Source organism: Synchiropus splendidus, chromosome 1 (assembly GCF_027744825.2).
Source record: "Synchiropus splendidus isolate RoL2022-P1 chromosome 1, RoL_Sspl_1.0, whole genome shotgun sequence".
Taxonomy (NCBI): domain Eukaryota; kingdom Metazoa; phylum Chordata; class Actinopteri; order Syngnathiformes; family Callionymidae; genus Synchiropus; species Synchiropus splendidus.
The window spans coordinates 68,165,856-68,443,389 of record NC_071334.1 but is presented as its reverse complement, the minus strand read 5'-3'; the positions used below and the strand labels follow the sequence as shown (position 1 = coordinate 68,443,389).

Here is a 277,534-nt window from a genome sequence, read left to right as displayed (position 1 = left end):
AACATCAGCTCAGGAGTTGGTTGCCGCGACCAGCTCCATGTAGCGTTTGAAAACACTACATGATACGTTGTTGTCACAGCTGTAACCACAGGAGAAGATGGCTGGAGCCGTTGCTCCAAGAAGAATATACCGAAAAGAATTTTCTTCAACGGCATATTAGGGCCATGGGGATAAAAAGAAAAAAATATGGGATTGTTTTGTTCTGTAAAGGTGTATTTTGTTTTGTGATTGTGTTTTTATTTTGAATTTTTTTTTTTTGACTGTGTTTTTTTGTGAGCTTTCTTTTGGCGATTGTGTGTTTAGTGATTGTGTGTCTTGTTTTGTAAACGTGAGTTTTGTTCTGTGATTGTGTTTTTATTTTTATTTTTTTACTGTGTTTTTTGTGAGCTTTCTTTTGGCGATTGTGTGTTTAGTGATTGTGTGTCTTGTTTTGTAAATGTGAGTTTTGTTCTGTGATTGTGTATTCTGTGTTTCGTTTCGCTCCTCTCAGCCACCATACCTAGATGAGTGCCTACATGCTGTCATCACCATGGTTTGTCTCGTCGCTGTTGTCACGATTCTTTTGCGTGGCAGAAACATGTTAGTATCCGAGATAGCCGCTCCAGGACTTGAATATACTCCTATTATTTCTGTGAATTCAGTATCTTTGCCTGGTTTCCATTTGAACTTAGTGCCTTGATGACGTCATAGCGGAAATATGGCCTTCAAGCTAGCTACCTAAGTGTTGCCAGGGAGACCGATTTTGGTTTTCCTTGAGGGTGGTAGCTGTACTCCTTCATTCCAAGTTCACATACTTTCAAATCACTTACTTCACTATTTCCTGTTGCAAAAACCTGTTAGCGTCCTAGCTGAGTAAGATTTTAGTAGCAAAGGCTAGCTGCATTTAAACCCACTCTTCAGGGGGGTTTAACACTCGAGTCCAAACTTTGACTGATACACAAAATGATACACAAATGTCGCCCAGATTGAAGTTACAGGTATCCACCACCAGCTGGTGTAAAGTAGTAGCCACATCAGGCTACATTTTTGCAGCTCGGCTTGTTTAAATGCTGCAAAGCTGCCGTCGCAATTGGGTGACTTTGGCGCCTAAAATGTAGAGGATGTGTTTCAGATCATGCACATGTAGTAAACCCGCATTAGTGTTTGAGCTACCTTTGACAAGCATTTCAGCAGAGAGCCAACCCGAGCTCTCGTCAGAGGAAAGTTATGATTCAGAGTTGGATGCAGCGTCTTTCCGTCCTCTAAAGTTGGAGCGCGTCCTACTTCAGGAGAAATCTGAGGTCAGCAGAGGAAATATTTCACGCCACACCTGACGGTGAGTAATGCTCGCCGTGACACCGCAGTGCTTGTTCAGGTGAAAAACGGTTCCCAGCGCAACTTTCTGGGGCAGCGGTAATAATATTCCGCGGCTGCGTGTGAAATATGGCGCTACTTCTCATTCATGAATTCATCCCGGGGAGATAAATGAGACGCTGGATGTTTCAATCTGACGTCCTAAATAGAGCACTTTGTCATCTCCTGCCAGGAGAATCCCTCAGCGTGCTGATGACGAAGGCGGCGACAGGTGATGCTCACAATTAGCAGCGAGACGTGAGTGATCACCTGACAGCGGCGGTGAAAAGCTTTCATTCGGGTTGTTCTACCCGCCGACGCTCTGCGTCACCAGAGAAGACGGTCACAATAAACGAGCCGCAGACGTGTCAAGATCATTTCTTTCCAGGCGAAGTGGAAGACTGGCATCAAATGAATCACGTGCTAACGACATTTTAACCATTTGGGCCTTTGAATCCTTTGTCTCATCAAGACCTGACAAGCTGTTGTGCCACTCCTCTCCTCCCCTCCACGCCTGGTTTTCCTCCACTGACCAATCCCAGGTCAGATCGTGGGGGCAGCTGCTAGTAAAGTGGCCTAGCCTTCCCTCTGTCTCGAAGCCTCTTCACCGAGGGCTTTGACTGACAGAAGTCATCTTCTGGGGCCACGCCAACTGTTGGAGGTTCTCCGACAAGTCTCTCCTGGATGACAGAGCAGCCAGAGAAGCTCTTGCTGCTGGCTCAGATCGAACCAACTTCCTCTCCCTCATGAACAAGACTCAAAGATACAGGAAGTTCACCACCACGTCTCCAACATGGACAGGACATGCTTGAGTAGCACATGACTCGTTGGTTGGTCCTGGTCTCAGGAGGCTTCAGTCAAGGAGCTCTGCCAGTCACTTCGGGCCATTTAGATTATATTTTAATTTTAGATTTCATGGGAAACAGAGGAGTTCAAGGTGGAGGTGGGACTGCGCCAAGGCTCAGCTCTGATCCCCTTCCTGTTTGCCATAGTGATGGACAGGTTGACAGGTGAGGTTAGATAAGAAACCCCTTGGTCGATGATGTTTGCAGATGACATTGTGATCTGTGGTGAGAGCAGGGAGCAAGTGGAAGATCAGCTAGAGAGGTGGAGGTTTGCCTTAGAAAGGAGAGGAATGAAGGTTAGCCGCAGTAAGAGGGAATCTATCTGTGTGAACGAGAGGGAGCCAAGTGGACAGGTGGAGTTACAGGATCCAGAGATAAAGAAGGTGGTGGATTTTAAGCCAACTGTAATGGGGTGATGGAGAGAGTGAGAAAGAGGTGAAGAAGCGGGTGCAGGCAGGATGGAATAATGGGAGAAAAGTGTCAGGTGTGACAAAAGGGTGTCGGCAAGGATGAAAGGGAAAGTGTCCAAAAGGGTGGTGAGGCCAGCAATGTTGTATGGTTTGGAAACAGTGGCACTGAGGAGAAGACAGGAAGCAGAGCTGGAGGTAGCAGAGATGAAGATGCTGAGCTTCTCTCTGGGAGTGAGCAGGATGATGATAGGATCAGAGGGAGAGCACATGTGCTCAGGTGTTTAGGAGACCAAGTCAGAGAGGCTCGATGGAGATGGTTTGGACATGTACAGAGGAGAGAGAGAGAGCCAGTACATTGGTAGATGAAGATGTTGAGGTTGGAACTGCCAGGCAGAAGGTGGAGAGGAAGGCCACAGAGGAGATTGATGGAGGTGGTGAAGGAGGACATGAGGTTTGTAGGTTTGACAGAAGAGGAAGCAGAGGACAGGGGGAGATGGAGGGAGATGATCCACTGTGGCCACCTCAGAGGGGAGAAGCCCAAAGGAAAAGAAGAAGGAGGGAGAAGAATTCATGGGAAACCAAACTTGGTTTACTACTGCTTTTAACCAGTCCTGAGGGAACCTAACAGTGGCTGAGCTGGGCCTCTTTGAGGTCCCCCGCCAAAGATGTTTAGGGGCTCAAACTGACCACTGACTTCCCATTTTCTCTGCAGACGGACAAATGCAGCCATCAAAGACCCAAGCAGCTCCCCCCCACCGCTGACTCCCATTGGAACAAGCGACAGGATTTTCCATCAAAGTAACTTATCGAGTCGCGGGAGTCGAAGCGAGACATTGATCCTGGTGTGTGTAACAGCAAACTGCTCTTGCTTTGATTTTATAGACAGGCGAGGATAAATGGCGACCCAGTATGAAGGCGATCGACTCTGTGGCCTCCTCCTCTCTCGTTACTCATATGCTGATCCGCGCTACGCAGGAATGGATCGGTGAGCTTAAACACACTCTGACTGCACCGTCTTCCTGAGACGGACGACAAATCTATCGGCTTTAAATGACCTGCAGGTGAAAGCAAGTTTTTTCTCAAGTTATTTGTCGTAGAATTCAAGTCACTATCACTCCAGCGGTGTGGATCTCCTCTGCCGGGACAGTCGTAAGGGTGCAGGCTGAAGGACGCCAGAGGTGGAAGACCCCAGAACCAGAACACACCCCAGAACCAGAACAGCTGTCCATTAGTCCTGCTAAACCGTTGCTGGAGTTCAGAGGTGCATTGAGGACATGCAGCTCTGGAGAACACCTCACACACTGACGGTGAACACGCGGGACAGCAGCTCCGGTCCGTCTCTCAACATCGCCTTCATTGTTTTGCCATGTGTCCCGCTCTGATTGTGTTATTTGGATTCACAGCACCGGAGGAAATCCGTCTCACACAAGTCCATAGCAGGAAACTGGAATCACTCACTCAGAGCGGGGACTTCAGGACGGGTCATGTGACCCCACGCTTGCTAGGTTTCACTCTAGCGTGTCGTTTGAAGTGCAGATCTGCGCTGGACGAGTGAGAGTCTGAACTTCCCCTCGGAGAGTAGGTGACTGCTAGAGCTTATGGTGACCTTGATCGCTGAGCTGATGGCTCCTCTGAACCCAGAAAAGGAGTCATCCAGGTCTTTTGGTGCTCTTATAGACCTCCAAAGATAAAGTGCTACAGCTCTGACTCTCTGTTCTACTAACTTTAGCCCCGCCCCCAGCGGAATCATCTGCTTTTGTAACGTGACTTGTGAGGCAGGTCCTCACTGCGCTGATGACAGAAAGTCCTTTTGGTGGCTGGAAACCAACAACTTGGATTAAAGCAGTGTGACAAGTGTCACCGAGTCATGTCTGGTGGGGACTTAGCTTGAGAAGACAACGCTGCTGCCTCTGGAAGGTATCTTCTCCCTTCCATCTCAATTACACAAGTTTGTGTTCACAGAAATCCATGTTCTGCCCTGGAAGACCAACTCGACACATTCTCTTCAGGGTGGTCCCCACCTTCATCCCCAGATGCTCATGACTCCATCCTGCCCACTTCCTGCTGCCTGTAGGAGGAGCAGGCTGCTGGCATGTTGTCGCCTCTGTGTCCTCTGCGTTGATGTATGAGAAGAACCCAATGCGGCCCTCAAAGAACGACGTTACCATCTTAAGAATTGTGGCCTTCAGACGGACAGGAACACCCTCCAAGCTCTACGTTCTTCATGCTGAGCTCACGATTTCACGCTTCCATCCAGCATCAGATGTGTCCTCCTCGTCTCACTGCTGACCAGCAACATGAATCATGTTTTCTGCGAGTCTCATTAAGGTCCATTTTCATTAGCAGTGCGCGAGACAGAAGTGGCATGATGAAGACGGATCGCCGGCACATTAGCGCTTCTATAAATGTGGGCTGTTAATAACTGGATTGCCGTCCGCTGACTGACTCTGCAATGAGCTAATTCGGCTAACCTCATTATACAATGAATTGGTTAAAGCGCTTAAAAATGATGGCTGACAGGAAGCAGCCCGGAATAGTCTGAAGGGCCTTTATTCACAGAGTCCTCTGCGGCTGGTCGGCGTGGTCCGTCTGACCTGCGGGACAGACAACTCCACACGCCCTCCAGCCAGTTCTTAAACTCTGGTTTGGTTAGTTCAACACGCCGTCAACAGTGTGATGACTGAGGCCTTGACCTCCGCACTGAGCCGCCCGCCAGCGACCGGCAGCCATCCATCACTGTCTGCTCCTGATAAGACGCAGGAGTGTGATACGTCCAGAACAAGGTCACTTTGTGTATCGCTGTCCGGCTGACAGAAACAGAAGACAGAGGCGGACAGTGATGGAGCACTGCACTTTGGAGTCACATGACCGCTCTGGAGCATAAATATATCTTCAGAGTGCCTCTGCTGTTTTTCTAGTTCGCAGACCAAAGCTGGTTTGAAAATAAAAGCAGTAGCATCCCTGAGCCAGTTGTTGCCTGTACTCCAGATGTGTGCTCCTGAAAATGGTCTCTGTGAACCTCCTGTAGAGCTCAGGGTGGTGGTGGTGGTGGGGGGAGGGGGGAGGAGGCTAGTCTTCCCCAACACATCTGCTCTGACTCACACCTCCTCCAGACGTCTCCGCTGCTCACCAGTCATGTGACTGACATCACAAGCCTGCCAGTAAACACAGCCTGAGCCAGCAGCACGGAACTTTGATGTCCAGAGATCGAACCATCACAACAGTGAAAACATTGGAAATAACAGAAAATTATTTCAACTGAAATGATGTCAACGATCAGCATGTTAGCAAGGTCGGGAAAACAAGACGGCGTCATCGACAGAAAATATTCCTGTGACAGTCTTATCTGAAAAAAAAAATCGATGTCTGGAAAAATAGATAAAGATCCTACAAAACTTCTACTTCCTGTTTACACTCATGGAAGCCATCTTGACTTGTCTACTTGAAAATCTGACCTCGAAATGTCCAGTTTGTGACACGGAAATTTGAGCACTTGTGGAACAGGTGAATGAACAAGTCTGTCATCACGTGCACCTCGGGCCAAGTGGGGAAGTGACGGGGCCAGATTTGGCCCCTGAGCCATGCTTTTCACAGTCACAGAAAATATATTTTGGATGGTGTTTTGTTTGGCAATATACTCACTGAAGGATTTGAATAGTTTAGATCTGATTATAGATTTAAAATATCTTTATTTGCAGTGAAAGTTTAACGACTTTTGTTGCTACTTTCTGATTTAAATGATGCTAAGATTCGTCAGTGCCAGCTAAATTTGATAAGCTCTTTTGTTTGTCTCGCTGTCGTAACTGTGTTGTGACGCCTCTTTCGACAAGCAAAGACTTGGTTGGTGTTCGAATCATGATTCAAGTCAATAACAAGGCAGCGTCACTGTCGCTCAGCGGCTCGTGACTCCGCCCCCTCATTGCATATGCAGGTGGCTGGGTGCTGGGTCAGTGTTCAGCTCGGGTTCGGAGAGGAGAGTCGCGTCCGGAGGAGCTCCGACTCTCGGATTACAACACAGCGGACCGGGACTCCTGGCTGGACTTGGACCTGCTCCTGGATCATTCTGGATGAACTAAGAACCGCGGAGCGGACCGACCCAGGACGGTCTTCCTTCACCTCCGTTTCCGGTCCGTATGGATTACAAACACGTCTTGTCTTGAGGAGGAACGACGCGGAAGGTTTGGTTCTGCTGGCTCGTCGATGAAATATCTTCCCCCGGATTCGGACCGAGTGAGAGTCAGAGCCAGACGCGCCGCCGCGGTGCCTTTGTTGGACCCGGTTCGACAGGCGAAGCGGCTTCCGATCCGGGTGGTGAAGATGTTGACGACTCACACGGGACACTTGCTGCACCCCGAGTACCTCCAGCCGCTGACCCCGGCCCCGGTCAGCATCGAGGTGTGTCGTCAACTCTCCTCATAACTACATCCAAAAATCCACTTCAGTCGGGAAGTTGAACCGACTTCAACGACGTTTAATACACAAATAAAACGTATGGAAATTAAAGTCCGATGTATTCATTGGATCTTAATTTATGACGTCATCGATTATAGGTCGGCAGTGTTTTGGTTTTTAAAAGTATGCTGGATTATTGAAAAATATTTCATACTTCCTCAAGTGTCTGGATAATAGCTGTTTGATATTTTGACCATGTTGCACCAAAAGAGGCTCAAGCGGATCAGAACTGTCTCTTTCTAGTTGTTCAGTAACAATAAAGACACTTTTAGTGACACAATAACGAACATGTCAGCGTCCGTTTTGTCTCGTGTGTTTGACTTTAGTCTGGATCTCTTCCGGTCACAAGCCTCTCAGAACGTCTGTTCTTCTGTTTCCTTCGGTTCTGTTGATTCTGAAGAGTTTTATTTTCCCTCCAGCTGGACGCCAAGAAGAGCCCGCTGGCCCTGCTGGCTCAGACCTGCTCTCAGATCGGGAAACCGGACCCGCCGTCCTCTTCTAAGATGAACTCTCACAGTGAGAAAGAGCCCGCTGGGCGCTCGTCCGCCGCAAAGTCTGTGGAGCCGCGGCCCAGCTCGGAGGACAAGTCCGGCTTCAAGCCGTACAGCAAGAGCGCCGGGGACTGTCGCCGGGACGGAGTCAGCAGCAGCTCCGCTGGCACTGACAAGGTCGGGTTCAGGTTGGCCAGCAACAACGGCGTCTCGAATGGGAGTACCAGCGACGCACAGCCGTCCTATCCCCAAGCCGTGTCCCCCGTCTCTCCGGGACATCCGCCTCCCAAACATTCCCCTGGTGGTCGGTCTTCAACTCAGACCCCCAACAGAGATCCGTCTCCGGAGCAGCGCAGTCCCTCCGGCAGCAGCGGGAACAAGAAGGACTCTGAGAAGAGTGGGTCGGACAGTCCGCACCAGGCCAACTCCAGCCAGGTCAGAGCCAGCACGAACTGCAGCACCAGCAGCGCTGACTCCCACCCCGAGGGGGGTAAGGTGGACTCCTCCCAGTCTGGCCTGGGACCCGGACACGTGACTCCCATCTCTCCCTACAAGTGCAGCCAAACGCTGTTTCCTCTGGCGTCCTCCACCCTGGGCTACCACGGGTCCGTGGTGGGCTCTTACGCAGGATACCCGTCGCAGTTTGTCCCCGGCTTGGACCACGGCAAGTCCAGCCTGGGTGGAATGGGAGTTCCTGGAAAGCACTCGAGCTCCAGCCCCCTGGCAGGCGCCTCCCCTCCGTCCTTCATGCAGAGCCTGTGCAGGGACCCCTACTGCCTCACCTACCCGGGCATGTCCCCCCTCGGCGGGGGCAACTGCAACTCCTGCGTCCACGACCCGTCCTCCAGCCTCAAGTCCAGCTTCCCGCTGGTCTACCCATCCCACCCGCTACACTCCCTCCCCTCCAGCGTGCCCTCATCCCTTTCTCACCCCCTCTACTCGTACGGCTTCATGCTCCCCAACGACCCCCTTCCTCACGCCTGCAACTGGGTTTCTGCCAGCGGCCCGTGCGAGAAGCGCTTCGGCACTTCGGACGAGCTCCTGGCTCACCTCCGCACGCACACCGGCCTGCCAGTCGGGATAGACAGTAAGCTACTCTCCGTTTCCACCTCCGGACCTTCCTGTCACCTCCACCTCCCCCTCCCCCTCCAGAGCAGCGCCGCCTCCATGCCCACCTCCCTCTCACTCAGGGCCCCCCCCAGCCTGAGTCTGGCCCGCTATCACCCCTACAGTAAAGTGCACCTGCCCCCTGGACCCTCGTCCCTCTCACTACACTCGCTGCCGGCCGCGGGCCCGTACTACCCCCACTACGCCCTCTACAGTCAGAGACTGGGATCTGCCTCAGCGCTGGGCTTCCAGTGAGACTTCAGCTGTGTCTAAAGGAATAGTTTGACCCTTGCTTTCAACATGACTGGAGGTTTGTCGACAATAAAGACATGAGAACAACTTCCTGTTTACTATAAATGTCAGGTTTGTTTTTTGTCGGACGAAACTCTCTTCCATTGCTACATTTTCCTGTCATGGTTGCGATCTTAACAATCAGCTGTTAGCTTTGACCTGTATCAACTGAACTGTTGTTGCTGAAGCATGGAGTGAAGGGAGGAAACGGGAGCAAAATGGAATCGTGTTTGTGTTGGGAGAAGTGAGTCATTGGTTGCTAAACGTAACAAAGAGATTCTCAGTTGACTGGAGAAAGGAAAAGTAAAGGATTCTAAAAACAAATCCACATCGTAGGAATGAACAGGTGAAAGTTGACTTGAAGAACCGGAGATTTGGAGAGAAAACCCCAAAAGTATTTGCGTCTCGCTCGTGATTCTGGGTTTGAAACACATGTTAGTAATTGTTTTGGGGAGTTTCTTTACTAGTGCTAGCTTAAAGACACACTGACTAGCCTTTTGCTCTGCTACGAAACAACGAAAGCAGTTTCTGTCCTCCGTGCTCCACGTCACTCGCAGTCGACCTACTATGAACATCTTTTTTTGCTGTCAACAAATGAACTATCAAATGTTTTTTTTTGCATTTCAGCCTCATAGTTTTGGTCATTTGTTGCATTACATTTTGAGAATCCTGCCACTGTTGAGTGTAAACTTTCCACTGGAAATTTAAAGATACGAGATTCTAATTTGGTTTGTTGTTTAGCTTAGCTGACAACTCAACGTGTCACCAAGGGGCAAAGTTGATCCTGGGGAGACCTTGCTGTCGTAGCTCCGTAGCTTGACCCTGCTTCACCGTCATGTCAAACTGTTCCTGTAAACACACCTCTGATGTTGGGTTGATAGCTTTAACAAACCTCCCCAGTTCTGCATGCTTTCCTTTGAATAGAGTTTGTATTTATTTCGACCGATCCTACGAGAATGAATGTTCCAACTCATGCCCGCCACCAAAATGCCATCTTTTGTAACACCTGTGGTGGCGCCGCGAGGCCTTATTTTCTTAAATAAACACGAGAAGGTTTGAAGCTGGTGCTCGTCTGTCAGTCTGAGGCCTGGGTTCTCCACTCCTCACGCCCTGATCGCTATCTGAAGCAAGGCACTCGTCCTCCTGGAGGCACAGGCTTTTGGCTAATATGGCGCTGAAGTCAAGATGTGTTGACCTGGTGCTGGTGTCGTGACGATTCTCCTCAGAGAAGCTCCGCATCTGGATCAGGTTTTTGGACGATCATCTGTGCAGGAAGTCGTTTTTCACATCTTCGTGTCGACAGGCGGACAAGAGGGGAGGAGGAAGCGGCAGGTTCCTCAATGCTGGTCTGCAAGTCGTGAGAGAAGTCGACATGGAGCAGATGTCTTTTTTTGCTTCCAAGCTAACGTGGCTGTGGTGTCTCACACTTCTGCAGCAGGTTCCTACCAGAACCCTCCCCTCTCTTTTATGTCACCAAAAAATGGAGCTGCTTGTGGTCCAGGAGGGGGGTTGGGCCGAGCCTCTGGGCGACCGCTTGACAGGTCCAGTGATGGATGATGATGACGATCTGTGCCTTCATCACCCGACGTTCATGAAGATGCCAGAAGAAGGAGGAAACAGGAGACACCAGAACGTTAAAACACATTTCTGTTTTGAAGCGGCAGATTTGATTTGTGCGTCGGTCCAAATGACAAACATCTGGGCGGTTCTGGATCATCTATGAATCACAGGACAGCTTCCCAGAACCGGACTCCTTCGCTTTCACTCTGTCTCCCCTCCAACTTTATCACTCCATCCATCATCCGGCTCTTCAAGGGCTCCAAAAATAAAGAGGACCCAGATGTGGGCCGCCATCTTCTCTCAAACCGCGGCGAACCCCTCACTTAGGCCCGACCGCAGTTCTGATGAGTCCGCTCGCGCATCAACAGGTATTTCTGTTTCTTCTGCTATTTCTGGGGAGTTTAGCGGCGCGCGGCTGGGCTAAGGTAATTATGGCCTGGCTGCTAGCGTCGGAGGCCGCAGCTGGTTCTGATCCCAGTCCGCTCCGGGGGCTCGCTTGTCAGCTCTCATGCATCACGGGCCGCTGCTTGATGGAAAAACGTGCTTTGGCAGCGATCGGTCGAAGGTCTGGAGGCCGGCAGGCGCAGGCGGGTTAGCCACATGCGGAGGTGGGCGGTGGGGTAGTGGCACCCCACCTTCCCCATCTGGATCCTGACGGCAATGTTTCTTGCGGCTCAGCGAGTCGGAGCTGCCGCCGCCGCCGGGCAGAGAGAGGCGTGCCGCCGCAGACCGGAGAGAGTCCAAAACACACAGATCTGAGGAGACGATGACTCAAGCGAGTCATTAAGGAGGAAATGTTGTTTTTCACTCTGTCAGGATGATTAATGAGCTAGCGCTGCTGCTGCTGCGGCTAACGAGCAGAAGCTCCCGCCCCGAACACAGACCAGACCTGTCGAGCGCCACACTCAGCTGGGGCCAGATCCCCCTCTGTACATGCTCCAACCAAGCAACGGAGCCTTTGCAACCAAGAGCCCAAACAGTGGGCGCAACAGTCTCAGGGATCAGATGCATCACAAGCTGTCACAGAGTTGTCCTACATTTTACACAACAATTACGCATCACTTTTCATTATTTTTTACCTCATTGTGTTCATGTTTTTGATCATCAATTTCCAAGGAGAGCCGCAGAATATTAATAATTTAAATGAATGCATTTATTTTAGATTTATTTAGTTCATGTTTTTAATTCCACTGTCACTTATTTTGTTTCCTTTTTTATGATCAACACTCTTATTGCTTGTTCTTATTGTTAGTAATAATCGTCATCTTTAAAAAAAAAAAGTTATTTTTTTCAGACTCAAGTTTTAATGATAAACTAATTTTGTTTTTCAAATGTTGTGGTTAATTTTCATCTATAAATAAATTAAATTTTATTATTTTCATTTCTATTTAACTAGGAACTATTGTCTACATGCTGTATTTTCATTTCTATTTTTTGCCTAAATAGAATTTGTGTTAAACAAGTTTGGTTTTTGCTTTTCATTCTTAAAGGCTGTTAAATTAAGTACATTTAATGACATAAATTTTATCAACAGTAATTGGATTTGTCATAAAGTAATGCTGTGTTTTATTTCCGTTGCGTCCATCCATTTTAACCAGCTTATTCCACTTCAAAGCTTGTCAGAGTAACGACAGATGAAAAAACAAAAACTGGGTGAGAGTGGATTCAGTCACGTCACCGAGCGCCAGACTGACCGATGACTGACACGGATGACAGTCTATACAGCTACTGGGAGCGAGGGCGGATCCGTGGGGGAGTCAACACATGAGTGTGGCCCTGCAGCTGTATCCAGAGGAACCTCTGCCTGCTGCTCTGCATGTCAGCGACGTGATTAATGACCTGCTCAACACGCTACTGACACACACACGTGTTTGTGTTGCCACCCTTCATTGCCATCACCCTTTCCCCAGCCTCTCCTCCTAAACCTACCACCCATAACACATGGCGACTCTGAACTTAGACCCGATGACAATGACCCAGTCAATTTGTTAAAGTCTTCATCCTCAAACTGAGGCTTAACCTTGTGAGGTCACAAAGTCACACGGTCCTCAGGAGAATAGTGTTATGTCTAGAATTGGTCCACACAAAGTATGATAAACAACCACACACACATGCGAGATAAAGGGCAGGACACTTCGGCAGCTCACAATAAAAAGCTTCTTCCACCTCAGAGTGATCTCACTCCGAGCAGAAGTGGGTCGACCCGACGGTTCCCAGGTTGTCAGGGACAGCGTGGGCGTGATTTATGAGCAGCGGCCTCCAAACGGACCACATGACCCTTCCATCATTGTTGTCTCTGACGGCTAATGAGGCTGGACACACACACTTTCGTTTTGAAACACATCACTGCTTATTCATTTTTGACGTTTTATTTCCTCTTTAGTTCGTTTTATTCAGGATTTTTCTTTTTTTTATTGACCCTAATCTTTGTCATGAATCTGAATCCATTTGGCCAGAAACACATGCCAATTTCCAACTCCTGTTTCATTCTAGTGTCACCTGAAATGATACAAAAATGTCTTCGGGTTTTAATCATGTCTTGGATTATATCTGGTTTATTTTGCACCACTGGTTTTCCAATGAAAAGATCGTTTGCTGTTTTTATTTATTGGTATGATTTGTGGAGAGGAGAGCCGGACCGGGGATGATGGAGAGGACAACCAATAATGAATGATGAGCAGAGAAGACATGAAGTCAGATCGAAACTTCAAAAGAAACTGTAATTTCGCTTTTAAATTATTACTACATATAATTCCAAATGTACCACAGTTTAGGGCGCCATTTTATTTATCTGCTTTTCTTCCTCATAGCCAGTAATGGTTTACCCGAAATGACAACGGTAAAGTGGAAAAATACCTTTATAAAAAAAATTATAAACTTTTTAATGACGCTGCAGTCATGAAACTGATGTTAAATATATGAACTTTTCTTCCGTCCCATCGAGCTCAGAAGATGAGCAGGAGTTTGTCGCTCTCTGCTGGGTGAATGTTGCAACTACATCGCGCCGCTCCTCCCGGCTGCCCCGCCTCCCTCTCGCGGCTCTTCCCGCCTCTGCTCCCCGTCCTCCCACCTCGACTCCTCCTCTCTCCCGGGTGCCTTTCCCAATGTTCCGCTGCAGGGCTTCCTGAACTGGCTCCGAGTCTCCCGGGACGGACTTTCCAGAGCCTTCCAGGCGCTGAGAATGTGAGGCGGCGCAGATGGCTCTGGTCAGTGAGCAGGTGGAGCGACCTTCGACCCCGCTGCCTCCCGCCGAACACGTCTGCCAGGAGGCTCGCGGCTCCCGGTGAGTCCCGGGGGAGATGGAGCCTCTGACTCGCCAGCTCTGACTCTCGAGTGTCTCTACTAGCTCCACTGGTGAAGGCTTTCTGGGGTCATGACGTGGCAGCCATGACGTCAAACCTCAAGTTTTACTCGCGATAAACCTCTTTATCGCCGATGATGGTTAGAAATGTTCATATCCAATTGCAACCGTTTCATCTTCTGACAACAAAAGGCGGTTCAATGAAAGTCAATATTTGACACGTTGAACATTCAAACTTCAGTAACTAATATTAATATACTAATATTTGCAGTCAGACAAGATCAAAGACGGGAATCTTCCCGCCAACCTCCAAATATTGACTAGATAAAGGTCGAACATGAACTCGGTTTTTCTCCAGTTAGTTTCATTTCAGCTGAGGTATCTTCTTCTCTGAAGGGCACTTCCATGTCAAAGTGCAGTTCTCCTTCTTTGTTTTTGCTCGACATGAATAGACAAATGTTTGTGTAGCAGCAGTTGCTCATCCTGCTAGTGCTACACTTGAGCTAAGCTATAACTCACATTGTTTTAGACTCCAAATACTGTACTGCATTCTGCTGCAGCCAATTTATAATCTTACTAGCATTATTTATGTTTGAGGCTTTAGCATAGCTAGCACCTAAACTACACGTGTGGTCACGCTGTGTCATGTGCTTGAAAAAAGGGCACTTTTTCTTTACTTTTAGCCTCTTTAGCACATCTGCTATAGGAACGCTGTGAATGCTGTACGGTTTAGCACCATGTACTCATTAGCACTTGAGCTAAATTTGCTCTTGAGCTACATTCTGTACTTACAGCGGCATTAGCACTTAAGCTACATTAAGTTACATTAGCACTTCAATTACATTGGTATTACAGTTACATTAGCACCTCTGCTACACTGACACTTCAGCTCATCAGTACTTAGCAATTCACCTATTTAAGCATTAAGCGAGAGCAACTCTGCTAATATTAACAACATTTAGCATTTTCAGCTACATTAGCACTTTAGCCCCATTATCATTTCTGCCACACAAGCTCATCAGCTACAATGGCACATTTAGCTTTGTTAACACTTGAGCTAAAGTAGCATTTCAGCTATGTAAGCACCCCAGCTACATAAGCACCCAAGCTAAGTTAGCTCCTCAGCTAAATTGGCACCCCAGCTACATAAGCACCCGAGCTTAGTTAGCTCCTGAGCTAAATTGGCAGCCCAGCTACATTAGCACCCCAGCTACATTAGCACCTAAGCAACAATAGCATCCCGGCTACGTTCGCACCTTAGCTACAGTAAGGCCAAGTGTCTTAAGAAGTCGTGTTGATCTCGGCCAGTGATGCTAGTGTCTGTGTAGTGTTGACCTGTGACCTCTGTGCCAGCAGCACGGCAGAGAGTGAAGGTCGGAGGAGACCGAGGAGGCGAGAGACGTTGCTCACTGACCCCCGAGTAGATACGGAGGAGTCACAGCACAGGAGACTGACGGGAGTCCAGTGAGTCTTTCCTTTGTCCCTTTTTCTATCTTCTTCTTCCCTCTCTCTGTCTTTTCTCTTTTTGTTTCCCCTTTTCTGTCTTTTATTCTTTCCCTATAGAGACTTAGTGGAGTGAGCCTGCAGGGATGAGGCTCAGCACCTTCAAATCCCTCAGCTGATGATTGACTGTCGTCCCCCTGCAGGCTGAAGCCGGTGGAGCATCTCTCGACCCCGCTGACCCCCAGCGACTGCGAGGTCAAGTTTGAAGTGAAGCGGTCCCAGTCCAGCCAGGTATGATTCCAGACCTGACCTCTGTGACCTGAGAGCTGCCCTCACGCTCACTCTGTTGTCCTCAGCTGTCCAAAGCCAACGCTCACTTCCACAAGCTCTTCAAGGAGGTCTGCAGAGATGAGCCACTCAGACAGAGTGAGTTCTTCTCCACGTTTCTATTGGTCAGGTGCTGGTCCAAATGTGTTAAATGAACTTGGTTTGCTGTCTATTTTCCGTCTCACCTAAGACCCAAGACCCTAAGACTCAAGAAGACTCTTCGAGAGGTTGAGACATTCAGTGGTCACAACCTCTTGAAGAGTCTTCTTGAGTGGAGTTAGATCTTCTTTCTAAAGGTCTTGATCTGGACCCCTTTTTGACCCTTAGCTGAGCTTGGCACCACCTCAAAAGATTTAGAGAGGCCAAGTGTGGACCTCTTTACCTCAGCTGCGGAGGAAGTAGATGGACAGATGACTTAATCTTCAGTCCGTCTGAGGTGACATGTCTCGGCTGATTTGTGGTGTCCAGGCTACACCTGTGCGCTGCAGAAGGACATGCTGTACCAGGGGAAGATGTTTGTCTCCGACAGCTGGATCTGTTTCCACTCCAAAGTCTTTGGCCGAGACACCAAGGTGAGAGTGTCCTCGATCACCCCTGGCCTGTCAGTAAGAACCCTCCTCTGGTCCAGATCTCCATCCCGGTCACTGCGGTCACCTTCATCAAGAAGACTAAGACGGCACTGCTGGTGCCCAATGCTCTGGTGGTGGAGACCAGCAGCGAGCAGGTAGGATCGCGTGACCATTCTGGAGACCCACGTCATGTGATATGGTCTACTACTCCTGCAGCACGTCTTTGTTTCCTTCCTGTCCCGGAACGCCACGTTCAAGCTCCTCAAGTCCGTCTGTGCTCATCTGGAGGTCAGTCACGCACACCTCAGTCATTTTACTCGTAAAAGCAGCATTATAATATGTACAAGTACTACAAATGCTGTGTTTACTGGTACTAATACCAAGTTAACTGCAGATGATGTACAGTTTAGTAGTATTTGGGGTTAGTGGCGGTATTCAGAATCAGAATCTGAGTCAGCTTTATTGCCAGTGGGGATCCCACCAACTAGGAAAGTGCTTTGGAAAACGTGCACTCAAAAACACAATAATAGTAATAATCATAATAATAATTATAAATAAAATAAAATATCCCACAAACAACAAGGGCTGTTCACGAATTCAACAGTCTGACGGCCGAGGGGAAGAAGCTGTTCCTGTGACGGGGGGTTCTGGTCTGGATGGACCGTAGCCTCCTGCCAGAGGGAGGAGGAACAAACAGTCCATGACCAGGGTGAGAAGGGTCGAAGGCTCTGATCCCACCTGCACGTCTCTGGGTCCTGGAGACATACAGGTCCTGAAGAGGTGGCAGGCTGCAACCATCACCTTCTCAGCAGAACGTACGATGCGCTGCAGTCTGCTCTTGTCCCTGGAGGTGGCGCTTCTGTACCAGACAGTGATAGAGGAGGTGAGGATGGACTGGATGATGGCTGTGTAGAACTCCACCAGCAACTTCGTTGGCAGTCGTAGTTTTCGTAGCTGCCTCAAGAAGAACATGCAGGACCTGAACCGCGAGCACACGCTGTGCCTCATAAACGTCCGTACTGGGCGGGACATATTCGACAGCCAGAATGATTGAAGCGAACTCACACAGGGAGCAAAATGGCTTACAGTTCACTATAAGACATTCCCGAGAGGGAGAGCAGTGCTGAAAAATCACAGCCACATCCGTACACCAGCGATCGTTGATGTAGAAACACACTCCTCCACCTTTGGTTTAGCCGGTGAGCTCCGGAACCCGGTGAAGCTGGAATCCCTCCAGACCAGATGAAGCGCAGTGTCCAGGGTGAGATTGCTCAACTACGTCTCCGTGAAAAACAAAACACAAGAGGAGGAAAAGTCCATGTTCCTTCTCAACATCAGCGCCAGTTCATCCATCTTATTGCTGTGCGAGCGGACGTTAGAGAGGATTATCCCAAGAAGCGGAGTGTGCGATCCTCTTCAGCGAAGGCGAACAAGCGCACCGGCACGTTTCCCTCTCCTCCTCAGTTTCTTCTGCCCAGCCAAAAGGTGGACTAACTCTGAAATTGACACAATACTGGTAGTAAGTCAGACGGAGTCATAGCCCTGATATTCATCAACTGATCTTGTGTGTAAGAACACGCAGATGCTCCTTCAAAACATAAAAATATGCAAAATAACCAGGCCAGCCTTCGTCGGCGCCATCTTGAATCATGATATTAGTATTGGTGATATTAGTGGCGATACTAAGAAAAACAACGTAACAACACTTGTAAACATAACAACAAACAAACAAAAAAGTGTTTATGTGGCAGTAATTGTGCTGCGCGTAGTGCATTAGTTCCTCTTGCCTAAGTACTAGTAATTGTAGTTTTCAGGTTAATAATATTATAAATTACAGTACTTCTGTAGCAGTGCCACAGAATTAAACACAAGTAGTAGTAGCAGTAATCGTAGGCGACTGCAATCATTGTATTTATAGATGAGAAGTCGAAGTAAAATTGCTAGTGGAGTAGAAAGTCTCACAGCAGAAGCTGTAATTGAAGACAGAAGTAATATAATTTGTAGATCAGTAGTGCTCCTACCTTGATAATGAGCGTATTACTGGTGAGTGAGAGACACACGGCATTAATGCGTTCATACCTGGAGGACGGTTGCGTCACGCTGACACGTGGAGGTCTCTGCAGGTGGAGAAGAGCAGCAGTCCTCTGGTGTCCTCGTGTGAGCACAGCTTCAGGGTTGGCTGCTCCTCCTCGCTTCCTCTGGTCAGTCCCACGCTGAGACCAAAGTCAGACGGAACAATGGCGCCTCTGTGTTTTCACCCTCTCTGCTCCGCAGTTCCCCGCCGACTTCTCCCACCTGGACGGAGTCGTGCAGCGACGGCGGCAGGACATGATGGAGAGCAGCAGCTCCGGGTCCCGGACGCCGGACTACGACAAAGTGAGCGGTGAGTTGCCCCCCAGCTGTGGCGAAGAACCCCTGCCTCGGCGTCGTGTGCTTGCTCTCCTCGAGAGTCTCGTTGTCACCTTCCGTCACTTGGACTTGTTGGTCTCGACCGGGGACTTGCTCATCCTGTCTGTGTACTTGCCTTTACTGACGTAATGTTATTGAGTGGGGACTTTTTTGTCGGAACTAGGACAGGTCTAAGTTACTCATCTCGACTGAACTTGATGGTCTTGACTATTTGCTCTGGTCCTTTCACCGTGGTTCAAGTCTTGATGGCTGTGACCTGGGGCCTACCTCGTCTACAGAGTTGTTTTTATTGACTAAGTATTGTTTGACTTGCTTTTTTTCAACTGTCTTCACTGAACCTGTGTGTTTGACCTGGGACTTGGTTTACCAGACTCTAGTTTTGTTTGTCTTCACTTGTTAGTCAGGTTGTATTTGTTCAGGATTTGTTCCTTTATGACTATCGAGTTGCCGTCCTGACTTGTCTGGACTCTGCACTAAATGGTGTTGAGCCTGAATGTGTTTATAAACTCTGGGTTTGCTTATTGTTACTTGAAGTTGTTACTTGTCTTGACTCTGGACTTTACATGGTACTTGTTTGGCTTGATTCTTCAGTTCCTCCTCTTAAATATGGATTCACTCGTCTTGACTCAATGGCTGTAACTCGGGTCCTGGTGACTGTGTCTCAGAAGGGTCTGGTGACTGTGACTCAGTACTTGATGACTTTGACTCAGGTCCTTATGACTGTTACTCAGGTCACAGTGGGGTCACAGTTGTTTGTTTTCACATCAGGACTTGAGAGACTTTCACCCTTTTGTCACAAACACCTCAGCTCCACCTGAAGTGCTGTTGAGCCAGAGTGTGGAGGTTGTTCTGTCCTCACCTCCACACCAGAGCTCTGAGTCCAAGTCATTCAGACAGATCCCCATGGAGAAGTTTCCTCCTATCATTGTGTCCTGGAAACAACAACGATGACACACGAGACAAGCCGCTCACCGTTACCCGACTGAACCAGTTTGCTGCAGGCTGTTTTGGCGTCCTCGGTGTCGAGTGTCGGACTGTTTAGTGTGCAAACATCTGCAGGGAGCTGACACTCCATCTGTTTTGACTGACACCAGCAGATGGAAACTTCGCTGCCGAGACTTCTGTTTCAGCCTCACAAGCCGTCGACGGCCGAGCGCTTGTCCTCTGACCTCTGACTTTACCGCCGGGTTTTTGGCGTGAGAATATTGACTTTTTAAAAAGTTCTTTTTCACTCCTGTCTAATTGTATTTCACCAATGTCTTGTTCTGTTGGATCTTTAATGACACCTAGATGAGTTGTTTATCAAGTTACTGGTGTTGTTTCTTTGTTATTTGTTTTGTTTTTTGCCAGAGGGAAGGACACGCTAATGTGAGATTTGCTAGCTTAAAGAGTGAGTCAGCAAAACTGAGAGCTAGCACGCAACTGTTAGCAGAGCAGTGCTGCCGGTCTTGAGTGGTTGTGGTTCTGGCACTAGTGATGAGCAGCGAGCGTGAGACTCCTTAATGACGTCTCGATGACTTGACTCTCGCTGCATGTGTCGCCCACTCTGACAGATGTTTGTGCCACAGACTTCAGCGCGCTGCCCGACTCCTTCCTTAATGTGGTGAAGAGTGCAGAGGTTTCGGTCCACGCAGACGTTCACCTGCAGAACTCGGGACAGAACCACGGTACAATGACCTCTCCGTCTGCCTCACTGACACTGTCTGTCTGAGTCTGAGTGTTTTCCGTGTCCCTCCTGCAGGGCCGTCCAAACCTTCCAGAACTCACCGGGAGAAATCCTCTCAGTCCAGTTCTCTGCACCTGCTGCTGCTGATCTACCTGTTTCTGTGAGTGACCTCGCCTCCTAGCTGAGGAGTCTGTTAGCTGGCGTATGGATCGGTCACTGTGACCTTCACTGGTCTGACCCGGACTCTGTTAAAGATCCACCTGCTGGTTCAGATTCAAAACAAAGTTTGACCCAAATCGGAGTGTTTAGACTGGCCAACACTAACATGGTAACGTCCTTGATGTCATGGTCGGTCTCAGGCCAGGCTTTCAAATCAGAGTCAGTAATGAGTCTCTCCACGGCTCAGACTCCGGTGAAGGACTCGGACACTTGTGAGTGACATAGACATGACAGTGGACGACTCAGACTGAAGAAGTAATCCCCTCCTTCGGAGACTGGTATAGCAGCGATGTCCTCTCTGTTGTTGTCAGGGTGAGCCTCCTGGTGGTGTCCACCTGCTACATGGCTCTGAAGATCGTGGCTCTGGAGCACCGCCTGGACTCCTTGCTGTCCCTGGGCCAGAACCTTCAGAACCGGCAGTGAGAGCCAGAGTCGGAATCGAGTCCTCCGCCCCGAGTCATGCTGACTGCCTCACCTGTTCATCATTCCAGGAGCTCCGGCGGTCAGACGCAGGACGAGCTGAACGCAGAGATCTATGGAGAGCTGTCCACCAACCTGTTCAAGCTGGAGAAGGTCCGTCTGCTTGATTAGCTACTTCCATGTGCAGCGCCCCCTGCTGTCCACCCGCCTGCCGCAGCCACATGGACCCTGTACTATACATCTGTGTCGGATCACTGTTTGGCAGCTGCTGTTGAAAGGAATACTTGGCTCTTGAAAATGCTGACTTGTCTCTCCTCAGATTCAGAGAAACCTCAGGAAACTTCTGCAGACGTGAAGAAGAGCCACAGGACAACAGCACCTTGTAGCCAACAAGTAGCAAGAGGATGGTGCAGGGGTGCCAGTGTTTCTTCTTCTCCTCCTTCTTCTTTCTTGACTGCACGTCACCTTCATCCTCCTCCTCTGCCTCCTCCTTCTGCTTCTCCATCTCCTGATGGAGCATCACTTTGCTACCTGACCTCTCAGGAGGCTGTGAACTGAACCAGATCCTTGGATTCTTCTTCTGCTGTCTGATCCTTGTCCTCTGCCCCAGAGCCCTCCACTGGTGTCATGGGTGCCTCTGGCTCGCCCAGTTCCCTCTTTACATTGCTGTCTGGATGTGGATGAAGAGAGTTTTTGCGCCCCCTAGTGTTGGGAAAACATTTGCCACTCAGCCATGTTGCCTAAAAGTGAGCCCTTCACACACGTCGGCTCACTATTTGTCAAGCACTTGTTACGTCACTCTCTATTTTTAAATTGAGTATTGTATTTGTTTGTTTGTAGAACAGCCAGGCACATTTTGGGCAAATATGAAATGTTTCTGTGCATAAGAAATGTTTCAAATTCCAGCTGGAATAAGTGACATGACAGAGTGAGGTGATCATGTGATGTTGGTGGAGTGTGGAGGGTGTTCAGGGGGTCCACAAGAAGGACGACACACACACTCAGATCAGTCTTATTCTTAAGGATTCTCCAGACTGTTCAGACACTGACCTGACCTCCACACATAGGTCCTCGGCTTCTCCTTCACTCACTCTCTGGATCCTCAGTGAGTGACCTACTGCAGCCCCACATTGTTACAGGTGTTGTCTCCACCATTAAACTGGGTGCACTGTCTGTCTTTTGGGGGTTTAGAACAGGTCAGATCTGGTCACATCATTTCCCGTGGTCCAAATTGATAGTAACATTTTAGTCTGTTCAGAACCATTGATCCCTGTGACCCCAGTTACCACTGCATCGACCCACCTGGCTGGTGAGACCAATACCAGCTAAAGAGTTTTAGAATCAGATTTCTTCAGTCCATATGAGCCACAGATGTCCATGATTGATCTGCCTTAACATAGCAGCGTGTGTTTTTAAGACGAAAAATAAAAACATGTCTTTCTGCCTCTAGATTCTATATATAATTGTTTTTTTTTACTTTTATATTTGTTTGCAAATATGTTTTCGACTAGTTGAATACAAACGACAAAAAATAATGCAATTGAAGTGTCAAAAATTGGTGGCTGAAATAAATATATGGAACAAACTTATTTTAAATATTTGTGAGCAATTGTTATCAATACATTCATATGTAATCAGAATGAGAACATTCCCATTAAAACCGAAAAAATGAAATACATGATTGTCATGACATGCATTTATTATTGTGCCATTTTTTAAAATACAATGCGATATTGAATAGAATCAAACTTGTTTGATGATGAGCTGCATTATGTTATATTATGTAATTGAAATCAATCAAATATATTTATTTTATTTTTAGTTAATTGAATTTGCGTTGAATTGAAGTAAAGAAATTATTTAAAATATTTTTTTGGGATCAAACCATCACCGTATTTATATTCATTTTTAACTTGTATTTCCAACTACAAGATGACGTAAGATATTCAAATGTGTTTATTCCGGTCCTTGACAGGATGTTTACAGCGGTGGCCCCGCCCCCCTCGGCGCGCGCGTCCAACCCCAGCCGCCCGCGCGCTCCCCCCGCCCTCGTGTGACGTCATCTACTCTGAAAGTGCAATGGCGATGTCGGACACAAACATCCTCCTCTCCGGGACTCCGCGTCCGCTGGCTCCCTCCGAACCGCGCTCCCTCCGCCAGCCGCACTCGCGCATGTAACCGTCACCCGGAGCCGGACACGGCGCGCCATGACGGCATAGACAGGTGAGAGACGGCGCGTCTGCGGGAACATATCATCCAGAGAGGGCGAGAGGAGGAGAGGGGCGTGGCCGCCGAGACTTCTGACTCTGGGATGCTGATAGCTTAGCAACAGCGAGCAGGAAGGAGGAGGCGGGAGACAATGGCGGGTTACTGGGCAGGATGCTGCAGCTTTGTCTGAGGAGGAGCTGCTCTGTCTCTGAGGCACCACTGGCCATTCAGAGGATGTATGTCCCCAAATCTTTACGGCTGCTTCCACAGACAGTGATCGACAAACTTCCTTACGTTTACGTGAGGGGGGCCAAATCCGGCCCCTGGAGTCCCTTCATGTGGGGAGGGAAACCTGAAGGTTGATGTAGAGCGCTGTGTTTATCCACCTCCACTTTCATGTTTCCTATTCGTGTTTAGTGTTTGTTTACTCTCCTATCAGCCACTCCAGTTCCCTTGGCAGTTGCCTCTTCTTCCTCGCTGTTCACTACTCACGACAGTGAGGTACTGACGGAGCTCTTATGTCTGCGACGCCCTCTGGTGTCCCAGCGGTTTCCCAGGTGCAACGCGTGATTCCCAGCATGGCGGCCCAGGAGCCGTCCCCCCCGTCGTCCATGGAGAGCAACAAGCCCGGATACAACAAGAAGATTCTGGGCAACAAGCTGGAGGACAAACATCTGTGCAACTGCTGCCACAACATCCTCAGGCGACCCGTCCAGGCCCAGTGTGGACACCGGTTCTGCTCCTACTGCTTCAACCGCACCGTCAGGTCGGGAACGTGAGCCGTCGCGCCTCCTGTGCTACTGTTTACGTCACAACATGGGAGTACTTCACTCATTCGCACAGCAGGCACTTCAGTAAGATAAGCTAGCAATGCAGATATGCTAGCACTGAAGCTACATTAGCACTGGAGATGAGTAAGCTCAAAAGGTATGTTAGCGCTGAAGCTTTGTTATGACTGAAGATATGCTAGCCATGAAGATAAGTTATCACTGGAGCTACTTTAGCACTGGGGATGTGTTAGCATTGAAGCTACATTAGCCCCTAAGATAAGTTAGCACTACTCTAATGTTAGCACCGGAGATGCACTAGCACGGAAGGTAGGACTGATGTTAGCACAAAAGATACATGAGCTCAGATGATAAGTTAGCATCAAAGACATGTTAGTGCTGAAGATACATGGGCACTGTCGACGTATTAGGACCGAAGCTATGTTAGCACTGAAGATGTCTTATTGCAGAAGATATGTTAGGCATGAAGATACATTGGCACTGAAGCTACGTCAGACCCAGTCAGCAAGACTTGTTAGCCACAAAGATGCACTAGCACTGACGATTAGCATTTCAGCTACATTAGCACTAAAGCTCTCAAGAGATCAAGCTCTTGATACACTGGCTCTTTAGAGTCACTTAGTTCAGTTTGCAATTCAAATCCATTTAGATACAATACCATTTTCTGTTGTTAGCATTTCAGCAATTTAAAAGTCTTCAGATACATTCAAGATACGCTCGCTCTTCATGCGCTAGCTCATCAGATATTTTCAGATAATTGTAACTTCAGAGCCACTAACACTGAAGCTACATTAGCAGATTTGCATGCCGGCGCTATCAGCCTGTCAGCTGCATTAGTAATTTAGCTACACAAACCTGTGTTAGCATGGCAGCCACACTATCCACAGGTGTGTTGGTTGTAATTGTGTCTCCTGTTTGGACAGTAACGGACCTCAGAAATGCGGCGCCTGCATCAAGGAGGACATTTTTGAAGAGCCCACGTCCATCCTGAAGCAAGGCTGTGTGAGTCACCCGCGCTAGCATGCTGGTCCACAGACGCAGCAGCGCTCTTTTCTCCTGACATAAATATTCCATGATGGCGACTAACCCTCCATCTGTGGCCGGCGCAGGCCTTCCCCGACAACGCCGTGAGGAGAGAAGTGGAGAGTCTCTCGGCCGCCTGCGTCAACGAGAGCTGCTCGTGGACGGGAAGCATCAAGGAGTTCGAGGTCAGTCTTGTCGACAGGGTCTTCCACCCAGGCTTTTAGCTAGAGGGGCGTCCCATGGAAAATTGGACGCCCATTTCTTCTTGAGACGGACGCCCTACATTTTTACTCAGTGCCTGCGTAATGCCCCAGTCATAGCCTCATCATATTTCAGTGAAAAGGAAGTTTCCGTGCAGTATTTTCACTGAATGTGATAAATTCGCCGCGTCTCAACCCTTTACCGGCACCGGAACTTTGGCCACCACGGACGCCATATTTGTTTACGGGCCAAATCTTGCGGTTATTCACATCTCGCTATTTGCGAAAACTTGCATTTTCATTGGTCGACGTGGCATGGAAGAGCGACGCTGTCAGTTGGCTGTTTGACGCAGATTACAAGAGGAAAAGCCAGGTAAGTTCAAAACTCTAAACAATTGTTTACAAAACAAACTGAAAGTCTTTCAATCGGACGAGCCACATGGCGACAGCACCGCATGAACTCCCGCGAGAACTGCATGGAGCGTTTGCCGAACTTCGCATGAACAGCTTGTACATATTTTATATAGAAATATACAGTTGTTGCAGTCCCTTTTTCATGTAAAGGCTATGAAACATTTTCCAAACCAAATCTTTGTGCGAAAAATGAGTTTCCTCCTGAAGGAAAAACAGGTCAGAATTGTTGTCTTGTTTGAATGTTTAACTGTGTGAAAGTTCAGAAAACCATCTCAGATTCACAGCTGATACAACTCTGTGCTTGTCTTGCATCACTATATGAAGGAAGATGAACAAAACTGTTGTCGTGATAGCGTGTAGTAATAGTAATAATTATTTTAATTCATCAGGGTCAGTTATCTGAAGGAGAGAATCCCATCAGATCAGGAGAGCGAGGAAGAGGCTCCATCACCACCAAAGAAGAAGAAGTGGATTTGCTGATTTTGACTTTGCAGCTGCTCGAGAAATATAACTCCAGACCCAGGCGTTTCTGCATTATGTATTTGTTATTGTGACGTTTATGATATTTGATGCAATATGTTTGGTTTTATAAAATAAGTGACTTTTGTACAAATGTATGTGTGCAGTGTTTTTTTTTTTTACACAGCAAGTTATGTTCGTCCTGGTGGGGAATGATCTGGGGGTGGAGTTATGGGTTGGGGGCGGGGCATGTGGGCGTGGCTTTGGACGCCCTGTTTCAAAATCCTAGCTAAAAGCTTCCGCCTGCCCCCTGGTGGCCGCTCATGTCAGTGTCTGCTCCCTCGCCAGCAAACCCACGAAGGCAAGTGCGAGTTCTTGATCATCCCGTGCCCGTCCTGCAAGGAGCGGATCCGCTTCAGCGAGCAGGAGCGCCACAATGAGCGCGAGTGCCCGGAGAGGACGCTGAACTGCAAGTACTGCAAGGAGCCGTTCCACTTCAAGAACATCAAGGTCAGCCATCATTTATTCACCACGCCCAGCGCCCGCCGAGAGCAACGCCGCCCTCTTCTGTGTTTGGCAGGCGCATGACGAGATCTGCCCCAAGTACCCCATGATCTGTGAGGGCTGCGCCAAGAAGAAGATCCCAAGAGAGAAGGTGAGGATTGTCACGTTGGAAGCTCGGCTCCTTGTTGTGTTGGTGTCTATGGCTCAGGTTGTGGTTCCTCCTCTAGTACGTGGACCACATCAAATTCTGCAGCAAGTTCAGGACGCCGTGTCGCTTCCACGTGGTCGGCTGTGACATGTCTGTGAGTGCTGATTCTCCTGGAGGATCTTCTCAGGTCCAGACCTCTGACACGAGGTGTTTTGTGGCGTTCAGGTGGAGAAGGAGAAGATCCACGACCACGAGCGCGCCTTCGCCTACGAGCACCTGAACCTCCTGCTGCACTACATTATGGGCATGAAGGTGAGCATGGAGGGTCTGCAGCCGCAGGGTCTGGAGGTCGCTGGGCACAAGCTGGTGGAGCTGCAGCAGTCGCTCCGGGAGCTGGAGGCCCGAGTGTCCCAGCTCAGCTCCTCCTCCTCCTCCTGCGGGCCTCCCGTGCAGGGAGCCTCCACCTCCTCCTCCTCTTCGTCAAATCCAGGAGCTCCAGGGCCTCCCGCCTCGGCCCCTCTCCCGCCGCCGCCCGCTCTGGCGCCGACGCTCTCCGTGTCCACCTCCTTCACCCCTCTGCCCAGCTCTGTGGGGGCAGCGCTGGAGCTGCAGCTCCACAGCGAAAAGACCAAGGTGGCGGAGCTGGGCCGCAGGTGCACCGAGCTGGAGGTGAAGTCAGGGACCTTCGAGAACGTGGTGTGCGTGCTGAACAGAGAGGTGGAGCGCTTTGCCACCACCATGGAGGCCAGCAACCGCCAGCACAAGCTGGACCAGGACAAGATCGAGGCACTGAGCAACAAGGTGAGGGGCCCCGAACGGCTGCCAGCGCCTGCAGAAGTCAAAGATGGACTCACCTGTCCTGACCACCCCCCAGGTGCGGCAGCTGGAGAGGACGGTGGGGCTGAAGGACCTGACGGTGGCCGAGATGGAGGGTCGACTCCGAGAGATGTCGGCCACCACGTTCGACGGCGTCTTTGTCTGGAGGATTTCTGACTTTGCCAAAAAGAGGCAGGACGCCATCGCGGGGCGAGCTCCAGCCATGTTCTCCCCAGGTAACGTCTGTCTGTCAGGAGTCAGGAGCCGCTGGCTTGTCCTGACCACGTCTCTCCTGGCTCGCAGCCTTCTACACCAGTAAATACGGCTACAAGATGTGTCTGCGAATCTACCTGAACGGCGATGGCACGGGGCGCGGCAGCCACCTGTCGCTGTTCTTCGTTGTGATGAGAGGACTCAGCGATGCCTTGCTCAAGTGGCCCTTCAACCAAAAGGTGATGCCGCTCGTGGCCCTTCTTATCAAGCCTTGTTTTAGCTGATGTGCCGCCTCAGGAATCACCTTGTCCAATGAGTCAGTCTGTAAGAACGATTCTGTGACTCGTGGGGGACTCAGTTGAAATGTCACTCTCCACGGAAAATAACTCACCCACGTCAGAGGTGACACTTTCTCAAGTCTCTGAGTTAATCCAGAGATCACATGGTAAACAAATTGCGCAGCTAAAACATTACGACCACATCCTAGCTTCTGTAGCTACATCTGAACTGTACTTCGCCTCGTGATTTCCCGTCTCTCTCTTCTCTGTTCGGAGCGAAGCTCACATTGGAGCGCGGTTGCCCGCCATGACGGTCTTTTGTTTGTGCACTCAGGTGACACTGATGCTGCTGGACCAGAGCAACCGGGAGCACATCATTGACGCCTTCCGCCCCGACGTCACCTCCTCGTCCTTCCAGAGGCCGGTCAGCGAGATGAACATTGCCAGCGGCTGCCCTCTCTTCTGCCCGCTCTCCAAACTCGATGCCAAAAACTCGTACATACGAGACGACACCATCTTCATCAAGGCCATCGTGGATCTCACAGGCCTCTAGAGAAGTGAAGTGGTCTTCCTCCAGTGATGGGAGAATGTCGGTCTCTTTAAGAGTGTCGCGGGGGAGTGCTGCCGATGTGGTACTGGCGGTCTGCTGGTGGCGGTCATCGCCATTCGGTGCTAAATGATTGTAGGCAAATGACTCGCACCACGGTTCCCAAACACACATCCGTCTCTGAGGTGCGGCCTCCAGCGGAGGCGTGCGTCGACAGTCCGAGCTGAGTTTCGGAGGACCGTACTGGAGTGTAGATAGCTAGCAAGAGTCTTGACACGTACGAAGGAAGCCGGCAGTAGACTTATGGTAAACGGCGACTCGAGACTTTCCCGCTTTGTTTCCTGCAGATTGTGGATATTGTGAGCTTCTCGATTCCAGTGGAGTGAATTTTGCATAGACAAACGTGGAGTTCTGTTCCGAATAAGATTATAGGCGTTTCATTTGCGCATGCTGCTAGTCTGTTCTGGCCGAGCTTCACGAAGGGTCTGTTGTTAGTCGTAGTGAGTTAGCCATCCGTGATGGTGGACATTGCCTGCATGTGTATTTTGGAACCAGGCTATTATTCTACGTGTCAAGTGCCGTGTGTTCGTTCCCATTTGGGTCGGTGGTTCTGATCGGTGGTTTGGTACATCTGTGGAAGATAACAGTGGAGTTACCGGGCAGCCTGCCAGTCAAGCCTGAGGGCCAAGCCTCCACATGTGGTCTCTGACCAGCGCATGCGGAGCGTCCGTCAGCGTTTGCTCTCCAGCTCACATCTCAACACATAGTACCGTGCCCACCGCAGGTTCACCGCCGCAGTAGACTGAATGTTCTCGTGTTGTGATTCTGCTGCTCCGCCCCGAGTCCCCGCCCCCTGTGTCCGTGTCGCAGAGGAGGTAGACGTGCGACGAGGAGAGATTAGTCCTCGACCTTTTCGGAAAGTGGACGGTGATATTCTGAAGAGTCATTGTTTACATTGTTGACATATCGCTACATTTACGTGGACAGCAGGTTTCCAATGAGAGTTATGGAAGAGTGACGAAACATTTAATGGCGCGGTTGTTTTTTTTGTTTAGCTAGCTATGCTATCCCCCTCTCGTTGGAAAAACCTCGATTACTGAAGAAAAAAAATGTTGGTCATTGGGAACAAAAAGCAAAATAGGCTCTTCAAACTTGATCGACCCTTCTGTCAGACAGATGAACATTCGCCATTCGTCTCTTGGCTGTTAACAATCAGTAAAGATAACCAGACAAACTGCGATAGTGGACCTTCAGGTTCCAATGACTACGAGAGGGGGAAAGCAACAATTGTCGAAAACACCAAAGTGAAAGAAAAAAATGACTTACGTGAAGACAAACTCCATTCCTCGTCACCATTCTGAAGAGATCTGAACATTTTCTGTAACGTGGTCCGACGAGCGTTGTGACTGGTTCTCTGCTGTCCACGCAACTCTTCCCTCTGTTTTTTAGCGCTCGCCAATTTTTACCACAATCCTCCACTAGCGATCGCTACACACTTAGCATCTTAGCATGCATGCTGAGGTGTCGGCGGTTCCCACTGGCCCGTTGGCGAAACGGTCCGGACCTGTATTGGACCCTCTCTGTGCATGGGAGGCTTCAATCCAAACCCTGGAGAGCGACGGCGTCTGGTTCCCTCTGGGCCGCCTCCGGCGCTTTATTAGTTTGGGTGTAACTCGCTAGAATATTATTATTATTATTATTATATATCTGGCACTAGCTCTGCTTGCTGCCTAGTTTCATAACAACTTATTCATATGACTCTTTGATATGATAATGAAGTATTCTATATAATGCGCTAGTAGAGCTATATAATAAGCGATAGTATTTCACGATACCTAAATACTTTGATACCCTAATTCCGGATTTCCGTTAGTCCGAAGGTTTGGGCCGGCCAGAGGAAGCTGACCGCCATCATTCGTGCAATATCAGATTCTTTTCACAGTCTTAAACAGACCGGACTCCTCCGGCCCGAAGCTACTTCAGAGTTTTTATCGAAAAATAAAAGAACCCGAAAAATGAAGCATGAGTTTTCGTAGAAACGCACGAAAGTCTTTGTGCCAAACGTTACCTCCGTATTTTGTTGTGCAAGAAAAAAGTTGCCAAATATGTTTGATGTCCTGCTGCTGTTTGTAAATGTGGAGTTAAGTGAGAGGCTGCAGTCGATCGGAGCACTCTGTCCGGTCTGGTCCTGGCTCACTCAGGAGCTCTGCCGTCCGTAGGAGGCTCGGAGAAGAGCACGTCATTCCTGGAGCTTCAGGTGAAACCGACACAAGACCTGGGAATGTTCCCTTTGTGATTTCTCTAGAGTTTCAGAACATTCTGTTGCAAATCTAAAATGCTAGGTTCTGGAGCGCTAGCTCGTCGCTATAAAGTCGCTGGTGTCATTCGCAGCTAATTCCAGTCACAGGTTTTGTGTTTTAAAAAAGTGAATCGCGACAAAAGCTTTGCTCTTCAGTTCTTCTTCAGCACTGCTCTTCTAAAAAAACGCAAGTCCCATGACTCCTTTTCATGAAAAGTTTTCCTAATCGGTTCACCATGCGATACTCCCGCTGCCTGACTCGCGAAGCTAATGCCGTTTATCGTAGACAGTAGACCTTTTTTCTGACACTTGCAACAACCAAAATCTGCCACGATCTGATGTGTGTGACAGTTTGACGGTGGGATATCGACGCAGCTGAGTGACGTGGTTCAGTAGCCGACAGTGACTCACGTTTTTTTAAACATCCTAGCTATGTTAGCTTGTGGAACTATTGCGAGAGTTGTCCATCCGTTCCATGTTTCACAAGATTCTTTTTCTTCATTCATTTACACATGGGAATAATGTCGAGTTATTTTTGTACTAAAGTGTGAGGAGGTGTTTCCGATCAACCGCGAACAGTTACGATGCTCTGGAGAAAACTCGGATTGGTAGCGCTTCTGTGGAGAATATGGCACTGCTGCTCCGATAAACTGTTGATGTGAAGGCACCTTTTTGAGTCTGAACTGCACAGTTTTAGTGAATGTAACGAAGCTGAGTTGTCCTGTGACGTGACGTACTGATGCTTTTGTATCTTTATTGATGACTTTACTGGTGGACCAGGGTCGTGGTGAGAGCCATAAATACTCACATGTTGGTGGTCGATGTTTTACGTTGAAACAAGCTGCAGTGATAAACTGCTTTCAACTCCTGGCTCGTGTCTTGTGTTTTGTCTGGCCACCTGGGGGCGCACTCCGCCCGTTTGTGAACACGCCGCGCTTCATGTGGCTTTTCTACAGCCGCTGCTGACGTCATTGAAACCTCAAGTTAAGTCTTTTCTCCTTTAAAGTCTTAAACTGCTGATTAATATGATCAGTTCTGACTAGAACTTCAAAATGGGAAGAAGACACGGGAGGAGACATGGAAGGACGCGTCCTTTCCCAGTGAGGTCCAGGAACAGTGACAGAGCCGTCCCACATCCAGCAGAACCAGGTCAGACCCTGTGGTCTGGTCGATACCTTATTAACCGCCAGGAAGCTTTGGGCGGGGCCTCGCGGCACAACGGAGAGGCGTCTGTTTCCTCTCTTTTCCTGTGTCAAACCTGAGGCCCAGGGGCCAAATTCGGCCTACTGAGTCAATGCATGCGGCCTGCAAGAGATCTAAATGAACAATTGAGTCATTAAAACAATAATCATATGGGGAGGAAAAAACAAGAGATAAAGTTACTTTATTTAAATTTCAATTTACCTAATTGTTTTTAAATTACAAAAAACTGGAAAGCATTCATTTTCCATAAAAAGGGACCAGCTCTGAGTGCAGAAAAAGGCTTTGAAATATGGAAAATATTGGGTTGCAAAAAGATGAAACTGAAAAACAAAAATGAAATAAAATTGAATTTAAAATGTATTTCTCAGAAAATGGCATTTTAAAAAATGTTTCTTAGAAATTTGAGAAAAATCAAAGTATGAAACAGAAGAACAGAGGGGACATAATCCGAAGTAAAAAGCAAAACAGAAGGACAAATAAGCAGAAATTAAAAGCACATTAGTGAAGAGTAAGCTGCTTGGTTACCATGACAACGCCTGCAAAACTGCACATCCAGCGCTGCGGACTTCAGATCACATTTGAATCCCCTCAAACTGGAGGGAGGATTCTGCTGACTCATCAGTGATTTGGTCAAAGTGTTTTCTTCCTGTGGCTCAGCTCTGCTGGAGGAACGGTCCTCGTCAAAAACGACCCGAACAAAGCGACTCGTTCATCTGCCCTGGTCGCTCTGACCTGGTTAGCGGCCCATGGATTATTTGCATTGATTTTTTGGGGGGGATTCTTCATTTCCTGCAGGGAAGCCGCCAACTCACCGCCATATCAGATGCATCCAGTCCATTTTTTTATCTGGATTACGCACGTTTGCTAATAATCTGGATGATATCTGATGCCGGGGACTGATCTCCAGATTTGTTCTGTGTGGTTCTGAGGGGGACCAGCGCCTCCTCTTGGATCCAGGACCAGCTCTGGAAGTAAGAAAGCCGAGCGTCACGTGTTTACATGAAAGTTACGTTCGCGATTTCAGAGCGCAGACGCTGCTCTCCTGTCGTTCAGGTTCATTGTTTTGTGCCAAGATGTGTTTGATTTTAATCAGATAATCCAGGCCAGAATTTGGTTCCAACAGATCGGAGGATTGACTCGCTCTGCCATCCTGGCTTCGTGGGAATGAAAATGAGATGTTGGGTCAGTTTGCTGTGACGTTTTGGATTTGTGCCTTCTGTTGGAGCTGAACTGAACTTGAAGTGGTGAAAACTGCTCCAGTTTTTCAGAAGCCATTATCTGTCAGCACAGGACGACAAATCTGTCTTGTTTTCACTTTGAGATTCTGAATATCTTAAAGTTTTCAGACAATCTCTTTACTTTAGAGTTCAGAACTGTCACATTGACTCCAGTGCATTTTATATATATATATATATATATATATATATATATATATATATATGTATATATAAATTTAATGCATATATATATATATATATATATATATATATATATATATATATATATATATATATATATATATATATATATATATATATATATCTCCAGACGACACAAAACCTTTGTCAGTGCAGGAGTTCCTGCTCCACTGATCCCACTGATGCACAAGACATGTGGCAGCTAGGATGAGAACAACAACAACAAACATGGAGGAATCCTCCCTGAACCAAAGCAAACAAAAGCAGCTGTTTGCTTTGGTTCAGGGAGGTTTCCACCACTCTGAATGGACTTGAAATTCTTATGAAATTGAAATTCTTATACAAATATTTTCAAGAGATGAAAAGAGCTTTAGTTTAAATCAGGTGATATAAAAACTTGAATATCGCCACCATCGTGATTTATTGTGCTATTGTCAAACTGATGCAAAAATGTTTTTGCTCACAAAGAATGAAGCAAAAAACAGAAGTGGAAGAGTCTATGTGCATCTAACTATATCTATGTCCAGTTGCAAATCTTCAATTTCAGATAAATATACTTAATTAATGGTAGTAGAATGTTTTAAAAAGAAATATAAACATGACCGATATCATAAAGCGCATTTTTGAAAAACACCATTTTGTAAACAATGTCGAAATAAAGAACTCAGCAAACTGACAATGAAAGACATCCATTTCAAAACAAAGAATGTCATGAAAAAATAAACACTGTAACTATATTGACTGAAAAACGTGACCTTGCATAAAATGGTTAAGAAAAAAGTAAAATAAAAAAGAAAGATGAAGGTCAGTGATAGAAGTGACAGTGCTTTCTATTAATATTTTAAAAAATAGATCTGTGTAGTTTGTAAAAAAGTATATATCTATTTCCTTCATGTAAATATAGCTACGTTATGGAAGCTAGTGAAAAAAGGATGGACGTCCGTGATGGAAAAGGTTGACCTCCCACCTCGTTCGTCATCTCTTTTTTCTGCATCCTGAGAGAGAGACAAGTGAGTTCTGAGACAACGTCACTGATGCGTCACAGGCGGAGAGTGCGTGGGACTTGAGGGACGTCGGTGAAGCCAAACCACGCCAGATGGGTTCTTGGCATGAGAGCGTCACACTGTAAGAACGTCTGTGTTTCCATCATTTCTGGGTTTGTTTCCAAGGCTCGTGCGCTAATGTCGTAGTTGTTTGGACGTCACCTGCTTTGACGACAGTTGTGTAGAACAGTGTTTTTCTATTGCTTGGTCAAAGACCGTCAAGAGCGCCGTGGGAAGTTGCCTCATTTCACCAAATATTTTTAAACAAATGAATTGTCCTGCCGGTGCTATCTGCAAACAGCATAGCAACTTAGCCGCGTGACACTGGCTACTATTTTTCGAAATGTGGATTTTCTCTAGATTTTGGCTGGGCCCAGCTGGGTTGCAGGCTCTGGTTTATCCTAGTAAAGAGCCTTGTTACCAGTAAAGATGAAACATGGTGACGTCCTCATACTACCGGAATACTGATGCAGCGTTCCTGTTATCTGGGAGGTTGGAACTCCGCGCTGGGAAAGACGGCACCTCTGAGTTCGGTGCACTCCAGCTATCGAGGTCAGACGAGAAGATAGCAACAAAAGCTGTTATCAGGCTTGAGTCCGAAGATAAGTAACTTCGTGATGAATATGTGATCCATTCGCAAATCCCACAGGATGAAGAGGAAATACATCTTTGCGGAATGTGTTTGTTTCTGTCACTTCTTCTTCTTTCTCTTCGGGCTTCTCCCTTCTGAGGTGGCCACAGCGGATCATCCTCCTCCATCTCCCCCTGTCCTCTGCTTCCTCTTCTCTCAAACCTACAAACCTCATGTCCTCCTTCACCACCTCCATCAATCTCCTCTGTGGCCTTCCTCTCCACCTTCTGCCTGGCAGTTCCAACCTCAACATCTTCATCTACCAATGTACTGGCTCTCTCTCTCCTCTGTACATGTCCAAACCATCTCCATCCAGCCTCTCTGACTTGGTCTCCTAAACACCTGAGCACATGTGCTGTCCCTCTGATCCTATCCTATCCTAAGGCAAACCTCCAGCTGTCTAGCTGATCTTCCACTTGCTCCCTGCTCTCATCACAGATCACAATGTCATCTGCAAACATCATTGTCCAAGGGGCTTCTTATCTAACCTCATCTGTCAACCTGTCCATCACCATCGCAAAGAGGAAGGGGCTCAGAGCTGAGCCTTGGTGCAGTCCCACCTCCACCTTGAGCTCCTGTGTTCCACCTGCAGCACACCTCACCACTGTCTCACACCTGGCGCACATGTCCTGCACCAGTCCAACATACTTCTCTGCCACTCCAGACTTCCTCATACAACACCACAACTCTTCTCTTGGCACTCTGTGTGTTTGTTTCTGTCTCTGTATTTTATTTATTCTAAACATCTACGTCAGAGACGCCATCTTGAATTGTGAACTCGGGATTGTAAGAAATCTCCCACTGTCCATCTGGAAAATCCAATGTTAGTCTGTGGGGGCGGAGCTTGGAATTTCCCACTTCTGAGGGCAGCCACACACTGCGCCAAACCCTGCCACACTTCACCTGTCCACGTCTGAGCGGTAAAGTGTGGGGAACGTCTGTGTGTGTGAGAGCGGCTCATTGATACAGCCAGTTAAAACAGCAGCTGCTGGTATGTTCCACAGGGTCGAGATGCTTGCCATCACAACATCGCCATCTCCTGGACCGACTGAATGTCCATCCAAAATGTGGTGCAGTTTAGCAGCTGAAATCAGTCGACAGTGCCTTTGAGGCGTGGAATCGAACAAAGCGCTGTGGAGAGAGTTTCCTTTGAAGGCCAGTGGGTTTAGACGTCCGTGACTTAGCAGGCTCTGCTGTTGGTGGCAAATGGAACTTTTGAGTTTGAGGAGAAGTCTGCTGAAAACTCAGTGAACTCTGGATTAGTTCCGTAATCCCCTCCTGGGCGTCGCTGACATTCATGCCAGTTATAATCCAGCCAAGTTCCACTGCAGTCACATCCGGACCAGTCCCAGCAGGGCGGTGCCTTTCAGAGAGAGAGTGGCGCTGAGACTCACTGATGTTACCCTGAATATCGCCCTCATGGTGGCTGGAAACTGCTCTGACTCATTAGTGCCCCCGCCTGGAGCTGACCAGTCGGGGTGATAGCTGAAACCAGGCTGTGGCCCCGCCACGCGCGACCCGCGCCGTGTCCTCCGCCCGTCTTTGTCAGAACTCATCACAGAAGTCCGGCGAGCCGCCTGATCTCTCGCCTGCTTCATATTCCTCCGACACATCCTCTTTGTGACTGTTGCTGGAGTTAATAGGTCCGGCGCTTCTCTAACCCCGGGTCAGCGAGGCGTTCAGTGTCCTCACAGAGCCTCGCCGCTTCCTCTTTGTCTGCTTTAATTGCCTCAGATAGTTTGTGTTCCGCTCCAGCAGCGTCATCAGCTGCGGGAATGAAGAGAAAAGGAAGATTCCGACTGTGGGATTATCTCTCATGCTGAGGAGAGGCAGCCGTCGACACGCGTGTGATGTTCGCTTGATACGATTCAGCGAGCAAAAAACAGCTGTCAACTTTGTTCAGAAGTTGATTCTTTCATTTCAACTCAATCATTCTTGTATCAGTCATGTGCAGTGGCAGCAGCTCCTGACTTCTGAACGCTCCAAGTCTCTCACAGATGACTGAGCTCCTCACATGTCTCCCCCGAGTGAATCCACTTATTGACTTTAAAGTTTGGATTTAGATGTGTTGGACTCATGGCCGTGAACATGTTTGACTCACAGCCATGAACATGTTTGACTCACAATGGTGAACATGTTTGACTCACGGCCGTGAACATGTTTGACTCACAGTGGTGAACATATTGGACTCACAGTGGTGAACATGTTTGACTCACAGTGGTGAAATGTTTGACTCACAGTGGTGAACATGTTGGACTCACAGTGGTGAACATGTTTGACTCACAGTGGTGAACATGTTGGACTCACAGTGGTGAACATATTGGACTCACAGTGGTGAACATATTGGACTCACAGTGGTGAACATGTTGGACTCACAGTGGTGAACATGTTTGACTCACAGTGGTGAACATGTTTGACTCACAGTGGTGAACATGTTGGACTCACAGTGGTGAACATATTGGACTCACAGTGGTGAACATATTGGACTCACAGTGGTGAACATGTTGGACTCACAGTGGTGAACATGTTGGACTCACAGTGGTGAACATGTTTGACTCACAATGGTGAACATGTTTGACTCACGGCCGTGAACATGTTTGACTCACAGTGGTGAACATGTTGGACTCACAGTGGTGAACATGTTTGACTCACAGTGGTGAAATGTTTGACTCACAGTGGCGAACATCTTGGACTCACAGTGGTGAACATATTGGACTCACAGTGGTGAACATGTTGGACTCACAGTGGTGAACATGTTGGACTCACAGTGGTGAACATGTTTGACTCACAGTGGTGAAATGTTTGACTCACAGTGGCGAACATCTTGGACTCACAGTGGTGAACATATTGGACTCACAGTGGTGAACATGTTGGACTCACAGTGGTGAACATGTTGGACTCACAGTGGTGAACATGTTTGACTCACAGTGGTGAACATGTTCGACTCACAGTGGTGAACATGCTGGACTCACGGCCGTGAACGTGAATGTTGGACTCAACCTTTCTTGGATTAAAGAAACCTACCTGCTAAAACAACACAGACCAACTGAGATTTCTGGAGTAAATCTTGAATTTGCACTGAGGGCAGCTCTGTGAATGGGCATCGAGGAACCCTGTTAATCTCAGTCTCACCTCACAGACAAATGTGGTGTCACAGGAGTTAATTGACTGACAGATGCCAACAACTTTTCAAATGCTGCTCAGGGCTGCTGAGACTGACTTGCATGGTGATGTTTAGAAATGGTTCTTTGTGCTTGAGAGGTTCCTCAAACACACCATGAGCTATGTTCTTCCAGTCCTGGCTGAGTGAGAAAACAAGCGGGGTGGATCCCGTCTGTGACCCTTCAGGGGCTCATCCCGACCAGACGTCCGTGCCCCACTCAGTCCGGACTTTAAATTAATCCTCTTAATCTGAAGATTATTGGGGAACAGGAGCATGCGGCGATTGGTAGCGTCTCTTCAGTCGGAGAGTTCTGATCCAGAGCCTCTGCTGTGTTCAGTGCAGCCGGACTGGAGCTGTCTCCTTCTGACTCTGGAAGACGGAGGCAGGTGTGAAGGCGGTTGTATGTTTGTGCTGTAACATTATGACCGGTGGCGATTCTGCCTCGGCTCATCTTGGTACTGGAGGAAGCAGGAAGACCAGCGGGCCTCTCAGAGTTGGCGTGAGGAAGTCCAGCGTCAGTGCAGTGCTCCACAGTGTAGTTAAACCCATCGGCAATGCAAGCGACTCACATCTGGCTCATACCTTGCTGCCCTCTCCTGTGGCCCTCAGACTCCACTAGGGACCACGTCCAGCATCAGAGCCCTCTAGTGGACGCGGGTGTTACAACGCGTGGTCATCTACATCAAACTGCTTCTTCTTACGTAAAAGTAGTTTTATTCACCTCATCATTCTTTCTAACTCTGAGTAGAGTTACTATTTTCGTTAATACTTCTGATGCATTTAATTTATTGATCAATTTAAAATCTTTTTTTTTTATACACTTTTGAGTTTATCTACGACTCATCTTGTTCATGTGACGTGTTTCATGAACCTCTGGATGAAAACAGAAGCGGCTGTGGGCCACAGATCAGCGCTGAATGTGTTAGAGCCAATATTGCATCTCAGCCTGTTGCTGCAGAAGAATCTGCCGCCGGCAGTCGTCCAACACTCTGGACGTCTGGAGGGACTTGTGATCTGAATGATGTCACTGAGGAATAGTGATCTCTGCTTGTTAACTTTTATGAACAAGCAGTTTAATCCTCATTTGTGAGTTGGACTCTGCAGTAGTCGGAGAAATGAGCGTGTCAGCGGGGTGTCTGTTCCTCTAACTCCGAATGAGACCTGAGCTGGGTGAAACCATAAAACTCACAACAATTTATACCTCAGGAAGTAATGGGAACAGGCTTGATCCATTCCAGATCCAGGGCTCCACAGACCACCCCTTAACTGGGATTACATGGCTCATCAGCAGAACACAGTCCAGGCGCACATACTGTGGCTCCTCTGGAGGGTGCATGTCCCACACCTGTCAACTTACACCTTTTCCCCAGATTCTATACACTGGTCATATGTTATATGACCAGTGTCATTATCGAAGGTTCCCTGGATTAAAATTCAGTTTCAAACTGCGATGGTGAACCAAAGTCCACCACACTCTGCACAGCTGCGGAGCTGGAGAGGGCGGCACCGCCACGGTCCCGTCGCGTTCACGTGTGCAGGTCCAATGCAGCGAGTGTGTCACGTATTTATCGAATTTATCGTGAGATGCAGAATTGTCATCGTGGAGACTGTGTTTGGCGGTACATCATGTACGATAAGTTATCGCCCACCCCTAGACCCTAGACGGGAGGCTTTGCCCTGACCCCAGCCAGTGCAGTCAACCGTAATGTATCAGCGTAAGACACAAGGAGGTGACCTCGGTGTCACCCTGGCACAGTGTCAGGCAGGAGCATGCATTGTGTATGTGAACCATTGTGAGATGGACCCAGGAATTGATGTTGGTGAAGCTGGTGTTGCAAAATAATGAACTCCCCACCCAGGCATGGCGTATAAGGGACACCACTTGCCGAGCCAGCCTTGCGATTGTGTGTACTACTATGTACTACTGTGTGTCTGCACTTGACCGACCCACTTCATGGGACTCAGAAGGCGCCTGTGGCACCATGGTGTGTTTCAGGACAACTCTAAATACGGAGCAAAGGGCATATTTCCATTTCCAATTCCAGGGAATTTTGGAATTTGGAAACTTTTCCTGCATTTTGTGTGGAACTTTTTCTTTCTATTACTCCCTTATTTCAGGGTCAAATGCTCATTTTGTTACGTTCATTTTTTCAATGCCACGTCCACCAATCAAAGTTCAGATTTTGCTCGACAAAAAAAACAAAACAAAGCATGACAATCTGCTACTTTTTGATCAATTTCAGCAAAACCAAAGGGGAGCAACACCCGTCTCATGGACACCAGGATGATGGCACTACAAGTAGGACACTGTACAAGAACTGATGTACAGAAATGTCGGATGTCCTGCTGAAAAAATGGGGCGTCCAGTTCAGGGCTTCCCTTGGATGGAGGCTGACATCGTCTGATTACACACAGGGCTGACAGAATCGACTCATGCACGCATGCTGGGATCATGTGCTCAGGCTAAAGTGTGTTTGGGCCACATCCCATTCCTCGTGTACAGATGTGAGCTTGTGGTGGCACAGCACTGTGAGGTGACATGGTCACATGATCCGCTCCACCATGGTTGGCCAGCATGAGCCGACAGTTGTTCTCTGTGCCAAACAACAGGCCGAGGCTGAAATGACCAAACTCTCCTCACAAGCGTCGCCCAGCAGCAGCTCACTTCTGGCCAGCAGATGCTACTGAGAGCCTTGAATGTCGACCGCAGTGGACAGAACCAGCAGCACTCCTCCTCCACATGAAAGACATTTCAGAGTCATGAGTAATAATGCAACATCTGAGTTCAGTCAGAGCTTCATTTTATTAGCTGCCATACAGAGAAGGACCACAATAACAAGAGCTTCCAGCTGACTTCTGATCACAGCCTTGGATTGATCACAGATGTGATTGGAAAGGTCACAAAATCAACTCTGCCTGAAGGTCTCGCCAACTGTAAACCTGACACGTCAACAGGTGGCTGCTATTTTAGGAGTCTGAAGTGGAGAAGAAGACCCATGCATTTTCTTCCACTCTTCTGCAGACCAGTCCCAGGTTGCAGCAGTGGCAGTAAAGAAGCCCAGACTTTCCTGTCCCTAGAAACCTCCTGCAGTTGAACATGGGGGGGAGGGGGAACTAGGGAGTCCCGGGTGGAGACGAGGTCCGCCACAGCTTTAGGAGTCTCAGAGTCTTGTTCAGGCTTGAGGAACAGTGCAGTTGGATTGGCATCTTCAGTCATGAGGAATGGAAGCAGAAAGTGCTGAGCCAGAAGACAAAGCTCTCCACTGACAGGTGGACTCCTCTCACCTGTGGTCGCCAGCTCTGCAATGAAGAACCAGAGTTCCTCTGTCTCAGAGAAAGAGACTCATCCTGGAGAAGGTGAGGAGTTCACCTGGGTCCAACAGTGGTGTCAGCCATTTCCACGTGTGAACTGGTTTCTTCTTGGACATTGGACACAGTAGAGTGTAAGAGCAAACAGCACCAAGGTCACGTGTCCAAACGTTCTCCACTGTTATGAAGCACATTGTGACGTTACAAAGGTGAAGGTGCAGTGATCGTAGTCATTATGATTTTACTGTATTTCCTGACATGATACAGCAACATGAACTGCCAGGTCGTGTAATTTTACTGCATGTTTTTCTGAAATGTTAGTGTCCTCACCAACAATCACGTCGACTCAAAAATGGCCGATGTTCTCATGTCGGTCATTGACCTGACAGGACTTGAGTGAGAGAGCGAGTTGCCCAAATCTGCAGACAGAAAGTCGATACGGACCCGATGCAGTGGAGACGCTGTGACCCACTTCTCTGGTTCCTCACACTCCTCTCTCTGGGTCAGTGGAGCAGTTCCCCAGACTCATGATGATGATGATGATGATGGTGGTGGACACGGGGTCTGGGTTCAGTCTGGGTCGCTGAGGAGACGTCCTTCTTCTGCTGATCGTCCGCTGCTGTTTTGTTTTTCAACACATTCACAGCGTGATGTTTTTCATCGACAAATTTGTTCTGAAACAATCATCACGCTGCAGGACTCCCAGGAGCTTCACAAGTGGTTTTCTCCCCCTAGAGTCCCAGTTCAGTTCATCCAGCTGGGACTGGGAGCATCAGGCATCAGGGGCTGGGAGTGTCCCAGCTTGGTCCCAAGGAGTGGCAGGACTTGCAGGACCCACCTGGCGTTTCAGACTGCAAACATCCAGGAAGTTGGCTGCAGGAGAGCAAAGGCACCCAAGACTCCTGCACTCCCTCTGCCAGAGTGTGAGGGTTATGAATGTTCAGGCCTGGTTTGGGTCTGAACAGCGCATCCTTCTTCCCGAGGCGTGATATATTGACAGTGTGAAAGTGGACTTTTGCGTCCTATGCTGACGCCAAAGGCATGTTGAGACAATCGATTTTCAACTGAAGCAAATGTCCCACCTTCTGCAGCACATCCTGACGAAAGACGGAGGCTGGGGTTAGGTGAAGCATGTCGTGCCTTCTGTTCTGCATGTAGCTACCTGTCAATTGCTATTTATTGAGTTTCAGTCCCTGTGACTTGCGCCGTCACTCAGGAGGAGAGTCATGTTAGGGCTTATAAATTGCAACTGACATCCAGGGCCAGTCAGCAAATAGAGCGTCCGAATGTCTCAGTAACGTGCAGTGTGGTCGGCTGCCTCGCGCATCCGTTTAGGGCCCAAAAGCCCATCTTCCCAAGGTCAGTGTATCACACCATGGTGGTCATCCAGAAGAACAGACCTGTGGGAAACTGGAAGTGGTCATTGTTTATGTTTGCTGCTCAACAAACAATATGTTTATTTTCAAGTTTAGCTGGACAAACCCGACCTGCACGGACGAGTCACTGACCATGAATGGTTTGTTTGCAAACAGTCTTTCCCTCTTTGATTGACCCACTCACTCTCGTGTTATTCACAAGGATTCGTGCGTCAAGTGCTGTCGGACTGACGGATCAGTGTTTGCAATGTTTCCATGGAAATAAGGACAGATGCTGTGTGCATATTGGCAATGTGTTTGTGTGCGACTGTGACTCTTGCTTGAGTCTTGGCTTGCGACGTGTGTCCATGTTTGTGTGTAGATGTTTGTGTCTGTCTGTGTGTTCTTGCTCACATGCTTGTGCTTCAGTGCAGATCCCTTGCGTTGTGTGGGTGTGTGTTGGCACTTGTGGAAGTGTGTTGCAACTGAGTTTGTGAGTCTCACATCATTTTCTCACCACTAACTATCGCAGCGCTCGTGCTGCTGGACTGAGCAGCAGCGGCTGTTTGACCTGAGCATTAGACGCTCGCTCACACACACTCACACTCCCTCTCTCTCTCTTTCTCTCCCTCTCTCCCTCTCTCTCTGTGTCTCAGTGAGCCGGCGTGAGCGGTGAGTCAGGACCAGCAGCTGCCGCCGTCGCTGTGACTGAGTGAGACCTGGAGGAGACTCGTGTCGTCAGGAGCGATCCAGCCGGTGAGACTCTGCTTCTGTCTTCTGCATGAGCGTCTCGGGCTGCGGCCGTGCCGCCACGTTCCTCTCAGCTGTTGGGAGTCTTTGAGGGGGACTCACACGTGGACGCGTGAATGAGCTTGTGGTCCGCGGATATAACTCGCTAGAGGGCGCTGGAGCTGCCAGTAACTTTGATCTCTTAGCTTTTAAACCTGTGAACTGGTGAGCTGCAAATGAATGGATGAATGCTGAGTTACCACGCGACAGTCGTTCATATCTTTATCCCAGCGAGTGAGCATAGAATCTCAACACATTCCTCAGCCAGGGTGAGGACGAGCTAACTTATCCTGTGCTGCAGGATTGTGACTGGGATTCCAAATTTCCGGAGACACTGTGGGGCAAGCCTACATGGCAGCGTTCATGTGCTATGACTGTCGAAACAAAAATAATGCGAGACCTCTAAACACTTGGTTAAACTCGGTTAAGTGGAAGTGTCCTTGGAGGCTCACATGCTTCAACAACCTCTCATGTATTTGTAGTGTCTTGCTAGAAAGCAGCACGTCGAAGTGGCTGTTCTTTCATTTAAATTATTATATTTAAAACTCAAAAATCTTTCGGTCCACATCAAGTGCTACAGTGGGCCAGCTTTGGCCCCTGGTCCTTAGGTTTGATATTAACCACGAGACCCCGTTGCTGTTCAGAGTGTAGAGAGACAAAGGTGAAGAGTTGTCTGTTGGCTCCACTCTTTGGTCAGAGGAAGGCTTCACCCCTGTCTCACTGAGAGTCTGGGAGTCGAAGAACACATCCATCTCCACCAGCCTCCAGTCTCTGATCACGCTTGTCGAACGTCTCCACAGAGAGTGTGCACCTCTGGATGTAGCAGAGTAAATCCTTCTTCACGTCTGATGTGATGCACAGACTGAACAAGTCTGTACTTAATAATTCATGCAGAAAGCCTTCTGTCAAAGCTGAGTCCAGCTCCACGACTGAAGGTTCTATGGAGACCCGTGCTGCTCCACCAGAAGCTCCGAGTTTGTCTCCAGTGACTCGCCATTTTCGGGACAAACGTTTGAAGATGAACGAGTCAATAAAAGTGTCCACCGGGGAATCTGTTCAGGACTTTTCCCCTCGTCTGCCTCAGCCTCCATGGCTTTTCCACCATGAAGATTAAAGCCGACTTGTGGGCAGAGAGCTCGGTGCATTTAGCGCCATTAGTTCCACGTAATTGAAAAGTGGGTCCTGCAGCGGTCTCAGTTCTGGTTTGTGACTCACGGCCCACAGAAGTGGAGTCGCAGGAAAACTGTGCTCGCTGATCTTTTGGGTTGTTATCGGCAATTCAGCTTCAAAACGTTCCATCAGCAGCGGCCGGAGACTTTTGCTGCTCCAGGGCGGCTGGATGAGTCTGGGTGAGGGTGGAGGGGTGGGGGCGGGGGGCGCTGGTGCTGGATACGGATCCCCTCCAGGGTTCGACCTCAGCCTGAACCCATGAGACGAGCTTCGCCGGGAGTCAAGTATGGGCCGATGGTCGGGCTGCAGGTCTGATTCTTATCTCTGGGTGTCGATGTTCCGGTGCAAATATACGACGTGGAGCTGGATCCTGGGAGACAGACGTCATATATCAATCAGGCCGTAACTTTATGACCGGCCACCAGATCTCACTGTGAGGTCACTGGTGCTTACGTCCTGGGGTTGGATGGCATTGAGGTGACGTGTATTACATCTGAATAGACCTGAGTGTCAGTGTTCAGGATCGATATGTAGTGGTTTAGACCCCGAAATGTGTCTTGCCCAGAGGTAGAAACCAGGTGGAGGGTTTGAGGAAGCTGAAACCACCTTTGCTGGAGCAGGAGGATGGACACGGTTGCAGGCCACCAGTTCTGTGGTCACTGTCTCTCGGCTAGACTAGAATCAGACTAGAGAGAGCAGAATCAGAAACAGTCCTCACCTCCCTGCCAAGAGTGTGACGCTGTAATGAAGGCGGATTTTTGTGATCTGACCTGATGAGGAACACTTTTGCTAGATGTGCTGGAAGCCTGTCAGAGGTTGGGTCCCATCAGGGAGACAAAAATGGCGTCCACAACTCCAGATGTGTTCTGGTGGAACAGTGGCATCGCGGGGACAACCTGCCAGCCAGGTAAGTCCTGGGACCAGGCTCAGCTGAGCATCACCCGAAGGCCACCACTGCTGCACCTCTGATGTCAGAGCACGATTCTCAGAGGAGGCTCCGTGAGGCCTGAAGCCCTCCTGCTGGCTGGAGGTGGCCTGGACCAGCTGCACAGCAAAGAACCTGGGCAGGCGAGTGGACCTTCAGAAGCCATGACTTGAATTATAGCTACAATCATTGACTGAAATCTCAACATTCTGACGGTATCAGAGACAATCTTTGGAGTTTTACAGGCTGTGTGGAAGTATCTGATTCACACTCATCACTGTGTGGACACGACTCATTAACTGGCTCGGCTGATGAGCTGCTGGATTGAGTGAATGTTCTCTCAGTTACTGTGACTCCTGTAATTAACGCAGGGCTCAGTTCCCCAGCTGCTCCAGATGTGCAGCACATCAGCGTGGAAGCATCTCAGAGGACAAAAGATTCGGAACCGTAGATTCATGAGCACCAGAGCAAATGCTTTCCTGCGCTCGTACGTCCTGACACGCAAGGTCAGAATGGAGAAGTCTGCAGGGGACCAAAGTTCATCAGGCTCTCCACTGAGCGCTGGGTTGCTCCTCTCACCTGTGGTCTCCAGCTCTGGAGTGACTCAAAGATCTAGAGGTTCTCTGTCTGGACTGTGAGAAGCTCAGGCATCCATGAGGGGCTCAGAAGAGCACCTCTGCTTCTCGAAGTGGTCAGAGGTGTTCACCTAGAAGGAGGCCCCGGGGCAGACCCTGGAACAACTCGGTGGAGAACTGCAGAGAGGGAAGTCTCTTGGGCCTCTTTCCCTCAGCCGCTGCCCCTGTGACCAGACCATTGAGATGTGAAAGGAACAAGACATAAGAACTTTACCATTCCTTCTTGATGGTCAGTATCTGCTGTCCATTGATCAAATCCGTCTCCTTGAATTGTTCGCTCACGCCCCACACTCTCACTCCAGTCTGTCTCCGCTCCTCTGAGAAATCCTCAGGTCCCAGTATCAAGTCACAAACGTTCCTCCACGGTCACTTGGCACCTCAGCTCAGCCCAGCACCATCTGCAGCTGGTGTCAGTTCTACTGTAATTCTGATTCTAAAGAAGTCAGTCAGTGAATCCAGATGCATGAAAGAGAAAGATCCCGTCAGAGAGGCAATGCGTGTCGTAACTATCCTGTTCCAGCTGCAAATGATCAGGTATATTTTGTAGAGGGACCTGAGCCAGAACCTTCGCTGTGACGGATACCCACGGTTTCCATGACAAAGCAGATGTTTGGAGAAGCAAGCCAAGATTTCCAGACAGGGAAGTCTTCAGCGAGAAGAACCGGAGTGATCGGATTCTGGAGAACAGTTTAGCCTCAATGTCGTATTAATAACTCCCGACCCTCGCTGCGGTGTCCTCAGGCGACCCAAGTCTCTGGTTTCTTTCAGTTTGGCATCCGATCTTTTATGCTGGAGTGGACTTCAGCAGAGATTTGCTAAGGATCACTGGACCTTTGTTCGCTTAGCACCCGGCGTTCTGTTCGACCTTCAACCAGTGATTCAAGGGTCCAGGTGCAGATGTCCTGGTGTTTGTTTTGACTTCTGGTGAAGCTCAAGGTGGAGTCCAAACTTATATTTTTTGTAATTTTTCTCCAGAGATCTGAAAACAGAACTATAAAATTGGCACCTCAGAGCGATCCCAAAACAAGTCTTAACATAGACATAGACCTTTGTACGTGGTCACATCGGAATCCTTATATGGTGAACGACTGAAGTTCTCTCGACCTTCTGATGTTCTCTGAAGTCTGTGGCTCATGTTTGTTTCTGCATGTTTCTGTAGCCTCTTGGCTTGACAGATTGACAGAAAGAGAGGAACGTGAATCAATCTCCCTTCAGGAGGTGGCAGCTGGGGGGGGCCTGGTTTGACTTTCCTCCATGACCCAGATGGAAACATAATCCACCCATCTGGTCCCAGGTGCCACGGAACCAAAGGTCCGCCACAAATCATTTTTACAGTCCTCACCTGAAGGGCTGTGGTGCCGCAGGTGAACGGAGCAGTTTGCTTCACTGTCTTCCATCCAGAAGAAGGGACGGCATTACATAAGTGCTCTTCACATAACGCCGTCTTCGCTTGCGAGGCGGCAGTTAGACTGCCAACCTCGAATTATCCACCTCTGCGGCTTGTAAAGACTCAGAGAAACTCTCGGCCTGACCTAGTTTGCAGATTTACGTCAGCTTCAACCCACATTCAGTCCAGCGCCGAGCAGATGTGCCAGGCCTCGTGAAACCAGAGCTCACTTTCACATCCTGCCTGTGATCAACCGTCCAGTGGAGGAACCAGAGGTCACAGGTCGGAGGGGAAGTTGGGGGAAATCAAGGAGGATTGATGAGCCGAGCTGCGGGTTCCGACTGTGAACGCAACAGAAGCATGATGTTCTCATAATATCTGCCACTTCTCTGGGGTTGCTGGAGCCCATCCCAGCCACGCTCCTTTACGTCATTTGGACAGAGAAGTTGTTCAGATGTTTACATCCGTCATGGTCTCCAACATTTCCGGACCATGAGGGAGCAGGAAGCCACCAACTTCCTGTTCCCATTACCCTAGGAATCCAGAAGCCTATATCTGTAATAAGCACAACTGATTTGGGACTGGAGTTCCACGCTCTGTCTGCCCAACATCTCCAGTCATCAGGGTAACTTCTGCCAGAAGCTTCATACTGAAGGCTTCAGCAGAGCTTCCATCTCTTCTTACTGTAATGTGTGTTTTGGCTGTCTGCGCTGACGTCTTCGTGGTGGAGCAGGAGTCCTGTCACTTCTTGTTTGGTCCCATCAGCGCCCACGTTATTGAGGTTAAATTCAGGTCAGAAGAATCCTGGTGTGCTTGGCGCGTCACTGGAAGCCTATCTAAACTTGAAATGATCTGAAAATAGCGATGGTCCACCTCAAAAGTGACTTGGAGAAGCTTCCAGACAGTTTGGATGTGCTGATCTCTGCGGAGCTCTGACTTCTGAATGAAGCAGTTTCACAAATACCGTAAATCTGATCTGGACCAGCGTTGAATGAGGTTCTGGAGAAAGGTGTCAAATGTGTCTTCTGCTGTCCATAGTTTCTCATGTGGTTCTAGATATCAGAGTGCAAAGGTTTCAAGTGGCAGTTGTGACACTCAGCAGCGTTGTGACAGCCCCTGAAGGACCACAGCTCTAACTGACTCCTGTGTTTTCCAGGTCTATCCTTGCTAACCTGACCTGGTCCAGAGGACGGCCCATCGGACCCCTGAGCATCATGGGTCCCAGGTGTCTTCTGAGCTGCTGCTTCCTCCTGACGGCTCTTCTCTGCTCATCGAACGCTGGCGTCATGAAACAGCTCCTTCGGCACAGACGACCGACTCTGCCGCCTCTCAAAGAGCAGAACATCACCCTTCCAGGTGCAGAGCGCCCGCTGGTCTTCAACCACGTCTACAACATCAATGTGCCCGCCAGTTCTCTGTGCTCCGTGGACCTGGACGCCCCGGGAAGCTCAGAGCTCCCATCCAAAGACTCGCCCTTGTCCTCCGGCTATCAGAGCGCTGAACACACGATCAACGGGGAGAACCAGATTGTCTTCACTCATCGCATTAATGTTCCTCGGAAGGCGTGCGGATGTGCGGAAGACCTGCCGGGCCTGAAGGACCTCCTGAGGCGCCTGCAGGTGTTGGAAGGTGAAGTTTCAGCGCTGAAGCGTCGGTGTAGCGGCGCGGGGTGCTGCAGCCAGACAGTGTCAGGTGGGTGGAGATGCTGAAGCCTGAAGGTAACATGGTAACTTTCACTATTCCACCATTGATTTACGATAAATGGACAGGCCGCTTGGGTGCACCACCCCTGAAGCCTTTGTCTTATGGTGCTGGCTCAAACGTCTGCAGTCTGGTGTGACTTGGTCAAGAAGATGGGTGGCAAGTTACCTCAGAAACCTTCTCAGAGGCCTGATATGCACACACCATCAGTGGAGCCGCTAGAGGGGTCTCACAGCAGCTCACTTCACTGAGCTTCACCTCAGGACCGTGAGGGTGTGACACGAATGCTTGTGAACCTACAACATCTGTCTGCTCTGTAGGGCTAAGGTCAGTCCCTCCAGGAGATGCTGATGTTGCAATCGCAACTATTAATATTAAATCTCAACCAATCCCTGCAAGTTCCGCGAGGCGCTGCAATTTTGTCCAACCACCGAGACTTTCCAGCCATTTCCACCTATCACTTTAGGCTCCCTTTGCCCGCCCCTCTAGCGGCATGTGCAGCATCATGTTCCCTCCCTCCTTGTTGAGATGAAGTCATGCAACGCCAACGCTCACATTAGCCACAAATATTGCTGTCAAGGGCCGTGATTCGGATGTGAACGATTGTGAATCCTTTCATGTCCAAATTCCCATGATTGAAATGTCGAAAAGACGGAACTAAAAAGTGGAACTCACTGGTGCAGCGCGCCGTCACCTGAACACTATATGGGGCGGACGTAAACAAACATGGCTGACCACCAGATCCATATCTCTCCAGGCTTCTGACACTCTACATCTCGACCCTATGGAGCATATCAGCAGTTACTGTTTTAACTGACTGTATTAATGAGCCGCTGAACAACTCACACACACAAACACACACTAACAGTCCCCACCTTTACCTCTCAGACTCCCTCGTGAGGAGCTCCGTAACAAAACACTAGCGCTCACTACACGCGGTCAGTGTGTCAAACCACTCACAGAACAGCATCAGAAAAAAAGATGCATGTAGTTAATCATTTATTTATGTATTTGCAACTTTCAGCAGTCACCAACAGAAAGTGAGCATGATGGTACGTGGTGTGAATCAACTTTAGGTTGATGTCTTAAAGGCGGCCCTGGCCGAGGCGGCAGCGCTCGTGGGCCTGTCACTACTTTAGGTTCAGCATGCTGTCTGGGTCACAGAGCTAGCAAACTAGGTAGCAATGTTCCTGAGACTTCAAAACCTTGTAAAAACCTTGATGAAAGACGGGTTTGGACTTCTGCTCCTTTGTTTAAAAGTGATGCCCTCTGAAGTGTAAATATTTGAACCGGAAGTGCTGCTGAAGTAAATACAGAAGCTTCTCATTACAACCGTCCAAAACCAAGGTTCCAGAGCAGAGTAGACTCATCGAAGGTTTTCATTATAATGAAGAACACCCATTCACAACCTTCTAAAGTCTTCATCATCTTCCCTCTGGGAAAGTTCGACTGGATTCCCCTAAAATTCTGGTGATGGAAAAGTGGCTTGAGAGCCGAGGCCTTTGTGGGAGTGAGAAAAGACGGTTTGATCGTTGCTCCGTCAGACCCCAGAAACATAAAACCTCAGATAACAATGTGAGCAGAAGGTGGATGATCACTTTTCCCTCTGTTCAGGTGACGTGGGAACCAAGCCGTTCTGCAACGGTCACGGAAACTTCAGCGCTGAAACGTGCGACTGCGTCTGTGATCCAGGCTGGACCGGGTCCAACTGCACCGAGCCGCTGTGTCCCAACAACTGCCAGGGCCGTGGTCGCTGCCTGGGTGGAAAATGTGAGTGCCACGAGGGTTTCTCTGGAGAGGACTGCAGCCAGGATGGGTGCGCGGCAGACTGCCGGCCGAGCGGCCGGTGCGTGGGAGGCGTCTGCGTCTGCTCCGATGGTTTCTTTGGAGACGACTGTTCTCAGACCAAATGCCTCAACAACTGCCAAGGTCGCGGGCGCTGCAGTGCAGGCAGCTGTGTGTGCGCCGAACCCTGGAGTGGAGTGGACTGTTCGGACCTGGCCTGTCTGAAAGACTGCCATGCTCGCGGGCGCTGCGTTAACGGGACCTGCCACTGTGAGGCTGGATTCACGGGCGAGGACTGTGGCGAGAGGACTTGTCCCAATAACTGCCAGGGGAACGGCTTCTGCATCGAGGGCCGGTGCGCGTGCATCGCGGGGTTCGGTGGAGAGGACTGCTCCAGACTCACCTGCCTCAGAGACTGTAACGGCCGCGGCGCGTGTTTCAACGGGATGTGCATCTGTGACCACGGTTACCAGGGCGAAGACTGCAGCCAACTGGCCTGTCTCAACAACTGCAACAGCAGGGGGCAGTGCATTAACGGACAGTGCTCTTGCGATGTGGGTTTCCATGGCAGCGATTGCTCGGAGCTGTCGTGTCCCCACGACTGTCGTCTCAGGGGTCAGTGTGTGAACGGACAGTGCGTGTGCGAGGAGGGCTTCGCCGGCGAGGATTGCAGCATCCGGACGTGCCCGTCCAGCTGCCATGGCCGAGGGGACTGTGTGGAGGGCCGCTGCCAGTGCCATGCTGGATTTTCGGGCCAGGACTGCAGTCAGCTGAGCTGCCCGAACAGCTGCCTGAGCCACGGGCGCTGCATGGACGGCCAGTGCGTCTGCGACGAGGGCTTCGCCGGCGAGGACTGCGGCCAGAAGGCTTGTCTCAACGACTGCTTGGCTCGAGGGCACTGCGTGGAGGGGACATGTGTCTGCCAGGAAGGCTTCACGGGTGACGACTGCTCCGTCCTTGCCTGTCCCGATAGCTGCAACAACAGGGGGCGCTGCATCAAGGGGCGCTGCACCTGTCAGCCTGGATATCAAGGTGAAAGCTGTGCAGAGTTGAGCTGTCTGAACGACTGCCAGGGCCGAGGCCAGTGTGTGAACGGTGGCTGTCTCTGCGACGAAGGCTACATCGGCGGGGACTGTTCAGAAGGTAACTCTGTCGCGCACACACATACCAGTGACGGTCTGTGAACTCCTGCTGCTGTGTTCAGTTTCTCCCCCGACGGATCTGCTGGTCGACCAGGTCACGGCAGTCTCTGCAGATCTTCGCTGGAAGAACCAGATGCTGGTCTCTGAGTACCTGGTGACGTTCGTGCCTACAAGCAACGACAGTCTCCTGAAGAAGTTTACCGTCCGTGGAGACCAAACCTCCACCACCGTGAAGGCTCTCGAACCAGGGGTGGAGTATCAGGTCAATGTCTACGCCGTCCTGAACAAGGCGGAGAGCGCCCCCATCAGCGCCCGCTTCACTACAGGTAGGACTGAAGCGCCCCCTTGTGAACCATCCTGAGAATCATTTGACATTCGAGTTCCTCCACTGCCTTTATTCTGAAGCAATAGTGATGCTAGCATGAGGGCGCTGTAATTGTTAGCGAGTTAGCTATTGTCTGCGTCACTGAAAACAAACTTGCTAGTGTTGTTAACTCGCTGACTTCAGCACTTCACAAGTTAAATCTGTACCTGTACCTGTCAGCGCTCCCACAGCCAGGAGGATTGAGGTTCAAATCCATCAGCGACACATCAGTGGAGGTTCTGTGGGATCCGCTGGACTTTCCCTTCGACAGCTGGGAGATCATTTTCCGCAACACGGTGAGTTGTTGTTCCTGCTGTTTCCTGCTCTCGTTGGCTGGATGTTTTTGGGATCTGGAATGAATCAGTATGTCCCCGTGTACTACTCGTGTTTACTCAGGTTTCCACCTCCCTGTTTGGGGCTTTTCACACTGCGGGTTCTGTCTCGGGTGGCCTGAGTTCGACGCGCATCTCTGCGCCTCACACGATGTCCTTTTTTTTTTCTTCTCGGCTGGTGGCGCTCTGTGCAAAATAGCTGGTTTGTGACGCACGACACAGGACGACGTCCAACGGAAGTCGTCATAAGCCGCGCGACAACCTATTTACCACCATCGGCTTGACCTCCTTGTTTCTCTGTCAGTTCTTAACATTATGAGTCGTTGTCTTAACATTATGAGTCGTTGCCTTGTCGCTTCAAATTGATGACATTGCAGGCGTTTTATTTACCTTAAAGCGCTGAAATCTCCTGGAGGAAGCAGCAGCTGAGACCAGCTGTGGCGTTGGAACTTCGGACCTACGGGCGAAAACAGCACATGATGAGAGCTCTATTGTCAATATGTGAAGTGCTCATGATTCAAGTTCAGATCATTGCCCAGTTGGCTTCATGAGTCAGTCTCCATGATGGAGCCCATTTTCAAAACCAGTTTAGAGGTGACCCTCGTGCATTTTCAAGCCAGGTGCACCACTGTTCTTTCTATGGCGCAGATAACACCACTGCACCCGCGGCTTATGCATGAACAACATCTATTTTCCATCTTAAATTTAGTGGGTGGGGCTCATATTCTGGCGCACTCTATAGTCTGGAATTTATGGTCAGTTGTTCAAGAACCTCCATGGTTAGTTTTGACTGAACTTTGATTTTATGTTTTTGATTTCCCTCAAGAAAGAGGAAAACGGCGCCGTGCTCCACAGACTTCCGTCCCCTCAGGACCAGTTCGTCCAGTCCGGTCTCGGACCGGGGCAGGAGTACGAGGTCTCCATCAACATGGTGAAGAACCAAACCAGAGGACCTCTGACGTCCCACCGAGTCACCACCAGTGAGTGTCAGTACAGTGTCTGCCAAACCCTTCACCTGAAGAACTGCTTCGGCTGGTGAAGCCTTGCACCCATGTGATGTATGTGCAGAAGTCAGCTGGAAAACCACTGGGTTTTCTACTTTCAATCACGCGGGAAACTCACCTGTTTCAGTGTACAAGTCTCTGAACCAGTGCAGTCATTTCACTGAGTTTGGATTAGTATTTTATTTATTCATTTATTTTACAATAATACAATAATTTCACTGTTTTGTCTTCTGAATGACTGAGTTTGCCTTTTGTTGAGGTTTTAAATTGTAGTTTCATTTTGCTCTTTATTTTTAGCATGTTCAATCATTTTTTCTCACTTTTTTTAAATTAATGTATTTATTTTTGCCGTGTGGTTTTCCTCTTTTATTATCTTAAAATAATTCGTAAAATAATTCCAGTCTGATTTTAATCACCCTCTTATTTTTCCGGCACTATTTTTCTTCTCACTTCTTTCTAAAAATAGTTTGGTGGCCCTCAATCGCTTTGACAGGACGACCAATCCACAAATGTTTCGGCATTTTCAAGCTAAAACCAGCCTCATGGTTTTTTTTTTCATTTTCCACTTTTAATTCTTAAACTGCAGAATGGTCTTTTGATGAAGTGCGGACGAGTGGAGGGGAATTTGGGAGGCTACGCACTCGTAAATATCCCTGAGAGGAAATTCCACAACCTCTCCCGCTGACAGAGCTCAGCTCCAAAATGAGTCAGAGACTTTTGGGGAACTTCTGCAGCTGTCAAACTCCGGTCTGGAAAAGTCGTTGCGTCTCGGTGGAAGTCTCTGATGTCATGTATTGACTCAGCTCCTTAGACGCAGGACCTGCAGTGGGGGTCGGACCGCCGAGGTGCAGACCTGGCACTTGGAGGCCTTGACCCGCGCCACTTTAGTCAGGGCGGGAAGTTCTGGTTCTGACCTGCAGACCTTCTCAGTCTTGTGGACTTGTTGGATTCATGAGCTGGAAAATGCAATGGTGGACACTTTAACAGTCCAGCAGAGGTGAAGTTTATGCAGGCAGAGGGTGAAAGCGAGCGGCAGAGTGGTGTCTGTCAGAGAAGCCAGCCACGCCACTCTTATTCTCTCCTCAGGGATCGACGCTCCTCGCCAGGTGGAGGTGAAACACGTCACAGACTCGTCGGCTCTGGTCAGCTGGTCTCAGTCACTGGCTCCTCTGGACAAGGTCTCCGTGGCGTATTCGCCTGGCTCTGACCCGGCGGCCGAAGTCCGCGTTGACGTTTTCCCTCCAGACAAGCAACTAAACATCGCAGGCCTGAAGCCGGACACACAATACAACGTGACGCTGACGGCAGAGAGAGGGAACATCAACAGCCGCAGCGTCCACACCTCCTTCGCCACAGGTCTAGTCTGCACACTCACAAACTCTCACAGTTCCATCAACTCAAACTTCCTGCTGTGCCCCCCTCAGACCTGGACGCCCCCCAACACCTGCAGACCCCGGCTCAGAGCGACACCAGCATCACTCTGGTGTGGACCAACAGTCGCGCTGACGTCAGCGGCTACCGTGTGAAGTACAGTCCCATCTCCGGCGCCGCACACGGCGAGGAGGTTTTCCCTCAAGGACCTGGAGACGTGACCGAGGCCGCCATCACGGGTGAGAGTCCATCTCAAACTGGACCATGTTCTCTTCCCTGACTCCTGCTTCTGTGTCAGGATTGAGACCCGGCACAGAGTACGGGATCGGAGTCACTGCCGTGAAGGACGAGCGGGAAAGTCTCCCAGCGACAACCAATGCTGCCACAGGTCAGTCAGGTTCCACTCCTCTGTTCATGACACCTTCTAATGGACACATTTGTGTTCCCTCACTAGTCAGCAAAGTGTTCTTCTGAGTCTTTCTTGACGTGGTCCTTTTCTTTTAATCGCCGCTACATCTCCTGGTTCTCCTCTCAGAACTGGACCCTCCCAGAGATTTCCAAAAAGAGGAGTCTTCTGAGACGACACTGACTCTCTCCTGGAAGAGACCAGAAGCCAAAGTCACCGGTTACCGGCTGGTTTACGTCTCCAGCGACGGCCAGGTGGACGAGGTGGTGATTCCGGCTGCGGAGACGTCCCACATGCTGTCTGACCTGGCGCCCGGGACTGGCTACACCCTCAGCCTGACGGCAGAACGGGCTCACAAGAGGAGCCGCACCGTCACCCTGCAGGCCTTCACCAGTGAGTGGGTTTCATGAGTTGCCGTGTTCGCTTGAGTGAAAAGTTGCTCGTAGGTTCATGATAAGCCTGAGGAGGCGAGGAGTGTTGAAAGGCAGGAGGCATGTACCTGTGTGATGGTGGTTCTGATCTGGTCCTTTGTGGATACAGGATACAGGTGCATGAGTGGGGCCCTCAGGTGTAAAAGCAGCGCTCGCTTCCATCACTGCTTTCTGGTTTTTACATGACCCAAATTACCCGGCCTGCCTGCCTTCAAGAGAGGCCGCCCGTGATGTAGGCCGGCATCTGTCTGTGGATTCACAGATGCTGCATCCTCTCGAAACAATCTTCCAAAAACTGTTGGAACATCCTCAAGACAAACTTAGAAAACACGCCACAATGTGGAGAGAGATGTGCTTTGAGATGCATCATCAGTCGGTGGCTGTGGTCATCGGGCATCTGAGGTGACCCCCTCATTTGGACTGCCTCACCCGACTGGTGTGACCTCTCCAGTGGTTTCTACCAAGCAGCTGCACCAAGGAAATGTCACCATGATCATAGATCCTTCTTCTAAGCCCTAGCAGCAGTTGGTGCCTGTTGGTCTCCCTCCTTCCTGCTCTGGGACCTTTCAGCTCCATGGCTGGTTGAGGTCCTCTCTGGACCAGAAGGAAAGCAGACGCTCGAGCCTGGTGCCCACCAGTACCAAATCATTTGCACTGTTACTGAGCGGGTGGTCGTTTTAGGACATAAAAGGGTTTCATCTTTTTCTCAACTCTTGACTGGAACTTCTCTTTCTGTCTCGTAGCTTCGTTCACTTTATATGTATCAGGCTCGGAACAGCCCGAGCTCACAACTCCTCCGGAGCCGGGGGACAATGTCATTAGCTTCATGAATTTCGACGAGTCCGAGCTCTCAGAGTCACAGCCAGAGGCCAAGCTCAGGGAGCTCACAGTCTCCGGCGTCTCATCCGACGGCTTCCACCTCTCGTGGACACTGAAGCCCGCGGACGTCTTCGACAGTTTGGCCATTGAATACCGAGTTTCACAGCAATTATGGGATGCCGGAGAAATCCGGCTTCCCGGGAACGCCACTGGGTCCAGAGTCCAGGGCCTCGAGGCGTCAACGGAATACGAGCTGAAACTAGTGGGAGTGACTGGTAGCCAGAGGACGGCGCTAATGGAGGGAGTCGCGGTCACAGGTAGACCAGCAGGCGTTTCTATCATCCGAAGACTAGCATGGCTTGCTGCTGGCGGGAGAGGAAAGCTGCACTGCAGGCATCAGAATGTGCTTGTGCATGAAGCAGCAGCATGGAGAGAAGACCTGACCCTCTCTGGCCTACGCTGGCACGCTGACGCTACCTTCTCAGAAGGTTCTGCTGTGCAACTCTGACTCAGTGAGCTAGGATATCGATAGTCTTTGGCAACATGTACCACCAGCTGACGCTGCTGCGACTTGTCTGGAGTTTTCACGGCCGTTTTCCCCTTCAGAGCAAGCATTGGTTAAACACCTCTTCTGTTCCCCGCAGCAGCCCGGGCACCGCCGCAGGTCACCAACGCTCCAGCGACGTCGCTTCCTCCAAACACAGACCCAGAGGAGAGCTGGAGTTCAGGGTTTGAGCCCGAGAGCTCTGAGTTTAGCCCTCTGTCAGACCTCCAGGTCACTGATGTCACCGCCACCGGTGCCACTCTGCATTGGTCAGCAGCGGACGACATGTTCCACCACTTCCTGGTTGAGGTCACGCCTCCTCTCGGGGGGTTGGACGCTGCTGTGACCACGGTACCAGGAAGTGTGCGGCAAACCCAACTTCACGGTTTGACGCCCTCTACAAAGTTTAAGGTGGTGGTCCGTGGACTGGAGGAGGCGGGCCGGAGGTCTTTACCCCTCAGAGGTTTCTTTACAACAGGTACTGTCACTGCGCTAACACTTAGGATCTTCACTGCTGTGCCTTGGTGTGTAGAGACACTTTGGATCACCTCAGTTTGACTGAAAGTCCCAGTATAAGTCATCATTGGAGACTAGCCTCCTAAGATGACTATGGAAACGCAGCGTTGACAGAACTCTGTTTGTCCAGCGCCGGACAGAAACCGGGCGGTGGCGAACCTGACGCTCTCTGACATCAGCTGGGACGGCTTCACCGCCTCCTGGACCCCGGTGGGCGGGGAATTGGACAGTTTCGTTCTGGAGGTCACAAACCTGGACGACTACAGAGAGAGCCAGAACCTGACGCTGTCCAGCGGTGCGTCCAGTCTGGAGATCTCGGGACTCAACCCCAACACCACCTACCTGGTGGGGCTGTACGGCATGCTCGACGGCTCCTTCCTGGAGCCGCAGTACAGCGAAGCCACCACAGGTACCCGCCGGCCGAAACCTCCGCTCCTGACTCGCTGCCTTTCTTCTGAGTCGCTCTGTCAACAGCTGCTGCATGAACGTACAACCAGGCACGTCTGAATAATGGCTTTAATGACAGACTCCGAAAGTTCCTTTCCTTTCCTCTAAAACACTGCTGAAGAAGAAGAAAGTCTCTTTTACTTTTCTCAGCCTGGAACTTCCTCAAGTTAGTTTTCTGTTTCTGAGGGAACTTTTGACTGTGTTTTGGACAGAAGTGACAGTCCTGTTGACCTTTGACCTCCAGATGCGGTCGCATCACTGACTCCAACTAACTGCCTGCCCAGTGTTCAGTGTCTCCTCCAGTCGCATGAACCACCGCCCGCCCCCCCATCAGGCTTGACGCTGATGTGCTGCAACGATTGCAAAAGCAAAGGGAGCGACGGCATCCAAGCGTGAAACTGATTGACCTTGAAGGGTCGTTTGCCTTCAGTCTTCCCGGCGTCTCATTTCTCAAGGCGACTAACAAGTCTGACTGAGCTCTGCTGCTTGCTCTGCTCACCTCTGCTGATGGACCTGAGAAAGATCCTCACATTTTACAGATTTCAATTTGCCTTTTTCATCCCCTTCTTTCCTCTGGCTGTATGTTTGCGGCCCAGTTATGAGCCCTCAGTCTCCTCCGCAGCTTTACAGTGAAGGCTCTGGAATGATTTCCTGCGATGGACAGGAATGAAGGCAATATTTTGGAACGGATCGGACCAGTTCACTTTCTTATGGTTCAGTGGTAAAGAGCCCACGGTCCGTTCAGTCGCGCTTTTGAGTCCAGGAACCACTGAGCTTTTCTCTTTTCTAAGGACAACATATTTTATTTTTTACTTCTGACATTACAGTGGTACCTCGGTTCTCGACCACAATCCATTCCAGACGGCCGTGCGAGAAGCGTTTTGTTGTGCGATCTGAATGGATTTTTCCCATTACAATGAACGGGGAAAAGAACTAATGCGTTCCAAGCCTTAAAATAGTCTTTTGTAGGAGTGAATGTAGAGTGTCTGCTGCAGGTGGCTGTTCCTCTATGTGTGTGGCCGCTGCATGTGGGAGGGGTTGCCGAGTGAGTGACGTCTCTCCAGAAGGGAAGAGGTGCCCGGTGCGTGTCCAGCTCTGAATGTGCGCTTCTGTGCAGTTTGGCTGTGACAAAGTCATAAACCAAGTCACGCTCTGTCCCAGACTGGCCTCATCCCTGTCCCAGCTCCAGCCCACAACAGGACATCAAACCCTGGAGTGAGCGCTCCAGCACCTCCCCTGTGACACTCGACCACGGTCCAGTGTGGAGACAGGAAAGGTTTTACACCTCAGTATGAAGAAAAAACAGTCAGTAAATGGAGCTAACGGGACACGTCTGCATACAGAGGCTGCGTTGTGGGTCAGCTGATCGGTCCGCGCACATTATGTTTTCCCGGCTTTTTTCGGGGTCCTTTGAGTTCTGGATTTTCGTTCCAAATCCAAAGCAAAAAAATCTCGAAAATTTTGTTTGAACTGAACCGAGGTACCACTGTATTTCAAAATGCATATTTTAGCTTTTGTTAATGTAATTTTTTTTCTTTCTTTCCTCCATCTTTTTTTCTGAAAACTTAGTGATCAGGATTTTTTGCATCCAATTCAGTAATATTTCTATACTAACAAACGCACTCGATAATGACAATTCCGTGCGATAAGTCTAACGAGAATCTTTCCTCCTAGTGAATCAGCCAATGATCGGAAATTTCGATGTCTCAAACGTGACGTTGGAAAGCTTCTCCATCAGCTGGAGCGTGACAGAGGGAGAACTTGATGCTTTTGTTCTGGAGGTCATCGACTCTGATTGGCTGATGGAGCCCAAAGAGTTCCACTTACCGCGCAATGTGAGGTCACATGAGGTCACAGGGCTTCGTCCTGGCACTGACTACATAGCCTACCTTTATGGAACGTTCATGGGATCCCGAACCAGCCCCCTCAGCGTCGTGGCCTCCACAGGTACCTCAGTGTTGACTCCATTGGCTTGTCTTCGTGGCCTCGTGCACAAATAGGAGTCTGGTGTGAGTGAGTTCCAGAAGCAGTGACAGTCGCAGATGCCCTTCAGGTCCCACCAAACTGGTGCAGAAGCAGCCTCATCAGCAACCTCTCGCTGTCCAAGGCTCTGCCTCAGAGAAGCCTCCCACCTTCCTCAGATAGATTAACCCTCATAAGACTCCCAGTCAACCCGGGTTTCTATTTAGCCATAAACTGTTCAGTGCTGACTAAGCGCCTCCAAACACCTTTACCCTTGGAGTGCGTCAATGGTCCCCGTAAATAGCCTTCAGTGCACCAAGCATCATGCGGTGCTACAGCACCTTCTGGACTCTTTCTTTAGGCTGATACCCATCACGTCTTTAAACGTCTCGGACACGTCTGGATGTGATTCCTTGCCCCAGGAACGAGTTTCAACAGACTCCAGATGCGTCCTAATGTCCCTGAAGAAACAACCTTCCAACAGCTTCCAGCAACGATCCCCCAGCAAATGCTGGACAAAGAATAACCACAGGACAGTTCCCCCTCCACGCAAACACACCGCCTTCTCCAAACTGTAACACTCATTCAGGACTTAGCAGTTTCATTCTGTCCATGAAATCAGCTCCTTCTCTTGCCGACAGCAGGTTCAGAGACAGGTCTGTAGCTAAGAAATGGAACCGGGGGTAGAAGTAGTTCTCTCTCAGTAACCTCGCGACGCAAGCAAGCTGTGGCCCACGAGTCAAAGTTATGAAGTGACGTATCTCATGTCAGCTGATGTGCTAGTCAGTCAGGATACGACTGCGTTACCACAGCTAAGGAACTCTCTATTAACCACCCAGTGCCCCGGCTAGCTTGTTGCCCTTTTTTGCTTTTGTGCACGCTGCCTCTGAGACAAGTCTGTTAGAGAAACTGCATTCTGTTTCCACCCACCGACCTGTGCCTCTCTCCCCTCTGTAGCCGAGGAGCCGGCCTTGTCCAGACTAGTTGTTCATAACGTGACGTCTGACAGGTTTTCTCTGTCGTGGCGGGCGGCAGAGGAGACCTTCGATAACTTCCTAGTAGAAGTCAGGGAATCTGCTCGACCCTCACAGGCGATGGGGCGCGCCTTGCCCGGAGACGCGCGCTCCACTGTGATGGCAGGCCTCAGAGCCAGTACTAGCTATGACATTAAGCTTTACGCCAGTGCGGGCGGCCGGAACTCTCCACCTCTGTACGCAGTGGCAACCACAGGTACTGAAGCCGACGCTGCCGCACTCATCTTTCGCCGCAGGCCCACTGACTGAGCAGCTCTCTTCTTTGATTCATGCAGAGCAGGTCCCGCAGTTGGGACCGCTAGCTGCCGCGTCTGCGAGCCCACATAACCTCAGCCTGTCTTGGAGCACTTTGTCGGGCCACTTTGACGGTTTCGTCGTCCGGGTCAGCGACTCTGAGCAGCAGTCTGATCCGCTGGAGTTCAGGCTGCCAGGAGGAGTCTGTAACATTACGATCGCTAACTTGATGGATGCCACTGGCTACGACGTCGAGCTCTACGGGATCTCTCATGGGCGCCAAACGCCTTCAGTGCTAACTCATGCTGTTACAGGTATTTACAGACATTCTTGACCCCAGGGGTTTGTCATAATCTCATCAGTTCTGACATCATTGGGGTCACCAGGAGCAGAACGGTTCGGGAACGTTTGCTGTCTACAGTGAGTCAAATGAGTCATTGATAAAGCCCTCGGCTTTGGTCTTGTTTGGGGCCCAAGCAGATCCATCTCCTGTAAGCCCAACAACTTGGATGCTCACGTGGGTCCTTGAATTGTAGACGTTTCAATTACACCTTGTTTATGTATTATTAGCCATCCATGTCAGAACTGATGAAATTTGATGTTCAGCAATGTTCAATAGCAGGACACACATTTGACGTACAAGACGTATTAAAATAAAATCAGGTGAATTCCACACCAGCCGAGCAGAGACATGTTTGCGCGGTGTCTCGTCGTGCTAACACTTTGCTAAGACTATCCACAAGCAGATCCAGAATAGCATGTTCTTTGCTTGCTGAGCTAATTGGCTTTCTCAAGAACACAGTGCCACGTAGAGGTCAGCAGAAGACAACTTCCAGATGGGTCTGAAGGGTCTTAGCTAGAACCCAGCTAACCAGTTAGCTACAGCCTATTTGTGTTTGCTTCTGCATCCTGACGTTCTACTCCTGAAAACCAACTCCCAGCGCCGCTTCCCAAAGTGGAGAACTTGACCATCTCCAACGTCACGCCCTACGGCTTCCGCGTTTCCTGGGCGGTCAGGCAGCCGGAGGATTCGGTCACACCTAGCGGCGGCTTCAGCCACTTCCACATAGTGGTGACCGACTCGGGCTGGTTGCTGCAACCTCAGGAGTTCACTGTGCCGGGGAACCAGACTCACCTCAACATGTGGGGCCTCATCACTGGCATTGGCTACGAGGTCCGGCTGACCGGCGTCACTGACTCAGGGCTTCTCTCTCGACCTTTGACCACAGTGGCCGTGACAGGTACTGAGGTGTACCACCACTGACCCGGCTCCACCGAAGCCCCGCCCACGCCTGCATTCACTTCTCTTCTTTCTAGTAGCTGCTTGGACAGGAGACTCACCAACACAACACAGGTCTCCGGGTCTTTCAAGTTAGAGTGTAGCTGGAGACGTGATGTTTCCTTGCAGAAACAGGTCCATGAACAATCTGCTGCTGAGCCTTATAACAACCCTACTTTACTGGACTTAAACTCAACCTCGTGGTTGCCTGTTTTGTTGGTGTGTCTCCGGGCTTTGTTCCAAAACCGCTGGCTTCGTTTCCAGGCGTTTCCTCTCTATCTGCTGGAAGACTTTGTCATGTCCATGTTTCGCCTTCTTTCCCACTGTCGTCACCCACGCTAGCAAACTGCCTTAGCTCACGCCTGGCGCTGCTCTAGTCTGCCTGATCAAGTCACTGACCAAAACAGCCAGGCACCAGGACTGGACTGTCTGCTCTCACTGTGGCGACCTGGCTCACAAGGCCGTCAGCTATCAGCCACCACCTTTATCAGACTGTCCTTTGGGTGCTTTGTTTTGCAAAAGGTCCCACGGTTCTTCTGCATGAACTCTTTCAGGATGCCACAGCACCTACTCTTCTTCTTATTCTTCTTGTCTTAAACAGCCTTCAGGAGATCGCTGCTGACTTTTGAAGGTTCTGTTGTCACCTCAGTGCAACTCAGACTTCGACCCCCACAGAACCAGACGTTTATCGCTGAGAGAAAAACCTTCTCCTTTCTGTCTGCAGAAGCTGAGCCTGAGGTGGAGCAGCTGTTCGTGTCGGATATTTCCTCCGACGGGTTCCGAGTGTCGTGGGCGGCCGAGGAGGACATCTTCGACAGGTTTGTCATCAAAATAAGGGACAGCAAACGACTGCGGCATCCTCAGGAGTTCAACGTCCGCGGAGACGAGCGCACCAAGGTCTTGACGGGGCTGATGGGTGGGACCGAGTACGAGATCGAGCTGTATGGTGTCACACTGGACCAGCGCTCGCAACCCGTTACGGGTGTGGCTCAGACTGGTACGGACACAAGAACCTCACTACCATGATTTCTATGTCCACTCTGTAACCCCATTTTCCTCCCACTAGCACTGACAACTCCAAAGGGTCTCCATTTCTCCGATGTGACGGACTCGTCTGCGGTGGTCCACTGGTCCGTGCCCCGCTCGCCTGTGGACAGTTATCGCATCACCTACCTGCCGTTCGAGGGCGGTAAGAGTCGCGCCATGAACTACAGATTCTGTCGCGAGAGTGGGCAAAATAAATACATTATTACCAAATCGACAGAAATATACAAAGTGCCATTAAAGGAAACACTATAAACTCTGACGTTCTCATAACTGAGAACTTGTTGAATTCTCCGCCTCACTGAGGTGGTGCAAACTACTCATGCACCAGGTCACATTGTCTCCTGTTCATTACGGGAAACCTTTTATTGCTATGTGGTAGGTGCAGTAGTGGGGACCGTAACCGGCTCCAGAGCGAGGCATAACGCCGGTCCGTTTCAACCCAGGCAGTTCCATTCCAGTGCACCTCCCCGGTTCCAAATTCGGTTGAAACAGACTGGTGTTTCGCCTGGCTCTGAAGCCGGTTCTGGCTCGGTCTGTTGCTCTGATCCAAATCTATTGCAGAGGACACACAGTGTCCAGTCATCCACCACCCAGACTGTCTCACAGTTGTGGAGGGTGTAGTATGAAGAAATGACGTGGTAGATCACGATTTGCCTTCTGATCTTCTGTTGCCATGGCAACGACGAGGGGAGTTCAGAAGCTGAGCTTGGATGAGAGGATCAGGGGTCATGACACGTGGACAGCAGGGTTTCTACTGAATTGACATGCACAAACCCATCGGAACCGGCGCCAGTTCCCTCTTCAGGCTCCAACCTGCCACCTCAGTCGGCTCCGATGCCGGCAGTGGGTATCTGTGCACTGTGTCCAGAACGGAAAAATGTGGGATTCAGTTGGCGTCTGCGCTGTTGTGCATTTTTAACTCGATATCATGACCAGCAGACCGCGACATGGACGAACACTGAGGCTTTCTGTAGCCCCAAACTCTCACGTTCCTTCAGGGTTCGTAAGTCCTGGGCATGCTTCCAGACCCTTGACTTTTATCTTGGAGAGACCATCTAGACCACAGAGGCCCCTCAGTGAGAGCACGCAGCCGTCCTGAGTTACACTGCTGGAAGTGGCACTCGCAGTATCGCTGCTAGAGGTTGACCTGGAAGTCTCAATGCTGAGTGCCACACAGACTTGCAAAGGGCGACCACATTTGTAAGTTGTCTGCCATGGTTCCCTAGGTCCCGGGAACCTTGCACCTGGTAGTCCTAATAAGATGTGATCACCCAACCTGATCTTTTCCTATGTGCCAACAGGAAGTCCGATGACCGTGACGGTGGACGGCGACGTCCTGGAAGCTCTGCTGCCCAACATGATGCCGGGAAAAATGTACCAGGTGACGGTTAGCGCTCTGAAGGGTCTGGAGGAGAGTGAGCCAAGCAGTGACACCGTCACCACAGGTAGAGTCTCACTGCGCCTGGCTCTGTTCCATCTGGACTCAGATTAACCGTGTTTTCGCATCAGCCCTGGATCGACCGCAGGCTGTTGCTGTGACCAACGTGACTGACTTCTCCGCGCTGTTGACATGGCAACCATCTGTGGCGGCCGTGGATGGATACGTCATCAGCTACAGCGCCAGCTCAGGTAGCGCTTCCATTACCGGTACCAGTCTCCACTTACATTAGCTGGCTAGTGCTTCAGCCACGATGGCCTTCATGTTTGCTTGTGTTGGGCAGTGTCTCCAGTGGTGGAACACGTATCTGGGAACACAGGGCAGTTCCTGATGTCCACCCTTGTTCCCGGTACTCGCTACACCGTTGAAGTTTACGCCGTAAAAGAAGCTCAGAAGAGCGACTCGGCTGCGGCGGAGTTCACCACAGGTACGTCTGCTCATGGACTTGCAGAAGGATTTGCTGTCTTCATACTTGTGTTTGCACAGATGTGGATCCTCCTCGTGACCTGATGGCCGTCAATATCCAGGCGGACGCCGCCACACTGACTTGGAAACCTCCGCAAGCCGCCGTCACCGGATACACGCTGTCATTCTCGGCCAAGGGCGAGTCCGTCAGGGTGAGTCCAGGGAGGGGAACGTGGCTGTAGTTCACTAACTCAACCCTCCTTCTTGATGCTCATGCAGGAGGTGGTGCTGAGCCCCACTGCCTCCTCGTACAACATGGCCCAGCTCAGCGGGGGGACGCAGTACAGCGTCAGACTTCAGACGATCGTCGGAGCCGAGAGGAGCCGTCACGTGACGGCCGTCTTTACCACCGGTGAGAAAGCAAGGTCTCCATGGAGGGGACGTATCTCCATGCTCTTTCTCAGCACACTGTCCTTATGTAAGAGTTCCTCCTCAGTAGCACCATCATGCTCTGTGCCCTGTTAACACACAGCGGTCTGCTGCTGGTCCTTCTTCACTTCTGGAAGGTGGGCTCTGAACCCACCTGGTGCCACCTTCCTCATGAAGCTGCTGCTGGTGTGAGAGCTAGTTCAGTTCGTCAAACCACTCAAAGGAAGAAGAAGGTCCTCAGCGAGCCGTTCTGGACAAGAATATGGAGCTTATCTTCACTTGGGTCCTTCAGTTGTGGGTCGCTCAGATGAAGTCATATTTGAGAGGAGAAGGAACCAACAAGCAGGTCTCATCACGTAGCAGTGGCAGCTGTTGTCGCTGTCACCCTGACTGACGAACACAATGTTTACAGCGGTGCCTCACATGTGTCGAACTGCTTCCTTTGTTTGACACAGCGTAACTCAGGGCCTGATGTGGACAGCTACTGTCTACTAAAGTAACACTGGCAATGGTCAGAAGCTCACGTCCATCAGAGCTGACCCGATTCAGGACCTGTTTGAGCCTCTGGCAGGTCCATTTGTCCCGCGCCATATCAGATGTCTTCCTGGAAGTCTGTCTTTGGCCGGTGATGTTTCACAGATGTCGACACTAATGTTCTTTCAACATGTCTAGTTGGACAGATGCACCAGTTCCCCAAAGACTGCGCTCAGGTTCTGGTCAATGGCGAGACAGCCTCCGGTGTCTACACCATCTACGTGGCAGGGGAGGAGAGCCAACCGCTCCAGGTGTACTGCGACATGAGCACGGACGGCGGAGGATGGCTGGTGAGCAGACCTTCACACGTCAGAAGTCAGGTCGCAGAGTATCGGTCCTGTTTGTGTGTTCAGTGGAGGCGCTCAGGCGAGACCTCTAAAGAGTTCTGGCTCTGCCGCAGCTCAACGCCCACAGACTGTGGTACTCGCGGTGACTCATCCAGCACAGTCCAATACATTGGCCTTGCAATACTGCGAGGCACGGTACGGTGATACGCTCTGCTAGCCATGCTATCTGGCAAGCTTCCTCACAAGAGCCTGTCTCAGCCACCTGGGGCGAAGGGCAGGAACAGCACACCGATACAGTTGCTCCTGTTGCCGATTCGGTCTTCATTTGGGCAACAGTGGGAAGAATCCGGAGGGATCAGGGGAAGAGTCCTTTCAGAGCTGGACTCAAACCTTCTTGCTTCGAGGCTGCAGCACTGACAACTGCACCTGATGCCGCTGAAGGCCGGTGAAAATCTGTGGCAGACTCAGATGTTTCTGAAGGAACTGTGAGCAGAAGCTACTCACAAGTGCTCGAGCTGAGACCCTGCTGGGGCTCAGTGCTGCTCTGACTCCGGTGTCCTCCTCAGGTGTTCCTCAGACGGCAGAACGGAAAGCTGGAATTCTTCAGGAACTGGAAGAACTACACTGCGGGCTTTGGCAACATGAATGATGAGTTCTGGCTCGGTGAGTTCCGAGACGTCTGTTCCGTCGCTCAAACCCGACCCACTCTCACACACACACGCCTCCGTCTCAGGCCTCTCCAACCTGCACAAGATCACAGCCTCGGACCACTACGAGCTTCGGGTGGACCTGCGGGACCACGGCGACGCGGCCTATGCCCAGTACGACAAGTTCACCATCGCTGAGCCCAGAACCCGGTACAAGCTGAGCATTGGCAGCTATAGTGGAACGGCCGGTAATACTTCCTCCTGGACTTCACCTGTGAACTGGACAGTACTACTGAAATCAGTACTACATCTGAAACATTTTCCTCTACCGCCACATTTACCACTACTACAGCAACCGACTAGAACTGATAGAAGTGCAAATACTGCAGAAACTACTTCTGTTTTGCCTGGAGGTAGTAAACATAGTTCTACGATTGTCTCTCCTACAACAGACACTTCTACTGCTTCTACTTCTACTACTTCACGTCAACAGTGACTGTAGTTCTTCTGATACTGCAAACACCATCATTGATACTGCAAACCACAAATAGTCCAACATCTTTCACTACTTCCATTCAGAGACTCACCTGTTGGTTGTGCTTCTACAAGTACTTTTACAGCATCCACAACTGCTACTACTGCAACTGCACTTTCAGCTGCTATCCGTACAGCTACTGCAACCTTCCTTTGTGACTAATATTATTACAAGGTAACTATTATTTGGGCTACTCAACATCAGTGCACAGTCTTGCACTCCTCGTGCCGACAAAAGTACTGTTTCTACGATGGTCACTACTAACTCTGTCGACCATAATGTTTGTTATTACTACCCATCGCTGCCGCTCGTGACAAGTTGTGTTACTAGCAGCTGACGCCAAAGAAGTGCAAACAGTATTTCAGCAGATGATGCCACTACTATACTAATCTCACGACCACTTCAATTAGCAGTACTGCTGCTGGTGTTACAGCTACATCAACCTCCATGAACTAAAAACAGTCCTCCTCCTCAGGTGACTCCATGTCCTACCACCAGGGGCGCCCTTTCTCCACCTACGACAATGACAACGACATTGCGGTCACCAACTGCGCTCTGTCCTACAAAGGAGCGTTCTGGTACAAGAACTGTCACCGCGTCAACCTGATGGGCAAATACGGCGACACCAACCACAGTAAGGTGAGTCAGCACGGCGAGCTTGAACCCTCCCGCTCGGCCTCGCTGTGTCTTGACCCCGTCCTCCTTCCTCAGGGCATCAACTGGTTCCACTGGAAGGGCCACGAGACGTCCATCCAGTTCGCTGAGATGAAGCTACGCCCAGCCGACTTCAAGAACTTGGAGATCCGGAAGAAAAGATCGTAGACTTTTCCTAGGTTTGTCCGAAAACCCGTCGACCGAATCCCCCGATTTCAGTAGTAATTATGACCCTGACCCAATTTGCGCGGCTCTTCCCGTCGTAACTGTTGCCGTGTGTACGTAGCCCGGTGTCTGTCCGTGATGTGTTCGGGCGCCATCATGTAAATATCAGACTGCAGTCGTTAGCAGGACTAACTTGTAGCTACTGAAGCTAACAACCGTCAGGACTCCGAGAACGACCCGGCTGGTCGCCCTGTGTTGGTGCCGCACGAGGCTCCAGACCCGGCTCCACTGGAGTCACGTGGCTGTGTGTGACTCGCTTGACTCGCACATGAAAGACAGTCTCTCCAGGTTGAAAACACTGCGGAGGCCACGAGTGAGAGTTTTGTTAGTTTCACGTCAGGCGTCATCCTTGTGAGGCGCAGACTCGGACGGTTCTCCACTGCAGCCCCATCTGTGCTGTGGGTGTCGCTCACGTGCTGCCACAGCGCCACCCGCTGGCCTGGAGCTGGAGCTCAGGAGGACGACTTGGGACTTCACCAAGTCGTGTGAACGAGCCCCTCGTGACCTGCTGCTGCGAGTCGCGTGCACTCCATCCTGACTCGGGTGCGACCCGTCTGCCACGACCTGTGAGCGCACAACAAACCCCTCACTTCCATTTCCTGAACCTCACTAGCGGGACCAAAGCGGAGCAAACGTCGGCGGCACATACTCCACTCTCATCACTTGAAACCGTCGGTGTGTGTGTTTGTGACTGTAGTGTAGTTGTGTGCGTTCTTTGTTGATTAAACTGTTGACTAAACCCATTGGCTCGTCGTGTGTGTGACGTCACCACCGGGGGTGACTGACCGGACGCGCTACCGAGTGCTGCCACACGGTGTCAGTGTTTGACTGGTTCTGATAAACTGCTGCGGTGCTCTGTCTGACCTGCAGGTGGCGGCCTCCACTCTAACTCTCCACTTCTGTTCATCTCGATTACATTATTATTGTGTCCATTCTGCGCTTCAATGCCGAGTGAACACGTCATTTAGATCTTAAGTGCGATTTTTACACTAATCACGTGACCACAGGAGGGTTTTAAAGCACTTCCTTTGAGTATTGCTGATGTTTCTGCGTCACAGTGACTGGAATGTTCATCAACTATTTTGACTTTTTTGACATTTTTCCACTTCTCAATCAAGCTGCTACAAAAACTGAGGCTCATTCCTGAGATCCTGCGCTTCATGACTCCGACCTCTGACCTCTTAATATCCTGATGGGTGCAGGTACCAAATGTGTCCCACCTGCCGCGGAGTGATGACGTCACATCCGGCACATACCACCTCTTTTTCTTTTATGTTTTAATGAGCCAGAGGAAATTGAACTAAAGGATTTCAAGGCGATTTCATGTGTAGACCTGATGCCTCTTGAATGTCACTGAAAAAAGCAATCGCCCTCACTCGCAGACGAGGTGGAAGACATTCAGGTGCTCCTGACCTTTCGCTAAAAGGTGAGATCATTTCATGACAGGGCACCACAGACGTGGCGTTCACAGCAAGGTACAGAGAAGGTTCTGGAGTTACGGCGCTCCTCGTAGTTCAAGAGGAAGTTCCTAGTTCCAGAGGAAGTTCCTAGAGAGGAAGTGTGGTAGATAGAAGGAGCATGTGAGGGCCTCTGTGAGGAGAAGCTGCCACTGTTGTGGCAGTGACAGGAACTGATGTGGCAGCGGAAGTGGCCTGGCCCTCAGTGATGCTGGTGTCCAGATCAGCTGACGGAGCACACACACTCATGCGGACGGCTGCGGTGTGATGGACGGCTGGAGGCCGTGGACGTAATGTCGGCTCGTTGAGGACACGTACGTGAGGACCCCGAAACAGGATTCAGTCTTGAAACAGTGGCGTGATGCAGCTTGGTGATAAACGCTTGAGGAAACTGACCAATGTTTTGACACTCAGCTTGAAGTGCTTTATTCAGAGTGAAACCACAACACAGGAGCTCACTACTGATGATTGCTACTCATGATGTTCATCTCACTCTCCTCTAACACGTTGTAAATGCCGTAAATGACAAAATGTAAGGCGAATTAGTTTCATTTATTTCCATGAAACCAATAAAAACCATGTACATGTTATGCGCTCATTTCGCTCTGTGAAGTTGTCAGGAAGCATCTGTTTCCAGGCTGTGTTGTCGCTGATCCTTTGGAGATGGTTCGGAACGGGAGTCAGTGAATGGAGAACAAAAATCTTAAAACTTAGCGACTCATGTGGCTGTAATGTTGCAACAGGGGTCAGAGAAGCACAAAGAAATTGCAGCAGTACAATGTAATAGCAGGTGAATGCACCGCAATTGCAGAGCCATTCATTTTTTTCCGTTCCCCTCGGAACAAAAGACACCGTGTATTCCGTTTTTGCTAATGTAGCAGCAGCGTTAATGGGAGCCGCGTCCCGCTGGCCCCTTCCTGCTGCTGAATCATGACTGGTGATTGAAGAGATTTGGGGGCAGCGGCGGCCGCTGGCTTCTAATCCGCTTCCTGGAATTAAAAATCTGATCCTTCCGAGTTTTAGGAGGATTGTGCGACATGAATGACGCCCGGGGTCACAAAACTTCCTGTGAACCACTTAATCTCGGGGGAGGCCCCGGGGCCGCACCAGAGGTGACGTCTCTCAGACGGACTTTTGGAGATGGTTTGTGGAGAGGACGACGGCGCTGCTGCCCCTGCGACCTCACCGGTGTCTCCGTTGACGTAGGGGTCAAAGGTCACGCCGGCCCCTCCAGGACTGAGAAGACGTTTCACACTGAATCTGCTCGGAGGACCTGGTTATAAAACTGGAACCAGAAGAACCCAGCCTGATGATCCGCACTCCTCTTCAACAGAAGGGCCCAGTCAGACCAGCTGGCTCCGGCGCCGGGGGACCCGGTCCATTAATCACCGCCACCAATGACATCTGGACCGGACGTGAAAGTCCTCATCAGATCTACATGGATCTGGATTAATGAGCATGTTAAGTTCATCGCTGGGTTGAGCGATGGAATCAGATCGCTGGGTCGGACCTGATGGTGGCGCTGAGCTGGGTGACACCCACCCCCTTCTCCCCACCTCAGCACATGTAACACGGACCTGGACTGGGGCCTAAGAGGATTGGAGCCGCTGGCATGTTGCAGCGCACGTATGATGGCCGTGTGTCCGCTCTTCATGTTGCCATCTGGGTCGCCGCAGCGTTTTGGCTCCAAAGCTTCTTACGTGGACCTCCAGAGCCAGTTCACGGTGCCACGTACAGATCAGGTCATGTGTGTTTGTGAGAACTCACTAATCCAGATTATAATCTGCGCTGTGAAATGACCGACACACATGTTCTCCCTGGCCAGTTCTGGACCCGGTGGTCACCTGGAGTCCCGGGAATCCACTGAAACACACCCTGAGCGTTGCTTCTGACTCAGCTCTTTTGTCATTACCACGAGTCTAATCTGGACTACAGACGACCACAACATCCAGCGACTTGCTGATTCATGTCGTCGACTGCGTTTCCGATGTAACACACAACTCTTTTGATCGGACGAGTCTCACTCAGACCAGGTGGACTTCAGCAGGTACTGTGGCTGCTCCAGAGCGTCGAGTCATCTGGACGTTGAGGAGAGGCGACTCGACTGACGCTGTGTCCTCACTATGGTGACGATTGAAGAGCTGAGCTAGAAGGCAGAAGTCAGGAGCTGTAAGAGGAGCGCCAGCGTCCACGAGAGACTTGGGGTAGAGGAGCCGCGCTGAGGTCCCTTTGTTCTGACTCATACGAGACAGATGTTCAGGGACCCCAGGAGAGGTCCAAATCCACTGGTCCAGAACCAGCCCAGGAAGACGTTGGTCATTCAGCAGATGACATTACAATCTTTCTGAGCGTTTCGAAGTCTAGACGTAATGTCCTGCGTAAGAAAAGCAGTTGCAGAAGCATTGATCCACTCGGAGTCTGACTGATGACATCATCAATGAGGTTAACCGTGCAGTCAATCCTGACGTCTGCACTGGGGCGGGATTACGCAGCAGAGCAGTGACTTTGAGTGGCCGCGTCGTGACCTTGACTCGCAGGGAGGAATAGCCGGGATTCTTCTCAGAACCGTCCATCCTAGTATTGCGGTTGGTCAGGTTCAACAGTAACATTTTTCAAACCTCGAGTGTGTTCGGTGACACATCAGCGCCTCCAGCTGTCAGCCCGCGGAACCGGTTCCACTTGAGCAGCATGTTTGGAATTCTGTCGACATAATCCAGAAACTGACAGAGAAGACGGTCAGAACAGTTTGAATATATATATATATATATATATATATATATATATATATATATATATATATATATATATATAATGTCTTGAAATTATTTGTATAAGAATTTCAATTTTTATAAGAATGTCAAGTCCATTCAGAGTAGTGGAAACCCTGGACATTGTGTAGTGAAAAACCTCCCTGTACAAAAGAAAACAGATGCTTTTGTTTGCTATTGTTCAGGGATTCCTCCATGCTGCGACGTGTCTTGTGCATATACTGTATATATATATATATATATATATATACATACACAAGGGATTGTGGAGCCATGAAAATGGGATTATCTCTACACATCAGATTGGGTTGATAAGGTCACAGGACATTTTGTCTCCTTTGTGAAGTCCATCACAAACATTTGGGGAAAACAGAACACTGAGATGATGTGGGATTAACAATGTGAGTGTGACGAACAGATGGATTACAAAGGAAAAGAAAATTTAGTGAGGCCGACTGAAAGGTATCTCAAGAGGGAGGGACACTGAGGTGAGATGAAAAGAAAATCACAAAGGGTGAGATTAAAACAGATCAGGAAAGACACAATCATGAGAGGGTGTGAAGCAAACACTGGACAAATGGAAAAACAGTTTTGGTGGAATTCCCGGATGAGAACTGTCATGTGTCTATGAGAAGAGATTAGGAGATTAACCAGTGAAAAATGACCTTAAAGCCAAAGGAACTCTGAGAACCTGACGAAAGAGTAGGAACGTGGCAAGATGCCGGACAGAGATGTTTGGTTCATCCACAAGACTCGGGAGAAAGTTCTTAAAAACAAGTCTTTATTGGAGCTCAGGTACAGATCTGAAGCCAAACTGCGGAACGTCACTCAGACTCCCGACGTCGGAACAGATGCGTGGAGCTTTCGGGGGAAACGAACGATTAAAGAGACAAGTAAAAAAAAAAAAAAAAAACACATTTCGGACAAAGTAACGACAGGTTTGTGCAGCAGCTGGTGGGAGGTCAAAGTTCCTTGTGTCGACGTCGGATGGAGAACCTGTGACGTCTGCGAACAGGAGCCCAACAATAGCAACGATGCTCATCGTTCAAATGACGACAAGTCACTGTTGAATATTTGACGACTCGGCAGAAGCGCTCGTGAGCACTAACAATTCATCGGGCTTATTGGTTTACATTCCAATCAAATGGTACACAAGATTAAAAACATTTCTACGAATCCGATTAAAGTCCGTACCGTTTATTCACTCATGGTCTGTGTCCTGACAGACTTTATTATTCTGGCCACGTTTCCGTGGACGACCGTTCTACGATGAGCTTCGAGGTAGCTACTCCTTGTTGTTGATACAGGTGGCGTGACGAGCTGAGCTCAACGCTTCGTACCTCAGAGATCGCAACCATCGCGTGCTAGCCTTGGAGCTAAAACACCATCTCCATTAGCAGACATCGCAGCTTAGGTGTTTACATCGGATTTGCAGAAACCTCCTCTTCGCCACGGCGTTCACATGAGATTATGAAGACAAACGTACCAATACCATCAATGACTTTTGTGCTACGCCGTTGTGCGTATCGTATCATGTTTTCAATGACATCTTTTTCAATCCACGAGTCAAGTTTGAGAGCTGAACGTTGAAGATGTTTGAGGTGTGGTTAGCACAACAGTCGAGTTATGGCTGTTCATGAGTTAGCGGTGTCCGTGTGCATGCACGCTAAACACAGTTGAGGATGGCGCAGCATGGCATGTAATATGAGCGAAACACAACTCAGCCGTGACTCGTGAAGTTGAGCTCCTCTGTCAAGCACGTATATTTTTATATATTTATCTCTTTCTCTTTCTCTCTACTATATATATAGATATATATATATATATATATATATATCTGTAGGAAATTACATCTGAGATGAGCCAATCCACCTGCGTAACGTTTCTGATACAGAAAAATACCGCAGCGCGTCGGCCGTCCGCTCTTTGACCCCGAGATTTCGCTTTTGAATGGGAACATATATGTTTTTATAACAAAATAAATCTATCCAGTTGCGGCTGACCGCCAACACGAGTGAAGCAGCTCAGAGTGGAGGCCTGAGAGGAAGTTCGCAGCAGAGACAAGAGCCGTGGGCCGTTTTCTGCCCCGAATCTCGACTTACACAGGAAATAAAAACAAGCTTATACTGTGCAGGTGTGGAGGAGGGTTGTTGCATAGCAGGTCAGAGGGGAGAACAAAAACCCGGAGCGGATCCTTTTTGGTTTGACTGGTATGTACACAGTCCCAGCCACGACAGGCCGCAGGTCGGCTCCGACCTGAAGACGACTCGTCAAGTCCACAGACGAAGAAAAAAAAAAAAGTGCCATTATGCTACATGGGTCGGCTGATCTGCTGCCTGCTATTCGCCGTCGCGTCCTGATTCTATGGGTTTTGGTCACATGGACAGTCACTCGCACAAGATGGCGGACGGGGTCCGTTCGTACGCAAAAACACTCCGGCTGGTAAAGCTCTGAAGGTAACGAAGCACCGTGTTGGGAGAAGGCCTCTGGCCTCAGGGAGACTCTGGCAGGTCGGCGCTCCCACAATAAAGCAAAGGTACATTCAGACGGGCCGCTGCCCCCCGCTGCTCAGGGAAAGTCACTGAAAGGTCCCAGGCTTTTCACCGCCGCTGCTGCTGCGCGTACACCGGGTACGCTAGCGTCACATTCAGAGAGTCGTTGTGCTGGACCAGGGACGTGTGCTGGTAGTGCAGGACCAGTTCCTTCAGCGAGCCGTACAGATTGTAGGGTTCCGCGAAGCCGTAGCCCGTCGGCGTCTTGTTGATGACGCAGTGTTTCACCTCGCCGTCCACGCTGCAAAGACAGAAGCACTTCAGACGGACAGGTCCGGCAGGCGCCGAGCTGATGAACAGATGTGTACGTACACGACGCTGCAGGCGTAGCAGCCCATCATGCTGCTGTCTCGGATCAGGAATGTACCATCTCTCTTGCCCTTGAGCAAGGCCTCTCCCTTCAGGCGGTTGATGTTGCCCACCTTCCAGGACCGCTCGTCATGATGAGGGAGGTCTTCGTCGTCCTCCACCATCGAGTACTGACTGAGAGGACAACGGGACGGCGGTTAGACAAACACAAAAAAGGCAAGTGCCGCGGCAGCCCTGGGGCCACACTCACTCTTCTGCGTTGTCGTTCTTGATGCCGAGCCACTCGTTCAGCTTCTTCTGCCGGACGCCCTTCTGCGTCAGCCACCTGTGAGGACGAGCCAGAAGAGAGTGAGAGGCGAGCACCTGGAGGCCGCTCCCATGCCTCGGGCGCTACCTACATCAGATACTGGTCTCGGGTCTTGCGCAGCTGAATGAGATCAGGTTTGATGCTGTTCATCTTCTTGTCGATCTCACGGTAGTCGGCCGCCTGCTTCTTCAGGTCCTCCTCCAGCCGACTCTTGCTGTCCACGATCTCGCTGATGCGCGACTTGAGCTTCTCGTAGTTGCCCATGATCCTGGAGAGGACAGCAGGTAAGCGGAAGCGGACACATCGCTGACATCCACAACGGTTTGGCAACTCACCTCTGGATCTCCTTGTCGTTTCCTTCCCGCCGGAACTTCTCGATGTATTCCTTGCTGTAGCGCTCCTGCGTCTGACACTGCTCCTCGAAGATCTTGATGGTCTCGTTGAAGGCCTCGATGGCCGTCCTCTTCATTTGGATTTCCTGAGCAGACGGGGTTCTCGTCAGCTGCTGCCGAGGCGGAGCGCCGCTCATCCGTGGAGGCTCACCTGGGACGTGCGGGTGTACTCCTCGTACAGGCGGTCATACTCCTTGTTCTTCTCCTGGTACTGCTGATGGTACTCGCACAGCTTCCGGCCCACAGCCTCGATGTTGTCCTCCTTCACCACCTGGTCCTGCAGAAGCACAAGAAGTTGAGCATGTGTTTGCAAAGACTGTTCCAAGTCGTGTTCACGCGCTCACCTGCTGGTGTTTGGAGACAGGGTACAGCAGCTTGACGTCCAGCTTCGGGTTGTACTGGGCCAGTGACTCATTGCGATAGTGGTTGATGAGCTCCACGACGGAGCTGAAGGTCAGCGGGTCGGAGAAGCCGTACATCCCGTCGCGGTGGAAAATCTTGATGAGCTTGTTGTTGCCCCCTTTCCTGTGAGACGAAGAGGTTCAGTGACCACAGTACTTTGGATAGTAACAAATAAAACCTGGTTGTTGCTTGGAGCCAAATCTCTGACTCACCGGAGGGTCAGCGTGTAGTCTCCGTGCATCTTGGTGGAGGCGTCCCTCACAAGAAAGGTGCCGTCAGCCGTGTCCCTCAGCTTCTCGTTCACCTCCTCCCTGGAGATGTCGCCCCAGTACCACTCGGCGTCCTGCAGCGTCATGCTGCTGCCCAGGCCATTGCTGCTGCTGCTGCTGCTGCTCGTTGTGGCGGGTTTGGGCGGCTTCGGGGGGAGAGCTGGGGGGAGAGAGGCGGGTTACACCACTGTCCCCCCATTCAGGTTGGAAACCCAGAACAAACTACACAAGTCTGGCGACGACATTGACAGGAGTGAGTGGGTTCTCTATTTGGTGAGCTTTCCTGTCCACCCCGTAACAAAGACAAAACAGAACCTTAATAAAAAACCTTATGAGCTAACAGTTAGCATCGGCACACGGACAAAAGTGACACGAGTCGACTTTTGATACTTGAAGTAGAAGCTTCTTGATGATGTCATCAGTGACACTACTGATGTGACTGTGAATGCCGACTCTTCCCAACATCCTGTCCACCCTTGGTGACCCAAGGACTCGTCCACGTACCCGGCTTCAGTTGGGGAACTCGGTGACACAGTTTAGACGTGTTGAAAAAGCACCGAGTTTGATAACTGAACCAGGGATTCGAGTCTTGCAATACTCGAGTCCAGTCATTCTAGCATCAAGTCGACACCCGGCATCAATACTGTCACGATTGTTTTAATATAAAGAGTTGGTGCTCTTCGCACGTCGCGCCGGTGCAGTGAGAGGAAATCTGAGTCATTCAGGAAAGAAGCTGCTCAGAGGAGAACAAGAATAAACCCTCAGTTCTGCTTGTGGCTGGGATGAAAGTCAGAGAGGCCGCGTCACCCTGCAGCCGTCGGTCGTGCTCACTAACACGCTGCATCACTCACCGCAGCCGACGGCGCATGCAGGGCCGTCGGCAGCCTTCATGTCTGGTGAGCTGGTGCCGGGAGCTGGAGCTGCGGCGGCTGAAGAGTCCGAGGCTTCATCAGGCAGCCGACATCAGTGGAGAGCAGAGTCCTCTCCTGCAGCTCTCAGCTCCTCCCCCGCCTCGGCCCTCCCTCTCTATCTGGCACTCTGACAAAGCCGGCTCTGCTGCAGCGGCATGTACCAGCACGACTTATAAACCGGTCAGCAGCACCGCCGCTCCAAATACGCCGCTAATCTGCCAGCGTGCCACCGCAGAGATCACCGCCTCGGGTTCCTGCGCACCACCACAATAGATTGAACGGTTCGGGGCGCCTGTCCTGGCCTCCCTGACAATGGCAGCCAAATTATGTCACAAGAGGTGGAGGCTAAAATTAGAGCAGTCCGGTGTCTCAGTGGAAAATCTCATCAAATCTGGAGCGGAGCAGGAGAGAAGCGACAGCACGAGTCGCCTCACACGATCACTCTCTTGACTCCTTCAAGAAACTCTTCAGTCCGAGCGTCCTCTGTGGTCCCCACCCCACCCGCAGTGCATCCACATGTCTCGGGTCCGAGTGCAGGGAACAAGCCACACTTACGTTGCAGGCTGTGCATAATTCTTTTACTCCAGAGTCCAGCAAAGTTGCTCTCGAGTCCTCCGGTTAAACTCCATTTCATAGTGTGTCTGAGTCCTACAGGTCCAGAAGAGCGGGTGCCGAGTGGAAGGCTGGGGGAGCCGCTCCGCGCGAGGTCGGACTCGTGTGAAGTCAGACTGTTAATGATTAGCTGCAGCCTGCTGCTGCTGCTGCTGCTGCTGCTGGTGTGTGTGTGTGTGTGTGTGAGAGAGAGAGAGAGAGAGTGAGAGGTCACTCCCTCGTTTGCCTGGTTCTGTTTGTACGAGGGGGGCGCGGAGAGTGGGGGGGGGCGTTTCAGTCTTATGATTAACTTGCAAAAGTTTCAAATATTTGCTGAGCTCGGCTTTTGGAGGCAGCGAGGACATGTGTGGAGGGGGAGGTGGAGGCAGCTCTGTTAACAAGAAGAGCTCTGTAGAGCAGCCAACCAAATCTAAGTGGACCTTTTGACGCTTTCCTAAAATAGACTCTCAGTAACTAGGAGGAGGTGTACACACACATGCAGGCACACATGTGTCAGTGTGTTACACACTTGCTGCACAACTTCAACAGACTTGCACAGTTGTGTCAGTCAGCTCACGGATGGGCATAATGTTTAGATCCAGAGACCTGGAGAGGAGCTTATCTCCACACACTTGGTTTTCCTCGGCTGCCTTGGGTCATGACTCGGCCATCCCTCGCTAACCCTGTGGTGCAGCCATTATCTAAAGCAGGCCCATTTTCACTTTCCCCAGCAGCTTCCCTGCACACTTCATCACATTGCCGGAGACTGGACGCTTAGAAAAAAGTTAGTCGAGATCGCAACCAGTCATGCAGTGCCTGAACTCTACTCCAGACGTGTCACTGGGCTCTCAGATCACCAGAGAGAGTAGAGAAGCAGCTAAACTGACCTGGTGCTGTCTGACTGCCGGTCCACTCGCTGGTCACCATCAGCTCCAGGATCCTGACGTGAGAGTCCAGACTGGGCTCACAGCTGGAGCAGAGAGAGACAGTTGGTGAGGTTCTGCGGAGCAGGCGGTCGCGCATCCGTGTCTCACCTGCTGCTCTGCTGTCTGAAGAAGACGGGGCTGAAGATCTCTCCCACGGTTCTGGGCGTCAGCAGGTTCTTGGATCCGCTCTGGCAGACTCGGGCCAGGTGTCGCAGCAGACACTGCAGGGTGAGCCAGTACTGGGACGGCAGCGACGGGCTGCTGACGATCCGACGCAGCAGCTGGGAACACTCCTCTGAGCCGGACACCTCTGCAGGAAGACGACTCGGTCAGACCCAGAACCGTGACAGGTGCAAAGACGCAGCAGACGTGACCACCAACTTCCTGTTTAGGGTCACGTGACCGCCCCACAACACTGCGCAAGCAGAGCTCGCGGTGAGAGCAGAAGCGAGCGCGTCACATGACCAAGCGTCTCCGGGGGTGTTTGCAGAACAACGTGTTCTTCTGGCGCCGCGCGTGTGTGTAGAGTCAATACTCACCTTTGGCGGTGTGCTGCAGCTGGGCGTGCACCGCGGGTGGCACCACGGGCAGAGGCAGGTCCTGCAGGTAGCGCCGCAGACCGTCACACAGACTCGGGAGGTCGAACTGGTCCAGGTCCGCTGAGGCCGGGTCTGAAGAACCGGAAGTATCAAGAGAGTGAGGAGTGAGAACCTTGATAGTCAACCTGTCAATATTGACTGTTGACACTTCGGCTCTGACTCGTCATGGGACTCAGTCAAAATCAAACCTGCTACTTCCTGTCATCCGCAGGAAAGAGACAAATGTTCTCTACAACATTCCACTTGTCTTTTTTTTCTCTGTAGGTCTCCTTTGGATTTCATTTTTATCCTTGTTTTCTTCTTCTACCCCTTAATTTCCTTCATTCTCATCTCATTCAAAGTATCATTAGCTTTTCTCTTTATTTCACTCAGCCCTTCATTTCCCTCCTTTCTTTCTCCATCCCTCCATTTTCCTCATCACACTCACCACATTCGTAGTACTGTCGGACCTCGAGTCCTCCCCCGGCGGTGAAGGTCCGGTACAGCGTTGGGTTCTCCAAACCTGAGGAGGAGTGACAGGGTTAAACCCACCAAACGCTTACGTAAAGACCACAGAGGGTCAAGGTCCAGCAGCTTATCGGAACTCACCTTTCCTCTCGATGGCCTCCAGCAGTTTGGCCAACATGGGCGGCGCCGTATCCGGGAGGCAGAACTGTTCTGTTAGGTCCGGAAGACCGAGGCCTGTGGCAGAGAACAGGGTGAGTCTCGGCCAACTACAGAGTTTGGAGAAACCGGGTACTGGACTGGACTCAGCACCAGCAGGTCCAGAGGTGCCCAGATCAAACAGCTATATCCTCAAGTAACAAGACATTCACTGACCACCTTCCATCCGAGTTAAGGTGCTGGACAACCCAAAATCTCAGGTGTCTTCTGAGCCGACAACTAGGTGTTCATCGATTTGACCTACTAGGGCTGCAACCACAAGATGGAGGTTCAGACTTCCCTCTCCCCAGGAGCATCATCCAGCTCTTGTTAAACCTATAACATCAAGTCTTGGGTTTGCCCCGGGGCCTCCTCCCAGGTGAACGTTTCCTTACTCCAAGAGACCACCTGACCACTCCACTCTTGAAGGATCGGAGGTAGTGCTCCAAGTCTTTCCTGGATGACCAAAGTTCTTCCTCAAAGAGAGTCCGGACATTGAAAGTTCCTGTTCTTGGGGTCACTACAAAGTCATTCCGGAGTTCTGGTTGTGTGTTGACAATAAAATTCCTTGACAAAGGTCAAAGGATTGAAACCAATTGAAACCATGGAGCACCTTTGTCCCAAAAAAGAATGCGTGTTTTGAATAGCTTGCACTGTTTTTGAATTAAACATGGAGCCATCAAAGAGCTGAAGAACTCTTCATGGTCTTCCATGTGGATTCAAACTGCAGATGTGGATATAAATGTGGGCAGCTCAGGTTTCTTTGAGACTGCTGTCCTGAGTTAGCGTCCTTAAGTTTAAGAAAGTCCTCGTGGCCACGCAGCAGTTAAATGTGGAATAACAAGGCGCGAGCGGCGCTGGAGAAGGTTTCCATTCATCAGCACTCACGAGCGGCCGGACACCAAAGCGCCGCCGTCCAGAGACTGTTTACAGGAGCGGGATTCAAGAACGGGGTTTGGCGTGGCGGGGAACTGAACAAACAGGCTGTGATATGAGGTAAGCCGAGGCTGAGGCGGCTCCCCTCAGAAGCGTGTGGCCAGGTGTGGACATGAAAGCCGGCAGGTCCTGGCAGGGAACTTGTTTGGAACATGGTCAAAGAGCCGACTGTGTTCGCCGAAGACAGGAAGTATGAAAGACGTCTTTCTGAAAACCATATTTCACTTTTTTTTTATTGCAGCCGAGCCGTTCCGTTACCCTGCAGTCCTGGTCATGAGGAGCTGGGTTCCGACCTGGGCTGCCGTGAGTCGCTCCAGAGACCACTGATATGACGGCCATCTTGTTTTATTGTCCTTCCTTTTCTGAGTTCATTGTGTTAGGGTACTGGGGAGGGTGTCTGTCATACCACTTTTTTCCAATTTCATAGTTCATTACGGTCGGACACAGAAGATTTACAGCCTCCAACTGGTTCTGAGGCTTGTGACCGGGGCACCTGGAACAACTTTGATTCTCCTCAGGCAGCACTCTGTCATCTGTGTGTCATGGATGTCAGGTTAAAATGTGTTGTTTATTAAAGCCTTTCCAACGATGCTGTGTCGCACAAGAGTGCTGGCCACAAACACAACACTCATGGGGAGGACATTGGAGCCACTGCGCTGTGGTGGTGGGGGCGCGAGGGTAGTGAGTTCTCAGAAGTAGCAGACATAAAATGGCCATAAATAGCACGGAGCAGCGTGGCGTGTTCGAGTGTCACCTTTTTCTCAGACAAGACACCCAACACGTCTGTGGCTCTTTGGTTTTCTCTGAATCTTAATTCACAGGCGAAGGCTAAATATAACCTCCCTCCTTCATGAGACCCCCCCCCCCCCCAGACACCTCCGTGTCCACACGCAGCAATAACTCAGAGTGGCCTACTTCTACTGCAGATAACCTTTGTGACGACGCGCAGATTAGAACTTTCTGTTAATCATCCACCTCTGCCGGGGCCTTGCGTGCACGACGGCAGCGCATGGCCGCGGCACATCCGTTGCCAGGCCACAGAAGACGAGGAGATCAAACAACATTCTTCCAGGAACAAACACGACACTCGCAGTCTGGAGTGACACGCGAGTGGTCGCAGTTGCTTCTTGGTATTGTAACAGCAGTGGAACCGTATCTGGTGGTGGAGGAACGATGGCCGAACGTCAGATGCCATCCGGATTCGTTCTGGCCAACGATCAATGACTGCCGCCAGACCTGCAAAAACCTTCGCCCAGAGCAGATTACATTTGGAGGGAGGCCATCAAAGATCCTTGGGTTGATGGCGCCACTCTGCAGAGTTCAGGCACCTGGCTGAGACCCTGGGAGACGCCCCTCACAGCATCAACATGCAACATTCACGACGGCAGTTCTGCAAAACGCGGCTCTAATTTCAGTAGTTAACAGACATTTGCTTTGAATTCCAATTTAAGTCGCCCCCCTTGTTTTACCAGTCCATCAGATCCGTTACCAAGCCAGCGCCACACTCTCTTAGCCAACATTCAGCATCATAATAAACCTTTCTTTTTTTGATGGCAATGCGTGTTTTGCTCTAAACTCACAACGTACTGCACAAACTACTGCTTCGTACCACGAACCAAGTCTAGTGACCCCTGATGCCAGCTCACCCAGGAACGCCCTTATTTGGGCCTGAACCCGCTCACCCTTACTCAACCACACGCGGCGCCAGATGCCCTCTCAACCTGAACAGCAGAAGCTGCCCTCTGCTTCGACGCCATCGATATGCTCGGAAAAATCCAACGGTCAGAGCGAATCAATCCGATTCCCTGTATGTGCAAACACAGCCAGGATGGAGCCAGAGAACAAAAGTCACAGGTTCAACTCCAGTCAAACTTGCTGACCCGACAGTTGAGCAACTTGGTGGGTTGACTCAAGTCTGCACAAGCGCTGGTTCGATTTTTTCAAGTGGGGAAAAGTCCTGACGAGCCCGGCACCTGGTGCAGTTCGCCAGCGCCTTACAGAACCTGCCAGCTCCTGGAGCCCCAACACGACCCATCCCGACCCGCTGTGTTCTGGAGCAGCCTCAGGGATGGACAAGCAAGTTTAGTAAAGGACCACATTATGTAGCGCGACTGGCCACCAAGCCGAAAGACAGAAGGGGTAAATAAAGACTTGGGTTGTAATTGGAAGACTGTAAAAAAAATATTTATATACTCAAGAGGTCGGTAACAACACATGCCAACGGTACATCAGCAGTGGCTTCTTGCACTGATGCAGAGCCAGTGTCTCCTCTGAACATCACTAGGTATGACGTCAACAGCAGCAGAGCCAAGGTCCAAGCACAGGAACCACCGCGAGAAACCGATCGCTGGACAGCAAAAATCCCACCATGAAGAGAAACACCTGAATGAAGGCTTATTTTTCTGGAGCTGACAAACTATTTTTTTTCCAGATTTTGGATTTATATGTAAAACAAAGCCGTTTTATTCATCAGACAGATGTGTAATGCTCTATGTCATGTTGATTCAGTAAGCAGCAGGGAAAGTTCAAGACTGAATAAAATACTGATTTGTTTTTTTATCATGATTCATATCGACTGAAAATCCAAGTTGAAAACGAGGACTATAGGACTCAACCGGTCTATAAATAAATGTCCGTTATTTTGTATATTACTTGCTGATACATATATTTAACTAAAACACCATTCATAAAGGACAAAACATAAAGGCTCTCCAGATCAAAATATTGAATATTTGCAAGAAACAGAAAAGAAAGTGCCAGAACAAAGACCATAAATAAGTTCTGTTTAAAGTTGAATGACTGAAGAACAGTGGACACAGGCGTTAGACCACATACGGGCCATACTTGGCCATTCAGCTGTGGCCCACTGAGCCCTGACCTGTTCAGTGCCTCGCCACTCACTGAGCCCCTCAGACGACCCAGCATGCACCAGGCCATCTATCTCTCGATAGACCCTGCAGCCGACCACTGGCACTGGAATCCTCCTCAGGAAGAAGGTCTCCTGAAGCATCTGCTGTGTGGGTGACCCAGCAGCTGTCACAGAGAGGGCCTCTGAACCAGTCTCTACAAGTCCTGCCGTCCTCATGCACCACAGGTTAAGGGAACAGCAGCTGCTGCTGCTGCTGCAGTGGTGTGGGTGGAGGGGACGGGGTGGATGAACCCCACAGCACGAACTGCTGTCTGCAGGCGGGACAGGACCCAGGCGGCTTGGCCACTAAAAATAGATCACACTGGGGGTAAATTTAGAGAGGCCTGCTCAAGTAACCAACATTTTCCGCCACCGGCATGTCTCGTCGTCTGGGGAGAAAAGGTCTCAGAGAGGAGCTGTGAGGGTCGAACCTGAGAACCTCGGCCAGGGTCGCACACGTGATGCCGCACAGAGGGCTCAGGTTCATGAACAACACCTCGGTCAGAGGCAGAAGAGCCACCCCTGCGCTCCATCACCTTCACCCCTGCAGCAGCAGACATTGGCGCCCCCTGCTGGAGGGACCCAGTGCCGCAGCAGACAAGGAAGAGCCAATCACGAGGCTGTTGCTACAGGCCGAAGATTAACCCTCCAGAGGCAAGAACGCTCTTGACAGTGAGGAGTTACCTGCAGCAGCATGCTGAACACACACATCAGCATCTAATCATGAGGAGTGAGAGGTGCGTGTGTGTGTGTGTGTGTGTTCTCTCGGCAGCAAACTGAGGACATGTTGACAGTGAGCTCAAAGGTTTAGAGCAATGTAAACTGCCTGCATGACTTGAGAGCAACTGAAGACCAAAGTGAAGCAGAAGTCAACTACATTACTGAGCAGGAAAGGTTTTCATTATGGCACAAGGAGTCAGCTGTGTGAGTGGGGACAGGTAGGGGGCGCTACAGACACTTGCACAGGTGACACTTTAACACCCATGGGGAAGGTGGAAACACAATCGACAAGGGAAGTTACATAAGGCGACACAAGAATCTGTCCTTCACTTCATACATCACATTTTTCAGATGACTCCTCTTGTTCTTCGACGACACTTTAGTGTTGAAACACACTCTCTTCCCACGAGTGTCTCAGCATTGAGTTACACGCCTTTCACCAGCCGCTAAAGCTTGTCTGGAATGAACCGGCATTAAAACGATCTGGCTCCGTCACTGATAACGCACTGCCACCGTGATATTGATCGTGAGAACTGCCAGGTGTGCGGCTGATCCCTGGGTAACTGGGACACCTGTCTAACATATACAGGACTGAAATCTGCAGCTCTCTCCGACAGTCGTACGGGCCCTCTGGAATCACAACCAGAACTCTTCAACATGTCCTCTGTGGCAGTCAGACAACGCAACGGCATGTGTGCAAAAATGCCCCCAAAATACTGAAAGTTACTGAGACTCTGAGTCCATCATTTAGGATCCTAGCAAGACTAGCTATCACGAGAAGCAGAGAGCATCGTACAAGAGTGAGGTTTCTCATCTCAGACGGCACAAACCTGCCCAGATCAGAGCTGCTCCTTTAAGAAACTGAATTTTACTGTTGAGCGAAGGGGTTTGGAGTGAGCCACCGCCTGGTAGCACTTAAATTCTGGAGTTTCTATTTCCAGTGTAGCTGCTGCGTGAGAGTCGAGCAGATGTCTGAGGAGGAGGAGGAGGAGAAGGAGGCGGCCCAGAGAAGGAGCTACATTATCTCAATCTGCAGCTATGCAAACTGCTCGGCCCGAAACCATCTCCTCTCTGTCGCGTCTCTGTTTCCTGCAGCCCTTTTCTAAACCCCTGAGCGGAGTGTTTGTTTGCACAGCTCAGAAAGCTTGAAATCATTTTGGAATGCAGCATGAAACCTGCTGATGAGCATCGAATATGTCCCGGGCAAGACGCGACACGTCGGCTCGAAGTGTGTCGGATGCAACCAGTGCTCCTTAGCCTGGACACGGTTCATCCAGAACCAGGACCGCCACCACTTCAGGATTAAGTGGATAATCCAGCAGCTTCACATTGACAGAAATAATGGTGCTCATAAAGAGCTTTGCTACAAATTTATCGCACAGGTTGGTGATGAGCCGCGAGGAGTGTCCAACATCAATATTGACGGTCCAGTTCCTCATTTCAGTTGTCGTTCATGAACGTCTGGAGAGAAAGCAGAGCAGTGGGCGGAACCTATTAACTGCTCATCGGCCCCCACGAGGCCAACTTTGAAGACCCACCAGCAGAAGACTTGTGACAGGAAGTGGACTGTGGTTGTGTCACTTTATGAAGATGCAGATTTTACAGTGGTTTCCACCTTAATCTGCGACAGCTGCACTTTTCTCGGCACCAAGACCAGTCGAGAAACATGGACTCACTAGATTGAAAAGTAGGATCCAAGAAGTTTAAGATGCTAAAGCCTCACTCTTCAGGGCCATCAATGAGATCTATGTTTGGACTGTGAGAGGAAATCACCACACAAACTAGGGACTTCAATCATTGGTAACTTCACACCGGTCCAGAACCAGCTGACAAGGGAGCAGAAGGCAAGACAACACAATCGCATCAATTCAGGCCCACTTACTGTGAGTCCCCCAGGCGAGGCTAAAGAGAGCAAGGAGTGTCACGGCTCAACAGTAGCGGGAAACACAATGAACAATTATTGCAGCTGGAATCACAGGAATGGGTTGCAAATTTGCTGAAAAATTGGGTCACACAAGTGTCCAGCACAGACGGCCAGCTCCCACTCCTTTGGGGAACATCGCGTGACAAGCAACAAAACAGTCACCGGTTGAAAACCAGTCACAGCGAGGAGGAACTCAAGAACCACAGCTGAGGTTTCGAGAGATTGCAGAGACTTCCTCATGAATGCTGTTTGAAATTTTGTCGCAGCTCACTGAGATTCTGAAGCGGTACTGAAGTCAGAGTGGCTACGCTAGCTGTTATCACATCAGTCAATGTCAGAAACCACGGCACAAACAGATAAAACACGGCGGTATGAAAGAGGCCCTAATAAGAATGGATGGGCTGCTGCTTCTGAGGTCGACAAACTTTAGCTCGACAGGCCCCAACACATGCGCTTTCCCCTCCGCTGTGGGGCCCAGAAAAGGAGCAGCACTTTAATGTTTGAAAAAAGCTGGAATAGTTTCCCAGCCCGGCCTCTTCTCTTTCTCTCGCCACATCTGCTGCTCTCATGTAAACCCCTGTGGCTTAGAGAGGAGAGGCCCCTTCCCAAGACCCATTCTCCACCCCGCTCCCCCAGCCAGAGCCCACGCTAGGGAACTATCAAAACATCCAAAAAGAGAGGAGGAGATGTGTGGAGGAAGGGGGCGACGTCCCTCGGCGGTGGGCGATAAATCACCAACACTGTGGGAGCAGAGGGCCCCAGGCGACGCCTTGTTCCAAGCCCCTGGGGCACCAGCGCCTCTGCCAGGCTCAGAAGTCTGCCCCGATCCCTTCACCAACCAGCACCGCCTCAGCCACCAGCACGCCCCCCCTCGCTTTCCCCCTCAGCCTGACACACAGAGACTTCTCTTCTCAGGGAGCGACTGCACAGCTCAACGCTCCACCGCGACCACACCACAGTCCAGAGCTGAGGAAGCAGCTGCTCGGTAGGTGAGCTCCAGGGCCATCAAAGTGTCTCCGAACAACACTACACTTCAGGGAATTCCGAAAGAGAAACCATTAACGCCATGTGATGCTGACTTCCATCAATATCAGCTTCAGATCAGTCAAACGTAAGAGACCTCGAGGGTGGAGCCTCACAGTTGGTGGGCACCATGTCATGTAGGCGGAGGATTCAAGTCCATGTGTTCTGACCGACCTGAAACACAGAGACTCCAGTGGTCTGTGTGGACCAGAACCAACAAATCCAGAAGCTTTTTTTACCTCTCAGACAAAAGGAGGGTTTGAAGATATGGTAGTAAAGGGCTGGTCTGAAAAGTGTGTATAGGTAGAGCTGACCTGTGAACCTTGGTCTTCAGGATCAGTCTGACTTTTTGTGTGCTTTGTGTGACACGATCTAGGACGAATGGAGACCAGAGAAGCGTTGCCTCAAGATCCAGCTCCCGTCAAAATCCAGAGAGCCACTGTGTCGGCAACATTCAGACGGCCTCCGTTTCAAAAGTGTTTTCCAACAGAGCAGAACTGTGACATCAAACTAATTCCTCTCCCAGCTTCTAAAACAGATGGATGTCCAGGGTTAAACCGAGCTTTGAATAAACCTGCTCTCCTACAGTAGCGGCAAAAGCCGTCCAAAGACATGAAACCTATTTTATTTAAACTCTTTATCTGGTGCTGTGGTTTAACTCCAGGTCAGGGGGATTAGCGGGACGGGCCACTGCAGTATTTGGATTCGCCAAATGTTACACAAGGGACAGGAAGAGTCCGATGTAATCCGCAGAACACGCGGAAAGAAGACTTTGGGTGTCACGACAAGAATCATCGACTTGACAGAGACTCATACAATGACTCAAACACTTTCCCTTAGTAGTTGGATCCAGCCTCAGTTCAGACCCCCACAGGGTCGTCTCCCTGGACAGGCAGAGGGGGAATCACCCGCCGGCCTAGAATCCAACGGACCAACTGAACACAAGTGAGCCTCTCTACATTGATGCATCCGCACTGCTGAGGTTAGTTAGTATTGGTGTTTAGTGAGTTACTTCTGGGGGCAGGTCAAGAACACCCGATTGAATCAGCACACGGGGCCTGAAAACACGCCGTGGGGACAGAGAGCTGCCAACTTATGGCCAGTACCGAGTTTTGTGTTGTACCATGGTTGGACTCCTGCCAAGGCCATTGTCCCATGGAACCACCTGTCTGGACCTGATCCATGAAAGCAGCACAAGATCTCAACAGTTGAGACACTGACGCACAAGCGTTCAGGATTGACCAAGGTCGTGGTTCAGACAGTGTCCAGGGGACTTCCAGGGTCACTGCTGGACAGACTGGACCGCTCGTGAAGACACGAAGCAGGTCATCGATGAATCATAAATTCATCAAAAAGAAATTGCAGAAAAGCCGCGGCTGATGTTTTCAGATGAGGCCCAAAATGTCAAAAGCGTTGCTCGACAAAGCTGCTTCAGGCTCTTCCCTGTCATCAGCTCCACGACTGAAGTTGTCATCTGTGCGTTCCACACACACCATTGGCTCGGGTTCCCTGGAAAGCCGGGTTGACCGCTCCCCTCCAGGCTACAGAGGAGCGATAGCTGCCTGTCATGTGCTGTCAGAGTCTGGCATATTAGCATAATAAACTCTTCCAGGAAGAACCAGAACACTCGCTTCACAGAAGCACTTCTGCAATCATGACTGTTGGCACAGAGCAAACAGGAGCGCGACGGTGACTCACCTTGCTCGGGGTCTGAGTCCGACTCTGTCCTGTAGGCTCCGGGGGCCACAGGCAGGGGCCTGAGGGGTCTGGGTTTGGGCGTGGGCGGCGAGATCCACTTCTTCCCGATGTACTCCACATAGGTGCCGGGAAAGTCTCCCTTTTCCTGCGTGATTTCATTCAAGCCGGACAGCCAGCCGATCTCGTCCGGCCGCTGCTCCAGTCCCTCGGTGTAGCCCAGCGCCGCCAGAGCACCCTTGCTGACCAGCAGCGTGTCGCCCACGTGCAGGTCGATGTCCTCCTCGCGCTCCTTCTTGTACTCATAGAGCGCCCGGTACTGGTATCCCTCCGCACTCATAATGCCAGGACGTGGCTCGAGAACACTCTTGAAACAAAGGCTTTGTGTGTCACACTGGTTTACGTTCCCGGAATTCTTGACTAACTTTTCTTCATTCTTTTACAGATCTTGTCTCTTCTGAACGACGTGCGCTTCTCTGTGAATGTCGATGGACAGCATGCACCCATCAGAGAGAGCGGGTCGTGAACCGGAGCCTTCTGCTGATCCTGCCAGGAGAAAGGAAGCAGAGTTATGTTTAGGTTCAGATCGACCAGTCAGCTGTTTGATGTGCCTCTCAGAGCAAAACTTCTACTGTCGCAGTAGTTTGCATATGAACCTGGATCAGGGTAGCACAGCAGAAATTACATCTTTTCAAGCCCCTTTCTTTCACATTTTACTTTTATTCCACAGCATCCTCATGTAACTCTGGACATCGATGGGACTGTCCGGACTCAGAAAAAAACATAACTAAAGAACTAAATGAAATTATTTTTTAGTTATTTACTTTTTTTCTGATCGTTTTAAACTGCGCCATCGCCCTCTACTCGGAACCCAGGGACTGAATCATCAGTTTGTGTCCCTCAAAAATCCAACAAACCTCAAAAGTACAGGAGGAGGAGTTTGGCGGACTCGACGTTTTGATGCTGTGCCCAAGGAAGATCAGCACCATCAGTGACATAAGCAGTTCCTGGAGTTGAGTCGAGGTATCTGCAGTGTGCATGCAGGTTTTCAGCTGCACCAAGTGAGCTTTTCGGGAGAATGACTTCCTTCTTCGGGGCTCAAAAGCAGCAGCGTAATTGTGTCAAAAAATACTGACCAACGGGGGCGTGTGCAGATGACAAATGTGTTTCATATCCAGCCAACTTCTGGTGCTCTTATTTCTTTGTCAGTGCGTGTCAGGCACCGCTCAAAAGTCAATAATAAAAGCAGCACAGCAAACTTCATTTATACAGCACCTTTCAGAATGCCAACATAGCATCGAGGCATTTTGTTTGTTATTGGCAGGTGCTAGACTTTCGGACTTTCTTTCACACCTTAACTCAACTTAAACTTAAGGTGTATGATGCTGCAACAGTTTCTGAAGGTGGAAATCACTTTTCCTTTTTAATCATTCTTGACTTTTACACCAGGGGCTCGAGACCAAGTCCACGATGGGAAGACAAACAACCCGGGTTTTGGTCACCGCCTTGATCCCGCTTGGAGAGCTGGGGTCGGGCTCAGCGGCGGCTGGGATTCTTGCCTCAGGCAACTCAGCGCTCGATGGCGGAAACGATTTCACTCAAACATGACAACTGTGGAGAAGTTAGAGTTTCTGATCGCTGTGTGGGAGGACATCGTTGTTCAAAAGCAACTTTCCACAACTCCAACAACACTGATGAGGTCCCTCACAGCAGCGGGAGTTTGATGACGGAAGAGGAGTCGTTGAACAGCACAGCAGCCTGGGACTGGCACTGTTCGAGCGCTTGATAATTCATTGACAGACTGATCAACTCATAACTCATTGACATGCTCTCTTGGTTGAGCAGCTCTCATGAGGGAAACGAATGAAGACTACCAGACTTTTCAAAGTCTGTTTCTGTAATCTGTGCCACTTCTATCGCCATTTTGTGAGAGCAGCGAGAGTAAATGAAGACCGTCCATAGTTCATGGTGTGTTTCCACCGTGTTGAAAACACTCACACCACTAGCTTGTGGCAGAGGTCCGCCATCGTGTCGCCCGACTGGCGGATAGATCTTCGAGACGCGCTTCTTCGTGGGTCACAAACCAGCTGTTTCGCAGAAGAAAAAAAAGCGAATACACTGGGGTGCAGAGGTGCTGAAGAGGGGACGAATCACACTTTTGTGTGTTGCACATTTGACCTTTTAAAGGCCATAAGGCCTTTCTACCTCGTAACAATCGTGATGTGATACAGCAACTCACATTTTTTGTGTTGTGGCTTTTCTTTTTCAATGTCTTTCTGTCTTCAAGTCCATCATCTCAACTATAATTCTAAGCCAAAAAACCCTGCACGGGTGCTGGCAGAGTTACTCATCACGTGACTGCTACACACACAATTGTCTCCCATTAGCAGTGACTCGTTAAGCGTTAAGATAACGGCTGATGACACTGTCAACACGTTCAGACTGGCTGAGACATAAACGTCCGTCATGGGAGAGAATCAGCGGTGGAACCACACGCGTCGACGAGGATGTGACTCGGGGCGACGTGAATAAACAGTGAGCGCATGATTGGGTTTGTTCTGCGTTTTCAGCGTGTTTGACGAGCGAATGACAAACACGGCGCGCTGGCCGTGTTCGCGGCGTTCGGGGAACTACTTCCCAGAGCGACGCGGGGACGTCAGTTGGCGCAGACTTGGACGCAGCTTTAGCAGGCTGCTGAGCTCCTGCGGCTAACGGTAGCATCGGAGTGATCACAAACCGACTCGCCACTGCGCTCGGACCCGTGAGAGGCGGCTCGCGTCAGAAAGCGTGCCACCATCGCAACCGTGTTCTGCAGTTTTTTTTTAAGTTTTGCGGAGACGTTTGGGCTCGTCGAAGCTGCACAGTGGGAGCTCGAGCCCGGCAGCACAACTCGGAGCCACACGTTCAGTCACCCGGAAGTTTGGTTGTTTCTAATCCAGTGTTCCATATCAGCTTCCGTGCAAGGCGACGGGAGACCACAGAGGTGAGACACAGTCACTGGCTTGCACGCAACCATGGCGGACTGTAGAGCGCAGCTGTGTTCGCAGCAGAGGTGAAACACGACTTTGAAAGTTTGGTGAAGTTGGTGTTGGCCAGGTGAGCGAGCTACATACCCAGACTTGCACGCACGCTCCCTTCCGCGCGAGCCCTGCAACACTCCTCAAGACGACTCCCGCGCCCGACCGGGAGATATAGGTCCTCTTTAGGGGGTTAAGATCCAGTTAAACGACACGGTCCCGCCGCTCACTCCGTCGACATAACGGCACTTCTCCTCTGCTCTGGCACGAGCGTCGCCTCCACTGGCAGCGAGGGGCGAGTCGCAGCCGCGCCGCTCAGTGGCTGGCAGGCGTGTCACTCGCAAACATGAGATGCGAGAGCCAATCAGCCGCGCGCCAGCACGGACACGCCCCTGAAGAAGGGCCCCGCACGCAACCGGACACCGAGGTGGGTTACATAACTGCTGCGCGCGCTGGTGGCGTCTCCGCTCCAGAATCAGAATCAAATTTATTGCCATGGTCAATGGGGAGCCCACCAACTAGGAAAGTGCTTTGGAATAAAGTGCTGACAGAAAAGAAATAAAATAAAATAAAACAACGGCTGTTCACGAATTCAACAGTCTGAGGGCCGAGGGGAGGAAGCTGTATCTATCGTTGTATGTGATCAGCCTCAGTGTCCCGGGACCGAGCACTGCACGCCCACTTCACGATACACTGCGGAGCCCACGGACAAATGGAACCATAAAAGAAGGCAATGATTGATTTGTGTCCGAGCAGACAGTGTGACGAACTTGGAACTTTGTGTTTTGTTTGTTTATTATTGTCGATTGGTGTGTTTTGTTTCTCTCGTTTTCATACATGTCAACTTATACGTTTTCCCATATATTATACGTTTTTTTTTACAATTTCAAATCATGTACACCGTATGACGACTTTTATAAGTATGGAAGAATCCGATCCTTCCACGCTTATTTCTATTTTTTTTTGACTGAAAGACACAATGGAAGAATCTTTTATTTCAAAACATGCTGCACATGGTAAATGTAATGCAAGAGCTTTTATATATGTTATCTTTGTTATCATTTTCAAGTACATTGTCTGTCTTGCTGTGATGTAAATAGTAATAATAAAGTATTGAAATGCGCAGCGGTTGCGTTTGTAAGGTTTCTTTTCGATGTATAAGGGGAATTGCAGCGCTTTATAAGAGGAGTTATTGGCAGCGGTTGACAGGTCTGTGTTTTGTCCGGCCTTTGTTTGTCATTTTCGACGATAGTGTTTTGTTTCACTTGTTTAGTCCAGCCTTTCTTAGTTGCTTGTTTTCTAAGGCAGTGCTTTGTTTCACTGGATTTGAACTTGGTGCGACCCTTTCCTTTCAGGTCGCAGAAGTGTTTTTGATTCCAGCCGTCCTCCTCCTCCTCTTCAGCTCGGAGCTGGAAGGCATTCTGAGCTGCACATGACTGAGAATGTGGGTGGCCTAATTATGAAGAGGGAACAGAAATCCCCTATCAAGCATAAACCCACTGTCCCGGCTGAGCTGAGCGAGGCCGTAAGCAGCTTTGGCTAGCAGCTAGCCACACAGTGGCAGGAGGAAGGTGAGCAGCCAGGACTTCAGTTGCTGCCTGATGCTCCACCCAGCAGACCCTGTAAACACCTCGACCCCTGGCAGATCCCGGGACTCAGGTGACATCCGGTTTTCCCCTGGGACAGTCGGTGTTTGCTCAAACATGCCGAGTCGACAGTTTGGTGCTGGTAAATCTTTGAGTGTTTCCATGCCACAATAGCTGAGCCGGGTTTATGTTTAACCTCCTGTGAAAAGACCTCAGGTGTTTGAATAAGGTTTGATCGCTACAAACAAGGGTCCAGCAGGGATCATGAATTGGACACTGCCAGAGTGCCGAGTGACAAGACCAGCCCGAAACCAGAAACCGCATGTGAAGACTGAGTCGACCAGAGTGAGATGAATGGTTCAGTGTACTTGAGTCACCTGGAAAGCCAGTTAATGATTGAGTTCAAGTTGGACTTCTTCAACAAAGAATATAGTTCAGTGGATTCACCAGTTCCTCAGTCCACCTCGGACCTGGTCCACAGGTCCACAGGTCTCGTTCACTTGCTACCCGGCAACCGACCTCCACTGCCTCTCCACCGCCACCGTGATAAACAAGATAAACTGAGTGGTTTAATGAGGTCCATCTGAGCCTCCAAGAGTCTCTGTGGGGGATCATTCACCTTGTGTTCCGAGAGTCTCATCTGAACACTGTGTTCACAATGTGTACGTGAAGGAGAAAAACTTTTAGTCACAGAAACATTTTTAAATGTAAAAATAAAACCTAAGACAAACGATTTCCAGGAAAAACTCAACTCCAGAAGCAAAATCTTAAGAGCGTCATATACTAAAGTTGGCAATAAAACCTGGAGGCAGAAGAAAAAAAGGAGCCGATAAAAAAATAAAAAGGCGAAGAGAAAGAGAGACAACCAATAGAATAGTGGCATGAGAGTCAAAGATGAGAGGGAAATTATAGCTATGAAAAAAAGGTGTGTCGTCGCCCAAGTCTGTTTGGCATTGGTTTTTCTGTGGCCCACGCTGGGGACCTGCCTGGGATCCGGGAGGCCCCCAAGATCTCCTGAAGGCAGCTGCGTCGTACACGACAACTGGATGTGAGCAGAGATCCATTTGCAACCAGTGAGCCGAAAACACTCAGCCTTTTCCAGGCCGGTGGACAGTAAGGCTGCATGTGTCCGGGGCTTTGTGAAGAGGGCACAAATGAATGTAGGGGGCAGCATTTCAAAATGTGGTCACCAGAAGGAGAACGAGTGAAAAGACTTCAGTTAAAAAAAATAAGGCAAAACAAAAGAAAAAGTTTTAGTTCAGGACAAAACGAACCAAAAAACATGCATCTCAAAGGATGCGCCCAAGTGCCAGAGGTCGTGTTGCTCCGGGTGGTGACTCGACTTCATGAACGGCACATGCATGTTGCTGAATTATTCATCAGCCACGAGTCGTTGATGTAACAGTTCTGGGGGTCGGACCGCCTCGGCTTTTGCGATGCTAATTTCCTCAAGTGCTCCCAGACCACCTACGGTGCCACAGCATTCCGGATCACTGGGATGTAGGTCACCGCCTTTAAATGCGGCCGCGGTGGTGCTGGAGAGAAATGTGGAGCAAAGTTTAATCTTTTATGTGGTGTTGAGAGGAACGCTGCCTGGACTCAGGGACACCAGGACACTGCCTGTCAGTCATTTTCAGTGGGACGCTGGGCTCTCACTCTGGCCCCCTGTTCATCATGACCCCGGGGGGAGAGAATCCTGATGGAGAAAACTGTCCGCTGACTCCAAAGGTGGAGAGCTTTGACTCCTGGCTCAGGAGACAAAGTAATCAGAGAAGCTCCAGGAGTCACGCTGCTCTTGAGGTGAACCTCATCTGTTAGAAGCTTCAAACGCTGCCAGCATGTAAAAGAGGGAACGTTCTGTCCAGGCTGGAGATGAGGGCCTTCAGGAGGAGGTTTGAGAGAGTGAGGTGGGCAGGTCTGAGTTTGAGTTTCAGTAAGGCGTGTCAGAAAGAGAGGTCAGCCAAGGCAGCTCTCCAGATGGCCGTGTTCAAACCAGAAAGCATCCATCTTGCTTCAGTGGACGAGGAACGTTCCTCATTCACCATCACCTTGTTGAAACTACAACTAAGGAGTTGAGCTCTTCTGACGGGTCGGTGTTAGAGTGTGACCTGCTCCTGCAACTCAACAAAAATGGAGGTCTCCCTCTGAGTTTTTGTTTTCGGCGCCCGCAGGAGTTTCTCCTAAATGAAGGCAGTCGCTCTGTTCTGGATCAAACTCTGGGGCTGCAGTTTTCTTTCATGTTCCCACACCGGGCCCCCCATGAAAAACCCCTCCTCCCCCACCACTCCCACAGACCAGGGATGTGGATATTGAACGTGTCTCTCAGAGCAGCTGCAGTCAGCAGAAAGTTCTCTGGAGATGGTGATCACTATGAAGCCACTACAGCTGAGCTCCTCCGTCCCTTACTAGGACCATGTTCCGCGACCCCTCTCCTCCATCGACTCCAGTTGGGCCAGTGACTGAAGTAGTGCACTTGAAACTGAGATTAGAGAAACAACATGATCAATAAAATCTGACCTGTTTACGGTGGTTAACTCCTGAGCAACCATTCTCTGTCATGTGACTTGGCTCGCCTGTTGGCCCGACTTGGCCTGAGACCGGACTCGACCGCAGAAGAATGAAGCGTGGCAGACGAGCTGGGCTCTCCAGCATCTTCTGCTCCGCCGGATCTCCTCTCTCCTCATTCATCTTTAATTTCCTCCCTTCACTTTTGCTTCAGCGCTCTGCTCCAGTGCAGCGAGGACAGACGTCCTTGGAGCAAGTCAGCCAAGTCATTATGATGGCAACTTCTCATGGCTGAGATTTTTCTCTCAGCTCACTCATGATATCCTCGGTTTCTTCTGCCTGCTTCATGGAGGAGGGCTGTCTGTTATGACCCAGGGGGCGCTCTTGGAGAAACAAAACTGCTGCTTCAGGCACTGCCACCTCCAGGCTATTCGGGCCCCTGAGAGATGACCAGTGAATTTGTCTGTAATCTCCTCATGGAGCCCCCCACTGTCTCTCCTAGAGTGGATGCACACGAGGAGCAAAACATAACCGTGGTTGTCCACAGGTTTCCATCCTGTCCTCCAGCTCCCTTGCTTCACAGTGTGCGCCGCAGCAACAGAGAAGGAGGGTGAGAAGAGGAGCCGGGTCACATGTCGAGGCGGAGTCGAGGCCTGTGAGCTGACCCACTTCACCACTGACATGTTTACGGCTTCCCTCTCGGAATTGCACCCTTGCTCTGGGGCCTCTCGGCTCAGGCTCATGGGCAACATTCCAAGGCGGCGGACAGGAATCCTGATGGGCAGGGCCAACGAAGACGCTTCATCGTCCTCCTCCTCATCCTCGCGCTGAAGAGTGGCGATCGTAGAGACGCAGATCCCCTCCAGACTTTTGAAACGCTGAACAGGACTTGAAGTTTATTTGGAGTTGCAGGTTTGGAACCCTCCTCAGAGACAGGGCTCTGGGGTTCGAGGTCAGAGATAACTCTTTAACCAAAACACTGGAGTGACAGCGAACACAAACAAGGCCCAGTTGAGAGGCCGCGACAGGGCGGATAAAGACGCGTTGATCAAAACAGACATGAATGCGTTGCGGTGCACCGTGGCGCCGTGCTGACCCAAGTCAGACTGAAGGCTCATTGGTGCTCCCTTTATGTAGCAAAATCGACCTGCCCTTCTCAAGCCTTGTCACTGTTCACATGCTTTCATGAATTCTTCAGTGCTGTTCACCCATCTATCCACCAGGGGGAGCAGCCCAGAGTCAAAAGTTGATGACAACGACAAACTCCAAAACCAAGATGGCGACTGGAAGAATTATGGACAATGCACCTCTTTCACAAAAGAGGAAAACGGAGGCAGGTTTGTAGGAGGTGGTGTTCGGTGAGGATGTTAAATATATGGCCACTGGAGGACGGAGAATTCCAGCCATAGTTCTGTCTTCTTTGTGTCTTATGAGAGCTACGTATCGGGTGGTAACAGCAACACTGCCACCCCAGTGGTACGGCGCCGTTTGGCCCGCATCCGTGAGCAGAACATGGACAAAAGGATCCGGTCGTGTTCGGATGTTGAGCATAAATGGGCCACACTCCATCAGGTTGGACCCAGGACACGCAGGAGGGATGGTCCTCGGCTGCCCCCAAGACCTGAGCTCAGAGAGGAGGACCACAAGGGATGGAAGACAAACGTCTGGATGCAGAGGCATTGTGATTTCAAATAGAAACCGGGTCAAATAAAAGACAGTAAATGAAAGATGTCTGCCAATGCCACCGCATTAGACGGGAAGGAGCTCGTGAATAATAAAAGGGAGATGGATCCCACATCTGCCAGTCGGAGCGTCTTGTTCCGAGCGCTGCTGAAAAAAAGCCAGTTATATAAACACATTCCGGCACGCAAGTCCCAAAAAGCCACAGCTGGCCCGGACTTGCGTAAGAGGCGGGTGGCTCCGACTGCGAGCACCAGCCGGGTCTGGAAATCTGCTCTGGTCCAGTCCGGTGTCGCGGGGCACGGATTAGCGTAAGTGCAGGATTGAGCTTGTCCCAGATTGGGAATGAAAAGAGACTTCTGCCCCGACTGATTTCCAAAAATCTCTCCGGAAAGTTTCAGCGGGCGCGCCGGGGTCAGGAGCGGGGCGGAGACATGATCCACTTTTCAGATTTGGATGTTAATATCTGTCTGTTCCGCGGCTCGGTAGGAAGATCGGTCGGTGGAGGGGCGAGTGGCAGAAGTGCCGCGAGCAACAGAGGAGGAATGAAACACAGGAGAACCTTGAAGAGAGAAGAAAAAATGCTATTTAAAATGGGAAAATAAGTCTCACCCGTAATATACATAAAAAATCAAATCACAATATTTCTATTTTTTTAAACAGTTTCACAGAATTAGCAAACAAAACAACCGCTCCGTAGAAATTCTAAAGCAGGAATAAAGTCCAAAATTCACTTCCAAATAAACATATAAACCACAATCAAAGGCAGAGACAAAGTCACTAGAGATCAAAGGAAAACTTGTCTGTAACAAGGACGTCCTGAGGGAAACCGAAAACTCGTGGGTCAAAAATATTTTATTCAAAATATAAATAATTTTAGTCAAAAATATATTCAATTACTACTGTGACATTATTGAAAGATTTTTTTTAAACCCGTGAAATCCACTTTGGACAAAAATTTAATTGATTAAAAGGAGGAAAATATTCAGATATTTATAATATATCACTTTCTAAATATTCTAAAGAAATGTTCTAATTATTTTAAATAAATAGGAAAACTGATTTCTTTTCTTAATCTGTCATGACTCAAGGAAGAAATCCAGCAAATAAGGAAACAAAATAAAACGTTAGCACAATATGAAAAATGAATTTTGAAAAAGAAAAACGAAACCATTTCACCTTGGAAGTCGATAATCTGGAGGAGAATTGGGAGAAAAATATGGTTTGATGAGTGGAACTGGAGGTCAAACTGTTTGACCTTGAGGGAGTGAAGAAAAAGCCGCTGTGTCAGCGACTCACTTAGAAGTGAAAGCAAGACTTGACGGACGGAGTGAAAACAAAATCTCTCTCCGCCAACATGTGTGAAATGTTCTCGGCACAACTCGGAACGTTCCGTCTCTAATGCGCCTGCAGAGCAGCTGGAACCAGAAGCTCTTTGACTGGAGGATCGCTTTATCGCTCGGGCTCCGAGCACAGCAGGAGGTTGTGCCTGCGCGTCAGAGCTGGTCAGCTGAGGCTGAGCGGCGAGCAGTGGAGGGACGTGTGGCGTGGGACGGTGCTCGTCTCAAGTGTCCCGGGACGTCGAGCCGCAGCTTCTGTCCAACACCGTCCAGTCCTGCACTGACTTGTGAACATTGACTCTGACTGACAACCACAGACACCCCTGCACTGACTCATGAACACTGACTCTGACTGACAACCACAGACACCCTGCACTGACTCGTGAACACTGACTCTAACTCACAACCACAGACACTCCTGCACTGACTCATGAACACTGACTCTGACTGACAACCACAGACACCCTGCACTGACTCATGAACACTGACTCTAACTCACAACCACAGACACCCTGCACTGACTCGTGAACACTGACTCTAACTCACAACCACAGACACCCTGCACTGACTTGTGAACACTGACTCTAACTCACAATCACAGACACCCTGCACTGACTCGTGAACACTGACTCTAACTCACAACCACAGACACCCCTGCACTGACTTGTGAACACTGACTCTGACTCACAACCACAGACACCCTGCACTGACTCGTGAACACTGACTCTGACAACCACAGACACCCTGCACTGACTCGTGAACACTGACTCTAACTCACAATCACAGACACCCCTGCACTGACTTGTGAACACTGACTCTAACTCACAATCACAGACACCCCTGCACTGACTTGTGAACACTGACTCTAACTCACAACCACAGACACCCCTGCACTGACTTGTGAACACTGACTCTAACTCACAATCACAGACACCCCTGCACTGACTTGTGAACACTGACTCTGACAACCACAGACACCCTGCACTGACTTGTGAACACTGACTCTGACTTACAACCACAGACACCCTTGCACTGACTCGCGAACACTGACTCTAACTCACAACCACAGACACCCTGCACTGACTCGCGAACACTGACAGGCCTCTGGTGACTGAGAGGCAAGCCTCTCCTGGATGTGACTCCTCAGACCTCACTGGCCAAGTCCCCAGTAGATAAATGGTGTCGAGGCCTTCACTGAAACACTCAAGGTCGTGTTATGTGACTCTCGCAGCACCATCTCACCTGGTGTTTCTTGATCTGATTTTCTCCCACTCTAACAAAAAATCCGTAACTTGCAGAAACAATTGGGTTCCTGAGTCAGGATTCTATTTTGGTTGGTCCTGGATGAGTCACCCAGGTTGTTGTCGAGCTGAATGTGTTCCACCAAGACGCCAATGACTCATTTGATCTACTTATCAAGAGCTGCTGACTCAGCGTCCGGAACATCCGTCCCACTACATTTTTTATGCCAGTTGCTGTTTGCGTGTCCGAGATGGACGCGACAGTCGAGTCGATTCAATCACGAGTTGTAAACCTGGAGAGGCAGCTAAGACATGTTTTTGTAAACAGGTTGGGTTTTTTTCTTCGCCTTTTAACGTGTCGACTTGTTTGTTAAGCACACAAGGGACAAACTCCGGCAAAGTCAGACGAGTCAGTCCGCCACTCGGCACATGAGCTCTCCCTCTCTCTTGGACCTGGACCCTCGGGCAGATGTAGGGGGGAGTTTCCCGCAGACACGCTGCTGACTTCACCTCGCCTGCCAACCCAGCTTGGGCGGGTTTACGAGTCTAGTTGGGTCTATTCTGGTCCTGTTGTCTGAGCCGCCGGGCAGGGGGCGAGTCCGGGCTTGCACTCACTCTGACTCCACTAACCAAACCACATTCCAGCGCCGGAGCGCCTTGGTTGGTCGGAGGTTCATTCAGACACTGGAGAACAACCCTGAAGCTGAGACTCACGAGTGGCCGACTCGTTTAATCACCTGCTCCCAGACGACTCATTAACTTGTCCTAATGAACAGTGCGAGTCAGCAGAACCGTAGCCACGCCCTGGTCGTGCAGGTGAGCTCACCTGTGACCTGCAGGAGCCGAGTCAGGACCCAAACCTTCGTCAGACCAACTCAACAAGTGTCTTTTAATCGTATTGCCACCCAACAACTCGATAACTCGAGCAATCAGACGAGTCCCCGACTGAGTCAGAGTTGTCAAGCAGTCGAGTCGGTTCAATCCGTGTGTTCAAAGACTCATTTTCAAAAGGTTGATTGAGTCATTTGGTCAGACTAGTGGGGACTTGGTTCTGGATGAAGCGTGAAACACCAGCGCGCTAACATGGCAGCACCTCGATGACATGAGCAGGTGGGTGTGACTCGCTCCGCAGCAGGACATCTGCCGTGTTTCTGCCACCCACAGCTGCCTACAGAGAAGGTGGTAAACTCTGGCTCCCAGACGTGACTGACCCTGTCATCACGATGGTCGAGAGCTTTGACCCTTCGACCTCCTGGGGACGAGGAGGTGAGGAGTCATGGTGGCTCATCCAGACTAAGACGGACCTGAAAGCCCTCGGAGGGCAGAACAGGATCCGCTTTGGTCTGCATGGTGACCCTTGACCAGCAGGCTGACCTCATGCTGCCCCTGTACCAAGTCAGGTCTAAAAATATGACAGCGCTGTCCTCACAGAGATTTGAGCGGGATTAAACCAGATGATAATCCCTCAGAAAGTTGCCTTGGTGAATCTCCTCGACCCTCAGAAATGTCCTGTTAGGTCAGCAGTCCACTTGTTTTCATATTTCTGTGAGGACTCTTCCCTCTTCTCCTCCTCAGTTGTTTCATTACTGGGAGCGACGCCCACCACACTTTGGTTTCTTCACATCGACGTCTTCCTCGCCTGCCAGTTCTCTCTTCTCTGTGTGGATGACATTTCCATGTCCTCCACCGACTCTGACTCCCAAATATTGACTCAGGACACTAATTTGTTAACACTGATATGCCCTTTCTGACTGTGACTCATGAACACAGAAGACCTCCATTGACTCATGAACTCATGAACACTGACTCTGACTCTTGAACTCTGACTCCTGGACACAGTAGACAGACTCAAACTGACAAGACCTCCTCTCACTCAAGAACACACATGGAAACAGAAGACCTCTGACTCATGAACATTGACTCTGACTCATAAACACAGAAGACTCCCACTGACTCATGAACTAATGAAGACAGACTGACTCAGACTCCTGAACACAGTGGACCTCCACTGACTTTGGCTCATGGACACTGACTCTGATTCTTGAACTCTGACTCCTGGACTGACTCATGAAAACTGACAAGACCTCCTCTCACTCAAGAACACAGACCCTGAGTCATGAAAACAGAAGACCTCTGACTCATGAACTCTGACTCGAGAACACTGACAGACCTCCAAGGACTCTTACTCACAAACACAGAAGACTCCGATTCATAAACAATGACACTGACTCATGAACACAGAATGACTGAGACTCCTGGACATCGTGGACCTCCACTGACTCTGGCTCATGAACACTGACTCTGACTCTTGAACTCTGACTCCTGAACACAGTGGACTGACTCATGAAAACTGATAAGACCTCTTCTCACTCAAAAACACACATTAAAAACAGAAGACCTCTGACTCAGGAATTCTGACTCGAGAACACTGACAGACCTCCAATGACTCCGACTCATGAACACTGACTCTGACTCACAAACACGGAACACTCCCACTGACTCGTGAACTCTGATTCATGAACAATGACACTGACTCATGAAGACCAACCGACTCAGACTCCTGAACTCAGACTCCTGAACACAGTGGACCTCCGTTGACTCTGGCTCATGAACACTGACTCAGATTCCTGAGCTCTGACTCCAGAACTCTGACCTCCTCTGACTCACAAGACTGGTTGGTCCTCAGCAGGTGTGTGTCCTAAGAAAGTGCCCTTCTCTCGGTGCGGAGCAGCAGCAGTTCTCTTGGCTCCAGGGTGACTCAGTTCCAACCACTGTGCACTGAACACATTTCAGCCACTTGTTTCCAGGATCTTGTTCTTTCTTCCACCACTTCAACTTCATGTCTCCAGAGTCCTCATGACTGGAGATCCAGCTGTGCATCCCTCTGGGACTGGACCCCAAGATACCTGACCTGCCTGCAGGACAGGACGTTCCGAGTCAGAGCCACTTGAGCAGACGTCAGAGCTTCATCTGAAGGTTCTGGACCAGGCTGCTGAAGTGGTTGCGCAACAGCAACAACAGGCACAAGTTACTTGAGTCTGGTCTCATCAAACATTCAGAACTCAGAGGACGAGTTTCTCTCTGGAACCAAACTGAGTTTATTTTTAACCCGCTGGCCTGATGGGACTCGGCACTCACCGGCTGTTGTGCAAGCGTGTTCGCTCAGGAGAGATGTTGGGACAGCGCTGGAGTCACATGATCGACAGGTTGCCGTCGGGGAGAGCAACAGTTTGAACTGTTGCATAATCACACACGTCAAGAAACGTTTGATCTGACGGCTGGAAACACGCCAGCATCTTATGGAAGAATAAAACAACATATTTGTCAGCTACATTAAACCAAGGTCATTGAACGAAAATACTGCAAAATAAGTCATCAGTAAAAATGCAACTTCTATTTCATAAATATTTATCATAGTTTCAAAATGAAAACATTTATTGTCACATTTTTATGTCAGTATAGTGATATTTACATATTGAAAACCATTTGATGGAAGAAATAAGAATATTTTATTAAGTTGGAAAAGTATTTGGTATTCATATCTTAATAATGTTATATATAATAAATGTAATAATAATAATAGTAATAATAATGTCATTCGTGCCACTTTTCCCTCATGAGATGGTGAAAACGAGTCTGACTCGTGTTGCACGCAGACTCGGTCCTGACGGCGGAAGTCCAGTGCGTGTCCCCTCTCTGACTCGTTAAGCCCCCCTCTCCTCCTCCTCCCGGTCCGGGATCAGCTGCAGACTCGCATTCGGCCTGAATCCATTCATTGCGACATGAGATACGGGTCGGTCTGCGGCTCTGGCGGCCGCCCAAGTCACAGAATGTCCCTGAACCAAATCCAGCAGCAGCAGCAGAGAGGATTTATCTGGGCCGGCTCACATGTTTCCAGGCCGCCCAGGATTCTTGACGCTCATGTTTGGGATGTCGCTGCCGCCTGCTTGACACGCTCAAGGAGGGAAAACCCCTCGGCAGGAACCGAGTGCCGGCATTCTTCGCTGCCCTCTGACACTGGGGACATGAGCTCGGGTCGCAGGGGCAGCAGCTGAAGTGAAGAGGCCCAGACCTCCCTCGCTCCTAGAGCCAGGCGAAGATCTCACCGGTCTAACTGACTTCTACAACTCTGGTCTGCGTCACCTGCCGGTGGAGAACCTCTGACCTCTCATGAAGGTCTCAGACCATGGACGGAAGGACCTGCGTCTGGTGATGGGTCCTGCAACACGGGGCGCTCCCTGCGTCGGTGCGCGTACAGCTTCTACACAATCACGTGACTGTGTCGACTCGGCGCTGAACTGTGTTCATAAGGAAGCGCACCTGTCAACAGGAAGCAACTGCTGAAACAATCTGATCTCACGGTTCCTTGTCAACGTCTTTGTGGATCTAGGGGGCAGCTCCGAGGGAAACGCCTGTTGTCTGCCGTGTGGGGACCAATACATTATTTTCCATCGGAGAATCATCTATTTATTTCAATCTTTACCCAGTTGGTCTCAGATTTTCGACTTGTCTTGTTCCATTCTAATTCAAATTCATGTCAAGGTATAATTGAATTTAGAAAATTATACAATAATACATGTTCACATTATTTAAAGATATGGAGTAATAATGAATACAAAGACTTATTTGATATTATATACAGTAGGTCATCAAATCCGTGTCAATTCACTCTGTCAAATCAGTGGCCTGCAGGGATTTTGAATGTCCAGCAGGTGTCAGTATTCAGTGACACAGTATCAACCCAGTGTCAGCACAGTGTGTCATTGTGTCCAAACGCTGTATGACGCCTCATTTAGCCATCACGACCTGCGTCAGCCGGGAGTCAGGGGCGAGTCACATAAGAGGAGTCGGTCATCTCCTGCTGAGGTCCACCCTGGTCCCCACCATCCTGGTCCAACTCTGACTCTCCCCTCCAAACACCTGTCCTCCCTGACTTTGACTCCAAACTTCTTCATCATCTCTCCTGGCTCTGACTCCCGAGAGTCAGAGCACTGACATGACGGGGACACCAAGCCGATGACAGCGCTTACATGTTAGAGGTGTGTAGCCGTGAAGAGGAAGGTAGCGACCCCTGCTGGACCAGACTGCAGGCGACAACTTAGTCGTATTTGAAGTCACCATTTCAAAGTCTGTCACTGCCTGATCCGGTCCGCCGGAAGTTCCGGGACTGGGACCGGATGTTATAAACACGCATGCGCAAGGTCTACGAATTGTGTTTGTCAAAAGTTTTTTGGTTTTTATTTTTTTTGGTCATGTCCCCTTAGGGGCTCCATAGTATTTCACCCATCAAGTATCCTCATATATATAGCGACTCTTTAACTAGTGACGGGTGCTTATAAAAAGAAAGATGGATTTTTCTGTATTTAATTCTTAGTTGTGAATAGACAATTGAGGCAGCGGAAATTTCGCGTCATACCTTTGAAACCACGTGAAGCATCGGTTCGTTTTCCTCCTCTCCTCGCGGTTCAACTTTGAAGAAAAAAAAGGTTAGACTCACTAGAATCACAGTGTCGCTGGACTGCTGCGTCACTTCCTGGCACATGGTTTTGGCGCCACCTAGAGGTAAAAGCTAGAACAAATAATTCTAGAATTATAAACAAATATTAAAATAAAATCTGTTGTAGTGACTTTAGTGATTCAAATGTAATGTAATCGTATTATTTGACTTTTAAGCCAAGATTTTTGCGAAACAATTTAGACAGGGAAATTAAATCATTGGTCCAAATGGAAGAAAACATGAACCGAAACAGGTCAATAAAGTGAAGGACCATTCGTATGCTGCCATAAACAACAACAAAATCAACATATATTACATTTTATTTTCAGTAATACTCAACATTTGAAGTATAAATATCTTTTTAATATACAACATTTATGACATCCATAGAGCTTTCCTGGAGCGAAAATACAAAAAAATTCAAACACTTTATTGCACGTAGTTCTAAAAGACAAACCACCGGAAGCGAGTTCATCTAGTACGACGGTAGGAGAACGAAGACCTGACGGACGGAGACAAACGCACGACATGAACTGGTGGAGAAGGTCGCACACCACGTTTACAGCCACAAAGATTTTGGCAAATGAACCATATACAAAATATACATCCGTGAAAGTTTGTAAACAAATATTTTATGTGCTTCGAGGACTACAGCCAGAGACAAACTGAAGTTAGTCGTTTGGGGAGTTTCTAGCGTCAACTTTGTGAGCAATAAGGTGCGTCTGTGTTCATTTGCAACGACAGTTTAAAATCCTTTTCCTCGTCCTTACACAAGTTTGGGGGTCTTAAAGGCATCTACACAAAAAGCAACTGGTCAAACCTCCAAGTCTCAGCGGCGTCCAGATGCCGAGAGTTAGCATTGTCGATAAAACCATGAATCTGAAAGCAAAGTGCCGAGATCACCAAACCTCCTTTAAAAGACAGTGTCACAGGTCTCAACTTTTTTTGGGACATTTCTTCCAACAGTGGCGGGAATGCTCCTGGATCGCCGCAGAGATTGTCGGCGAACATTTGTTCCCGTGGGAGCCGTTGGCTTCACGGTGCTACATGGACATTTCAAGTCTCCTTTTCTGCCTTCGTCTTGCTGCCACAACACTGCGAGGACACAAACACGTATGGGACAATCACGAGCCCAAGTGTCACCATATTTACACCAAGAGTTGCGTAAAACCAGAAGGAATGTGATCAACACCAAGTCTGACTGGACTAAGGCCCCATCGCTAGCGTCCAATGACGCGCCTGCTAGCCTGAGCCTCATGCGGCCTACTGCATTCATATCCCAACAACAGCACCCAGTGCAGCTCCGCAGTTTGGCACCGACGACCTGAGGCCGCCATCATCCTTCCCACTGATTGCACAGAGCGTCAATGGAAAAAAAAAAACATTCACGTAGATGAACATTCACACAAAGGTAAGCAAGTAACAGCGTTGCCGGTCCTTCAGCTAAAGGCATGAAGATGTCCACACACACACACACACACACACAGACTGGAGAGCTCCACGGCTACTTCTTGTAGCTCCGTGGGGACTCCTTCTGTGGTTTGCCACGCCCACCCTCTTTGTCCGGACTCTCTTTGGCGGCGGGCACTTTAGCGGGCTCCTTCTTCAGAGTTTTTGCGGAAACCTCGGGGACAGGCTCTTTCTTCTTCTCTGCTTGCGCTTTCTTCTCCGGGGAGGTGACTCTGATATCCGGGCCTTTGCTAGCTTCAGGTTTGGAAACGTCCTTGAGCGCCTCTGAAGGTGCCGCTCGGGCCGACGCGGTGCTCGTCTCTTTCCGGACCACGGGCTTCAGCTGGACGGCCAGAGGTGACTCTTTTGTTTTGACATCCTGCGGCTCTTTAAGGGGTGCGGCCTGCTTTTTCGGGGAGGGGTCTTTGTGTCTGCCCGGTGGGGCTGTGGAGGCTTTCTGAGAGGGCAAGGATGCAGCAGGTTTCGGAGTCTTTGAGGCGGCTGCCGAGGCTCTAGTGTCTTGTTGCTTCACTTCAGTCGCTGCAGTTTCTTTGCCTAAAACTGGCTCCAGCGGTCTCCTCTTAACGTCGCCATCAGGGGGTGCTGTGCTGTGGGTTCTGACGTCTGACACTGTGGTGGCCTTCTCAGTCCTGGCCTGGCTCACTAGTGGAGTCTTGGCGGGTTCGGTGGCTGTACTCCGGAGCGACCTCTGACCTGGTCTGTGGATGGCAGTGCCTCTCCAGACCTCGACCGGAGCATCCCTCTTTGGGGAGGTGGAACGCTCCAGGACACTTGCCTGCTCTGAGTCGCCCACAGTTTCAACAGGAGACTTCCTAACAGGGGAGCCCTCCTTCTTCTGTGCGGCTCCTGGGTTTCGCATGATGGCTGAACCTTCCTCAGGTCCAGGTCCACGGGGCAGCTTTACAGGGGACCCGTCGGACCAGCTCAACCCCTCTGCCTGTGAACAGCAGGTCCTCAGCTCGGACCCAGATGTGGATGTGGTGATGGAGACCAGGGGTTCGGTGACGGAGCAGATGTTGAGGAGGTGCTGCTTGGCCAGATCTGGAACAGAGTTCCCGGCTGAGCTCCGGACACTCTGCGGATCCACAGCGACCGCAGTCTCAGCCCCAGCCCTCTGCACCTCCAGCTCTTCGTCTTCGTTGCTGACTTCACGGATGGACGGTGTTTTTCCACCGAAGTGGGCAGCGTGTCGAGGACAGCGATGGTCGAGAACCAGCGAGGAGCTTGGCTTCACCCTGCTGTCTTTGACCGGGTCCTGGTGCTTCTGGGACGTCTTTTCAGCAACTTTCAGATCAGCTGCTTCTCTGCAGGCTGTGACGCACGGCGGAGGAGATGCTTCAGCAGTGAGCGGACACTTGGGCTTGTCAGCGGACTTGAAGTGTGGCAGTGACTTGTGTCTCTCCGAAGGTCCCTGCAGCCAAACTGAAGGACTCACAGAAACAATGTCACCGGATTTTCCAGCCAGCTTGGACAGACAGGTGTCAGTCTTGGAGACTCTCGGCCCAGAGATCAGGGCAATATCCAGAGTTCCCTCCAGAGGTTTGAGCGAGGAGACTTGTCGGCTTTCAAGTTTATATTCTGAGGAGGTCTTTCGAAGTGGAACCTCCCCCGACGAGATGAGCTGGAGCTTCTCCACAGCGCTCTCCCCTCTGCCAGTGTACAGTTTGGGAGCCAGACCTTCCGGGGAGGCCTTCAGATGCTCGTCCAGCTGAAGGCTCTTGGAGCGTGTGGAGCCGAAGTGGATGTTCTCGTGCACGCTGGAAGACAAGCGGCACACACAATCGTCCCGCTCCTCGAACGACAGTCTTTTTCTAGTGAACTCGATACTTGGGGCTTTAAAGTCAAGCCGGTCCGGTTTCAAGTTCACTTCTTTGTTGGGCCGCTGGAGGACTTCGCCACCGCCGGTGGACGAATCCGTGAAGCCGTCGGAAACTCGAGTGCCGAGCTTTTTGTACAGAACGTCTTTGAGGGTGATGCCGGCCGACTCGGTGCACTTGTCCTCCGAGTCGTTGAGAGGGTCCATCCTCGGCTCGGCCCACTCTGGTCTCTTGACCACCATCTTGGACTTCAGCTTCTCCTTGTCCAGTTCCTCCACAGACTCCTGGCGGCCCAGCTTACGCCCGGCGGGCCTCTTCAGACACCCCTGCTCCACAGGTCGGACTCGTGTGACAGCAAGCTGCTCGCAGGCCGACTCGTCAGCGCCGCAGCCCTGGAGCTCATCATCTTGCACCTCCTCCTGCGTCACCTCCAGACTGTGCTTCCTGGGGCAGAGGTGCTTCTTCTCTCCAGAGTACGAAGGAGCCAGCTTCTCCTCTGACTGTACTCTCTTCAGAAGCGGTGAGCGAGGCGGCTCTGCACTTTTCGGACGAACTATGTGCCGCACAATGGTGGGTGGGGAATGAATCTTGGTGGGGAAGGAAGGCGTGGTTTTGGAAATGGACACAGGGTGTCCGGTGAGCAGTGGGGAGGGGGGGCGCTGAGGGGAGGTGGGCTGAGGCGTTGGCGACGGGGTGCGAGCCAGCGGCGAGAGAGGGATGCTCCCGGCAGACTTGCGACGGCCCTGCCGCAGCCTCTGACCCGGCAGCTTGGGGCCAAGGCCGTGCAGAGTGCTGGGTCGGATGTGGCCAGAGCCGGCGGGGGAGTTTGGAGCAGTGGAGCTGGGTGAGCTGCTCTGCGACGAGTTTCCAGCTGAAACACATGGACAACAATGAGACACATGAGACAGCAAGTAAGAGCTGGTGCTCTGTAGGAGGGAGAGCGAAGATCGGCACCTGACTGGGTGAAATCGGGAGTGGGGCGAGAGGCGGCGGTGGGAGAGCGGGGGGACAGGCTGTGGGTGGGGGAGCCAGGGAGACTCTCACCAGAGGACAGGGAGTGGTTGAGGGAGGTGAAGCTTCGACTGGTGTGCAGCAGTGGAGATGGCTGCATCGCAAAACGCCGGAACAGAGAACGGCGCCTGCGGAGAGAGAGAGAGTGGCCAGTTGGTGCTGCGTTCCTCCAGTAAACACACGTCTCGGTCCCACACCTCTCTGGAGTCTTCTCCTTCTTGGCCTTCTTGCCGCACCGGACCATCTTGCTCCGGTAGCTGTTCCGGCGTGCTGGCCCTGTTTTGATGGACGTGTTCTCGAAGGGCGTGGTAGAGATGGCGACCTTGCTGCCGCTCTGAAGAAGGAAAGCACAGGCTCGTATTTGAGTCCGTCGCCACGGTGACCAGGGGCAGCCACAAACCTTCAGCAGCAGTTCCACCACTTCCGTATGCACCAGGCCGTGCACCGTCTCTCCGTTCACGTGAGTGATCAGGTCTCCTGCACGAAGTCCGGCCAGCTGAGCGGGACCACCGTCCTCCACGTTCTTCCCGGCAACAAACAAGACTCACGTTAGAAGAGGTGAGAGGCAACAAAGCCACGGCGAAGTGAAGCACGAGGAGAAAGGTAAAACGGCGACTGACAAGTTAAAATATCTAAATATCTGTTTTTAAAATGCATCTTTTATCGAGTCTCAATAGCCTCATGTCTCCAACTGATGGGATGCTTCCTCACTATCATGTCATCAGTAGCCTTCATCATCCTCAGTCACACCTTCATCCCCTCTCTTTCGTCTTGAACATTTATGGTTTCATCCATGGTTTCTTCTTCTTCCCTCCATAACTTTGTCTCCAAACATCTCTTCATTGTAACAAATCACTGTATCAGTAGCCAACATCATGGTCCAGGGTGATTCCTCCCGCACCTCGTCCTTGACTCCCTCCCTCCATCTCCCCTGAGTACACTAGACGAGGGTGTTCTTCTAGATGAGGCAGGCTTTCGTACCCAGACCATGTGGTAGACGGTGTAGACATCGCTGTCGCAGGCATAGACCCGGATCGCTCGCAGGGTGAAGCCGAACTTCTTCCCGCAGCTGTGGATGACGATGGGCTGCCTTGTTCCACAGGAGAAGAGGGAGGAGTCACGACTGGGGGAGGAGTCTCTGGAGGACGGGTCGGAGGACAGGGAGTACGGCGAGATGGGGCTGGCGAGGGGGGAGGCACCGAACATGTCTGAGAAAACAAACATGAGTGTCAACCTTCAAAACCGCCGTATGTGCTGCAGTTCCGAGACCCACCAGTAGGGATGGTGAGGGACAGGGTACCAGTGGACACAGACTTCGGAACCTTCGGAACGGCACTGGTTTTCTCCTTCACGGTGTCAGCCCTTGTCTCTGCGCTCGGCTCGCACTGGTCTCCACATGTGCCGTCGGGACTCTGGACCTCATCTCCTCGCGGGGTCAGCTGGTCCAGATGTTCTGAGAAGCTCCCTGATGAGGCGGAAGAGCACACGTTTTAGCTGGTGTTTAGCTAGCATGTGGTGTTTGGTTGCAGCGGTTGATCTTGTCACTTCAGTGGCTTTTAAAGTTGCCAAATACCGCTGTCGAGCTAACAGTCCTCTTTTGGGCCTGGGTACCAGCGAGTGCTGCTGTAACAGCTGCGGAGTCAGTGCAGTGGCAAATGTTGTCGTAGGTCAGTGTTGTGGTCAGTACCCGACAGCGTGGCGCCGCTGTGCGTGCTGCCTGGCGTGGTGGCGTCGGGATCGTCCAGCTGCAACTCTCCGGCGGAAAAGGACACCTTGCTGGGGTCACCGAGTCCTGAGGTTTCTTCTCCCTCACTCTCCGCTGAGATGGCGAACTTCGGCAGCGAGCCGGAGCGGACGCTCTGGTTCAGACTGTCGGCGTCTGTGGAGTGACAGAGCGACGGCCTGCGAGCCGCCGCCGTGTTAACAGGCTGGAAACCACCCCAGCCGGCGGGGGGCGCTGAGGTTTTAGACAGAAAGCGAACTAACATTTCGGTGAAGTCTGGCGTCCAGCTAAGCGAGTCGACAGTCAGCGGACTCTCGCTCTTCTTCTCCTCCACCTCTCCCTTCTCCTCCAGGTGACCCCGGGAGAGATCCAGACTGCTGTAGACCTGGAGACCCAGACTCTGCATCAGAACCAGACCCTCACCCCATACACACCACACAATTCAATGAAACACCATAGAAAAGACGAAAACCCCAAAAAACGATCAGAAGAAACCAAAAGTTCTGAATTAAAAATGAAGCAGAACGAAGAGAACTCGGGCAAACAAGATCACAAGGGTCAATAATCAAACAAAACATCAAAATACCACCAAAACGTCAAACGGTCTCAAGTTCAAAGATACTTAAAATGATCAACTGAAGATCATACAAAATTTCAAATGGTCGGTTGAAAAGCAGCGGTTGAAAAAGAGTAGAACCCACGACATAACTGGCAGAGCTCACTGACATGATCACAAGACAAATCATAGCCTCTCTGCTGTTCGGCTGCTTTTAATCTACGACGACCTCTGGCTTCACCACGGTGCCGGCAAACATAAGTCGGACTTGAGCCGACTCGTTTCCTTAGCAAGTGTTTCTTTGTTCCCAGGCGAGCGAGAAAGTAACACGGTGGAACAATAGAGCCCAACGCTGCACGTGTAATGTCGGACCAAAAAATCCTGAAGAGATTTACCAGTGGAAAATGTATGCAAAGCTGCTGTTCAGTCGTATGTGAGTGTGTGGCTGCTGGGGGACGTTTCTGGGACACATTTCCATATGAATCATCTCTCTCTTTCTCCTGAGTAAAACCTCCGCTCACTGAAATCTCTGGACCTCTAGTCCTCACTCAGGCTTCTAGTTTTTCAGGTTCTCCGATCGAGGTTTCGCCGGTCCTCTTTGTTGGTCATTTGGCCTCCTCTTCAGGGACCGAAGCAATGGCCTCTTCCCTCAGCTCCCCTCAAAAAAATATACCAACCCATGCAAAGCCTCTCTCCTGAGCACATTAATTTGTCGAAGAAGAAACATGATGCAAAGAGATGGATCTGGATTGATGATCAGTGGAGGCCAGACGATAATTCAGCATTCAACTACACTGATTTTGATTCATCAGTGTTGAGCACTGAACCATGACAACTTCTTCATGAACTTCTTCAATGGAAAAATATTTTTGTGGAAGCTCAACAATTAAATCACTGTACAACATTCGATATAAATGTTGAAAAACTGCTCTTAAAAATGATGTAAAAATGTTTTCTTCAGTGTAAATAATTGACCTTATAAAAACTTGTCACACACAAAACGTGAGAAACGACGGAACCTTGGAGAATCTGTGCGAGCAGGAGGAGAACTGTCTGAGCTCCATGTTGAAGTCCTCGTCGTTGGTGTCGTCCTCGTCCATCTCCACGTGGTGGTACCGCTCGGAGCGAGCTGCCGGGGAAGGGGTGGTGAGAAGAGACCAGAGGTTTCAAAACGCTGAGGTCAAAGAGCGGATGAGAGGAGTGGGGTGCAGGAGGAGAAAGGGTCTCACTGTCAAAGTAGCTGGTGTCGTCCTCCGACTCTAGCTGAGGAATGAACTCGGCCTTCTGCCTCAACAGCCCGTTCCAGTCCAGGTCATGGAAGAACTGGTGCTGTTTCACCTCAGCGGCGCCCCCTGCAGGTCACAGAGGAGGCAGGTCAACGAGGTCGGCGTCTCAAGGGCTTGACGGGCCTGGGTCTGGTACCTGTGCCCATCCGCTCCAGAGGGTTCTGTCGCAGCAGCAGCGTGATGAGTTCCTGAGCATCAGGGGGCGGAGCCTCCTCCCCCTCCGGCCAGTTGATCTCGTCTGGAACAGAGCAAGACGTGAGGTTCAGAGGTCAAGATGGACGGTGGGCAGGAGACGCCGGTGCAGGACTGACCGCTGATGACCTGACCGAACAGCTCCTCAGGAGTGTCGCCGAAAAACGGGACACAGCCCACGAGAAACTCGTAGAGGATGATGCCCATGGCCCACCAGTCCACCGGTTTGCCGTAGCCCTGTCTCAGGATCACCTCCGGGGCGATGTACTCGGGCGTCCCGCACACCTGCGAGTGCCACATGGTCAGCGTGAGGCCACGTGTAGACCCTCCAGAACAGGAACTACCTGCTTGTCGGAGAACTCCCGCGCATCCTTCTCGATGTGACCTTCGTACAGGTTGGTGGTCATGTTCATCAGCCCAACCTTGGACAGCCCGAAGTCTGTCAGCTTGATGTGACCCATGGAGGTGACCAGCAGGCTGAGGAGACGGCAGCATTTGAGCAGAATCTTGAGAGCATCTCTATTCTCTAACGAAGCCTAAGCTGCTCAAAGTGCTGCTCAGAACATTTGTTTTGATTCATTGGATCAACTTCAGAAGCGACTCAGACGTCTAGAATTGAGACGCCGAGAGAAACATGAATCTTAAGTTGAAGGTCTCACTTGTCAGGCTTCAGGTCTCGGTGGACGATGCCGTAGTTGTGCAGATACTCCAGCGCCAGGACAGTTTCCGCAAAGTACATGCGGGCCATGTCAACAGGAAGTGGACCCATGTTCTTGAGCAGCGTGGCGCAGTCCCCGCCTGCCAACGTCAGTGAGCGTCAGCAGCAACTAAGCTCTCGTGATGGAGGCGGAGCCACACTCACCTTCCACGTACTCCATCACCATGCAGAGGTGCCGCCGTGTCTCGAAGGAGCAGAACATGGAGACCACGAAAGGGTTCTCAGCGAAGGTCAGGATGTCGCGCTCCACAAAGGCCTGCTGGATCTGGTTCCTCAGGATCAGGTTCTGCTTGTTGATCATCTTCATGGCAAATCTCTGCGTGCTCTCCTTGTGTCGTACCAGGTAGACGGCACTGTGGAGCAACACACCTCTCAGCTCTCTTCACTCTGACCCGACAGCCGGTGTTGGGTCTGGACCACTCACCCGTAGGCGCCGTTGCTGATCAGCTTGATCATCTCAAAGTCCAGCTCGCACGGTTTCCGCCGCGACCTCAACACCGAACTCAGACTCTGTGTGCGAAGGGAGGTGTTGGGAACAGAGTTGAGAGTGTGAAACCAGGGAGATCGCGACATGAGATCAACGTACGGAATCCTCGGCGTCTGGAGTCTCAGCAATGCCGCTGTCAGAGGTGGTGAGCTGAGAGAACTCTGAGGGAAAAACAGGTGAGAACGTCAGAGTGAACGTTCCTGACCTTCAGTTTCGTTCATCATCATCATCAAAACTCGCACTAGAGTGAAAACTGTCGTCGACTAATAACTCATGTCTGCGTGCTTCACCTCCACTAGAGGGCCTCAGAGAGTCTTAGATCACGTCAGAACATCTGCTCGCAGGCATTCAGGCCAACAACTTAATGAGCTGCTAAGAAGTCGTTGGATTCCCATTAGCTGTGATCAAACACAGATCCAATCTTTCCATTAACCCATGAGTCAGATAGCTCAGTGAATCTGAGTCGACCAACCTTCCAGAGGGTCACGAGTGAGTCCCAGCTGACTGATGATGTAGCGCGGGATGTCTGTTTTGATGCCCTGCCCGACCTTGGCGTGACCTTCAGCGGCTTCCAGGAGGTGGTAGAACTCTTCTGGGTCGAACTCCTGCAGTTTAGGACAGAACAAGTCCAACGGTGACACCAACATACTGCCAACATGCTATAATCTCAGGTCATGATAATGTCGGAAGAGTCCGAACACCAAAGGAAGAACGTGACGGTACCAGACACTCCAGCAGGCGGGCCGGTCTGGCAATGATGATGAGAATCTTTTTGGCCAGTTCTCTGATGAAGTCCACCTCCTCGCTCTCCGACCGCTCGGTGGACTGAAACGCAAAGTTGTCAATGCTAGCATGCTAACCACTGCGTCTACGGAGTTAACAAGAGGTGTGTCGCTACTCCGATAATCTGCTGTCAAAGTTCAAAATTCCTTGTATTTACCACCACAGCAATGTTTCCTTTGAGCCTCCAGAGTAGGCACTAAACTGGAATACACTCTATCAAGGTAAGCGCCCAGAAACGACGCAGTGAGAGAAGGTGGCGTCACTCACCTCATGCACGAGTCGCTCCAGTTTGTCGGTGAGCTCGCAGAAGTAGCTCGAGGTCACAAGGTCGAGCCGGCTCTTCTCCAGACAGTCGCGGGCGAGCTCTGTGATCTGGTGGTGCGCAAAGCTGAGCACGCCGTCGGCCAGCGGCAGCACGCTGTCGGCGGAGCTGCTGTGGATGATCTCCTGCAGCTTGTCCTCCATCTGAGCCGTCGCCTGCAGGGGGCACAGCCGAGTCGAGATCAGAACCAAGGCGGGAGGTTGGACCGCGCCCAACGTTACCTTTGGAAATCGCTCCTTGTAGACGTGATTCATCATAATAATCTCGTGGTCGAAGCAGGACGGCGATCTTCCCGGACTGGGGGAAGGAACGGGGGTATTGTGGGGTTGTCATCAATTCACCTGACATGGTAGCTAACACTAGCAATGGCTAAAGCGCTAACAGACTTGCTTGAATCGTAGAAGATTCAAACGTACGAACAATGTGCGCTAATTACGCCAAAATAGCAGATATGGAAATGTAGCTAACATTTCTGAGAGTGGTGTAGAAAGGTACACTATGTTGGCGAAGTTAGGCTACGATGTCTCTAGGAAGTGACGGCGGCGCACCTGAGGCTGCGGGACCGTGGTCTCATGGCAGCCACACGGCGACACTCGTCCGCAGAGATGCTCTCGGTGCAAAAGTGGCGAGACAGGAAGTGCAGCTCGTCCGGCGTCGGCTGGAAGGGCAGCTGGTGCAGCTTCTCCTGTGATGAACAGGATGACTGGAAATGAAGCAAATACATTTTACACATGAAAGCTACAGCAGACACAAAGCCAGACGAAGACGGTGGCATGGAGGCTTCGACTGAAGAAACACAACCACCGAGAGAAGCTAGCAGCTAAGGAGTGAGCAGCCTGTGGGCGCCCTTTACAGAGCTTTTGTTTTTTTCCACAAAAGATGGCTCTCTCTTAACTAAGGGTACTGACATCATGAAACCGAAGCAACAATGACCACGTGAAGTGAAGCAGACAACACGAACGGCGAGCCTCACACAGGAGCAAGTTCAAGTGAACAGAGGAGCCAGCTCAAAGGTAAAGTCAGGGATGCTCACAGAGAGAGTGGAACTTGGCGTGTTGGTTCCATATCCAGAGGAGGGAAGCGAAGCCAGCGACCAGCGGCGCCCGTCCGTCCTGTCAACGACAGAGAGGGTCATCTCACACACACACAATCTCTGTTCAGAATTAAACTCGGCTCTTCCTCAACAGGACAACTTTCAAGACGTCTCACCGTCGGGCAAATGAGAAGTGAGCCGAGGCGCTCGGGGAGAAGTTTCGGGGACTGTCCTGTGGACTCGTTCCTGCAGAGCGCACACAGAAAGAAGAGCGTGGAGTCACGTCAGAGGTCAAAAGTCCTGCCGCAGACCAGACGTGTCTTTGGAGGAGAGAAGAGACGGCGTCGAAGAAGTGCATCGTTTCCCAGCTCTTGCTCTTGAGCATCACAGTACCGCCACACACTTCCTCGCTGTCAGCTCTGGAAAACAAACTGGCAGCACTGAAGCAAACAGATGAGTCATCAGATCCTCGACTGTAACTCGCTGTGATGCAGAAGTGAGGCTCCGTTTCTGGAGCCAGGTTCAGAGAGCTCCTCGTCTTCACTGAGATTAGAGTTAACGTTTCAGGATTTAGCTCCACCCCATCACAGTTAAACTGTTCCATTTACTGCTCCCTTTACCCACAGAAATGTAGCCATCCTTTTCTTCAGTTCACCAATATATCCATCAGGGGGAGCAGCCCAGAGTCATAGTTTTATGACAACAAACTCCTAAACCAACATGACTGTGGAAGTAGTATTGATGATGTACCTCTAGTACAAAAGAGGAAAATAGAGGCAGCATTGTAGGAGGCAGTGGTCGGTGAGGCCATTAAATGTATGGCCACTGGAGGGCAGAGAATTTCCACCATTGTTATGTCCTCTTCATGTCTCACTTGAGTTACACATCTGTTAGTAACAGCAACACTGCCCCTCATGGTTTCCGGTGGCACTGCTCTGTTTGGCCCATATCCGGAAGCTTTGTAGAAACATGCAGAAATATGGAGGAAATTAAGGCAGAGAGAAAGAAGACGGCATCAGGATCCAGATCCGTGAGGCCATTTCAAACGTTTGGGAGTCACAGCCAAGGACATGCCACAATTGGGCTCATTGATCATGTGGCCAGTAGATCACAGAGCAAACAAACTGATAGGACAACCACTTTAGAGTCCCCACATTCGAGAGTTGAGTGATGAACACAGCTCAGGAGGAGACACTGCTACTGAACCAAGGACCACAACCTCGCGAGTTAGATGTTCATGAGGAGACTGGACTACTCTTTGATCCTCAAATGTTCTCTGAGCAGATCACCACCAACAACTCTGTTCAACTTCAGATCATCCAGTTGAAAGACTGGACGACTTGGGTTTGCAATCTCAAGGTCAAAGGTCAACATTTGAGGGCAGGAATGAAGAGAAATATTTGAGGGAGCCAAATGTAGAAGCGTTTGTGACCCTCGAGAAGTTATTTAGCCTGTCGGAATAAAAGTCTTCTAGCTGTTAACAAGCCGCTCAAGTCATGTGACTGATGTCCAAATCTTCTCCAGCAGTGAAGACAAGTGTAGGTGAAGTTTATACTTGGATTTCGGGTTACACATTTGAATAAACACCTTCTAGGATCGCAACAACACACACGCACACACGCACGCGCGCACACACACTGACCTGTGAGAGAGGAGAGTGGCGAGTGGGGCCGTGGCAAACCCGTCGACTGTCCACTTCCAATCAGGCTTTTCCGGTTGCTGGTTCTGCAGCTGTAGTGTGAAAGAAGAAGAGGGAAATGTAACGGCTAATTCATGACTGGTGAGGACCACTCAACCAACCAAGGTCCAGAAACGGACTACGTGAGACTTCAGTGAGACGAAGTCAGCAGGAGAGGAAATACGAACGAACAGTCTTCAAAACCCGACTCCTCCACTTCGTGACAACTCGTCTTGATTGATCTCAAATATCCGCTTCCTTTCCAACACCAAACACGCTGTTGGTGCTGCTGCTGTGTAATCCATGATAATCTCACACTGTAATCCCGTTGTGTCACTGACACCACATCACAGCTAGAGAGCGCAATCTGCTGCTAAAGGAGTGCAGTCACCTACGACTTTGTGATATCAATGGTGTCCAGCACACGACATCAGACAGCATTACAGGTCCACTTTCACTCTCCACTGGTGCTTTCCTGCTTCTGAGCAAGATGTTTCCTTTTTAACAACAATGTAGAAATACACCAGGAAAAATAAACACTTCTTCTTGAATCTTGAACAAACAGACCTGAGCTGCTTCTTTTCCTTCTACAAAGTGAACTCAATACGTCAGACACAAATTCATTTCTTCTTTCAGTCCAAAATAGACGAAAGTTACCGCAGATCTAACGAGACCGGATTTGTGACCTTCGTCAAGGGAGGAAAAAAGGCTTCATCTTTTTTTCTGCTTCCCTGTCACAACTGTCGCGAAATAGCTGATGATCCTGAAATCAAAGTCGGACATCGGAGGATGATAATAATAGCTCGACGGTGAGCTAATTTTGTCTCGGAGTGACGGAAGATCTTATTTGAAGGGGCGACTAGGATCCACAGACATCACACACCACACACTACAGTTGCTACGTTCAGCAGGTTCCATCGGGAGCTTCACATCACCAGCAAGATCACGGTTACCAAACAGCTACCTCGAGGAGCTTTTTACATTCTCAATTTCAACACCAAAGAATGGAGATCCACCACTGATCCAGACTTGCGCCCAGCATGCCATCATTTGTATGAGCAGCAAATGCTCGCCACTCGGTCAAAAGTCGCACCACACAAAAATATTCAGCCATCCAAATGTGAGGGTCAGACATTGGGTACTCGGGTGCCAGCGGTTCAGATTCTCGTGCATGAGTGAAAACCCCCTGAAAGGGACGGATGACTGCCAGCAAGGGTCAGACATTTCTAGCAACATTCAAATAAACTTAAGGGCCAAGAACTGGTTTGTGAGACCGATGTAACCTGTTGCAACATCAGCGACTCTCCCAGGGCCGTCTATCATTAAGGTCTGTTACTCGTCAATCCCTAGCAACAGTCAAATTATCTCTTGTAAAGGTCGAATACTCTTCGCTGAGAGTGAAACCATCACTCCTGTGATCAACTGAAGGGTCTCGTTCTTCAGGCTGTGGTGCTCCCCTGCAGGGGCAGGTCAGATGCATCAGCATCACCACCAAAGAACCAGGCACGCTTGTGTCAGCCCCAAACTCTTGTAAGGACTCAGTCGAACCCAGAGAACGGCTTCAAACCCCACACCGCACCATAGAGCCCTGGCCGAGAGCTCTTCACTCGTCTCAGTAACCACGACTGACGTCCCACGACTCACTCCACTGGCTTCGATGATTGTTTTCTACAGCTGACTCTCTGACTCTGGTCGACATGCTGGTGGATATTTTCTGGTGGTGTGGCGGAACTGGTATGCTCTGATGCCACTGTGGAGTCAGATGTGACAGATTTGGGACTGAAGGTGGGAGCGAGCTGGAAGTTCATGTGCGTTACAGAGAGTCTTCATGATTCCAGCCCGTGATAATCCAGCCGGTGTCTCTGCTCGAGTCCAAGATGTCCAACGGCAGCGCGGCGCTTCATATAAGCCGCTGTGCCGTTTAAAATGGGTCATGACGGGGATTAAAAATAAATATCAGTTTTACCAATACCGCAGCACAAAGTCCCAGAACCAAGTGGCTTAGCAGCAAACCAGCGTCCACACAGCAGCGAGGCTGCGCCGCAGAGCGCGGTGAAGATTCGGGCCGGTCAGATGACATCCAACAATCTGTCGGATTAAGATGTCAAGTGATCACCTTAGAGGATTAAATGTCCAAAACACTTTCTCGTTGATGAGTCTTCTTGTTAGAGCCCAACAAGTCCGAGTCACTAAGCAACAACTGGCTTCTCTGCTTTCCTTCAGTCAGCACCAAACAAAACCAGAGCACAGAACACAAACGTCTCATTGTCCAGATAAAACCGGCTCTCACAATAGTCTGAGGGGAAACACCCAGAGCGAGATTCACACCTGAGAACTATCAGGTTCACGACACCTCACAGGAGCAGAGAAGACCTGTCCGAGAGCCAAATCCTTGCTGCTGACTCGCCTGACACAGCCACTCCAGATTTTAGAATGAGGCCTAGACATAACCTGGATCGGTTCAACGACCTGATCGGTTCTTGTGCTAGACGCAAAACACCGGATCGAGTCTCACAAGTCAAAGACCCAATATTCTAGTCTCCAACTCAATGGGAGGCAAGTCCGATTTATGGACTTGCTGGATTCACCTCGGTGAGATCCACGTTGAAGCAGACAAAGGTCGTTTACACGGATCACCGGGTTTAGCTTCCACAGGTCATGAATATCGTCAAACAGACACTCATTTCTGAATCATCTGCAGGAACAGGAAGTGATGTCAGCTTCAAGCAGCATCACACTGGGGGGGAAACCTTATCGTAACAGAAAAACCCAGGAATATTTTCTGGTTAAAAAGAGGATGTCACAGAAAAACAAAGACAGAAGAGGAAAATGTGAAAGGAGACGAGAAAACTAACAGAAGGGCACAAAACAAATGTTGAAAGAAGGACGACACCTCGTTTCAGCTAACCTGGACCCGCCGGACGCACGGGTGTGGCACAAATAGGTGCAGCACCAAGCGGCACCAAGACATCTATGCGTCTGTCGTGAACCCCAAAGTTTGCGGTCCTCTGCTCTGTGACACGTTTACCATCTAAGGAAACTTCCGAAGAAGTCTAGGATCAGAACCCGCCAGTAAACAAGCTCCTTGTAGTTCCGGACTCTCAATACCTCTTGGAGCGTCGGAGGCGGGATCCGCTGTAGAAATGTGGAACATTAAAGTTGGACAGCAGCGTCCAGAAACTTGAGTCTGACGTGTCCATGTGGTGCCACAGCGGGAGGTGGAGAGGGCGACCAGGCGAGGAGAGGAGCCGGCTATCCGGGTTCGGCCCGTTGGCACATTCTTGACTCCTACACAGGTTGGTTTTAGGTCCAAACTTCTTCTGCACATCTGCAACGAGCTGCGGCATCAACTTGGAGCAGAGAGGACGAGGTGTCCTCTGCTGTCCTCTGCTAAAACAGTAATCCGGCAGCACGCGTATGATCCGGGTCGAGGTGTTGACAGGAGCGACCGCAGCGGAGGTCCGACACCAAACACCAGCTGACTTTGTTTGTCTCGCAGTGACTGCAGCCCAAATCCTCCCGCTGCTCCCGTCAGCTCCACATTCTGAGATCATATAACCGGCATATACCACGTCTGAGAGAGAGGTGGGGGGACTGCAGGGGGAGGGAGGGGAGGTGCTGCTGCTGCTGGAGCTGGTCCAAAGCTCTGCTGGCTCACAGAACATGTTTGAGATGCTGCATGTTTCTCCTATTATTTATCCGTCGCTGCAGCTCAGGGAGAAAACTACCAACTCTGGTGGCTGGCTGCTCCAGACCCCTGCACTGACACAAAGACTATCCTGGGACATAGGCACGGACTGATGATGACATCACTACACAAGACCCCAGATCTAACCCCAGGCTGCACCCAAATGCTGACCCAAAGTCTACCTGCAGGAGCTGATCAAGAGGTGACTCCAGGACTAGCAACGGGAGCAGACCACCCACACTTAGACCAGGTCTAACTTCAGGATAAACCAAGGGCAAACTCGGGATTCATCTCACGACAAACTATCAGGTTTACCTGGTCCAGGGAAGGTACCAGACATGCAGTGGGCCCTGCAGCACAGTTTGGGGTGGCCCGGTTCAAACAAAGGTACCAGGAAAAGGTCTTAGTCCTCAGTCACCCCAGTCTGTTCAGAGGTCTTAGGTAGACAACAAAGTGACTCCCACCTCATTGATGACTAGTATCTCTGGACTTCAACCCCACAGTAGCGCAGGGTCACATGAGCACATGGTCTCACCAACAAGGACCAAAGGTTCAGGTCTGCTCTACCTCTGGACACTTCAGATCAATCTACAAAATCAAATCTGCAGGCCAGTCAGTCCTGACCCCAGTTCACCGGCCCAAGTGCGACTCAGCAAAACACTGAGCAGCACACAGTGTTCTGACTCGGGTCGGGTGGAACACGTTTTTTTGGACTGGAGTCTGTAAACATGTTCTTTTGATTCCAAATCTGCATGCACCTTCATCAACTGTAAACCCAATTATAACCACCTCAAAAACATGAAAGCAATGAAAGGACAGCAATAGACTCCAGGAATTGACCTTTAGTACATTTATGCGTTCATTGACATGGTACTTCTTCATGACTTGTGTTTTCATGTGTTTCTAGTTTTCAAAAGTCACAGAGAAAAGCATGAATAGAAGTCATCAGTTGGGAAAAGTGTCCACCTCAGACACATCCCAGAGTGGATTATCAGAACATTGGAGAACAAATCCCCGACTTCCTGAAGGTCGTGGTCGTAATGTTTTGGCCCTGCAGTCTCCCCTCCATCCTGAGGATCACATTCAAAGGGCGACAGCTTGTGAAAAAGTCACGGCAGAAATTCGCAGAGTCACTGCACTCCCTGGCACAGACGGTGACCCAAACTTCAGAATCTGGACCAGAACTGAGCCGAAAGTGCCGCTGACGGGTGCGACCCCCGCTGACGCCGACCAAAGTCAGCAGAAGTCGTTGGGGACAAAAACACCGCACTGGAGCTCGGTTCGCCTCCCCGCGGGCCGGTATGACGGTCCTCACTCTAATTCTGGCTGTGACCCGGTTCTGTGTTCCACATTGGAGCCGGCGGCCGGGTCGCTCACTTGGGTTTTGGTTCAGTGACGACAGCACCGGGGAGGACTCTCACTGAAACGCGCATCACGGCCATGTGACGTCAGCACAGCCAACGCATTATAACCAACGGCCTTGGGCATTTGATGGCAGTGGTCAGTAGCTGCAGGCGAAGTGCCCCCAAGCTCTCTCTGGTTCCACTTAGCTGAACCTCTCAACTGATCCCTCACTCTTTCCATCATGCTCTCCTTCAGTCTACCTTCATTTATGCTCGTCTTTCTTCAACCACAATCTCACTCTTGAGCTCCCTCAGTTTTCTCTCACACTCCTACTGCTCCTTTGTTCTCTCCCAGTTTGTCTTTTATCCCTCCTTCCTCAATCTCAGATTCTGGAGCAGCAATCCTCAGAGTGAGACTCTGCTCCTCTCCGTCTGCAGCTCTGACTCACACTCACTCACTCTCTTGTCTCCTCGGTGAGCGCTCACATGTGGATCAGAGGTCATGTTGGTGGGCGTCCAGTGTTTTCATTCACACTTCCTGCTCTTCTGAATGAGAGCGACGCTCCAGAAGAGAAACTCCTCCTCCTGCTCCTGACCATGTTTGTCATTTTGTTTACCGTCATGAGAAAGAGAAGCGATGTGGGGGGTGAGACGAACAACATGAAGGGAGAGAGAGCATCAGACAAAGAAGGGAGCGAGAGAGCTGGCGTGTCAGATCTGGACCAGACAGGTACTAACTGCTGCAGGTCACACAGATCAGCCAGGTGGTCACAATTTTATGGTGAAAGAAGTGGTTGAGAAGCTTCGTGTGAGACACCAGCACAGTTGTGGTTCTGATCTGAGGCCGGTCCCAAAAGAAGCCACAGCTTTCTGACACTTTGATGTTTAGCTGGTTCACAAATCCGACTTAGGAGATGAAAGAGGAGCATGAACCGGGGAAGGCGGAGGAGGGGGGAAGGGAGGAGATCCACAGTGTCCTCTCAAAGTCACAGGCCTCGGCACACCCGAGGAAGCTCTTACCTCCAGAAGTGGAAGGCGTGCAGCGGGCTGCAGGGGCTGCAGGGACTAGTGGGAGTGGGACTCAGACTCCGGGGGGTCAGGCTGAAAGTTAAATGGACGGAAGTGAGAAGACTGTAACCACCCGTCCTCCCCCCCAACACTGATCGACTTGATGTGACACGAACACGACTCACAACCACGGACAAACCGAGCGGGAATGAACCCACATGCAGGAAAGGATTCGCTGGGAGGACACCAGACTTCCTGGAGAACACCAGAGTACCAGAGGACTCCAAGGACACCCAAGTACTGGGAGAACAACTGAGAACATGGGGGGGTACCTGGAGTACACTAGAAAACCTGGACAGCAATGTATGCTAGGAACGCCTGAGTACATGGAGAACACCAGAGTACCCAGAGGACACCGGAATACATGGAGAATAGCTGAGAACTTTGGACACTCGAGTATCTTGAAAATACCAGAGTACCTGGAAAATACTAGAGTACTTGAAGGACAAGGTTCAGGTCTATTATTATCTTTGAGAGCAGAAGACTGAGAACAGATTGAGGCAGATGAGGGTGAACAAGTGAGGAAGAGTGAGACAGAAAAAAAGTTGAAAAGACGAGTCAGAGCAGAGTAAGAGGAGAGTGTTAGGAGTGGCAAACTGAAACAATTGATGGAAGAGAGTGACGAGAGGAGAGTGGTACAAAAAAAAAAAAAAAAGAGTCAGAGTGAGCACCGGTCTGATTCCATGCCTTAGCTGCTGAGAGAAGCGAGTCAGTCGGCCAACGAGGTTGAACGTCAGACTCCTCTCGGGACACAGGAAGTGGATGGAGTCGCAGCTCAGCAGACTCGGGGACACGGCGGACCAGGTCACGGTGGTCATAATGAAACGTCACGGTGAGTCACCGCCTGACGAGGCTGATCGTGCACATGTGGCCACATAGCAACACAACCACGACTGCTGGTGTCACTCAGGGCGGGTGAGGAGGGGGGAGGGAGGTGGTGAGGATGCGGCACTGGTGGACGTGCGACTGTCCGTCTCACATGAAGTAAACAAACACACAAAGAGCTGCTGGTGCTGCAGAACGTGGCTGCAGGAGGCGCTCATGCTAACGTGCACGCACACACACACACAAACACACAGGAACCTCACCCCCCCCTCACACACACACACACACACACGGACGCCGCAGTGATGGAGCCAAGCAGATGAGGAAGATACTCACTCCAGCGTCAGCCCCGGGATCCTCAGCCGCTCACGCTGGGCTTTCATGGCTGATGTGTGCGCTGCAGCTCTATTGTGGTCATGATCCGTGCCCCCCGTCGCCACCACCCCACTCACACTCAGCCTGCTCTGACAAAGAGGTGCGACCGGCAGGCGCAGCGGCCAGACCAACCCCCGCACCTAAGCCTCTCCGCTGCTCTGGTTCTCCACCGCCAAGCCGTCAGCGCCGATCCAGAGTCGGGAGCAGGAGGCAGGAGCAAGCTGCCCCCTCGCAGAGAACACGCCCCCCTCCCCTCGCACCCACCCCTCACAGAGACCAGCACGCAGTCACCTTGACAGAAGCCAGCGTGCAGAGTCACCACGACTACAGCGGTGATGTCATCAGCACAGGGGGGAGGGGCCATGCAGCAGAGCGCCGGCCCGCAGCTCAGCTCACCTGAGGTCACTGCAGCTGCACTTCAGCGTCACCCCAATGAATGAGTGAACCATCGCCCGGTCGCCGTGGCAACACTGCCACCAAAGAACTGTTTTGAGTTTGAGGCACATTTTTGTTTCATTTTATTATGATGCATTTGTTATTTCAGGGTCTAACTATTCTTTTAGACATTTCAAAACTCTTAGTTTCACTCCGTTTTTACTTTTCCGTATCAATGTTTTACAATCCTTAAATAATTCTTTTTATTTCTTGTATTAAAACATTTAATTTAGGCTTTCAAAATTGAGTCTAGCATTCATAATAAGCTCCGTTATGGGTTTTACATGCATTAGAAACAACTTCAGAAATATTTTTTTGTTGCCAATTCAGATTGTCAGCAGTATCTCTGGCAAAATATTTCATAAAGAATTATAAATCAAAAGGTCAAACCTATTTAGTTTTGTATTTCTTGCCTGAGATTAAATATTCTCACTCATGCACCACTCCACTCACATCATGGCGGAAGAATGGAATGACAGAGCAAGATTCTGGACAAGTGTCAATATAAGAGATGCATTTACAGCCTGGCAACTGAGAGCTACAAAAGCTTCATCATCTGATCCTGAAGTGGCGATGTATCTAGTCGACTTGTAAGTTAACTTGCAAAGTCATTTAGAAAATACACGTAAAATCTTGATAAAATCGAAATTGTGATTTCATTATAAAAAAAATGTGATTTGATATTTTTCCCATATTGCCCAACCCCAGTCTACAAGTGGGGTTCTTGAACCCATATAGTCCCACACATCCACATAGGCAACAACTTCAGCAGCTGTTCAACTCCCCAAACTGGGATTTCAACCTTCGTGCTAGTTATGTTGCATTGTGTGAGTGATACTGAGGGTTTTGTGTGTGGTGTTGAAGTGGATCAAAAGAAATTAGGCACCGAGTGTGTGTGTGTGTGTGTGTGTGTGTGTGTGTGTGTGTGTGTGTGTGTGTGTGTGTGTGCTAAGCGATTATTAGTGATTGGATCTGTCAGGAGAAGATCTGGACCTCCTGGAACCAGGGTCGCTTCATTCGGGTCACAGACCAGCAGTCAACAACTCATTAGTGTCTGGTGACAAACCACCTGCTCGCACACTTGATACAGCTATTTATAGACGGGACCGGGTCATACAGACAAACTCTCAGAACCTAAAAGGTATCGAACCGTCACGTCAGGAGCTCCAGAGCGTCAGTTCCGTCATCTGACCAGTAGGGGGCAGCACAACCTCAGCAGGCGAAGCAGCTTGACGATTGGTGGCAGAAAGCAGATACTTCAGAACCATCAAAGCAACGGAACCAGTCACTTCACCAGATGCAATAAAGACGACAAAGTGATACCACTACAACAAGGACAAGGAAGGCTCTGTGCTGGCAAAGTGGTTACAAAGTAAAGATCAGTAAACAACAGTAGTGGTTCTCTTAAAAGTAGCAGCAGTCTACTTCTAAAAGTAATAGGCTTTCATTCGTACTATCAATATAGTAGTACAAGTAGTAGTAGTCACTCTGTAAAAGTAGCAGTACCATGAAAATCATGAGTACCAGTGAGTAGTAGTGACAGCAGTCAACATGACAGTAATGGTAGTGCAAGTAGTGTAGATACTGTATAGATCATAACGGTAGCTGAAGTACTAACAGTACCAGTACTATCAGAAGTACTACAGGCAACAGCTGAAGTACTAAAAGAGGCAGTAGTAGTAGTGAGAGCAGCAGTACGAGTGACAGTTGTGATACCGATGGCATATTTAGGTTCGACTCCACTGAGGTTTCTGGCATCCTGTTACTTTGACCACACGACTTTGAAGACCTCATGACCCCAAAAGAAATCAACATCTTCAGAACACTGATGCAGAGCAGGCCGCCATGTTGGCCTACAGTGGCGCCCCCCTCTGGTCCGTGACGCAGGTCACGTGACCACGCAGTAAGCTTCAGGCATGAGCAGTCAGTCAGACAGACGAGGTACTCACAGGCTGCCTCTTCTGGGAAGACTCAGCTCCTTCTGTGGAGACAAGAGAGAACAAGCTTCAGACAGGAGAGTCACTGGGACGAAGCAGCCGCGAGAGTTCAGACCCCCAGAAGGTGTCGGCCATCTTGAACCCGTGTTCAGAGAGCGACATGTCGCATCTGTCCTTTTCAGAGTCAATCAGGGGAAACCATTGCCCAGCCCACGAACCACTTACGGCCCGGAACCTTTGAGGCACAAATTGTGATGTTTACAACATGTGTTTGGAAATAACTTGTGACATTGGTGCTACACTTGAGGTCCTTCAGTCAAACCCCAACAACTGTAGCAACTGAACGTGGAGTCAGCAGAGGATGAGAATGAGAATGAGAGAGAAAGCTATTTTGACTGAAAATCCGACCAGTAAAAAACAAAAACGAAAGAAAACACAAACGTGCCTCTCAAACTTGCAAGTCAAAGGTGAGAAAAACAGCTGTAGTGATAAAATGTCACTTCATAAAAATGGGACAAAAAAACAGATTAAATAATCAAGAAAATGCTACCCAAAAAAAAAAAAACATCTGAACTTTCCCAAAAGTGAGATGAACTGTAACGGCGAGATAGAAAATGATGACTAAACAAAAGAAGCGATTCAACACTACAAAAAAGTGGATCGCAACCGGAGCCCACTGCAGGAGCGGTCGGCTCATTTAACTTTAGCTGGGACGCTAACTAAGGTTTGTGCCGCGGGAGCAGCTTCGGCAGCTGCCGGCGCATCATGGTAATGGTCTTCTGGCTAATGAATTTCACAGAAGCATCTGGATTTCAAACGCTCCATTTCAGACCAAGACTGACGCAACATAACACCAGCGCGATCGGACGCGGCTCCATCTGCTGGAGAACAAACACGCCGATGTGATGCGCTCGATGATTGCCGAGGAAATTGTTGACGCCATATTCGTCTGTTAGCTTGAGTGGTGCGGGGAGCCACGGCGGGTACGCAGCGCACACACGAGGATTGCGGGTCACCGACGTCAGCCAGGAGCAGGACTCCACATCGCACGCAGACAGACGGAGGAAGCTGCTGGTTTAATTACCGCGGCTCCCTGGGAAGCAGCAGCTCACTAATGTCAGCACACTTGCCAAAACCAGCGACAGATTCCTCCCTGCTGATGTGCCCTTTAGCTGCGCGGAGAGAGCAGCAAACAGCAGGTTGTGTAAGGTTGTAAAATCGTCCAGTGTTGTTAAACATGGCGAGACACTGTTGCTGCAGACGGGAGACGAAAGTCTGCGGGAATCAGAACAGAAAACTTCACTGACAACAGCTTCTCCTGCTATTTTTGATCAGTTAAAACCGTAATTGAGCCTCGGCCATTTTTGTAGTACAAGTAACATCCGACTTACTACCAGGATCGGTTCCGACCAACCGGTCGTAAGTCGGATGCCATTCAAAATAGCAGACGCGAGGCATATCGGTACTAGTGTAGTGGTAGATCACTGTGTGAGAATGAGATGCTGGAATACTGTGCTGCTGTAACTGTTGTATGCGTTGCCGGGCTGCTACGTGCTGCGGTGCCACACATTGGAAAAAAAAAAAAAGTCGGATGTCACTCTAACCATGGTACGCAGGGAGCAAGGCAGCCATTTTGAAAACATGAACTTTATACAAACATGTGAACTGTATTCAGATGCACAGCTCCTCCATGAGTGTGTGAGTTTATGGAGGAAAAAATGCACAGGGCCCCTTTAGCCCTCGGAAGTCGGACATCTCAAGTTCATCTGTAGATTAGCGGCGGTCCGACAGATCAATGAAGCCGTTATCTCCTCCCTGCAGCTCGAGGAGCGACGGGCCGACACGCTAGACCTGGACACGCCAACACAATCAGCTCGAGATCGACTTCAAGTTGCACACAAACAAGCCCATCACACAGGACGAGTGAATGCTGTGTGATGAGCTCACGTCTCCGTGAGCGGGGACCATGCTGCCGGCCAAACGCGGAAACCAGATGCACCAAGACACGAAGCACCAGACTGCCAAGGAACAGCAATGAATCCACCATAACATTATGACCACTGGCGTAATTTTTATTAATAGTTTATTCCCGTCATAATTTATTAGAAGACATTTTCAATTGAAAGAATATTTTATGTTCAAGTTTTTATCCTCTACCTCTCTATTTCATGCTGGACTTTTTTTAGAATTAAAAATATTCCCGGTGGCAGTTTTTGTATCAAAATCACCAAGGTTATGTTTGACGTGTTGGTTTGCTCGTTCACAAAGTAACATGAAAAGTTAGGGATTTGGATGAAATGGGACGAAGGACAAATGATTCAATTTTGGGATCTGGATGACCTCGGAGAGTCAGTTCAAGCATCACATGGACATTGCTGAGGAAACTCTTGTCGACAGTGTTTACAGTGCGGCCCTTTCGTTTGTTTTAGTTTTGTCGAGTCGGCTCTTTCACATGAACAGCTCTTGGGAGACTCGTCAGGTTTTACGGCGCGCCAGAGTAGGAAAGTGCCTGGTGACGGGGAGCTGGAGTCGAGATGGACGATACTCATGGCTGAGACTCGTCGTGAGCACAAATCACAGCTTTAACAAGGGAGCTACACAGCCGGAGTGTGTGGGCCGGCGTCAGGACGGATCCAAACACTCGTGTGGCTCACAACTGGGGCTGCGACTGAAGAGCTACGAAGCACCCCAGGTTCTGAGTCAACTCAGGTGGACATGTAACTTGACTGTCTGGAATGAAGTTGTTGGCGGGAGAGCGCAGAGAGTCAGGACAGTTTTTAATCACCCTTTTACTTCTACGATGGCGGAAAGTCACGGGTTTGGCTGCAGATCGATGCACGGTGGCTCTTCACTCCCCGGTCGTGGACTTCAGAGATCAGAAATGTCACTGAACCCTCTCGCAGGACACGGACTCAGACGCCACCAGCCACATGACTCAGACTTGCGTCTGCAGAGTAAACACACCAGGCAGCATCTGTTTTCACATGGAACAGCGCTACCTTGTTTACCATGGTTGGGCTTTCTGACTCTCGCAAGCTCCAAGATTAGTTCCAGCTAGGGGCAGAGCTAACTTGACTCCAGACCACCGGTCCTGACACTGGACTGGTGTGTTCCGGGAGAAACACCTCAAGCTACATTGCTCAGTTAAGACCAGACCTCTAGGACTTCAATCTCTAGACACATGTCACGAGGAAAAGCAGATCTCATCCAGTAGAGACTCGGAGCAGAGGCAAATGTGCCTCCACAGAGACATGAGCAGTGATGACAACGACAAGACTGGTGAGAAACGGGAAGTCTGTGAACATTTGGAGCGACAGACATGCTGAAAATTTGAGAGAATTGATACCTTCAGAGGACAATGAAGACTGTGAGATGCGGGGAAACAAAGCACGGCAACAGTCAAGTCATTTTGAGCTGCAGCTTTTCGGTAGCATCATGTCATCACTAGAACCTTTTCAACCACTGGAACAATGTTTGATTGACGGCTAAACACAGCTGAAATTTACAACGGCAGCGAAGGCATCAGGCTGCACCAGAGAAATCACACTGGAATTATTTCAGTTGTTTTCACTTCTGTCATTTATTAATCTCTAAAATGTATATCTCAAATTTACCACTTACATACATGGAAAATAATTTTCACTTCAGTCCCCCTTGATCTCCATTCACATCTCGGGTTTCTGCAGCAACTCTGATCGCAGGTTTTATCACTCACTTTAACTCATCAACAACTCAAAAGCAACAAGGCAGTTTTTTAGTTCAAGCTGACGATGAGCACTGCGAAGAACAACTTTGCCTAGTTCAGAGGACCTCTCACCTCCACACCTGCGAGAGTGTGAGCGAGCCGGCACCTCCCTCAGGTCCCCCAACGTCCTGCACTCCAGGAACCTTCACACATGTTACCAACTAAAGCTTCATCATCATCATCATCATCATCATCATCATCGCATGACGAGAAACATCAACCCGCATAGAAGATCTCAGTTCATCACGAGTGTCTGCAGAAGAGTCTGCCACCGACTCCAGCTGTGCAGATGGAGCTGGTTCTGGTTCAGACTGAGCATGAAGGCGCACACACACACACTCTCTCTCACACACTCCTACCTGTAGCCCTCTTCTCCTCAGGATACTGGATTGGTCCATTGGTCCAGACTCATGCTGCACTGCTTCTCCAGACTCTCCTCCTCAGCAGCCTCAGCAGCTGCTCAACACCACAACTTCTGTGATTGGACTGAACCAGTCAGCTGACTGCACCGAGTCAGAGAGAGAGAGAGGACGAGAGAGAGATGAGGGGCCGAGGGAGACCCGGACCAGACCAGAGCTCCTGTTCTTATTCAACTGGCTTTGCTAGTTAAATACGGCACTTTCTGATTCAGCCAAGTCTCTTTGCGGCCCTTTTCTTTCCAACTCTTTATTATTATCTAAAAACATTGTACAGTATTTTGGTCTGCAGGCTCGGTTTCCTTTCTTCATGGGGTTTAAACTTGTAAACATTTTTATTTGTTTGCTACACAAACCTTTGTAATTTTTCTACTTTTCTCAACTTTTCTGATTGTTGTATCAGATTGTTGTATTTTAATAGTATTTTATGTATATGCACTTTTATTCTCTCTCTCTCTTTCTCTCTCTCTCAACCCCCCACCCTCCTCACATCCACCACACATACCAGTGTTGCCGCTCTGACAGAGGGATCCTGGTTCACTACAGACCAGGGCCAGAGCCAGCAGCTGCTGTCACACTAGTCTCCTCAATTTCACGCCTCAGGACCTGGAGGCACAGAGTGGGTGACCCTGGAGAGCTGGGATGTGGCGTGCGCCACGGCAGCCTCTCTGGTTATTAACGTCGGTGCTGTTTGTGAGAGTCGCTCTGCATTCTGTCTCCGTCTCTGGCTGCTGAAGCTCGAGCTGCTGACGAGAATACTAAAGACCTTCTGCACAGCCGGAGACCCCGCAGGACCTGATCGGACTGGATCACAGCAAGGTCCACCCTCTCACTGGGGAGACCAGGGTCAGGGTCCTTACAATCTGGGGACCGAGGAAAGACCAAGAACCTGAGACAGACAAGGGAGCCCGGAACCAGGGTCAGATCAGGGCTGAGAGTTGGACAGGAAACCATGGTTCAGGGTGAGACCGCGAGTTCTGGGTCAGACCGGGGGCTCAGTGTCGGGCTGGGCATCAGGGATGGACGGGAAATCATGGATCAGGTTTAGACTGAGGGTTAGGGTCAGACCAGGAAACCAGGATCTGCCAGGATTCAGGGGTCAGACCAGTGTTCAGGGTAATAAGACCGGGTTGCTCAGGGTCAGGCCAGGCCTCAGGGATGAACAGTAAAACCAGGGTCAGACTGAGGAGCTCTCTCAGTGACAGGCGCCAAATAAAGAGGAAGTGTCTGAGTGAAGAGCAGCACACAGAGGAAGCAGAGCTGTTGGCGGGTCAATAACAGCAGCCGGGAGCAGAGACCCGGGTCTGTTCCAGAGCAATCTGAAGCCCTAGCTTTGGCTCTAAAACCTGCTAAGGGAGCAGAGAGATGTCGGGAATCGTCCTCCGCACTGGCAGCGGCTGATAACCTCTGGGAATTCGAGACGCGTCTCAAGCAGTGTCTTCAGCGGCTCGGTGGGAAATAACGTGCAGAGAAAGTTCTGTAGCTGGTTCTGAAGGACCAGACGAGCAACAGGCAGAGAGAAAGTATCAAAGAAGCTCTGATTGAGCCTCAAACTGTGTTCCCTTATATTTGACTATTTGGTGACGTAGGTGTAAACTTGAGTTAGCATCACACGCAAGTTAGCTTCTTAGAAGGCCACGATGCACTTCCATCCCACCTTAGCTCAGCAGTTAGCAGAGGTGCTACATTAGCAGACACTTATATTTATTCCTCAGCAACATCAGTTACACAAGCGCTTCAGCACTTCACAAAACTTGGCAAACTGAGCTTCTCATTAGACCATATTAGCTATGCATCTGCATCAACAGTGACTGAGCTACACAAGTACAATTAGAGCAAGCATTAGCATATGAAGCACCTGAGCAAAATTTGCGCTCTCAAAGGCATCATCAAAACCACATTCAACACTAGTATGAAAACGCCTCAATTGTTTTCCCGTCTTATTTTAGCCATGTTTCCGCGAGCACAAGAGCCCTTCACCAACGCCAGCAGTTCAGATCCTGTTTGGTGACGCTAAATCAACATCAACTACTTCAGTGCTGTATTCATTCGCACTTACATTTCGACAACAAACCAGGCTAGCACAAAAGCAACACCGTCACCTGTGACTGTTAGCATGCTATCACTTTTGCTCCTGTACATTAGAAGCAATCGTGAGCATATCTGCTACATTAGCAAGACATCAAACAACCTTGTGACCTCTGACAGCTGGGGGCGCCGGTGAGCCACCGCTTTCATTCAGTTTGACAAATTACATTTGCACACTGTCTGTTTAGTAATCGTTGTGACGCCACGCTGCATGACTTCATTTCACACTTGAAATTGAACACACACACACACACACACACCTCTGCAGACAAACAGATCAATAGTCTTCATCTGGATTTTCTGCTTCCAACTGATGTTGATGTCAAGTTCATTAATATTGTCGACCACAACAACAACAACAACAAGGGCATCAGTCAAGGTCATCTGGACCACAAACACCAGGATCCACAAAGGCTGGACACCAGGATTATGACACTTATCTCCACATCTGTGAAGGAGTCACACATCGATCTTCTGTCACACACAATCAGTCCGTGGAGACGTGCTGGTCACACACACTCGAGTTTGTATCCCTGCCTTAGCGGGGACATCAGGCTTCCCCCCCCTAAACATGACCATCCAAAACACATGGTTGACCTTAACAAGGACTCTGAACCAAACTGAAACCCAATAATAATGACAGTTATTTTGAAGTTTGGCCATCGCATCCATGACACCAGAGACGTGGGGCTCAGAGGAAGCTCTCTGTGGGGAGGGGATTGGTGCAGGACAGCCACCAAGGAAACAAAGTGAACCTATGACAATACATCTTTTGTATCTTCAGTGTGGTTTATTTAATTAACGGAATATTTTCTCCTCTACAGGACGAGACCGCCAACTCTCCCTCTTCGCTACAGAAACATTTTAAACGACACATCACATTCCTTTCCCTTTCTTCATGGCACTAGTGATGTGCTCATATTTGGTCCTGCTGTGGACTGTTTTCCGTAAATAAACTGGTTATTCTTCGTGGATATCAAACATGAAGATGACACACGTCAAACCACAACCACCCCATTTCTCCCCCCTGGCCATCTGCAGAAGCTGTCAAACACCAGCACCGGGGGGGCGCTGCAGCGTATCAGCCGATCAAAAGGAAGCTACTCAACTGAGTTGAAACTAAGTTGGAGAACAGCAGATCTCCGCAGGACGCAGGCCCCAGGAGGAATACTGGAGATGTGGAATTATTAACCAGCCATTCTACAGCGCTGCCCAGTGGAGAGGATCAATACAGCAGCTTACGTCATTTCTCTGCAGGAATACACAAGATATTCTCTCTGTTGGCCCAAAATTAAATCACTGAAGATGAGTCACAAAACAGAGGAAAAAAAGAAATGAAATCTGTGGTTAAATGGCGACTTAAGGTCAGAGCAGTGCTATATTAAAAATACATCGAAGAAAACTCGTGAGGAAAATAAATTTCAGGCTCAGCAAATTTCACTGAAACGCCATTGGGCATTAAAAGATAGATGTGGTCACAGGGGTTGCAGATATCTGGACATTTCGGCATCAAGGCTAACATCTGCAACATCAAAAGTAACAACAAAAAAAGAGCAAAAAACGGCCACCTGACACACAACCACGATGGCGCCATCTAGATTTTGAGTTGCATTTAATTCAAAGATTCCAATGGGGAAACGTAATAAGCACATCAGCAATACGTAGTGGGACGACAGAATGTCCAGCCAAGTGTGTCACTGTGACAGACACGCCAATACCATCTCCTCACACCCATCTTTCTGCCTGATGTGATCACATTAGGCACGCAATGAACTCAAACAGACAGCAGGTGGCAGTAGCTCTGCTGGGCTCCGATTAACACATGAATTCTTTGATAAAATCGTAGCGCTGTGGTACTTCAACTATCATGTGACTGTGGAGACAAAATGTTTATGTTGTGTTTTTTAAAGTCAAAATGTCTGGGGGGTTTTTTTGTCTGTTGTAACAGGAGCTGGTCACATGACCAGATGTTCTAGTCGGCCCATTGAAATCCAATAGAGGAAATTATGGAAGGTTTATGAATCCAAACATAAAACTTTCTAGTTTGTAAACAACCCAGAAGGTTTCACTGAATTATGCATGTAATCACTATGTATTTTACCTTCATTATGAAAGAAAACAAAATGAAAAACACTGATCTATAACTGATCAACGGCCACTGAAGCAATTGAGAAATTAATGGTTAGACAGAGGTGTCGATCAATTGCCATGATGATGACAATGGAGAAGATTTGACTCCAAATGAAAATAAAACAAATAGCTGCTGTAACACACACACAGGATTAGCGGCCCGTGAGTTCGGCACCGAGATCAAAATCACAACGTCATCATGAGGATTCAGGTCACCCGAGGTCAGCACTGGATTGATGAATCTCATCTCTCAACAGCAGACACCTTCAGGTCCACCAACTCTCACGGCAGCGTCCGACACCAGCGACTCACCAGACTGGAGTTCAGCGACGGGTCCGAGTTCCCCAGGTTCAGGGACCTCATGCGGAAGAGGTTGGAGGTCTCAGCCGGCGCGGAGGTCTGGCTGTGAGGGTGACTGGCTGGCAGCAGAAGGTACTTGCCTGCAGGAGACACCAGACTTCAGCGTCCAGCTTCAGGACTGACAGACAACCAACACCACAACGTCGGACATCACACCATCAACCTCAGAGTCAGCTAAAGTCCTGTCATTGTTCAGAGGAAACTTTAGAGTTGAACCTCAGATGAGGACGTGTCTCTGTGTCTCTCCCACTCTCTCTGTCTCTCTCGGCTGCATGGGCAGTCGGGAAGTCAAAGGGTTAAATCGGAGAATAATCCCATCAAAGGATTACGGCTGAACACGGGATTACGTAATCTGATGGCTCAAGATGAGGAAGTAAACAAAGGCTGAACTTGAAATGAAGGAGCGCTCCAAAAGAGGCCGCTAGAGGGCGCCAGAGACTGAATGCAGGCACTGCCTCATGACGTCACTTTTTTTCCTCCTACATTTTGTCACTGAACTAAAAAGGAACTAAATAAACACTTCCTCAACACAAGATCATGACACAGGAACACACAAGTAACCCACATCAAAGGAACACAGCAACACATGACTCGACAAACCGAAACCACCAGCGAAGCTTTCACATGCAGTATACACTTCACAAACTACAACAACAAAAAATCACAATAAAAACACAAACATGAAGAATAAAACACAACAAATGAAGACAGGATTTCACAACACACACAGTCTGGGGCAACTCAGAGTTCCAGGCCCAGCTACCAGGCTGGTGGCCGTCACCTGAAAGAAGGTCAAGAAAGGACCTGAGCACCTAGGCTGTAAAACTCCCCTGACTCGTCAAGGTCAGGTGGACTCAGGTCCATCTTTAGCTGGTTCTGGGAGTCAGAACACCCAGAGCAAAGACTCTTTAAAGCTTGTGAGCACAACCACCGACTCAGCCCCGAGCCAGAATCAGAGTGGTCATGGGCTCACAGCTGGGACGTCAGGGAGGTGTCAGAGAGGCTGGATGAGAACAGAGATGAGAGTGAAGCTGCTGAGAGCATGGAGGACCATCACCTCTCAGTGTCTCTACCCTAGTTATTATTCAGTTTTCTCAATTTAAAAAACTGAGTCTGCGCAGTCAGGTGACCAACTACTCGCTCTGATCCCTCCACTCTCTCACCTGTGGTCTCCAGCTATGTTGAAGAGTTTTCTCTATCTGGAAGCCCAGTCATCCAGGAGAGACTGGGACAAGAAAGTAGTTGGACTTGAGGAGGCCCCGGGGCAGACCTAGGACATGCTGGAGAGGTGATGTCTTCTGGGAGACTGGCAGGAGGTGTGTGGGGAGTGAGGCCCAGGACAACTGACTTCACTGCTGCGCCCTCCACCTAAAGCACCCACTGATTCTGGGATGTATGTGGCTGTAACTTCTGAGGGGCAGGGTTCAGTTCACAGGTGACTCAATTCAGTCTGAGCCAAGAACACACACACACACATCCGGACCACACACGGGCTCGGTACCTGTGAGTCCTCCGCCCAAGCTCCTCCGGCGTACGTGCTTCCCATCGTCGCTGAGGTAGCGCTTGAACTTCAGTGCGGGGCTGTACCCATGCGCCACCTCAGGGTTACTGAATTTCCTGAGCAAGGCGGAGGGAGGGCAGAGGATGTGGTCCAGCTGAGGGGACAGAAACAGAACCGGGTCAGAGCAAAACGTTGTCAAGTTTCAGCCACTTCTATTCTAGACTTGTCTTCTTAGATTGAAAGGTTCGGAGCAGACACAAAGACCAGCAAGTGAGAAGAAGCCGTGGCTCCATAGGTACACCAGACTCTTGTCAGAATCATCAATCGTCCCCACAGAAGCAGGAAATCGTCCCGCCACGGAAGCGCAGCGCAGTTATTGTGCCTTCAGGAAAGAGCTCTTCCTCGTCCTGAGGTCACGACTGATGGAACAATGGAGCGGCTCTTCAAGCTGGCTCACATACAGGAACCGCAGAACACCTCATGACTTGTGAGTCGAGATCAAGAAGCAGCACATACTGAGACTAAAATGGACAACTTTCATGACTTCATATCTGGAGTTGAGCAGTGGAGCACACCGTTCTGACGAGTCTCGTGACCGAGTTGGCGCCAGATGGTTCCAAACGCCACAACAAATTCATTTGTATTTAGTGTTCAACCCGACTTGATCCAGCAAGGGAGCGCTGAAGGCCAGTTAGAGAGTCTGGATCTGTGATCCGACTGTCTCAGGAACCATCACTACCCAGACGTGCAGAGCTGAAACGCTGCGAGCACTGCAAACGACATGATTCACAAGTGCATCAACAACATTTGCTAACAAACTCGTGAACAATAAAATGATCAGCTCTTCCTTGCTGACTCTCAGACAGAGAGCAGGTGACGCTGCGATCAGCCAACAACAGAAGGAAGAGTGATCTTATGTTTATGATGTATAGACGCTAAACGTGCCTCTAGCTAGAATGTTAGCGCCTACAAACATGAAGACTGTATAGGCAAACAGCTGTTGTGTCGTTTGTCCCTTCATGGACGGCATCCAACGCATTTCTACGTCACACCGACCAGCAAACCTCCGCCGCAGCGACCGTTCTGATCACTGTGGAAAGACTGGCCGGACTCACATCAGGATCAAGGTTGGGATCTCACCAACACCCGCTCTGTGACTGCAGGTGACAACAGTGGAGACGACCTCCTCGACCGTGTCAGAGCGGTCACCAGCAACAGCGGCGTGTTGTCACAGCAGAGATCAGACAGAAACAGAGGAGGCAGTGCCAGGAAACATGTTTGACAACCAACAACAGAACCGGGTCAAACGTGACTCGCTTGAGTTGTCACGGGACAGAAGGGCGCGGCCGGAGGAGACTCTTGCTGAACGACAGAGACATGAGGTTTCTTCAGAGAAGCATGTAAACGTTAAGTGTGGTGGTCCTGTGCATCATCCCCAGAAGTCCAAGTAAATACATAATGTATTTTTGTTTCACACACAGAACAAAACTGTGGTGATTCAACACAAAAACACGGCCATCAGGTTCATACCTCACCTGTCTCAACGTCGATGTATTGTCCAGGTAGAGACAACCAACAGCAGGAGACTGAAGCAACATTTGAAGCGGGGCTAACATTCGTGGAGGGTCACTATGGCGGATCAGAGACACAGACTTGTAGCAGTTTATCTACTCTGGAAGTCAATGAAGACCATGGCCACCACGTCTGGGTCCATCCATTACAGTAAAACCTGGATTCTGATTGGTTAACATGCAACAACAAGTTCTGAATTTTCTGAATGTGGATTTTTTTTTTTCTTTTTAAATAGCAGGTAAAAACACTGATGGAAGACGTAAATCTAGAGCTCTGCCACTCCTCAGAACACCAGCCACTGAGGAACCTGAACGCTTGAAATCTGACAAATACTGGAGAAGAACAAACTCTGCAGCTGCCAAAACAAACTGGCGGACAAAGAGCAGCGGCAGGAAGACTCCCCGAGACACGCTGATGAACGGGTGGAAACATTCTCAGCCCGGGTGAGCGAGAGAGCGAGTGTTCAGGTCAACTTGGTCCCTGGTGAGGACTCAACCCCTCACTTCTCTTTGCCTCTTAAAGCTTTTGAATGTAGCTTTCCCCAGTGGAGCTTTTATACTGGACCGTTATCCTTGTCTTGGTTTATTCCCTCGTGCACAAACACACAAACATTCTGACAATAATTTTGTTCAGCTCTTCAGCTCAGCTTGAAATTCATAAGCCGAATTTCAAGTCTAAGTTTAAATAATTCTTGATTTAAAAAATATATATTTTGATTTTTGTATTTAATCAGACCTGTCTCACTTTCTGCCGTGTTTATGTTAATTTGAGGAACATCTACTGAAGGAATCCACGCGTTTCGTGTCCCAAATGATCATAGATTTTTATTGAAATCAGATTGTCAACAGTGCAGCATGATGAGCTCCTCATCTAAAACACTGAGTCGGTTTCGGGAGCAGATCTGGAGCTGTGAACAGATGTTAGTTCACGTCAACATAACACAAAAAAGCGCCAAGTCGTGACTCCCACTCCAACAACAATCAAAGAGGGCTCAGCAGAGCGGTGGAGACGCAGTGACCGCCGTGTCTTAGCAACCACAGACGAGGAGAATCAAGAGCCCCGGGTCCACATCAGCTCTGGAGGTTGCTGGTCCAAGTCCAGGCTCAGACCGGCTCTTTTTGTTTTGTTTTTACAATGCAATAACACATGTTGGAGAAACCTGTCCACCTCTTTAACTGGCGCCAGGATGCTGACCTCTACAGTGCAACACATCCCTCGCCACCAATATCCAACTGATGCCTCCGTGTCACAGGACATCATCTGAGCATCTGGAAGTAGACCGATGAATTGTGTGACAAAGGGAGTTGGTAATGTCCACTGCAGGGCGGGATACAAATAACACCAGCGGAGAGAAAATCTCAGAAGGTCGTACATCTTGAACTGTGAAAGAGAAACTAAGGCGTGACCTTTAAAATGCAGAGGATTTGTAACAAGTGGACATTCTCAGGTCAGGATGGAGGGGGGGAGAGATGGGTGAGAGTGGGAAGGAGGAGAAGGAAGGAGAAGGTGGAGCGGGAGTAAAAGAGCAGAAGAGCGAGAGGAGGGTGAGAAAGCGAGAGAGAGAGGAGGGAGACCGAGCAGGACAAGCAAGAGAGAGGAAGGGAGAGAAGAGGAGAGAGAGGAAAGCACGAGAGAAAGAGAGCGATCGAGATGAGAGACATGAAGGTCTAGTGAACAGCGTTTTAGTGTTTGAGCATGTTTGAAGTGACTTTCAGCAGGGGTTCAGACCAAAAACGAAAGACCATGGAGCTCAGGCTCTTAGCGCTGAACATGGCACTGTGACGACGGAGGGACGAGAGAGAGAGAGAGAGCGGACCAACGCCACACCTTCATCACAGCGACCAGACGTAGGAGGAAGAGGGGGCAGAAACAGACAAGAGTAAACAGGTTCACTGCGCTTCAGCAGAGCAACATGTAATGAAGATAAATAAATGAGCATGTGAAGGCTGGCCTCTGGAGCCCAGTGGGCGGGGCTTGACTCTTGTGAAAGGGGTAAGAGGATTGTGGCATTTTTGTCCCCAACATAACTCCACCATTGGACCATGGAACAGTTGTGGACCTGCTTCAGAGCGCCCACACAGTGACGACCCGTCAGAACCTCGCTCTGCTCCAACATCAGAACTCCCCACTGTACCCACCGTCCCCAGAGCTTCGTGACCTCCACATGGACGAACACAGTGACTCTCAGAATTAAGAGGCAGATTCTGACTCACAACCAAACCGCCGACGCTCTGTCGGGTCAAACTGGACTCCCTCACTTTTGGTCGAAATCTCACCGCAATCCACATCTCGCTCAGGAGTCAGAGTTAGAAGAGTGAGTCAGAGAGGAAGATAATGGGTTTGTCGTCGAGAGAAAGGACCAGTTCAGAAAAGGGCAGATCAGAGGGAGAAGTTTGGGGACAAAGTTAGGACTGGTGTTTGGACACGAGGAGAGGAGACCAAGAACATTGGAGATGGAGGACAAGCTGAGGTTCAGGATGGAGGAGGACGAATGAGGTGGATATATTTGACCACAGCATGACAATGACGACCTGCAGTAGTGTCAGAAACCAAACAGGTGCAAAGTAGTCAACAGCAGAGTGGAGACCAGAAGTATTTCTAGGAGGAGAAGAAGGACTCTGAGAAAGAGTCTTTTCATCTCATGAAAACACCAAATGCTTCAGCGGCTCTTCTCTATAACCGTTCATGGACACAAAGCAGTCCAGGAGGTCTCTTACCTGGCTTCTGCCTGGCGGCTGGCTGACTGTGACATTCCGACCTAGCGACATGGCAGCGGACCACAGGGCATAGTCCACAGGGACCGGGCTGAGTGAAGAAGAGTAAAAGTCCTAACACTGAAGAGTCTTAACCAGATTGTGCTAATCCTCTTAGACGCCAACGTCCATCAGATCCACTGACCGGCTGTAATTACAGCTTGTTTGGGTCAAAGGATCATCGATCTCTGAAGAGGAAGTTAAACATTGTCAAACAGGAGCAAACACAGGGGCGGCGGCTGCCTGACACAAGTTAGCAGCACCGCCGACAAACTGGTCCGAGCGGGAGAGACTGGGGTGAAGGTGGAGGGTCAAGCTGGGACTGAAGGAAACGTTAGGGATGAGAGCGAGCAGGGTCACAGAGCAGAGAGGGTCAAGGTCAGGGAGAAAGTCAAGGTCAGAGAGTGTTGGGGGAGACCAGAGAAGGTCAAGGACCAAGGCAGGAAGAAGGCCATAGAGGGGGGAGGATAAGGGTCATGGAGAGCAACAAAGAAGAGCCAAAGAAAGGTGCAGTCAGGGGTCAATGAGGGTCAGATACAAAGGGAAGAGCAAGAAATTTCACTCCTGCAACAGAGGTTCTAGTTTCCACTGGGTCTGTCCTTGCCGATTCGGCTAACACAACCAGCTCCACCTCAGAGCAGAGAAGGTCTTGCTTCTCCTGCGGACCTCCTGATGGGTCATCATCCTGATACCGGGCACAGAGCTCCACAAACACCAACTGGGTCAGAACACGTCATCACTGAGTGCAACAGCTGCTCAGGTCGACAACAGCTCGCCTTCTCTCCTCGGCTCCTTCCTCTTCTTGTTCCTGTCCAGCAGGTTGTGGAGCGCCACGTCACACATGGTGGCGTGTTGCTTCAACAAGTCGTGAGTGTGCTGCCAGCTCACAACAAGATTTCATTGTTCAGGTCCGTTCAAGAGATTTGAATCGACACCCAGTCTGTTCTCACAACTTCAACCTCCGTCTGCAGGCTGGTTCTGCTTCACAGAAATTTGATTTTAATACGTTCTTGTCTGCTTTCTATGGAACACTGTAGCTCCAGGAAAAAACAAAATCGTTCCCTCATAATATCACACCCGTTTCCTCCTCTCAGCTGAGGTCGAAGGGGCAGCACTGATAAAGATGCCCAGAAAAACGTGTTTCCAGTCAATTAAATGACATCATCTGGGCCCACCTCTGGGTCTCCTGCTTATTGTCAACTGTGCTCTCCTGGAGGAGCAGAGGTTCTCTTCCGAGCCTCTCCTGGAGTGCTCATGACTCAAGGTCAAACTCCATGCATCACTCACTCGTGAACAAGGGCCCGAGACCTCTCAATTCCAATCTGAGAATCTGACTCAGCTCAGCCGATCTCACAAGCCTGGTTGTGTTCTTCAGCTCCAGCTCGGGTCTCTCAGCATCATAACCGCCAGCTCAGGTCAGGTGTTCAGGACACTATTGCAGAAGATAGAATTCAGATAAAGAAACTGTAGAAGACATTCTCTGCTCAGCCTCCCACAACAACTGATGGGAACACAGTGTTCTGATCTGAGCCTTCAGTTTTACAGCAGTCACTGTGTGCTCGTAGGATGGAAACATAGCTGCAGCACCAACAATCATCATCATCATCATCATCAACGGCACCCGCCGTCGTGATTGCAGCCTCAGGTGGAACAGCTTCTACGTGAAGCTCCGACAGCTCAGGACGTCCGAGCGTGACAAGGGTCATCAAGTCGCAGACACGGACCAAGACAACTGGTGGATGAGAGTCAATAACTCTTGTTACTGCTCCACTGGTGTAGAACCTGACATCTGGAGATGATGATCCTGAGTTCCATGTTTGTGGAAGAGGTCCCACCTGTTGGTGCACTTGTATCCACTTCAGGACATATGTCCGACTGCAGCTGGAAAGAGGTTCTTCAACAATAATGAGGATTGTGGAGGTCTCAGATTGAGAGAGTCACCAGCTAAGACTCCACACCAGTGAGACCGAGAAGCTTCTGGGAGACTTCCAGAAGACCTCCAACCACCATCAGCAAGAGTGAAGCTGAGTTTCCAACACAGTGCTGGTGTTCATCTTAACATCTTCAGGACAACAGCCCAGACAGTTGTTTTTCACGAGATGTTCTGCTGTCTCCAGCTGATTCAGAGTGACGCGCTGGAGAAGGACCATGAAGCAGGTGACAACAGCGTGATGGAGCTTCAGTCAGACTCTTCGCCTGGATCAGGACGGCTAATGCCGCTACAGCAGCGTGGGACCTTCATGACCAGGTTCATGATGAGCCGCATGATGAGTCATGGATCGTCTCTGGACTCCAAATTACACTACTTCCTTGTGACAAACATCTGGACACGTCTAAGATGTGTCATGATACGAGTCAAATTCGTGACAAAAACAGCAGAATCGAGCAGAACCAAGGAGCCACTGAGACATCTTGGAGTCTTTCCATTTCTAAAATTTCGTTTACAGTTGCTAGTGCTTCTGTACCGTCTACTGCTTCACAGTGGCAGGCAGGTCTGACCCGTTGCTGCCCCCCACAGGATTGGAGGAGGTACTGTATGAAGTTCATCAGTTCAACTGCACAATTCACTATTTGAGAACCTGGGGTCCCGCATGTGGCATGGGCCGCCTATGGAGTTCCTCTCAGGCCCTCTGACCACTGAACTCCTCACCAGAGGCTCCACAAAAACCCTGTTCAGACCAGACTCTTAGAACAGCAGTTAAGTCGTCATCATTTGTTGTTTGTGTAAGATGTTTGCCGACAATCAAAGCGTGACGACAGCAGCAGCTCAGCATACACAGCAGACTACAGAGCCCTCACTGACACCCGCCCTTCTTCAACTCCACACCTGCAGGTCGGTCTCGGATCACGATTCCTGGAGCTCACGCTGACACTCCGCTGCATCAAACCCAACTCCAGCTGGCTGCGTGGGTTCTGGCTGCAGTTCGTGTTCACCGCCCGCCCACTATGCTGGACCCACTCCCACCTCGCAGGAACGCTGGGGGAGGATGGTGAGGAGACGTGTTTTACTGTGCTGACAACTTGCACAGGTGGTCACCACGTGGAAAGGCGAGTTCACAACAGCCCATTAGAAACACACAGACTACAACACCAGCAGGAAGAGATGTCAGCAGGTACAGGAAGTCATGTCAGTTGTTATGTAGGAGCAACAACAACCAACGGTGACTCGGAGCACTCAAGTCGAACAAGTACTGAAGTAACTCAGGGAAGTGAAGCTCCACCGCCGCCACAAACAGCTAAATCCAGAGACGCTCTGAAACGGATCCGGTTGCAAAGTCACGTCACCCCGTTCCCAGAAAACGCTCCGTCTTTAACCCCCCTGGCAGCATGACACTGGGCAAAGGTCATGCTTCCCTGATTAACCCGGCGGTGGAGCGCTGCGCAGCGGCCCGACCCAACCTGCCGTTCTGACCTGAGATGTTTCTGCCGAGTTCACACTGTCGACTCCATTTACGTCCTCCAGTAAAGGAGCGCCACGCGGAGCGGGTCTCACGACGCGGAGCCGAGGCAGCGTGAGAGAGGAGGACATGAGGTCGTAACCCACGTCAACATTGTCGGACTCACATCAGTTCCACACACATTTTCAGCTCTACAACACCTGGAAGTGCGCGTCAACGATTGCATAACTCAATGCGTGTCTTCACTGCAACATGTGCGATTCACCTGAACATCTGCAGGTCGGTCGCTCTCCACGCAGCTCGACAAGCATGTAACAAGTACGTGCAGCACGTGTGTGTGTAACCAGGCTAACACCTTGGTAGTGAAGTACTTCCCCTGGTCATCTGTGACCAAGTCAGTGTTGATAACCAATGACCCACCACCACGGTGACGGATTCCACCCTTCCACAGTTTGAAAAGTGATATGCAGCGCGCTGTGCCACCAGCTCAGAATGTGTGTGTGTGTGTGTGTACAAGTGCACACCTCTGGGCTGCCACTCATCACACAACAAGTACAGCATGGGTGAGTTTAACCGTGGCCACAGCAGCGACACATCAGGAAGAGCACAGGCCAAACCACCAACAAGACTTCTGGGGACTAGGGTTGGGCGATATGGACAAAAAAAGTTATCGCGATAAATGTAGTAATTTCATTCCATTCCATGTGTTGTACACACTACAGTCTCTCTTGAAACTGTTTCATGATGAAAATTATGACTGTTTGTCCCCAACATATTATTTGTTTATGTCTAAATATAATGGTGAACCAAGTGTCGAGGTGAGAAATTCAATGTTCCATGTCTCTCGTAGAACCAGGTCATTTTATTTAGAGCCGTCTGTCTGCTGTATCTGAATAAATGACCATTGAGTCATATTCTATTCTCAAAATCATGATACAAACTGTCAGTCCTTTGTCTTGTGTGATGAAAAACATTTTCACAATTCTCTCTCCTAAAATGGTTGTTTTCCATGGCCTTATTGAAGATTTCACTAATACTTTCACCGTTTTAGAATTTGTTGATGGTCCCTAACTGATGGCAGCTCGTAGCATTAGCGCTGCCTGTGAGAGTGTGTCCGCGATCAGTGAACTCTAACGGGGACGCGGAAAAGGACGCCACCACCAATATCCACCAGTTTTCACCAGCGCAGCAGGAGACCTGCGTGTGTTGATGTGAACCAAGGCAGACGAGCGCGTCAGAGAACCTATGAGGACCACTCCATCTCATAAAATAAACAGGGATCCAGAGACTCAGAGTCGACTAGTGTCATGATCGAAGGTTCCCTGGATTAAAAATCAGTTTCAAACTATGAGAGCGCCGTGCCGTTGCGGCCTCCTCATGTTCACGTGTGCAGGTCCAATGCAGCGAGTGAGCCACGTGTTTATCAAATTTAACGTGAGACGCAGAATTGTCATTGTGGAGATTGTGTTTGGCGGTACATTGTGTACAATAAGTTATCGCCCACCCCTACTGAGGACTGTACCTTCAGACTGAGGTCGTGCCGTGTGACACCAGTATTTAGACAGGACAGAGCATGGGATGTGAACACGCCCCAGCAGGAGGTTGTTTATTCGGAGCCTGATCAACCAGTCGGCCTCAGGCGAAATGAGAAAGTGGGTGAGCCAGGCCTGATGAGAGTTCCTCGTTTCGGCCACTTCTGTTACCTGAGTAAGCAGGTCCAACCATACTGGACTGCGCCCCCTGTAGTCCTGCAGGGGAGCAGACGTGGTCCTTTTTCTGAGAGTCCAAATAAGGACCTGTGGTCTGGGTCAGGACAACGGAACAGGACCCTAGCAGAGCCTGCACTGGCCGCTCCTCCAAGATGGAGACCAGAGGTTGTGAGATAAACAGCACCTGCTCAGGAGGAAGTTCCCAGAGCAAAGAGAGAGGCGCCACGATCTAGGAGGAGCAGCCCAGGTCTCCGGTGTGAGACCACCTGCGGACCCACTTCACGCTGGACTGAAAACAGCCTGTAACCCGAGAAACTGTCTATTTACAGTCGCCGTTTACGGATGATTTATGGGCCTGAAAAAGCACACGCACCAGTCTGTCTCTGTGGAAGCTCCAGCAAAACAATCCTCACCAACACACAGAAAAGGCCCTGAACCCTTCTGACCAGAGGCAGGACGCCCACCTGAGCTCCACGCCACCTCCCCTCCTAACCGAGACACTTTGTCACGTGGAACATGAAGCGTGTCTTAATAAGAGCTGCCAGTGGGATTTGAGCAACAGGGGAGCTGGACAGACATTAGCATGTTATCTCAGCCTTACACTTCACGTTCATGGAGTGAACAAAGACAAAAAGCCACTTATAACTTTACAGATGAGTGAAAACAATACTCAGCAGCACTCAGCGAAAGGACCATCACACAAGAGAAAGGACTGACCGTTTATATCATGATTTTGAGAATAGAATATGACTAAATGATTAATTGAGATACAGCAGACAGACGGCTCAATTTAACCCCTAAATAAAAGGACCTGGTTCTATGAGAGACATGGAACATTGAATTTCTCATCTCCACACTTGGCTCACTATTATATTCAGACATGAACAAATAATGATGCTGGGTACAAACTCCAGTCATTATTTTCATCATGAAACAGCAACTCAAGAGAGACTGTGGTGTGTACAACACATGGAATGGAATGAAAATGGATTTATCGTGATAACTTTTTTTTGTCCATATCACCAGTGAACCTCTCTTCAAATAGAACCATCAACTCGAGCAGCTACAGAGGGTTGGAGCATGAGCCAGCTAGCCTCTGGACAGTATCAAGGTTTGTCAAAAACAGCATGTGAAACTATGGGTAAGTCAGGGTTTCACACAGAAAACATGCAGGCGCACCATGATGAATCTTATTGGAAGCAATGACATGTGTTGTGAAGGGTTCTTTTGACCGACACCTTTCATCTATAAAGAAAAAGAGTGAATACATGTTTTGAATATAGTTGCTGTTGTTTTGCTGGTTCACTGACATCATAATGCAGGGTTTCCCTGTGATGCTCACGCAAGGCCATGACCAGACAAGTCACAAAGCTCCTGCAGCTTTGTTTGTTGGGACAGGTCAGCGGATCGCGTGCCGGTGCCCTCTATCCCAGATGCATGGACGCGGCAAACAAACCTCCAGAGGACCATCTCATCCGATCCTGCTGGAGTCCAACTCTGAAGGTCACAGGCGGGAGCAAGCATCCCAGTGGGTCAGGACTCCCAGAGGACCTGCACGAGTTCAAGTTCCCGGACTTTCCCAGGCGTCTCACGCCCACATGAACTTGGTGCTCAGAGAGACAGGGGGTGGGGAGGGGCGGCACACAGTGGCTGCTACCACCCCAGTCGCAACAGTCGTAACGACATGAGGCTAACTTTAGCATGATGCTCACTGAGCTAGTGAAACACTTCAGCAGCCGTTCCGACACTTGAATCACGTTTCCTTCCTCTGTTCACAATAATGATGCAGAGAGGATCAAAGGTCAGCTGGTTTTTGGAGGCACTGATGTAGCATCTGAAGACAAGCTCGCTTGTCTTGCGACCACGTGAAATGACACGGTTGGCCAGGATTGGCACGCAGGCCAGCAGTTTGACCGGCTTCTCTGAGGTAAAGGACTTTATGAAGAGTTTTTCTGAAGTGCTGTTTAGGTGTCCCGCTGTGGGGACGTGTGTGTGTCAAGTGTGTTTACCTTCTCGTCCTCGTCCTCGTCCTCGTCAGACGTCTCTTTCCTGTCCTCGTCAGCTTCAGGGACTCTTTGAAACTCCGCGTCCAGACCCTCGAGTCCTCCTCCGGGGAGACTCAGCTCCACCGTCACTCCTTCTCCTCGGGACTCCACGAACTTCTGGAGCTCCATGTTGGCAGCGACTCCTCACAGACGCGACGTCACAACACACCTGCTCATTAACCTGCGGCAGACGCACCTGAGCCCGCCGCTCATGGTCGACTCGACGGTCCGCGATGGTGTGACCACAACGCCGCCTCAGTCGAGCTCGAGTCCGGCGCGGCAGCTGCGGTGAGGTCCGGCCGCGCGGCACTGAGTCTCCATGTCCGTCTATCTGTCCGCGTCCCCGCCGACACGCTGAAGCAGGCTCCGCCCACGCGTCTGCTGTCAACCTATCAGCTCGCTGAAACTATGTTGTTGGTGGACAACTTAAGTCCCGCCCACTTGTCAGAGCTGACCTATCGTGCCACTTCAAACCCAACTACAGCTCTGGTGTCGACCAATCAGAGCGCTGCGATGACTGAAGCGTCGACGTAAAATATTTTTTCTCATTTTTGAAATCCATCCTTAAAATAAAAAATAATAATAATTCTTTATGAATCAGAGGATTATAAATCAATAATTCATAATTTGGTTCACAACAGCCTGCATCGTCGATACGGCAGACCACCCACGAGAGGGAGACAGACTCCAGCCCGTTAGTGTCGTCGCCATTGAAAGTCGTTTGTCTCCTCTGAGCGCTTTTAACACTGATCAAGCGCCTTCTACTCAAAGTAGTACCACATGTGACATGCATGACTTTATTTTGTTCTCCCGAGATAACAGTTATCTCGAGATCATTTGTATCTTGGGATAAAAAAAAAAGTCGCTCCAGGGACGCGCAACACGTATAGCTTAGCCACATGTGGTATTATTTTGAGTAGAAGGCGCTTGACCAGATTGTTAAAAGCGCGCCGTCGGTAATATTCTGACTTGCAGACAGCGACTGACAACGTTGACGAACAGTTACGAAGCCATGGGAGTCACAGTGGCTCCAGGAGGACGTATTCAAAATGCTTTGCCAGAGAGGCAGCTACGCATGCGCTGACATTTGCCATCGTAGCTTGAGATACGCATTATCACGAGATAACAATTACCTCGAGATAATTGTTATCTCGGGCAATACAAAATCATGCATGCCACATCAACAAAAAAATAAACACATGCATGCCGCTCCGTACGTTTATTATCTCTTCCATGTCAGAATTGGTCAGCGACTGTGAGCCAAACTTGGCTGGAGCAATGACAACTTCCTGTCAAGCGGCCTTCTAAATAAAACCGGATGCGGCACCGGCTCGAGGGCAGGTGCAGCAGATAACCATCATGACACACAATAATTCGATTATGACTTCAATCGCGCCCACGCCCTCAACTTATACTCAAATCGAGATGAGAAATGAGAAAAGCTGCTTCCCTGCATGGTGTGTTGGTCATTGACAAAAAGTCTCGGCACACACCAGCATGAACGCAAACACACACGGTAAACACAGGTTTCTGTCAGGGAGCCAACGTTTAACACATTCGTTTAAAATAGCTTTTCACACAAGTGGACTCAGCGTGTGAACGCCGCGCTGCCAGAGACGTGCACTTCCACATCACGCGTGTAGGAGGCCGGGGGCCCCTCATAACCTCAGGGGACACGCGGTTGACGTCTTGAAAGCACTTGTTGGGCGTGATGACGCTTTCAGGAGCCAGGTGTTTGGTCAGGACAACAGCGATCCTTCATCCACCGTCGCAGAGATGGAGGAGGTGATAAGGTGCTCGCCCACCAGCCCTCTCAGAAGATTCCCATGACTCAGAAAGAGGAACAACACACATCTGGTCCGCTCGTGTTTGAAGTGAGAAGTCCAGCCTTGACTCAACGATGGAGGGCAGCTCCGAGTTGGACGCAGATCATCACAACCACCCGCTGACACAGCGAGGAATTGCCTGCGCTCGTGTTGGATCCAAACAGTGACAGAGAGAGAGATGGTATCTATAAGTGAGAGGAGAGAAACACACACACACAGATCGTTATCAGATTTCCTGTCTTCTGCTGCAGATGACGGTGAAGATGAGACACCCCCCCTGACCCCCCTTCACACATCTCTCTCACACTCGCATGTTTTCAGTCAGTGTGCGTCTGCAGCCCAGACGTGTGGGTCTGTAGTGGAAGCTCGGTCAGTGAGTCGCAGACATGTTTCGGCTGGCGCTGCTCCTCTCCGGTGAGTCTCCACTCTCCTGCCAAGCTCTTGTGTGCGGGGTCTCTCCCTCCTAAACGCACGGGGCGATGGATTGACTGAACGTCAGTTTGTCCTCCAGGGCTGATGGCGCAGTGGCCTGTCGCCAGTCTTCACACCCCGACAGGTAAAGTTGACGCAGACCTCCCAGCAGTTCTTCCACTCTGAACGTCTCACATCTGCTTTACGTTTTCAGTGGTCTACTGTCGCCAGGTGAATGTTTCCTCCATGCTTCAGCACTGTGGACATCGCACTGGTAATTCTTGCTCCTCTTCCGTGCCCTGGACACTTCCAGTGGAGGAGCAGAGGTTCTTCTCTCTCTCTCCAGACAGAGAAGCTCTTGTTCTCTGGGTTGCTCCTCAGGTGAGAGGAGAAACCCAGCGGTCAGTGGAGAGCTTTGCCTTCTGGCTCAGCTCTTTCTGTGCCACAGAGAACGAAGATCCATTTCCTTCACTTGTGGCCTAGAAAGGCAGCTCGCCACTTTCTAGTGGAGAGTCAGAGACCTGCAGCAGCAGAGTCGCTGATGTCCTCTTTGGTTTCAGATGGAGTCCATGACCTCCAGTGCTTCATGAGGCGTGATTCTCTGTTGAGAGTGTGCGAGTGGAAACCTGGGAAAGACTCGTCCAGAAAAAACTACACACTCGTGGTGCGGCAGAACAGAAGTCGGTGAGAACGATCCTTCACGCACCCCGTCACATTCTAGCTTGGGGATAGCGAGTTTTAGCATCACTGTGCTCATGGCTATATTCAAGAAACAGAGTTGAAAGTAAACTGGTTTTCAAACCTCCTGTGTCTCTCCCAGCAGCAACTATTGTAAACTGTACGACAACATCGCTGGCCTCTTCGCTAACGCCCAGTGGTACAGTGACAGACCCGTGGCGGCAGAGGTTTACGAAAACAGGCAGTCGGACAACTGCAGCAGAGCAACGTACAGAGGTCACCCGTCATGTAAGACCGCTTCACACTCCTGACTGGAGACTCTCCCAGTCAGCAGTAACAGCGTTTGTCCCAGTCAGGTGTAACCCGCCGCTCGCCACGAACTTCAGCCGCCAAGCTGGGATGCTGGACCTGAAGGTGCGCTGGACTCAGAAGGACAAGACCATCCTGAAGGTCGACTACGGAGCGGTGGGCGAGCCGTCACAGAGCAAGGTGAGGAGCCAGAAACCTCTACTGGATCCTGAGTGAAGGGACTCCACGTGTTGATGTCGTGTTAGCGGAGCTGGCTCGACCAAATATTAGGCCAGAGAAAACACACATCCCCGTCATCGTCAGGATCAGTCCACATGTTCCGCTCCTTATTCATATAGTTACCAAAATGTTTCCCCAGGTGGCGACGTGTCAATCATTAGAGAGATGCACCGTGCAGAACCTGAACGCCTCGCTGACCTACCGCGTCCGGATCGGTTGTGTGCCAAACGACATGTGTTCTCAGTGCCCGTGGAGTCCCGCCCACGTGGTCCCGGCAGGTCAGGGTCTCTCGTTTGAGGGGATGACCGTCTCCAGACCCCCCTGTCACTTATGAGCTTGACGTTTCCAGAGCTGACGCAGCGGCCAGAGATTCTGACGAAGGAGGAAGGAAAGAGCGACCAAGGCAGGCGGACGATCTTTCTCACCTGGACGGTAAAAACCCTTCAAAAAGCCAAGATTGTAACAGATCCTGGTTCACAAACACATGAGGGCAGAGCCGTGACAAGGGCCGGTGCTCACACCAAGTCTGTGTCGTGCAGTTCCTGCAGCTGTGCGACGGCTTCAACGTGACGATCAGCAAAGCATCAGGAGAAGCAGTGCAGGAACGCGTGAGCACCACTCACCGCAACATCAGGCTCCTCCTCTCATACTCGGCCTTTCGCGTCGACGTCCAAGCCTTCAACAATGCGAGCGTCTCTCCACCGCAGACTGTTGATGTCCCACAGCGCTTGCTCCTATCAGGTGAGACGGAAACACAGCGCTTTGCTCGTCCAAACTTTTTCAACTCTGACCAACAGACGGAGAAACCTCAGGGATTAACGTGGAAGTCCACAACATGAGCTCCTTCACGGTCCACTGGGGCGCGCAGCGGCTTTCGATCATCAAGTGTTTTTCAGTGGAATGGACCGACACACAGACAAAGAAGACAATGTTCCAGTCCTTCTATGAAGGCAACAAGAACTACAGGACGTGCAAGAACCTACCAGGTGTTGACCCGCTGAGCTGCTTCGCAGGTCTCCTTCCTTCTTCTAATGTTTCCGGTTGACACCAGAACCACTGGAACCCTACACGCGATACCGTCTGAGTCTCCACACTCGACACCAAAAGCATCCGTGCAACCTGAGGTCCATCAACAACAGTGAGAGCACCTACGGCAGCACCCTCTTCTACGCCATCGAGGGAGGTATGTCCATCCACCGCTACCGGTCCAGTCACGCAGCTTATTGACCCAATGTTTTGATTCTCAAGTGCCCATCAGCTACCCAATGAACCTGAGCTGCTTCAACATCACAAAGACATCTGTGGTTCTAAGCTGGTCGTCCATCCCTGAGGCAGACCTGCGAGGGTTCTTGCTGGGCTACGCTATCTTCTACTCTGAGAACCAACGCGGAGAGACGCACTCAGAGAGAAGTCAGTGTTGCGGTTGGGTCCGATTCTTGGGTTCCGGTTTCTGCTCTTTGACCTCGACTCCTCTGATGTGTAGATGTCACAGTCGATGCAAAATCCAGCACCAAGCAGCTACACGGTCTGAAAAGTGGAGTCGTGTACCAGGTCCAGATATCGGGGATCACAAGACCCGGAATAGGAGTCCGAAGTCCTGCCAGCCGCTTTGAAACCATCCAGTCGGGTCGGTCACCAAACAGAACCGTGACAACACCTGCCATTTTGAGATCATCATCGTGGCACGGCCCGCCCTCTTCACTAGCATTTCAGCAACATTAGCGTTTAAGCTAGGTCTCTTGTATGTTTGCTATGTGATCAATGCAGCGGTTGAAGTAGCTTAGCTGAGTTAGCATTGACGTCACACTCAAAATGTCAGGGTTGAGCAAAGATGGCACCTCGTCTACATTAGCGCCACGCTAGGATCTCTGTCATGTTAGCACATGAGATAAACAAGTTAGCGACCATAGTATTCACTGCTAAGAGATGTCTCCAAAGTGAATACCAGAAAACCTCAATAGTGCCCTCTGATCGTCCACAGATGAGTACAAGGTTGGTGCTGTGCTCTCCTCCGTCCTGCTGATGGTCATCATGGCTACGTTCGGATTGTTCGGATCCCCGGTCGTGAAAAGGTAACTGCCCTCCTGGTCACTGACATAACCCTGGTACTACGAGTAAGGACAACTATCTCCAGAGTCAAAGTTCTGCTGTGGCCCAGTCTACCGAGTCCGGGACAGAGTCTGGCCATGCAGAAGATGCAGCAGTGCCACCTAGAGGTCAGTGTCAGACCCTCTGAAGAACAGCAGCCACTCCCTTCTTCATCGTGGTTTGTTTTCAGTACCGGGAGACGTCTGAAGCTGCTGTGGAGGAATACGACAACTGCAGCCTTCAGATTGTCGAAGAAGAGGTCCCGGTGCTTCTTCCGCACCTGGAAGATGAGAAGATACCTGAGGACACTGAAGATGAGGACGACGAAGAAGATGCCGGCGGAAAAGCTAGTCCAAGACCTTCCGAGTCAGCACCGCTGCCCCTCATTGGCGACTACACAACTTTGGAAATGTTTCTCAGGGCGCCATCTGCTGGTGTTTACATGGAGAACATGCAGCAGGATCTGGCCACCAGGAACAAGTCAGAACCAGTCCACTCTCAGGACAGAGATGAGTCGAGTCAGATGGACTGGGACTCAACAGGGCAAGCGGTGGCAAGGGTCGGTCCAGGAGGTCTGGACCTGCCCCTCCATGCTGGTGGAGCAGCAACCGCTCTACTCCAAGTGCACAGGGACTGACGCCTCTCACCTCACAGTCCAGGTGCTCATCTTGACCTTTACCGGTTTTCCTTCTATTAAATGTGTTAGCTCTTTGTCTGGAGGTGTGTGACTGTCGCGGCTCGGTCACGCCTCTACACCCACTCGGGAAGTGACGCGGCACGTCTTGTGAAGTGGAGCGCGAACTCCGACCAGAAAAGGAGAAGTTGAGAGGTCGCTCTGTGAGCGGGAGATAACGCCACTTCCACTTCTTCTCATCCACACCAAGACCAGATGCGCAGTCAAAAGATGTGGTAGATTAGCAGAGTTCCCACACATGTGAGTCACCAGCAGCAGTTGAGATAAAAACTCTTTATTGAAGCAGCACTGGTGAGAAAGACAACGTCACTGAAAGACTCGAGGCAAGTCTCACGAGCTGAGTCCATTCTCGCAGTAACAGATTTCAGTTCAGACAAGTTTGGGGCGTCGGCTACGTGTTGGGGTGAACTACGTCTGCAACACACGGCGCGCTAACGCTAACACTTCAGAAGCAGCCGTTAGCAGAGAGTGTTAAACCAACCCAAAGCCACTTGCTAGCAGGAACACCTTCAGCTAGCAGTTATCGCAGCGCTTCGCCACAGCGTTGATGATGAATTACTTTACAACTGCATGGTTTCCATTTAACTTGTGCTACTGTTCTGGTGATGCTGCCCCCTAGTGTTGACTCAAACAGCCAGTTGCCAGTCACGTTAGCTAGCCTGATTCAGATGGCGTTGAATGGCGTTATACCACTAGATCACATCATTGTCGACATCACATCTTGGAAAAAACACACATAACATTAACTTTGGGAATGGAGTACCATTCTTGGTTTGTTTTTCTGCGAGAGCTTAAAAGCACCTTCAAAAATAACAAAATGGAGCGCCACCTACAGTTTCAGCGGTGATAATGGCTTTAAAAAGTATGTTTTTGTCGAGTGAGAATAACAGCCAGGTTAGCATGTAGTGCTAATGGTACAGTTGAATGACGTGGACGCAAACAAAACACAAAAACCAACTCAATACACGCCGTCTCGGTCACCAGGTGAGGGGCTGCCTCTCCACTGATCAAACACAAGGCAATAGCATAACAATGCTAAGCTAACGTGTCGTTTTTAGTTGCTATACTTGGTTAGTTGCTATACTGAGACATTTCACCATGTTACGAATAACAAGCTGTTAGAAATGATGCGCTAACTGTGCAGCATTTGACAAGCTAGCTTTGGCGATGAATGGCTGAATATTACAGGTGAATATAAAAATAAATAGAAAACTAGGACGTGTTTAACAAACACAAGGGGGCGTCACTCCCACCATTGATGTGATAAAGGTTCGGGTTACAACGCCACCTCACGATAAATACCTGGCAGAGAGAACGTCACGTGAGCGTCACAGTGTTCGAGTGGACTCTTACCTGCACACTTTGAGTTAACTCTTTCACCAGAAACCGCTCATCAAGCGCGTGATGGAAATGTTAAAAATGAAGATGACGATGACGAAGAGGAAGAAGTATCTTCCAAGACTCCGTCCCAGCAGGGTCAGAGGGCGTGTCCTTTGCGTGAGTCCACTAGCTGCCGTTGAGCTGTGCGCATGGTGAGGATGTCACGTCCTCGCCGGCCGAGTCCTCTCTGCCGCTGTCCAGGTGCTTCCTGACCCGCCCCTGGTCCCGACTCACCTGGACAATCGACAAACAAATCTCTGTTTACGACCACGCCGTCCACGTCAAGCTGAGGTGATTCTGAGGTCGGGCTCACACCTTTAGAGGCTTGATTCTGGACCGGGTCTTGTCCTCGTCTCGCCGGCTCCTCTTCCGGGACGTGGAGCGCTCTCGCCGGTCCCTGCTGCGCTCCCGCCGCCGCTCCTTCTTCCCCCTGAACACCACAAAGCCACCAAGTCAACAGCAGTGAAGTGCCAGCACACTTCGGCATCGTGTGGAACCTTTTCTGGGACGGAGACTTGGCTCTTCGTGGAGGAGTCCTGGACTTACTCCGCCTCCGGTGACCCCTGAGAGACATACAGACGGCTGGTGAGGTCTGATCTGTCAGGTGAGTGAATCTGGTTCTGTCTCAGCCCCCTGCTGGCCACAGAGCGAACTACAACTTGGAGTTTGAAGTCTTATTTGCTTCCTCAAGTCTGGGCCAGAACTGGGTCATCAGCTCACCTCGATCGGCTCCGGCTGTGCCTCCTGTCTCTTGAGTGAGAGCGCCTCCTGTGGGTGTTTCTGGAACTATGGCCGTCGCCCTTGGGCCCAGGCTTCTTCTGTGACGACCTGAAATGACCAACACCATTTTTAAAACTGGTGTCATGACCTCTCACGCGTGGTCACTCATTGGTTCCTCACCGATGTTTTGAGCGGGACCGTTTCCTGTGTAACCTTGAGCGAGAGCCGGACCTGGATCGTGAGCGGGACCTGCGGGACCTCCTGGAGCGGGCGGTGTACCTCTTGTCTTTGTCAGCTGGAGGAGCAGCAGCGTCAGGAACTGGGCAATGCCATAGGACATGCCGGTCACAAACCTGGCTCGATGGCGGCAGCGATGGTGGACTGGGCCTCTCTGACCCGCTTCATGACGCTCTCCAGCTCCTTGGCGGCGGCCTGCGGCGTCAGCTCCGGGGGCTTGACAATAGCGTTGTTGGAGTGGTTGACCCTGAACAGACAGAGACCTGAAGACGGCTGTCCGTGCGTGACGTCGAACCTCAAACACGTACTTGAGCGGTCGGTCTCCGAACATGACCCCGTTGAAGGTCAGCGCTCGGGCGACGGCATCCTGATCCACAAACTCCACGAAGGCGAATCTTGTGGGCTGAGTCTCGTCTCCTGCCATCCGCACAAACTTGACCTCCCCCACCTGCCTGAAGAACTCCAGCAGCTGGTCCGCTGTGGTGGTCTGAGGACGAGGAGGGGCGTCAGGGAGAGGCGGCGGCGGCAGTGGCGTCCCTCCTCACCTGTGAGTTCAGGTTGCCCACGTAGACGGTCCTACGGATCTCGTCGATCTTGGATGGGTCCACGTTGCCCATGATGGGAGGCTGCGAGCTGGCCAACGGGGCGGGGTCCAGGTTGGCGGGCAAGCGGTTCATCAGGGACAGACTGAGCTGTGGAGAGACAGGCAGGTTAGAGCCTGGAGGGGTTGTCACGTTTACTGGTAAGCGCATGCGTCCATGGTTATATCGTGCACAGGCAGTGACGTTTTTTTTTTACTTATTAAAATGTATTTTTTCTTCTAGAGTCTAGAAGAAATCGGAAGCAATGCTCAGTGCAGGTCAAATGTACTGGAGGAGTTTTGAAATTATTAATGATTTAATAATACTGGAATAAAAAATATATAATAGCAGATAGAATCGTACAATCTCCAGATTACAATGACAAATATTGATTATTTTAATAGTAAAAAATACAGTGGTGCCTCGGTTTTCGAACGTCTCAAACCGGAGTTCGTTCGAGTTCGAACAGTTCTGGATTTCGCGCAAGAAATCCAGAACTGAAACGCCCCCGAAAAAAGCCAGAAAAAACATAACGTGCGCGGACCGATCAGCTGACCCACGATGTGCTTTGTTATTGTCTATAACGCAGCCTCTGCATGCAGACGTGTCCCGTTAGCTCCATTTACTGACTGTTTTTTCTTCATATTGAGGTGTAAAACCTTTCCTGTCTCCACACTGGACCGTGGTAGAGTGTCACAGGGGAGGTGCTGGAGCGCTCACTCCAGGGTTTGATGTCCTGTTGTGGGCTGGAGCTGGGACAGGGATGAGGCGAGTCTGGGACAGAGCGTGACTTGGTTTATGACTTTGTCACAGCCAAACTGCACAGAAGCGCACATTCAGAGCTGGACACGCACCAGGCACCTCTTCACTTCTGGAGAGACCTCACTCACTCGGCAACCCCTCCCACATGCAGCGGCCACACACATAGAGGAACAGCCACCTGCAGCACACACTCTACATTCACTCCTACAAAAGACTATTTTAAGGCTTGGAACGCATTAGTTCTTTGTCCATTCATTGTCATGGGAAAAATACATTCAGATTTCGAACAAATCGCTTCTCTAACGGCCGTCTGGAACGGATTGTGGTCGAGAACCGAGATACCGCTGTACTCAATTCACATAATGGCACGTTTACAGGTGTTCTGCCAGTTTTGCCCACTTCTGTGCGGGTTTGGCGACCCCATGTGGGGGCTGAGGGGACGCAGACTGAGGAAGTTTCTGCCTAACGGCAGCTCGTTGCTGTGGCAACAAGTGTGTGAGTGTACTGTGGGAGATGACTGTGTGGAGCATGTGAAGACCCCTGTCCTGGACGGTGAGGTCATGTATCTGACATCATGGAGGGAGGTGGAAGCACACCACTCACGTTCTGCAGCGGGGCAGGTGTGGGAATCGGGAGCAAGCCTCCGCCGGGAATGAGCGTGGGCGCCGGCGTGACCGGGGCCAGAAGGGACAAGGCCTTGGCCTCTTCCGGGATCTTGCCTGCGGACAGAGGAGCCAGTTAGCGGAGGCAGTGGCATGTCGGCCTCAGCTCTATGTGTCTGCTCTACTAGCCCACTGTACTCTAGAGAGAGAGAGAGAGAGAGAGAGAGAGATAGCTGATCCCAGGCTGCCCCCTAGTGGTCTACGACTATGAGCCGAGCATGGAGGTTACAGTAGCTAACTTTAGAACAAGGCTTCTCCACAACAGGAAATCAAACAGAATGAGTCAACGCGTGGATGCATGGGTCACCTGGACTGGACACATTTGGGTCATGAACCATGCCAAATCAAGCATGGCCGCTTTTCCCGTGGGGGGGGAGGGGCGATCGTTTGGCAGTGTTGCGCAACACGACAAGACAAACCCCAATGGCTGCATCACTAATAGCACACAGGACATCAGATACAGAGAAGAACAACAGTTTTAACAACAGTCTGATCCGGCCAGTGGAGAACATCACAGTACAAACGTTTGAGAGATGACGACGTCTCACTGCATCAACCATCAGCCCGTCGCTATGGCAACCGAAGTTTAGCTTTAGGCAGCGCTAGGCGTCCTCTTAGCATCCTGTGCGTGGATGTTGTGTGTGTGTGGAGAGAGAGAGACAGAGGGAGAGCGAGAGAAAGAGTGGATGGGAACGTGAGATTGTGTGTGTGTGTGTGTGTGTGTGTGTGTGTGTGTGTGTGCGTGATACAGATCCCGCCGGCATGCCGGAGCAACCAGGACTGAACTCAATCACACACAAGCTGCAGCTGTAGCAGAGAGAGAGAGAGAGGGGGTGGGGGGGATTGGACAAAAAAATCAAAACAACAAACCCAAGAGTCAAAATAAAACATGGACACAAACGCTTGAGGTCAACCAGCACTGGAGCTTCTGGATACAGAGACAGCAGAAGAAGGTGGACAACATGGGAAGGAGGGAGCGAGAGAAATAAAGAGAGAGACAAGGTGTCCGTCTCGCGGGGCTCGCCGCCGGCTCACATTCCCCACATTCCCCTCTGGGAGGCGGCGTCGGCCCCATCGGGCCTGACTCAGGCTAGTGTAACGGCCGGGCCGGGCTACTCATCTGATATGCACACAAAATTACACAGAAAAAAAAACATACAAAACCAAATTAATAAACTCCGAGCAGGAGCGCCAGGACAAAAAGCATCAGTGGGGGAGGAGAGGGGAGGAAGAAGAGGAGGGGGAGGTGAGAGAGGGAGAGTTACATCATTTGACTTCAGCACTTGAACCTGAGGAAGACTCTCAGGTCACCGATGTTCCCCCACATCTAATACTCTGCTGGGAGCTCATGACAAAACTCACTACAAACACTAGGGATGCACCGAATGTATTCGCCTGAATACTGCATAAAATAATAATAATAATGATAAAGCAACATTCTGAGGCACCGAAGCCAAACGCAGAGGAGGCTGAACAAGGAGTTTTGTTTCAAATCCATGTAAAAGAATGTGTTTTTTTTTAATCTCCAAAGACACACCACGGAGGTGAAACGAGCTATGAAGACATTCTGGCAACCCACTCCACAACTCTCAGAGGTGCCATGACAGAACCGACTTGGCGGCTCGCTGCCCGGTCGGCTGGTGGCCGCTCAACACAAGTGGAAACGACCTTGACTTTACGACCCATGTATCACACGTTTCCTCTGTATTTGATCATTTCTTTGTTGTCCACGGGGTTAAGTATCAAGCGCAGCTGGCTCGCAAAGTACGATCCAAAGCGCTACTTACAGTGTTAGTTAATTTTTCGTGTATTTGAAAGCGAGAATAGAGCTGCGATTTACAATGAGTGTTGAAGCTACCTCAAGCCTTGTGTTTACATTATTAGCCTGTTCACTGGGGCTAGGCTAACTGGTGCTGACAGGACAGGAATTTATTTGTTGTGGGTTTATATACTGTCTTAAATCACAGAAAACATGAATAAAATGTATTATAGACGATAGAAGTACAAAAACTAAAGCACATCTGATATTCTGTATTCCACAGAGCCCTGGAAGTGACATGCATGTCTTTATGTTTTGGATGTGACATGCATGACTTTATTTGTTTTTTTACCCCGACATAACAGTTATATCGAGATCATTTTTATCTCAGGATAAAAAAAAAATAAAGTCATACATGTCACATTCAAAAACAAATAAACACATGCATGTCACTTCCAGGGCTCCGTAGCACTCGGCCAAACGTCTTGAATTTTTATTTGGCTTTGGCCACAAATGTTCAATTCGGTGCATCCCTAAATTGAACGTAACATTTGAAATCATCTTTATATTATCATGCTATTTCACGCTTCCACTGAAATGGATTAATTAGCTAATGCACTTCTTCTGCCATACTTCAGTAAAATATATTCCTAAAAAAAATCTGTTTTTGGAAGACTGATTTCCATAAAAACTAATAATCGACAATATTTAAACTAGACGACGTGAAAACGAGACTAAAAAGCGCACTTGTCTGCAGCTGACGTGCGATCACGTGACGGGCGCACCGGTGCGCTTCAGCCGGGAGTGAGGTCCGCGGTGGAGTTCGGGGCTCGGGCTCCGCCTGTCGTGAGCAGGTGAACACTGAGCGGAGGGGACGGGACAAGCGATGGGTGCTGGACTGACACCTGCAGCGAGGTGTTCGGGTCTGCTCGAAACCAACCCACTCCGCAGTTTAACACGACGAGAACTTGGACTGGTCGAGGCCAGGCGCGTGCGTGTTTCGGCAAACAGCAGCTCGCGAACGCTTCTACTCATGCGGCATCACGACCTGTTTACACGGGGTCTGGACCGGACCTCTCACCTTCGGCACACGGAACCACGATCAGAGCTCTGTCAATGAACACAGTGTTGGTCAGATGCTGCGCCACCCCGACGCTGGACGGCTCCCGGAACTTTATGTAGCACACCTTGGACGAGAACGTCAGAGTGGTGTTGCTGTGGAGACACGTTAGGCAGTCAGTAGAATCACCCATAGACAGGCCGCAGGTCCTCGGTGTAGCCTGGCGCGGGAGGCCGGGGGAGGCGAGCCTTACTCGGGGGGGTAGAGCCGCAGCTCCTCGATGTCTCCCAGGAAGCCGAAGAGAGTCCGCATCTGCTCGCTGCTCACAGCCGAGGACAGGTTCGTGACCTGCACGACGGCTGTGCCCGGGATCCCGCTCATCCTGGAATTTTCTCTCGAGTGCGTTTGTGATATATATTACATATATTTTTTGCACTATTTCTATTCCAGTCGGCTCGCTGCGGCTTCTTCGACTTTTACACGCGTTGATCATCTACTCGAACGCGGTCTACCGCCCCCGTCCGGGCGGGAAGTGCACGACTGAACTCGGTTTGCGACTTGGTGACTCCGTTGACTCCATCGAAGGCACCAGCGACACGTTGGTGTCCTTGAAGACAGGAGCCACTCTGAAGACAGAAGACTCGGTCCCGTCACCAGTTACCGAAGGAAGAACTTGTTCCTAGAATATGAGTCACTTCTGGGTTTGAACTGTGACCTGTGACTTGAGGCTCCCTATGGATGCCACTCTCACTGGACTTGTGACTTAACTGACTGGCTATCATGACTTGGACTCCTCAACTGGTGACGTGGTTCAAATCGGACTCAATGACTCAAGTGACTCAAGCAAACAACGTGATGACTTGTAACTGAAGTGAGTTGTAGAGAAATAGAGAGTGGATGACTCGTGAATTGGGGAGAGACACTCAATTACTTGTGACAAATGTGACTCTGAGTCAAACAGAGTGGGATACTTGTGACGTGAATGACTTATGTTGTGGTAACTTCAAGTCCAAAAGAGTCAATGACGAAAGTGACTCAAAGTCAAATTGACAGTGGATAACGTGTCTTAAGTGACTCATACACAGACTGGAGGACTTGTGACTCAAGACTGAACTGAGGCTCTATTACTTGTGACAAAAGTGAGCTCAAACAGGCTGCATGACTGACTTGATGTCGTACTGAGACTGGATGACTTGTGACTAGAATGACCAATGATGAGGTAACTTGGACACTGAAATGAGACGACTTGTGACCAAAGTGAGTCAAAGTCAAACCGAGACTGGGGCCTTGTGACTTAGATGACCTATGTTGAGGTAACTCGGAAGTTGAAATGACACTCAATGATTTGTGATTAAGTGACTCGAAGACAAACTGAGACTGGATGACTTGAGACTAGAATGACTTATGAGGTAACTTGAAGTTGAAATTAGACTCAAGTCACATTGTGACTACAGTAACTAGACCGAAGTGACTGGATGCCAAACTGAGAGGGGATGACTGGTAGTCAGAGTGGATGAGTTGTGACTAGAATGACTTAAGTTGAGGTAACTCGAAGTTGAAATTCACATTGTGACTACAGTGACTAGATGTCCAGTTGTTGACCGAAGTGACTGGATGCCAAACTGAGAGGGGATGACTGGTAACTTGGTCGTGAAACAGACTGGATGGCTTGTGACGATAGTGACTTGAAACTGGAGCGCAGAGAAAAGCAGACGCAGCCAAGTGCAGGTTACAAGTCATTAGTTTATTCTCCACAGGTTGGAAACACGTTTATGTACAAAACTCTGGAATGTGGGGAAAACTGCGTCGCCATCGTCGTCTCGCTGCAAGTCCATCGCGGCTAACTCGACATTATTGCTGGTCATACAATCGCAAGTCAGTAACTACTTGAGTTTCTTTTCTTGGTTCTTTCGAATGTTGGAGGATATTTACACGCTCAATTAGTTGGGTCCTGGAAGATGCTAATAAATAACGGGAGGCAAACAAACATGGACGACAGACAACGATTCCTCTCCCAAGATTGTCGACAGAGTCGCGTGCGGCGAGTCGTGAAGAGACCCGGCGATGACCCCGGCGTTGGTAGATAAGACTCAAAACAAGAAGAAAGGGCTCAAACAGCTTTGGACCTCCACAGTGTGTGAACAGTGCAGCCGCGACGCTTCTGCTGACGTCAACGGAATCCTACCAACTAGTCAAGTGGTTGCTAAGGTTATTGCTGGACGACTTCCTGCTGAGACCCGTCCGAGTGATAAAAACATGCTGGTAAATGATGACTCTCTGATATGTCTACTTTACAAAGACACAAGACGTTAAAAAAAAAAAAAAAAAAATCGCAGTGACGATCAGAGCTAGCTTCTGTGCTCTTCTTATAAAACCCACAGTTAAAAATCAACATTTTTTTTTTCTGACATTAAAATTGGATGATCAAATATTGCTTTGCGCTGCTGCTGGAAGATATTGCTGGGTTGCAAACAGTTCAAGGTCATTGGCACTTGACTCTCTCCCGGCTCTGGACAGCAACACACACACAAACACACATCTGAAGGACAAAAAAGGCAAACTGTGTCGACAAAAAAAAAAGAGAACTGACAGATGAAGCCCTTGAAAGTAAACGGATGACACTTTATCGTCACTCGCTTTGGTTACCTAGCAACGCCTCTGTGTGGTGAGTCGCCCACACGACAAGTCAACGATCAGCCATAGCATTATGATCACACTGTGTGTGTAGGTCAGCACTGGGCTGACTCGTAACTATGAGTCAGCAACTCGACTTGTAAATCAACTGACCTGGACTCTTTGCTTCATTCTTACTTGTGACTTCACCGACTAGTATGTTGTTGAAGGAACTCGCTTAGAACAACGCTAGACCAGGCCCTTCGGCAGCCACTCGACAAACTGTGAATAGAGGCGGTCATAATATATCGGCTGATCGTTGGCGGAGAAGTTCCGAGATAGAAACGCAGTCGTGTGGACGAGGTCTTAACCTTCAGCCAGAACGAGTTTAAGGCGAAGTTAACTGCATCTCAACTGTCTCCGGCGCTCCACTTCCAGGTGCGTGGGCGAGGAGTCGGGATGAACGGGGCCACGTCCATCTCTGGCAAGCGACAGGAACAAACTCAAAAGTGAAAGACAACGCTCTATACATTCTCCGGCTGACGCCACGGCCGACCAGCGTTCAAACACCGAAAAAAAAAAGGCAGAGTGGATGAGAGAGGAGCGAGCTCGCCCCCTAGTGGTCGTGTCCGTCCACAGGAACACACAGGTGAGAGTCAGGGTTTGCATTCGCAGGTACAAAAATAGATGAAGCACAGTGACGATACTCCCGCTCCACGACATTCAGTGGCGGCTCCCAAGAGTCCGAGTCCCGCAGGCGCCTACGCCGGCACCTCCCTGATGATGGTGAGGTCCACGGTCGTGGGGAAGGTCTTCAGCAGGGACACGGCGTTCCCGTGGTCGATGTTCACAAAGCTGTAGCCGTTGGCCTGTGGACAGGAGCACATGTGAGTCACTCGTCCGGAGACGGAGTCCGAGTCGGGCGGCGAGGAATACCTGGATGATCTTGTCTCCTGGTTGCAGGATCTTGCAGGCGGGCCCCTCGGGCTGGACCCTGGTCACAAAGATGCCCTGAGGAGCAGAGTGACGAGCGTCATGGAGGTGCAGCCCACTTCTGGATCAGCCTTGGGACCCCCGTTTTTGTACCAGAACCCTGCTGCCCTACTGAGCTCATCTGATTTCAAATGCTAAACAAGGTATGAAATTGTGCATCTCTGCCTCACTTCTGCCCCCTGGTGGTTCAGCGTGAACCACTGTTCTACTCACGTTATCATCTGGGCGGAAGGGGTTCCCTCGCCCACCGACGCCCCCTGATATGCTGAAGCCCAGCTCTGGGTTCTTCTCCACCTTCACGTGCATCTGGAACACAACACTGTGGTGAGCTCTTGGCTCGGGCTCCGGTCAGACTGGGCTCACCTCGTGCTGCAGGGATTCAGGAGGGGCCCGGGTGTGGGGGCCCTGCTGGGACACTTTGAGCATCAGGTAGTCGATCAGCTGCTCTCTGGAAGGATGGCGGGCCATGGAGCTCTGACTCTGAGGGGCCCGAGCGGACGAAACCACCTGGCCGTTCATCACTGGCACCTGAGCCCAGACATTAGCAGACCATCAGTGTCTCAACACAACATGAATGACAGCGCCCCCTGGTAGGAGCTGCGGGTGAGGGGATCAAGTGTGAGTGGACTCACTTTCCGATGAGGGTCCAGGGAGAAGCTCTGCTGGCTCTGAGGAACAAACACGTCGTCCTGGAGGGCAGAACACAGACTGAGGCGCTTGAGGCGGGGCCATTTGGAGGTCCCACTGACACACAACCATACACACACTCCAGCGACTGTGACAACACACCCGATCAAGTGCGAGAAAGGACCACAGCAGAGCGAGTTAGGAGTGAAGGAGAGTCGCACCAGAGAGGAGAAGGAGGAGGAGTGTCAGTCATCAGTGAAGGACGGAGGTGAATACCAGAATGCAGGCAGTGAAGAGGAGAGACAGTTTTGGATGAAGAGGAGGAGGAAGACTACACTGAGGTTCGTGAGGGAGGAGGACTCGCTGAGGCATGATAGGAGAGGAGGACCATCACCCTCCTTTACTTCCACAGGGTTAACTAAAAGCCACATTCAAGTTTTAAATGAATGAAAGTTACAGTCTAAAGTTGAAACAGCAACAGGCTTATTTGCTTCAACACAATATGTCATATCCCACAAGAGAAGCTACAACTGTCTTCCAATGAGCTGTTCCTCTAGTCAAGGTACTATGGCACCAATGCTTCTGACAACCGTCAGAAGTGCAAGAGGTTCTTCTGCTTCAAGACAGTACTGTAGTACTGAGAGTCTACTGTTGTTCTATGAGGTGTCAGGGTTGTGCAGCCAGCGACGATTCCCATCAAGCTTAGAAGCAGTGAGGATCGGGAGCGAAGGAGGCGGACAGAGGGTCACAGGTCTCTCGTCAGCATCTCCCACAGGATGGGAGGGTCCACGACAGGTACTCACAGAGGAGGCCAGAGCGGCACCAGGAGGTCCATCTCTGCCGCTAAAGAGCAGAGAGGTTTGGCTGGAGCGCACGTCTCTACAGCTGCTGGACTGGGACCAGCCCAGCGGGCAGAGAGGGGAGTTATAGGAGCGGGAGAGAGCAGTCTGACGTGGGCAGCGGTCATGCGGCCAGCCCAGGACGATGGGAGACACAGAGAGATGGAGAGTGAGCACAGCGGCATGCCTTTCCTCGCAGGTGTTAGTACACAGTCACCACACACATTGTTGCAGCTGAAAACAAACACTCTGCAGCGCCCCTTGCAGACAGAGGCAGAGCTCCGCGAGTGTAACATGTCTTACCTTCTCCAGCTTCTTGGCCTCGATGTGTCGCATGACCTGGTCCCTCCAGTCTGCTGGAACCCGTCCTCCTCCTAGACCTGCCGTCCCGGGTCCAGGCCCATCCAGCAGTGAGTGCTCGGACTTGACCCGTGCGTTGGCTCTCTTGCTGGGACTCCCCTGCTGGTAGTTGAAGTCGCTCACCGACATGGTCCGCTCCTGCAGCTCCGGGGGCTGGGGGCGACTCCCCGGCGCCCGGACCGCCCCGGGTACGTCGATGCTGAACGTACGTGCCGACAGTGGCCTGTGCGCAGCATGGCTCATGGCCAGAGGCCCCCTGGCCAGCGTGTGGATGTCCCTGTACGTCAGGTACTCGCCTTCGGGCAGCTGCATCCTCCTGGGGTCACCCACGGAGGCGGTGGAGGAGGTGCTGCTCTGCCTCTGCAGGGTGTTGCTCCTTGGCTGACCCCCTTTAGCCCACACATCCCGCTGCACGGGGTACGGCGGTGCCTGGTTGCGGTTGGAGTAGTTAGTGTTGGCGAGCGAGTGCGCTGGAGGTTGGGGGTAGCCTTGGGGCTCCGTGGGCCTCTGCGCCCACAGACCTTCCTTAGAAACGGCACTGTTTGTGTACTGAACGTTGTACTGAGGGGGGGGCAGGCCCAGCGCCATGCTGGAGGAGACGGGGTACCTGCCGCTGGCCGGTGGTCTGGACAGCTGGTCTGTGTAGACCTGCAGCGCCTGATCGTTCAGCAGCGAGGCAGACTTGCTGCGCACAATGTTCTGGCCTGGAGGACCGGGTCCGGCAGCAGCCGGAGGTCCACCTGCCACAGGTCCGTACGGGTCCCCGTCCGTCTCAAAGGAGTAGACCTTCATGGCCCCTGTCTCCATGTTGCTGATGCTCTGGGCCTTGATGACCGGCGGGGGGGCGCATCGCCTCTCAGGGGACAGCTCCTCAGTGCTGCGAGACAAAGACATGTCGCTGCTGCAGGTCACCCCGGACGAGTCGGCTCGGGTCACTGCGTTCCCGTTCTGGAAGTGGTGGATGTTGTCATTGGAGAAGTTTGGCTTGGAGTCCGCTTCCACTTGCTCCAAGGAAGTGGCAGTGTCATGCAGCCGCAGCATGTTGTCGGGGGGCACCTTGGACACGTTCATGTTGATCTGGTCCCACCTGGAGTACGAGTCCCCCACGCCATTGTTGAGGCCCTTCTCCAGGAAGGCCAGTCGAGCCTCCATGGACAGGTCATAGTCTCCGGGTCTCTCCGGCGCCCTCAGGAGGGCTTGCAGGGAGGTTTCCGAGCCGTTGCCGTTGTGCAGCAGGCGGGGAGCATCTTTATTGGGGTTCATGTTCTCGTCCTCGTGCCTGAAGACAAAAACAGCACACACAGAACAAAACAAGTTAACATAAATGACAGACAGGCAGTGACCAACAACGGATGACGGGCTACTCTGAGCAGCCGTCACAGGGTGGTTGTCATGGCGACAGCAGACTGACCTGCTTCTGGGCAGGAAGGGCATCTTAGACTCTCGTTCTGGAGTGCACAGAGAGTTGTCCTGGCTGCTGTCAGTGGTCAGAGAAACTGAGTCGGACATGCGGGACGGAGACGAGCAGTTGCTGTTGTTCTGGTTGCTGTTGGCGACCGTGTCATCAAGCAGAGAGTCTGCGTCTTTCCCATCGTCTGTGGGAAGAACATCATCATCGTCGTCAGCATCAGCCTCACGTGTCTGGGCAGCAGCAGAAGCACCTTTCTTGTCTTTACTCAGGGTGACCACTTTTGGCTGGTTGATGGAGATCTCAATCAGCGGAGGTCTCATCTCGGCGATCTTCATCTCCTCCTCTTCATCGGACAGCTCCTCAGAGTCCTGAACAGAGAGCATCATCAGAATCCATGCCGTGTCCTCAGAGCAGGCCCTTAGCAAGGATTTTGTGTACAAAAATAACTTGTTTTTAAAACAAACATCTGACCAGACACCCTCCTAGCTAAAGGCCTGCCTCAGAGTGACCTCCACACCAGGACCTGACCTCCAGAGTGTCCTCGTGGTTCATCATGGAGGCCTCTGAAGACTTGAGCGTCATGTTCTGGGAGCTGAAAGACTCGGAGGCCTCTCTGGACTCCGACGTGGGAAGGTTCTGACCACTGGTGGATAGGGAGATGCTGGACTCTGACGGGACTCCATTGGTAGAAGTTGTTTCTATCACCTGCATGGTTAGGAGACATCAGACCACATACCAGTTTGTTTGGAAGAGAACAAACACTCTGATCAAAAGTTCCACATCCAAGCAGCCTACAACCCAACCAGGAGGTTCACAAAGAGCAACTGGGAGGCTGGAGGCCTATAAACTGTGACTAATGCTCCCGGCTCAGTTGGACTCAGGACAGTCCTGGTTGTGCTACAGCTCCATTCTCACTACTGCTGCGCATGAGAGCTGCAGGCAGTCACCTCACTGCCACTCGCACCTTCACGCCCACGTCCTGCAGGCCGACGTGGTTCCTTTCCACAGGTTTGGCCTCCCGTCCCGTCTCGTCGCTGTCGTCCTCCTTCAGGCGGTGAGCCACCGACTGAGCCGTCTTCACCATGTTCTTCAGCTCGTCTGGGTACGGAGTTGGGTAGCGCTTAAGGTTCCCCTCCTGGAGGACAGCGGAGAACATCAGAGCAATGGAGATGTGTTGCTGGACAGTTATGTGACTGCCGTTCTGTCAAATCATTGTGGATGTGGACTGGATCATTACGTGACCTCTCGGACCCTGAGAGGACTGTGCGGGGACCGGGTAACGTGTGACATATTCCTGCGTGTGAGTGTACTACAGTTTAGTGTGCGTCATATTTTTCTGGAATTCCTTTTCATGTGTTTATGTGTGTGTGCGTTTCATTTGTGCATCTCACTCTGGGCGGAGCTTCTCTCTCATCCTTGTCCTCATCACACTCGAAGGCCACTTGAGCTCGGTGCTTCCGCTGCTCTTCCCAGAGCGCTGGATTGAAGCTCTCCGAGTCAGAGTTGGGAATGTCTGCGGGGAAACAGGAACGATTGGAACACGTGTAGGTCCAACAGTCACCGCAGGGTGTCGCACTGTCCCAGGCGTGTCACTAAGAAAACACTAGCTGAAGTTCAAGTTCACTCTGCAGTTGCTGGCGACTTCAATGAACCCAGTGAAGTAGGTGAGGTGCAAAACACTAATTGCTCTGGAACCAGAAGCTGCAGGGCAGCGTGTGATCATGCGACACGGCGCTAACATCAGCTGTACAAGAGACACGACTCGGGTTCCTCCAGTGCTTGAGACAGCCAGGTCACTGGTAAAACGCCTGTTGGACAAGTCACCTGAGTCAGGCTGACCTGATTTCTTGTCACCAAACATTGAGTTAATGTCATACATCAGGTCACAATGTCTTCCAGTGGGATTCAGTCACAAGTCCATGTTTGTGTCGAGTCGTTAATACACCAGCAGCAAGTGCCCTGCGTCAACAGTAGTGAAGTGCGAACTCAAGTCCTCTCATTTCGCCAAGACGTGACAGACATGTCTACTCACAGTCCTCAGTCCTGGTCTGCTGGGGGAACATGTAGTTGGTCAGCACAGTCTTCTGGGTCTCTGGATCCTCCTCCTTCTGCAGCGGGATCAGAGCTTTGGACTGTGGGACAGAGGAGCGACATGACAGTCAGGAGACACCAGTCAGAGGCATGTGACATGCTATCTAGCTAACGTGTCCATCAACAACAGCTTCCTCTACACATCCCGGCTGACCTCAGTGACCTCTCACACAGCTAGACCTCGATTCTCTGCATCACCTCTCATTTAACACACTAACTGTCTTGGGACTGGCTTGAGGCCAGAACCGAGTCACTGGAGCGCCCTGCAACACCTGGATCAGGTGTCCTGGAAGTGGCATGACACACCTGTGACCTCATTGGGTCCAGATCCTGTTCACACTGACCCTCTGGATCTGAACCTCCCGCGGGCTCACCTGGTTCTCAGACAGCCACATTGCAGTCATCTGGCTCAGCTTGGTGAAACTGTACGGGAGATTCTTGAGTCTGCCGGAGAGACACGCCATCATTGACAAAACCACACTTCAACAATCATTCTAAAATAGACACCGCAAACGTAAATAGACTGGAGGAAGTGGAACTAAAACATTTAATACAACAATACTTCTTGGGAGAGGCTGTTGATGGCGACTCACTTGTTGTTGCTGAGGTTGATCACCTTCAGCTTCTGCATGTCTCCCAGCTCCTCAGGGAGAGACTCCAGCTTGTTGGTGTGCAGGAAGAGCACGGTAGCGTTCTTCCAGTTTCCCATCTGAGACACGAAACACTTGTCAGTGACATGAGGGAGGGGCCGTGAGAACAATGATGCTTGTTGATAAGACTGTGATTAGACCAAGACCAAGTTAGGGAGATGAATGGGACATGTGGAGAGGAGAGACAGTGATGGACCAAGAATGATGGAGATGAGATAGAGAATGAGGCTCATGATGAAAGTGTATCTATAAGAGGATGACGGTGGAGCAGAGACACACAATCGAGCGTGTTATGACACCAGGTGCATGTGATTCTAGTGAGTGCGTGATTCAAACCCATGTTCTGTGACACCCCACATTGAAAAATCAATATGTAAAGAGTCAATATTGACAGGTGCGGTGGTCCCTCGGCTATACAGTGAGCTTTGACCAGTGGTGAGGAACACTACAGAAAGGCTGATTTATGAACATGTGATCACGTGTGCTGCACCTGCTCACCTCTGGGGGGAGCTGTGTGAGGAAGTTGTGATCGGCGGCGAAAGTGCGGATGTGGACGCACTGCCCGATGGTGGAGGGCAGCGATTCAATTTCATTGAAGCTGCAGTCCAGCTCGTCCAGAGACGTCAGCCTGAGACCGACAGACAGGAAGAGGATCAAATCTCATCATTGGAACTCAAACACATAAATTCAAAACAATCTGATTAAACAGATATTTAAAGAATGTAGGACTTGTGCCTAACATGATTATAAGATGATTATAAGTCACCTGGAGCCGGTTTGTGCGCTGCTCATGGGCGCAGACACAGCGACAACATCCACAGAGGCAGAACAGATTGCAGGCCAGAATAAACCCACATATGAATCAATTGAAAAAACAAATCGGTCTGCTTAAGATACCGTCCACCAGTGGGATTACACTAAACTCATAATCTATGTGGAGCCACGGGCCCTCACATCAGTTGAGACTGCAGGTGTTCTCCAGGAACCAAGGGTGCAGCGAGGGCAACCAAAGACTGAGAAAGAAATGGAGTTATCTGACTGTGGGCAGGGTGAGTCAAAGGTCAGGGTCAGCTGACCATCTGAGGAGAGGAGCCGCCTGTGTAATCATCATCGCGAGCGGCCACAGTGTATTAAAGGGCTTCCAAGCATTGAAATCATTGAATTACGCTCACACACCATCAGACTCTTATCGGCCAGCGGAGGAAAACTAATATTAAGTCTGGATGGCGGCGACGCAACAGCAGCGACTGACAGATGAAGACACTCACCCTCCAATGGAGTCAGGGAGACACACCAGCTGGTTCTCGTCCACCTTCAGAGCCGTGAGATTCCTCAGAGAACCTGCAGCACAAACCACTGTGAGACAAGGAGATTGGAGGTCCAGCACATCAGTGACAGTGTGGTCCAAACCATGCTATCAAACAGTCTCCATGTAGCATGCTGGGACATTGAAGAACTGTCATGAAACAAGGGTTTTACCCAGATTTTTTTTAAACCATGTAGGGGTGTCTCAGAAGAAGGGCTAGGCTGAGAAAATCCCACAGTAGCTGCTGCTAAACTGCTCGGAGGAACCCTGGACACTTGAACTCAAACGACACCAGACCTTATGACCCGCTGCTGCTCACGTGACTTGTCACCTAACATCTTCATGACAGCAACCAGGCGCAGGGTTTTTTGCGGTGTAATCTGATGAGCAACTTCATACTGTCAAACGCTGTTTGAATCAGGAGCTCCACATGAGTGCAGCGTAGGAGTGTGCATCGGCCTAGCACAGCTACACAATGCCTCCAGGCAGGTATTGATCCTCAATAGTTGCAGCCCCAGCCAACCATCGCTGCTGTTAATTGAATTAAACGGTTCTGTCATCAATACTGCTGAGGGCTTCACACAAAGATCCTGACTGACACACAGGATGCATCACTGAGACACGGCACATCATGTGTTTATGGGTATAAAAGGCCCTACGTGACAGCTCTGATCAGGAATGTAAGAGAGGTCAGAAAGCTACAATGCAAGATAAGTCACAACCGCAGCTAAAACATTGCACGGGCAGGATGTGGCACAGTGCCACCTAGCTCGCTCTGCACCACAAAGCCACAGTGAAACCCTCTATTATCGTAGGGTAACGTCAATATGGAGCATTGTGCATGTATGTGAAGCTCAGCCAATCGGGACCCTGGACACTGGTGCATCTGTCAGCCAATAGCATAAAATAGCTGGAGGCCTCAGAGTCCCACCACATAGCGAAACATCTGACAAGTCCCGTGAGAAGCGAACCAACTGCTTCTGTGCGCATGTTTACCGATGGATGCTGGCAGCTGCGTCAGAGCGTTGTTGGACAGCAGGAGGTCCTGCAGGTTCTCACAGCCGCTGATCTGCTCATCCACTGCCTCCAGGTTATTCTTGGACACGTCCAGGTAGAGCAGTTGCTTCAGCGTCCCCAACGTCTGCACGTATCACACGACAAGGAAGTTGCATGAAATTCTGGAGCCACTTGGAACATGGCAGGGCGGGGTGGGTTGATGTGTGTGTACTTTTACTTCTATCATGGTGAGACAGTGTATGAGTTTTTAATCGACAGAGTGAGGACATTTTGGCTGGTCCTCCCTTTGTCAAGCCTCAGTTTGGGGCTTTAGCCATTTGTTTTAGATAGTTAGATTTAGGGTGAGAGGCTGGAGATAGGGTTATGTCACTGTATGTCAATGACCTTATGTGGAGACCTTTTGCCAGTCCCCATAGGTCCAAACCTTAATTTGAAGATGAAGATTTCAAAATAATGAGGTGATTATAATTGGGTTTCAGTTAATTTCAGAGTCCTGGTTAAAGGTTAGCTATGTGTTTTGGAGGGTTAAGTTAAGGGTGAGAGGCTGGGGAAAGCATTATGGCAATGAGAAGCCTTTCAATGTCACCACAAGGGTCACAAACGTGTGCGTGTGAGTGTGTGTCTGTGGTACCCCGGGTAGGAAGGTCAGTCTGTTCACGTCCATCCACAGCTCCTTCAATCCAGTCAGATATTCCAACACCTCAGGCTGAGCGGAAAACAGAGAACCGTCAGTATGGGAGTGTGCATGTGAAAGAGAGATGAAAAGAGCATGAGTGAGTTTGATAGTGTTACAGAATATCTCTGAATATGAGAAGAAAGTGTGTGTTTGACTCTGTGAGTTGCATGCCAGCTATACTTGTGGGGGGGGAGACCGCCTTGCGGGGACCTTTTGCCAGTCCGAACAAGGTTAAGCATCAGTTTGAGGTTGAAAACATCAAAGTAGGGTTTCAGTTTGCTTCAGAGCCCTGGTAAAAGGTAGCCATGTGCTATGGATGGTTAGGTTTAGGGGAAATCATGATGAGTAATGAATAATGAGAGGTCCTCACAAGGAGAGAGAGACAAACGTGTGCACAAGGGAGCCTATCGAGAGAATGTATGTGAAACTGTTGTGAGTTGTGTACAGGAGAATCACGAGTGTGTATGGAAGCAAAACAGTGTAACTTATAGCCAGTGTGACGTGATTTTCAGAATGTGCGTGTGAGTCAGTAAGCATGTGACCATGTGAAAGAATGTGTGTGTATGACAGCAGTGTGTGAGACTGTTGTGAACGTGTCCAGCGGTAATATTGCGTGGTTGGACATTACATCTGCAAGTCAGAATGACAGTATGTTTCCATCTGTGACAGCTGTGTGTGTGTGCCAACTTGTGAGCGTATGTGTGGCAGTAGTGTGGTTGTGAAGGTGTGTTTCAGGGAGAATAGTCAGCATGTGTGTGTGTGTGAGCATGCGCTCTTACAGTGTGTGTAACAGCAGGGTGAGAGAATGTGTGTATCACTGAATATATTTGGTTTGAGTGAGAATACGCCTGTGTGTGTGTGTGTGTGTGTTATGAAAGAGTGTCGCGTACCATAGAGAGAATTAGTATGAGTCACAATGTGAGCTAGAGTCAGACGGTGTGTGTGTGTGTGTGTGTGTGTGTGTGTGTGAACTGATGTCAAAAGTTCAGAACGAACACTTGTTGTGTGGAAACTGAACAAGAGGAGTGCATGACAGTCATGTGACCAGGAAGCCGTCACGGCTCGGCACACGGAGCGACTCACCACTTCAGTGAACTCGTTACTCCCCAGATCCAGCCTCTCCAGCTGTGTGAGCTTCTGCATGCTCCTGCACACACACGTGCACACACACAAATACACGCACGCACGCACACAGAGAGAGAGGTGGGTCGTTACACAGCCGCCTGTCAAACTCCTGAGGGAGCCAAAGCCAACGTGAGGATGTCCTGGACAACTCCGTCTTCATTCCAGCCAATTGTTTTATGAGCAGATAAATCTCGCCGTGGCAGGAAGGGAAAATATCACATGCTCGCCCCGCAGCGTCGCCCCGGCACTTTCTCTCGACAACCAGGTCACATGCTCCTCGTTTACAGCTTCACTTCATTTCACCAGTATAGCTCCATGATGGGAGAAGCTCCGTCACCCAGGAGGAGTGTGGAGCAGAGCCCTGAAAGGCTTGATCCACCAGTGTACGTACCACTAGCTTCAGTGCAAGAAAACTAAATTGTTTGGGGGAAGAATTTCTATTTATGTTTGTCTTATGATCAACAGTCGTGACAAATGGTGGTACAAAAAAAATCAATCTAAACACTAATTTAAGATGCACTCACGATTAATAACTCATGAATTAAAAATGAGTCGAAGCTCTGGAAAACACTGTCAGGATGACACTGTATCTCTATGAAAAACAGGGCTGTAAGAAAACACTTGTTTATGTTTATGACTTCAAAGCTGATCATGGACGTGAGACAGAAACAAACATAGGAGCTTCAGGAAAACATCTGTCCTCCGGGAATCAAGGACCTGACAGTTAATCTCTAAAACCACTAAGACGCATCCCGCTGGGTCAAACAGGCAGTAGCAAGAACCGCAGGCTATTTTGGAAACAGTCGTGAAGAACAAGAACTCCCACAGAGCTCAAGCGGACCCCAAGGCTCAGCAGCACCAGACTGACCAGAACCTTGAATCATGTGATACAACCTTGATTGTTGTTGGACGACAAAGCTACAGACAAGTGGGAGATGGGGGTGGAGTTGGGAGCTGCAGATTTCTTGAATTGGCAGACACTTGGCTGGAGAACAGCGAGGGGGAGACGTGTGCAGTGGGGGTCTGAAAAGTGTTGTATGCGTCTGTTTACATGTGTGAGATGTTTGCGTGTAGCTGCGGCAACCTTTGTCAGAGTCCTTCCATCGGGTCTGGAGTCTGTCACAAGGGAGAGGGTGAGGAAAGATCTAGCACTGGGGGGAAGACGACAGGAGATATGTGCAGACATGAAGGAGAAACGGGGAGAAGAGCAATGAGGAGATCAGAGAAGTTAGGAGCTGACAGAAGATGAAGAAGGAGAGCTTTGTGACAAGATTAAGGAGATCAGTCAAGAGACAGAGAGGAGATAAAGAAGGAAATGGGAGACAACAAGAGAGGAAATCTGAGAGTCGACATAAAGAAGGAGATAAAGGATGAGCGGAGAGATGAGATGAACAGGTTGAAATAAAGAAAAAGACAAGTGAAGGATGAGTTCTTCTGTGATGACCAATATGGGAGGTAATCAGTGGGGAAGAGGCTAAAACCTCGGGCAGAAAATGTTGGCTCATAGACCTGCTGATCATCTTGCATGACAGAAAGGAAGAAGATGAGGATCTCATTCAGGAGACAATGGAGGTAACAGGAAACAAGGGTGAGATGAAGTGATCCAGCAGAAGCACATCCAGGAGGACTCGTAAGAGGAGATCATTACAACTTATCTTCAAGGAAACCACAGTGGAGAGGGATTGAAAGAAGGACAGACAACACTTTCAGGACGACTGGAACACTCAAGAAACAAAACCCGTCATAGAATGTTACCCAGCGCGGGAGGTTCACTTCAGACAAACACCGACCATTTAGAGTGGGTTCCAAATACAAAGGTGAACTTACTTTGGCAACATCTTCAGCTGGTTCTCTCTCAGCTCCAGGATCTGTAGCTTCGTCAGCCTGCCACACAAACACAGTCAAAAGTCTGTTTAACATGCTCTGATGGAACCTCTGAAGAGAAGCCTGAGACTCAGCATGTAGAGACAATCACACGTCCACTCTCACAGGCCCGTGGCTCACACCAGAACTTTACAGTCTGAGGTAGCAGATCTAGAGGGTGTCCTGAGGTTTGTATCAATTTAAAACCAATTCTGGGTGGAGTTCTGGAGGGAAAGGAAGTGAAGAGATGCAAGGATCACAGACTGTTCAGACAGAAGATGCAGGGAAACCTCTAGGTAGGAGCATCACCTGAAGATCAGTTGAGGTTTTGATCAGGGATTAAGTGTGAAATCTGGGGAAAATAAGGGAGAACATCCTGGAGAAAGACTACAAGGATCTCCAGCACATTGCAGTCTTCTGTCACTTGCTTTTTATTGATGGTTCCAAGACTCTTTCCATCCCTAGGAATTCAATATAGGATTTCCCTGACATCCTACATCCTCAATTATTGTTTTGTTTCGTCTTCATCTACAACCTCTCCCTGTGAGCCGGGGTTAGGGGCAGGTCACTGGCTCACTAGCAGACTATCTCATCAAGCCAGACCGGTCCCGTCTGGTCATAAATCAGGTGCCATGACAGCAGTCTTATCGGACCAGCTGGCACCGACTCAGGACTGTTAAGTAATTAAACACATACAATAGAATCTGGACGTCACTAGCGGGAGCGTCGGTATCGACTGAAAATGACTTATTTTACGTCACATAATGTCATTGGAGAGTTTTACTGTCAGACGCTGAGAAACATCTGCTGAACTGAAACAACTGTTTGACACTGAGTTCTGGATCTGCTTCTACTGCTGGCTTCCTTGAGCCCTGATCCTGTCCAGCACCACGGGCCCCTCACCAGCCAGACTAGCTAGCATCATGCTAACACACACACCTGCCAAAACTGGCGGGCAGGAACTCCAGGAAGGCATCGTTCAGGTAGAGCTGCGTCAGGCTCAGGAGCTGCGTGAAACCCTCCGGGAGCCTGAGAACACACGAACACAGCCCTCACTCAGACAGGAGTGAAACAAATGGCAGTCACAAACCGTGAGCTGCACTCACTTGGATATGGGGTTGACGCTGGCCTCCACAATCGCAAGGACTTTGCAGTTCTTGATGTTCTCAGGAAACTCCTGGATACCTGGGCGGATGAGATGATGAGATGAGTAGAATCAGAACACACAACCCAAACAGGTCAGACCTATGATGGATGATCATTAATGCCAGAGGTCCATCCCACATGGACAGCTATTCACACACAGATGACTGAGTCACCCATGAATGCTTTTGGGAGGAAACCAGAGAGGACAGAGGAACCACCATACACGCCTGTGCCTCTGCTTCCAATTCAAAAAGCATTTCTCTGATTTCTACATTACATTTTACAATTTTACATTACAAATACATATTTACACCTCACAACAATCGAAATCACTTTTTGTTGGACTGTATTTTATATTAATGAACTGAGTGACATGAACACATTATTTTGCCATAACACATGGACAAATGAATTGAAAGTCCACCAAAAGCTTTAAAAAACAAATCCTTCTAAACACACAACATATACAACAATACAAACTTGCATCTTGTATCGATTAAAGGCATCCTCTGATAAAAGCATTCATCTCACAGCAACCCTGAACACACAACTCTGCAACAACGACTTCCCGTTTCTTGACTGAACAGGTTCTGCCAACGTCAGTGCCACCAGCAGACAAAAACTCTCCTGCCCGATCAGTGATGCCTATCAGAGATCTCAGTCATGAGATGAAACCTTCCTCTGCTTCCTCTTGTGACTCAGCTGCGGGCTTGTTTCAACCAGTTATTCTTTCCATTCTTGTAAACATGGCTCGCTCTGTGACGTCACAACTCGAGAAACATATCGCCTTAGACTTGCCGGGATGAAGGTGAGACGCTACACTAACTCAGGAGACAGACCTCCTTGAGACTCACAAGAGCTGAGCAAAACTGACGCATGAGCAAGCAGGTCTGAAAGAGACTCACGCCTCTCTGCTCCCCACATGTGGACAGAGGAGACAAGTCTGTAACCCTAACCATTCTTCAGCGAGGTCACCCGGTCCATCATCCCACCCAGACACGACAACTTCATCCGACCTCTTCTGCACACCAATGGAACGAGATGATGCAGGTGGTCATAATGTAACAGCAGTTGTAACCATGGGCCATTACAATGGAAGAAGAGGTGGATCAATTCCTGTCTGTCCATATGCAGGAACCAGCTCAGCCTCAAACTGTCCAGTGAAGCGACGGCTAAATTAGAAGTGAAGACTGGATCTCACTGTTTTTGCTGACGTCCAGCTCCCTGAGATTGATGAGGTTGGCGATGGCGGCTGGCAGCACTGATAAGTCATTATCTGGCAGACTCAGTCGGTGGAGTAACTGGCAGTTAAACAGTTGCTGGAGGAGAGAGAGAAATGACAGGTCAGGCGTGAGCTAGAGAACAGGGCCTCAGGGTCAGCGGGGAAAGGTTTACCTTAGGCAGCTCTTCGATCTGGTTGGCATCCAGGAAGAGCTCCTGCAACGTCTTCTCGAAGCTAAAGATCTCCTTGGGAACGGTCTCCAGGCTGCAGTGGGAGTAGTCCAGCGATGTCACCGCCTCCTCCTCGCCTCGCAGGCAGCGGCACGGCACCAGCCGAACAAACAGGCTCCGCTTGGACATGCTCAGGCACTGTAAGGAAGGGGAGGGGGCAGAGGGAGAGTGTGGGGTCAGCACTAGCCACACAGGGCATTAGAACGCAGGAGGGGTTCCATCAGTCACATCCAGCAGTAGTAATAACCAGACACCAGAGATGTACACCGCTAACCACTGCGACAACAATAAATGGAATAAACACAAGCGCACGCCACATGACGGATCATATAATAATTTTAAGACTATAATATGAATTACATGACAGACAATGGGAACCACAGAGAGCACAACTTGACCTCAAAATAAAACTGTCAGTTACCTACACAACAGGGTTCTACAACAGATGTGAAACATTGAATTGCCCATCTTTGCATGTAGTAAAGGATTATGCAGTATTTAAACAAGCAAATGACGATGTTGGAGACAAACCCCAGTGATGCAGAGAACACAATTGACCAGTTAGCTAAGTGTCAAATACATGTAATATAATGAAAATATTTCTCATTGTTATCACCAGAAGAGCAACATTTTTTGTGACCATATCATCCTTGCCTACCAGACACTGAGCTCAGTGCTATGCTTAACTCTCACTTATGAAGCAGTGTGTCACTTTGCACTTTCACTATCAGTCAGGGAACACCATGGTGCTACTGTTTAAGACATTTTATGACTCAAGCAATGCCTTTTATAAACACAAGCCAAGTCCAGGCCTCAAGTCTTGAGGACCAGACCAATACTTTATCATGACGGGAGTAACCATGATAATGGTTTAGATTTATTTAGCGCTTTACTAGACACACAAAGCGCTCCACAGAAACCACTATCCCATCATACCTCAGTCACACCAGTGGTGGTAAGCTACATTGGAAGCCACAGCTGCCCTGGGAGACTGGCAGAAGGGTGGAGGCCACGAAGCGTCGAACGGCCACTCCATACTTTGTGTCTAGCCCAAGGCACAACAACAACAACAACATTTTCATTGATACTTTCGACATCTGACACCACTATGGCTGTCGAGAGAGCAACACCAAAATGACTGTAGCTCTGGACTGCACTAGACTGGAGACGGAGTGAGCAAATTTCAGACCTACTCACGCACACTTCACTGCAAGACCTGCCAGTCATTGGCACGAGAGCCCGCCCCCTTGTCTGAGGACAATGAGAGTCAGGTCTAAAAATGTCAAACAGTACCAAAAACACCTGTGCAGCTGTGGCTACACATTACTAGCCACATTTCAGAGGCTATGTGTTACTGCCAAATGCCAGGGGAAATAAGGAGGCACATGACATCCTTGTTCTTTTCCATATTAAGTATTTGTTTCCATCCATTTCATTCTTGTTTCCAAGAACTTTGTGAATTCACTCTGTACTCCAATGGTTCATATTTCCACTATTTGTGAATAATTTTATATTTATGTTTTTTAATTGTCCACATTTAAAGCCTCACTGCACAGCAAGCTGTGCACACATATTTTAAGGCGATACAGAGGCACATTTTCCCAGGAATAATACTGACTCATAATGAGGATTAAATATGAACCAATTGCAATAGCGCAGCCCTCGTCCAGAGAACTTCAACATTGCTGACTATGACGGTCTTCCTGGATGACACCTGAGAACTCCCTTTGGTTGGAGAGTGAGCACTGCTCTGCAGTTTATTTATAAAAAAAAAAAACTATAAAGATTCCATGATTGATTACGGAACATGCTGAGTAGCTATTTTCCACATGCAGCAGTTCACCGCTGATAAATTTATCAAGCAGTTGTCCATATTTCAGAGACTGTATAAACATCTCTGTATCGTCCACACTTCCACCACAGAGTTTCAACATGACCTCAGATTTCATCACCACGACACACGGTGTTACGTAACACAGTATCCAGTCACATCTGTTTCCTCATGAGTTAGTAAAAATAACAGCTGCCAACATCTGGATGTTCGTCCAACAACACGAGACAACAAAGTTTGAAATCATGCCCCAGCACAGAAATCCTCTGTCACACAACACCGTAAGGGGTGGAGACGGAAGACTTTACACTGAAAAAAAAAAACCTTCACCTATCAAAAGATGATTCCCACCAGAACAACTCAAACATCAACAACACGGGCAGAAGAACCAGGAAGATGCTGAGAGGAGTCCAGGACAGTGTGCCTGCGCTCAGAAGTGAACCCTTGTACGGCGAGTACTGCGATCATCCACCTCGCTTCAAAATTCAGCCAAGTCAACATACTGTGAAATTTGTCATTTATGACATGAAGACTGTATCAAAATAAACCTTTTTATCTTTGCGACCGATGATGTAAGTGCAGACCTTGAATCGGGGGGTGGGTCCAACTCAAAAAATAGCCCAACTATAAGCTTTGCTACATATCTCAGACAAAGAGACGACCTGTGGAATGTAAACAAAGTAAATTATTGAGCAGATAAAAAGCACCAGATGGCATACGTGTGTTCTCAGAGAATCCTCACTCCAGTAAAGGTGAACAGGAGACCGGCACATGCCCCAAGACACAGCTCAAGAGAAATCATTTATGGAGTTAATATTTCACTTTCAGTCAGCAGACAGGAATGTGTAGAAGTGGTTGAACTAATGCCTCACTAGCGCACCTTCTCACAAACATCATGTAAGTTGTGACCTTGACTACTCTGTGGAAGGAGACAGACGAAGAATATGAAAGAAACATCTCTTGAAACTCTCTTGAGGTCAGCTGAAGTGGGAGAAAGTGGTCCTCCCACTGTCATTTGCCCGAACAGCAGGTTCATATATAAATACTGGGAGTAATCCGCTCTATCTCCAGAGGGGATGACATATGACTTGGCTTCATTCAGTCTGAAAAACGGGCGTGCATGGATGACGCATGCTACGGAAAGTGGGAGGACAGGGGAGGGAGTTCGGGACGGGGATGAGGGTCCACAAAGAAAAGGGTATGTTTGGAGTTATGATGAGATGAAGAAGCATGGAGAGCAGATACTGAGGAGAAGGAAGGTGGAACAGAGTGTGCGATTATCTGGTGCTGCCACATTACCCTCCCCAGTAATGGTGAGCTTCCAAGATGATACCTGCGGACAATTTGTAAAAGCTGCGCATTTGTATCTTTGCCTAGAAAACGGGCAAGATACGCTTGCCACAGTCCGGTTTCCAGCGGCCTCACAAGCTCCTGACACGAGTGGAGCACACCTGTCTCGACCATGCATCGGACCCTGATCCGACCCCCTGAGGAGCAGTAGGATTGGTCACCAGGTGCTGTTCAACGTCTCGTCAGTGCCCCACAGCGAGTAAAATAGCATTTTAAGTCTGGTATTGGGTTGGAGTTGCTTGTGTTCAGAGTCACACACAAGTTCCAGGTGGCGCTCACGTTTCTCTTCAAGCATGTGGAGGCACCGTGAGCTGTCTGAGGAAGTAGAAGTGAAATGCATCTCCCCTGGTCTGGCAGACAAGAAGTCTATTTCCAGTGGCTTTTTATAAGAGTGCAGACCTACAATTTCTCCTCGGCTGCCTTGGTTTGACAGTTAAAAGTTTACCAGGCTGTATATCTGCAGGGGAGTGGGGCAGGCTGGAGGCCTGAGAGAGAGTATCAGCAACACAACACCAGCAGGAGTGACACAGAGTCTGGCTTGAACACTGACCTGTCATCCACATTTGGCAACTTCTTAGAAAGGATTTGCTCTAATAGCCGACCTGTCTAAGCAGTACACTGACTCACATGAGAGGGGTCCACACTGGACACGACCACTTCCCCGTCATGACCTGGTAGCTCTGCTGCCTGGGTCAATGCTGTTGCCATGGAGACAAAAGTTAGGGGATGAAGACTCTTAACCTGAGACCACTCAGTTCAACTCTGGAGGGACACAAGAGCTACACAACTCCAAGAGCTTCTGTTCCGAACTGAAATACAGGAAATTTAAGACAAGACGACACGTGAGACGCTGGTTCAGTCAGCTTCACTTCATGTTAATTTCATAGCAGTCACACACAAACAATCTTTAAAGAGATTAATTGCATTGGTTCGATTAATCTGGACTCAATATTCATTGTTGTGATCATGCTACAGCAGGGAAAGTAGACGCCTTGTGTCCACTGGATCAGAGATGCACTGCAGCAATGCAGAGCACAAACATCAGGTAGAGATTGGGATAAAATGAATCACTCCATGCAGCAGATGGGTTCAATGCATCATATGTTTCACCAGATAAATTGTTGGATGGATTCATTTTGTTAATCTTAACAGCACCACTTAGTGTCATTTGTGCATTCAACACCACAAGTCCTGAACTCGGTAAATATTACGGAAAACAGCTGATCAGGGCCCCGATTCATCCACTTCACCTGACATCATGACCACAGAATGAATGGCTAAACCTCACAGGGAGAAATGTGATGCCATTAGCTAGCACTGTTGGCCCTGTATGCAAGGCTTAACAACAGTACACTACATTACTGCAACTATCTCCCAAAGGCAGCCTAGCTGTGGACAGGTGACATGACCCTGTGTCACCATGGTGACCGCCGATGACATCACTACCTCAGGATGACAGTAAGGAGTGGGTGACAGACGTACAACAGACCACCCAACACGACGACTGTTCTCAAGACAAACTACAGCATCTTAATGTCAGTGAGTGTACAGAGCAACAAGTGGCAGCAGACTCTCTCTTGGTGGATGTGCAGCAGCAGAAGCGGAAATAGAAGTGCAGCTTGACGGCGGCAAGCAGCTTGTTATTTATAGCCGCCAGCGCTGCTCCGGTTCATACGGCAGAATGTGATTAGTCCGCCCGGCTCTTGCCTTATGAAAGGAGCTTTTGATCCAGATTGCAGAGGACGGTTACAGGATTGCTGCACTGCAGATTAAAGATCTGAAATTAGAGATTATGGCAACAAAAGCGAGGGGATAATATGAAAACACAACGATAACAATAGCCTGCGAGAGTCTGGATGTGTGGGTGAAAAAACTCCTGACGGTGTTCCCACGATGCATCAGGAGCGGTAGTTTGACTACGGACTACTTTCTGAAAGAAAACGTTATTAGACTAACGGCAGCAACAGTGGTGAAGAGTTTTTAGGCCCAAAATTATGACCACCTGCATTGCTGTGTGCATAGCGCACACAAAGGAATCAGTTACTTCCTGTTGTCATGTCAGTGTAGCATTAAACAATGCTTCCTTTATACATGCTAGCAAGATGCGATGATGTAGGACGCTTGCCTGACCACCGGGTGAGCAGGACAGAAGAGAGCGGTGACCGCGGCTCAGGGATGGAAGCAGCTGCGGAGCCGCAGAGCATCAGTGGCAGGACATTTAAGTGGCATCTGCCCTGTGGAGGTTGGCTGCAGGTGGTTGATTGGAGCATCCATCCAGTATCTCTGAAGGACTTCGGCTCTGATCAAGGGATCAAGCGCCCTGAAAAAGAGACACCTCCAACATCGCACCAAACATGACATGTTCTTTTCATCCACACAAATCTGGCATAATCAATCAGTGGATTTGAAACAGGGTCCCCGCGTAGAAACATTCTAAAACACTGGTTCTGAGACTGTCTGCACAGTGCAGACCCCTCTGTCTTGTTTCTCTCTCTCAAACCATCACAAGCAAAGAGCAGCTGTGGAACAGAAGAGACTTAAACATAAATGAAGAGCAGGAGTGTCATACTTGGGACAAACAAGAACTTGAATCAAGTTGATGTGCAGACAGAGTGGATTTAGGCCAGCTCCAAAGATGTGAAACAAGCATCTCTGGTCTGTCGAGGTAAAGTTAAGTGCGACTCGGAGCAACAATTCAACCTCTTTGCCACAGCGCTGTCTATTTCCACATTCACTTTGTTATGCCAAAGCAAAATAGCGCTCATTATTTAAGGGGAATATCACAATGCCATCTTCTCCCACACAACGCCACATGCAGGCCTGGCAACTGCACTACATTGTTTTAGGTCATTTTCTGTCGATGCCTGAAGCTGCTTCACCTTTAAAAGAGGACTTTTTCTGAGCCAGCACTTCCTTCCTGTGCGTTAGTATAAACAACACAAATAAGAAGGTGCTGCAGAAACAACTCGTCGGACAGTTCAGTAATATGACGTAGAGCGACACAAAGTGAAAACGTGAGTGGAAGTATGAAAGTGCACTCACACATGGAACAAGTGACATCTTCGTCACGTGGAATCTATACAGACCCTTCTGCTCTGGCAGCTCATTAACCACACTGCACTCAAATCAAGTTGGCACAACAGGAGACATGCTGCTCATCAATAATGCAGGGGGCTATTGAGTTTAGAGAGCTATTCGGCAGCAAAGGAAGACACAGCAGCATCGACGTCCTCTTGCTCACACACAGTGCTGTCACGGGAAACGTCTACAGAGAAACTGCTGGCAGGCGGACGAACGGCGAGATGAACTCTGCGACCCCACGGAGACCACCAATGTCAGTGCCTTCCTCAGCCAAAACAGAAAACCTCATTTCCTTTGGTTTTTAAAATGGTGCAATCTCAAACCCAACACAGACTCTGTTGTCCGCCTCAGAAGATTCCCTGTATTGAGTTAAGCACCCCGGTTTGCTGACCCACTTTTGTGGCGAGACTCTAACACAAGCACTGTGAAGGAGCATTAGTTCCTTTGGGTAAGATGCGCACGACTAAGAACAAAGTTTTAGTGCTTCTTCGGATCACGGTTTGTTTTCAGGCAGGGGTATAAATATATAGCAAGACACTTTAGGTTTGTCCTGAGTTACCCCCTTTTTGATGTTTTACCTTCTCTCTCAAATGACCTTAAAACCTTTCCACAATAGAGTTGCTGAGAAGATACTAAGCACTAGTGTTGGGCGATATTGACAAAAAAAAATTATAAGAATATACGTCATTTCAGCGATAACAATAATTATCTCAATAAATACATTTTCATTTCATGTGTTGTACACACTACAGTCTCTCTTGAAACTGTTCTATAATGAAACTTATTCGTGGACTTTTTCTCCAATATCATTATTTGTTTATGTTTAATTATACTAGTTAACTAACTAGTTTCACGTCTCTCGTAGAACCCGCTCATGTTGGACAGACTGCTTGACCAGTTTACTTCAACGATGGACGCATCTGGACACATTTCCTAGATGCTATTGAAGAGATATTAGAAATGTGAATAAATAATAATTTCATATTCTATTCTCGCTGTTATTATACAAACTGACAGTCTCATGTGTAGTGTGATGGAAAAACCTTTTCAAAAATTCTCTCTCCTAAAGTGATTGGCTTTCATTGGTATGTTTGATGACTTCACTAATGCCTGGGTGTAGCATTAGCACTGCCTGTGAGACTGTGTCCGCGATCAGTGAACCCTAATCGGAAACACAGGAGAGGACACCACCGCCAATACTGGAGCGGAGCTCCTTCCAATATCCAACTATTTTTACCACAGTGTTTCGCCAAGGTGCCACGCAGCTGTGGACCCTGCATGTGTTGATATGAACCAAGGCAAGACGACCGCGTCAGGAAACCTATTAGGACCACTCCATCTAATAAAACAAACTCCGATCCAGATACTCGACCAATGTCATGATCAAAAGTTTCCTGGATTAAAAATAAGTTTAAAACTACAATCGTGTCAAACGCTGTGGATCCCCAGCAGGAACTACTGATGTTGTCACAATCACCAAACTATATATACATATACATATATGTGTATACGTGTATATATATATATATATATATATATATATATATATATATATATGAAGAAAAAAAAGGCGCGACAGTGTGTAGCAGAGGCCCGACATGTTCTGTGACAATGACAAAGGAGCTTGACGTTGAAATCAGCCATGACATCAGCAATGCGTCTTCCTTCGTTTAGTCTGTGACAGTACACACCACCACAAAGCAGTGAGATGAGAAAATGAGGTAGTTTGGATGGAGTTTTCGGTGATCAGCACTTGACCATGACCTATGAACTTATGTTGCACGCACTGGTCGGCGACAGATCCTGTGACTCATATTAGAGCGTGTCGACAACCATTATTGCCGTTGTGAGTCATCAGGAACCTAAAATACAAATGTGAGCACAGTCATTCACTGCTGTCGCCTCTGAAAGTGACGTCACAGACAGAAAAGAGACAACATCTCAGTAGCGTCTCTACATTTATTCCACAACACTCTAAACACACCATCACCTCATCTCGAGTGGAACACTGGATCTAAAGAACACACATCACGTTTACTAGCTGCTTTATGTAATTTGATAAGTGAAGGAATTCCAAATGCTGATGAGAGCTTCAACTGTGAACACACGTTCACACCTTAACCTTGCACCAGCAGGCCTCCACTATTGACTAAACCTCACACACCAAAACTATCCCGCGAGAGTCGAGACCTTGGTCAAAATGAGCTGATGTCAGTCCTTTGTTCAGGGGTTTAGTCTTCTAAAAACAGTACAAAGTTTCAGCAGTATCAGTGGTGGGGGTGCTGCTGAGAGGAACCTGAAGTTCCAGTTTCACTCTCACTTGCTCAGGTTTTGGTTCTCACCAGCGTTCCTAGGACTCAGAGGTCTTGCGTGACTCGGGAAAACAAAAGCATTATTGTTGTCTTTGAATTCACGGTGAAATGAGGGTAAGTAATCTGATCATTGACAAGGACAAAGAGTCACTTCAGCGCCGGACACACCGGCTCTGGTCAACGCACAGCAACATGTTGACTTTCTTGGAAAAGTTTAAATGCATCTTGTGTTGGTTTTTAATCCATTTGCGGCTCATCTTTCCTCTCAACTGACACGTGTGAGCCAGCATCGTCAATCCCCGACTGTTTACAGATGCAGCCTCTTCATTCGCCTCCACCCTGGCAAGACCCACTTAGCTAACAGTTTACACTGCAAATATTAGCAGTGGAACACGTTCCAGGCTTGAAAGCGTACGATATGACTGGAATGGGTGTCAACAAGATTAGGAAATTGAGACACCAGATGTACAGAAGCATGTTTGCTTGTAAAATGAGGTGACAGGTTTGTGAAACTCGGTCACCATGGAAACGCAGCAACCATGTGACCACAACAAGAGTTGGCGTTCAACCCCCTCGAAGACTGAAGCCGGGAAATATCACTTCTTTGAAATTGGGAACTTTATTGGTCCTCCTGAACAAAACAATCATCTTCAAGTACTTTCTAGAAATCCAAATGTTTAACACATCTGGTCACAGTTCTTAGGCACACAGGCCTCAAACTTTGGTGCAAGTTCCCACTACTGAAGGCACCATTATCATTGAAATATAATATATTATTGAAATTGCAACATGAGCAATGCTCACTAACTGACCAGTTAGTTTGGGTTGCATTAGCACAAATATTTGACACCACATTTCATTTTGGAACAATAAACCTAAAGAGGTATCCTCTGCTGCATGACTGAAAAGCTACCACACAGCACAGCAGCCTTCTGTGGTGCGCGTTTCTTTCCCAACCAAAAAGGCTGCAATGGGTGACCCACTTAACAGGTCCCGACCCACCAATGGGGAGGGGCTGCTCTCAATCATGAGGTGGAAGTGGGAGAAAATGCAGTAACAATATTAGATGAAACTTTTCACATGTCAGTACCTCAGCTGGGGTTTTGAATTCTTCTAAAAACGGCCTTAGAACATAGAAACGATTGAGTCGTGAGGAGCCATCACGCCTAATTGCAACCAACCAGAGCATGAATCAGATACATTTCCTTCCGTCTTGGTCACTCGGTGCCTGCTGAGAGAAGCGAGCGGCCAGCGCTGGTTCCAAATCCCCCCTGAGAGGGCGCTGGTAATTACTCAGATGAATAATTCCCACGTTATATCTTCCCACACAGATGGGCCGCGGGCAAACGTAGGATCTCTACTTCTCGCTTCATTACTCCAGTAGTCACAACTCAGAGGTCGTGGAGATGTCGGAGCGTCCTAGAGGGTTCAGGTCCTATGCTTGGTATCAAGGTCACCCACCACCCAACTCTGAGTTCACTTATTTCACTCAGTCAGAAATGACTCAAAGATTTGTACTGTGACTCTCTGCTGACTGAGACACATTTTTTTCTGCAACAAGAAATTTTCCTTCACTTCCTGAGCTATAACTTCACTAAACAATTTCACACTAGCCACAAGAAAATCAGTGCTGTACAGAAATTCCAAAAACCGAATCACGATATGGTGCATTGCTGTCATTCGAAATGAGTCTGAGAAGGGAGGCAAGCCTTTCTAGCAATAAGGAGATGAATCTGTGAGGAGCAGAGCCTGGAAACTGCAACATCAAGTGACGCAGATCAAGCAGGTTGTCACAGAAGGGTTCCAGATGCCAATAACTTAAGAGTACCCTTCCAATTGGGAGCTATCTTGGTACACTTCAGATGACATGAAACGGCATGTAAAAATGACCCGGGCTCCAACGACCTCCTCGACACGCTCTCAGAGCGTGACCTTTGCTGCTGTGGATGGCAATCATTACGCCTCCTACTGTCCTCTGTGTTAGCAGGTTAAACATTGCGCACCATCGCAAGCACAACTTGTCCCTCAAAGCCACTTCCTGGCGACGTGACAGGTGACAAGCGTTGCGCTGACGACTGTAGGACAGAGGTGACGCGCAGGCACCTTCAGTGCAGCAGCAAGGTGATCCAGACAGGATGTGCTGGAGGACGGTGGCGCCACAGCAGCCACAGAGGACGTCGCAGCACAAGATAAGCGACGGAGGTGAACCAGCTTCACCTTAGAGTCATGGTTAAAGAGAGAGAGAGTCCTCCTCGTGAAGTGCTAACCAGGGCAGGAGGAGCGGCCTACTGCTAAAAATAGATCCATGTTTGCCAGTAACTTCTTAATTAAATATGAGATCTAGATAAATACCAGTTCTGCAGAAGTAGATCAGCAGCCTGTGCACCATTTCACACTCTCACCAAACGACAGTTCACTTTCTCAATCCAACAATCAACGTAGCTAACCATCTATCAACGTGCTGCAGACACAAAACTAAAAGGGAAGCATGTGAACATTAAAAAAGTAACAACTGCCATAAATAATCCAAAAATAGACAAATAGAGAAACATGTCCTGGGTTTAATGTGTTGTCAAATGTGTATTTTTTTCAAGAAAACCTTTCTTACAGCTATGAGATGTGAAACAGGTCCATTCAGATTTAATGGGATTTATAATTTATAATTTGTTGATTACTCTAAAATCCTTGTTCTGGCATTAGTTTTCAAAAAATAAAATAAAAAATAAATAAAAAAAACAACTGAATGTTGACAGACCTTAGGACTTTGAATCTGACAGGATTTAAGTCAGACTGCGAATCAACCAGAAAGTACCGTAAATGTTCAATACAACGTGTATTTCATACACTGAGCCTTTACTTACTGATATAGACAGATGGATGGATATAGATGGATAGATGGACATTTATTTAAAGCCTGCCTGACTTAGTTTTCACAACACTGATGCTCACAAAATGCTAAAAAGTAAACATAGCTTGTAAAAGCTGTTGTCACGCTCTTTAATGGCAGAGTATAGTATAACCCCAAGGACACGCTGCATCCATTCTTTTGCAGTCAAATGGCTTTTGAGGTCGTCATACAAAGGTCTGGAGGACAGATGGTGAGGCAGAGGAGGATAGCCAGAAATGATGAAGGTGTGACTAAAAGAGCAAGATGAACAGTGGAGGGGGAGGAGGATGCCGCTGCCATTGTGGGACATGCCCAAAGATGAAGAAATTGATACGAAGAAATACCAAAGTGTGTGAGGAATAGACAAACAAATGTGACTATAGTGTGTTTATTCTATAAAAAAAAAAAAAACTCCCAGGATTTAAATTTTTCAAATGTATATTTCGTCAAGAAAACTATAAGAATTTGTGGGGGAAAAAATTAGCAATGCAGATTCCACATTATGCAGATACACAATGTATTGAACAAATGAATTTCAAAATAGACAGCAAGCCCTTTTCTGATTGAATGGGTTTGTGGCAGACCCGGACCTGGTACTATGAGTATCATCTCTCCCCGAGGTAGGAAGAGACACCGTCACTCTGCTGAGACAATTACAAGCACGGGTCTTCTCCAGAAACCTTCCACAGCTGAATAATAAATGCTGGCATTAAAAACATTCTTACGATTATGACTTTTCACTTCCTTGTGCAAGGGAAGTTTTGATAACCAGGTCAGACACATTCAGGTCAGAGCAGCGCTTCCATGCGCCGTGACAAATGCCACATTTAATCGTTTGCCAGCTGGAGAGAATTGAAGTGAATCACATGACTCTCGCAGCAAGTCGGTGGAGGGGTGTGAATGAGAAACAAACATCAAGCACTCATACATCCCAAGGACTCGACCATGACTTGAAATATCAGCATTAAATTGGGCACATTAGACCCATTCAAGCTTTCCTTACCCAAAAAGAGCTGCAGTTCCATTATTTCATTTTCAGGAACTTTCAACAAAGAAGCAGGAGACAGTGACAAGTGTGACGTGGGCATCAACTGGAGACAACCTCAGAGTTGTAATTCAGAGTATAGAGAAGAGCCATTGAGGGGCTTTTCACACTGCGGATTCTGTCTCGGGAGTCCGCTTCGCCCCCTGCTGTGCAGCCTCGCACCTCTGAGCCTACGCCGATCTTCTTTATTTTCCTATTTACAACCATCGGCTTGTCCACCTAATTTCTTTGTCACTTCTTTACACCACGAATCATTCTCAATTCAGACATTAACTGATGACTTCTGTAACAGAATGTGGCGTTTCACAGTCAAAAGCAAATAACGGAAACAAGCTGTGTAATACCGACCGTCTTGATTGATCCATGCTGCTCTCACAAAAAGTTGCACAAAATGAGAGAGAAAACTGACGATCAATAAGCTTTTTATAAGAGAAAAACAGATCCAGAAATCAAAAATGATCAATGAAAAGTCTGGTAATGTTCAGTAACTTGACAAAAATCTGCATTATTCCTTCTCACTCTTTCCACATGCAGACATCTGCGCAGCTGCAGGATAAGCACAGCATAAAAACAGTTAGAGCCCAACATTATTCTTTTAGTAAATCTGTCTGTCAACATTTTTTATGTTTATCAGCCTAATAATGGTGAAAAATAATACATCCAGACACATAGGGAGTACCAGACCGCTGCGCTGCGCTCCTCTCCAGCACCAGTCTCCCACAGCGGTGGCTGCACACCTCAGTGTTCTGAAAGTTGTTTTTGAACAATGTTGACCGCCCAGACAGCGATCAGACCTTTTACTGCTCCGCATTAATCATGTTTGTGTGGACTCAAGCTGTACACGTAGTGCCGAGTCGCCTAAGGCGAGAAGCTCACCATCCGCAGAGAGTTTCCAGAGACAAGGTGCAGCTCTCCAGGTGGAATCAAGTCTGCGGCCAAAACCCGTTTCGCTTATGTTCACGTCAGACTTTTGAGCCGAACATTTTGTCTCCAGACAGAGTGCACAGTCTGAAAAGCACCCGAGACAATCCTCACGCACTCAGAGACACACCAGCCTTTTACAGAGAACTGAGCAAGTTTAGCCAGGTTAGCGCTGAAGTTACTCAGTTCTGGGTTCCCGTCAGGATTTTTTTTTAAAAACTGTGGCAGAGCTGAAAATCGACGGTGGGAACCGTCATGTTCATGTATAACTCCAGTCTTCTTTGAAAAAGAGCTGGGAAGGTTTTGTTCGAATAACGAGTGGCAGATGAGTCAGACAAATGAGTCCAGTGGCAAACACATCAAGATTTAATCTTCAACTGAAGGTCACATGGCTTCAATAAACCACTTGACCCTCAGACAACACAACAGCCACATGAAGGGACTTTCAGTTTCCTGGCCACACAACGCCAACAGAGCCATGAGTGAGAGAACATGACGAGCCGCTTGTCTCGTGGTTCGCAGGGAAAGTGATTTTCACCATGTAGAACAGTAGCCTGAGGCAGCAGGAAGTGGGTCTATTAATCATTAGGGACAACAGCCCGGACTGACGTCTGATAGTCAACAGGGGCTAGGTGTGAGCGATCAAGTCTTTCCAGTTCCACACAGTTCCAAAAACCAAATCAGCCCAGCACAAACTAAACGCACCACACCTCTCGTGTAATCCCAAAGGCCCACAGCGTTAATCAGCACATCCAATTGTTTGACATATGTTCGCCAGTTCGAGAGAATCCCGTGAATCCAAAGAAGTAAATCCGTCAGTCAAACAGGTCACATCAGCGAGTCGTAGCACAACAGGACAGTGATTCTTCAAATCGTTTCGTATCAAGCGTGGGACACACCAAGACAAAAACATCCACCGCGGCTAACATACCTTGTCATGTAGCGCCTGATCCCAGTGAACGTGGGTGAAAGGTCCAACAGTTCCGGTTACCTGCGAAGAACAGAACAAAAACACCTATCAATTCAAGACCACAGCATCTTCACAACACATCGACTGAAGACGTCTATAACAACTTAAGAAATAAATATTTTATATCACAGGACAGCGACTGACTCGATCTATGGCGACTGCCTTCATATTATGTGAGAGAGATCTCAGCTACCCGCACAAGGGGCGGAAAGCCAGTCGCTGTCCACCTCTGATCTGGGTGACTGGACGGCATCCCACGTCACTCCACCCGTAACGCGCTATACCAAGAATGACGACTAGAACTATGTAATTCATGTCAGCAATAAGTGGTGGAAGGGCCACAGTCAATCACTACAACAAACCTCAATCAACCAAGCTCAGGCTAACATTAGCAAGAGCACAGAGTCAGCCGGTGGCCGGCGATAGCTTAAAAAAAAGCGCCTGTTGAGCTTGGCTGAAGTCTTCCCGGAGAAAGACAACTTTGTTTGCACGACAAGGAAAACTAAATCTTCGCTTCTGTTAGTTTACGCTCCATGTAAATGCATCACCACAACTTACATGAGAGCTGCTTGCCTTCAGAAAAATATCATTTTTTAAAGATGAAATCACATGATTAAAAAAAAAAATGAAAACCAATTGGAAAGCATTGACAACACAACGCATCATGGAGGTGGATGTGGTGGTTTTCGCAGCGTTTTTCACAGAAAAATCCAGAAGAAAACAGAACTCAAATTGTGCATTCCTGACGGACATTTGCAAAGACTAATACGGATGAGGATGGCTGCATACTGGAGAGAAGTCTATGGCTGTGTCCCATTTCTCACCCGAACACTTGACTTCCCTAAGAATTGGGACAACACTTCAAGACATTACGCTTTACGTGTGACGTGTTCACTTACGTCATGCATAAAAACATTGTGTCATTGACTGCAGTGCTGTGTTTTGTTTCCTGCATATCGAGCATTGGAGAGTTTTGGAAATGTCAGCTTCAACCTTTTTTGCAAATACTTGCATCTGCACTGATAATCTCACTTGGTTTGGTGAACCAGCAGAGATCAAACAGGCAGCTGAAAACTACCCTTTATTGTCACTAATTCAGTAAATATCAAAACACTCTGCTTCTCTGTTTTCTCTCTCACTTCTGTTTTTTAGGGAGGTGCGGGGGTTCAACAACATAGAACTGGCAAGCTAGGCTTTTCAAAATACAGTGGTAGACTACAGAACTGCAATCGTGTACCACTAACTGACACCATCAGACTGCTATCACTGTGCAACATGAACAGCTCTCAGATTACTTTTAATAGCACACGCTAACCTTTGAATGAGTTTGCTGGACAATGAAAAACAACAGTGCAAAACCACTGCACAGGATGTGAACACTTAAGAACCATGTGAAGAGCAAGGACGGTTCATCTTGATCGCAAAGGTCTTCGACCCCAGTTGTGTTTTGTCAAGTCAAACAAGAGAAATGCTTCCTACAAATCATCCACCAGCGTGGCGACAGAGAGACAACAGTTTCAGAGGCGAACAGAGACGAAGAGGCGTCGGAAGAGAGGTTGTGACTTATTCATGGCTTCTCCCAATCAGCTGCAAACGCTGATTAGTTTCTGCTCCACTTCCTCTGCCGGGCCTTTATCCTCGTCACATCTATTTTGGAGGGTGGGTTGCGCAAACAAAAGTTCACTTCATCACACACTTTTAAGGAATGTTTTGGTGTTTTCAGGGGGGAAGGGAGGCTAATGTGAGCATAGGACATAGGTCTGATCAACCTTTGAGTTCCCCATCTCGCTGTGTGTGGCGTTCCAGTGCCGTCGTCTGACACACAGACCAGCGGTATCTTCGGCGCTCACGTCTTGTTGTGGAAGTCAGTGGCAAGAAGAGCGGAGGAAAAGACAGCATGAACAAAGCCATTCTTTCTTCAGGGTCCTCATCTCATGTTTTCATTTCTCCCCTGAGCTTTGGAAGCATAGGGGCCCCCTAAGCGGGGGATTTCAACCCAATCAGGGGTGAAATCCCAGCAGTTTTCGTCAACATGTAGTGATTCACATTACCGCACTCCGTCCAGCAGGATTCCCCCTTTTAAGGTATGCTGTTCAGGAGGACGGTGAATGTGCGCTGAAACTCACTCGCGCCATGTTCTCCGCCATCCCCTCTTTGAAAACACCCCTAAAGTAGGTAGACATCCCGTGGAGGAACCTGGGTCCACACAGTGCAGCAACCTGCCAGGTTCCAAGGATCATCTGGGTGGGCTCAAGGAGCCCTGGGTTTCTCACTGTATTTTACAGTTAAGATGGCCATAGTGCTGTGTTTAAAAAAAATCGATTTTCCGATTCTGAATTGATTCGTACATCAATTCCATAAAATCGATTCGTAGGTCCAAAGATCGGATTAATTAATTTACGTTTTAACACATATTCTCTGGGTGAAGTGGGACTCCAAAGTCAAAACAACATGCCTCCTCACAGTGGCAACACTAGCAACGTTCAGACGCGACCAAACCAAAAACGCGCTCGACAAAAGCATAGCAATTAGCACGTATGCCTAATGGAGGTACTGGAAGTGTTGCAGTATTGCGGAAATATGACCCACCTCACGAGTCACGTGACGCGACATCACCCAGCGCTCCTGTCCAAGCCATCCACCGGGCCACAACAAATGAAACTCGAGCGAACTTTACCACTACCAGGTAATTCTGCACGCTCTGTCAAAATAACTGAAGCGATCGCGGGCTTCATTTGCAAAGATATGCGCCCGTCTTCCGTCGTTGGTTGTTTATTATCATTTACTGTCAATCCTTCATTAATTTCCTGTTGAATGTCAATATGATACTAGAATTAATACGTTGTGTCACTTGTCATGTGATCATGCCAACAGCTCAGAAAATGGTTTAAATACTAACCTGAATCGAGATCGGATCGGATCGAATCGAATTGAATCGTGATAATCGATTCTAAGTCATGAGAATCGGAATCGAATGGATTCTTGAAATTAGAATCGATACCCAGCCCTAGATGGCCACCTTGACAACAAATGCTCGCCACATTATAGCGTGGCCCAAAGAGAAATGTAAATATATAAGGGCTGGAAGCAACTTAATTCTCCTAGCTCCAAATAAAAGTGACAAAAGTGAGACAAAAAGGTTCCACAGAGATTACAACTGCCAGTCGGTGTGCCTTAGTTATTTACAAGTGGATGCCGAGAGTTACAGTGCCACTCACAGAGCTGGCAAGCGTACTACAGCGTTTTCAACCCCTAAAATCAAAGTCTAAAGCTGTGTCCTCAAGAACTATTTTCTGCAGAAGACCCAGAGATATTTCAGTTAGAGCTGAGAAGCTTCTATTCAGCTTTGTCACAACAGGGTTCAGGAGTGTTTACGATCCTCAGCAGTCAGCAAGTTGGCCAGTCAGATGCTCCAACAACACCTGAGGGGGCATCCAAGGAAGTCAAACCATGAGGTTTGCTGGTGCCACCATTCTACCTGCTGCTTCGGGTCTCTTCTCTCCACCAACATCGGCCCTCCCATACTTTGTCCCAAGCATCTCCACATGTCCCTCTGATATTCTCATTTCTGATCTGGTCCAACCTCTGAATCTTCATCTCAGTCAGCAGTGAGAAGCAAGACTTCCCCTGACCTCAGAGATCGTCAGCCAACCTCAGCAGAGCAGCTCTCTGTCCCATCACAAGTCGATGTGGGGACCGGTGGGATCACAGCCGTAGCAGGTCTCAGCTGCTCAGAGGAACACATTACAAACGTCATAGAGCGAGCACTCGCATAAACACCACAGTTTCCTAAACAAAGATGGCAGCGCCTGACAGAGCGGGGTGAAAATGTCAGCGCCATGTTTACCCTCCTGGAAGAGATCGGATGAACGCGGCACATGGAAGGCTCTCCGTGGCTTTGAAGCAAAAATGTACAAGCGGCTGCATGGGTGAGGGAATTTCCAGTTGCGAGCAGGCGAGTGTGTGCGGGGCCGCAGACAGCTCAGGATTATCTTAAGCACTGAGGCGATGACATTTATGAAGGACCATTACGCTGCAAATGTCTCGGCGGGATTTGAGCTGACAACAAAGCAGCTGAAGCAAAGAACTTTAAATAACCTCAGAGAGTAATAGAAATCAAACTGGTGGAGTCGGGTCTCGCTCCGAGGAGAGATGAAACCCCCCCTATCAGAACCAGGAGAGATCAACTGAAGGATGCTGGAATTCTTCTGGCAGCTTTTATTCCAGACGAAAAATTGGACAGCCACCAGAGGAGAGTCAAGAGTGACAGAAAGAATAGTGAGCACCACAGGTGGGAGGTGCTAGGACCACTCTCTACAGGCTTTCAGTCGGAGCATCAAGGAAGCTGGTCTGTCTCCCCGCTGCCAGTTCTTCCACAGTCTCTCACACAGCCATGTCACACTTGTCGAGGCGGCCGACAAATGACCACATGCTCTCCCTGGAACTTTCCCAAGGAAGAAATCCTTTCTAAATCTTTAACTCCGGACCAAGGTTGGGTTGTATGGTAAGTGGTGGAAGTAAAGAGGCCCACCCAGGTGTTGGCAAGTCAACTGAGAGAGATCATCTGCCCAGCGGGTCTGTCCTGAGGCATCCACCTAGCTGTTCATCTCCTTAGGTAGGACCCAGTGCCAAGTCAACACACTTAAAGAGTCTGATACCGGTTGATTGGTTGGTCATCATGTGTGTCATCAGGTCATGAACGTCACAGTTCAGACCTGGCAAGTAAGATAGAGATAGAGAGATAGATAGATATAGAGATGATCAGCAGCTGTGTGTCTCGTCAGACGCAGCAGGAAGCGGCACTGCTTCCTTAAGCTTGTGCGGTCGCCTCATGACGCTCAGTCAAAACAACACCTTCATGCACGCGCCTCAAAGTCTGCAGACAGAAACCTACATCATCGCCACACAGCTTATGTGCTCACGCTTCAGCCACAATGATTTACAAGAATACATATACATATACAAGAAGAAGTTATATCTCAACAGACAGCCCTGACAACAACAGTCTACTCCGGCTTATCAGTTTACCAGCCAAGACCCTGCTAGATAGCACCACCGCGCTTACGGTAACATTAACCAGAGCGACCATGTCAGAAGGGACCGACAGCTGTGGACCGCAGTCGTCACAATCAAAGTGTAGGTACTTATTCTGGAATAAACATTAGTCCAACAGTTGGGCTGCTTCACCAGGGCATGTGCAGAGACCAAAACGGAGTGCCAGAAACCCAACTAATAAGCACTTTAGCGGGGAGCAAAAGTCATTGATGTTTTTAGCTGCCATCTCACAAAGAAGTTCGTGTCGAGCTCTGAAAAGAAAGAGTGACCTCTACTACAACAACAAGCATTCTCCCTTTGCACGTCTGCTGGAGGAGAAACATTCTTCGGTGTTTGAGCGAGATAAGAGCAAGCAGCCCGGGTGATTTGTTGAAGGACGTTCAGCCAGATTAAAGTTTCTTTGTCTCCAAGTGGAGCAACGGCCATCAGAAGAGTCTCCAGCTGAAGGTAGGACACAGCCGTGTCAGCCAAGATCTGTCACATCTGCCGCTGGAGATAAGAGCGTCAGCAAGCAAATGCTGAAGACGACGAATGTTTACAGCTCCACGTCGGTGGTTGAAGTTTGTCCGCGAGGATTGCTGGCAAACAGACGGATTAATTTACTAATCTCTTCTTAAGAGGTCCTCAGAGGTGTTTTCCTCGTCGAGATAGCAACAACAACAAATGAGTCCACATCGCCATACTTCCCTCCACGTCCCTATGTGTTTGACAACTAGTTTGGCAAAGCATGGTGCAACCACAACGGCAATCAGCACTGATGTAACGTCACCATGATTCTGTGCTGTGGAGAGGGCACTTCCCAGATGATTTTAATCTAAAGTCATGCGTCTGCCAAGGCTACTGAAGCGCCAGGGAGAAGCCTGAACGTCGGAAGTGCTCTCACCCCCCCCACCCCCCCAAAAAAAATAAACTTAACTTAACTGTAAATAAAATGAAACAACACAGGAAACAGACCAAACTTCAGGTGCATCAGGATAGGACTCCTCACAGAGGTCCTTCACCTCACTGTGAGCCGTGCATTGCTCAGACAAGCGTCTGACTTAAGCTGCTGCAACAGCTCATCTTCGCTCCAGCAGAACAGCTGACATCAGATCCTGTCAAGGCTTCTGACTGATCTTTCTTTTTGGCTGAACTCAACACCAACATCCTGCAGATAGCCGTGCCATCTCTCAGTGTCGACTTCCTTGAAGGTCTCACGGATGTTCGAACCTGAGAAACCTGAATTTCTCCATGTTTCAATCGCACTTCAAGACCTACTTTCAGAGGCATCATTAGAGTTGTCAACAGAAGTTGGTACAAATACGCAAAAATCTGTCCATGATAAAGAAGGGCTTCTTTAAAAATAATAATAATAAATAAATGGAGGCGTGTTGAAAACACTTGGGCTTGTGGCTGAAGCAGGTTAGTTGGATTAGTGTGTGGGGATAGTATTTCAGGCAGATAGAAGCAGAGCAGTTTTAAGTTTTTACGCTAGAGAACGTTTGTAGAGTCGCAGGCTCCTAAAACTCCCTTAGACACCTACATTACATTGACTGATAGAGGTACCATGACAAACCCAACCACCACAGTCACCTGACGAGACCTTTCACAGCTCCTGAAAAAGCGCCCACAGTTGTAGCAATCGAGCCAGCGCTCCTGACACTAGGCGTAGATCATTTATGAAAATTACTTCCAAAACTTTTTCCACACAGAACTGTGTCCATCAGGACTGAGGTCTGGCTGATCTCCCTCTAATGCTGCGTTTATCGGAGCTCATAAATATCCTTCAGGAATCGGCCAAACACACTCGAGGTGATTCATGGATCTGTGTAAACAGTCTGAGCGATCACGGCGGGTCCTAATCACAATTATCGCCAATCTATTAACAATACTGAGAGCTGGCGTCAGAGCAGATGTTGTGAGGTCGATTCGACACAGAAGACAGTCTGTCTCCAGGGTTTGTCAAAGCAAGTCATGAATCAAAGAACATCATTTATGCTCTTATTTTCGGGGGGGAAACAGAGTAGCAAGTGCAGAAGAGACATTTTGGATTCGCTAACAATTGTGTTTGAAGTTTCTCACTTCTAGTTTTAAAATGAGCACTTTTTTCAAAACATCAGTGGCAAGTGAAAATGAAATTTAGATGATGAAGAAGTGGCAAGAGTTTCCGAGGAGGAAGAAGACACTCTCACTTCTGCACCTGAAGAGTCATTTCCCAGCATTTTTACAGGCACGAATCATGGTCAGGACGAGCACAAGCGACAGCTCGGGATGGGTGACACCGGGCAGGTTTGGGAAAGAAATGGAGACCTTGTTCCCATGAAAACACATTTTTTTTTCTTATCCACTTTCAGAGTTGCTTTAAGACTTGGACATGATCGCTATTGATAATGTTTACGATCTAGTTCTCCACACTGTACTGTGACCATTTCTCTAAATCTTGGCGGGCCGAACCGCCGCATTATACGATTCTTTTGTTGTTTGCCAATGACGCATACGATTTCTACGTTTGACATGTTTGTGATCTCCATGGCAACAACCTGCAAGTGAGTTCCTGGGGCTTTTGCAAATGACGGTGAGAACTCCGTCCAAATCCCGGAGAAAAGTCTAGCTTGTCGTTGAAAGATGCTAACAAGTAAAGACAGGTCGGGAAGCACACATTACAAGACTCTCTCCCCGTCAACAACGTTTGTATGAAATCTGATCCGCTGAAGTAAATGCTTCAGTCACATTGAATTTGGGGCAAAATCAGGCTAATGTTGTGTAATCTGTTAGTTTATATAAAATAATTTGCTTCTAAATTATTCCAGTGTAGGCAGGAGTGAACTCTACATTTTTAATTTCGCCCCAGACAGTTACTCAAACGTCACAGGCTGTTGGAGTAGTACACGACAATTAACATTAAAATAGCAGCGTGCTCGGTTTTACAGCGTCAACGACTACAATTGGGAAAGGTGAGTTTACGGCGGGTCACAGCAGGTGACCCACCAGAGGTCACCGAGATGCTCGGGCACTTGAATACATCACAGCAGATGACAGTGAACGCATCAGTTTTGAAACAACGTAAAGGAAAAGTGCGTCTGAAACGAACGAATGCTTGTGTTTCAACGAGGAAAACGCCGTCTGCTGAGGTGAAGGACGGGGGTGGAACGGGTCCGGAACTTAACAAAGATGACTGGAATCGTTGATGACAGAAAAGCAGGTCGCTTCTGCTTCCAGTCCCTGCGGTGAAACTCACCGGCTGTTTATTTACAGATGCGTTCAGGGAGCAGCTGCTGCCAAAACACACAAACAAGAGATTTAAATCCAGCAGATTTCACCGCGCTGGAGCGCGACTGACTCCTGCAGCAGCCGACACTGTTGAGGTTGAGCCCCGCTGCGGGTCGGCTAGCATCCGGGTTAGCGTCTTGTTTTGGGGCCCCGGAGAGAAGAAGCGGGGTAGAAAGCAGCTGTACCGCGGAAACACACTCACCTAAATCGCCTCAGAATCCAGTGCTACAGCGTCCAGAAGAGGCCGGTGACCGTACAGATCCAGAGCGACTTGAAGCATTACTCAGCGCCCCTGGATGTTTTCTCAGGCTAGTTAGCCGCTAGCTAACCACTTTCTCCACACTGGGCCACATTTCTCCGCTCCGAACTTTCCCTCCGCACTCGGGTTAAAATTGGAAAAAAAATCCTTCTAAATGTGGTGGAGGTGAGAATAAAAGAGTCCGCAGTGGTTAAAGGTCAAAGTCGGAGAGTTAGAAACCCCGAGCGACTCTCAGCGAGGAAGGAGAAAAGAGAGAGGAGCTCCGGCTCAGCCGCTCCCGGATGTTTTCTCGCATAATTTCCTCCAGATTATTCATCCACAGCGGCGAGAGGGCGACAGGCAAATCCGTGAAAGAGCGAGGCGAGGTGGCGCTCGGCGGAGACGACGACCCTTCCAACAGCAGCGACCTCCTCAAGGCTCCAGCTGCAGCGAGCCCCCCTCCGTGATGCGTTCACTGTCGCGCCAGGACGCTGGCGCTTCATCCAACTGTGATCTGATCCACATGTGTTTAATCCCGCCCGTTTTCATTTAGAGTTAAGCTAATGACGCCTTTTAAAATCCACTCTGCCGACACCGGTGCGATTATTTCCTGAATTATTTTTCTGAATAAGAAAGTGTAAAAGAAAAGTTCATAATAATTTCCCATTACGTCCTGAATCTACGTGATGTATTATTATATGATCTGTGATCTATGATCTGTCATTGATGTTTTGGACGCCAGTTGTAGGAAAGGTGAATTTATGAAAATGCATGCGTTAGTTTATTCAGGAAATAATACATGACCTGGTACAATAGTCAACAACATTTGTGCCGCTAAACTCTTCTCCCTGCTCCCTGTTCTCCAGAGAAAATCCAGGGACGCTTCAATATCGTAGTGCTGTTTGACATTTCATTTAAAAAGGGAGATTGTTTGTCGTGGACCTCGTGGTTGTTGTCATGTAGCGCCCTCTGCAGCCAGAGACCAGGAAAAACATCTGTTGGCGGATTTAGCTTCCACCTGAAGTGGCACCAGCTTTTGGTCTGCGAGACGTTTCTAATCCGGAGTGGGAGGGTCATTTCCTGACACACCTGTGTTTTCATCACTCACTTCTATGACTTCCTCCATGCATCCAGGGTCTCGGAGGGTCTCCTCTGAGTCTCTCCTGGAGGACCGGCCTGGGTCGCCCAGGTGAAAGGAGAAGCCCACAGGCTAGTCTTATGGCTCAGCTCTTCCTCCATGACTGAAGACACAGCACAAACCTTCAACACTCACATCGTATCTTTTATTCAGCAGGGATCATCAACAGTCACATTACAAAGCACCAAAGAATTCAAGTGTCATGTCTCATCACTGGAACAGACTGAAACATGACTGACAGATCAGAGGTCCACATGACCTCGCAGTGGCGAACAGGAACCACAGAGGTCAGAGCTCAGGGTTTCTGACAAGGCCTTTACACTGGAAGAAGGCGTCCTGGCACGGCGCTCGACCAAGGAACTGCCTCAGCATGTGAAGTCCATCCCTGGAGCCTCCGGACTCCAGGATCACTCTCCTGTACTCTCTGCCCACCTGGCAGGGGGGAACACAGCTCAGCATCATCATCGCCTACCCTCCAAACAGACCTCACATCACTTCAGCATGACTTTATGAGACCCTGTCATGAAAACGGGGGGTTCCACTCCAGGTCCACCTGACTCACCTGTGGGTTCAGCACCCCTTCCTTCTTGAAGCGGTTGAGGAAGATGTCGGCAGAGTAAACTTCACTCCAGAGGTAGCTGTAGTACTGCCCATCGTAACCTCCCGCCAGGTGGCTGAAGCTGGCCGTCATGTTGGTGCCTGTGGGTCAAACTGAACTTCGCCCCCTTGTCCAGAAAAACTTGACTTGTGTCGCCTCTGACCTTCGGTGGCAGGGACACCCAGGATCTCCTGACAGTGTTCGGCAAACACCTGAGCAGAGTCGGCGCTGGAGCTGGTGTGCAACGTCTGGTCGACTTTACTGAGCACCACCTGCCGCAGGTTCATCAGACCTGAGGACGACACAGACGTCAGTGGCGCCGGCCGTGTCCCAGGACAGACACGAGTGGCTCGGACCGGTGTTGGCCACCCTGGACGCCATGAGCTTGTCCAGCAGACCATCTGGGATGGCACTTCCATCTCTATAGTGTCGGGACATCCTCTTCAGCGGCTCCCTCTGCCAGACCCAGTTCTCCAGCATCTGGGACGGGACCTCCACGAAGTCGGTCTCTACCTGCGTCCCGCTGAAGTCAGAGAAGCTGGTCTGAGACACAAACATCCTCGAGTCAGAGACGGTTCCTAATAATGTCTGTTATAAGCGATGAATTTTAAACACTGAGAAGGAATGTGGGCCACTGCATTGTTTACCTGGCCCATGAGGTCACATCCAAAATATGGGTTCAATTCCATTTCACATATTTATCTAAATTATTAATAAAAAAAAAAAAATATTAAACATTCTAAAATCACACTGAATATTGTTTTGATATTATTGACTTATTTGTTAATTTGACTGAAGACTTAAAGATAAACCAACAATCTATTTATATTCTTTCTATTTCATCATAATATTACACGCACACATATATATTAACTAGTTCAATCTAAAAGTGGGAGGAGCCAAAGTGGAGATGAACATTGCATATTCAAATCACACCACAAGAGTCTCTCAAATCCACATGAAAACATCCCATCTGTCCCTGGCTGTTAACATTACTCCCAAATATGGCTCCTCTACACGCTGAATCCGATCAGTGATGGTGATGCTCTGAGGACATGTCACTCCACCAGCCGGTCTGATGGTAATGATGTCACACTTCAGTCTGCCTGGAAAAACTCCAATCCTCATGGAATCACATACATCCGTGACAGCAGAACCGGGTTGTTAGAGAGTCCCAGCACAGGCAGTGATCGCGGTGGAAGCTCAGCTGAAGCAATTCTAGAGGTTTTGCTGCAAGTGGCACAACATCATCAGTGGAATCCAAGCCGCACCTTGGAGCACAGCTCGTGCATCACGTGACCAAACTCGTGGAAGTACGTCTCCACCTCGTGGTGCTGCAGTAGAGACGGCGAGCCTTTCCTGGGTTTGGTGAAGTTTGCGACCATGGCAGCAACAGGAAGTCTGCGTTCCCCATCGGCACCCCTGCAGCCGGGCTGGAGGCCAAAGCACGCTGCATGACCATATTTGCCTTCTCTGGGGAAAGAGACCAACACAGAAGCAGTGCACCACCGCCAAGTCACCAACTCATGTCTATGGTCTTTAAATTCAAGCTGCTGCTGCTGGGAAACAGGTTTCATTAAACAGTACCAACAAGTGTGGGGAAAAACTCAATAAGATAAATTAAAGGCCCAATTTCCTGACGGAAGGATTCAAAATCTTGAGGGAAACCTACGAACCACAACTCAAAACTCTTCCACGAACGTTTAGGAATGTTTTTAAAGCCTAAAAGCAACACTAAGAAGTACAGTTGTGACTTTAAACTGCAGATTGTTTCTTTCACTTTCACTTGTTTCTTCACAAGTCTGAGAGATATTCAGAGGAATACTGTCTTTCCACACCTGGGGTGCAGGTCCAGGTAGAACTCTCCCACCTCCTCCCCCGTCTCCGAGTCACAAGTGCGGAAGAGCTTGACATCTTGGTGCCACACGTGAGGGTCCTGCACCTGGGTGAAGGTGAGACCCAGCAGCTCCTGGTAGATCCCCAGCAGCCCCTCCGTCACCACGTCCAGCGGGAAGTACTCGATGAGTTTGTCCTTGTTGACAGCGAACTTGCACTGCTCCACCTGGTTCATGTAGTACGGCAGGTCCCAGGCGTTGATCTGCCCATCAAAGTGCAGGCCCCTCATGAGGCACTCGCGCTTCTTCAGAGCCAGGATGTACTTCCTCTCCTTCGCACCCACTGACTTCAGGCTCTCATAGAAACTCTCTGGGTAGAGAAGGAGAAGAGCCATCAGAGCAGGTGTTGAAGATCACAGGTAGCTGTGGAGTAAGTCAGTTAGACAGACTCGGATGGATTATCCTTTGGATGGATTTGGAGTTGAATACTGCTGGTGAAACACCAGGCGTTTAATTCGTCAGATACCTGCCTCCTAACTTTAGCGTCAAGTCCCAAAACACATGCGTCACATGACCTCCAGTGTGCTTTGCTCCACACGAGTGTAACACACTGCCTTTACACCGTCATCAACCTGTCCAATTAAGTTTGTGACGCGGCGAACGTTACGACAAGTTCTCATCTTCAATGGCTGTGTGAGAGGTCGGAGGTCATACCTAGAAAGTGAGAAACATTGCTGGCATTCTCAGCCATGTTCATCTCCAACACATAGTCGGCGTGGCTGCTGTAACCGAGTAAGCCCGCGACCTTTGACCTCAGCTGTATCAAGCGCTCCAGAATGGATGTGTTGACCTAAGAAGACACAACATCGAGGAATGAGAAGCAGAAGAGCAACACTGCCAAAAAGGCTCGTCATTTCAACTTGAGAGACGAGAGTTTTAGCGCCACCTGTGATGTTTTCATAACATCAATATACAGTACACTGTTAAACCTCACTGGAGTAACACACCAAACTATTTTAAACAGAAAAAGAAGTTTCACAGGTAGTTATTGGATTCAGTCATAATTTGGTCATTTTTTTCAGATTCAAAACTTTAATAGTTTTGAATGGCCAAAAAAGAGTTAGGAAAAAGCCTTGAATTGGAAATAAGCAAGTTTTGAATGGCAGAAAGCCCAAGCAAAATGACTGAATACCTAAATCCAAAGTTGATGATTATTGTCCACCAAGTTTCGATTTTCATAACACAAAAAAAACCTGAATATAAAACTGAAAACATATCAGCTCTTGGACTGAATTGTGTCCAATAAATTTGCATTTAAAAAAAAACTGAAATAAGGTTTTGGACCCAAGGGGCATGTTTAACCCCCCAAAACTTAAAATTTCAATCCATCCATGATTTGAATCCAAAACAATGCCAATTGATTAAAAACTAAATATTCATTAAAAAAACATTCAAGTGTAGCTCTGTCGGCAGAGTATTAGGTCGGCCTCCGCTCTTTCCAGATGACTGCAAGTTGTTCAGTTCAAATGAACAGAAAGTAAGAAACAAGAAGCCAGTATTTAGTGTGAAACCCAACAGCAGCAATGTTTACCTTGACTCACCCTGCGGAGTTATTTGTGTCACTGTCTGACAGTCCAAACACTGACCCCAGAGGCGCTCCGGTTTTGACGCTAAAATAACTCCTGACCTGAGGCTCACCTCTTTACACCTGCTGTGGAAGGCCGTCTCCATTTTCCTGCGGGTGTCGGGATTGTGACATCTCTTCATCAGCGGGTAGTAGTGCGGATACTGCAGCGTGACTCTGTAGCGCCCGTCGCTGCTCCGCTCCAGGCCATTCAGGTAGCTGTCAGCCAGCCCGTCTGAGCAAACCCACCAGCGTTAGAGCCGAGCAGTTCGGAGGCCAGCGCAGACGCACCTAGCTCGTGGAGTGTGAAGTGCAGCACGGTGTTGTCCTCGTTGATGTTCTTGTTGAACTCGATGGAGAGTTCGCTGATCAGCTTGGACGTCCGTTTGATTTCCTGCGGCGACAGTTATGAGTTCCTGGCTCCTCACCTCACACCTGTCACCAGCCGGACAGAATGAGATGGAAAAAACAGCGGCCATATATAGAGTTACCTCCTGAACGCCGTGAGACAGGTGCAGGCCATTTCTCTTCCCCAGAGTCACCAGCCTGTCCAGCAGTCTCTTCTCTTCAGGGGAAACCTCCTGCGGCAGGCTTCTCTGTCCAGAAAAGATTTACAAACCAGATTCAGTGAAGAGAGTGCGAGGGCAAAGAAACCGGGGTTGGGCCCGGATCATACCCAGACACGCTGAACTTGATCTTCGTTCAGGACACCCTCTAATGTTTACGATACTGACGGACATAAAACGCAAATATAACTGCTACCGGATACTTGTAATGCCCGCTCATAATATTTTACTAGCTTCAAATCCACACAGATGAGTCCAAGCTACCGCTAACAAGACAGCCTCAGTGGAGCAGAACAGTACCAGAACCATGGCTCGGTTTTTAGAGACACACACAAAACAGTTCAGTCGGTACAACACATCAGTTTCCAATTTCTTCCGTACAAAAGATAGCTGTGGGACCAGGTTATCAGGGGGACATGTTGGGAGGTTTGGAGTAAAGGATGGAGGAGAGACACAGCTCATGTTAAAGATGGAAGATCAAGGTTCATGGACGAGCTAAAGGAGGTCATGGAGAGGAGACTTGGGGAAATGTTGACAGCAGAAGATCTTTCTTCTCTGTAGGAACACCAGTGGCTTTGCATGACTTTGTTTATTATCACCACAGCTGCACTGTGGAGAGGCGATCAGCTCCAAGGCTCCGCCCTCTTCACGTGAGATGGTCAGCATCCAAATGAAGACTTGTGGAGACCATAAATTGAGCCACCTTGTTAGAGGTGAGCTGCTGTTAAATGACGGAGTGAAACCTGAAAATAACATCAGAGCATCTGTAGGGAAAAAATACTGCTCACCTGTAGAGCAGTGATCCTCTGGAAGACGTCCTCCCTCATGCTCAGCTCCACATCAAACTCAGAAAGCTTCTTGTCAGCATCCGTGCTCGCGGCCCGAACCTCCCGGGACGGACTCACGTACTGGGGGAAGTCGAGCATGTGGCGAGACGCTGGCAAAGAGAAGAGAGGTTTCACATGGAAGTGGTAATGTTTTCAAAGTTATTGGATGCTAAATCAGTCAGAGTTCAGGTTCTCCAAATCAGACTTCTGGGATCATGTATAATTAGTCCCAGGCTTGCTAGTAACGTCAACATGGTTGGCCGGAGACCAAAAATCTGATCCTGGAATAACTCACCAGCATATTTCATCCTTATGTCTGCGAGGACCATCAGCGTGTTGGCCACCGACACACTCGCGACATTAATAGATGCCACCTGGTCATAAACTTTCTTCACTCTGTTCATCAAACTGTCCGCCATGGCGCGGATTTCCTCCGGAGATAAGTCCCATCTCAGAGTGTTCCCCGAGCTCCCTGCCCGAGAGCAGTCCCGGGCCGGGATCACCGGGCTGTTCTGGATGGTCATTCGCAGGAGAGGTCTAGAAACCGCACAAAGACACAACAGGTCAAACGGCAGGACCCCATCATAAATCTCTCGTCCACTTCTTGACACGTGCAGCACATTCTTTCCGCTCCTAAGCAGTGACTTTTCCCATGAGCGTGACGTGTAGCGTTTGACGGCAGGCCGCAGCGGGTGGCCGCTCAAAACAAGTTCACAAAAGCGCTCAGCACGAGTGGATCGTGTTTCGCACAAAGCTTACAAACACATTTTCAAGGTGCCTGAAAGTGACAGCTGCCGAAGATCACGCCTCTTATTTACGAGCAACAAGTCGATAAAGGCAATAACAGGCAGATTACGAGACAACTAAAGCGTGTTTACAACATGGATGGCTGTAAACGATTCACATTAATGCTTTAGAAGTAACGAGGAACGTTATACAGCGGCTGCATTATAATGACTGCAACAGAGTTAAGAAGCAGCAGGTAGATTAGATGCTTTATAATCGGAAACTCTTGACACATCATAAACAGATGTTTAATCATCAAGAGGTGTTGATACAATAATCATGATAATAATATCATGTACTTTTCAGGGAGATTCATCATTTCAAAGCCAGATATCCATTGAAAGAGTTTCAGTACAGTTGACTGCTGTGGAGTTCAGTCTGTCCCTTCAACACTTCTCCCTGTCGTGTGAGAAGAACTCGGCTTTAGTTGTCCAGTTGTTGAGCAGAAGCCTGGTCATCCACAGATGTGCCCTGACACACCTCGGTATTTTACCGCATGTAACACAAGCAGCAACCTTTTCTTACACAGGAAAATGCGAATTCAACCTAAAAATAAAATGCTAGTTAATTAAATCAACTAAAACAAATGCAAACACCAATACTGGACACAACATATTTAATCTATTGGGGTGAAAGCGCAGTTTCAAAGCCAAAACAAAGCTGAAGATGCTAAAAGAACAAGTTCGCTGTGTCTCATTAAAGCGACTCTCTGACATACCTGCACGGCCGCCACCACGCGACACACCTCAACACAAACATGCCGGGGGAGTCATGCGTTATTTCGAGCGGAGAGAGTGAGAAAAGACGAACTTTGCTGGAGTCTGTGGAGAAGCAGCAGCAGCGGCGGCGGCGGCTTCTGTCCGACCCTCACGCTGTCCTTCCGCCGAGGGCGCGCATGCGCAGCAGCGAGGCGCAGCTCCCGGACACATGACGCGTGCGTGAGGAGGAGCAGCAGCAGCAGGAGGCGAGCGCAGGTAGGTGTCACCTCTCCGCTCTCTCCTGGCTCCATCCGTGACGTCTCTCCAGGGTGTTTGCTCTCCCGCCGCGCTGGCCTTCATGGTGCATCCGTATGACGTCACGCCAGCCATCGGGTCTGCACGGCGCGTGTTAAACCGACGTCCTCACTTCGGTCTGCGTGATTGACAGCCGCTGTCACGGTGCAGGTTTGCGTTCACACCGCGGCTCGTGCATCAAGGCTCTAGGAGCGGGGAGAAGGAGGGGTGGGCGCGTAAACATGCCCGCACACGTGACGCCAACATGAAACGCGACGCTGGCGATGATGAAGCTGCGGACAGTCGAGCCGCTCACTCGCTGCCCACCGTCCATCCGCTCCATGCAGACGCGCTCAGGCGATAAAGAGTCAAGAGTTATTCGATATTTCTGTGCATAAATGTCATGTTTGTAGGCGCTGTTCTTTCCTCACAAGGTAACGACCCCATAACACTTCGTTGTGATGACAGGCTGCAATTATTCTCAAAATAAATACAAATAAATGTGTGAATAAGAAAGGAAAACGCGCTTTTCTGCGATTTATTCCGGTTTAATAATGTCAAATGTTGAATTGATTGCTGACAATGTGTTTTCACTGTAATACACACATGATCATTATGAGCTCTAGATTTGTTGTTCTGTTGTGCTGGTATCTGGTGTCCACTGCAAATGGACAGAATATTTACTCAGATCGATATATAGTGAAAAGGTAGGAAGGCAAAAGAGAACCATTCAATTTCGCAGCTTGAACAATAATTTAATTTCCAGTTGACTGGAGATGTTTAGGCCTCAAACTGTTCCAAAATGAAAACTTAAATAACAGTACAATTTCCTCAAATGTCATTGTATAAAAAAAAAAACATGGGTTTTAAAAGATGGCGCTGAGAATAAGGTAATGATTAAGAATGATATGAATCGGTGGATGTGTGTGTGTGTGTTTCCAGCAGACTCAAGATGTCCGTGGAGAAGCGCCTGGCGTTCTCGATCATCCAGTTCCTGCGAGACCAGAGTCACAGCGGGGCGCTGAACTCTGACGAACTGGAGAGTCTAGAAGGTGAGCGGGACCAGTTCTGAGACTCAACCGGACTTTGAAGTGTGTGACTCACACATGTGAAACATTGAAGACCCACTGTTCTGTCTGGAATGGTCCAGGGGTTTTGTTTACGAGTGAGGGGACATGAGCGAGTCAGAGTTGGACTTTCATTTTGAAACTGAATGTGGTAAATCAATGACATCAGAATGAGAATCAGAGTCAAATGTATTGCCTTGGTCAGTGGGGATCCCACCAAATAGGAAAGTGCTTCGGAATAAAGTGCTGTCATCGACATTGACTCAACCAGAATCAGAAAAGCAGTGGCTCTGCTTCCAGAGCAGTTGCTGGAGGACAAAGTCAGGTTGATATCTCTGCAACTTAACGGACAGAAGTTGGTCCTGGTAGTCAATTAAACGCTCGGTGTTAAGTGAGGATGTTTCCCCACCCATGATCCTCACACTCGCTCTTCTCCTTGTTCGGTGGAAGAGTGAAGCTGCTTGATGTTGTTTCTGCCCCCCAGTGGCCGTGCAGTGTTTGGAGACCACCTTCAAGATCAGTTCAGGTGACGTCCACCTGGCAGCCGCTCAGCCGCTGACGGAGATCTTCCTCAACGCTCTGCTGAAGGTGAGTCAGAGGACCTCCTCGGTGGGAGGAAGCGCTTCTAACACCCCACGGCCCCGTGTGCCTCAGAACGATGTCATGGGGGCGCCAGAGAGTTCGCCCTCTCCCGAGGACATCGAGCGAGCTGAGCAGCTGAAGAACGAAGGTAGCCAGGTGGACTCGGTGAGTGAGCCAAGGTTGACAAGTCTGACTGGACATGTGATTTTAGGGAACAATCACATGAAGGAGGAGAACTACCACAGCGCGGTGGAGTGTTACAGCCGAGCCATCGAACTGGACCTGAGAAACGCCGTCTACTACTGCAACAGGTACGTGAGGGTTGCTGGGTCCAGTCCTGACTCGGTGCCTCCAAAACTGTGCAGGATGACTCAGATGGCAGCAACCAGGTGACAGGTGACAGATGGTCAGCAGCTAGTGGAGAAGTTTCCTTCTCACCAGTGTTTCATACTAAAGGTTTTAGTCCAGTGAGGCGACTGCACACGTGCACACATGCAGAGGTCGAGATGAAACAGTCGGCCGCTCAGAAGGTGACAGAAAACAATGACAGTGTAAACGTCAAATAATTTTTTTTAAATGAAAAAGCAAGTTGCTGAAAAAACACAAGAAAAAGTTAATGATAAAAAATGATGTTGGAAACCAAAAAATAGAACAAAAAAAGGACAAAAAGTCTAGTGCCAAGACATTAGATGAGAAAGGTTGAATGTACAAATAATAAAAATAATAAATAATAATAAACAAATAAAAATACATCTGGTGAATAAAGGGGTCGATGTTGAAGTAGATGCTGGGAGCAAAACATTCAGTTTAAAAGGTTGACAATAAATAAGTTAGGAAAAGTTGCCAACCAAAAAGGTGTGAATGAGTGGAAACAGTTGAACACCTAAGTAAGTGAGTGTAAAGATAAACATAACAATGAAGTGTGGAGGTTAAAAAAACAAAAATGGTGAAGAATGAAAAAAGGACAGAAAAAAGCGGACATCAAAGGAGAAAGAAAAGGTTACGTGTAAATGACAGGTAAAAATAAATTACGATGTAAAATGTAAATTTAAAAACTGATAAAACAGTTATTAATAAAAAAATAAATATGAACGCAGATTTTAAATAGTAATTTTGATAGTGACAAAGATGACGGAGGAAAAATGACCCCTGTAAAATGTTTACAAAAACTAAAGTGAACTATGGAGGTCCAGCTCCTGAGTGGGTTCCTGAGTTCCTCCGGGGACGACTGCTCAGACGTTCCTGACTGTGCGTCCCTGTGTGGCATCAGGGCGGCAGCTCACAGCAAACTGGGCAACTACCAGGAGGCCACCGGCGACTGCGAGCGAGCCATCGGCATCGACCCCACCTACAGCAAAGCGTACGGCAGGATGGGGTGAGTGGTGAGTCCTGCGCCCGCTCGCCATCTGTTGCTGAGCGTCCGCCCTCCACAGGTTGGCTCTGACGGCCATGAGCAAGTTTCCTGACGCCATCTCCTACTTCAAGAAGGCTCTGGTGCTGGATCCTGACAACGAGACCTACAAGTCCAACCTGAAGATCGCTGAGCAGAAGCAGAAGGAGGCCTCCAGTCCTGTGAGTCACCTGACCGAGTCTTCCTCCAAACGCTCTCTCATGACTCATGTGTTGCTACAGATCGCTGCAGGTCTGGGCTTCGATATGGCCAGTCTCATCAACAACCCGGCCTTCATCAGCATGGTGAGTCTTCCTCAGTTAGATCTTCATCAGCATGGTGAGTCTTCCTCAGTTAGATCTTCATCAGCATGGTGAGTATGGACCAACTGGAGATGCATCAGTGTTCTTGACCCTAGTTTTTCTCCCCACAGGCAGCCAGTGTGATGCAGAACCAGCAGGTGCAGCCTCTGTGAGTGCCGTCACGGCATGTTCATTTTCAAGGTCATTTCAAAGGCTCACGCCAGACCCCGCCCTCCCTCTGTCCTCAGGATGTCCGGCATGATGTCCAACGCGGCCGGAGTTGGTGGTTTGTCCGACATTTCCAGCTTAATCGAAGCGTAAGAACGTTTCCCTTGAAGAGCGTCTCAGTGTTCCGGCCACGTCTGTGAGTGCCTCCTCCTCCCTGCCTGCAGGGGGCAGCAGTTCGCTCAGCAGATCCAGCAGCAGAACCCCGAGTTGATCGAGCAGCTGAGGAACCACATCAGGAGCCGCTCGTTCAGCAACGGAGCCGAAGAGCACTCGTGATCCCTCAGGTGGAGACTCTTGGCATCATCATCCGTTCTACTGTTTCATATCTTTTTTTATTTTTATTTTTTACCACGGATGAGACCATATCTAATCCTTTCATGTCACCTCCAACTAAACTCATAACAGTTTATGTCTGAGTCTGATTCATTAACCCCTTCATGCCCATTCACCTGCTTATGTTCATCATGCTGAACTTTATTTATTAACCCTCTCATGTCTCTTCCTGCTGATACTGGAGGCCATCTTTGACTTTCAGTGGCATGACTAACCCTTTCATCTATCTGTCATGGAGTGATGAATGACTATTCATCCAGTCATTTCTGCTGAAATATTTATCCCTTTCATGTCCATCCATGCTTTTTTTAACCCTCTCATATCACCATCCGTCTCCTTAACCCTTTCAACTCCCTCATCTTCACCAATATCCATCACTTGTTGAGCAACATTTATACCTTTCTTGTTGCTGTGGTTCAAGTTAAGCTTTTGCTCGACAAATTTTAACCCCTTCATCTCAACTGGATCCACTTTGTGAATGCCACTCACGATGATCATTTTCCTTTTCAGCCGAACCTAAACCGATCAACATTTCACCCTTGAATGACTCAATCACCTGACAATATTTGTCGGTCTCTTTGTCATTCACTCATTCATGTCCTTCTCTGAGCACCACCACTAATTCACCCTTCCATACCTGCCGCCTCGAACACATCATCTGAGAGACCCTGACCATGACTCACTGGGCCGGAGACTCACTGTGGTGTGACACGTCCCCAGGCTCGCAGCAGGATGGAACACGTCGGCGTGAACACGATCTCTCCACTCATTTGTTCAGAGTCAAGCCCCTCCCCCACAGCGAGGCTGGACCGACGACGTGGACGAAGGTGAAGAGGTCTGGGCGGCCGCTTCGGGACAAGCCGGTGAGGTCCCAGTCCCGGACCGAGGCAGAGGAGAAAGAATTTGTGCTTCTGCTTATCCATCACGACTTTGGGGTCAATGGTCATGTTTGTTATTTCTGCCGACACATCGTCGTGTATCATGTGACCCAGATGTCACTTCCTGTGTATAACCTCCTGTAGATGGTGTCGTGAACGCACTTTACAGATGTTTATTTTAGCTACTGGAGATTAGTTCTGCATGAGCTCAGGTCAGCCCGGTGTTTGATCGTCGACCAATAAAGGTTTCTCACACGTCCCGTCTCTCGCTACCATTTTTTTTTGGATCATTTTATTCGAATGTGTTCACCTTTTTCTGAACGTCTTTGATAACTAGAAAAATGGTGACATCATGATCACAGTTATTTTTATTCCACTGGTCTTATTTTCACGATTAAGAAACCAAGTTCACCATCTCGACAGCTGGACCACCAGCAAACGACGGGTCTCCTCACCTCGCTGGTCCGGGAGACATCCTGACAGGATCCTTCTCTCAGAGGAGCCGTGATTCTCTACGGTTCTCCTCGTCTTTTGGCTCAGCTCGTTCTTCACTTCCGTCTGAAGACACTGCGCCACTGAGTCATGAACAAGACCCAGAGAAGCTTCTGGTGACCCGTCGGGTCACGTGGTGCTCGATGTGTCCAGAGGTCTGAACAGGTCATTTATTAAGAACATTTACAAGCTTTACATCACTGACACACGATTTACGAGACTCGCTCGCTCCAGGAGGAAATCACAGTGCGGTTCTGGGCTGCAGCAGAGTCCTGGTTGGTCCGCTCCAGTCGAACCGGGTCAGGACTCATTGCTGGTGTACGGACAGACAACACACACTTGGGCCACGTCGTCGTACTCGTACGTCCTCTTCAGGAAGGTGTCGGTCAGCCGGAGGCCGGAGATGCTCTGCGACACACACACAGGTCACATGACCGCAGCAGGGAGGGAGGGGGGTGGTGCAGGTACCTGTAGACCCTGGACGGACGGGAGGAGAGTGAGCAGCAGGGACAGGAAGGATCCGGGACTCAGTTTTCCCAGCTGGCGCCCGGAAACTCCGCACCAGTGGACGGACCTGGTGTTGCACATGTCCAGAACCAGATCCATGGTCCGCTCGCTGAGGGGCAGGACTCAAGTTCAGTGACGTCACATGACACATATTCCAGCTTTGTTCTGCACCACAAGTAAACATCTGCACTTTTGTTTCCTCATGCTTAAACATCTTCACGTTTTAAAGCCTGACATCATCATCAGTAGTTCTTCTCATGAACCCTCTGAGACTGAAGGAGGCCCGGAGCGTCACCTGCAGTTGGTGATCTTGCAGACAATGTCGAAAGGTTCCTCCAGGTTCACCGTGTCAGGAATCGTCTCCATGGAGAGCCTGATGTCGCCGTAGCCAGGAGCCTGAGACAGGGAAAGTAAATGCATCCATCCATCCACAACAGACCTGGAAGCAGAGGTGGGCTGCTACCATTCTCTGGAGCTGGCTGGTCTGCAGTCTGCCCCGCTCCCCGAGGTTGGTCTTCCACACGATGTCCAACTTCCCGATGACCGTCACGCCCTTGATCACGCCGGCTTTCTCTGCATACTCGGGTTTGGGCTTCAGGCAGTACAGGTACTGCCGGGTGTCCATGGGCTGCAGGTAGGACATTTTCCCAAAAGTGGACTCTCTGATGGGTTGGAGCTCAGGTCAGCCTGGAGCCACAGAGCGCCGCAGGAGTCCATACTCACCCATGCTCAGGGCTGCTCACCACGTTGAGCTCGGTGACGTTGTACATCATGGACGGCTCCAGGGAGACTTTCTCCATGAACATGGGCGACGTGGTGATGTTCTGGATCTGGGCCTCCAGGAAAACCTCGTCTGTCTGAGAGAAACCCGCCGAGTCAACACGCCGCCACCCTGCCCTGACAATGTCACCTCCAAGGTGAACTGAGCCACACGTTCACTATGTTCAATTTCAGTCTGCCTGAAGGTGAATTTAGCATCTAACCAGCTTCGCTCAGTCGACCTCGGAGGAGAGTTAGTGGACGTGTCGGAAGCAGACATACAGAAGAGGTCGTGTTTTCACTCTGGCTAAAGCAAGTAAAAGGTGGACCTGATCTTTACACGTGACTTCCTATCGCAGTGTGTTGGACTGGACTGGAGGGGATAGTGGTCAATAGTTAGCAACACGAGCACCAGAAAAAAAGTGACTTGCAGGATGAAGCGCGACTGACTCAAAACCCTCCACCTAGACAGAGGAACTCCAAGCAACAGGAGAAAAACAAAAGAATAAAATCAAACGTCAATGAATACAATTAAGGTTTCACAAAAACATGAACACTCCAAAAGTCACTGGCCACCAGAGACGCATCAAGTTTGTGTGATTGGTTTATCTACAAGGTCTCAAAGGAGTGTTTTGCCTAAAATTGGCAAATCACTCCCCAGTGCAAACAAGATTAAGTCTGAATTTGGTAATAATAACTTGGTCCTTTTCAGTTTGGTTCAGAATCCTGGTCATGGTTAGCCATGTGTTTTAGATTGTTAGGTTTAGGGAGAGAGGCTGGGGAAAGGATTATAGCAATGAGAGGTCCCCACAAAGTCCTAAAAAGGATATAAATACGGATGTGTGTGAAGATGAAAAATAATGTCGCAGGAATATGAGTTGAGGTCAGGGAACTGCCCTCACTTGACCTCCAACACGGTCTCACGTAACTCAACACGACGTCTTCTGTACATGAAAGTGAAGCAAAGACCACGTCTCACTCAGCAGGACCCACGGCTGGGACAACCTCGCCTCTTGTGGAATTCCGATGTGAAAGATTTGAGCTCCAGCAAAAATCAGTGGAGAGTCTCCCTGACATGATCACGTCAGCCCACACCACCGCAGAAGAAGGTGTCCGAGTTCGACAGAAAGAGCAGACGTTTGGCATGGACAAAGTCAAATCTGTGTCTCTGTGAGGACTCTCCTCCGTGACTGTGGAGGAGAGTGCAAATGAGCTCCACTCTGAGCTCCAGCTTCATCTGAAAACAGTGACTTGCTCATTTCAGCTTTTGAAATTTTGCACCTCACTTCAGTTCAAAGCAGCGATCTTGCATTATCGTCGTCTGCTTGCTACATCATGTTTACAAAGATGTCTTAATTTTTAAGTTGATAAACTCAAATAAATAATGCCAAAACATTCATCAAAAAATTGAGAACGTCTTGGACACATTCCTAAAAAATGTATTCCATTAAAATCTTGTCTGTAAATGTGCTGGACTAGTTATAATTGTAACATCTTAATTCAAACCTTCTAAAATGAATTAATAGATTTCTTTAGTCATATAATTTCCCAGATAATAATCCCAAATAATCTTTCTTTTCTCCTCGAGAAACAACTTCGCTTTGTTTGTCTACTCATGTGAGTCCGGGAATGGAGTCCAGCCGCAAAGCAGACCACAGGAATTTGAAGTGTTGCGTGAACACTTGTGCGCCATCTTTCTGTGGACTCGGCAGCAGGAAAGTGAGAGAGGAAGCGAGCAATGGAACAGAAGAATTTACCACAGAACTGAGGTCGCTCTAATGGAGAGAAATAAAAACAGATGAAGTTACAGGTGACGACAACAAATGTTCACTACAAAAATGATGACAACTGAACACATGAGGAGCAAAACAAGCTGATAGGAAAACCCTCCGTCAACAGTTGTGTCTCTCGCGTGAGAAGCGTCCACCTAAGAGGTTTGATTTTTAGACTTTCATGTTCAGCCTCTCGCCAGAGGCTCAGGAATGTTTGGGTTGAACAGCAGAGTCGCACTGTCAGACCTTCTCTAGTTCAATCAACAATTACAGACCAAACTCAGATTGAAGGAAGCAACCCGCAGGTACGATGGCGTGTTGGAGTGCTGTTATCCCGGTGAAAAACGCACAAGAAGGTGAGGTCAGATCAGAGAACACTCGTCGTAACGTCTGGTGACAGAAGGTTTCCCAGCAGGGAGCATTAAACAAATGTTCTCCAGCAGCATCTCCACTAGGAAACTGGCTGTCCAAGAGGACAGACTCACCTCTGCATTGTAGAACTTAGTCTTGACGTCCAGTGGCTTCAGTACCTGGTGGAGAATAGATTGTAGACTGAACACTGGACATCTCTCGCTCGCAGGCTCCATGTCAATGCAGGGATGAACAGAATGAGTCACCGCAAAGATGGCGGAGCAGTTCACTCTCCGCAGACCTGTGACATTTCTACCCTCCCTGACGAACCAACCCAGAGTTTGTGAGGAGAACTGTGGAGGTAACCTGGAGATTTCACTGAGTAAACTGAGGCAGAACGTCACCACTATTTAAGGAAAGACAGGGCCACTAGGCAGTAATAATGATAATAATCATTGAACATAAAATCATCAGCAAATTCTACAAAAAGAGATATAGGAATCCAACACACATATCAAGATCAAGCCAGAGAAGAGAGGACTGTCCCCCATCAGCTCTTCTGGATCAGTTTGGAAAAAGATTCACTATGTATTGAAGAGTATATTGACTTGTGGCCACGCTTTCACGCCAGGTCCATTTCACAAGTCCATTAAACAAGTGTAACAACTTAGCCATGTGGTGGTGCTCCTACCCCTCTAAATATTCCAGCGTATCACTCGGTAAATAGCTGGTAGCTCAGTCATCCAGGAGAGACTCTGCTACTCCACATCACATGTTGTGAAGTGAAAGTTCCGGTTCAAGGTGTGGAAGGATTCAGATCAATACCAGTCACTAAAAGGTTGTGTGAACATCTCACCTGGAATTTGAAGAACTTCCTAAAATAGAGCTTCTCTCCGTACTGGGTGGTGTAACTGACAGCACAAACTAATCTGCAACAGAAGAGTCGGGGTTAGCATGCGGCTAAACACCAGAGAGGGATGAGTGGGAGTGAAATGAGTCAGCGAAGACCAGCACCAATGGTGTTGTTCTGAGTTGGTCATCAACCCAAAGGTTTCAGGAGAATGACTTCAATGGCTGATACTTAACTATTATCTTCATCTTCATCTTCATCGTGTTTGGGTGTGGAGTGCCGCTCCACAACAGACTCACATGTGTGTTCCGATCTCTTTGACCTCGTGATGGATGACGTCGTCGATGCAGCATTCGGGCTTCAGCTCAGCGACAGCCGAGTTGGAGGCCGACAGGTTGAGCCTCTGGGAACTGGTCTGGAGATCCGCCTGCAGGCCGCCACCGTGAGTCACGTCAGGAGAAGAAACGCGGCGGGAGGTTCCCTGACTTACCTTCACCAGGATGTCCTTTACCACCTGACTGCTGTCGTTATGCACGCTGATGTAACTGGAGAAGGTTTCGCCCAGGAAGATGTTCCTGTTGGATTGACATGGCTTTAGATATTGAAGAGACGAGCCCCCCAGGACCATGATATCATCACACACCCAAAGTTCTGTGGCAGTGTCAGCATCTCCCCGAGCATCAGCGTCTCGGCACCCTTGATGGTGGACGGGTCTTCCTTCATCAGGCGACCGAACAGGTCTCCTGTCAGAGCAGAGAGGCTTCATGTGTGGTCTCCACGTGTTAATGAGCGAGGCATGTTCTGCAGCACGCCCGGATTCACGCTTGTCAGGAACATAAGGTCAGGGTTGACTGTGCTGCTCAGGTTAGTCAGCTGCAGACTAATACTGGCGCCACAGTTGGAGGACACACAAAGACTGCAAATTTTAAACTTAATCTACAACAGAATTAGGTTCACTTTTATCCCTTTATTGGCATATTTCTATCACAAATTCAATACAATTATGATTCCAACTACTTCACGCTGTAACAGCATGTTTTGTAGTTTCAAAGCTAGTTATAAAATAGACACTTAAATACTACATGTTTTTCTGATTTATTTTTTTTTCATCATGCAATAACAATGTTGCAGGCAGCTATGCTCTGGTGTTGTAGTCAAGTTGTGTCAAGATCCGTGCGCACAGAAACCAAAACCAAACTGAATCCAGAATACAGACGCATTAGTTATTAGTCATACCGACACACACATTTATTTGTTCCTGAAATGCATTCATTGGAACAAAGTTGTAGTTTATCCTGTGTTCACTTTGGTCTGGGACTCTGTATGCTCTGGTCTGGACACTGGGCTGCATGACACCAGGAGAATGAAGTCATGTGCAGCAATACATAAGCATGTCCTTACATTCAGAGACGTCTGTGCATGCACAAAAAAAAACAATCACTACAAAATGAAAACTGCAAATATGGGATCAGCGCAAAACTCACTATTGCTGGGGTGCGAGGAGTGTTTTACTGCTAATCCATTCAAGTGAATAAAGCGGTTATTTTCTCCATTATATAAACATCCACTGGCGTCTCAGCACCAGTTGAAGGTGGGATGCTCTTGTGTCAGCCATTCTCCTGCAAGAGTTTATTTTTCTCCAGCAGCCAGCAACATATTCATGAGTATATTTCCCATGATCAGATGAAGTCAGCCTCCTCCATCACCCAGCGACTCTAGTATCACTTCCCCAGAACTCTCATAATCAAAACACACACACACACACACGTGCTCATACAGCCCACACCAGACTCAGGCTGCATCAGCCACTTTACCCATCTTGAGGTTAAGACTTATTATTACTTACACTTTTCTAAACTTGAATCTGAAATTGAGCCTCTGAGGCCTTGTCCTGATATTGCTTATTTCAGTTGTTAGCTCATACTTATTATATTTATAGACCATTTAATGTTTTGTACTAATGTCTTAATATTTATTTTTTAAATGCTTTCTGTCTTATATGTTTCCGCAGGAGTATGTTCCACATATTGCAGAGTTGGCAATAAAGCTACCTTGAACTTGACCACCATCATCATCCTCCCTGGTCACACCTCTCCTCAATGCTTGTCTTCCTCCCCTTCTCCAACCATATGTCTGGCCTCTCTACCTTGCCTCCTAACCTATCCACATGAGCAGTCCCAATCGGGTGAAACAAAAACCAGCACTCGCAGGGCTCACACGGTTGTGTCCGTCAGAGCAGCAACAGACTCACCTGGCAGATCTCGATCTTCACACGTCACAGGCAGGTTCGTGAAGAGAGTCGGTTTTGTCAGTCTCATCACTATTAGGAAACAAAAAATAGTGAGTACGCACGAACAGCGTAACACAAGTAAAACTCAGTGTCTACAAAATATCGGGTTCATAAACAGATGCTTTGTTGATATTGCACATATCGAAACTTACAAGCAGACAAATAGTAGCGTAATGAAAAATAAATATATTTTATAAAAATAGATATATTGCAAATATATATACATTTCCTGGCGGCCTAGTGGTGAGGCCCGTTTGTGAAGATGAAGAGATGAGACTTGTCTCATGTGAAAGAGGGTCAACTCGATAATGCACTCATGATGACGGTCTTTCGAGCAGCAACACGGTTGGGCAATAAAATTTGCTACGGGCCACATGTGACTAACGTTTGGGGCCATCAAGTCCACAGGCTGAAGAAAAACAAGCTTATTAATTGTATTTTTTAGGACATGTGTAATTATGTAATTATGACATGACATGCTTAAAAATATTATTTATTTCTTTTTTTAATGTATGTTTTGTTGAAAGATTCTCAATATAGCTAAATATTTGAAGACTTTTTTACGGTAACAGAACTGTGGTTAAAACATGACTCGAGGCTGTTAAAAGATATTTTACTTATTTGGAGGGACAAGACATACTTTTAAATGGGGCGTTACTGAATGAAACAATTTCAATTTTCAAATAATAAAAAGAAGGTAACAGAAAATAGAGGAATTAAAAATAAGGGGGTTCAAACTCGTCCTCAAAGGGCTACAGTGGGTGAATGTTTTCGTTCCAACTGATCAAGCATACACATATTTAAACCAATGAAGCTTGAGCTAAAACAAGCAGCATGTGACTGACAACTGAAATAGTGTCCTCCTGATTGGTTGGAACAAAAACCTGCACCCACTGCGGCCCTGTGTGGAACAACTTGGACCCACCTGGAAAGGCTCTATTCAGAATTGGTACTGTAATGACAGTACAATTGCGTACTTGTCCAAATAAATACAGGCCAAGCGGCCACACTTGCCCACATCAGGACAAGGCAATGCAGTGGGGCGGCTGTAGAGGTCTTGGAGGAGGTCAGGCTTGAGGTGTTTTATGGTCCTCAGGAAGGAAATATGCGGTTAGTGATGATGTGTGTTCAGTCTCCAACAGAAATCCTCCAGCACATGTATAGAGGAACTCAAAGATGGCCATGGTTCCTGCTGCTTGCTTGTGGTCAGTCAGGGAACTTTTTTGCCCCTGTGAACTGGTGTGGAGGTGCAGGTCATAGGTTCAGCACCAGATTATCCATGACTCTCATTCCAGTGTGCTTCACTGCTAGTGACCGAACATGACACACAATGGTTGAGCTAATAATCTGCTAATAAGGGTATTGTGCTACTGCTGCATTCTCTGTTTGACCACATTTCTGCAGCCAAAACTGTCAACTTGTCTCTAAAGTGTTTTGAATTTCTTTTCCATTTTAGTTTATTTTGGTTTGTTGGGTAAACTAAAGACTTATTTTGGCTTTAAGTGGACTTGACGTCCATTACCACAGAGATAGTTATGTCATGCAATTATAGACGAGCCAAAATATTACTTTTCTGACACTCTTGAAGAAGCCTACTGAGAGAAAAACACTACATTATTTCACAACGTGTCATGAACATGCATTAAAAAAATGTAAACATCGTTCGCAGTGATAAATAGCGAAGATAAAATAAATGCAATGGACATATTATCCAATATTTCAACACAAAGAATGCGTCAACACATCAAAACACGAGTAGGGAATGTATAACGACGAATATCGGTCATTTTCGTGTCCAAAAAAACAGCTTTGCAGCTATAAACCAGGAATCGTTAGCAGGAGAGAAATGACAACAAATAACAACAACCAGGAAATATTTAAGAAAATGCATCAAATAACGCCGTTTATAGGTAGATACGAAATATAACGAAATACCTTTTAGTGCGAGTAGATGCTCCTGTTTCGTCTGATTTACATCCATTGTGACAGAATATTTGGAGTTCGCAGCTAGTTCAGCTGCTTGTTAGCCGCTAACTAAGCTAGTCACTGGAGATGTCTTCTTCTTAGGTGGACTTCACTTCGGGCTCGATGCTGCCACGCCGGTGAGAGAGGGTACTACATGCGTAGATCAAAACTAACATTTTTTCGTTGAGACACACATTGACCTGTTTAACTTTACACATTGAAGAATAGAAATAGTCTTCAAACACAAACTTTCCCAGATCACATTTTATTTTATTGTTTTCCTTCTCAGTTGACACAGAAACAAGTACCCTCTTGAACAATGTCCATGTCAGTCAACCTCCATTTTCCAAAATGAACAACTGCAAGAGAAAAAAAAAGGTTTTGTAGTGATTGAAGTTCTTGGAGAGAAACAAGAAGGCTGTCGTGACTCACGTGTTCACCCTCATCGCTCGGTTCCGGCCGCTTCCATTTGTCTCTGGACAGAATTCCAAGGATGACCAGTCCAAACGCAATGATCATGAAGCCGATGGAGTTGCCGAACCTCACCTGAGCCGGATAAGACAGCATCTGCTCGGCAGTGGAGTTCCTGGTATTCCTGAAGATGTGGCAGGTTGTGAAGGTTAAGTGGATGAGTGAAGTGGGATTGGGGAGGACAGGGGAGTAGATGGGAAGGAACAGGAGGTGGAGGAAGGAAAGTAAGACATTATGGATGGATGGGATCGGAAGACGGTGCAGAAGAGGCTGAGGTGCGATTGTGATGAAAGAGACTCACGCTGACAGAAGCAGTTTCTCATTGATGCCACTGATGCAGGCGATCAGACTCAAGATGAGAACCACCTTTCCGGTCCAGACGTGGAGCGGTTTCAGGCCCTGGCGGATCCACAGCGGCGTCCAGGTCAACAAGAACCCGGCCCCACCGAGCACCCACTGACCCATAGAGACAGAACATGTCAACAGGCTGGTTTGGCTCAACACTATGAGTTCAGTACCTGGAGAGCAAAGAGAAGGACGGTGCAGAAGCCCACCCAGCTGTGGAGTGACTGCAGGTGTGGCAACCGCAGGAGCTGCTTGAAGCTGAAGACTGCCTGGAGACCCAGGCTGGAGAAGACCAGCGCCAGCAGCATCAGACCAGCGTGGACCAGTTTCCAGGTGAGCTTCCTCTGAGTCCAGGTGAAGGGGGTGCGGTAGATCACAGCAGCTGTAGGGACACCGACCTCATCATCACATCATCACCAACACACCCCGCTAAGACTCCAGAGGGAGTCAGAGAGTCAGTACATCTACACGATAGAAATACTTCTCACCCAAGCCGCTGAGCACCACCAGCCCGGACACCATCAACACAGGATGCCAGTTGAACTGCAGCGGGGACCCGGTCCAGGAGAAGCCCCCCTGCCAGCGGGACATCCAGCAGCCCACCAGCAACACAGAGAGCAGACCCAGACACAGGCTCAGCGTGTACAGCAGGTAGAAGACCACCAACATGACGGAGCCTGTTGTCCGACCTCCAAAGTGGAGCAAAGCAGACAAAGGTCTGAGCAGTGTGATCTCTTGGTCACAGTCGCGGAAGGACTTTTCTGCTGCTGCGTTACAACACAACGCTGCTGAGTCATTTCAATTTGCTTCGGATCTGACCAGAAATAGGACACAGATGGGAACGAGCGAAAGAGACAACCAGCCGGAGATAAACATGAGTCATGATGCATGGGATGAGAGAGAGGGAGACCCCCAGTTCTTCCCAGAAACACAACCTCTCGATCCACCACTGCATGTCTTTGAGATGGTTCACTCCAGTTGACCCAAGACGAAATCAAACCCACACTATTCTCGCTGTGACTCGTGAAGTGGACAACAAAAATGTTCTAGTCAATACGAAGGAGGATAAAACAAGCATCAGAACAAACAAATCACTGAAACAGTCACGTGGGCCACAGAGTTCCAGTCACTGTGACTGTGACATTGTCAGACATCAAATTTGTGATGACTGCGTTTGTTTTTCCGGGTCTAGGTATGAACATTCCAGTTCACTAACTGTGGGTTATCTGTCTTCACGTCAGTTTCCAGTAAATTAATTGTTGTTGGAGAGCAACTTGACATTTCACTGGCCATGACGTTTGCCGATGAGATTAGCAGGGATGTGAGGAGAAGCAGGAGAGATGGATGGAATAAGTGAGCGTGAAAGAGAGGGAGGGAGAGTGAAGATGGAGGAGAGAGACAAACAGATCAAGAGACAATAGGGTTGCAAAATTCTGGGACTTATCCACGGGAATCTAAAGGGAACTGAAGGTCTAGTCTAGTATACTTTAGCTGACTGACACAAATAGATACCAACGGGAATATCCATACATGCTTTGGTCACTTGAACAGAGCACACTGCTCACTGCATAACTAGTGAGACCACGCGACCTAGTGGTACATAACATGCCTCCATCACACGAACTGAAGCTTTCTGAATGCAGTCCAACAGACAAGTGAGACACGTTTAATTCGATTATTCAGGTGGAGCCGCGTCAGTGAAAAGTTGAACAGACAGATTGTTGACCGATTTTTCAGCGGGGTGGAGGAGGGGGTTGAACGAATGGGGCTGCGTTAATCATCCATGAAAACCAGTAACTAAAACGTGGTCTCCTCAACTTAGATAAATCTGTTAAACCATTTTGCATGACTGTTGTCTCATGACTTCTGTTTCTATTTATCCTTGGATGTCATATATCCACAGTTAGTTCCACTAAATTCCCATTATTCACATGAATGTAATTCTGAAGCTGAACTTCTTCTAGAAGTTTTGAGGAAATTTCCCACCACTTTGCCACACTAAGAGTCAATCATCAGGGTGGTGGAAGGATATGAAGGAGGTAAAGAGGGCAGCAGGGTGGAGACGACAGTCAGGGTCACTGTTTTAGTGAACGTCCAAAGACTCAGGAGTCAGAGGTGAAGATGCCAAGGCTGAAAGAGACACGGGAAGTTAGGAGACAAGGTTCAGGAGAGACTGGGAGAGGAGGACAACCAGGGCAAAATGATTGAAGGTATGACTCGAGGAGGACGAAGGCAGGTGAAGGTGGAGGACTTCCTGAGGAGATGACCAAATACTCATCAGGCTTTTAACAAAATCCTCATTCCTTCATCAAGAGCTCACAACTTCATATGCAGGTGAGGTGGGTCACACAGCACCGTCTACATCAGCCACATCTTGAACTGTCCAAAGTGCTGACCGGGGGCCACATCTGTCCCACGTGAGGTCTCAGCAAGACTACTAACTGACATGACTTTCTTATTCTTTCCCCATAGCGGTTGACAGTCATATTGAAAAATGTTTTTTTTTTAAACGTGATGTTCATTTTAACAGAAAAGAAACATCATTGTCATGATGTGATCAGACCTTTTCTCTACTTTGTCCTTGTTGTATGACATATAGCCACATCATACAAGTTAAATTAAACACATTTTTTCCATCCTTCATGCCTCTACACGGTATCTAGGAAATGTAGTCGCCCACCCCACTCTTGAGGTTACGCTACTTCTGAGAATAGCTTTCATAAAGGGTACAATCCCAGCAGTTATTCAAAGAAAACTAACATCACACTGATGCACAGTGTCTTGCAGCAGCTGTATTATGTCTGGAGCAGACTGTAGTGACATCATCGTCAGCCTGGTTTCAAAAGAGAATTCCAACAAAACAAAAGGATTTGGGTGAAATGAATAACTGAGAGCTCCATTTCCCACCTGCTCCACGTGCATCGGAGGACACACTTGACAAAGTGAGCTCTTTATTGTGTGAAAACATCCAGGGGACAGACACTATTCACACAAGACTGAAGTCTTGGTGACCGACACAACTAGCACCACCTAGTGGGCGTGCTGAAGTTCGCCAGTCGCCATTAGAACACCAGGTTCTTGGGCTTCTCCCAGGGAAAGTCGTCTCTGCCGAAGTGTCCGTAGCAGGCGGTCTTCTCGTAGATGGGTCGCTTCAAACCGAGCTCCCTGTGGAGGAAGCACACAGTCATGCTGCGCTCAAAGCTCGGAGAACAACGCAACATGACCCTCACTTGACGATGATTCCTGGTCGCAGGTCGAAGTTCTTCTCCACGATCTGCAGCAGCTCGTCCTCGTCTCTGCTGGATGTACCGAAGTGGAACACGGAGATGGAGAGCGGGCGACTCACGCTGATGGCATAGGAGATCTGAAGAGGACCACAGACAGGTTCACTGGATGGACCTTCACACGTTTGGGATTGAACCGTCCGCCGTCTCGGTATGGTGTGTGTAAGGCGACTCAAGTGAGAAGGACTTCCTCTCTACCTGATCTGTAGTGTGTGCGTCAGAACATTGAGAAGTTCCAGACCTGAACGAGGGCTCTCCGGCACAGTCCAGCTTTGACCAGAGACTTGGCCACCCAGCGAGCAGCATAGGCACCAGACCGGTCCACTTTGGAGTAGTCCTTCCCGGAGAAGGCCCCGCCCCCATGCCCGCCCCATCCCCCGTACGTGTCCACGATGATCTTACGCCCGGTGAGTCCGGCGTCGCCCTGGCAGAGCAGAAACACGGTCATTCCTGAAGCGTTGAAACAGTGAAGGCTTGTTTCTGACCTGTGGACCCCCCACCAGGAACTTCCCGCTGGGAAGCAGGTGGTAGATGGTCTTGTCGTCCAGGTACTTGGCCGGGATTACCACCTTCACCACCTTCTCCATCAGGCAGCGCCGAATGTCATCCAGGCTGATGTCGGGGCTGTGCTGCACGGAGATGACCACGGTGTGGACCCTCAGGGGCTCCATGGCGCCACCGTCATCCCTGTACTCCACTGTCACCTGATGAAAAGCCCAGACTCACTCACACAGTCCCGCCTCTCCTCAGCAAGATCCCGAGCTCTCACCTGAGACTTGGAGTCAGGCAGGATCCAGGGACACTCGCCGGAGCGCGACAGCTCCTTCATCCTGAAGTTGAGCCGGTGAGCCAGGAGGATGGTGAGCGGCATGCACTCGTCCGTTTCGTCTGATGCATAGCCAAACATCAGACCCTGTGAGAGCACACCTGTGTCAGTCAGACATCGGCGCTCAGGAGGACCACAGCCAGATTATCTGAGACCTGATCTCCGGCGCCAATGTCCTCCTGGTCCCGCCCTTCGAACACGCAGTCAGTAATCTCCGACGCCTGTGGCTCCAGAGCCACGAGGACGTTGCAGGTCTTATAGTCGAAGCCTGAAATGTCATGTTGTCGTCACTGTCACGTGAGACACGGGGAAACTCTACTTTACCCTTGGACGAGTCGTCGTAGCCAATCCTCTTCACCGTGTTCCTGACCACGGACTGGAGGTCCACCACGGCCTTCGACGTCACTTCTCCCACTAGTAGGATCATCCCGGTCTTGGCCACACACTCTGTCACACACATGACTGCACTTCACTTCTGCTGTTTGAGGGACGCTTCCGCGTGAGTGAGGTGCCTCTGTCCACACTCTTCAACAGCCTTATATAGATCATCCATCTGACCGCAGAGATGGTTTGCTAACAGCTATCTCCGCCACAACATCACCGCTGTGTATCTTCATCGGTACTGCTACCGACAGTGAGCAGATTGCTACGGTCGTTGCTCACCGCAGGCCACCTTGGAGTCGGGGTCCTGGCTCAGGTAGGCGTCCAGGACGGCGTCGCTGATCTGGTCACACATTTTATCTGCAACACAAAAGCCAACACGTTAGGGACCACGTCGTGTGGAAGTAACTGGGGGCGTCTGATCCTGAGTGGGAGTAGTGCTCCTCCATCCAGCAGGACTCACCAAAGGGAGCCGCAGTTCTGCTCTGAAGCGACCAGCTGAACGGCAGCTCAGTCGTCCACCAGTGATTCAGAGGAGAGCCGCTGCTGGCTCACGTGTGGTGGACTAGGTCCAGACCCCAGGTCAGATCAGGTCTCCAGTGAGTCAGCAGAACCTGACGCTTCCTTTACGAGTGTGGACACTGAACACCCAGATAAGCGCGCTAAAATTAGCCGTCAATAAATCAAAGATCAACGGTCGCTTGGCTGAGTTAGCGCTGTCGGAGACATGTCCAGCAGTCTTCACAGAACAGGATTCAATTCTTCAAACAGCACACGCAGTGCAGGCTGGGGGCCACACGGGCCCCTCTTCCGGTATTTATCCCTCCTCCACAGTGGAGCTGTTTAAGTGATCATGAAGAAACACTTTGGGTTGTTTATCTATTAAAATATGCTTTAGTGATTACAAAACCACATTTTCATTTTGCTGTTTTTTCATCTCAACATCACTTGCTCCAATTTAGTCCAATTTAAATAAGGACTGGGACTTTAACACGTTAAATTTGATTAATTAGTGACAGAAAACTCAGTGACTCAATCCAAATAACAGATTAATCACGGATAAACCTTCTTTCTCACGGAACATTTTCAGGGACAAACACCAGCTGCACTGTATGAAACAATGTGATGTCATCACCAAAACATCCACGAGGAAGGAGACTCGGTCAGATTGGGGATGATGGTTGGAAAATGAAGTGTAAAATAAAAGTTCTGTTGGCTTCATGCAGCAGAGTCGCTCATCCCCGGGGCACTCGGCTGCTTCAGCTCATGTGTGCAGACTGCTGCCCAACGTTACAATGAGATGAATCGAGACTATAACCTTGGGTGCAAGTCTGATGTGCTTCCTGGGGGGTTGGTCTCCGCCAGGCTTGTGCTTTCTCACCAATCCTGTTGGTTTACATGGACAGGATTTCGAGGCACAGCTCTGGTGGGGAGGGGTTGAGGTTTGTTGGCTGGAGGATCCTGTCACTACTGGCTCTCACTGGTTTTGCATCTGAGTGTGAAGTGGCTGGGATGAGGATCAGTGCCTATAATATTCGGAGTAGAGCCGCTGCTTCTCAGTGTTGAGGAGTCAGTTGAGGTGGTTCGGGCATCTCATGACATTGGAGGTGTTTCAGGCACGGCCAGATGGAAGGAGAGAGAGGGGTCGACCCAGGACCAAGTGGAGGGATTATATCTCTACACTGGCCTGGGAGCGTCTTGGGATCCCCCAGTTAGAGCTGGAGGACGTTACCCAGGAGAAGAGCGTTTGGTGTGACCTGAAGCTGCTGCCCCTGCGACCCGGCAACGAATAAGCAGATGAGGATGGATGGAAGGATGAACCTTCAATGTTTAATCAAAGCGTTCGAACAATCGGTTGTTTTATTTGGAGTTAAATTCAGACGTGAAAAACATTATTTGAAGGACAGGCTCATCTATTCTATTAATGTCAACATCAAATCTCAATAAATGATAATATTCTTCCGTTTGATCGAGTGAATGTTGACTCTAAAATAACCAGGGGCACGTTGATATCTTCTCCACAGTTCCCGGTGTAATTACACTTGCTAAAGTCCCACTCCCTTCGCACGATTAGTGATTGACTTTGAACCCTTCTCGTCAACACCCCTCTTCACCGTTCCTCCTGTCTTTAAGCTTGGGGCCCCTCCACAACGCGGTCAGGTCACTTTCATGACCCAACACGTTTCTGTCGCGCGGTCACATGATGAAGAGGAGGAATAGCCGTTTTCTTTACGGATCTGCGGCTTGCTCCCGGGTCGGGGTCACGTGTCCAGGTGCACTCGAGGTCAGCGGAGGGTGTGAAAGTGAAGTCAGAAAAAAAAAGTCAAGTCACCTGAGTGTCCTTCGCCCACGGACTCGGAGGTGAAGAGGAAAGTCTTCCCGCCGCTGCCTCCTCTTCTGGGGTTCATCTTGGTCCGGCTCCTCGCTGGAAGTTCGACTCCACGTTTCGGATCGGCGGCGTGGATGTGACGTGATTCTTCCTGGGTCGTCTGATCTGCCGATTAATGATCAACCGAGGAGCGCCACAGCGGAGAGGGGGGGCAGCAGGAACAGCCGCTCCGCTGTTCCCACACAGCTCCAACAGTCAAAGTTCCCAAAGCTGAGCGGGACTTTGTTTTTATTTTATGGATTCCGTTTTTTTTCCGTCACGTGACCCGGAACCTGCCTGGTTTCCGGTATTGCAGTTCAGCAAACGAGCTCTTGAGGGCGCTGCAGGTGATGGGGGACAGTGACGTGACGTTATCGCGCCTCTCTCTCTGGTCCTCAGAGGAGCCGCTCTCGTATTCCGCAGTGGTCGGTAGCTGACGGGTGTGTTTGAAGCCACCACTAGGGCCCCCTCTGTCTCTCACTGGACCTCCACAGCACCACCCACTGGTCACCCTCACGGCAACTGAGTTGGGACGGAAGCTTTGACCCCTTGACCTTTAGGAATCACAGACCTACAAAGTTTCATTGTGTTCTGACCATGACTGGAACCTCCTGGTGTCTTCATTGTGCAAATACACTGTTATGCACGCTGATCCCACTTTCATACTCTCTCCCTCACTCTCTCACACACACACATCACGTGAACTTTGGTCCCAATGACTGTGTGAGTCTGATCCAGGTCAGTCCACCCTGGACCTTTGGCCCCAGACGTGTCCCTCGTTTTTGTGACTGTCCGATTTCTCAGTGGACCTTCTCAAACTTGACTAAACCAGGCCAGCTCTGTAAGCACAGAACCAATAACCTGCGTGTCACTAGTTATGTTAATGTTCCTCTGCTAGTGTTGAACGCTGGGTTGTTGTAAAACGCTGTTTTATTTTGGTATGGTCTTCCTGTGTGCACCTCGTCTGTCTTGTCTCCGCCCCCCTCTCATCCCTTGTCTTGCTTTGGTTCCCCTTAATCTGCCCCACTGATCCTGTGTTCCAGTGTTGGTGCCGTCACGTCTGTGTCGTGTTTCCGAACTGGACAAGTCCCATCACATCTAATCAAGTCATCGTGTCTGGTTATGGTCATCTTTTCTGGTTATGCCATATAGCCGTGTCAAGTCAAGCAGCCATTTAGTCGAGTCCCATATCATCTAGTCACTGTCAAGTCAAGTCTCACTAGGCCACAGTTGAGTCAAGAAACCGTCAGGTTGAGTCTCTTCTAGTTCACTCAAGTCTCAATGTTAAATAATAGTCTGGTCAAGTCCTCTCTAGTCAAGTCATCGTTGCATCTTGCCCAGGCAACTCAGGCTTCCAAGTCACGTCAGGCAGCTGTCTAGTCTAGTCGACTCACATCTCATCTAATGACATCAATTTAAGTCAAGTTATCTTGTCTCATCCAATGGTCTTCATCCATTAAACTCCAATGCTGCACCTGGGTCCACAACCTCCACCTACTTCTTGACACTGCTCCCCTGGTTCTCCTTCAACCTCCTCTGACATCAACAATGAACAGGATGAACACCTCGGTTCAGTGTATAGGTTTGGCTCCTCCTGGTGGCCGATGTGCCGGGGTCCACGGCGGCCCTGATCATACACAACTGACTCACAACTTCCTCCTTCGAGGGGATGAGTGCACACACATACGCGTATTTTGAGGGAAACGCTGACAAAGACAAGAAGTGACTTCACTTTGACAACTTTCACAGATCAGCGTGCCCGTTGACCCCAGCGATCTGCTCTGACCTACATCCGCTGAGCTTCTTCTCGGCAGCTGAGGCTTGTCGTTCGAGGAAACAGGAAGTGGCGCGCCGCTTGGTCCTCTGCTGCCCGGCGACACTCCATTCACTCTGGGACTGGTTGATGATTAACAGGCGAGGCAGAACCTTCCGTGCAACACTCTGTAGAGGGACCAGTGAGACTCAGATCGGGACTTGGTCAGCTGAGAGAGAAGCACGGCGCAGACATGGTAGGTCATGTGATCTGCTCCTGGCTTGATTTCCGTTCCGAAGAGTCTGAATCTGTTGCTGTGGCGGCTCTGAGAGCGTGTGGCATGTTTGTGAAGGCTCGAAGTTCAGCTGGCTGTTCAAAACAAAGGGCACTTCTTTATAGGCCGGCGCTATGAGAGGCCCCGGAACCAGGACTTGTCACCTGAGGTGAAAAGACATCAAACTGGCAGAGGAACGACTCGTACTTCACTTGCTAATTCCTAATTAATCTTAAATACAAAGCAAATAAATCAAAACAATCACTTTTGTTTTCATCTGTTTCACCAATATTTTGTTGCACGTCGCAGTTTTATGGCCTTTTCACAACACTTGTGCTGACCCTGAACTTACGTCACGTTAGCTGCTGTGTACTAAGTGTTTCAATGTTTTTACTCAGAATTTTATTTATCAAGGAAATTAGGTCTTTGCTTTGGTAACATTGGAATATTTCTCTCCAACCCTGGAGTATTAGCTACTTGAGACATGAGCATCCACCAGTTTCCTCCTCGGTCTCTGTGAACTGCTGAGCTAAGAATGAGAACAAATCAGAGCCAGTCCGTGGTCAGTCACGGTACATGGGGGCCTTGAATTGGACAGCTACCTGGCTTTATTTTTACTTAGTGTCGTGTCGTACCAGGACAACTCGAGAGTTCCGACCCCCACCTCCACCAGGGCTGGGCCGGCCAAACTGGACCACGTTCAAGGTCAAGTCAACGAGGTCAAGGTCATCCTCTCTGACAACATCAACAAGGTCCTGGAGAGAGGCGACCGACTAGACGACCTGATCGGCAAAACGGACGACCTGCAGGCGACGGTGAGTCCCGTTTCTTTGACCGTCCAACCCGCTCGCCTCAGCCATCCAGCGCTGACTGCCTGGCCCTCCTCTTCTCCGCAGGCCGACTCCTTCCAGAGAACGTCGACGCGCGTGGCGAGGAAGTTCTGGTGGAAGAACATCAAAATGATGATTCTGATCGGCGTGGTCGTGCTCATCATCTTCATCCTCATCATCCTCGCTGCCACCAACGTCATATGAACTCTTGAATCATAGCCAAGAAGAACCACGATGTATCATTCCCATGATCGCGTTCATTTGGCCAAACCCTCCAGTGTTGTCTTCGTCCACTTCGTCACTTCTGCGTAATTCAGCTACCTGTCCGTCGAGACATTCTCACACCAAAGCGGGACTCCAGAATGAAGAATCAAGCCACGATAGATGGACAGAAAGCGACATGCTACATGGCTTCCATCAATCTTCCAGCGTTCATGAAGACCTTAGCTTCCACTAACATTTCTCTGACTTGTTTAGCTGCAGTTACACATCTACATCTACTGTTCTGATGGTACACAAATGCTAGCGATAAGTCATCGTAGAGCTAAAGGGGAGCGCTGCGACTAGCTCTTTGTGACTTATCGTGTTGCTGTACCGCTCAGATCAGCTAACAGGGTAGCGAACCAGCGTCGACATTCCTTTCCTCAGACAGTTGGGTTTGTCTCCCCAGAAAAACAAGGCATTCCCAAGGAAACGTGGCAAAGTTTTTCCCTTGTTCAGATCCTGTATGTTCTTACAAAGAGGACCTTGCTCCCCTTTTAGATGAGAAGTGCTTTAGCATTGCGATCTTGCTCCTTCGCCGACAGTTTGTGGTCGTAAAAGGGTCAGAAATTGTTGAAACCCTGACCCTGAGTTTTACATTTGCACTGGATGCGTCGACATGCAGAAGCCCGATTGTGGTTATCAACCATCAGCTAGCATGAGAGCCGTGTAGCATGCGCGAGCCGTTAACACTCCGATGAGTCCAGAAAAATTAGATACACAAGAATCAAATGTTTTGTCACTTTATTGTGTATATGTTGGTATCCACCGCTGATACTTGTGTTTGTTTGCTACCACAGAAATGTAAATACAGGCTAAATAAACAGAGGCTTTCACAAACAGCGGGTGCAAACACTAGGGGAATGGGCGGGGGGGCAGCTGAGGGTTCGCTAAATAAATGCCCGAAAACTTCAAACTCCGAATCCAACAAATACGGAAGGAAGGAAAATGTCAGGGTGGGGAGGTCATCGGCGGTGGCCCGGCAGCAGCCCGTCGACTCGGCGACACCTGCAGACAGATACGCACACATGAGCCTCGCAACACTGACCCGACGCTCAGGTCTTCAGAGGTAAACTAGTCAGTAAATTCAATTAAAAATCCTTAAGATTGAAATCCTGAAGTGAAATAAATTAAGATTAAAACATTTACACGTTAAATTAAAGCAAAGTAACATTTCATGCAAATTTCTGCTCATTCTTCTGCTTTTTACTTCAAATTAGAACCAAGGTTAAGAGCAGGGCTGTGCCGCGACCTCTGCCAGCAGGACTTCAGGGTCGGAAAATTGGCGTTTCCATCAGCACCAAGTCATTTTGTGCACCGCTAATGTGCTACGCTAGCTACGACAGCGCACAGCGGTTTCAGTAATTCACGTCGGAAATGTTCCAAGCGTAGACACAGTTGATCAGACGAAAGAATCAAAACTATTGTCTTCACTAGATACTACGCATCTTTTGCATGCCTGTTTGCTAAAGCCGCACCAGAGAGCCATGCTAATGTTAGCAAGTGGCAAGAGTGGCTAGCCTCATAAACATGACCGGGTGGTGTCGGGTCAGGCCAGAAAAAAAGACTTGAGGTCCTTGAAGTATCCCACAAAACAAACCCAAAACTTCCCAAATCTGTGTGTGTAACTTTTCTAGATATTTTGAACACTGACAAACATACAAAGATACGCCATCCAAATCTTGGCCTCCTTGGTGGAGGTAACAATTGGGGCGGCATCGGAGTGAATCCGAAGACTTATGTCCCGACATCACAGGACTCAGCTTCAACCTGGAACTTGTGCGGAACACCTCTCATATACAGGAATGTGATGTGACAACACCAGTGTCCTTGAATGAACCTTATGTGAGACAAAACTGCATGAGTGGCGATGTTTAAGAAACCTGTCGTCTGCTTTGTAGCCTTTCCGTTTATGACTGTTCAGGCAATGGATGCTGCATCTAGCCTCCATGGCTCCGCACACAATCACAACGTCACGTGACAAAGTTGTCCGTCGTACAGCTCAGTTCAGGTTAGCCTCACTGAAAGAATCGTTTCAAGACGGCGGCGGACGGAGGCTGAAAGTCAGCGAGGTTCAGCTGACTGCGACTGTCCTGACCAGAATGTCAAACGCTTCTGTGGGGAACGCGGCACAGCCCTGGGTCAGAGAGAAGTGTAAAAGGAAAAGAGGAGTCTTTTCCCATCGCTGAGCGTCACAACAACAGAAGACATGTCCACAGAATTTGCTCTTTGTCCCCCAACACTGCAGCGCTGAGCTCATGGACTACCAGAGCTGAATAGAGAGACAAGCATGGTCAAATTAGCATTAGTAATTATCGCTCCACAGGCGCTGCGGTCTCCTTCGAGAAGCAAGTATTTACAAATCATTACATGTGGGGGAGTAAGGGCCTGGAAGAAATGACGTTACACTTAGGTTTAGAGCTCTTTACGTTACGTTTACACAACAAAGAAATTAAAAGGACAAAGCAGAACGACAATGCTGGACGGTGTCCCGTACTGTTTAGTTTAGAAATGCTGAGACAGGATGTTGTAAGACCATACCAAATGGCAGCATTCGAGAGCGTATGCTTCTCGTACCCGGTCCGCATTGAGCGGCCCTGAGAGTATCTGGGAGTCAGCTGATGGCCTGCAAGGAAGCTCCGCTGGCAGGTACAAACAAGGTATGTCAGAGTTAGGAGACAACACACTTCCGTTTCTGTTTCCTTGCACATCCTCTAACTGGCAGTAGCTTTACCTGTTAACTACAGTTAACAAAACAAAGCAGGGCAGCAGAAGGCCGGTGTTACGTTAGCTCTACAGAAAAGCACTTGAGGGTGCTAGAGAAAGAACATTTTTACCCAAATTAAGTTTAGCTATGTCAAGTCTGAGGCCCTCGGCTCAAGATGGAGCTTTACCTGCAGCAGCGGGACAGCGGTGCGCTCAGTATGGCTTGTAGCTGTTGGCGTGGCCGCCGCGGCGGGGCGACTTGCCGTAGCCGACGGGGTGATCTGCAAGAGTGACGCAGGTTAAGTCAGACACATCGAGAAGAGAAATGGAACCAAGAACCAAGCTGCTTTTCCAACACGTGTCCACCACGCCTCAAAACCACGGGTCAGAAGAGTGGAATCGCCCCGGGTAATGGTGGCGACGCCGTTTGGCCTCGGTAAATGCAGCTGGCAGTACCAGAAGGTTCGTTCACTGTTCTTCACAGAGCCATTGTGTTGTGCACAATGCCTGGAGTTGTGTTTGAAGTACTGTCTCATGCTAATTTCCAGCGGTAGTTTGTCATGAGAGGGAATTAGTAGTTGAGCGAGCACGCTACTTCAATAGATTCTTCACTCTCATCTTTATATTCTATCGTGCGGAATATTTGTGATCTGTGCACAGTTGACTCGATCTTTGTGTGGCTGTTGTGTGTTGAGTTTTTGTGTGTCGTCATCAAAAAAGAAAACATGTAACGCAAACGCAACATAAAGGCAAATCAGGTGTGACATGGAGGTGGAACTACCCAGAGATACCAGCAGGGGGCCAAAGTAGACCAGTGCTGAGGAGCGCTGAACCTGCTGAACTCAGGCATCAGCCTGAGACTTGGAGTAAAGCTTCACAAGGTCACCTGGTCTCCTTCCAGCGGAGGGCTTGGGACCACCCAGGACTGACTGGAGAGAAAACATCTCCACAGTGGGAACGTCTCAGCTCCTTCAGTTGGCCACATGAGCAGGTGAAGTGTTGCTAATGTGGCCACCACCTCACTCATTCACTTACAAATATCGCTGACCCTGATGACCCTCATCTGTGCACGATCCTGGAGTCAAAGATGTCAATAAAGACCAGCGACTGAGAGAACACTGTGACTTCAGTCTCGATCGAGTCAGTGTCGACTTGATCTAGTCAGCCCGGAGTGCGTGACCGTCCCGGTACTCTTGATCGCGCTGTCTCCAAGTTCCAGACAGAACCATGGACAGACTGCGAGGCCGACCCGTATTCCAGCATCTACAGAAAAAGACCTGCCTTCAGGCAGCTCCACCATCCACAGTTCAGCCCAGAATCCTGAACACGGTGCAGGCCTGGCTGAACCCCCTCGGTCTCCCTGTGAGGTACCCTGACTGCAGTTTTGGGCCCAGTCTGAGATCAAGCTGCTGCTCATGAGAGGAAACCCAGGATCTCCATTCAACAAAAGCACCACCTGCAAGCCATAATAACAGTGTCACAACTACAATGCCACGGTTTCAGTGTAACTGCTTTAGTGCCGCAGTTTCCAGAGTTGCAGCGCCATGGTTTCAGTGCAACCGTTTTATTGTTGCAGTGCTAGTTACAGTTCTGAGGTTTTAGTAGCTCTGTTGCAGAGCCACAGTGTACCAGCTATAATAACAGTGACGCAGTGTAGCTGTTTCAGTGCCTCAGTTGCAAGGCAATGGTTTTAATGTCGCAGTGCCACAACTACAGCGGCACTGTGTCACTGCTGCCATTAACAGAGCAGTAACTGTAATGCCACAGTTAAAGAGCCAGAGGTGGGCGGAGCAATGGAGTGAATATGGAAAGGAAGCAACGTATGAAGGTGAATATGGAGGCGAGTGGAAGCTAGCGTTGAGCGAGATGGAAAATTACATGGTGGGGAGCGTGGCGGACGCTAACTTTTGTTAAGCTAAATAGAAAGTTGAACTATATGAGATTAAAAATAGCCAGGTCGTCGCTATGAAATGCTGAATAAGCTGAAAAAGAAACCATGTTTTATTCCGACGCTTCTCCGTTAACTACAAAGCTTCGCCCACTTCCGACTGTGGAGCTGAGTAACTCTGTCAAATGGACCTCACGACTGGTGAGACATTATTTTATCGGAAGAAACCGATATGGCCAACTTGTCTGTCTACTAAGCATGAGCTCTGACTGCAGAAGTGAAGTGGTTCCCTCAAACCACACCATGCTAACGCCCCGCCTCTTTGGCCTGCTAACTCACTACCTGCGTCTCGTCGGTCAGATCGCCGCTACTCCGCTTCGATCCTGCACCAGTTTAACACAAAACGTAGTCTACTTGTAATAAGAGGCCAGGAGGTCATGTGATCATTGACACGATTTATTGAGTGGGTTTACAGAGGAAGTGCTGTGAGGTTTTGGCGACATCAGACGGGGGCGTGGCTTCATGTGGTGGAAAAGCAGCGACGCAAACGTCACACAGAGTTACTTACTACTGTCGTCACCATATCCATAATAGTTGTTGCAACCAGAGTAATCATAGCCACCGTATGTACCGTAGCCACCTCCGTAGCCGTGGTTACCGTAGCCATAACTGCCGTGGTTCCAGTAGCTTCCGTAACCCTGGTTCCAGTTTTGACTGGGACCTGCAAAGACAAACGTATGCGGGTGACACGAGGTCTCACTTCTGGCGGAGAGACAGCTACAGGTGAAGCTGACCTAGCGACGAGTCGGCAGAGCGCTCAGCCGAACAGCATGGCTAAAGCGGAAACTGAGCAGAGCGTGTGCTGCTTTCAAACACACGATTGGACCGGAGCTAACGGAACCAGCACCGCTCAAGTGACCCCTCGATGAGTACCATCCATTTAAGGGTACGCCTCACGCTGCACCATGAAGGCTCGCCCGAGGTTCGCCCGAAAAAAAGAGACTGACAGACTGACTCACCCATTCCTCGTCCTCGGGAGCGGGGGGAGAAGCCTCCTCGCCCCCCCCAGTACTGCTGCTGCTGGTACTGCTCTTTCGACATGGCCACCTTCACTTCACACTGAGGGGAGAAGAGGAAGGTCACTACATGCTCCAGTCCCGACAACAGCTCCTCATTTACCTTGCTGAGTCCGATGTTGTGGTACTTCTTCTCCATGATGGTGTTCACCGGTTCGCCATCTTTAAAGGTGATGAAGCAGAAGCCTCGCCTCTTGTTGGTTTTGCTCTCCATGGGGAGCTCAATCGACTCCACCTGGAGAACCACGGAGAGACGCTTGGCTCGTGCGCCACTCATGCAGACCTGGTGCACCTCTGTCTGTGCTTACCTCTCCAAAGGCACTGAAGTACTCTCTGACCTTCTCCTCGGGCGTGTCAGGAGACAGACCACCGACAAAGATCTTCTTCACGGGCTCCTTGGTCTTCATGGCCTTGGCCTTCTTTGGATCTATGACCTTCCCGTTGAGTTTATGCTCCTTCTGCGCGCTGACCTGCATCAAGTCAAGAACAGGCGACTAGAACCAGATGTCTGGAACGTTTGGTTTGGACCCACAACACCCCATGTTCCCACCCAGATCCATGTATGTGAAGGCCCTGTTCACCTTTACAAAGACAAGGTTTGTTTACTGCTTGAAATTATGCAGTTTTTCTAGTCCTGTCCCTTACTATGCAATGTGTGAAAATGTGAAATTTCATTTGGATGTGAAGCTACATTATGAGAACAGGAGACTTGATAACTGGAGAAAAAACACATCTGAAAGAGCTGGTGGAGGAGGTGCAGAAGTGAAGGCCAGTGTCGTACCTTTTCAACGCTCTGAGGCTCTTTGAAGAGGACGAAGCCGAATCCCCGCGAGCGACCGGTGACCGGGTCCAGCTTCAGGGTGCAGTCCACGACCTCTCCAAACTTGGCGAAGTAATCCTTCAGGTCTTTCTTGGTGGTGTCCCAGCTGAGCCCGCCGACAAACATCTTCCTGTTGGGGACAGAAGAAGGCACGTCAGCGTGTCTGAGGGCCGACAAGAAAAACACTGGAGCTTCCCAACAAACTCCAGGTGATGGCTGGAGTGAGAAATATTGCTGTTTGTTTGGAGGCACTTCAACCCCTAAAGATGCAGGGGAGACAGGACTCTGAGGCCCAAATTCTGGCGTCACTTTCTGGTACAACAGAGACACGAACTTCAGCTCTAACTGCTGGCGAGTCTGAGACCAGATGGTAGACCACAGTTTGACACTCAAAGTTTGACCTTCAGGGTGCAACATTGACCCCCACCCCAGTTCATCTTGACCTCATCAACTCGTGCAACTATTCACTGCACATCGTCTTCCCCTGTGCATGCTGCATTAAGATTTTAGTCCTTATTTCTCAACTATTTACCTGTCTATCTGACTCACGTGGCTGCTCCGAATCATCACAACAAACTTCAATTTGTTTTCAGACTTTTCTTGACGGTGCACGGTGACGTCAACACCGCACACAACAGGGACGACTGTGGGCCACAAGGTAACCAGTGTGGGAGGCAGGTCAAATGAAACGCGTCCGTCACCAGGCAGTGATGAAAAAGAGGCTTCCTGCTGCCAGGTAAGTGATCTCTAACCCAATCTAAGTTTTTAAAAACAAAACCCGCGTGAGAAGGGCTTGCGTTCATGAGAGCGTAGGGTGACCTTATTACCTTATTACAACAATTGTCGCTGCCATTTCAGTAGGAGTTTTTAAAAACATGCCCTTGCCGAGGTGAATGTAACATAGAAACCGATTAAAGACAGAATTCCGTTTACGCGTCACAGGTCGTGTAGCGCCCCCAGACTCCCAGAACAGGAAGTGCAACCTCTGGGTTATTTCAATGACTATTTGCAGAGTTGTTATTGACTCCTTTGACAGGCGGGGGTCACCTTTAAAACCTCTAAAAGTCAGGCTGTTAGAGCCACTGCGGAAGCGCTACTCCGAGTCTGCGACGGGTGACTGAGCTGCACACGAACCACACAAGGCTTTTTACGAGGGGATATGAACAAGCTCGGGGGGAACTAAGTTTATCTGGCGCCTGGCACCGGCTCCGCCGTTACTGTACCCTTCATCCTCCTCGTTCTTGCTGGCGTCGATCCGCGACCCCTCGGCCTCTCCCCCCGCCGGGCCGCAGTCTCCGGACATCGGCTCGTCGCAGTTGGCCTCGCCGTCCTCCTCCATCCTCATGATGCTCGTGTCTTCGCAGAACTCATAATCGTCCGACATGTTGCCAGATCGTCCGAAGTCAAGTCGAAAGCCCGGGACGTGGAGTCGGAAGCTAAGCTAAGTTTTGCTAAAGCTGGCGCTGACGCTGCTGCTACCTACGTATGAAGCGCCGAACTGAAGGGTGGCGTCACTCTGGCTCGTGAAAAAGGCTCATTCAAGGAAAAGGCGTCATTTAAAAGATGTAATTCCGCAGTTTAGGTGTCATCGCATGGTTTTTCGGTCTTGGCTGGAGACGCCGTCCTCTTCACACGTCAGGCGGTAAAGACATAGCGACGCAACACCGCCTCCCACTGGCGAGTGCCACTCACTATCAATAGCCAGGAATCCCACGGACCCTTCGCAGGGCGTTGGTGGTATAGTGGTTAGCATAGCTGCCTTCCAAGCAGTTGACCCGGGTTCGATTCCCGGCCAACGCAGCTCTTTTACTCCCTTTACTTTTAAAAAATCCTTTTTTGTCTAAGATTAGAGAATGTATCGTGGCGGGCCTGTCCGGAAGGTTTGCACGCAAGACAAAAGAAGACATGTCGACAAAACCTTCGTAAAAAAAGTTCTGAAAAGTTGTTGTTACAAGACAAAAATCTATTGATTTGGAAAATCGATGCTTCATTTCTTAACCAGCATCAAGCTTTGCTTTTATTATCGGATGTACAATCAATAGAGTGAATATAAAGAAATGAAGAACAAAATAATATGAAAGTGAAAGATCCTGATGACACAACTTCATTTTTAAAGAATAAGCTTAAGAATGTTTGTGTGTCGACCATCATGAAGTCAATGGTCAATAGTAGCCACAACAACAGTGCTACAACTACTGCTACTTTTAATAACTATGAAGGCACTCAGAGAGCACAACCCTCCGCCAAGCAGCGTGAGTCAACCCCAACATCATCTCCCAATACTCTTGGAATAAAAAAAAAAAAAAATCCTGGATCCAAATTCTAACGTGGCACAGATGCTGATGGCCCCCAATGTTGAAGAGTCTGGATCCAGATGGTGATTCAGATCACTCCCAAAACACATTTGTTCCTTGTTCCATTTCGTATATTCCCTGATATTGTCGTCCAAATCTGTCCATAACTTTGAAATTTATTTTGAACACTGACATATCTACGCATTGTTAACATAACCTCCATCACAGAGGTAAAAACTGCGCCACTTTTAGAATGCCTCCCGATCAACTGTGGTAAAACATGGTATCTGACTACAGTTATTCCCAAAAATGAACCGAGCCAGCCAGGAGTCGAACCTAGAATCTTCTGATCCGTAGTCAGACGCGTTATCCATTGCGCCACTGGCCCGTCTATGTAGGAAGATGGTTGTTGCTATGGGAACATTCAGCATGACGTCATGTATCATCGTTGAATATTCCTGGATTGAGGTAGGGATTCGGATCGCTCCCAAAATTGAGTCGTCTGTCCCTTGTCCCATGTCACACATTGGACCACAGACAAACCAACGGCGCTTGTAACGCAGTACCAGCGCCACCCTCCTAAACAGGTGGTGGCGGTAGTGCGCTGATACAGTTGTGTGCCACCCGTCAAAAATTGACCTGATGTTGGAGCGTCGCTCGCTGTCGCCCCCAGCTGGACCGGAGCTCTCGCCGTCGCGGAAGAACATGTGTCTTCACCACGGTCTTCATCGATCTTTCTGGCGCGGTCGGTTAAACGTGGTTGTGACGCCTAACAGCAGCTAACCCCCAGATACACCCGGGCGCTCTGGCGGCTCGCCGCACCTCACTCACGTCGTCTTCCACGCCGCCGCAGCAAGCCGCAGCTCATCGAGCTCGCCGAGACATGGCTTCTGTTTCCATCCCCGCCGGCACCACGGTCCTGCTGCTGGACATAGAGGGCACCACCACGCCCATCACGTTCGTCAAGGTAAGAGTCGCGTCAGTCGAAGCGCGGTTTGACGCGTTCAACGCGAGCAGTTGGCGGGTGCTAACACCGGTTAGCAGGCGGCTAACAGCACACGCTTCCATTCATTGGTCCAGCGCAGCCTTTCATTGACTGTAAACGCTACAGCAACGAGCTCATGTTGGAAACATGTTCCGTTCCTTAACGTTAGTGAGGAAAAGGACTTCCCAACACCCAGTCGTGATCAACCATTATTAAAATAATAACAATAACAGAAAAGAATCGCTTCTTTAGTGAGAATAGCTGAAAGATTTTGACATTATTGTTGTCCATTGCTCCACTAGTCCACCAGATATTACCTGAATAAAGGCGATATATTTTGTCATATGCTTGAAATATATCTATTTCGGGGCTCTCAGTGGGCGCTGGTCAGGAGGACACCTTCTCGTCCACCAGGTGTCTGAAGGCTGGAGTCCGTTGATTGACAGTCGGGTGCTGCTTGTTTCAGCTGGCACCTGATTGGTTAAGCTTCTATGTGCTCGCTGGGTTCCAACAGAAACCCAGTGTGGCCCTCTGAGGACTGGCTTGAGTCCCCTGGTCTGCAGTATGGTCACGTTCTGTCATGCTGATGTTGCAAATAATGTCTTTTGGTTGGAATGAAAATGATGAAAATTGTGAGGAGGAAGTGGGATCAAATTTCTGTCTTGAAAAATAGAGAAATACTCATGTGTTGTTTCATGGTGTAATGACTGGAGTTATTTACACGAATACGCTGGTCAACTTGTGTGAGTAGTTGAGCTCTTTGTTTTGAAAAGAAGTTCAGAAAAGAAAAAGAAAGCCCCCACTGTTGATGGGTTTGGATCTACAGACATTCTAAAGTTAGACGTATGAAAATACGAAATTAAATGTTGTCACTTGTCACACAAAAATTGTGTCCAGATTTCCATGCAATTTCCCCTGGGCAGATTGGCCCGGGCACGTGACCGAGGTGCAGGTTCCCCTCCTGCGTCAGTCTGTTGAGTTGAATGCATTTTACCGTGAGCTAATTCAAACTAGCCCACTGAATAACAAGTCCACTCAGTGCCCTTCTTGGCGGCCTTCTGTATAACTGTGTTGGGCACTCCAAACACATGTGTGGGAGGGGCTCGGTCCAATTTGGGGACGGGTTCTCACAGGAACTCCATGAAATGCCCCATCAAACACCGAAATACAGTGGATTGATGAGTAACTTTTTATCCTTCACAAATTTAAGATTGAAGAAGAAAAAAAGGCTCAAGAAAGGGAACTTTTCTTGTACTGGGAAAAGGGCAGATGCTTGAGCACCGCTAGAGGGCTATGTTATGTCCGATTAAACATGACCACGACATGGTAGACAAGTCATTGAAGAACCACGCTTTTGTTTGAAACGGCTCTGCCGCTGCGTTGAAGGACACATCCTAGTACGGGACCAATTGTGTCCTGTATTAGTTCATTTAGCGGCTCCTCATTTTCACCTGCCACCTGATGGCAGCCATGTTATTCGCCCATCTGTGGAGTATTGTTTTACTAGCGGACTGAGTGGAATGGCTGTTAATGTCTACAAGTAACATCCGACTTACGACCTGACAATTTTTTTTATTTTTATTTTTTAATTCCATGTCTGGCACCGCAGCACGTAGCAGCCTGGCATCGTGTACGACAGTTACGGCAGCACAGTATCCCAGCATCTCACTCTCACACAGAGGTTTACCACTACAGTCGCACCTAGAATCCTTGCGTCGGCTATTTTGAATGGCATCTGACTTGCGTCCAATCCGACTTATGACCGGTTGGTCGGAACCGATCCCGGTCGTAAGTCGTATGTTGCTTGTATTGGTCAGAAATCCACCCATTGGATGTAATTTCTGATGAACGTGGAGTCACTTTGAGTCAAACTCCAGGGTCACGTGACCTGAGAATGTCAGTGCCACCCTGAAATGAAAGTTCCGATCTGCGACAGGATATTTTATTCCCGTACATCCGAGAACACCTGGAGGATCATCTGTCGACTCACTGGGAGGAGGACGAGTGCAAGCAGGACGTCCATCTCTTGAAGAAGCAGGTGAGCGATGGTCGGCGCGATGGCCACTGGGTGGAGCTGTGCAGCTGATGCCATGCGTTGCAGATGGAGGAGGACATGAAACAGAACCGGGCCTGTCCGGTCCACACCGTCGACCAGACGGTGCACACGGACGAGGAGAAGGCCATCAGGGAGGTGGTGGAGAACGTTCTGTGGCAGATGGCGGCGGACAGGAAGTCCACTGCGCTCAAGCAGCTGCAGGGTCACATGTGGAGGTCTGCGTACTCATCGGGGAGAATCAAAGGCGAGTAAGTGGACCACTTCTTCCTCTCTGCATGTCCAGAAGCTCGTCGCCCGTTCCTCCATGCCCTCTGTATTGTAACCTTCTATCTTCCCTGTTTAAAACCACGGCAACAGAGCTCATTTCCATGAGTCGTGTTGTGTTTTCCTGTTGCTGTGAGGCTTAATCATGCGGGTTTACTGGTGTGGAGAACGATTGTGATCGGTGTCGGGACAGAATCAAGATCAAGCCAATTGTCACAAGTCGTGACTCGCTGATTCCCGGTAGATCAGTCCTGCTCATTCGTCCGGCTCGGTGTGTGTGACTGGAGTCCTGTGTGTGCAGGGTTTACCAGGACGTGACTCCGTCCATCAGGCGCTGGAGAGAGCTCGGCTTGAAGATCTTCATCTACTCGTCGGGCAGCGTGGAGGCTCAGAAGCTGCTGTTTGGACACTCTGTGGAAGGAGACTTGTTGGAGGTGAGTCTGCCCGGTGGTGCTCCCAACTGGCAGTAAAGAAGACCTTGACCTTCACTAGAACTTTTCTCTCCAGTTGTTTGACGGTCACTTCGACACCAGCATGGGGGCAAAGGTCGACGGGAAAAGCTACGAACGAATCGCAGAGAGGATCGGATGCCAACCCGAAGAAATCACCTTCCTGACAGACGTTACGCGAGGTGGGTTGTGTGCAGCGCCACGAAGTGGATAGTATTAGCACCTCAATTTTGCACTTGTTTGCTCTTCAGCTGCGATTCACTTGTTAGCTTGTGTTGGAATTGAAGCGAGGTGGGAGTGTTAGCAACTCGGCTAACTCCTCCTGTGCACGTCTCGTTGGTGTAACAGAGGCCAAGGCCGCTGAAGACGCCGGCGTCAACGTGGTGATCGTGGTCCGGCCCGGGAACCTGGAGCTGACGGATGAAGAGCGAGCGAGCTACAGTCTCATCACGTCCTTCAGCCAGCTGGAGCCGACTGGTCGCGGCTAACACGCCTCGCCCCCAAACCAGCACAGGAACTCATGAGAATCCAGTCACTGGTGGAACACTGACACGTAGACGCAACTCGACAGCACCACCTGCTGGTTTCACTCCTCACCTTGTGTGTCTGTGCCCCGTGTGCCAACAGGTCCGTGTCTGTTGTCAAGCAGCCGATTCAAAGTGGAATAAATCCTCCTCTCATTATGTTGACTCATCACTTTGTGTCCATCCTGGAGGTTTGTGTTCACAATCTCTTTGTTCAACAGCAAACGTGACCGAAACCGAGGCGTCTTGGTTGAGAGCAAACTCACTCTCTGTTCTCGCAGCCTGCTGAAGAAACTTAACTCCTTCAAAACCGAATGGAAGCACAGCGCCCGTCAGCCCTGCTGGAACTATGAAGCCTGGTGTAGTTCCTCCTCTACACCAGCAGGTGGCGCACACCTGTTATTTCAATTTTTGCGTGTTTCAATCAAACCTTGCAGTAAAATTTCGCATTTCACCTTCTTAAACTCTCACCGGCGGCTGGTGTGACACTAAACGACGTCCTTCATCAGTGAGCTCCGGCTCTCAACAAAGCCGAGGAGAGTTCCCCTTCTGATTCACACGGACTCAGCAGCTGTAAATAAATACTGTTTATTAAAAAGAAGGTAGTCAAGGGACAGCAAACTCCTCTTCGAGTCAACGTGACGCGAGAGTGGCGGCCCTCGACGGATTCGGAATGAAAATCAAGTTCCCTTTCTGATGTCCGACGGGTGTGGAACATGCAGCCGGAGCGTCGTCCACTCCGGAAAACACACGACTGGATTGAACAAAACTTTGGTCCCACATGTACGGAAACCTGCACTCGTGTCAAGGCGTTCCAGCGATGGGGCGGTGAAACACACCTGCCTAACAGTAGTGAACCCAAGAGTTTTGGAAGGTTTGTCAATTTTTAAGAACAGAAAATTGTAGGGAAGACTCATTACATTTCATTCGCTTTGGGATCATTCCCGCTGGACTATTAGCGACATCATTAGCAAGCAGTTTAACAGTGGTTCAAAGTTGACTCAAGCGTGACGCTGAAATGAAAAGTGGCATGTAGAGCTCACGCTGGAAAACTAACATTTTAAAGCGGTTTTCCTGACAGAACAAAGAAACTCGAGCAACACGTGTCCTGATGACTTTAGCCCTTAATCCCCTCTTGACAATGAACTTGGACCACAGTGTTTATGGCTTCAGTCGAGACACAGGACGACACCAACCTTTCCTGTTCAAGGTTGGCATCGGAAGGCAACACAATCATAAAATCATTTTCACCTGCCTGTGATTTAAAGACTTCAATGAGATCAGAAACTGATTGAGGCTAAAATCGTACAAACGTGGAGGATTTGGAATCAGTGACCGCTGGAAGAATCATGGAGATTGTACAGGAGTCAGCGCGCTTGTTTTCGGAGACCTCCAGAGGCCTGTGTTGGTGAGCAGTGTGGGGCGTGTTTCTTCCTCTGGAGGCAGTTTTTTTCTGTTAAAAATTTGGAGTAAAACCCAGTGGACTGATTCGGAACATGGTGCTGAAGAACCTGTTGCTGTTTGGAGGCTGAAATCGGAGTCCGAAGCAGCTTCCCGGTCCGGCCCTCACACGCCCAGCTTATTGGCTTGTGTCAGCACGACCTTGAGGACGGGCATGAACGCCGACGTCTCGCTGAAGTTGCTGTTGCTGACGATGTGCGTGTGGATGTTGAGGCCTTCGGCGTAGGACCGCGACTCGATGCTCCGGGCCATGTTGTGCAGGCCTCCCACGATGGCCGGAGAGAGCTGCGGGGCGAGGACACCACAGTGAGAAACACAGCTGAGGCACACGACAGTCTGCTGCCACCAAACACTTGTGGTGCTGCCACTCTAATTCACCCACTGAACCCCCAGCTGGACGACCCGCTCCTGACTAGACAAGCCCCTCCTGACACCATCGGAGCTTGTCTCGAACATCCGTCCGTCCTCTGCCATTAGACTCCCGGGGACATTACAAGCATTTCTGTTGCTTAAAGACACACATGGATGGCTGCACAATTTACACTCCAATGTTTCTTCTGACCACAAATGAGGGAAAGTCTGTTCGCTAACTTGATGCACTTTTGACACAGATTTAAATGGATGCCTTGTGAGGCTGCCTTCGATCATCTGACCACGAGGGGTCATCTCAGAAGAGGCAGCCTCCCCTGGGACCCCAGCACCACTGAAGTGACGTGTTCCTCACCGCTTGCTCCCGCAGTTTGTCGTACAGCGCCTCCAGGCGTTTGGTGGCATCATCCAGTTTCCTCTTGGTTTGCTGCGGAAGTGAAGGTGAAGCAGAGGTCACATTCTCCCTCGAGGCTGACCCGGACCGTCACCTGGAGACTCACCGGGTCGCCAGCTGCTGCCAGACATTTCTGGATCAGACCCTCGAAGGTGGTCTTCAGGACCAGATGCTCCTCTGGGATGGGCTTCTTGGTGATCTTCTCCGCTGGGATCGACTGCAGAGGCTGACAACACACACGGCGTCAGCCAATTTCAGGACCACAAGGGGGCGCTGCCACTCCACCATAACATGCCTCACTAGGGAGGACCTTCCTCACCAGTACCTGGATCAGGTCCCCTGTGGGGGCGCCAGGTGCTCCCTCCATGCCAGTGGCCGGCACGCCCGGGTTCATGGCAGAAGTCGGGTAGGGCTGCTGCGTCCCTGGGTACTGACCCTGGGCCATGGTGGCGGGAGGGTCGCCACCCACTGGCGCCATGATGGGGGCGGTGATTGGAGCCGGTGGGGTGTAGTTCTCTGTGACCTGCTGAAGAATGACATGCTGTGAGCCTCAGGCATCTGTATCTGCGTCTCAGAAGCTGCGACTCACTTTCTTCTTCAGAGACCGGCTGAGAGTGGGGGGGTCATTCCAGCCATTCTGGGGTCCTGGGGGGAGGAGGAACCAGACTGGGGTCATCTCAGAGACCCAGTCACTCACTACTGATGAGGAGTGGGACAAAAAACTAATCCCATTCAGGAGAGCAGGGGTGACCAAAACGGTCCTCAAGGGCCACAGAGGGTGCGGGGTCTGGTTCCATGAAACTCAGTACGAGAGTCAATAGAGTCAAGCCATTATTTTGTCAGTATTGAGTTAAACGGACTTGCTTCATGTCCAGGGCCGAGCACGAACCCTTGCATGAGCCACCGTTCACCAGTGCTTCCGTGGCCCAGCACAGACTCTTTGGGAAAGGCTTTGATGGAACTTGCTAAGTCTCGGGCTCTGCGTCGGCTCCAAATCCCTCAGATCCCTGTCCGAGGCTCGACGTGACAGGAAGAGGATGAGGAGTATTTGTAGGATCTGGGGGCCACGTAGGGCCCTCAGGAGCCCAGTGTCACTGCCATGTTTGCCTCTTCATGTGAGGACGAGCTGAGCTATACTTGAAGCAAGGAATGGTTTACTTTGTCAAATTTATCTTTAAATGAAGACCTTCCTTGTTCTTGGCTACCAATTCTGTGAAGACCTGGCATTCAAAGACTTCCAGGTCTAGTTTTAGCACCTGCCCTAGAACCGCCCTCCCTGAGAGACTCCAACAACTCACACGAACTTTCTGGTGAAAAGTTAGTAAGAAACAGAGGACATGCAGACCTGAGAGGCGGCGGTCACCTGAGGCTCCACCCGGTGGCTGGTAGGACGCCGGAGATCCCGGACCGCCCTGCTGCACATACGCTGCAGCGGAGGAGGAGGGAAAGAACGGAGCGACGGAAGGAGGAGAGGAAGACAGGCTGACAGGCTGATAGACAGGAGGCTGAGTGTACTGTGAGAGGAAGCCAGGCGGAGGCGCCGGCGCGCAGGGCTCTGCTGGAGGCAGAGCAGGGGAGGCGGAGGAGGAGAGCTGGGCATGCTGGTAGGAGAAGGGCGCCCCTGCAGTTCCGGGCGGGTACTGGCTGACCGGGGAGAAGGCTGGAACCCAGAGAGAAGTTAGTGAACACAAACATGCTGCTGTTAGTGACGTGGAGCCCAGACGGATGGTCCTCTGGAGGGAGGACAAGAAGGCCTCTGTAATACTAGCCATCGCCTGCAGGGGGCGTCTAATTCAGTTAAGACATTTCACCACACAAACACCTTCAGATATAGAAAAATGAGTGAAGACCCGATGAGCCGTGGGGCCGGATAAAGCCGGGATACGTACGCTGGTACTGCTGAGAGAGCATGTATGTGGCGTTGGAGGAAGGAGGCGGAGCTGCTACAGCGGCAGCCGTCATGCCGTACCCTGGGTGAGGGGGATGTGGGGGGTCCACCTGCAGACACACACGGAGGAGCCAGGTCATTTCAAGACAAAAGCCCTGTTTCCAACTTCCTCCTGCAGGGGGTGCAACAGTGAACCCAACTCATTCAACGCTCACTCCAACTTAAAACCTTCCTCCACACTAGCGCCCTCTGCTGACCAAGGACCCACACACAGGAAGCAAGGGGTGAATTGAGAACATCAGAGCAGAAAAGCGGGTGGGACGCTTCGGTCGGTGTACCTGCTGGTCTGGACCTGGGCCTACTGGAGGAGCAGGGGGGGCATTGGGGAGGGCTGTGGGAGTTTGGTTACTCCAGGAGGTGACAGTGGCTGCAGCCCTCATCTGAAGCAGAGACATGAGGGAGACAGCAATGATGGCCGCACCATGGAAGGGGGAGACGTGGAGCACACCAAAAACACCACAAGCACAGAAGCATGACACTGTTCTCCAGTCAGAACTGGACCTACTGTACAAGGAGCACGTGAGACGACAGGCGTGTGAGGAAACATACGGGCTGGTAGTACTGCATCGGTGCAGGAGCTGAGGCAGGGCTCGGCGCCGGAGCAGCAGGCTGCGGCACCATGCCAGGATGGACTGGAGTGAAGTGATGCGGTGCTGCAGGTGGCTGTGCCCTGCGAGAGGGTGCCGCGGCCACAGGTTGCTGGTTCAACGCCCGGCTCAGACGCTCACGGAGCTGCTGGACAGTGACCTGTAAGAGAGGACGCGAGTCAGGTGACCTGGCTTTTGGTGACTCACCGACACCCTCAGCAGTTCATATGAAGCTGATGTGTGAAGCTCTTCGTGGGGAAACCCGGTACGCACTGATTTCTGAGTTTCAGGCGAGTTGAGCCCTACCTGGTTGGTGTTGTCAGGCAGGTAGGTGATGGCGGTGGACAAGCTTCCCTGGGAGGCCAGCAGGGCAGCGTACTGACTCATCTTCTCGGCCAGCAAGATTCCGACGGTAGCAGGACTGGAGCACTGCGTCTGCTCAACAGCCCGTCGCAGCACCACCACCTTTTCCACCAGGTCCTGACAAACGTAGAAGAGACGTGGTGAGATGGACACTGGCGGCAGCGACTCACGCGTGGACGTACCTGTAGAGACAGAGGACTTCGTCCATCCTGAGCTCTGGTCCAGCAGGACACCAGCTTCTCGATGTTGCCGGCACAGATGTAACACAGACAGGCACGGAGTCGGAGCTGGACATCATCGGCGGCCTCCAGTCTGTCGCCGAGCAGGTCTGAAAACAAGACACGCGGTGAAGACGGCAGCGGTGGCGGCGTGCTTGTCGGGCACCAGCACTACTGACCACAGAGGGATGAAAACTCCTCGGGCTGAGCGTAGGTCATTACAGCGGCAAGCGCTTCCTTCCAGCTCTGCAGATCGCATGTCTTCAGGATGTCGTGCCAGTCCTTCGTCACCACGGCGCTGATGAGCTGACAGCCAGACGACAGCGTGTCACAAGGACTTCCTGCGCCCCGTTTTCCACACCGACAACAAGCCTACCTTGGTGAGCTTGCTGCGTGTCTGGCTTAAGTACTTCTTTTGCGTTCTCTCCAGGAGCTCTTGTCCACCAGCAATGGCCAGGATGATGCTGTCGGCCATCCTGTTGTCATGGAGACAGAGTTCCACAGCTCCCTCAAAGTCTCCGGTCAGCAGAGCTTGAGTGATCAGCCCATCGACATCTGCAAACAGACACTCCACCTGAGTCTGTCTCCACTGAGCTGGATCTTCAGACTCTCTGTTCTCACCCTGACTGACAGACAGTGTGGCGCCCCCTGCTGGAGCTGCAGCCACTTCAGACCCCACAACTGGAGCTGCAGCAGGACTCGGCTCGACTTCAGCTGGAGAGTCCTGAAAGTGTGGAGGCATCAGTGTTAATGCTCATTCTCATTCAAGGTTCTACTTTAAGATTTTAAACCGGCGATATGTTTATCTCAATGTGGATGCGCAAGGGTCGTCTACCTCCTCGAGGGGGATCTCCTCCTCCTCCTCTGCGGTGATCGGGTCCACACTGTCGTTCAGGTCTCTTTCTAGATCTTCCTCAGGCTCCAAGTCCAGCGAGGCAGCCGGCTGCAGGTTTGCAGCTGCAATCATTTCAAAGGCATCTTCAGGAGAGGCAGACTGATGCACGACCTCCAAGTCAGCCGGGGCTGCTGCGACAGGGGGCTGGAGGTCTCCCTGCAGGTATGAGAAGGTTCGAGAGGTCTGGTGTAACAATCCATAATGAAGCTGTTGAACTCAACAGTCTTCACCTTCAAAAACAAAAAGTCAATAACATGAAAACAAGACAACACACACCAACCTGTGGAGTGGTGGTTTTCCCTTCTAGAGCAGTGGAGATCTGAAGACAGAAACACATTTACAAGAAGGGAGTCATGCCTGACAAGGACTCCTTCACAAACCTTGGCGGCGAGCTCTTCTTTGTTGTAGCCCAGGAGCTCCAGGAACTTGCTGCGGACATCGCTGTCAAAGTTGGCCTGTGACAAACCACGCGGTCAGTGCAGTGCAGATGAAGAGGTGTCCTCTGACTCTTCTACCTTGAGAAATGACCACACAGTCTTGTCGAAGTCATTCTCCGCCAAATCCATCTTCTCCTGACAGAACTCCACAAAGCTCCCGCCAGTCAGGGTCGCCTGCAGCCGATCGGATCGGTTCAGGAACTCGGTCTCGGTGACGACTTGGCTGATGTGGACCAGGTGTGCAGTGGGCTGCTGTGGCTGCTGGGGGCTGGGCCTGCAGTTCTCCAGGGTCACCAGCTTCCCTCCGAACTGCAGGACAATCACCAGTAGGTGAGTGCGTCCTTCAACACAAACAACCTTCAGGAGCTAAACCACTCACAGCAAAAGAGGCACACAAGGGCCGGCGGATCCACTTGGGCGGCTTCTTCAGCGGGTTGACGGTGGCAGGCACAGCGGTGGTTTGAGGAAGCTGCAGCGGTGGCAGCACCTGACCCGTCCCAAATGGATCCATGTTCCCAAACGAGTTGCTGATCTGGAGCAGAGAGAAGGTCAAAGGAAGGTTGAGCGGAAGGCGCCAGACTCACCACCTCTCACCTGGTCTGCTCGTCTCTGGCTCTGCGCCTGGCTGCTGCCGCCCATGATGGAGTAGATGTCGATGTGTCCGTCAAAGCAGGCGGCCGACAGAACCGCCGGGTTCCTGGGGCACCACTGGACGTCGAAGCACCACTGAGTGCCGGTGGGGAGCTCATACAGAACCTGAGTGGACGGCAGGTGTCAGCCACAGCAGCAGAAATGGATCAGCGGTCTGAGTTCTACCTCTGCCGTGTTGGGGTTCCAGCAGAGAATCCTGCTGTCCTTCCCACAGCTCAGCAGCAGCTCTGGGTCAGCCAAACTCCAGGCGATGGACAGGACTCCCCTGAAGAGAACCAACGGTCAGAGGTGCAACAACAATGATATTTCTTCAGTCCAGAACCTACCGGGTATGACTCTCCAGAATCTTGAGTGGAGAGGTGGCGAAACGCAAATCCCACATTTGGATGACGGGCATCCGGTCGTCCTCGGAGGCCAGGACCAGTTGCGTGGCCACCTCAGGGTTCCAGGCCAGACCAGAGCAGTGCATCTAGAAGAAGGACAGCTTTAGCTGCGGGTGCAGAGAGGAGGGTCCGTCGTGAACGTGGACCTACTCTGTTGCTGTGGTCGCTGACTTTGATGATCAGGTCGTTCTTCCGGAGGTCCCAAACAGACGCCCTGCCGCTCGGACTGGCCGACGCCAGGATGTGCTGGACCTGTTTGTTCCAGGACACACAGCTGACGTCCTCCAGCTGCTGCGGGATCACAGAGACGTTTGACTTCTTGACACTGAGCTCCATTCGAGAATCATCACAGAACAGCGAGTATTTACGAAATCTAAGTCTGCCGCTCGGTGAAAACTGTGGAACAGATTTCCTAAACGTTGCTGAGTCTGAGACATAGCTCCATTCAGAAAATCCACTCCAGTTCAGTCCTGGGATGAGCTGTATTTGCAGCATACGCGAGTCATTCGGTACCCAAAGTAGACAGAAATGAAGTGTTTTGCATGGTGTTTGCTAATGACCCAAGCAGGAGCACGAGGCTGTTGAGCAAGGCTCCCAGCATGTAAACTAACAGCTCAGCTCAACATCATGAAGAAGAAGCGCTTCTCAAATGCAGTGTTCTGCCATGAAATCAAACGTAGCGGGACTTCAGACGACTGTCCCACATCAGTCCTCTGGACTTGTCTGTCGGAAAATCAAACGCAAAAAAGCTTTGATTCTTTTCACTTTCTACACGCATCTATCTTGGATTCAACAAATAGTAACCATCAATATGAAGCCTTCTCACTCGCAAATTGTTTTCAGGATATTTTCACTGTGGACAGTGTGGACTTGTTTTTATGACTCTTTTCTGGGCTTGTATTGAGATGTGGTTTCCAATTCACTAATGATAAAAAAATAAAAATAAAAAATAATGAAGCAAACAAAAAGGTACCTGGTTTTTGGGTCCAGGAGTCATGGGCGAGTCAAAGTTGTTCATGTCCCAAATGAAGATTTCGGACTCGCTCCCTCCAGACGCCACAAGGTTGGTCTGGACACGGACCAGCGGTTCACTCAAGAGCCATTAAACACTGCAACTCTCTTCAGGACGTACCTGGAAAGGGTTGACGTCCAGAGCTCTCACTGGGCCCTGGTGCCTCTCGCTCTCCGCGATGATCACGTCGCTCTCCCCGGCCATGATCTTCGCCGGGTCGTACAGAATCACGTTACCGTTCTCACCGCCAGCGATGAGGACCCCAGACTCGTGACCCTGGCCTTCCATCCCATATGAGCTCCAGACCAGCTTGTGGTATCTGCGGAGAAGCAGGTGAAGATGAAGCTAGTTCCACACGCAATTCACAGAGGTCCGTCCCTGACTGGCATCGATTCTCACCTGTGCGTTGACGAGAAGCTGCCACGCGGCTTCATGTCTAGCGATGGGTCAACCAGGTCCAGCTCGAAGAGCTCCAGGGAGGCATTGGTGCTGAAGGAGGCGTCCAGCTGCTGGGCAGATGTTCCTGTTCAAAGACAGGACTACACTTTCATACTTGGTCGCACCTCCGCCACAGAACCCCGGCTGAGTGGCGATGGCTTTAGGTTCAGCCAGTGAGCATGCAGTGGAACTCACCTGTGGCCAGGTAGATGGGATGCTGCTGTGAGGGACTCCAGCTCTGGATGGCAGTCCGGTTGATCTCTTTAAGCTTCATCCTGCAGAGAAAATGCTGTTATGAACTGTAGAGACGACATGAAGACACACAATCTCACTGTGAGAGTAGAATTTAGAATCCATTTGTCTGCAGGTTTTTACTCATGTCTTTTGCACCTTGTTTACCCATATCAGCGTTTGCTCTGCTTTCACTTGCCTTTGCATTCTATACACTGCAGTTGCGCTGTGATTTGCCATCATGGGATTAGTCAAGCAAACACTATGGTATGGTAAGCTAATTCTGGGTGGCAGAGTTGTTAAAAATTAATCCAGAACTTTTGCAAATACAGATCCACAGTCAGATACCCGGCACAGACACTCAGAACTCAAGGTTTTCCAGATCTGATCATCAAAACGATTCAACAGAACCAGCATTGATTCCGTTTTGAGGTTCGATTCAAGAGAAATGTATCAGTACGATTCCGACCGTTACTCGACTTCAGACAAACACTTGCTTCATTGGTCTGTTTCATTTTGGACCCCCGGAACATAAACACACCACCACAGCAAAACACGTTCTTATTAAAGTGACAAGGTTTAAAACACGTTCTCACAGTCATCGGAATGACGTGTCGGACAGAGTCATTGCTACTTGTAGATCAGATTAGCTCAAATACGTTTCTGTTTGAGGAAAACAAGTCTGTCTACTCCTTTACTGGTATGTTTCCCAATTTTAATTTCCTCATTCTGCGCTCTCAATTTTCATGAAGCAGACTATGAATGACAGTTTGAGAGACACAATTCATATCTCAGGGAAATACAGAAAATACAAGAGACAAAGGTCGTGATGTTGGGAACCAATATTAGCAACAAGCTAACAGCTGATCGCGTTTAAAGCCACTCAAAGACAAAACAAAAGACAGGGTTAATTGTGCACAAAACGGGATTCTAAAGAGCCACTACGCCACATTTATGATCACTGTTCGTGTTCATATCCAGTTCGGTGCCTGACCCGAGAAGCAAAATAAACCTCTCTAATAAAACTCTTCTGAATGCATCAACTCCGCTTACCTTACACGCCAGAGTTCCTCTTACATGAATATGAAACCGTGACAACAAATAGTTCCTCCGGGACTGTTGTTCGAGTGCAGCAGCAGCAGAGGCAGGTACCGGTCCGGTTGCGTCTTTCCACGTCCTCACTGGACTCCATCAACGTGGCACTGAGCGAAGCCTCCACCAACGAAGAAGAAACCAACTTCCGGGTTGGCGCTGGACGTTAGCTCATGCTAATGCACCCTGCTTTAGAACTAGCGGAATAAAACCTTGTATTTTAAATTCACCAGGGTCCATGCAGAAACACGTTACTCGGGTAAAACGTGTAAAACCCGAACCTGTCCACACGTCAAATCCCTAACAATTTCAGTCGGTATAAACAGAGACACTGATTTAAGACAATGAAACGATTACGATCACTTTTCAGATGAGCTCAGTTTACCTTCCCTAATGCAGACATCTACATCCCAGTGACTCATTTCTCCCCCCCTCCTCAAACACAAAACCTTACTATCCTCTAAATATATACAGAAGAATCTCCCACGCCCTACATGACAATGTTCCCATGTTAAACCAGTGGCTCACACAGCTAAATCCACCCACTAAAGCATTACTCCCTCAACTCCCGACCCAATCCACACTCTGGACCTGACCCTGCTTTTTCTTATTCTGAAAACACTTGTGGCACAACGGCAGGTAAACTGTCAGACCACACTGGGCCAGGGAATAGCGTTTTGACAATATATTGAAAGACTGGGCAGAGGAAGTGGCCTGATGTTTGGGCCCGGGCTGGTTGCTTCTTTTGCCCGAGGAGGAAGAGAAAGAAACAGCTGAAGGTGGAGGACGTGAAACTGTGGATGTGGGAGGCTGGGGTCCGTCGAACTGGACCTCCCTCCCGGCGAGCAAGACTTTCAGTCTGACGCAGATGCAGCCCGCTGCTTGGCCTGGAGGTGTTGGCTTAGTTGCGCTGATGCTTTCTTGGCCTCCAGTTTCTCCAGAAGCTCTGGAAAGAGTGTCGTCAGAAATCGGCGGTCCCACCAGAGTCCGCCTATCCGTTTCCTTCCAGGTTGTCTTTGAGAGCCAGATGTTGCGTGCTACCATCTGCGAAAGCGAGCTTATCCTGACTGCATCCATGGAGTGACATTTTCAGGAAAGCCGTCGTCTGGGCGCACTCCAGTCGCTCCTTGACCAAGTCCTCCTGCTTGAACACCACTTTGTCCAGGGCCGCTGCCAGAAATGTCATCTTGTTGGCAAGGTTCTGGAGGTGTAACGCACAACAGAAGGTCCGTTTGACAAGCTGCAGGGTGAGGTGGTCCCTTTCATCTGGAAGACACTCTTTCGGACCTGACCGGAGAGAAGCAGAAGGGGCTAGACAGATGGTGTCACCTAAGGGTTGTAAACCCATTGAAAAGTCCATCCCCGCCACTGTCATGTATTCGGTGAATGTCCTGGGGGGTGCACAGATACTCAGCGGCTGCTGCATCTGCCTCTGAGGTGTGCCATCTTGGGACAGGATGAAGACAGGTCTAGGGGCCTTCTTCTGCGTTTTGGCAGGGGGGAGATATATTGCAAGAGTCTTCCCGGCCATCCAGAGCAGGTGAGGCATCTCATCCAGCGGGTAGACTCTGGGGGCTGGCTCCGCTGGTGCTGCCTTGCTGGCGTCCTCCAAAACTGAGTGCATGGTCTCATAGTCATCCTCGGGGGAGTCGTTGAGACCCATATCTCTGTCTCAAAAGCGGCGGTTGTCCTCCTCGGTTGCGTCAGCCCAAACCAGCCCCCTCAGGGCCCGGCAATATGGGAAGTGGAAAAAGAGGTCAAACAGTGGAAGACGAGGGGTGTTACACACATTAGGCGGTGCCTTCCCTGGCGGACAGCCAATCAAAGTCTCAGGCCAAGGCCAGTGCCTCGATGAGGATTAACCAATAGTGAAGGCCGTTAGAGGGCGAAGCACAAATGACATAGAACTTACTGTTGCCTCCAACTCCCCCCATCTCAGACCATAGCAACCCAGAGAAGCAAGACCCCTCCACCCAGCACGAGCTAGAATAGAATAGAATCTGCCCACACACCAAACTTTTAATAATTTCTATTAACAACACGCAACAGACTCAACAATTAATGGTCCCCTTTCCTCATCCCAAGATCCTCCAGCAGCTCAACCTGGCTTGGGGTGGTCGCGAACAACTTCCGTGGCTGGGAAATGACCCACAGAGCCTGGTGGAAGCCACAAACATGATGACAGGGCATCTAAAAGTCAATGTGACTGAAAAATCCCTTTCTGAGGCTTCCACACCACAGGCTCTCCCCAGCCTGACCCGGCTGCTCCATGCCAGTCCAGACCCTAGTACCATCATCCCCGTTTCACACAACCAGCCAGTATCTCCACCCCCTCTCCGTCATCCCTCCCCCTACTATTACGGTCACTTCCCAAAGAGTACAACCCTCCCGAAAACTTCAAGACTGGTACATCACCACGCACCAACCAATAATAATTATAGGCGATTCAAACTTAGAACGTATCCCCCCATATACTCAAACATACAAATAGATTAATTCCCCGGAGCTAAAATTTACCACCTCATTAAATCGTATTGTAAAAAAGCCCAATCTGCCCACACACCAAACTTTTAATAATTTCTATAGGCATTAACAGAGACACGGACGTAAAGCAAACAAAACAACTAAGGACACTCTTCCGACTGGCTCGGTCCACCTTCCCAAACACGGACCTATATATCCCCATAATCAATTTCTCCACACATCTCACAGAAACACAAAAACATAACCTCATCACAGTCAACAACTACATAAGAAACAACCTCCCACACATCCCCAGCATCCCATCACATCTATTCTACACAGTCACTGACAACATTCACTGGACAACACCCACAGCAACCACCATATTCCACCACTGGCTCAAACATCTAAATTTATTCACACAACTAAAGATAACCCCATCAACATTTTAACCAACCCACACCCTGGACCTGACCCGGACCTCTACCCCTACCCCAACCCAGACCCTAACCCCAACTCCAACCCAGACCCTTTTTATGTCTCCTGAAGAAGCATGACCCACATGTGAAACGTTGGGACTGATTTTATTTATGATTTTATAAGTGTTTGGCCGCATGGCCACTGCCTGTTCTTAGCCTGGGACGTTTTAGTCCCCCTATTGCAACGATTTATTGTTTTTAAACAGAGTTTTACCCACTGAGGAGGGCCCTGGTCGGGACCACAGCCACGGACCTCCCCCTGAAGTGACTAACACGCCGGCCCAGGCCAGGCTTCTCTCAAGCCTCTTGCAGATCGTGACTGGGACAGCAAGCCAACTCAGCCAAGCTGCACTAATCAGGCTGCACCAACACCTGGAGGCTTTCCACATGGAAGCGCAACCGCAACACCCACCAGCGTTGTGAGGACTTCCTACTGTTGCTTGCCAGGTAAGGGCCCTCCTCCGACTTTTACCTCTGTTTTTAAACAATTTTAAGGTTGAGTGGGCGGTGGACATGTGGCCAACCGCTCCTACTCTTCTCCGCCACCCAAGCCGACCCCAGAGACCTCCAAACATCCAAAGACAACCAACACACCTTCCATTAGGACCCCCAGACCCGGAAACCAGATGCATATCGAAATTATTATTATTATATTATTACTATAGATTATACCAAGCCATACATTATAAGAACACCGTAGACAATGCCATTACCAACAACTCACCACCCCCTGGCATGAAGAAACAAGCAGAAAAACTCACTGAATTCATCAAACCCTCAGCCCCAACCGAGTACACCCGAAACAGGATAAAACTCACGACAGAAAAATGGCTAAAAGACCATCTCATCATCCTCCAACAACACCACCATTGACGAATTATCCCATACGCCCCTTAATAAAACTGCCCTGGAGATAGCAACCCGCTGGACCCAAAAGCGCTATGGCAATAGACTACGACCCTACGACACCACATCATCCCCGTTTCACACAACCAGCCAGTATCTCCACCCCCTCTCCGTCATCCCTCCCCCTACTATACGGTCACTCCCAACAGAGTACAACCCTCCCAAAAACTTCAAGACTGGTACATCACCACACACCAACCAATAATAATTATAGGTGATTCAAACTTAGAACGTATCCCCCCATATACTCGACCTAACATACAAATAGATTCATTCCCCGGAGCCAAAATTTACCACCTCATTAAATCGTATTGTAAAAAAGCCCAATCTGCCCACACACCAAACTTTTAATAATTTCTATAGGCATTAACAGAGACACGGACGTAAAGCAAACAAAACAACTAAGGACACTCTTCCGACTGGCTCGGTCCACCTTCCCAAACACGGACATATATATCCCCATAATCAATTTCTCCCCACATCTCACAGAAACACAAAAACATAACCTCATCACACTCAACAACTACATAAGAAACAACCTCCCACACATCCCATCACATCTATTCTACACAGTCACTGACAACATTCACAGCAACCACCATATTCCACCACTGGCTCAAACATCTAAATTTATTCACGCAACTCAAGATAACCCCATCAACATTTTAACCAACCCACACCCTGGACCTGACCCGGACCTCTACCCTAACCTCAACCCTAACCCTCACCCACTCTAACCCTAACCACTCACTCCCCAACCGACAACCACCGGACTTTTACTCTGACAATACCGTTCTCAACCTCTCTACTATATTTACACCCACCCCAGCACAACTTCAACTGCTAGAAAAAGGCCTCACTTTCATCCCGACACCTACAACCCTCGACAGGGGGGAACTTGAAAGGGACCTACTCAACCATCACCGACAACTCAAACTACAGGACTACTTTCACAACAAAACAGTAACTAAAACTACCCTCACCTATAGCTCCACCTGGACACCCAACTCCTCACAAATAAACAAATATTCCACAATTAATCAGAGACCGGAATTCATTAAAAAAAAAAAAACCCCGACCAACTCCAACCAGATAAGTTAACCCCGGAACAAAGAAAAGCCCTCCACCAACTCTTCCACCAAAACAATTAAACTCGCAAGACAAAGGCTCAAAAATCATAATTATGGACAGACAATATCTCTTGGAGGCAAACAGACAGTTATAAACCCTAACCCAGACAACGACATTTCTACCTCCTCCCCAAAATACACAAAGACCCTCAGACCTGGACTGTTCCCTTTCAATTTTATAGAATTAATCCAGTCCCAAATACTTCCGTCCTCATCGACATTGACAGCCTACACACTAACATCAACACCAGCCACGGACTCCAGACTCTTAAGAGTTACTTTGACCACTCCCCGGACCCCTCCCGCCCTTACACTGAACTCCTCCGCCTCATCGAAATCTGTCTCTGTAATAATGACCCTTTTCAACAATAAACACTATCTACAGATCCACGGGACCACCATGGGCCAGAGGTTTGCGCCTTCCTATGCTAACATCTACATGAGTGAGTGGGAGAGAGGTGCCCTACAGAAACGCAATACAAACCACTGTTCTACTTCCGATATCGGGACGACATAGGGGCCTGGGCTTACACCCTGCCCCCATTTCAGGACTTCATCAACACCTTAAATAATCACCACCCGTCGATAAAAATAAAATTCACTATTGATCAAAACCACATAATTTTCTAGATAGTTTTCTTTAACAACCATTCCAGGTTCTGTAAAACAACCCCTCAAAGTTTATTTTAAGGACACAGACACCCACTCCCTCCTCCATAAATCTAGTTATCATCCCAAACATACAAAGGCATTATCAAGTCACAAGTCATCCGTTTTCACAGAATATGTTCCACCACCGACAGAAACCAAGCAATAAAAACACTTTCACTCACTCCAGACCAAAAGACAATACAGCAAAAGATATCTCAGATCCATCAAAAACAGCGCATTAGCGGCCCTCTCTCCCCCTCACTCATCCACGCCCTCTGGCTCCCAGGTGGGTCCCGTGGATCCCACCACCACCACCTCAATAACATCACCCACCCCCCCGGGCAACTAACACCAAACAAACCAACCAACCTCCATAATCCCCTTTGTCTCCACCTTCTCCCTTCAAAACACCTCAGTCTTACAAATAAACAATATAGTACAAAACTGCCACCTACTACTTGCCTTCAGAAAAAATACAAACCTACAAAAACTACTCAAAAAACAAACCCAACCAAAACACCACACCATAAACACCTCAAAACTATTCATAACACACACCAAAAAATCTGCAGTTATCACACATCAACACAACATTCACTCCACTAACATGATCTACGCAATAACCTGTTCCACATGCAAACACATTTACATAGGCGAAACACAACACTCACCCGCTTAAAACATATGTACGGTGCTAGGGAGGGTGGACTGAGCACTACCCTCAATACGGACCTCCGCAGCCACCAGACTTCACTATTACGGGCCTGGAGGGAAACAAGAACTGGACCACCAAAACAAGAAAATGCCAAGAAATAAAATGGATCAACCGTCTACAATCCAGAACACCAGAAAAATAAAACTTTTGAGAACTGCTTTTTTTCCCCACCACCACCCAACGTTGACAGCAGCCGATCCGCCTGCATCTCATCTCCAACCCACCATTTCTGCTCCATCACCGCCGCCTGGACTTGTACACTTCATGACTCATTCGCCTCTTTCCATCATCCACCTGCAACAATAAAAAAAACAAACATTCTATAAGGTACTCTGGGACCAGTAGGCCCACGCAATAAACCGAATCCTCGGAACCTGAACCTCAACCCTCACACAAACACTAACCCTCACCCACTTAACCCTAACCAACCCCAACCCCTACCCAGACCTTAACCCCAACCACCCACCTCCCAACCGACAACCACTTGACTTCTACTCGGACAGTACCGTTCAACCTTTCCACTTTATTCACACCCACCCCAGCACAACTACAGCTTCTAGAAAAGGGCCTCAGCTTCATCCCTACACCAACAACCACCAATAGGGGGGAACTTGAAAGGATTTACTCAACTATCACCGAAGACTGAAACTGCAGGACTACTTCCACAAAACTACTAAAACAACCCTCACATATCCCTCCACCTGGACTGCTCACAAATGAATAAAAATATTCTACAATTAAATCAGACCTGAACTCAAAAAAAAAAACTTAACCCCAGAACAAAGAAAACCCCACCAACTTATTCACCAAAACATAAAACCTAAAGGATAACAAAAATCATAATCTCTTAGAGGCAAATGGACAACTATCAGACACAAAAAATAAATTCATCCCAGAAACAATGCAACCCCAAACGGTATGAAATCTGCCAGATCATCCAATCCCTCCTGGAAATAAAATACCTATCCGGTAAACATGACTTCCTCTTCGGCCCAGACAACGTTACTTTTACCTCCTCCCCAAAATTCACAAAGACCCTCAGACTTGGACTGTCCCCTTTCGCGAACGTCTCCCTATACGTTGAGCAATTTCTTGGTCCACTTTCCACAAAACACCCCAGTTATATTAAGGACACTTTCCACTTTACAGAACTGATTGAGCCCCAAACACCTCTGTCCAGAGCCCATCTATTCACCATTGACATAGCCTGTATAATAAACACCACCCACGGACTACAGACGCTGAAGACTGTTTCCGAGACCCATCCTGCCCCGACACTGAACTCCTCCGACTCATTGAAATATGCCTCTGCAATGACGACTTCTCCTTTAACATCCTGCAACAACTGAAACAACGGTACCTAACCCTCACCCCAATCCTAACTCCACTTTATGTTTAACAAAATCAAGCCTCCAGGAAGGAGTTGCTTGATCAGGCACTGCTGAACTTCATTGTCAAGGACTGGCAGCAGGTGTCAATGTTCAGACACAGGGTCAACACAGAATCAGAATCAAATGTATTGCCATGGTCAGCGGGGATCCCACCAACTAGGAAAATGTTTTGGAATGAAGTGCTGACAAAAATAAAATAAACAACAAAGGCTGTTCGCAAATTCAACGCCATTCACCCATCACTACTAACACATGCAACAATATCAAGCAACAAATGTCCATAGTGAAGCCCAAGGGGCAAGTGACAAGTGGAAAGCCTTATATAGAGAGATGTGCACACAGGCTTCCAAAGCCAAGGTAACAGCTGAAACCCATCAGTGATCAGGTCACCTGCACCTCAACCAAATCAGTATCAGCTGGTTCAGTATGACTGACAGCCTTTAAGAAGGTCACACATGAGAGAGAGGCTTCACTTGAAATGATGCATGTTAATTGAAAGAAATCAACTAGCAAGAATTAAGGTGGAATGTATTTTTATTTGAAGTATGAAAGCTGGATGGTCTGTTGAGTCAGGTTGCATGCGGTCATGTACATGGTACAAGTTATGAGTCAACTAAAAGTGACACCAGTCTTGAACGTGCTAAGAGTTTTGGATCAGCTCAGGTGTGTGACTATAGGATGAAAAGAATGAAGGGAAACTTTCCTTTGATATTTATACTAATCTTTTTCAAATAGCTCTGTAACTGAGAAGTATAAATTAGGGCTTTACGACTTCAGGGAAAAAAAAAATCTGATTTTGATTCAATTCACGGTTTCATCCAGAGCAACTTATTTATAGTTACAAAATTTGAACATTAAATCACTTTAAAAAAATTATATACCATTACTGATTCAGAATGGAAAACAAAAAATCAAGTGTATTTATTGGCATGTTGTGCATCAGAGGGAGGGAAGGTGTAATGAACATAGCATGAATCAGCATGCAAATGTGCAAAAACTTCAGAATGTTTATTTTTTTTAATAAAACTGCAAGACAACTTTGACATGAGCGTTTGCATGCGACAATATTGCCACTGATGCTGGACAATCTGATGGCGAGCTCATAACTGGTTTGCACAAGAATTTTAAGAGGCAGTTTGCTCAGCCTTGGAAAGTTGACATGATGAATCATTTTCTGTCATGAGCCCCATCTTCTTGGTCATTCTGTGACGAGTGAGTGCTCTGGTAGACTTCACTCGTGCTTTTTTTCCAGTGCTTCCTTTTTTTTTTTCCCCAGCTGTGCGATAAGACGTTTGCATAGCCCTGTTGCTCTTAACTCATGAACAGCATTTTCTGAGGGGAAAAAAATCTTATGTGGAAAGTAATGTGAACTTGACGAAGCCTGTATAGTAAGAAAATTAAGGACCATTAGAAACACTGAATAAAATCAAAAACGACTATTGGTTACTTAAATGTGTCAATAGTACATTTTAGACAATGCATTACTCACTTTCTAGAAGATGCTAGAAATATTTATAAACACGTTTGACAACTTTAACCGTTTCTCCTGTATTAAGTATAAGTAATGTTAAAGTAAGATGAGTCAATTGGGACAATAATAAACTAATTTACCAATTGCCAAATGTAGCCTGTGCCCAAGGCATTGTAGTCTGGTCCAGTCATTAAGCTCCACAGCTTTGAGGTTTACTTCATCAGTTCCATCTATGTGCAAAGCCCTTTAAGATAGGCACCACCTCTCCCAATAAAACCCCCTGTTCCGCCCCGTTTGTCTCCTTTTGGAACTCAGAACCTGGACTGTTAGAGGGCTTTGCACATATTGATAGAACTGAAGTTGCATTCGGTAAGTCATTTCTGTCAACGAGCTTCGCTATTGGTCTATCACTTCTGAAGCTTATAGGTACAAGTTCCCTCCCAGACCAACCACCAAAACAGAACGACTCTCTTCAAGGTGGCCCTGAAACGGTCTGCAAGACCGAGGGTGCTTTCACACTACGGGTTCTGTCTCGACAGCTCTTTCAGTTCAGAAGTCAGAGACGTGAACACAAGCGAGTTGGGTTTTGGCCGCGGATTTGATCCCAGCTGGAGACCTACATTTTGTCTCGTGAAACTCTCAGCGGATGGTGAGCGACTCTGTGCTGGATGCCGGAAACTCAGCCCTGCTGGATTACCTTGTAGATGTCCGCATTGTGTTCATTCAGCCGACTTAGGAAGTCTGTTCTCAACTCGTTCTGTCTCTGAAGAAACGGTCTGATCTGCACAACAGCATCTCATCGTAGAGCGCCACGACAGAAGTTTGACAAGTACAGAAGCTGGTCATGTTGATGACTTCTTCATAGATGTACATGAAGAGGAGCAGTTTTCGTACGTCCGTCACTCACGACAAACACTTGATCAAGAACCATGAACTGTGGCATCGCACTGCTGATGACGCATTCACATGAACAAAGCCTCTTCCGGTATTTGCTGTACTTGTGTGGGCGGAGTTAGAAGTGAAAACACGGAGCGAGACACAGGTGTGAAGAATCTCAACGGGGGGTGAATTGGATTCAGGCCACCCGAGACGACAGAACACTGCAGTGTGAATGCTCCCTTATATGCACTTTTTGCCTACTGAATCATATGGCTTTTTTTTTTGCCTCGTACACAATCTCAGACTCTTCAATAAGGAGTCCTGTGTGAAGACATGCACCTGTTACTCTGTATAGGCCATTTACGTCATCTTCCCTAGCACTGCTTCTGCTGGCGCTTAACTTGTGACCCCACACTTTTTTTTTTTTTTGGACAATCATTTGTCCTCAGAATGGGGGAGAGATTTATGAACATGAGACTTTGCATGATTTACTGTTTGAGCTAAGACAGTTATTCATGAAACCCAGACTGGAATGATGGATGCTGCTTTTAGGCGTGTTGGAACAACAGCTTGGCTCAGGGAGGTGTTTATGTCCATGACCTCCCCAGCGCAGTCTTTCAGGACCCTTCCCGGGATGTCGTCTGGACCCGAGGCTTTCCTCATGTCGATCCTTCTCAGTGATCTTCGCACCCTGCTCGGAGACAACGACAGTACTTGGTCTTCAGGGGTCAGAGGGATATTCTGGGCTGGAGTCTTGTAGACTGCCACGAAGTGAGCGAAGAAGTCATTCAGCTGGTCAGGCTGAATGGAGTCATCAGAGGTCTGCAGTGAGGGCTTGTAATCCGTGATGGTCTGGATCCCTCTCCACAGGATCCTGGTGTCTCTGCTGCCGCTGAACTGGTCATCAATCTTTGTCGAATACTGCCGCTTCGCCTCCGTGATGCCACATGCCAGGTTGGCCCTGGCTGCTCTCAGGCCCACCTTGTCTCCAGCTCTGAAGGCAGCATTCCGAATCCTCCACAGCCTGTGAACCTCACCTGTCATCCATGGCTCCTGATTAGCCCGGATGGAGATGGTTTTGGCGACTGTCACGTCATCAATGCACTTCCGGGTGTAGGCTGCGACGGTCTCTGTATACTCCTGGAGATCAACTGTTTGTGGCTGCCTCTCTAAGCATGTTCCAATCTGTGGTGGAGAAGCAGTCCTGGAGCGCTACAGATGATCCTTCGGGCCACATGTGGCTCCTCTTCTTGGTGGGCTTCGTGACCTTCACCCGTGGCCTGTGTGGTGTGGTCAGAGGCACCAAGCGGAGGCAGAGGAATTGATCTGTTGGCTCCCCTGTGCACAGTGTAGCTGTTGTCCAGGGTGTTGCTGCCTGCCTTGTGGAGGTTACGTGGCTGTGCCGTTGTGGGAGCACACCATTGGTCCACCTGATTAAAATCCCCGGCCAGGATGAGGAGGGCATCGGGGTGAAGTATCAGCGGAGTACTGATAAGTTGGTGAAGTTCGTTCAGTGTCTCCCTCTTGTCTTAGCTGGGAGGGATGTATACCGCTGCCAGCGAAACAGCAGCGAATTCCCTCTGCAGATAGGCCGGCATTTAATAATCACCTCAGCCCATGGAGAGCAGTGTCTACATACCACAGCAGTGTCACGGCACCAGGCATGGTTGATGGAAACAGTCCCCCACCTCAAGTCTTATGAGAGCCCGGTCGGATCTATAGCATGCTAGCTCGATAGCGTGGTCCAGAACGATGTTGTTGAGCCATGTCTCCACGAACACGAAAGCACAATCCCCCAGACAAGGTTGAAGAAAGGTGTGCATTTAAAATGATGTCCCAAGACTGGAAGAAAGTGTGGGACAGACTACCCGGAAAATGGGTAGGAACATGTGCTCCCTTCTTTTATTACTCTTCTTACATGGCCTTTGGAAGCCAAGGATTTGACTAAAATTGCCCAGGGAAAAGATAATGGGGACTGGTGGGGCTCACCAATAAGAAATAAAAGGACTGTTCCAGGATTTGATGTGGGAGGTAAATCTTAAGACAAGGCAGAAGACCCAACCTATTTAGATGCTTTCGGTGTTCCAAGGTGTCCCCACTGAATATAAAGTAAGAAGTCAAATTTGGGCGGGGCTGGAGAGCATTTGTTTGGATTACACCGAACAAAAATCGACTAAATTTCCATCATTATCAAATTCACTTCAGATTAACTTCACTTCTATTGGTTGAGGGAGTGCACGAACAGTTAGCCGCAACTTCATTGACGTTGCAGAATAGGATAATTTTAGATGGTGTATATTAGCAGATGAAGGAGCCTGCGCTAGATTTACAGGTCATTGTTGCACTATTACTCCTAATAATACGGCACCAGATGGAAATATCCCCAGAGCCATGAAGGGTTTGAAAGCAATGTCCATCAAATTAAAATCAATGTCAGCAATAGATGACTCATTGCACAATTTGCTGAAAGGATTAATGGTGACATTGTTTGCAACAACGATTATTTTCGGTTGCCTTGCCTCATGTGGATGCTGTTATGCCCTGTTTGCGAGCTTTGGTTTTGAAGATTAACAGGGCCTTTAAGAGAACGGATGAGTTGACAAAAGCAAGCCACCAAAAGGATGGATTGGGTCATCTTCGACAGTTGCCGCTAAAAGAGGCATAAATATTTTAAGGGAGCGACCTGGCCCAATCAATGGAGACTACACCCTGTGATGAACTCAAACCATATAAAAGAGTCAGACTGTCACACTATTCTACTTGGGCCGAGTCTAAGGCAGAGATAGTAAGTGACTCAGGGCCCTGTGTAGGTGACTAGACCTCTGACAGGAAATAAATTCTTGACTTTTAGACTCACGAGAAAACGGACACGTGGAAGATACACTGGAAGGTCCACAACCTCATGGTGCCTAAACCATCAAACCAACTTGGTGTGTCTAGTCTGAACTGACTTCCACCAAACTCGCCCCATCATCTGCGGCATTCCAGTCTGCGGGCCGAAAATGATATTGGTGACCACACCTCCACGCTGCCATCTCACATGATCATGCTGCTTGACGTGAGCCCCCAAGATGACAGTTGGATTCCCCTCTGACAAACAGATGGTTATCCATGCAATAAGTCCTGGACCATACCCTGACTTCAATAAACGCATAAACCAAGTGCTGGCAGATGCTGATACGCTCCAGACAGAGCGACACCTGCTCCGTCAGGTACTGACCAAATATTGCCCCATATTTGCCAGGGACTCAGATTGCATTCCTACCAAACCAGGTGCACCACCTACGTTTGTACAATCCCAATCGCCTCATGACTCTGATCAAGCAGCCATTGATAAGCTGGAAAACGGTGTCAGGCCTTGTAACATTACCCAAACAGCCACACTGTGGGTGGTGTTCAAACGACACGGCAAGTGGCACCCCACCGTTGACTATAGACAATCAAGTCCCACTTTCTAGGTGAATTTGAACAGGAACTTCCAAAAGTCAGGGATGCAAAGCTGTTCACTGTCGACATTGCATCTGGGTTCTGGACAATCCCTGTAGACCCTGCAGCACAAGTTGGCATTCACCTTTGCTAACAAGCGGTACACCATCACCAGGTGTCCGTTTGGCTATGCTAACTCACCTGCGGAATTCAACATCTTCCTCAACAAAGCTTGCCCCGCTGCAACCTCATGTTGACATACCCCATGGATGTTTATCGCACCCATATCAAAACGGCACCAGCACAAACCGCGAAGACATGGACCCGCGAAGCCATTGATCACACAAACCCAGATGTTGCGCACATGCTCCAACAGATGCTAAAGTTTACCGTGACCCAGTCTGAGCTTGGTCGCATATCTGAGCATTCGAAAAGGTTTGTGGCTGGCATCCTTATGGCGGCCACCGTTGGCTCTTTGTTTGGTGTGGGCTTGTCAACTATGAACGCGATAAGTCTTAAAACTGTCAAGGAGGAGGTCACAGAATTACAACCCGAAATCGGACAAATCAAGTGACCAAATACGCAACCTTGAAACCGTAGGCCAAACCATGAAAGGAACCATACCACGGAAACCATGAATAAAGTAGTATCCGTTCAAAATGCTTATGCCCACACTCAAATTGGCATGTTAATATACTCAGGGAGATTAGCTTGTCGATCCACACCCTAGCCATGAGCAAAATTCCATGGTTCTCGACCGGGCCGCAGTGGGTGCAGGCTTTTGTTCCAACCAAGCAAGAGGACACCTACTCACCAATCAGGTGTCTGAAGACTGTAATCAGTTGATGGTCAGTCTGGTGCTGTTTGCTTTCAGGGCTGTAACAAAAACCTGCGGCCCTTTTGCGGGTCAGTTTGACACCCTTGGCGTAGATGGTGGTGTCTCTTCAGACGATGATGGGTTAGAACGCTTTGTAGATGATCTACCTGAACCGGGTCATAGAACACTCGATTGTGAACCCTTGAGAGACAAGTCTCACACTAGTGATGACTTGGTTCAAGAAGG

The 277,534-nt window shown here is 49.4% G+C and overlaps 18 protein-coding genes and 2 non-coding genes across 67 annotated transcripts; 9 read left to right on the top strand and 11 right to left on the bottom strand.

The window, feature by feature from the left end:
- Positions 1-6,413: 6,413 nt before the first annotated feature.
- Positions 6,414-9,976, top strand: LOC128767068 (zinc finger protein 703-like). The gene is made up of 2 exons (XM_053878766.1): positions 6,414-6,982; positions 7,459-9,976. Exons 1-2 carry the CDS (start codon positions 6,788-6,790, stop codon positions 8,890-8,892), a joined length of 1,629 nt encoding a protein of 542 aa, XP_053734741.1. The 5' UTR covers positions 6,414-6,787; the 3' UTR covers positions 8,893-9,976.
- Positions 9,977-13,563: 3,587 nt separating this feature from the next.
- On the top strand, positions 13,564-22,501 carry LOC128768168 (GRAM domain-containing protein 2B-like). 2 transcript variants are annotated; one of them, XM_053880852.1, is made up of 14 exons: positions 13,564-13,771; positions 15,143-15,253; positions 15,436-15,523; positions 15,589-15,658; positions 16,028-16,131; positions 16,188-16,283; positions 16,345-16,416; positions 18,252-18,329; positions 18,403-18,511; positions 20,106-20,204; positions 20,279-20,363; positions 20,734-20,841; positions 20,914-20,995; positions 21,162-22,501. In XM_053880852.1, exons 1-14 carry the CDS (start codon positions 13,686-13,688, stop codon positions 21,195-21,197), a joined length of 1,224 nt encoding a protein of 407 aa, XP_053736827.1. In that variant the 5' UTR covers positions 13,564-13,685; the 3' UTR covers positions 21,198-22,501. The 2 variants fall into 2 exon arrangements, with proteins under 2 accessions (XP_053736827.1, XP_053736818.1); XM_053880843.1 differs by having other exon boundaries at positions 20,091-20,204.
- Positions 22,502-23,076: 575 nt separating this feature from the next.
- Positions 23,077-31,598, top strand: LOC128752586 (TNF receptor-associated factor 2-like). The gene is made up of 10 exons (XM_053853952.1): positions 23,077-23,816; positions 24,762-24,840; positions 24,948-25,046; positions 26,283-26,444; positions 26,515-26,589; positions 26,666-26,740; positions 26,812-27,387; positions 27,461-27,638; positions 27,706-27,854; positions 28,228-31,598. The coding sequence occupies exons 1-10, from the start codon at positions 23,569-23,571 to the stop codon at positions 28,444-28,446; spliced, it is 1,860 nt and encodes a 619-aa protein (XP_053709927.1). The 5' UTR covers positions 23,077-23,568; the 3' UTR covers positions 28,447-31,598.
- Positions 31,599-32,615: 1,017 nt separating this feature from the next.
- On the top strand, positions 32,616-70,148 carry LOC128752583 (tenascin-like). Of its 2 annotated transcripts, XM_053853949.1 has the most exons (30): positions 32,616-32,913; positions 43,518-43,617; positions 48,924-49,459; positions 51,083-52,396; positions 52,458-52,721; positions 52,940-53,055; positions 53,918-54,071; positions 55,182-55,451; positions 55,520-55,705; positions 55,765-55,854; positions 56,002-56,265; positions 57,047-57,474; positions 57,787-58,144; positions 58,313-58,591; positions 60,304-60,576; positions 61,549-61,821; positions 61,901-62,173; positions 62,801-63,100; positions 63,863-64,135; positions 64,205-64,327; positions 65,487-65,630; positions 65,695-65,814; positions 65,907-66,050; positions 66,110-66,240; positions 66,308-66,440; positions 67,130-67,281; positions 67,845-67,941; positions 68,012-68,173; positions 68,936-69,099; positions 69,172-70,148. In XM_053853949.1, the coding sequence occupies exons 3-30, from the start codon at positions 48,982-48,984 to the stop codon at positions 69,280-69,282; spliced, it is 7,074 nt and encodes a 2,357-aa protein (XP_053709924.1). In that variant the 5' UTR covers positions 32,616-32,913; positions 43,518-43,617; positions 48,924-48,981; the 3' UTR covers positions 69,283-70,148. The 2 variants fall into 2 exon arrangements, with proteins under 2 accessions (XP_053709924.1, XP_053709923.1); XM_053853948.1 differs by lacking the exons at positions 57,047-57,474; positions 57,787-58,144; positions 58,313-58,591; ... (2 more) ...; positions 61,901-62,173; positions 62,801-63,100 and having other exon boundaries at positions 69,172-70,129.
- Positions 70,149-74,324: 4,176 nt separating this feature from the next.
- On the bottom strand, positions 74,325-93,980 carry pik3r1 (phosphoinositide-3-kinase, regulatory subunit 1 (alpha)). Of its 2 annotated transcripts, XM_053853950.1 has the most exons (15): positions 93,784-93,980; positions 90,674-91,216; positions 81,411-81,503; positions 81,250-81,324; positions 80,763-80,894; positions 80,332-80,533; positions 80,185-80,267; positions 77,739-77,955; positions 77,469-77,649; positions 77,276-77,401; positions 77,068-77,210; positions 76,824-77,000; positions 76,676-76,750; positions 76,429-76,599; positions 74,325-76,357 (listed from the first exon to the last, which is right to left on the bottom strand). In XM_053853950.1, exons 2-15 carry the CDS (start codon positions 91,008-91,010, stop codon positions 76,165-76,167), a joined length of 2,205 nt encoding a protein of 734 aa, XP_053709925.1. In that variant the 5' UTR covers positions 91,011-91,216; positions 93,784-93,980; the 3' UTR covers positions 74,325-76,164. The 2 variants fall into 2 exon arrangements, with proteins under 2 accessions (XP_053709925.1, XP_053709926.1); XM_053853951.1 differs by lacking the exons at positions 80,185-80,267; positions 80,332-80,533; positions 80,763-80,894; ... (2 more) ...; positions 90,674-91,216; positions 93,784-93,980 and adding an exon at positions 79,262-79,513 and having other exon boundaries at positions 74,327-76,357.
- A 13,858-nt stretch (positions 93,981-107,838) lies between these two features.
- On the bottom strand, positions 107,839-152,348 carry mast4 (microtubule associated serine/threonine kinase family member 4). Of its 13 annotated transcripts, none has more exons than XM_053863609.1 (30): positions 151,965-152,348; positions 140,524-140,677; positions 138,975-139,102; positions 130,296-130,327; positions 126,664-126,744; positions 120,577-120,665; positions 119,111-119,180; positions 118,935-119,013; positions 118,450-118,604; positions 118,123-118,198; positions 117,847-118,056; positions 117,520-117,621; positions 117,269-117,401; positions 116,896-116,957; positions 116,734-116,819; positions 116,454-116,662; positions 116,251-116,389; positions 115,936-116,068; positions 115,711-115,876; positions 115,536-115,637; positions 115,343-115,465; positions 115,133-115,242; positions 113,821-113,942; positions 113,522-113,736; positions 113,108-113,299; positions 112,816-113,042; positions 112,235-112,357; positions 112,032-112,168; positions 111,868-111,962; positions 107,839-111,694 (listed from the first exon to the last, which is right to left on the bottom strand). In XM_053863609.1, exons 1-30 carry the CDS (start codon positions 152,127-152,129, stop codon positions 109,041-109,043), a joined length of 6,369 nt encoding a protein of 2,122 aa, XP_053719584.1. In that variant the 5' UTR covers positions 152,130-152,348; the 3' UTR covers positions 107,839-109,040. The 13 variants fall into 13 exon arrangements, with proteins under 13 accessions (XP_053719584.1, XP_053719566.1, XP_053719541.1 ...); XM_053863591.1 differs by having other exon boundaries at positions 111,778-111,962; positions 151,965-152,347; XM_053863566.1 differs by having other exon boundaries at positions 111,778-112,168.
- Positions 151,334-158,614, top strand: LOC128757994 (interleukin-31 receptor subunit alpha). Of its 11 annotated transcripts, none has more exons than XM_053863763.1 (18): positions 151,335-151,882; positions 151,994-154,007; positions 154,148-154,240; positions 154,326-154,382; positions 154,452-154,511; positions 154,798-154,921; positions 155,058-155,203; positions 155,268-155,404; positions 155,583-155,721; positions 155,793-155,875; positions 155,983-156,184; positions 156,241-156,429; positions 156,495-156,626; positions 156,692-156,853; positions 156,927-157,070; positions 157,425-157,515; positions 157,578-157,659; positions 157,722-158,613. In XM_053863763.1, the coding sequence occupies exons 3-18, from the start codon at positions 154,213-154,215 to the stop codon at positions 158,166-158,168; spliced, it is 2,223 nt and encodes a 740-aa protein (XP_053719738.1). In that variant the 5' UTR covers positions 151,335-151,882; positions 151,994-154,007; positions 154,148-154,212; the 3' UTR covers positions 158,169-158,613. The 11 variants fall into 11 exon arrangements, with proteins under 11 accessions (XP_053719691.1, XP_053719719.1, XP_053719710.1 ...); XM_053863780.1 differs by having other exon boundaries at positions 154,078-154,240; positions 155,061-155,203; XM_053863754.1 differs by having other exon boundaries at positions 154,078-154,240.
- srek1 (splicing regulatory glutamine/lysine-rich protein 1) lies at positions 158,484-165,878 on the bottom strand. Of its 3 annotated transcripts, none has more exons than XM_053863818.1 (12): positions 165,408-165,541; positions 163,092-163,687; positions 162,875-163,002; positions 162,509-162,624; positions 161,108-161,254; positions 160,871-161,049; positions 160,679-160,809; positions 160,506-160,620; positions 160,326-160,433; positions 160,103-160,168; positions 159,921-160,035; positions 158,484-159,839 (listed from the first exon to the last, which is right to left on the bottom strand). In XM_053863818.1, the coding sequence occupies exons 3-12, from the start codon at positions 162,903-162,905 to the stop codon at positions 159,732-159,734; spliced, it is 1,116 nt and encodes a 371-aa protein (XP_053719793.1). In that variant the 5' UTR covers positions 162,906-163,002; positions 163,092-163,687; positions 165,408-165,541; the 3' UTR covers positions 158,484-159,731. The 3 variants fall into 3 exon arrangements, with proteins under 3 accessions (XP_053719793.1, XP_053719803.1, XP_053719784.1); XM_053863828.1 differs by having other exon boundaries at positions 162,875-163,687; positions 165,408-165,436; positions 165,514-165,541; XM_053863809.1 differs by lacking the exons at positions 162,875-163,002; positions 163,092-163,687 and adding an exon at positions 165,640-165,878.
- Positions 165,879-167,091: 1,213 nt separating this feature from the next.
- On the bottom strand, positions 167,092-206,990 carry erbin (erbb2 interacting protein). Of its 3 annotated transcripts, XM_053863683.1 has the most exons (27): positions 206,459-206,990; positions 197,914-197,973; positions 183,499-183,693; positions 183,305-183,422; positions 182,064-182,142; positions 181,897-181,986; positions 180,922-180,978; positions 179,053-179,116; positions 177,925-177,999; positions 177,273-177,417; positions 176,239-176,311; positions 175,469-175,598; positions 174,914-175,029; positions 174,695-174,764; positions 174,262-174,361; positions 173,621-173,742; positions 173,194-173,364; positions 172,758-172,934; positions 172,480-172,597; positions 172,230-172,413; positions 170,762-172,097; positions 170,423-170,566; positions 169,625-169,681; positions 169,356-169,520; positions 169,206-169,298; positions 168,936-169,010; positions 167,092-168,868 (listed from the first exon to the last, which is right to left on the bottom strand). In XM_053863683.1, the coding sequence occupies exons 3-27, from the start codon at positions 183,682-183,684 to the stop codon at positions 168,761-168,763; spliced, it is 4,053 nt and encodes a 1,350-aa protein (XP_053719658.1). In that variant the 5' UTR covers positions 183,685-183,693; positions 197,914-197,973; positions 206,459-206,990; the 3' UTR covers positions 167,092-168,760. The 3 variants fall into 3 exon arrangements, with proteins under 3 accessions (XP_053719658.1, XP_053719663.1, XP_053719671.1); XM_053863688.1 differs by lacking the exons at positions 197,914-197,973; positions 206,459-206,990 and adding an exon at positions 196,410-196,553; XM_053863696.1 differs by lacking the exon at positions 170,423-170,566 and having other exon boundaries at positions 167,093-168,868.
- Positions 206,991-207,768: 778 nt separating this feature from the next.
- On the bottom strand, positions 207,769-214,857 carry nln (neurolysin (metallopeptidase M3 family)). Of its 3 annotated transcripts, none has more exons than XM_053853810.1 (13): positions 214,679-214,857; positions 213,378-213,619; positions 213,044-213,192; positions 212,181-212,285; positions 211,981-212,083; positions 211,764-211,924; positions 210,780-210,915; positions 210,069-210,435; positions 209,502-209,703; positions 208,587-208,773; positions 208,394-208,522; positions 208,195-208,331; positions 207,769-208,064 (listed from the first exon to the last, which is right to left on the bottom strand). In XM_053853810.1, exons 1-13 carry the CDS (start codon positions 214,795-214,797, stop codon positions 207,921-207,923), a joined length of 2,181 nt encoding a protein of 726 aa, XP_053709785.1. In that variant the 5' UTR covers positions 214,798-214,857; the 3' UTR covers positions 207,769-207,920. The 3 variants fall into 3 exon arrangements, with proteins under 3 accessions (XP_053709785.1, XP_053709786.1, XP_053709787.1); XM_053853811.1 differs by having other exon boundaries at positions 214,587-214,742; XM_053853812.1 differs by lacking the exon at positions 214,679-214,857 and adding an exon at positions 214,168-214,408.
- Positions 214,780-219,891, top strand: sgtb (small glutamine rich tetratricopeptide repeat co-chaperone beta). Of its 5 annotated transcripts, XM_053853817.1 has the most exons (12): positions 214,780-214,842; positions 215,803-215,912; positions 216,412-216,515; positions 216,582-216,657; positions 216,721-216,820; positions 217,780-217,884; positions 217,943-218,081; positions 218,142-218,204; positions 218,333-218,370; positions 218,450-218,518; positions 218,594-218,713; positions 219,483-219,891. In XM_053853817.1, the coding sequence occupies exons 2-11, from the start codon at positions 215,813-215,815 to the stop codon at positions 218,703-218,705; spliced, it is 906 nt and encodes a 301-aa protein (XP_053709792.1). In that variant the 5' UTR covers positions 214,780-214,842; positions 215,803-215,812; the 3' UTR covers positions 218,706-218,713; positions 219,483-219,891. The 5 variants fall into 5 exon arrangements, with proteins under 5 accessions (XP_053709792.1, XP_053709791.1, XP_053709788.1 ...); XM_053853816.1 differs by having other exon boundaries at positions 216,412-216,657; positions 219,541-219,891; XM_053853813.1 differs by having other exon boundaries at positions 216,412-216,657.
- Positions 219,892-220,007: 116 nt separating this feature from the next.
- trappc13 (trafficking protein particle complex subunit 13) lies at positions 220,008-228,728 on the bottom strand. 2 transcript variants are annotated; one of them, XM_053854024.1, is made up of 13 exons: positions 228,597-228,728; positions 226,623-226,691; positions 225,015-225,114; positions 224,862-224,946; positions 224,671-224,798; positions 224,378-224,450; positions 223,656-223,700; positions 223,156-223,173; positions 221,363-221,496; positions 221,103-221,301; positions 220,935-221,035; positions 220,601-220,748; positions 220,008-220,540 (listed from the first exon to the last, which is right to left on the bottom strand). In XM_053854024.1, exons 1-13 carry the CDS (start codon positions 228,640-228,642, stop codon positions 220,433-220,435), a joined length of 1,254 nt encoding a protein of 417 aa, XP_053709999.1. In that variant the 5' UTR covers positions 228,643-228,728; the 3' UTR covers positions 220,008-220,432. The 2 variants fall into 2 exon arrangements, with proteins under 2 accessions (XP_053709999.1, XP_053710000.1); XM_053854025.1 differs by lacking the exon at positions 223,156-223,173.
- A 150-nt stretch (positions 228,729-228,878) lies between these two features.
- On the bottom strand, positions 228,879-232,238 carry LOC128761185 (lysosomal membrane ascorbate-dependent ferrireductase CYB561A3-like). Its single transcript, XM_053869219.1, has 5 exons — positions 229,931-232,238; positions 229,616-229,824; positions 229,399-229,553; positions 229,059-229,221; positions 228,879-228,985 (listed from the first exon to the last, which is right to left on the bottom strand). The coding sequence occupies exons 1-5, from the start codon at positions 230,109-230,111 to the stop codon at positions 228,959-228,961; spliced, it is 735 nt and encodes a 244-aa protein (XP_053725194.1). The 5' UTR covers positions 230,112-232,238; the 3' UTR covers positions 228,879-228,958.
- A 138-nt stretch (positions 232,239-232,376) lies between these two features.
- Positions 232,377-236,582, bottom strand: mat2al (methionine adenosyltransferase II, alpha-like). Of its 2 annotated transcripts, XM_053869142.1 has the most exons (9): positions 236,266-236,582; positions 234,216-234,293; positions 233,877-233,999; positions 233,708-233,820; positions 233,496-233,639; positions 233,212-233,430; positions 232,968-233,150; positions 232,673-232,806; positions 232,377-232,607 (listed from the first exon to the last, which is right to left on the bottom strand). In XM_053869142.1, exons 1-9 carry the CDS (start codon positions 236,339-236,341, stop codon positions 232,505-232,507), a joined length of 1,173 nt encoding a protein of 390 aa, XP_053725117.1. In that variant the 5' UTR covers positions 236,342-236,582; the 3' UTR covers positions 232,377-232,504. The 2 variants fall into 2 exon arrangements, with proteins under 2 accessions (XP_053725117.1, XP_053725128.1); XM_053869153.1 differs by lacking the exon at positions 232,377-232,607 and having other exon boundaries at positions 232,669-232,806.
- A 1,389-nt stretch (positions 236,583-237,971) lies between these two features.
- Positions 237,972-240,276, top strand: si:ch73-234b20.5 (uncharacterized protein LOC449923 homolog). The gene is made up of 3 exons (XM_053869234.1): positions 237,972-238,310; positions 238,967-239,143; positions 239,225-240,276. The coding sequence occupies exons 1-3, from the start codon at positions 238,308-238,310 to the stop codon at positions 239,360-239,362; spliced, it is 318 nt and encodes a 105-aa protein (XP_053725209.1). The 5' UTR covers positions 237,972-238,307; the 3' UTR covers positions 239,363-240,276.
- On the bottom strand, positions 240,131-247,587 carry LOC128761160 (heterogeneous nuclear ribonucleoprotein D0-like). Of its 5 annotated transcripts, XR_008414918.1 has the most exons (9): positions 247,133-247,587; positions 245,871-246,039; positions 245,398-245,559; positions 245,193-245,324; positions 245,033-245,132; positions 244,582-244,734; positions 242,314-242,406; positions 241,961-242,061; positions 240,139-240,427 (listed from the first exon to the last, which is right to left on the bottom strand). XR_008414918.1 is itself a non-coding variant. In XM_053869188.1 (8 exons), exons 1-7 carry the CDS (start codon positions 247,291-247,293, stop codon positions 242,339-242,341), a joined length of 945 nt encoding a protein of 314 aa, XP_053725163.1. In that variant the 5' UTR covers positions 247,294-247,587; the 3' UTR covers positions 240,131-242,061; positions 242,314-242,338. The 5 variants fall into 5 exon arrangements, 3 of the variants coding, with proteins under 3 accessions (XP_053725163.1, XP_053725144.1, XP_053725154.1); XM_053869188.1 differs by having other exon boundaries at positions 240,131-242,061; XR_008414916.1 differs by having other exon boundaries at positions 240,136-240,427; positions 241,961-242,406.
- Positions 247,080-252,634, top strand: enoph1 (enolase-phosphatase 1). Its single transcript, XM_053869209.1, has 6 exons — positions 247,080-249,170; positions 251,125-251,226; positions 251,290-251,492; positions 251,810-251,942; positions 252,016-252,139; positions 252,306-252,634. Exons 1-6 carry the CDS (start codon positions 249,087-249,089, stop codon positions 252,443-252,445), a joined length of 786 nt encoding a protein of 261 aa, XP_053725184.1. The 5' UTR covers positions 247,080-249,086; the 3' UTR covers positions 252,446-252,634.
- Positions 247,638-247,709, top strand: trnag-ucc (transfer RNA glycine (anticodon UCC)). Its single transcript has one exon. It is a non-coding gene; the product is annotated as a tRNA-Gly (tRNA).
- On the bottom strand, positions 248,519-248,591 carry trnar-acg (transfer RNA arginine (anticodon ACG)). Its single transcript has one exon. It is a non-coding gene; the product is annotated as a tRNA-Arg (tRNA).
- A 410-nt stretch (positions 252,635-253,044) lies between the features above and the next one.
- sec31a (SEC31 homolog A, COPII coat complex component) lies at positions 253,045-263,074 on the bottom strand. 7 transcript variants are annotated; one of them, XM_053846224.1, is made up of 28 exons: positions 262,922-263,074; positions 261,833-261,912; positions 261,599-261,722; positions 261,320-261,518; positions 261,161-261,256; positions 260,338-260,478; positions 260,131-260,273; positions 259,970-260,069; positions 259,748-259,909; positions 259,533-259,685; positions 259,232-259,462; positions 259,097-259,171; positions 258,997-259,035; positions 258,657-258,872; positions 258,443-258,545; positions 258,198-258,376; positions 258,001-258,127; positions 257,786-257,931; positions 257,547-257,720; positions 257,203-257,400; positions 256,932-257,033; positions 256,595-256,703; positions 256,051-256,365; positions 255,295-255,350; positions 255,031-255,231; positions 254,812-254,931; positions 254,667-254,738; positions 253,045-254,227 (listed from the first exon to the last, which is right to left on the bottom strand). In XM_053846224.1, the coding sequence occupies exons 2-28, from the start codon at positions 261,909-261,911 to the stop codon at positions 254,048-254,050; spliced, it is 3,840 nt and encodes a 1,279-aa protein (XP_053702199.1). In that variant the 5' UTR covers position 261,912; positions 262,922-263,074; the 3' UTR covers positions 253,045-254,047. The 7 variants fall into 7 exon arrangements, with proteins under 7 accessions (XP_053702199.1, XP_053702206.1, XP_053702216.1 ...); XM_053846231.1 differs by having other exon boundaries at positions 255,031-255,228; XM_053846241.1 differs by having other exon boundaries at positions 256,069-256,365.
- Positions 263,075-277,534: the final 14,460 nt, after the last annotated feature.

Excerpts from the sequence above, each read along its gene's own strand:
- LOC128767068 (XM_053878766.1), top strand. The coding sequence starts at position 6,788 with ATGAAATATCTTCCCCCGGATTCGGACCGAGTGAGAGTCAGAGCCAGA. Across the intron at positions 6,983-7,458 it reads CGGCCCCGGTCAGCATCGAG|CTGGACGCCAAGAAGAGCCC; the intron begins GTGTGTCGTCAA and ends TTTTCCCTCCAG.
- LOC128768168 (XM_053880843.1), top strand. The coding sequence starts at position 13,686 with ATGGCTCTGGTCAGTGAGCAGGTGGAGCGACCTTCGACCCCGCTGCCT. Across the intron at positions 20,842-20,913 it reads CAGAACCTTCAGAACCGGCA|GAGCTCCGGCGGTCAGACGC; the intron begins GTGAGAGCCAGA and ends TCATCATTCCAG. Across the intron at positions 20,996-21,161 it reads ACCTGTTCAAGCTGGAGAAG|ATTCAGAGAAACCTCAGGAA; the intron begins GTCCGTCTGCTT and ends GTCTCTCCTCAG.
- LOC128752586 (XM_053853952.1), top strand. The coding sequence starts at position 23,569 with ATGTCTGCGACGCCCTCTGGTGTCCCAGCGGTTTCCCAGGTGCAACGC. Across the intron at positions 25,047-26,282 it reads GAAGCATCAAGGAGTTCGAG|CAAACCCACGAAGGCAAGTG; the intron begins GTCAGTCTTGTC and ends CTCCCTCGCCAG. Across the intron at positions 26,741-26,811 it reads TGGTCGGCTGTGACATGTCT|GTGGAGAAGGAGAAGATCCA; the intron begins GTGAGTGCTGAT and ends TGTGGCGTTCAG.
- LOC128752583 (XM_053853949.1), top strand. The coding sequence starts at position 48,982 with ATGGGTCCCAGGTGTCTTCTGAGCTGCTGCTTCCTCCTGACGGCTCTT. Across the intron at positions 53,056-53,917 it reads AGATCATTTTCCGCAACACG|AAAGAGGAAAACGGCGCCGT; the intron begins GTGAGTTGTTGT and ends ATTTCCCTCAAG. Across the intron at positions 66,051-66,109 it reads TGCGGCGGAGTTCACCACAG|ATGTGGATCCTCCTCGTGAC; the intron begins GTACGTCTGCTC and ends GTGTTTGCACAG.
- pik3r1 (XM_053853950.1), bottom strand. The coding sequence starts at position 91,010 with ATGAGTGCGGAGGGATACCAGTACCGGGCGCTCTATGAGTACAAGAAG. Across the intron at positions 80,534-80,762 it reads GCTGCAGCACACCGCCAAAG|AGGTGTCCGGCTCAGAGGAG; the intron begins GTGAGTATTGAC and ends GTCTTCCTGCAG. Across the intron at positions 77,956-80,184 it reads CGGCAGTCAGACAGCACCAG|CTCTCCCCCCGAAGCCGCCC; the intron begins GTCAGTTTAGCT and ends CTCTCCCCCCAG.
- mast4 (XM_053863566.1), bottom strand. The coding sequence starts at position 152,129 with ATGGAGCTCCAGAAGTTCGTGGAGTCCCGAGGAGAAGGAGTGACGGTG. Across the intron at positions 117,622-117,846 it reads TGGAGCGACTCGTGCATGAG|TCCACCGAGCGGTCGGAGAG; the intron begins GTGAGTGACGCC and ends TTTGCGTTTCAG. Across the intron at positions 116,820-116,895 it reads CTCCAGACGCCGAGGATTCC|AGTCTGAGTTCGGTGTTGAG; the intron begins GTACGTTGATCT and ends CTTCGCACACAG.
- LOC128757994 (XM_053863716.1), top strand. The coding sequence starts at position 154,005 with ATGGTATCTATAAGTGAGAGGAGAGAAACACACACACACAGATCGTTA. Across the intron at positions 155,722-155,792 it reads CGCCCACGTGGTCCCGGCAG|AGCTGACGCAGCGGCCAGAG; the intron begins GTCAGGGTCTCT and ends TGACGTTTCCAG. Across the intron at positions 155,876-155,982 it reads CGATCTTTCTCACCTGGACG|TTCCTGCAGCTGTGCGACGG; the intron begins GTAAAAACCCTT and ends TGTGTCGTGCAG.
- srek1 (XM_053863809.1), bottom strand. The coding sequence starts at position 165,767 with ATGAGCGGGATCCCGGGCACAGCCGTCGTGCAGGTCACGAACCTGTCC. Across the intron at positions 160,169-160,325 it reads CACAGCCGGAGCCGATCGAG|GGGTCACCGGAGGCGGAGTA; the intron begins GTGAGCTGATGA and ends TATGTCTCTCAG. Across the intron at positions 160,036-160,102 it reads AAGTCTCCGTCCCAGAAAAG|GGGGAAGAAGGAGCGGCGGC; the intron begins GTTCCACACGAT and ends TGTGGTGTTCAG.
- erbin (XM_053863683.1), bottom strand. The coding sequence starts at position 183,684 with ATGTCCAAGCGGAGCCTGTTTGTTCGGCTGGTGCCGTGCCGCTGCCTG. Across the intron at positions 169,521-169,624 it reads CCCTGGACCCTCATCGGAAA|GTGCCAGTGATGAACGGCCA; the intron begins GTGAGTCCACTC and ends GTCTGGGCTCAG. Across the intron at positions 168,869-168,935 it reads CAGGAGACAAGATCATCCAG|GCCAACGGCTACAGCTTTGT; the intron begins GTATTCCTCGCC and ends TCCTGTCCACAG.
- nln (XM_053853810.1), bottom strand. The coding sequence starts at position 214,797 with ATGTGTCCGGGAGCTGCGCCTCGCTGCTGCGCATGCGCGCCCTCGGCG. Across the intron at positions 213,620-214,678 it reads TCTCCACAGACTCCAGCAAA|ACCTCTCCTGCGAATGACCA; the intron begins GTTCGTCTTTTC and ends TGCGGTTTCTAG. Across the intron at positions 208,065-208,194 it reads AAGGGGTGCTGAACCCACAG|GTGGGCAGAGAGTACAGGAG; the intron begins GTGAGTCAGGTG and ends CCCCCCTGCCAG.
- sgtb (XM_053853816.1), top strand. The coding sequence starts at position 215,813 with ATGTCCGTGGAGAAGCGCCTGGCGTTCTCGATCATCCAGTTCCTGCGA. Across the intron at positions 217,885-217,942 it reads AAAGCGTACGGCAGGATGGG|GTTGGCTCTGACGGCCATGA; the intron begins GTGAGTGGTGAG and ends CGCCCTCCACAG. Across the intron at positions 218,371-218,449 it reads AACCAGCAGGTGCAGCCTCT|GATGTCCGGCATGATGTCCA; the intron begins GTGAGTGCCGTC and ends CTCTGTCCTCAG.
- trappc13 (XM_053854024.1), bottom strand. The coding sequence starts at position 228,642 with ATGGATGTAAATCAGACGAAACAGGAGCATCTACTCGCACTAAAAG. Across the intron at positions 226,692-228,596 it reads GCATCTACTCGCACTAAAAG|TGATGAGACTGACAAAACCG; the intron begins GTATTTCGTTAT and ends GTTTCCTAATAG. Across the intron at positions 220,541-220,600 it reads CGTCCGTCCAGGGTCTACAG|AGCATCTCCGGCCTCCGGCT; the intron begins GTACCTGCACCA and ends TGTGTGTCGCAG.
- LOC128761185 (XM_053869219.1), bottom strand. The coding sequence starts at position 230,111 with ATGTTGGTGGTCTTCTACCTGCTGTACACGCTGAGCCTGTGTCTGGGT. Across the intron at positions 229,825-229,930 it reads GGTGGTGCTCAGCGGCTTGG|CTGCTGTGATCTACCGCACC; the intron begins GTGAGAAGTATT and ends GTGTCCCTACAG. Across the intron at positions 229,554-229,615 it reads TCCTTCTCTTTGCTCTCCAG|TGGGTGCTCGGTGGGGCCGG; the intron begins GTACTGAACTCA and ends TCTATGGGTCAG.
- mat2al (XM_053869142.1), bottom strand. The coding sequence starts at position 236,341 with ATGAACCCCAGAAGAGGAGGCAGCGGCGGGAAGACTTTCCTCTTCACC. Across the intron at positions 234,294-236,265 it reads CGTGGGCGAAGGACACTCAG|ATAAAATGTGTGACCAGATC; the intron begins GTGACTTGACTT and ends TTTGTGTTGCAG. Across the intron at positions 233,431-233,495 it reads TGCCTGACTCCAAGTCTCAG|GTGACAGTGGAGTACAGGGA; the intron begins GTGAGAGCTCGG and ends GCTTTTCATCAG.
- si:ch73-234b20.5 (XM_053869234.1), top strand. Across the intron at positions 239,144-239,224 it reads CGGACGACCTGCAGGCGACG|GCCGACTCCTTCCAGAGAAC; the intron begins GTGAGTCCCGTT and ends TCTTCTCCGCAG.
- LOC128761160 (XM_053869169.1), bottom strand. The coding sequence starts at position 247,293 with ATGTCGGACGATTATGAGTTCTGCGAAGACACGAGCATCATGAGGATG. Across the intron at positions 245,325-245,397 it reads ACTTCAGTGCCTTTGGAGAG|GTGGAGTCGATTGAGCTCCC; the intron begins GTAAGCACAGAC and ends GTGGTTCTCCAG. Across the intron at positions 244,735-245,032 it reads CTCCCGAGGACGAGGAATGG|GTCCCAGTCAAAACTGGAAC; the intron begins GTGAGTCAGTCT and ends TTGTCTTTGCAG.
- enoph1 (XM_053869209.1), top strand. The coding sequence starts at position 249,087 with ATGGCTTCTGTTTCCATCCCCGCCGGCACCACGGTCCTGCTGCTGGAC. Across the intron at positions 251,227-251,289 it reads TCCATCTCTTGAAGAAGCAG|ATGGAGGAGGACATGAAACA; the intron begins GTGAGCGATGGT and ends CATGCGTTGCAG. Across the intron at positions 251,493-251,809 it reads TCGGGGAGAATCAAAGGCGA|GGTTTACCAGGACGTGACTC; the intron begins GTAAGTGGACCA and ends CTGTGTGTGCAG.
- sec31a (XM_053846224.1), bottom strand. The coding sequence starts at position 261,911 with ATGAAGCTTAAAGAGATCAACCGGACTGCCATCCAGAGCTGGAGTCCC. Across the intron at positions 261,257-261,319 it reads TGGACGTCAACCCTTTCCAG|ACCAACCTTGTGGCGTCTGG; the intron begins GTACGTCCTGAA and ends GTCCGTGTCCAG. Across the intron at positions 260,479-261,160 it reads CTCCTGGACCCAAAAACCAG|CAGCTGGAGGACGTCAGCTG; the intron begins GTACCTTTTTGT and ends GTGATCCCGCAG.